This window comes from Mus musculus, chromosome 1, assembly GCF_000001635.26.
Source record: "Mus musculus strain C57BL/6J chromosome 1, GRCm38.p6 C57BL/6J".
Classification (NCBI taxonomy): domain Eukaryota; kingdom Metazoa; phylum Chordata; class Mammalia; order Rodentia; family Muridae; genus Mus; species Mus musculus.
Genome location: NC_000067.6, coordinates 151,882,428 through 152,170,785, shown reverse-complemented (window position 1 = coordinate 152,170,785; position 288,358 = coordinate 151,882,428). Strand labels below are relative to the sequence as shown.

Sequence of the window (288,358 nt, the reverse complement as noted above, 5' to 3'; positions counted from 1 at the left end):
TGTGGTACTGTTGGGCTTCCTGGTCCATTAGCCGAATCATTGAAACCTCAGAACTCAGAAATGGAAGCCAAGAAGATGAAGAGGACAAGGCCTGCTTGTGCTAAATAATACAACTGTTTTTTTTTTTTTTTAAGAAAATAAAAACCCAGTCCCATGGATTAAATGTTGAGGACCAGGTAAGTACTGAATGAAGACAAGACCGATAGTCAGGAATACGGCAAGAAGAGGAAGTGAAGCTGTGGGTGAAAGGTAGCCAAGAGCGAGACTTTAAGAGCAGTGGCTGATGGGCGGTCCTTGGAGGAGAGTGACCCAACATTAAATTTCAGATTCCTGCTGGGAAGGAAGTCCCTCCAAACCTGACCTAAGGCACAGAGTCTTTCTCTAGTCCTGAGTCCTTCAGTGTCTCACAGCATAAGAGATGCTCAAAGATCATTTGGTGAACAGAGCCCTCAGAGGTAATTAAATTCATATGTTTAAGTGAAGCTGAACCTGAACAAATTGGCCACCACAGTCTGCTTCCATGCCGTTCCCACAGGCTCAGGCCACATGGGATCAGAGGACTTTTCTTCTTTCTGATGAGTTCATACTTACCTGGTTTGGGGGAGCATTGTTTGGTCGTTTTGTTATTGCTTGTTTACTGGGTTTTTTCTGTTTCATTTTGCTGATATAATACACATGTATATGAACCTGAAATGATCACAAAGATAAATCAGAAATTGCTTTCTCCAGAACTACGCACATGTTTCTCTATTGATCTGGGAGAGGCCGGGATTTAGCTTGAGAAAATCGGAATGGATCGTCGTCGCCCCTCCCCATACATCACTTTTAGGGAACAAGGGGACATTCTTAAGCTTGGGTAACGATGTGACCAGTCTAGAAAAAGATCCAAGAATAATGAGAATGGCTGAATGAATGTTTTTTTTTTTCCTCAAGCTAACCAGCCCCTGAAAAGGACTCAAGTAGCTCAGGCATGTGCTGAATCCCCATTTCAGAAAGGCGAGCTAATCTCCTCTGTGCCTGAGGGTCTTCATCTGAGGGACAGAGATAAAGAGCATTGTGAGAATGCAATGAGTCATTACATATGGATGCTTCTAGAGGAGGAGTCTGATGTATACAAGACTCTCCCTCCCTCCCTCTGTCTCTCTCTGTGTGTTCACATGTGCGTGCGTGCGTGCGTGCGTGCGTGCGTGCGTGCGTGCGTGCGTGTGTGTGTGTGTGTGCTTGAGTGCCTGCGTGCTGACAGTATGCAAACGCATGCTCATATGTGTGAATGTGCATGCGAGGGCCATAGGTCTAAGTCGGTTGGCCTCCTCAATTACTCTTTACACTGTGCATTTAAGACAATGTCTCTCACTGAATGGAGCGTGTTGGTTTGGCAACACTGACAAGCTGTAGGACAGCGGACAGCCAGCAAGCTGTAAGAATCCTCCTGTGTCTTCCTTCCCAATGTTAGGTGACAGGTGAATGTCCACAAGCTATTTTACTTGGATTCTGAGTATCAAATCACTTTACCAACTGAGGCATCTCTCCGAGCCCCCTAAAACTTTTGGCTAACACTAACTTTCATAATTTTTTTTTGACACGGTTTCCTTTCCAACCTTGTAAAATGAACCTGCAGAGCATGCTCGGAAGCTCCCTCCCCTTGGGGACTTAGAAATAATACTACTTCCTATGCATATATTATGTTCAGGACATCTGACCTATGTCTAATCCGATCTTTCACAATAGTCCTATGAGATAGGCATTATTCAGTCGGGAGTCTGAGGATCAGAGAAAATATATAACAGCCTCACCTAACAAGGAAGGGAGCAGAGATTTTGACTTTAGGGCCAAATGAATCTAAAGCCACTGGGACTTTAGGTCTGCGTAGAAGTTTGCTTCATGTGCTTCCGGTTTACATTATGTCCCCAGCATAAATAAATAAATAAACAAATAAATAGACAAATAAGTAAATGATAAACAATATGTCTCATTTTACTACACTTTCCGGCTATACACTACAGAAACTGCCAAAATGAAATTGAACTTAATTTACATAAGTACATAGGCCAAAGACCATCTTTGATTGACTTATCTCACACGGATTAGATGGCTTGGTGCCTCTCTAGAACTTCTGCCTGAAATCCTGCGATTAATTGGCCTTGTGGCTCTAATCAGAGGAAGTCTGTTTAGTTCAAGTCACATGAGGGCATTTTCACTCCAATTATAACGTCAGCTCTAAATCTGTTGGTCTGTCACAAAGGCACAAGTTTAAACCCAGTGACGAACTTGAGCTGTCACTGTTCCCCAAGTAGAGACATCCTCAAAAGCTTATCTGAGCAGAAGGTCAATCCAAAGGCCTGGAGGTTTGCCCAGCCCCACTTCCCTGCCCAGCTGAAAGCAGAGAAGCTCACAGACACACAGCTGAGAGGACTGTATCTGTGGGGTCAGCAAGCTAAATTTGGAGTAGCCAGGCCAAGTGCAGACTCTGTAGCCAGCCAGAGCCGTACTGGACATATGAACCCAAACAAGTACAGCAGCACAAGGAAAAACTTGAATGAAGAAGTGTTAGAAATGATATAAAAACAGAAAAAATGCAAAACAGCTTCCCAGTTCAGCAGGGATAAGGAAACAGACCCTCGGGGGTTTATTCTTCCAGATTCTTGTGCTATTCAGGGTACCCAGAAGGATTCCCCACTGTCTGCAACAGTACCGCAGTTTCTTGTTTTCTGAGCGCTCAGAGATATTATGGTAAGTGCAGCGTGCCTTTCGCTGGTCTCAGCAGTGGATGAGGACATGGCTTAAGCACATGGCCGTGGTTGGGAAGGCTGGGTGAGGCTCCAGAGCACCCACAGACATGTCACTCCAACCAAGTGTTGTCTGCCAAAGAGCCACCCCCTTCTGAGAGCTGATAGCCTCATCTGCCTATGTGGATGTCTACACCCTAAGCCAAGGGCACCTTGAGTCTGGATGTACCATGGTGCCAATCATGACCACAGGAAAAACTCCCTTCCTTGCTCTAGTGAAGCAGAAGCCCTGAGGAGCCCAAAGCCCTTCAGTGGGTATTTCCTATTTTCCTCTCCTGTGAGCCTTCTGTAATGTAAAGGGCCATATTTGAGAGACTACAGGGGGATCCCGTCTTCATGTGTTGCTGCCATACTGGGAAAGAAACTTCCCTAAATGTTCCACAGTAGGCATCACATATCGATGGCCTCAGTTTGACACATGTAGCTGTGTCTAAATCCAATATTCATAGGCGTGCTGGCTAATTTTATGTCAAGTTGACGTGGGCTAGAATAGTCTGAAAGGAGGGAACCCCAATTGAGAAAACACCTTCATAAGGCTGAGCTGTAGGCAAGCTTGTGGAGTATTTTCTTAATTACTTAATTGGTTGGGGAGAGCCCAGCCTATTTTGGGTAAGGTCGTCCTTAGTCTGATGCTCCTAGGTTCAATAAGAAAGCAGGCTGAGCAAACCATGGGGAGCAAGCCAGTGAGCAGCATCCTTCACGGCTGGCCTCTGATGATCTGCTCCAGTCTCCCAGGTTCCTGCCCTGAGTTCCTTCAGTGATGGACTATGGGTGTGGAAGGATAAGTCAGATAACCCCCTTCCTCCCAACCTGCTTTTGGTCACAGTGTTTCATCATAGCAATAAGAACCCAAACTAAGACAATAGGAATGTAATTGTTATAGTTGTTAACCTTGTCTAATTAGCATCTGTCTTAAGCAGGGGATGGGGCCAATTTCTGCAGGCCCACACTCGACTAGACAAAGGTTAGGAGGAAGGTTCTGAGGGGACTGGCATTGGAGAGCAGTGAATGGTCCCCTGCACCTCCACATTCTACAGATGTCGATGGACCTTATGCCCCAGATAAAGCTTTACTTTCTTGCAAGGAATGCCACTCAAAACCTGGGTCTTGCTATTCCCAAGGAAAGTAAGTTCTTCCTCTTATGTCCCCATCCATTCAATTCCCTATTACATCATCCTTTTCCTCTTCTCCTTCTCCATAGATTCTGTTTTTCATCATCTCTCTTCCCCTAGGCACTAAGGTTTCTGATCATGAAGATAGTGTACCATTCATTTTGGAATTTTCAGTACCTAGGATAATTTCTGTGGTTAATACATATGCTCTAAATTTCCTTCTATGAAGTGAGGTGATAGGGAAGTGGGGGGAGGATACATATACATATACATATATCATATATCACATATCACATATATCATATATGTATACATACATACATATAATTTATATATATATATTATTTATGCCTTGGAAAATTCTCTTGCTAGGTCTGTTTTGGCCTAACCAAGAAAAGGAGAAGACACACATTTTTAAAGTAGAAGAAGAAGCTGGTCTCAGCAGCACACTCCTGTGATCCTATCCCAGGGAGGCAGAAATGGGAGCATCCCCTGGGGCTTGCTGGGCAGCCAGTGGATTTGAGTCTGCAGGCTCCAGGCTCAGTGAGAGACCCTGTCTCAAAACATAAGGGGGGAGAGAGTGATTGAGAAAGACACCCAATGTCAACGTCTGACCTCTACATACATGTGCGCACACACTCAAAACATGTTCACACCTCGTCACATGTATCCATCACTCATCACACACACACACACACACACACACACACATACAAACAAGCAGGAGACAACTCCATCTTTTAGTGAGTTTTTAACATGCCTAATTAACAAAAGAAAGAAAGAAAGTAAAGGACTCCAAGAAGGAATATTGCCTTGTGTAAAGTACTTAACACTGCCTCTCCTGCACTCCCACAGCCCACAGGGCCTGGAGGGAACTGTAGCATCTTGGACCTTAGTTGCCTGTGCTCTATTAATTCAAAGACAAACATATTTCCCAACTTGCCCAAGGCTCTGGCAGGGAAGACTCGGATCCCCGAACACGGGTCATCCTAGTGCGGCAAGAACCAGCTGGGTTTTCAGCTATGTGGATGGAGCCATCTGTTTTGCTTGCCCACATAAAAATATGCACAAGGACTGTGCAAATCAGCAAATCCACAGCTTCCCGAGGACCCAGCTGGGATGCGCCCTCCCTTTGGGGACTCATGAAAGGTAAATCCAGTGTCAAAAGACAGAGGGCCAGCAGTAAGGCTAAGGAGCCAACGAATCAGACTCCATCATCTCTCCCTTGCCTTTGCCTGGACTGCAGCCCATCTGGCTACTTAGCCACATGGCCATTGTGCTTGTGTAAGGGGCACAGTGGTGCATGCTGAGTGCCCGGAAAATTACCAGCAGCCTCCTGCCTCTCCCTCCACAGGCACCAGGAGCAGATCACATAAGAACTCCCTTCTCTGATGTTCTTTGGTCTGCTGACTGCCTAGTCCACCCTTGGTCGTTCATATAATGAGCCTGGTGAGTCCAGGTGGCCAGGAATAGAGAGGCTTTTTGTATGCTGGTCTCCGAGAAGGGAGCCCTTTAGCTTTTCCCACATACTACCCTCCCCCCACTTCCCTATCACCTCGCTTCACAGAAGGAAATTTAGAGCTGTCTTGGCTCCCTGGTTAGCACGGAGGACAGTGGATTCCTCACTTTAAAAAAAAAATGAAGGAAGGGAAAACTGGAATAAAATGAGGATGCTGTTAGCCTACCACCCAGGTGCAGATGGTGTTTGGCAGCCCAAGACCGGGCCATGATTGAGAAGAGCGTCTGTCTCCAAACCATTACAGTTAATTATCTCAGAGTTACAGATTCATCAGCAGGCAGAGAGCCAGCTCGAAATCCCCTGGGAAATTTCAGATGGATTAATAAGCAAAGGGACGTGGCTGTAAGACAGCTGATGTTCTATAAAGAAATGATATCATTATTCCTATCCCTCACTCCTGGACCCAATGCTTGCTTCTACTCTCCTATCGGTGAAGACATCTGTCCAACGGGGGTCTGGGTCAGGAGAAACCGCTTTGTTCTCGGTTGTTATCTAGTAGCACAACTGTGCTCAGAACAAGACTTGTGCTTTGTTATGGCTCCTGCTCATGTAGGAAAACATGACTTGACCTGGTCATCTGCTTGTCTCTGTGGCTTTCCCTGTTAAGATGGTTCTGCACAGAAACCCCACCCCACCCCCAGAATCTTTAACCAAGGCAGAATGAAAGGGCTCCCCCTCTAGCTACATACAGCTATGCTCAACAGGAGCCAAGCAGGAGCATACCTGACTCTGTCCGCAGTCTCGGGACATCTGCTCATTACAGGCAGCCCCTTCCCGGACTCAGAATGCAACCTCCCTTTCTGGGCTCTTTGTCTTTGTGTTTCCCACCTAAGGTCCATATCACTTATTCCTGAGGAGCAGGAAAGGCCCCAGCAACTTTGACACCGTGTGATGGGCTCCAGTCACGTGGAGAAACAGAAGCAAGAAATGACATGCATGCCCCACTGATGTACAGCTCTGCCAGCAAACCTGCTGACATCTCTCTCTCCAACACCTAGGGCCTGGATTTGTCCACGTTTGTTGGGTGTGACATTCCTCTTCCTCTAAGCCTTCTCTCACTGTCCAGGCCCCTGGAAACATAGGTAAATGAAACAGAGGAGCTTGGTTTCAGAAATGAAATGCACTCTGGAAGGGAAGAGAAACGCTAAGATAGCTAAGTCCTGTGCAGGGAAAGAATCCTTGTCCAACAGCCACATTGCTACTTGGAAGTCTGCATTTTATAGCTATCCCTTTCTTCTGTTTCTCCATGTGACTCAACAGAGAGACAAAGTTTCCAGGATCTAGAACTATATGGAAATGATGTGGAAATAATTTGACTTGCTTATAGAAGCTAAATCAACCAGGCAACACCTCTTGGTAACCGGAAGTACCGGTGAGTATTGTCGATTCTGTGGCCACACAGGCGTCATGACAGCTATTCAGCTCCTGCTCAATAGCACAAAGCAACAGTACATAGACCACACATTTAAAAAATGAGTGTCAGTTTAAAAAAATAATAATGTTTCAATAAAACTTCATGTATAAATTAGACAACACTTGAGATTTTATTCATTATGTGTCAACAACTTTTAAATATAAAGTTACAATATATTTTCTCTGTCTGAGTAATGTTTAACACTCATGGATGATGGTAGCTAGGACAGGAAATCTGGGTTTCTTTCCCCTGATTTTTTTAAACAATAATCAAAATGACAATGTAGAGCAATTTCAGGAAGCAAAATATACATTACTACTTGAACGCTCAGCTTGGTGAGACTGTGTGGACATGGTGAAGTTATTTGCTGTCCTAGACGTCCCATTTTAGGGAGTAACACGCAAAGTTATCTAGATTACTTATCTTATTGAAAAGCTGAGTATAATATAAAAGCAGTCACCTAAAAGCATCCAGGGTTAACAACGTAGACCAGAGTTACCAGACTCCATGCAGGTAAAATAGGCAATACACGCAGAAGCAAATACTGTCCTGATGCAAGTTCACTTCAGGAAAGTTGGCTGCATTCTGAGAGCTTCTTGGAGTAATTAGGACAGTCAACAAGGGCTAGATCTTATGTAAGTCACAAAATGCATTAAAAATTCATTCTTACAATAAATTTAAGACTCAAAGTAAATTTCTGGAATAAAAGGGAGCGAGAAGTGATGAATGTCTCCTGTGGACAAGCAGATAGAATTCACATCGCCTTTGGATCAAAGACCCTGAAGCCCGGAACTGGACATTAAAGGAGTCCTCCAGGCGTCTTCAAGCATATAGAGGTCCTCTTTGGAATCATTCATTTCATCCTAGATCTTAAAATTGTTTTCCAAGTACCAAGACCAATCAAAGAGTCAAAGAAAAAAAACACCATGATATTAACAGAAATATTTGTAAATACTGTAGTCTAGTGAAGCCAGATACAAATCATACTGAAAAAAAATGCTTGCTATTCTTAGAGGGGGGAAAAATCAGGCTTCATAGAAGAAAATGGTTTCTGTTGCTCTTTTGGGAGGAAAGGGGATGAGGCAGGGTCTCACCATTCCGCCTTGGCTAGCCTGGAACTAACTCACTTTGTAGAATAGGCTGACCTTGAATACACAGAGAGCCAGTTGCCTCTGCCTCTGGGTCATGGGATTAAAGGCATGAGCCACCAGACTCTGCTAAGAAGGCATTTTTCTAAACCCTGTTTTAGGACAGGAGAGACAGATCAGTCGATAAAGTACTTGTCACAAAAGCATGAATACCTGAGTTTGATCCCAGTATTTACATTAAAAGCTAGGCCTGATGGCACACACTTGCATCCCAGTATGGGGAGAATGAAGAAGGGTGGGTTCCTGGAGTTCACTGGCCAGCCAGTCTAGCTTAATTGGCAAGACTCAAGTCCCAATAAGAGACCCTGTCATAAAACAACAAGGTGGTAGACTCCTAAGGAACAACATCTGAGGTTGACCTCTGGCCTCCAAACTTATAGATGTATATCTGAGCATGCACATACCACACACACACACACAAATGATTTTCTTTTATGAAAAATCAATAGATCTTACATATAGAAAGAAAAAAAGGAAACATCCAAAGTTAAAGATTTTTTTGGTAGCACATTAGACACCGAAAAAGAAAGAAGTAGATACTAAAAGTCTCATCTTTGAAAAAAAGTGTCCAGTAATCTATGATTAGCAAGTACTTAGCAGATAAGCCTTATTTCCTTGGACTCAAATCCCAAAGGTTTTCAAGACCTTGCCAACTTGTAGGCAATACACGTTACTATTGCTAAAGATGATGGGAGGAACGGTGTCAGCTTCTTTCTTCCTCTGCTAAACTGATAACTCTGAATTTCTTTTTGTTCCCTCCCCACAAACTCTCTGTGGACAACCAGGATATGAAACCTTTCCTCTGACCAAGAGTTTGATAAAATTCACTTGGTACCACAGCTGACCTCGAGTGCTTGCCTTAGGTTTTAGGTTGTTCTTGTGTATGTAACTAACTCCCTGTTCCCTGTGGCTACGTGTTATCCAAAGGGATTCCCAAGACTCCGAGGATTGGACCAACCAATTCAAAAGGATGTTTTATTTTATTTTGCTTCTTACAATAGATCTATATAACATTAAAACTGTAGCAATGTTCCCCTCCTGATTTTGCTTTAGAGTTTTCATTAATTGTTACTGCATATATTAAAGCCAACAAGAGAGCAATTCTGTAGCAGACACCTCCTTTATTTCTGTATTACACTCCATTCTTTCTCAGATACAGGGGATAATTTCCCTTCTGTCTGAAGAATTCCTTTTAGCACCTATTTCTGTATGGGTCCCTTGATGGTGAGTCCTGGTTTTGTTTCTTTAGGAAGATCCGTATTTCATTTTCAATTTTAGAGGGTAATTTCATGGGATTAACTATTTCAGGTTTGAATTCGTTCGTGGCTTTTGTGTTTTCTTTGACTCATTGTACTGTACACTCCGGCTTTCTTTTCTCTTTTTAGAAAGTGACAGACATCTTACTGACTAGTGTGTCTTCTCCATCTCACCTTGCCCCCACTCCTCTGGATACTTTAAAGATTTTGATTTACAGATATTTTATAATTGTGGTTTCATGTGTATGAATTTATGTCTGTCTGTCCATCCATCTGTCTGTCTGTCTGCCTCTGTGTTGTGTTTTCTTTTCTTTGGGATAGGTTTCTCTATGTAGCCTTGGTTGTCCTGAAACTCACTCTGTAGACCAGGCTGGCCTCAAACTCAGAGATCCTCCTGCCTCACCTTCCCAGCACAAAGGCATGAGCCACCACCATCCAGCGAGTGGGGTTTCATTTACAGCCCTCTTACTTGGAACTTGGAATACTTCCTTTGTGTTTAATTTATTACTTTAAAAAAAAAAAACTGTTTTAAGAAACAAGAAAAGCTGGTCCTAGGCACTTTCTCAGACTCGTGGGATCTTGTTTGCATGTTGCTTAGATGGTTTCCATGCTTGGGGAGTTGCCCAGGTTGTTCACACCACTGAAGACGCCCAGGCTGCCCAGTGAGGAGGAGCAGACTCATTTCCTGAGTTCTCACCTCTGCTCTACCATCTGCAGAGACGAATTCACGGAGTGTGTCTTCAAGCTTCAGATTGATCTCTGCTATCTTCTAAGTTTTTCTACTTTAGGAAAGGTCTCTCCAGCTCTAAGGTCTCATTTCCTTATTTGTCTTACAAGCAATGGTTTGATTCCAAAGATTATTTTTCTTCTTCTTCTTCTTCTTCTTCTTCTTCTTCTTCTTCTTCTTCTTCTTCTTCTTCTTCTTCTTCTTCTTCTTCTTCTTCTTGTTTTTTTTCCTATACTTTTTCACAAAATGAGAAAAGATATGACATGATTCTATGTCATGCTAGCCATCACCCTTCCCGTGTCTTAGGTCATATTTTATTGATATTTTGAGAATCTCATGCTTGCATGCAATGCATTTTGGTCATTTTCACTCCAACTCCTCCCCAAACATCTCTTAGATCCACTTCCCACCCTCCTCACCCCTCCCCCTCTTCGTGTCCATTATTTTATTATGTACCCTATTGATTTTCATTTGTATTGTACATATACTTGTGGCTGCGAAGTCACTCACTGGAGCATGGTTGGAGTCACATCCTTAAATAAAACTGTCTTTGCCTCTCTCATGAGCCACCATCAACTACTTAGCTAGGGGTGGGGACTCACCAGCCCCTGTCCTCTCTGTGGTGGGTTGTTGGCTGGCTTGATCTTGGGCAGGACTTGTACAGGCAACCCTAGCTGCCATGAATCCGTAAGAGCAGTGGTCCTGCCATGTCCAGAAGACAGTATGTCTGTGGTCCTCCCAGTATGTCTGTGGTCCTCCCTCAATTCTGATCTTACAACCTTCCCACTTCTCTCTTTCACCAAGGTCTCTCAGCCTCGGTGGAAGAAGATGTGATATAGACATCCTGGTAGTGGCTGACCATTCCCCAGACACTTATGACCAGCTGCAAGTTTCTGCACTAAGCATTATCCACAGTACAAAAAAAATTTTTCCTCTGATGAGGTCTAAAAGTTACACTTATCTACGTGTACAGAGACATGAATTTGGAGGGCAGTTTGACACCATGTCCATTTTGCAAAGTAATAGCAGTAGGTTCACCACTGAGGCTATGTTCTGTGGTCAGTGTGTGTGGTATCTTCAACAGTAGAGTCTTACCATGAAGTTCTGGTGGCCAACCAAGAGCTATAAACAACACCCTGTATTGTTTTGAAGTGCTCCAGGACCCCCAACCCTGAGAAACAAGTTGAGGGCAGATATCCCACACCTTACTCTGAGCTTTTTATTTGGCAAACCATGGCTTCTAGGAACCCTTCCAATTCACTAATACCTTTAAAACAGATCTTTTAACAGTCTTTAGATTCATATACCCAGTCCATAGATCACAATCCCATTAGGTATTATTAAATCAATTAAAATGTATCTCTCAGTAAATGCTGCGAGGAGCCTAATTGAAAATACATGCGCATTGGAGCCATCATAGATTGCCACGTTGTCAGATATGGTGGCTCTTCATCTGTTGCTGATAAAGATGAAACTGGTTTGTTGGGGTTTTTTTTGTTTTGTTTTTTTGAGAAGTAAAAGCCATTTGCAGATGATTTGAACACCAACTGACATTTTGTTAATAGCATTTATTTACAGTAGTTGAATAGCAATATCAGACTATAATAAGAAATGAGCAGTTAGCATTTAAAAGAAAGAAGCTGGTGACATTAGGTTTTATCGTGTGGCATCTAGTGGAGAACAAATTCTTTCAGAGCTCTCTGAAGTCGGTGTAAATGTAAAATAAAGCAGGCAAGGAAACGTGGGAGCTAAAGATGAGGCTGATGCTTGGCTCCTGGGTACAGGAATGGAGCAGACGTGCACTTGGGCAGCCAGGGCAGCCGAGGGGAACTGCCTCCTTATTAGTGAATATTTGGAGAAGTTTTACCATGTTCCAAGTCACAACTGGAATGTTAGTGCTAGCAGACTCCAAACGTCTTATTATGTCTCCAAGTGACCAAATTAGTATGTTATGTTCAGCTCAGGCCCTAAGTGGTCCCACCATCACCTCTAAGTCCATAATTGACAGGAGGCAGAAGGAAAGAAAGAAGTCTGATTTTTATCAGAACAATATTTTTACATGTAAAAATTAAATATCTGGGGAAAGTGCCCACCACTTGCTTTTGTCCCTTCCCTGTGACTCTTGGGAAGTGTGAGTGTCAGTAATGAAAATAACAAGATACCTTGACAAAAATAGACAATCATGTGACACCAAGTGTCCAGTTAGCCGTGAGGGCTCTGATCAGTAAATAACCCTACTGTAATTCTGCCATTCCACCATAATCCATTTTTTTAAAGATGTCAGCAAATCTTCATTATCTATGAATTATCTGCACTGTCCTGCACATTGACAATGTATGTTTAAGCATTCATTATTGAAAAAAGGTACAACACAATTCCCCGTCGCTTACACCTGATGCTGGCCGAAACTCCAAGAAGCGATTGCTTCTTCCCGTGGAAAAACAGCATCAGGTTGGCTTCCCAGCACTTCCGGTACTCTGGAACACACCGTTTGTTTTTGACAAAAGCAACAACAAGCCAGTTGCAAATAGACAGTTAACGATTTTCATGGCTGTAAATACACAGTTGGATTTTTGCCACTAAAGATCTATTCTGCCATAGTTCTGAAGTCTTGTTATCATTTTCTTACCCAGCTAACAGTTGGTATTCATGGAATGTCATCAACAATTAGTGGTCTGAAAGCCTGCCTGACAGCACAGGGAAGAATCTTTGAAGCTGCCCCTCTGAAAGGTCATGTGACGATTCGGGGTGCTGACATAGGACATTTACACACAGCGACACCGAAAAGAGACATGACTCCTTCACGCTACAGCTCATCCTCACCAGTGCAACACTGACAGGTTCTGGTCAGAAATTAAAAACGCATCTTCAAACTGACCTTATTTAATAAAAAGAAAACTTGTTGGAATATTGCAAAGGCTGGTTGCTAGGAAGAGGGGCGGGAGATGATGGTTCAGTTGCTAAAGTACAATGTTGCAAACCTGAGTTCTAACGTCAAGTACTCACTTAAAATTCTTCCCTGGAGGTGTGCTGGGGAGACAGAGGCAGGAGAATCTCTGAGGCTTGTGGCCAACCAGTCTAGCTTATTGATTTCTCAGTGCGATGACTGACACCGTGTCTCACACAAAAATAAGGTAGAAAGCAATTGAGGAGAACATTGAATGTCAGAATCTGACCTTCACATACACAAGCACACACGAGCACACACACACACACACACACACACACACACACACAGAAGGTGGTGGCTTTGTATTTTAAGAATTGATCTCACTTTTAGCAGATGTATTTGCAATCTACCCACTTAGTGGCAAAACTCAACTGCATGGTTTCCCTTACTGTGTACATAGAATACTTGTAAATGTTTGTACTATAATGTATTTCTTTTATAAATATGATTAGCCACCACCCATAAGTTATTTTAAAGATTTTAGACAAGGAGATTTCTAAATCAGCCTAAATTGTAAGAAAGTATAGTTTGGGAGCCATCAACGACCAACTTAATTTGATCACTGAATTGCCATCTTATATTAGTCTTCTGTCAGCCATTGCTTCAAAGGCTTAATTGTTTTTGTTTTTGTTTTTGTTTTTTTCTATATTTTTGTTTTGGGGGTTTGGCTTCTGCTTTGTTTGAGACAGGATCTCACTATTTAGCCTTGGTTGTCCTGGAACTTGCTATGTAGACCAGGCTGGCCTCAAACTCACAGAGATCTGCCTGCCTTTGCCCTCCAAATTCTATGATTAAAGGATTGCACCACCACACCCAGACCAAACTTAACTTTTAAACCAGACATTTGCTTTCCTTGTTAACAGTTTTATCTTGGATCTGGTTACACTTGAACTTGCCTAATTTGTTCAGACACTAAGAAAACCAGTTACTTGAAAAATAAGTGATTTTTCTTCCACACCAAATTATCAATCATTCTCTATTAAATCCAAGTATACCAATCACTCTCACATTATCTGTCTCTTTAAGTGTAATTCATGCTTTGACATTCTTGTATAATTGGCACTAGTACTCCTTCTTAGGAAACTGAGGCTTGTAGAAGCTAGCAATGAAGTTTTAAGGAGACATGGTTAGAAGGCAGCTAGTGACAGACCCAACCCAGAGCTGAGGATGGATGCAGTCCTAAGGACTCTATTCCAGAGATATTTACTCATTCACCAGCCACCCAGGATGCAGTGCACACTGCCCATAGGTGAAGACCTCATCCCATGCCTTTTATTCAATTCAACACTGCCCCCCTCCTCACAGAGTCTCCTCTGAGAAGGTGTCCCCCCAGATCCCTGCACTCTGGTGCATTAAGTCTCTGCAGGATTGGGTGCATCTTTTCCCACTGAGGCCAGACAAGGCCGCCCTGTTGGGGAACAGCTATCACAATCAGGGAAGAGCTTTAGGAACAGTGCTCCCAGCTCCAGTTGTTGAGGGGGGGCCACATGGAGACTGAGCTGCCTATGTGCCGTGCTGTCTTCATTCACAGCTAGGGCTGAACTCCCCCTTACAGAACAGGCACACCAGCAAAGCTTCCCCTAGCCTTGCTTCACCCTTGGCCATCTTCAGAAGGACAGGCATAGAGCAGTTTGTTTCGTGCTGTTGTTGCACTTCCAAATTCAGAATGCAGAGCAGATAGCGAACCCAAAACCGTCTCCGCGAGTTAAGGGGAAACTTCTCATTCCCTTAGACTCTCTAACTCTCTTGTTTCTTTAGGAAGATTCTCTCTTGCCTTTCTCCTCCCAAGACTTAACAATGTCTGTGTTTCAAAACTATTCCTATATAAATTGTTTATCTTATTATGATGATTTAGTATAGGTGCCTGTACATACTCACACCCCTCCCCGCCCCCGTGACACCCCACTCGATGCTTGTGAAACCCAAGAGTGACTTTGGCAGTTGTTTCTCTCCTTCCCTTTGTTGGGACAAGGCCTCTTTTGTTTCTGCCATGCTTGGAGCTCCAGGCTGTTCAGCCCCTGAGTTTATGGGTGCCGGGCCTGTCTTCTCTCTGGAGGAGGGCAGAGATTACAGACGTGTGCTACCGCGTTCAGGTTTTCCAGGGATCAAACTCAGGTTGTCAAGCCCGTTTATCTGCTGAGAGGTCTCACGGACTCTACATGTGAGGTTTTCGTGACTATTTCCTCAAAGTCAAAACTAGCCTTTAAACAAGTGCAGCTTGGCACCTTATTTAAAGGCTACCTACCACCTTGGCACCAAAGACTTTATACCACGTGGTAAGAGCAATGACGTTAATAGCCCTCAAGCCTCGGCTTCACGGTAACATTTTTTCCCCACAGAGCTTTTGATAGACAAGGGAACATTAATGTAATAACTGAGAAAACAAGGACCTTGCACCATGGCTGCCATTCTTCCCTGCTTCCTGCATGCCAGCTTGTCTAGAAGCAGGTTCATCTCTGTAAATCAGCTGTCTCCCCTGCATGATGAGGGGGTAATAGATCCCCACCACTGGGTGTTTCTGTTTGCTACTGGTTAAAATGCACATAGAATAAAATGTGTTACCCTAACCCACTTAGTGGCATCAAGGGTGTCATTCTGTAACCATCGCTGCTGCCTATCCACAGAGCTCTGTGGATCTTAGAAACTGGAACTTTGTACCTATTATACACTAAGTCCAGCTGCCGTGGTGTCCCATGCCCTGAACTCAGGAAGCTGAGACACGAAGATCAGCAGTTCAAGGCCAGACAGCCCTACACAATGAATTATAGGCTAGCCTGGGCTAAATGAAACCCATTCTCAAAAAAACACAGTAGTAGGTCCCTTTCTCATCCTATCAACCCAGACATGGACACGTGCCTCTCTGCTTCATGAATTAGATGTCATGAAAGCACAACAAAAAGGTGGCTTTTGTGATTGGCTTATTTGTCTTAAGATCTATCCATGTTGTAGGAGTACATCAGAATTTCCTTTCTTCTTAAGATGAAATAATATTGCATGTCAGTATCTGGATAGGTAATTTTGATTTAATGAATGCTCGGATAAAATGTAACCGAGATCATTTTCCTTCAGAAAGAGACAAGGGGTGGAGTTTGGGGAACCAGGTCTCCTGGGAAAACAGACACAGTGCAACAGGTTATTTAGGCCCCCACTCCCCCACCCCCAGTGACTCCATGCTTTCAGTTACTCCCCTTCCTTCATCTATATTGGGCATATCCTTTAAATAGCAAGGGCTGAACCCCAAGTCTAAGCTGTTGTTCTAACTTTCAGTTATGCAGTCCCTGTAAGGAGAAGGAGAATGGTGTTTACCATGCGTTTGCAAATCTGTGAGTGGGGCTGGCTTGACAATTGGAGATTTGTACACACAGATTAGGCGGCTCTGTTTTCACTCCTGTTTCCCCCTTTTCCCTCTCGAGTTCTTTCTCTTACTGTCTCTCTTGTTCTTCCTCCATCCCCTAGGCTCACCCTGCTTCTTTTGCTTTGTGATTTATTTGAGTCTATGTTCTTTCCTTAAAATGGTTCACTAATGCAGACAAACAAGCCACTACTTTAATAATTTATGAAAGTTTTCAGAGGCATGCTCCTTTTAAACTATCCTTTTTGGTGTGTGTGTGTGTGTGTGTGTGTGTGTGTGTGTGTGTGTGTGTGTGATATCTAAATTATAAGAGAGAAAAACTGAGGTGACACTGAATTGTCATAGTGTGATGTTGACTGGAATCTGACACAATGGGAGCCCAGTGACAAATACCACCGCTTGTAGGAAAGTTCTTGGTATTTCCCAAGCATCTATCTCTTTGAAGAATTGCTTCAGCCCAAAACTTGCTGTAGGTAAAGAGAATACAAAGAGCGTCAATCTTCTCTTTAGAAAATGAAGAACCATAAATCAACCTGAGTTTCTTGCTTATAGAACAGCGTGAAAGAGCACTGGAAATGTGCATTTTTTTTTTTTTTAGTATTTTAGTTCTCTCTTTTTAAAAGGAATTTGTTGTTGATGTTGTTGTTGTTGTTATTATTATTATTATTATTATTTGGGTGTTTGGCCTGCGCCTATGTCTGTTTCCCACATGTATATCTTTTACCCTTGGAGGAAGTCAAATCCCCTAGAACTTTAGTTACAGTTGGTTGTGAGCCACTATGTGGGTGCTGGGAATCAAACCCTGGGTCCTTTGGAAGAGCAGCCAGTACTCCTAACCACTGAGCTACCTCTCTGACCCATTTTAATTCTCTATTAAGAAAAGAGAACAGGGGCTGGAAAGACCGCTCAGCTGTTAAGAACAATGACTGCTCTTCTGAAGGTCCTGAGTTCAAATCCCAGCAACCACATGGTAGCTCACAACCACTTGTAATGAGATCTGGCACCCTCTTCTGGAGTATCTGAAGACAGCTACAGTGTACTTACATATAATAAATAAATAAATCATTTTTTAAAAAAGAAAGAAATAGAATAGGTGGTTTTGATTAGAAATATTTAAAAGTCTAAGTCTCAAAGAAAAAAATCTCCCTAGAAACAACTTTACCATTGCACACTGAATGGTATGGGAGTGAAAAACCAGAACAGTGGGGTTGTCGCTATGGAAGGCTCTCCCTCCAAACTCTGGTCTGGGTGCCTCATTGTCTTACACAGGCAGAAGCACATCTGAGAAGAGCAGGGGCTGTGATCACTGTGGTTTATGTCCCCTATAGGATCCGGATGGGAAGTTTCGCATAGTTTAGAGGTAGGAAGAACCAGACAGGGAAGACGGGGGTGAAGAGGAGGGGAGGGGAGGGGAGGGGAGGGGAGAGGAGAGGAGAAGAGAAGAGAAGAGAAGAGAAGAGAAGAGAAGAGAAGAGAAGAGAAGAGAAGAGAAGAGAAGAGAAGAGAAGAGAAGAGAAGAGAAGAAGAGAAGAGAGAAGAAAACAAGGAGGAATAGAGAAGAATGTTCTATTTTTATACATATATAGTCATTGGCCTCTGCTGCTTAGATTACCTAATTGCATCATCCCAGCAGAGCCTCAGTGTAGACACCAGTACCCCATTTAAGAGGCGAGGGACCTGGAGCTCAGAGAATACAAAGTCATGGACTTTTGAGTGTGTTGGAGGAAAATGGCCTGGGTGGGAAAGACTAATTCCTCTGTAACAGGACATGGAGACAGATGACATGGTGAGGGAAAGGAAGTGAGTACAGACAGCTTACAAATGCTTCCTGCTCTTGACTGTAGGACTGACCTGAAGGGATCAGTTACGTCAACAGGCTAACAGAGCATGGGTTAACACTGGCAAAAGTTCCCTCTTTCCCGCTTGTGGACGTGAGAGAGGAAAGAGGTGGTAGTAAAACTCAGAAGTTTCCCTTCTATATGTCCTGACTGCAGCATTAGCATTTCCTTTAACCTTCTCCCGCACTGGGGGATGTGGCAGACACAGAGTCAGAACAGGAAATGATCTGATGATGTTATGAAATGTTAAAGAGGGAGGAAAACATCACCTTGACCCAGACAATGTTTATACCAGAACATACAAGTTTAGATAAATCTGAGTTCAGCACCTAGAACAATCTGCTGTGACTGGTTGGCCTAATAACTGCTTTCAAGGGAAGGAAAATGTTTGCTGGCATGGCCCATGTGCCCCGTGTCTAGCGACTGTAAGCAGGGGTGTGTTGGCACATTATTGAAATTATTTGGAAAAACAGGAGAGAAAGAACCAATGTCTCTCGCTTTAAAAGGCCTGGTTCTTTCCAAAGTCACCAAGGAAGTGCTCTGAGGCATCCTGCAAACTCTTCTGGAGAGGAGTCCATGAACTCTCCAGCCTCAGTTTCCCATACAATAAAGCAGACAGGAGCTCTCTAAGGCTCGGGCTCCTTTCAGTTTACCACCTCTTGTGGTTCTCTGGACACACCAGCATTTGGAGTACTCTGGATTTTCCTGCACCAGGGCAAAAATTAAAAGACAAATTTTCAACATCAACATCACCTCAGTAATGTAGAGAAATCCCTGTAAGATGCAAGTAGTATACATATAGCATCTTTGAGTCTCACCGTGATCTCTGAAGAAGTATTATCCTCAAATCTACTCACTGAGTTTCTCAATGTTGTGAAGAAATTGTACTTGTTGAATTATTCAGCATTGTGGCTAATTAAAAGTGAACACTACAGAACATTTTCAAAGATGATTCACCAAAAGAGGTTCTACAAAATTATTTATGTTATATGCGAGTACCTGCATCTTTGCTTAATTCTCTTTTGCCCATTAGAGTGGATTTATTTTTGAAAATTTCACATATGAGCCCTATATTTTTTTTTCTTTATTTAGGGTTTCTTCCAAGTTAGAGTCACTAGAGAATCAATGTATTTTTAATGACCTAAAGGAAAACTTCTTCTTATGAAAGCATAATTTTAATACTATGTTTCAGATTGTCTCTGAACTCAGTTTTCCTACAGACCACTTTCCCATGGTGTCCTCCAGGGACATAGCACCTAACATACTTTATGGAGTGTCTTCCCTGTCTATGTTCCTGTGCCAGGTTCCTTATGATTCCCTAATGCAGCTGGTATCTTTACTGGGCAAGAATTGTTATTTATCTTTAAGTTTAACCAATTCACCAGTACCAGATATGTGACAGACACATAAAAACTTCTTAAACGAATGGATGAAACATTAACAAATTGGTTTTCATGGTATTGTATGCACATACCAAGGTGCCTTACCTTTTTGCTGGCAAGGGAAATGCTTCAATTTAGTTCCTGTGCTATATATACACTGTTGGAAAGAGGCTTTGCACATGGATCCTTTAAATTTAGGAGATTCTCTCATTCCTACTAGGCTTCAAATGGTCTAGCCTTGGCATGCATGACTCCCAAGGCTTCTGCTTTCTCTCTCTCTCCCAGCCTCCCTGTCCACTGTTTGTGCCCTTGCTTCTGAGAGTCGGTCCGATGGTTCGGCTGCCATTTAGACCATCAACACTGGTGATGGAAATTACCATCGCTTACCTCCCTTCCTGGCTGATCAACACCAGACCATTGACTACTTATTGGATTGCAGCTGGAACAGAGCCATGATTCAGCTCTTTTCCCTGCTTGACCTGATACACCTATTTATATTTCCTCTGCTGGAAGCACCTAAGCCTATTCTTCCCTCAGTGCTTCTTCTTCATTTATATCCCCAGTCAGCTGAAAATAATGGCCTCAAGAAGCTTCCTAATAAGGAGTCATGGGAGGTCGTTTCTCAATGCACTGGGATAGCTGAGTGGTTTATGACAGAACTGATTGTTTGCCTGATTACTATATTTTAGATGAGACACTTTTCTCTTTGTAATTCAAACATATTGATTTTTTTTCTTAGCATTTATCACTGCTGTTGGAAAATGGGATTCTAGTCTGCTCCTTCCCCATTCTTGTGTGAACTTTCCCAACCCTCTCCCTGTGCTCTCCCTGGGACCTCAGACATCAAGTGTCATAAACAGGTTTCTAGGTGTGCGTAGCAATTCACTAACTTTTCTTGACGTCTAGTGAACTCTTTGTGTAGGAAGTATGTGATTTTTTTTTAGGGTCTTTACACAGATGTTACCATCTAGTAATGCTGTTTCTGGTTAGGCAAACTGCAAACCTGCATTCAGTCTCCCGTCCTTCCTGCCTTAATCTTATCTATGGCATGCATCATTTTTTTTTCATTTTTTATTAGATATTTTCTTTATTTACATTTCAAATGTTATCCCCTTTCCTAGTTTCCCCTCCGAAAATCCCCTATCCCGTCCCCCACTCCTGCTGCCCAAACCACCCACTCCCATTCTCAGTCCTGGCATTCCCCTATCCTGGGGTATAGAGCCTTCACAGGACCAAGGGCCTCTCCTCCCACTGATGACCGACTAGGCCATCCTCTGCTACATATACTGGCATGCATCATTTTAAATCCTAAATAATTCACCTATTTTTTGTTCTCTTGTCATTAGAGTGTAAGCTACAAGTGAGCAAGGACTTTGGTCTGTTTTATTCAGTCACTGTTGTATGCCAAGAAATCTGTCTGGTTTCTAATAGTACTTGATAACTATTTGTTTAAATAGTTTTGTTGTTCTTATTTAAGAAAAAGGCAACAAAAGCTGCATACAGATCATATATTTATTTATTTAGTGTGTGTGCATATGTGTGTATGTGTGAGTATGTGTAATGTATGTATCTGTGTATGTATGTGTGTGAGTGTGTATAATGTATGTATGTGTGTGTAATGTATGTGTGTAAGTATATATGTGTGTGAGTGTGTGTATGTGAGTATATGTAATGTATATGTGAGTGTGTATATGAGTGTGTGTAATGTATGTATATGTGTGGATGAGTGTGTATATGTGAATGTGTATAATATATGTATGTGTGTGAGTGTGTGTATAATATATGTATGTGTGTGAGTGAGTGTGAGTGTGTGTGTGTGTGTGTGTGTGTGTGTGTGTGTGTGTGTGTGTGTGCATGTGTGTAATTGAGCGTGACAGAAACCGGTCCCTGACTAGGGAATTTCTAAATGAGGTAACACAGAAGAATTAGCACTGGGGTATAAGCATCAAAGTTCTTTCAAAACTTTCAAAGTTTATTGTAAGAATCAGCTGATACAAATATTTATCTAAAATTTTAACTTGAACTAGTGGTGCATGCCTGTAATCCCAATAATCAATAGGTAGAGGCAAGAGAATCGTGAGTTCAAAGTCACCCTGGGCTACTTAGAGAAAAGTTCTCTCAAGACAAATAAAGAACACTTATTTAAAGAAAATACTAACATTTATCTATAAGAACGCATTTTTCAAAATTAGCATACTATGCTATAAAGGAAGGAAGAAGAAAGGAAGCAAGGAAAAGTGTGAATGAAATTGGAAGTAATTCAACATAAATAAATGGTATAATTATTTGGGTATAATAGTTTTCATTGTCAACTTGACTGAATTTTGACTCACCCAAGAATTTGGAGCCAGGCCTAGAGAAGTCTAAGAATGCTATAGAGAGATTTGTAAGCCATTCTGGTGAAAGTTCAAAAGTTCAAAATACCAACAGAAATGTGAAGAGTGTGGCTGGCAGCACCCAGCTCAGTGGGTAGCGGTGTTTACTGCCAAGCCTGACGACCTGAATTCAATCCCCACAATCAACATGGTGAAAAAAAAGAATTGACTTCAGCAGGTTGTCCTTTGACCTCTACAGATGCCACAGCACACATGAGAACCCATGTTGTTTGCCGGGGGGAAGTTAAAGACAGCACAGCGTTCAGGAGGTTGCATGGTTACTGCCCACTGCACTCACTGAGGTCCATAATTTTAAAGTGATGTATTTTTGTGCTGAGTTTCCAACAGGTAGACTTGTGATGGTTAACCTTCGTTGTCAACTTGACTGGATTTAGAATAATCTGGGAGTGTCAGTGAGGATATTTCCAGAGAGGTATAACAGGAGTTCAGACTTGAACTTCAGTGGTACCACCCCCATGGGCTTGAAGTCCTAAGACTGAACAAAAAGACGGAAAGAAGCAAGCCGAGCTTCCTCACTCATCTCAGTTTGCTTCCTGACTTGAAGCTGTAGTGTATTCACATGACTCCTGCCCCTGGCGCCATGCTTTCCTGGCCATGGGCGGCTGTATTCCTTCAAACTGTGAGCCCAAATAAGCCAACTTTTCTTAAGTTGCTTTAGTGGACATTTGAATACAGCAAACAACAAATGCGCTAGACAGCAACAAATGCACTAGAGTATTTTTTAAAACATATTTGTATTCCTGGAAAAAAAACATCTGAAATTATAAAAACCAAGGATTAACAGAACACATTTCAGGTGTTGCAGGAAAAGAAGGGAATGCTTTTGTTGTGTAAACTGAACCATGCCTGTGAATATTCCACACTTTCTCATCTCTAGTCATTGCCTGAGACTCCTTTTCACCTTTCTCTACATCCTCTTCTGTCCTTAGTCACTTGGAAATAGCACTTTAATTTAGGAATAGGCTTATTTAGAAATCATCCATTTAATAGAGTTATGAGCATTCCTGCTACCTAGGCAACAAAAAGCTGTTCTGTGCAAACATCATGTCATTTTTAGCAAAGTGAAATCTAAAAATCTTTTCATGAGCTTGTCTAAATAAAAGTCAACCTTAAATATATCCCTTTATCTTTTTTTTTTAATTTGAGACACATTTATTTTATGTGTAGGGGTATTTTTCTTGCATGTATGTCTCTGTATAATGTGACTACAGTGCCTGAGGAGGTCAAATCCCTTGGGACCATAGTTAGTAATGATTGTTATCCTTGTGTGTGTGTGTGTGTGTGTGTGTGTGTGTGTGTGTGTGTGTGTGTTTGTATGTGTGCGTGTAAATCAAACCTAGGTACTCTGGAAGAGCATTCAGTGCTCTTGACTGCTGAGCTGTCTCTCTAGTCCCTCCATTTATCTTTTAAAAATGTGAGTAATATATAAAATGAGTTGTATATGACAATGTTTCTTGAAGAAAAATAGAATGAGTTGGAGACAAGGAAGAGAGAGAGAGACTATATATCTCAGAATAGAAAAGAAGCTTTCTCAAACAACAATAAGATCTTCTGATTTTCAAAGTCCCATTGGTCTCTTGAAGAACACTCTGATGGGCCTCACACAGTGCACACAGAGCACATAGAGATCCACCTATAGTGGTTTTTGTTTTGTTTTGGTTTTTTTTGTTTTTTGTTTTTTAGATTAGAAAAACAATGATTCTTACTTAGAAAACATGAAGATATTGGAAATATATTTAAGAATTCCAGCTAACATGCTTTACTCTGACTACCAAAAATAATTTCTCTAATTTTGAATTCTACACTATTTAAAAATATATTGTGAACATTTATCATGCCACTAAATGTTTTCAGAATTGTAATTCTTCAAACTATCCATGTGTCAGAGTCTAAACTATCTAAGTATAATTTATTAGTTCATTTGTTTCTAGTTTTTTATGTAAAAAAAATGTAAATTGTAAAAAATGTCTTTTTCATTCCTAGGAAAAGGATTCTGGAAGAGGTGATTGGGTACTTAAGCATACTGCTAAATGTTCCCCATCACAGGAAGACAGCATCCTGAGACACTCTTCAAACAGCACACATCAGTGACTACTTGGCACTCTCTAGCCCAGAAGTAACAATCAAATAGGTTCAAGTAATGTTTAGCCTTGTGGAATGTGGTGGTTTCAATGAGAATGTCTCACATAGGTTCACAGATTTAAATGTTTAGTCACCAGAGAGTGGAACTGTTTGAGAAGGATTAGAAGCACTAGGAGGTGTGACCTTATTGGCATAGGTGTGACGTTAATAGAAGTATATAACTGGGGTATGGACTTTGAAATTTCAAAAGCCCACACCAGGCCCAGTCTCTCTGTCTCTGTGTTTCTCTCTCTGTGTTTCTCTCTGTGTATTTCTCTCTGTGTGTCTTTCTCCCTGTGTCTTTCTCCCTGTGTCTTTCTCTCTCTTTCTCTCTCTGTTTCTCTCTGTGTGTTTCTCTCTGTTTCTCTCTGTGTTTTTCTCTGCTTCTCTCTCTCTCTCTCTCTCTCTCTCTCTCTCTCTCTTTCTTCTTCTTCTTCTTCTTCTTCTTCTTCTTCTTCTTCTTCTTCTTCTTCTTCTTCTTCTTCTTCTTCTTCTTCTTCTTCTTCCCTCCCTACCTTCCTGTGGATCAGAATGTAAAGCTTTCAGCTATTGCTCCAACACCTGTTTTCTTCCCAACACAATGACCAGCCCTCTGAAACTTTAAGCATCAGTTAAATGCTTCCTTTTATAAGACTTGCCTTTGTCATAAAGTCTCTTCACAGCAACAGAACAGTAACTAGGACATGGAAGGAAGGTGAACTTTCCTCTACCATCATTAACAATATACATTACCCATATCTGCTTAGCTATCTACTCTGTGAAATTGTTTGTCTTCTTCTTACCAGTTCATAAAAATATCCAAACAAACAAACGAACAAACAATCAAACAAACACACATTACTTTTTCCTGACACCAGGGGGCAAAGTGGATTCTAATTTGCCGTTTAATGTGTTTGGCTTTGTTTTAAGATATGTTCTTCTGAGTATAAGAAATGATAGTTTTGAGAAAGGGATTAAACATTTATGTTGAGACTCTCAGTCTTTTCCTTGCTCAGAGGATCCTATTCCCGTGTTACCCTTTGTTGTGGTTTAAATAAGAATGGCCCACATAGGCTCAGATGTTTGAAGCTTGGTCTCTATTTAGTGGAACTGTTTGGGAAGGAGTAGGAGGTGTGGCCTTGTTAGGATTTGAAGTTTCAATAGCCCAGTCCATGCCTAATCTCACTCTTTTCCTCTCTGTTCGTGCCTGTGAATCAAAATGCCTGCTCTCAACTACAGCTCCAGGACCATGTCTGCTTGCCTGCCACCATACTTCCCACCACGATAAGCATGAACTAACCCTCTGAAACTGTAAGCCATCTTCCAATTAAATACTTTCTCTTATAAGTTGCCTTGGCCATGGTATCTCTTCACAGCAGTAGAACAGTAACTAAGACATCCTCACTTGCTCTCTGTGTGATTGCTGTTTCCTTTGTTTGTGTGTTATGTCCTATAGACACGACTAGAGGCGATTCTTGTGTGGGACATACGGACAAGGGAAACATTGGCCTGGACACTCCTTCATCCTTCTTTTGGTTTGTGATGTCACAGGTGTAGTATCATAGATCACCACACAGTATAGAATGTTTTCACTTGCAGGGTTGCTTTGTTCCCTTCTCCCAATCCTTGCTTGTCCCAGCACCAGTCATGGATTTGCAATGTGGCTTCCCTATGCACAAATTCACCGCTTTGTGTTTGCTTAGCTCTTCGCATTTTTTGTTGCTTGTCTCAGATTCTCATTTGACTCTTTAGCAAAACCACCCAAAGGAAAAGAATTCCACTGGGAGTTTAGGTTGCACCAAACCTAAAAAACTAACGTGAGTGAAGGCAAGGTCTTTACAATCATCCACAGACAGACCATATGTCTGTTTATTTAGGTTGTAGTTTATGTTCCTACATAGCCTTTCATGATGTATTTCCAGAGGACTGACTCCTTTTTTGATTAGGCTTATATTTCTAGGTGTTTTATATTTCTGTTACTATTGTGAAGAAGAATTTTCCACATTATATTTCCTGACTGCTGCTGGTATCTCTGAAACCCATTTGAACTTGTATTCCTTCACCTTGCTGAATTCCTAATTATTTTAAGATAATTCTCTGTGATCTTTGTATATGTATCTTTGATTGTATGATTTGTGAACAATAGTGACTTGATGCTTTTTTCACAGTAACACTTCTATTTCTGTTTTTCTATGAAAAAGTTATAAATCAATATTAACATATAGAGAGGATTATAAAAATCCTTGTTCTGTTTCTGATGCTAATAAAATGTCTTTTTTGGTATTTTTCCCAATAAATAATGACACAGCTATTAGTATAAGAATTCCTCAATGTCTTAAGGAATTACTCTTCCATCCACAGTAAACAAAATGATTCTTTTCTTTTTACAAATTGTGATAATACTTTTATCAATGTCTTCCAAAATTTAATAATTATATGAATTTTTAAAATTTGAACTATAGATATTATATAGCTGATGTGATACTTTCTTGAGTATGGCAGGCTATTCTTTGAAAAAAAATGTTAAATCAGTTGACTGGTAGATTATTTAGAACTTCAGAATATGTGACTTTCTTTTTATTTTGTTTGTTTGTTTGTTTGTTTTTGGAGAAATGGGTTGAATCCAGAGCTTCCCTTGTACTGAGCAAGCACACTGCTACTGAACTACACGATAAATTTTTATTCCATTTTTCTCAGGCTTGACAAAGGCAATAACCATGGCAGTTGGGACATTTTTATAAGCTCAGCCTTTCTTCCACTCAACTCATTGTGTGGGGTTTTCCCATGCAGTTCTCAGACTAGTTTTATGTGCATGATACAGCATTGTCTATATTTTACCAACAAGGAACTGAGGCCAAAGGACTTCATGACTGGGCCAACATCATACAGCTGAAGTGGAGAGCATGTGCCTGGTGGTATGAACCATGTAGAATAGTTCACATAACAGAAAGACAGAAGGGGTGGGGGAATCTGCTTTTAAAATGTGTAAGAAAAGCAAGCCACCATTCACAGGTGGCAAAGGATGCTCTGAGTGCCCTGGGCTTTGGAGATACACAAAGGCTTGAGATTCTGTTTCTCCTGTTACTAGGAAGCAGTGAGCTAACCAAGGCGGTTGCCATGTCAGTAGCAGAGCAGCTCCTCCCAGACCTTCTTTTATGTTTTGCCTGGGTCTTTACCTAATCTGTTTTCCATGTCCTCTTGTCCCAAGGAATTGTGTCCCGAGAAATCACTACCTAAATGGTGAGGTGCATTATTAAATAACCCTATCTTCAATGCTCTCAGAAAGCATCTTTGCTCATTCTCACATCCCCTCCACCATTGGTGCTCTTGTGCTCCCTGTTGTATTTTAGTTGGGTTTTCCAGACCTTTGAACCTGTATGTGTACACTCTCATGCATGGATACAGATGTGCAATTGTGCCCGTGCAAGTGAAGGTCAAATGTCAACACCAGGTATCTTCCTCAGTTCCTCTCCATATTAATCAAGGTCTCTCACAGAACCTTGAGCTTACCGATTTGGACAGCAAGGCTCCGAGGATTCTCTTGCCTCCATCTCTCCAACACTGGGATTACAAATATGCATGCCTGACTTTTCTTTATGTGGGTTCTGAATGGCCAAACTTAGATCTTTGTGCTTACATGACAAGCACTTTGTTTACTTAGTCATCTCCCCAGTTCTACTTTTCTCTTCTTTTCTTTTCTTTTCTTTTTTTTTTTTTTAAAGAAAAAGTATAGCTGGCATCCTAATTAGCTCTGCAGTTAAGAGCAAATGCTATTCTTGTGTAGGACCTAGTCTAGTCCTCCATACCCATGCCAGGTGGCTCACAACACCCTGCAAGGAGATATGACAACTCTGGCTCCTGTGGGCAACTGGATTCACATACATATACCCACACACAGACACAAGTTTTGTGTGTGTGTGTGTGTGTGTGTGTGTGTGTGTGTGTGTGTGTGTTAGAATAGTATAGTAGACCAAATGATAGTTCCCTGAAATGTCTATGTTCGTGTCTCTGGAATGTTACATAGCAATAAGTACTTTGCAGATGTGATTGAATGGAGGATTTTATGGGGCGTTAGTTCTGGATTGTCTGACTTGACATTCGCTCTTAAAGCGAGTCAGAGGAGAAGGCACAATGACAGCAGAAGGTTGACATCAGAGGCAGTTCCCTGAAACAGGAGTGGAAGTTCCCTGATGACCGGCGAATCCTTGACGTTAACCCTTGAAGATCATTTTGAATTTCTGACCCTTCGTACTGTAAGATTGGTGTTGTTTTAAGCCACCGAGTTATGGTAATTTGTTGCAACAGAAGCAGAAAACAGCTTCAGAAAGATAGCAAAATGGCAGAAATGTCTTTATATCTCACAGGGTCATATCTTATATTGGTGTGGCACACTTGACATGGACCATGACGTCATTTGAACTTCTTTAGTTTTTATACAAGTTTCCTCTGTTCCCAACCTCCATCTGGGATGTGTTACTTCCTTTAGTCGCCATGCCTCCTTGGCCATGGTGGTTTTCAGACACTTGGTTAGGATGATTTGACACTTAGACTCAAGCTATATCTTAACTTCCCCCTTTCCCACATGAGACCTGGATCGTGGACACGGGGAATGAAGATCGCTGAGGTGAGATGACCTTGTCATTCCATCCTACCACATGTCCTACCAGCATGGCTCAGCACTGTTGGCACGAATCACTGTCACTTGACTGAAGGTGTGCTTCTCCACGTCTTTACTTCAGTCTTTCTCTTGCTGTGTCTACTGGCTTATAAACTCCGAGCTTTTAAAAATTTTTTTTTAGTTCTCTGCTTTGTCGTTCTTATGGCTCCTCTCCAGTATCTTTCTCACCTCTTGAGTTTAATCCTAAGTCAATTTATTGTTGATATTTTTAAATATATAAAGCACTTAAGAAGATAGGGTCTCCAGTTGGCTGTTATTAGTTTTTTACTTAAACACTTGTTACTAATTTCCATATCTGTAAAACCGTGGTCTAAGAATACACTTTATATAACTTTTGTATGTTGGAACACTGTCAGCTTTTAATTTTGCTTTTTTTTAAATATGACTGCTTTCTGCAAATAGCCCACAAAATGCCTCAAAAGAAGTTGTGTTTTGTTTTGTTTTGTTTTCAGTGTATAAACTGGACTCCTGGTTTTGCAGTACATGGAAATGTGTCTGTTTTAATAGTCACAACCATTCATCTCCTCAGACAGAGCCTAATACACAGGAGGAGTATGGATGACTTCCAGACATGCTCAATCACCCTGGTGCAAGTGACAAACACTCCCACTTGTGACTTACTGCTCCATGATGACATGTCCCAGCAAAGAAAATGCCTCAAGTAGTATAAGCATGACTACATAAATTTATCAAATGACTCAATAGATTAAAAAATTCAGTATACAAAAGGAATTTACAACATCTAATAGAAATAAACACTTGACAAAAATGTTTTTGAAATAAATAGCATTGACATAGAAGTAAAATTGATAAAGATCAATCATAATAAAATACATTCCACACCATCTTGGTGCCTTGTAATGAAATTACAGAAATACAATAAAACATTTAAAACCTGTGAGCAAAGAAGTTTCCTATAAACTATACAAGAAGAGAAATTGTTTCTAAAAATCTTCTTTCTTCTCAAACTCATCTATGTTTATACACAGAGAGCTTTTGTAGGACTTAGAAGGTTGCTTCACAAATTTATATACATATACAATAAAGGTAATTGAACAACTTCAGGGCACAGTGATTTGGAAGGCTTATTTTGCTCTAAAGCTAAAGCAATCAAAAATAAGACAAAAGATGGGTGTGGTAGTCCAGGCCTTCAATTTCAGCTTCTTTTCTTTGAAATTGTATCCTCTCATTTCTACCCTTAATATCAATCAAATTTAAAGACCTCTTATTCAAGTATATTCTCCAATGTACCTGTGTACCAAGAATAGAACAGTCAATCTGACCTAAATTGGTTTTGGACATATGCACAGTAAGGCAAAATTATGTCCTCCAGTTAAATTTTAGGGAGGATCCCCCATTTATTATCTTATCCCTGTGCTTAATTATACATGCATACAATGAAATCCAGATGAATTATGGGAAGGGACATGTGCATTGGGAAAAATGAATATATTATCTGATCTATTAATCAAAATCAAGAGCTACCCTTTTGTGACCAAGACCTCTTTCTCTTGAACACCATAAAAGAAAACCCAAGAAATAATTGGGCCCTTGACCATTCTCAGTCATGTAGGCTGCTGTCAATCATCTTGACACCACACCACTCTGTATTCTGCACTACCACTTTGCTCCGGAGAAAGTTATCACACTTCTCTTGCTAATCTGAGAGGCCTTCTTTCAGTTCTCTGGATTAGAGGCCAAGAGCCTAGAAACACAAGTTCATCCCAGGCCCTGACCCTGGTAACTGTTAAAACATTTGGTTCTCTAAAGTTAGAAACAGCCTAGCGAGAATCCTGCCTTGGCAACAGTCTCCTTGACCTCGGATATAAGACTTCCTGGCTTGCCTTTCCTCACTTACAAGTTGGAGATAATCTTTGCAGGACTGTCGAATGATATGAGATGAAGCAAATGTCGATGCACACTAACTTTGACCTATCTTCCTCTTAATTTTATTATTCTACCTCTGTCTACAGGACTGCACTTTTTGAAAGCAGGATACGTGTTGATCCTCCATAACATGTAGCTGGATACAAAATGCAGAGTGGGAGCCCCAGAAGTACTTTTCATCCTGTATACTATTTTGTTGACATTAAGTGAAGAACATTACTGTCTTAAATGAGCAATGAATTCAAGTCCATTCTCATCTTTTCATTCATGTAAAAGATAAGAGTGTGACAACATATCCTATAAACAAATAAAATGTTAACATGGGATGATATTTCAAGCATGTAATAAGCTAAAGTTCTTGAATACGATTTAGGAATCTACTTAATATTAACCCCTGAAAAATTAAGATCTCCTGAATATTAACTAATATTTTAGCATAAAAATTCCAGTTTGAGAAGCAAAAGAGTTTCTGGACACATCTGAGAATCAGCCCAAGTTTATTCTGGCACCGTGCCACCAGAGGTAAGGAAATGTTCATGTGTCCCCATTGTGCAGTCACGTCTACAAAGTGACTGTTCAAGTGACCCTGTCCTATGACATGGCTAAATGTTTTTTACTTAGCCTTCCAGACACATCCAAAGTCATCCATGTGCCAGAAGCAATTTAACATATGACTCACGGAAGCTTGAGTCAAAACTCAAAGCAGATAGCAATATGTGAGAACTGTTGCTCCTAATGAAGAGACAGCAGTGCTCACAGAGAACACGTATCATACAAGATGAGGAAGAGTCAAATTGAGACACAAGGTCATTTGGGGAATAAGAAGCAAAGAAAAAGTTCAGGTCAAGTTCCTGGAAGACAAAGAGTAGAAGGGTTTGATTTAATTGAGAACTGTTTGTGGCTACACACCTCTAATTTCAGCTTACAGGAAGGATGGCAAGTTAGGAGCCAGTCAGAGCGACAGAGTGAGTTCAAGGCCATGCAACACGTCTTAGCTAGGACCTGTATCAAAATCACAAAACAAAACCATTCAATTCAAAAGGGAATTCACCATAATATTTACCAAAAAGAAACAAAGTAAATGATAATGTACTAGAGAAGAAGGTAACAGCATTTAATTTCCCTATGTGACATGAGAATAAAACTATGTGACCATGTTGGCTGTCACAAAATATAACCAGAGGTACTTGGTGGGGAAGAAAAGTCCACTTTCACCTGCATAATTTTTGCTTCTTAAATTGTCTTGCCTCTCACAGGAGACCTGATGCCCCTGCCCTAAAGCCGTTTGATCACATGAACCCACAAGGCCTCTGTCCACTGCTCTCTACTAAAGACTCTTGGCTAGACTTCATGATGGAGACTTCATCCTCTCCTCCAATAACAAATTTTCATTACACTTCAACCTTTCATCCACTTCCACCCTGAAAACGATATGATTTTGAATATTATCTAGCTTTGACAGAATTAGATGGTATATTCTTCATATGCATGTAATATTCTCTCTCCCTCTCCCTCTCCCTCTCCCTCTCCCTCTCCCTCTCCCTCTCCCTCTCCCTCTCCCTCTCCCTCTCCCTCTCCCTCTCCCTCTCCCTCTCCCTCTCCCTCTCCCTCTCCCTCTCCCTCTCCCTCTCCCTCTCCCTCTCCCTCTCCCTCTCCCTCTCCCTCTCCCTCTCCCCCTCTACTCTGTGTACCCCTGACTGTCCTGGAACTTGCTCTGTATAACAGGTTGGCCTTGAACTCTAACTCTCTCTCTCTCTCTCTCTCTCTCTCTCTCTCTCTCACACACACACACACACACACACACACACACACACACACACACAAAACCCAAAAAACAAAAAGCAAAAAATAACAACCCTTCTGCCTCTGTCTCCCGAGTGCTGGGATTAAAGGTGTAATTCCATTTTATTTGTTTGAGTATTTGTTTAAATTCCAGAGGAAATACTACAGATATATACTGCAGTTGTTGGGAAAAGATGGATTTAAGGTTTCTTTAAAGGGCATCCTGTCCCAATTCTTTCATATTCTTTTCAACAGGAAAAGGAGAGATAAAAAGAACTTGAAAGTAGATGCATCCCTAAACTCCCATCCTGCCACCGCATTATGAATCAGGGACCTTGTATAGAGCTGAGTATAATCTCAGGGACCTTGTATAGAGCTGCTCATTTTCATGCAAATGGAGTATATAGACCCAAGACCACTTTAGGAATCCAGTGAATGAAAAACAACCCAGGTCTTCCAAAACTGCTTAGATTTCCCAACATTCCTTAACCTTCAAGTCCTTTGTGCCATGTAAGAGCTCTCGGAGAGCCCAGACCCTCTGCACAGTGCCTCTGTGACTATGAGCCTTACTGATCTGAAGGTGATGTCAATCTGGGACCTGGCTTAAGGGCTAGAGGGTTTGCCTAGCAAGTATAAAGCCCTGGGTTCAATGCCCAGAGCTAGAAAAATAGACTGAAGGGTAGATAGCACAGGTGCCGTTTCTAATGAGGGTTATGGTCTGGTTGGAGAGAGCAATGCCTTTCGTTTTGAGGGTGCATATTGAGAAAACCTCAAAGAATGATGCTTAAGAAGCTTGTGGGCGTTGTGGGTGGTAGAGACCCGGGTGTTGCCAGTACTTATGTGCAGTGATGTTGACTCTCTTTTATCTATTGCTCTTCCATAATAAGTCTCCCTCCTCCCACCTCTCGTCCAGCTAGTCAGGCAGGAGATGTTGAATTCACTACAGCTTGAAGAACAGGGCAAGCTGTATTCAGAGGTCAGCTGCTGGAATCAGATGTTTGGCCAAGTTTGCCTTCTCCAGATTTTTAAAACTTCCTTTTCTCTCCAAAGTTCAGTTCTCAGAGCTAAAACTGAAGTGAGGCTTTCAGTGTTTCAAAATTGAATCTAAAATATAATGTGAGTCTTCATTATGATTGTAATTTACAATGTGTTTTCTTTTATCCAATAATTTTTATCGGGTAGAGAACCTAAGACTTAATGAGAGGGGTTCATAAAACTACAGAATAAAGAACACCAACTTATTGATCCTTCAGACAAGGCACTTAAAATGCTGTTTATGTGTTAAAATAAATACACATCTATTATTAAATAAAATTCACATGAATTCCTCAGAAAAATTGCAAGACTCTGAAACAAGGCCATGCCTGAAAAACATACTGTAAAGGACTAGGGAGTTGGCTAAGTAGATTAGGATATGGGTTGCTCTCGCAGAAGACCCAGGGTCAGTTCCCAGCACCCATATGGTAGCTCACAGCCATGTGTAACTATGTGAGTAGTTTCGCAGGATTCAATACTTTCCATGGGCACTGGGCACACATATGGTGCACATATGTGCATGCAGAAAAAACACACATATTAAATAAATAAAGTATTTTTCAAAGCATACTATGAGCTTTGCCTACAGTCGCTTAGGGATGAAGGTACTAGAGAAACAGAATAGCCTAGGGAAACATTTTTCTCTCTCTTTGCCCCCCAAGCCCTAAAATAGACAGTAAGCAACATGTGTAGGCTTAGATTTTTCAAAACCTACTTTAAAATAAGGGCTCTCAAATGTTTTGACCCCCTTTCTAGCCTACTATCCAAAGGTAGGGGAGAAAAGATGGTAAATAGGACAAGGGAATGAGGACCTATTTAGAAGTAGTTCTTTGGGGCGATTCCAATCTTGTTTGTCAGAATACCAGCAGTCCAGTTCAAAAGTGTCAAGGTACCAACAGTCCAGTTTAAAAGTGTCACCAAACACAAATCAGCAATGGCCGCATGATCCAGCAGAAACTGCCAGGCTTCCACCAAATTGGCACAAGTCAGTGAGAATGTCCAGGACCAGCCGGAATGCCAGGAGCTCTCTGCTGTGTCTCTCTCAACAAAGCGGAGCTTAGCAAAGACAAGAGACTAATGAAGAGTTGCACAGCCAGCTGTGCAAGTGCCCCATCACTGTCCATTGAGTCCTATTTATGCTCCATTGAGTCCTATTTATGCTCTCTCCAAACATCCTGAGTCCTCTCATGGGTCTTGCCTCAGCCAAACACTACTTGTGAGTCTTCATCTCATGACATAACCAGAAACTTCCACTTCAAGCAACTTTGCCACTGTTACCTAAAAGGGAAAGATCCATTTTTAGTAGGTTCAGCCTTTGGCATTTCCTCATTAACAAGGCCCTTGCTGGTTCTTATGTGGTCAACCCAGTATGGTCATAGGGTCCATGGGAGACTGAAGGCTCAGGAGCAAAGAGTAGGAGAGAAAATAGATCGTAGAAGAGTGAAGATTTCACAGTTTGAGTCTGGAAGACAGGGTCCACAGACTAAGGCATACTGGCAACCTCTAAAAGATGGAGGAGGATATAAATTGATTTCCCTTAGAGCCCCAAAAGGAATGGTCCATGGCAGCATCTTCAGTTTTAGTTATATTTAATTTTTAGTGATTCATTTTGGCCTTGCAACCTATGAAACCATAGGGGACTAAATTTTACTTATGCCTCTGAGCTTCTGACAATTTTTTACTAGAGCAATAAGTAAGAAAGAGGGCATAAGTATGCCTAATAAGACTTTAATAGTCCCAAAGTTCAGGTTTTTCCTCATTCTTGTCACTATTATTAGCAGATGGTTTTAGTTTAATAGTTTTATCATAGTACTATGTATCAAGAGGTCCTCAACCCGTGGGTTGTGACCCCTTTGAGGGTCAAATGAGCTTTAAATAGGGGTTGCTTAAGACCGTCACAGATATTTACATTATGATTCATAACAGTAGCAAAATTACAGTTATGAGGTAGCAATGAAAATAATTTTATGGTTGGGGGGTCACCACAACATGAGTAACTGTATTAAAGGGTCACAGCATTACAATGGTCGAGAACCACATATATATATGTATATATATATATATATATTCCATTAAAGGGGAATGAGTTTTTGCCTAACATGTGCGAGGTCCTTGGTTCCATCCTCAGCACAGAGTCCATAGAGAGTCAGGCAAGCACAAAGTGAATCAGAATCCTTTGCTGGAGGGAGTGGAAAACAGAGCAATGCAAACTATTTCTAGATGATCTCATTTGCACATGTCTACAATCAGCAGATTTATAGAGACAAAAAAGCCCACTGGTTGCCAGTGGCTTGGGAATGGGACAGTTGGGAACCTGAGTGACTATTGTCAATGGGCACAGGATTTTCTTTTGTATTAATAAACATACTCTATTTTTGCACTGGAGATTGAACCACGAGCCATGTGAGTCCTAGTCAATAGGGCTTTACCACTGAGTAGCATACTCCAAGCCAATAAAATATTCTGGAACAAGATATTGGTAATAGTTGTATAACATTGTGAAGTACTAAATATCACCATTAGTACATTTTAAAATCATGTATTTTACAATGACAAAATTTCTTAAAATATAGAGAGAGCTAAAAGTAAGGAAAGAAGGAAGGGGGAGGTACAGAGAGATGGAGGGGAAAGATAAGGATGAGATGAAGCTAAGTTTATAAAAGTCAACATGAAAAACATTTCTGGCACACACAACTCCCTCCACCCGCCTTGAATCCCCAGGTCTGTCTGACTCCCAGGACTGAAATTTACTTAGTGTTGCCTGATTTTCTAACAGCTGATGGTTTGGATGTTTTCTGCATATATCCAAATAATATGTTCATCATGTTCTGTCACCCATTTATAAGCGTTGACATTATCTAGCGACTTCTAATTATAGTCACTAAGTACAGCATTCTGCTTTTATTCACCATATTTTCTGTTTCGCTCTCTGGCTTTCTGTTGGTACCAGTAGGCGGGCCTTCTAGGCTCTCTCTTCTCCCTGGGGATGTACTTACAATGGATTATGCTGTGACCTGGCATCTGTCCTTTCTGCGCTCTGAGTTTCTTCTCTGCCCTTCCCATTGAAACCCTTCCTAACTCTTCATACTTAGGAGCAGAACACAGATCACCCCCTGTTCCCTGTTTCACCACTTCTATCATCTCTAGAGAGAGGATATATCTTCTATCTATAAACAAATACTGGTCAATGTTTACATTTTGATTCCTTTACCTATACCATATTAGAGTCCGAATGAAGCTAACTGTGTGCGTTTATAGCTTAATTGGGAATGAAATAACATTTGGAGCAAGGTATACAACACTCACTCTCACGCCTTCCTCTGTGAAAACTCTCTCTGAGGTATGTGTGCATTTACTATTATACTTTTTTTAAATTAGGAAATATTCAGACATAGAAAACATCCGAATAGACATTTTTCAGGAAGTATAAGTGCTATCTCTTATCTGGGGCATATAACTTAAAATAAAGAAAGGTCTCTTTTGTATGCATTGAATGTCTAAAATTTTGAAAGACAAGACCTGGGGAGAAAGGCTCAGTAAAGTGTTTTCCATACAAGCCCCAAGACCTGAGTTCAATCTCCAGCATTAGGTAAGGTTTGTTTGTTTGTTTGTTTGTTTTTCATCTCAGCACTGGGAAGGCAAAGATAGGTAGACCCCTGGGGCTCATTGACCAGTCAGCCTAGCCTTATTGGAGGAACTAATCACACTAACAAATATACATAAGACAATATTAAGTACTGGCAAACTTGCTGAACAGATAGTGTGCTATGATAAAATGTCTATTTTCATAAATTACCATTCCTAAGTATTTCACAAAGGGAAAGACAAACATGTCCACAAATGGATTTGTGTACATGGTAGCTAATAGCTTTATTCAGAAGAGCCTAGGCTAGAAATGATGCCAAACTCTACCAACATGAACATGTCCGAATAAAGTTAGTTTAGTTTCAACCATGAGATGGCACGTTTCTGACCAATGAAAAAGAATTTGGGTCAGGAAGAAAAGGCGAGTGCATCGCAAGTACGATGAGTGACCTCAGTCAGACATGAGGAGGCATGTGCTTCATGTGACTATTTGTGTAATGTTCTGTAAAGGAGGGTTCTCAACAATGGTGTTAGCAGTTCCCTGTTTGCCTGGGCCCCAGTTTAGGTGCAATTAACTAGAAAAGGTGGTACATGAAAGTAATGCATGCTTCTTTGGTTTAGCTGTATTAGTGTTCATGCAGGTATATGTACTCACAAAAATGAACAGCAGTGAACTCTAACACTAGTACACATGACTTCATTTAAAGCGCTCCTTAATAAAGTTGACTTTAAAAAATGTTTATGGACTCTCATTGCTAAGATCACAGGAGCGTCTATTTAAAACCACACAGAGCAGCCCTAGCACCTATACTGTCACAAGAGGATAATGCCACCTGTTCATGCTATTGAGATACTATAACAACTCACAGAATAGCCCAGTGCTGTGTGGTTAATATTCTTAGACTCTCATCACTTTAGAGCTGGACTCTTGATGTTCATACTGGTGGATACTGGCGGTCTGCAACCTTTGGACCAATGAGACAAAGCAGAAAGAATGCTGCTTGAGAGCCAAGCCTGACTGATCTGAGTCCAGTCTCTAGGAAGCTTTAAAAGTTACTCCTACTGTTGTTCTTCCTATGGGGTTGCCATCCCCTTCAGCTCCTTCAGTCCTTGCCCTAACTGTCCCATAGAGGTCTGTGACCTCAGTCCAATGTTTAGCTGTGAGTATCTGCATCTGACTCAGTCAGCTGCTGGTAGAGCCTCTCAGAGGACAGCCATGCTAGGCTCTTGTCTGTAAATACAACAGGGAGGGTGGCTGGAAGGGGCAACATTCGGAATGTAAATAAATAAAATAATTTAATAAAAAGATAACTCCTATTACTTTAATTAAGAGAATACATTGAAAAAGCTCACAGGCCCCATAAACAAGGAAAGGGGTCACCAAGCCAAACTTTCTGACATCACTCAAAAGACACCAGAAATGTGAGGACCAGAAGAGTAGACCAGGCACTGCATGAGCACTAATCAAGAACCCTGACTACTCAAGAACCGCTACCACCTCGCAAGGCTGTAAGACTCAGCCAGCCAAGCGCCGACCTTCATCTTGACCCACAAAATGTGACTGTAATTAAGAAGTTGTTCTAACACTTAGTATTGTACAGTTCTAGTTAACTCCAGACTCATTAAAGGCTGTTCTCTTTCTCCTGCTTCCCACATTCTTCCTTTTCAATAGTTTCTTTCTCTGATATGTCAATCTATCAATACTTGTCTGTGCATTAATTTTTCTACTCATGGGATTAAGAAAGGATAAATATCTGAAAGACTCGCAAAGGCCCATCCTCACTTGTTACATCAAATCCATGATGGAACAAATGAAGAGAGTTGTCAAGTCAGTGCTACCAGCATCCCTGGTTCCCACCACTGAGCCTGTGTGGTGAATGGATGCTCACCTCATGTAAGCTAAAGTACAGACCATCCGCAGTACAACTGACCCCCAAATAAATGATCTCAAGTTTTCTGTGGATGTTTAGATAACTCCTACTCCGTGAAAGGCAACCTCTCTGAAATGCTGAATTGCTATTTGTAATCACAGGTAAGATGTTGGGTGCATCTGAAGGAAAATATTTGCTGAAATGTTGGATGTCAGCTGACCTCAGCATCTGTGTTGATACATTATGATAAATATAAAATACTGATACTTCACTTTGTGGCTCTGGAACTTTGCTTAGCTACAAAATGCCAGCTGTCCCCGAGGCTCCAATTGCTTACTACTCAAGAACACAGTCTGAGTACAAGAGAGAAAAGAGGACCGTGCGCAAGCTGGTAGCAAATCCCAGGGGAGAGTGCAGATCTGAGAGCTGTTGAGACTAATCCAAATGCCTTTCGGATCACAAGACCTCCATTCGTCATCACTTCTAAGCATATTCTTGCAGAATCACGGTTTTGCTGATTGTTTGGTGTTTATAATAATAACCTATGTGCCTACGGTCCGAATAATCAAGGCCAAAGGCTAATACTTTAACAATCCACCTATGCCATTAGGGTTATCTAATTATGCTACTTCCTGAATAAAAGGCTATCATGGTTACTTAATGTAAGTTATTTACAATGGCCTAAAAACTTGGCCATTACCTTTGTACTATCAACATCTTTTACTTGATGCTGTTGCCGGTCCCAAGTCACGGGGACCTTTACTAAGCATTTGCTATATGGTGTACTATATACCATATTTTTAGATGCACTATTTTACCTGAATTAATATTCATAATAGCCCCAAGAAAGACATAGTGTTGTCATTTTATACATGAAGCCCCAGAAATTGTGTGACTTGGCCAAAGTGACCTGAATACAGAGTATTGGAGTCAAATAGTTAAGTCTCTGTATATCAACTTCAGTCCCGGGATGTGTATCTTCAAACCAGATAACCAATTGCTTGATTGCTACGTTTACGGAATGACTAACAGGCACGTGAAATGTAACGGAATAAATAATCTGAAGCAGAAGTTCTCAGTTTTCCCATTTATCCTCCTTACTCCAACCTCGGCCAATGGCTATATCTAGTTGTTGAGGCAGAAGCGTGTCATCTTTCCTCACCTTTAGTTTCTCAACAGTGGCTACCCAGTTCTGCCGGTTTTCATTGTCAAGGTCTTCATGGTCTTCATCTGAGCCACCTCCATAACCCCACTCACAACAAAAGCATCATCTCTGCACACAGAGGCCACAATGGAGTCTATATAAACTCATCACTCACTTACAACACACCCCACACAGTGATCTCCTCACATTACACACACCATGACAGCCAGATTCCTGGCAGGAACAAGCAAAGAGTGGCAGCCTGCCAGTTTTCAGTCTCCCAGTGCAGGTTTTTTTTTTTCCCCCAGTTTTGCAATTGTTGCTGCTATTGTTTTAGGGAAGGGAGGGAACCCAGGCAGAGTCACGTCAGTCGCCACCTGTGCTCTGCATTAGATCCCTCTCTTGCTTGTCAGTTGGCTTATTTCCTTCTATGCAAATCCTCTCCCTCTGCCCCCCTCCCCCCCCCCCCCCCCGCATGTCTCCTCACCCTAACATAAGCGACAGACTATTCCAGGGTGTTTCGTTTGGATGCGTCTGGAAACTGCGCGTCGATGTCTTCGACACACTTTGTGTTTGTCTCATTGTGTTGTCCAGACTGGTCTCAAGTGTCTGAGCTTCATACGATCCTCCACCTCAGCACTGGGAGTTACGTGCACTGCAGGTCCTGGGGACACATGGTTTTCACTTATGAAAGTGAAGCTGCGCTTAATCACATTCTGCATTCATTGTTTCACGCAGCGTCATGAAGATGAGTCTATGTAATGGTTCCATACACTGTCTATCTGGTAACTGCTCTCCAGGATGCTGGTGCATCCACTATTTGACAGTTTAGCCTTAGAGGGATGGTCAGCCAGGTCAGATTGGTTCCCACTCTCCAACTCACAAATAGTAAATATCTCAACCTTGTGTGGGTGTCACTTAGTCAGTGATATTGATGTGTAATCTTGCATATTTAACTGGAAACTGCACTGCCAAATGGCTCCAATAAAATATTCATAATGAGACAGTGATTGTCACAATGGGATAGCTAAGAGCTGTGGGTGTGTCCCATACAAGATGAGACCATGTCAAGTAAGATACAATGGCACTTCTTTTAGAGTGAGATAATATGATATCCAAGTGAAAATAAAGAGATGCGTGAATAGTATATTAAAACCAAAATAAATAAAATGTCTAGAATAATATTAATGGCTCCTCCTATAAAATATACAGTTTTGCTAGAGCAACAAATGTTGACAAAAATTAGACACACATATATACATATGTCCGTAAAGAAAATGTTACATATTAAAATTATGAATAATCTAAGAAATTAAGAATAAATTATAAAATATTAGCCCCAAAATTTAGGTAATTACTTGGAAATTTAAAAATATGGAACTTTTTAAAATTTTTGTAATTATATTTATGTACAGAAAACTTAGTGTACATTTAACCCAATTTAGTGGCGAGTTCTTTAGCTTTTGTCTTTTCCAACTTAGCAATGCGAGCCACAGACTTAGGACCCAGGACGTTGCCTTCCCAGTGGCGACAGATCTCGTCAAATCTATCATTATAATTGGTCCTAATACCTAACAGCTTCCACCAGCTTGGCCAGAGCACCCTTGTCTTCCAAATTAACCTGTGTGAATTCAACAGTGGTGCGTGTCTTCCTGTGAGCCAGGTGTCCCAGCCTGGCCTTTCCTTTGATGACGCTGTAGGGCACCCCCATCTTTCGACATGGGGCAGGCAGGAAAACCACTAGCTCAATGGGGTCTACATCATGGGCAATCACCACCAGCTGAGCCTTCTTGTTCTCCACCAAGGTGGTGACTGTATTGCCTCCTGCTCAGAGGACAGGTGGTCTCTCAATTGGGATATCCCCTTTGCCAGCAGCTTTCTTCTCAGCACGGGCCAGGAGCCTTTGCTTCTTCTCTTGCTTTGTCTCTGGCCTGTTCTTGTGGGCAAGCTTAAGCAGCTGAGTAGCTGTTTGCATGTCCAGGGCCTGGGTGAACTGGTTAATGACAGGAGGTACTTTGAGCTGCTTATAGAGGATGGCTCTTGGCCGCTGCAGCCTGATGTAGCGGGGCCATTTGACGAAGCGTGTTAGATCTCTTTTGGGCTGGATGTCCTGCCCAATGCCGAAGTTCTCGGGCCTTTTCTCAAACAAAGGGTTGACCACCTTTTTGGCCTCCTATTTACTGATGACAGTGGGGGCCAGGGCCACCTTCTTCCCCTTGGCCTGTTTTCCTTTGGGCATCTTCATCGGCTGGTGAAGAGAGTGGAACATTTCTAAAAAGAAATTTGATCAAGAAGATCTTAAAACTAAAATTTTAACTCCATAATAAGCAGTGAAAAAGGAGAAAGTCTCACCTGTCAATGAGTGAGATGAGTCCTCTGAGCCGGCAATAACAGGTTCATAGTGCCTGCCTTGTTTTTCATGATGGAAATAGACATTTTAGAATGTAGTATCTATCTAGAAATACTTTTACAAGTTAGGAGAAGAAAAAGTATGGAGCTAAAACGTCATTTTAACCAAAAGAGAAAACAAAAAAACAAAAACCCGGTAGAACAAGAAATTAATTCAAAGAGTAGTATTTAAAAAACAACAACATGAAGTACATGATCTATTGCAAACTTGAGTATGTCAATAAGGGAATTTAATTATATAGATGACTGAAGTTGAGAAGGACCAGGGAGGTGGCCCAGGGTAAAGACACTTGCCATGGAAACCTAATGATCTGGGTCTGAACCCTAGAACCTGCCCAAAGGTGAGAGAGAACCAGGTGCACAAATGTGTCCTCTGACTTCCATGTGCACACTGTGGAACAAGTGACCCACACATCTCATGCATGTGCGTGCGTGTGCACACACACACCACAAAAAAAAAATAAATTGAAATAAATTTAAAGAATGAGAGAAGAGTATGAGCTGCAACAAATGGGACAATTTTGAAAATTGCAGACATAATTGCATGTTTCTACATCTAGAAGAAATTGATAATTTGTTAATAAAATATAAACCATGAAAATTAAGCCAAAAAGAAAATATGGGAAACCTTTAATGGATGGATTGTCCTGGAAGATGTTGAAAGGACTGTGGACACCTTCACTAAAAATACCACCTACTGTTTCAAAGCTTTTACCTAACTAGGCTTTAAAGAGTGGTGAGGTTCAATCTCACCTGCTTCCTTTATTCCTACACCTCCTTCTTCTCTTCTCCACTGTTTCTCCAAATTTTCTTAATTGTTGTATCTTCTATAGCTTTAACAGCACAAAAGGCAGACACAATTTTTCTTATTTCACAGTGATTTGCAACTTTCTGGTTTTTTTTTTTCTGACTTTGGAGAAAGACAAGATAACAAAGTCTTCTTTATGATCATTAATTGATAATTTCTACTTTAATTCAGTCTAAGTTAATAGACAGGTATTTGGAGCTAGTGAAGGACAAAGTACTATGTTTGGCCCTGGGAAGAACAAAAAGACCAAAGCAGAAATATTTGAACAAGAATTTGAAGAGCATAGCTATTATGTAACTGTTTTCTCTGAATTGAAATATTCCTTCTTGGAAGGAGGAGGGGGCTCTTAAGACTGGAATAGAGGAAACGTAAAAGGTTCAGGGAGTAAAAGTAAGAGGCCCAGGAAAGCAGTGAAGCTTACACAATTCACATGGCCCCTCCCCTAAGTTATAGGAGCAGTAAGAATTACCTGCTTTTTGCTCTTTGGCAAGCCTAGCTGCCTTCCAGTTATGTGTAAAACTCCAAAGATACAGTTTATGTGAGTTGTCACCCATGTTGGTGTAGGCTTTTTGACAATGTAGCTAATTTTGGTCTTCCATATTTTTGTGAATGACCCCAATAAACTCACTGGCTCACTAAGCTAGACTTGAATATAATCATTCTGCAGTCTGACACAGATACCCTATCTTAGGTGAATAGGTGTTTACTTAAATCTCATTAGAGAAATTAATCAACAAAAGTTAATACCATTCTATTAATACATAAGAATAAGAAAGGAAATATCACTAGTCACCCAAATGGCAATAATTGTTCAGTCTCACAGAAAAGTCTTCTCAACTTTGTCTTATGTGAAATGGTCCTGTCTATGGTCTGGGAACCCTCAGGACTAACATAGCCATAAACATGCTTAGAAACATTAGCAAATGGTACTGAAGAAGCTTAATAATTCTGGTAACGAATAACCAGCATGTTGTGCAGGAGATACGTCTTTCCAGGGCCATCTGGTTCATATATCAACATAGAATTTTGTTTAAAAGGAAAACAACCAACCAACCATAGGTTTAGAGAGATGGCTCTCAGGGGTAAACGCACTTGCCATGCAAGCTGGAGGACCTTCCAATTCCTACAAATCCACATTAAAGCCAAGGGCAGTAGCTCATGTCTGTAACCCTGGTGTTCCAGTGAAGACAGGAGAAGTGGAGACAGGAGAGCTCCTGGAAGCTTGTGGCCCAGCCAATCTGGTATACATATAACTATGAAAACCTGTATCAAACAAGATGATAGGCAAGAACCAGCATCCAATGTTTTCCTCTGACCTCTACTCATATGGTGCCACACGTGTGCTTGCACTCACAAACATGCAAACACACACACACACACACACACACACACACACACGCACGCACGCACGCACGCACATTCTTTCAGGATTAAAAAAAAAATGTGTTAAACCATTGTCCTTTACCTGGCTGAGAGCATAACTAGACCCCCACGGACTTAAAGTAATGGTTCTATGGTAATTAAGGGTGGGAGATGTTTTTTATTTTGTCTCTTCAAAAAGACAGACAACAAAAAAATAAATGAACTCAATGCCATTGAGAACCCCATTGCTGCTGCAGGTAAACATAGTGAATTTAAATATATCTAAGCAGGAGTAGGGACAACGTTTCATTTTCTGTAAGTCTGGAGATATTGTTGTCAAAATTTAAGCTTTAAGAACTTATGGGTTCTCTCCCTACACTATATTAGTTATTTTTATTGCTGTGACCAAATAGCTAGCAAGAAGCAACTTAAGAAAGGAAGGGTTTATATGGTGTTCATTGTTTATGAAGGGATACGTACGGTGTATTGTGCCCAGGAAGGCTTTGCAGGGCTGTGAGGCAGCTGCTCACACTATCTCTGCAGTCAGGAAGCAGAGAACAACAGACAGGAAGTGGATTGGGCTCTAAAGCCTCAAGTTCAACCCCTAGTGATGCACTTCCTCCAATAAGACTCCACCTTCTAAGGGGTTCCTCCGTCCTTCCAAAACAGCGCCACCGGCTGGAGATGAAGTGCTCAAACACAGGAATTCACAGCAGATATTTCACAATTAATGAAACCCAGAATGACCTTTTTGGGGGGGGGGGCGGGTGGTTCGAGACAGTGTTTCTCTGTATAGCCTTAGCTGTCCTGGAACTCACTTTGTAGACTAGGCTGGCCTCGAACTCAGAAATCCGCCTGCCTCTGCCTCCCGAGTGCTGGGATTAAAGGTGTGCGCCACCAAGCCCGGCTCCCAGAGTGACATTATTAAGAATGACTGACTTGAACATTCAAGAAGACACTGTGTAGTGTAGTATGTTATGGAGTTGAATCAATGGTTTCCAAAATTTGGACAAATATGGGCCTCATTTCGAGAATCCAGATTGATAATTGCTATGTGCCTAACCTTATGCAGACTGTGTTCTCCAGAATGGTGGCGACCAGATGGTGAATCTCAAGTCAACAAGAAGAACCTCCATAGCAAAAGAATAGGAACTGTTGACTTTTTCAAGTTTGGACCATTTTCGAACTTTTGGGGGTACGGGGCTAGACAGTGCCTCACTATGTAGTCCTGGCTTGCCTGGAACTCACTATGTAGACCAAGCTGGCTTTACACTCACAGTGATCTCCCTGCCTCTCACTGGGAAAAAGATGTGAGGCTGGCCATTTTAGAAGTTTTAAGAGCCCGTGTTTGGTTTTTAACTGGATGTTTTGGAAATGGGATGCTGAGACATTTGGGTCAGGCGTGGCCTATCATGCAGTCTTCTTTCCAGTTTGACTTGGGTCTGAGGCTCACACCTGACACAGGAAGAGTGGCTTTCTGCAGTCTGCCCTTATATGGGCTTCCTTGTGTCTCAGTTTCCTAACTGCTTGCACTTTGAACTGAACACCCTCGTGCTTGATCTATCCATACTGGTATTATTCACTAGCTGTTTCAAGACTCCAAATTCATCTCTCTGCTCAGATATGACCTCCTCAAAGGTAGGAAGTGTGTCTTCTGTTACTCTGGCATTCTGGATACCTTTGCACCAAGCTAGATCCTGCAAGCATGGGAGAGACATTTGGTTGGTTGGTTGTAAACCATAGGGAATGAATGGTGCCTATTTCTCTTGGCATTTCAATGTAAAGATACCAGTTCCTCCCTCTCAAGGGCATATCTCTTGGATTTGAAAGAAGAGGAATAGTGAATTATGTACAAAGACTTAAGGGTTACCATCTGCTTATCACAGTGTTATATATGTCATTAGTGATTTCCTTACATGGTCCCTTAACTTAGAGAATTGCTGCATGTTTGTTACTCAATGCCCACAGAGATGCTTTTATGAGCTATTCACTGCTCATCTCAAGGGAAGTGTGGGACTGACCCAGACAAGTCTTGAAAGTATAACGTAAAAACAAAATTCTAGGCCTTTAGGCCCAGGCTTGGGAATGTGACCTCTGTGACTCAAAGCTCCAAGGTATGCTAATCATAAAACAGATAGCGACATTCCTCCACCCACCCGCTTCCTGGGTTCAAAGAGTGTTCATTCAAAGAATGTGCTATTGTTAGGGGCTCTTAGAAACTGTCTTGAGAGATAACTGGAACAATTACCAGGTATTCCTTGTGACTCTTGTGACTTTGCACTTCCTTGGGACTCTTAACTGGTATCTTTGGTATTTTCCAACAACGCCCTCCCCACTTCCTTGAGTTGTGGTTTCTTCCTTTAAATACCCCCTTACCGAGCTATTCGGGGCACCACGGTCCTCTACCCCTGCGTGGTGTATGACCGTGGGCCTGAGAACGCTCTTGAATAAAAGTCCTCTTGCAGTTTGCAGCAAGACCGTTTCTTGTGAGTGATTTGGGGTGTCGCCTCTCCTGAGTCAGAACGTGGGGGAGTCCTCACGTTGTGGGTCTTTCAGTATCTGCGAAATAAGCAATTTTATCTCTCCTCCCCATCCTTCCTTCTTAGGATTGTTCACAGCTCATCCTCCTGGCCTCCTTCTCCACCTCCTCTTAACTAATAGCCCATTAATTAGCTGGTAAGAACTATTAGAGATCATGTGTCAGATACCATATATCTTATATAGCTTATCTTACATCTCTTATATCCTATGTCTTATATATTGTCTTATATCTTTTATATTTTACATCTTATATCTTATATATATCTTATATAAAGAGTATTACCTCTTCTTAGGACTGTTTTTTAGTAAAGAATTCATAAAGAATGGGTTTTTAGCATCTAGAGAAATTATAATCATAAATTTTCTATCTTGAAGAGTGGAAAGACACTTAGTGACCAACTTCCTGGAAGACTGCTTTATTCAGTCATGAGCCAGTGCTCACGAGATTTAAGAAAAAGGTCCCATTTATACATGTAATTTTAAATTGTATTTTTTAACTTTGCCTAGGCATATTCATGCTTTAGGGAAATGGGTTTGAACTAATGAAACTCATGAATCACTATAAGTCAAAAGGTAATTAGCATGTATTTGTTTTCCGTATTATAATATTCATAATTCTCTTTAAGAACTAGATGTCAAACATCTGGTAGCAATGCCAGCAATGAGCTTACGTGGCAGGCAGGCAGGCAGGCAGGCAGGCAGGCAGGCAGGCATTCCTGTTGAGCTAGGCTGGCTGCATAATGAGACTGGATGTTGCTGTTCTTCATGATATCCAGGGACCTAGGAATTAATAATTCATTGGACTTCTGTTTGTTGAGGATGAAATCAAAACAATCGATCAGGTATCAAAACATGCAATTAGGAATGAAAGCAGCACACGTGAAAAATAAGTCACATTAAGGAGATTATTAGAGGAAATTGGGGGTTGCAATATGAAAGGGATGGATTTCTGCATAATTAGTGCATAATTTAATGTTTATTTGCTTCAGAATTTTAAAAAAGATTTTAAAAAAAAATGGTGTAAGAAAGAAAGGAAGGGCTCAAAAGGAGGAAAAGTGTATTTTGTGTCTTTGTTTACAGTGAAGGGCCTGGGATCACACTGAGGCCACTTGCACACTTTTCTTCTGCTTTACCGCCAAGCTACACCCCTCGGCCAGAAAAACAGTTTTAATAGCTGGCCACAGGAGAGACAAGGTGCTAAGCAATGTCCTTATTTTGCTGGCTGTGAATGTCATAAAGCTATTGGCTATGCATGTTTATCCCTCAAGCAAGGCCAAAGGCATGGGCCTCAGGCATAATTCCATACAGGAAGCAGCAGAGACAAACAGGATTATGCGTTCTAAGTGGATCCCAGACGAAGAATTTAGGCCACAGAATAAAGTGTGAGAGCGGGAAAGGGATTTGATAGCTTTGCAGAATCTTTTTCAGTCTCTGCCAGCCCACTACCTAGGACAACTTCCGAAGGGCTGCAAAACCACTGTTACCCTGGAGCAAAGTTGGAGAAAATGTTTCTCCACCTTCGTCCCTTTAAGTGGTCCTTTTAGCTGCCAGAGACTTCTGCTGTCATCTCCTCATGAGTTGCTATGCTCCATATAAAGGCATTTCTGGGTTAATAATATGTCTTAGGAAAACTGCTTCTTTCAAATATAGGAAACATATTAAACAGATGCTGTTCCTTGGTTGCACAGTGTAGGGCAACCCAACGTGACATCCTTAAGTATGGCCGTTATAATTCCAGGTATTTACAAAGCTGTGCATAGGTGTTCAATAGCTGTGTGTGAAATCATTGGAGCCAAGGCCACCAACATGTCCTTTTTCCCCTGTGTGTTTCCTGTCCTGAAAGAGCTTGTCTGGGAGACGACAGTGACTGCTTTAATATGTTTGTTGTTTCAGGCCAGTATGCTAAAATGAGTTTTAATTCCTGTAACTTCCTTAATATAGTCTGAGCAAAGGAACAACAGCAGCCTGATCTTACTGCGCTCTAGATACTGAAAGACTTCCCTGGGCTTGCTTTCAGCCCCATTGGTCTGATTTGCATTGCATGCTATTTGATTTGAGCTGCATTTCACTTCAAGGAAATAAAATAAATAAATAAATAAACAAACAAACAAATAACTTCCTTTTATTTTTGAAAATGGTTTGTTTGTTTGTTTGTTTGTTTTCTGTGCATGTGTTTTACCAGCGTGTATGTCTGTGCACTACAGACATTCCTGCTCTCCGTGGAGTCCAGAAGAGGGTGTTGGAGCGCCCTTATATCTGGAGTTACAAATGGTTATGAGCCACCATGTGGGTGCCGGGAATCAAACCTGGGGTCTCTGGAAGTGTAATAAATGTTCTTGACCATCTTGCTAACCCAAAGCCTACTTTCTGCTTGACTAGTTTCTTAGTAGGAGACCTTTTGCTCATTGTTGTTTGTTCGATCCTTACCTCACACTACAAACCCCAAACAAACTCCCCAGCCTAATTTAAGACATAACTGTAGAAAGTGTAACATTAAGTTTAAAAATTAGACAAATTTTTAGATGAATATATTGTACATTCAAGAAAGGATTTAAACATGGAAATTGTTGGAAAATTATAGATTTTTTAAGTTTAGTTCCTCTGCACATAAAGGTAAACGAAACTAATTAAATATCCTTTATTAATATATAAGTATTCATTAGCCTTTATGTATATATAATCACCAACATATCCAGTAAGAAAGCTAATTCCTCAAAAAAAATGTAAAAATCACTGACAATTTTAAAACAAAAAGATAAAAATATCCATGAATATGTTAATGGTTAGCATTTGTAATAGCTCAAAAATAAAAATTAAAATTGGAATCTTGGTTTTCTATCCATCATGTAATACATATTTCGCAAATAACGTTTATTTTTGGCAAAAAGTAGACACTTTCTGGAAAGCATTTTCACAATATGTGCCAAAACAAAACAAAAACGCTTTGATGTTCTCAGGCAAACAAAAGCAATGTTATACTTATGTTTTTTTCATCATATTGCTTATAATAGCTAAAACTAAAAAAAATAGAGATTTAAAGTGAAAAGGAATAAAGTAACACGTAGTGGAAAAAATTCAGAAAAACTACGAAATCATGAGAACCTTCATATAAAGCAATGCTAAACGAAGACAAAACTTCTCCTGTCTATGTGTGCACACAGTCTGGTTACTTAAACCTATGCACTTATGCATGCTTAGGAAAAGCTTCAAAGGACATTTAAAATATTAAAATACCCCGACTCTGCTTTGTGCTAACATATTTGATGTTTTCTTCTGTTTGTCTCTTTCCTCCATATACTTCCTTCAGTGATCATGTATCACTCCCTTGAGTTTTAAAAAGTAGCTTCTAAAAGTTAAAAGAAATGCAATGCCTGGTCTAAACCGCATTCTAGAAGTTTCCACAGAAGCATTCAGCTTTTTTCTGGGGGAGTGATCTCTGCACATCTCCTGGGCTCTGTGGTCGGATGCTATGTTATAATTTTAAAACTGCTCTCAGCTTACTTCTCTGGGGCAGGTATACTTGAGTGACAAATGTTGTCAGTCATTTCAGACCATACCTGAGAACCAGGTCACATCTTATGAGTCAGATGTACAGTTTGTACTAAGAAGAAAAATAGCCCGGGACTAAGGGTCTTGGTTCAGTGACATAGCATATGTTTAATGTGAGAGGCTCTGTGAGAGGCTCTGTGCTCAATCTCTAGCACTATATATATATGGGGAAAAATACAATCTATCACAAAGAAATAGGCAAAGATGTCACCATCAACCTTCAGAAGCAGAGAAACATTCTACCCAGTGCAGTCTCCTTGAGAAACCTTTTTTAAGCCCTTAGTGGGGTCCTTCTGCCTTTTCTCGGATTGTCCTGATAGGAACTCAGTATTTGCAGCACTGCACAAGACTCAGTTCCCAGCCTCAACCACCCAGCTGATCTCTGAATCCCTTAAGCATGAATGTCCGTTTTACTCATTTCTGTCTCATCAATATACACTGCTGAGCAACCAGAGGTATTTCTTGACTGGGGGCCTCAGCTGAACCTTGCCCTTAAAAATGAATTAATGTTGATTATGGTAGTACAGACCTTTAACCCAGCACTGAAGAGACAGAGGCAGGTGGATCTCTGAGTTCAAGGCCAGCCTGGTCTACAGAGTGAGTTCCAGGACAGCCAAGGCTACACAGAGAAATTCTGCCTCAAAAAGAAAAAAAATTCAAATGAGAAGCTCAATATTAATCTTGAAGTAGGATCAGTAAATGATGAAGAGTCCTGATTCCCTCTTCAACGCTGTCTAAAGTCACACACACAATAAGTGATTTTAGATTATTTGCTCCCAAAGTAGCTGCCTGAAGCCCAGCTCTCGTGTCTTTAGCACATGTTCTCTTACAAGACTTCCTGTCCATCAACAGACAGAGCATTAACTCCTATAAGCCTCTCTTTTAATAACTTTGCTTGGAAATGACTACATAAAACCATGAAAGAGAATTGAAAGGTTCTTGTTTCACTGAAACTGGATCAATGTTTACCGGCAAACACTAAGTGCCAGGGTCACTGGCTGGCCAGACTTCTCTGTTAGCTGTCTGGTTGTTTCTTATTTGTATAGTTAGGAAGCCCAGGAAAAGTTGGGTGGTACAATCCACCAGGATCCTGTGAGCCTCTTGAAGCTCAGCAAACTCTTCCAACTGGAGCACACATTATTGGAGTGTTAGTGCTTCCTATGAACTCTGCCTAGATCTGGTGTTCCTCAGGGCCTCTGTGACACCTTGCCTTGACCACTCCCCCCTCTAAGCCTGACCACGCCCCCTGTAAGCTCCTGCTGAGCTTCGAATGGACTTCTTTCCACATCTGCTTATTTTACCAGATGTGAAGTCCTGTGAGGGCAGGAGTGATATTGTATATGTTTTTGTAGCATAGTAGTCAAGCACAGTCCATAAAATATAATCATTCTAACGGAACTAAACCACTGAGATGGAGGTAGGGGGGACTATGCTTTTTAGAGAGATGCTTGCTATATCTTTATAGTCACTCTGGAAATTAATGTCTCCTAAACAGAATGTTAAGGCTTTCCAGGACATAAACTGTATTAGTCTTTTTTTTTTTTTCCCTGTTGCTGTGCTAAAATCACCATGACCATGGCAAAGTGTAAAAGGAGGAGCTTATTTGGGCTCATTGTTTCAGTGAGTAAGAATTGTTCATGGCAGAAATCATGGCTACAGGTATGGTGTCAAGAGCAGGAAGCTGAAAGCTCACATCTTCAAAGCCCAGGGAGCGAACTAGAAGTGGTTTCAGGTTTTAACGCTCAGAGCCCACTCGCAGTGACACACTTTCTTCAGCAAGTCCACACCTCCTGATAACCTTCTCAAACGGTGCCACCAACTGAGCTGGAAGTATTCAATACAGGACCCCATGGAAGACATCCTCATGCAAACCACCGCACTGGGCGATTGTTGGAAGCCTTTGAATTACAGTTCTGCCTTAGCTCTCTATACTGGCATAGTCATTCCTCTTGAACCTCAGTTTCCTAATCCCTTAGCTGTGCTAGTCAAGACTGAATGAAATAAAGTCGCTCTCCTGACACCTTAGAGGGATTAATAATCTCTCATCTATGGTTGGAGTTCACCCTAGGCTTTTAAGAACAAATTTTCCCATCAGTATTTTTTTTCCTCTGTAAACTTCTTGTTTTTTTCCCATTAACCCCTTTGACGCTCTAGAGCAGCAATCAACATATGTCCCCTACAAGGTCAGATGTTAGCTGTCTTGTGTTTTAAAAGCCTTATGTGTCCGTTGTGTGTTGTTGTTTTTCTTTCATTACGATCTTTTTTAAGATACAAAATGATTCTTAGCATAGATGCTGTACAAAAGTAGGTCTCCAGTCAGCTTAGACCTATAACCTCTAGTTGGCTGACCCCACGGTCAAGGTCAAGCAAGGATGGTCCCCTGATCAGCAGCATCAGCAAGTTTAAGGCATTAATAATGCACATCCCTACTGTCCCTTTAGCCTCTCTGCCTACTGAATCAGAAACTCTGACTTTGTGCCTAACAGGATGCACCACCCAGGTGATTTGAAGGCAGGCTGTCAAGCTTGCCTGCATATCAGACTTACTAAAAGAGCTTTAAAACATATCAAAACTTTCTTGGATACCGAGTCAGAAATTCTGGGTGTGGGCTCAAGGCATGATGCTGTTTAAATGCTGCAGGTGATTCTGTTTGCAGCTTCTGTTGATAATGGCTGTATTAACCCAGGAGACAGCCTTCACATTTGGTTGCTGGGATTACGGGTGTGTCTCATCGAACTGCAACTGAGCTCCACTCTCAGCCTTCAATTAATACACCCAGATTGTGAACTGAACTGGCTGGTTTTGTGTGTCAACTTGACACAGCAGGAGTTATCACAGAGAAAGGAGCCTCCCTTGAGGAAATGCCTCTATGAGATCCAGCTGTAAGGCATTTTCTCAATTAGTGATCAAGGGTGGATCCCATTGTGGGTGGTGTCATCCCTGGGCTGGTAGTCCTGGGTTCTACAAGAGAGCAGGCTGAGCAAGCCAGGGGAAGCAAGCCAGTAAATAACATTCCTCCATGCCCTCTGCATCAGCTCCTGCTTTCTGACCTGCTTGAATTCCAGTCCTGACTTCCTTTGGTGATAAACAGCAATGTGGAAGTGTAAGCTGAATAAACCCTTTCCTCCCCAACTTGCTTCTTGCTCATGATTTTTGTGAAGGAATAGAAATCTTGACTAAGACATGAGCCAAGAATGGGTTTATTATCAAAAACACACTGAGTTTCTATTAAATTATAAGCACCATGACAAAAAAAAATCACAATGGTAGAGAGAAACTAGAACAGAATAAGTGGGTATCAAAGCTCATTGGCAGACCTCTGGTATGGTGTGTATGCTTAGCATGCACAAAGCCCTAGGTTCAGTCTCTAGCTGTATATAAACTAGAAGTGGTGAGCATTGAGAAAGTGGGGATGAAAAATCCAAAGTCACCCCCTTATATAGAGTTTAAGGTGAACCAGGGATTCAATTTGAGAGACTCTGCCTCTCCAAGTGTATGGACACCTAGCTACATTTAAATAATTTGCATATGAAAACGAATCCTTTTTCATTTCAAAGTAGCTCATAATTTCAGTTTTACAAAAAGAATCACTGTAGAAGAACCATTCAAGTTCTTTTTTCCCAATTTTCTGAGGTGAAATCTGAAGATTATCTTTCTAGACCCCAGACCTCACCACAGGGGGCTTGGTCCATTTTTCCACTGCTACTCAAAGAGTATACTGTGTGATGTTTCGCTCTTGTCTCAAAACTCCTGTTTTCCTATATGTATTATGAATTATGTGAAGAAAGGTCTGCATGGTTTTATACTGGTAAGATAATTCTAGAGTGTCACATTTGACAAATGACATCCGATAGTCTGCTCTATCTATAAACCAATTTAGAACTCTTATGCATAATTTGGCTTCAGGTCAAGGTAGTGTAATAGGAACCAATGGGATATACAGCAGATTGTCCCTAGCAGCTATCCTAAAGATCAGCAAAACTCATTCCTGTAAGAGAAGCTCATCCTGTAAGGTCAGGCCCCAGGGTCATGGGTGTAGGATTGTTGACGGGAATTGTTCCTTGCCTGGAGGTGCCTCTGTGTTCTGTCTACGCTGAGGCAAGCTGATGGACACTTCCTCCTTTATTTTCATTCCCTCTGGCCACTGACCACTGTTCTGCCTTCTTTGTTATAAGCCTTCCCAGTTGGCTCAGGAACCAGACAGCCATGTCCTCCAGGGAACTCTGGCCTTCTTTCCAGTTGATTCCTGGTGGTGACACCAATTGTGGTAATTCCACTGTTGTGGTTAGTGTTTGGAATAAGAATGGAACCTCAGTTCTGGCCAATGAAACCTCAGAGGAAGTCTGTAAGAAGAACTTCTGGAAAGGTCTCTGTCATTCAGTGGGATGCAAAGAAAAAGCCTGCCTGCTTGCTTGCTTGCTTGCTTTCTTTCTTTCTTTCTTTCTTTCTTTCTTTCTTTCCATTGATGGGAACTGAGTCTAGGGTAGCAAGCACTCTGCCACTGAGATATATCTTAACCCACAACATGGAGTTTTGTAGAAATGTTCTGCTGGAAGCCAATGTAGCCATCTTGCAATGATGTCTGGAACTGAAAGTCAACATGACACGAAGGTGTATAGTTTGTAAATTGGGATTTGCTATGGAAATAAAATCAATTATATATATCATTTGGCTAGCACAATTTATAGAGTTCAGGAAATCCCCCAATCTCCCACCTGTAAGCTACGGTGTTCAGAAAGCTGGGACTGTAACTTTCAGTTCAAGGTCGAAAGTCTGAGAAGCTGCCTGGGTACAAGAGTTAAGTCTTGGACAGACAGACTGGGCACCAGGAACTCTAGCACCCAAGGGACTCTTAGGCAAATAACCAGGAATGAAAGAGTCCTGTTGAAAAGACTGTTCAAGAATATGGCTCTTAGCACTGAGGGGGGAGTTCTGTTGGGAGACTGATCTTTTAAGTGCATTCCTTGTGTCTTTCAATGTAAGTTCTCTCTATCACAAGGCTATATCTCACTGAAGCTCTTAGCTTTGTAGTCCAATCCTATGCCAGACACGGACACAATGCCCTGGCCACACTATGTGGTTTCTGGCATTTAAAAATCTGTTTATGTTTATCACTCTTTACATTGTTGTTACCATGGTCACCATCTAAGCTGCCCGAAGGCTGTTCTATATGCCTGGTGCTTTGCATGTCATAGGAATTCAGTAACCATCAGATGAATGCACAAGAGAACTCTGCTTGCAAATGTAAGGCCAAGGAGGAGCTGGAGCCCTTGGAAATATTTCTGGTTCTATCTTGGAGTCAGAACCCTGAGCACTAACTAGCCTCTTCTTCCCACATCTCGTTAAAAAACCAGAGTGAAGAGTACTGTTGCTCATTTTTAAGAGCACAATGACTCCTTCCTTTTCTCTTGCTTGCTCTCCAGGACTGTTTTTGAACTAAGTGGTTGGACCCTATGGATATGTTTAAGGCAGACATTTTTATGTCTTCAAGAAGATTTTTCTTTGAAGCTCTAAGAATTTCATCATTGTAGCGTGTGTGTGTGTGTATATACATATGCACATATGTGTGCATGCATGAGTATGAACACAAGCATACCTTTTGAGAGGGGTGGCCAATTATACTAGTTCTACAGTTACAAGTTTATAGGGAAACTTCAAAGGGATGAGCTGAATCTAAACATAAAATGGATTTACAAGTGAGTGCCTTAAAGGGAAATATCTCCTCCAGCAGACTGACTCTGGTAGCTGGCAAAAGAAACTGGCTTAGATTACCTCCTAGGTACCCTGCTCTCCATCCCTTAGAAAGATAGATTTGTGAGACTGAGGGTGAGTGTGGGCACAGGAGAGTAAGACCTCTTGCTTTTAGCTGGAAACATCACTATCTACCTCAGAGAAGGGAGGCTGTTTCATGCTAGAACTAGAATGTCACAAGAAACATTGAGAAATAATGAATGATCTCAAGATAGAGAAAGGTGTGTCACTGGAGACCAGGATTCTCTGAAGTAGTCTCTGATTTTTTAAATGAATCCCTTTTTGAACAGAATATCCTCAGGAGTTCAATGAAAGAGGAGAACATGCTATAACCAAGCAATCATGCATATTAAATATGCTTCTTGCAGCTCTTTGCCGTTCATGTAAAGATGTAAAAACTATTGGCTGAATAATTGATACCAAGTTTGGTGTTAATACCACTGCAAAAGCACTGCTGGACTCCTTGTGCAACACTTAATGCTCCTTATGAAACAGTGACTTGCTTGTATGTCTGTCTTCCACATCACATTTTAAGTATCTTAAGACGTGGCCCATGTTTCAAGTCATCTTTGTACCTCAATAGCCTAAAACACTTCCAGTAGCAGACACTAAGTAAATGTTTTGAAATGGAACTAAATCAACATTTATAGTGAAAAGGTCCAGACTCCATTAGTTGACAGATATTTACTAAGCCTAGAAGAAATAAGGCAGATACTGTAAATAAAGGTATTTTTCCTATCACCAGGATCTAGAGTCAGATAGACCCGGTTTTGCATCGAAGTTTTTCCAAGGTGCCACCTAACGGAGCCTTGGTTTCCAACTTGAGAAAATAAGGGTGTCAAATTTCTCAATGGAATATTGGGAATTAAGTAAGGCACTGTTGCAGGTTGAACTGTGGCTCCTTCCAAATACACATGTTGAAATTCAAGACCTCAGGACATCACACTGTGACTTTTGGAAAAGAGGGTATTGCAGATGTCATTACCCATCCTACCAGACTAGACTATGACTGCTGTCTTGGTTGAAATGGAAAATGTAGAAGGCAGACCTGTACACATAGAGAATACAATGGGGGATTAAGGCAAACATCAGAGAGACATTTCCGACCCCTCCCAGATGCTAGGAAAGTGGCATGCATGGAACAGGTCCTTCCTCTCAGAAGGAGACAACCCACCAGCCATTTATCCAGCCTCCAGAATTGTGAGGTAATGGGTTTCTGGTGCTTAAGTAACTCTTTTATGGTGTTTTGTTAAGACAGTCCTAGTAAGCTCGTACATGAGGCATCAATAGCACAGTCAGGACAGTGCCTGGTCTAATGGGTGTCCAGATTTTATACTTATTATTTCACGAATATTATATTTTCCTGGGAGTTTATGCTTAAGAATGACTTTGGCAGAAGGTAAACATTTGATGGTTAGGAGGAGCCCTGGAACCCAACACCAGTGGGGAACATCATGATTTACGTTTATGTTAGAAAGGTCAATGTCGGCTGCTAGGAGTTAGCGTGGAATGGCAGTAGGCAGGGGAATGACATACGCTGTATGTGAAGTATCCCTCTCTGGAGAACCACATTTCCAGGAGCTCCCCCCCCCCCTCTCTCCTATTTTTCTTTTTCATTTTTCTTTCTTTCTTATACAACTAAAACAGTACTTTTTCTCTTGAAAGCTCAAAGCACCCAGAGATGGAGAATGCATTTGTGTTCATCTCCTTTCAAAGCTGGGTGACACGGAGGAGTTTGCTTCGTTCACAGTCCTGCGGTTGAAGAGCAGGCCAGAAGCTTCTGTTGGGACTCAGCTTACCAGCGTAAATGGCATCACAGCGGCAGTGAGTGAGGAAGAGGCCATGCTGTCTTGAGACACAAGACAGCGACCGCGCTGAGAAGGCCCAGGCTCATTCTTACCATCACGACTCACTTGGTGAACACCAGCCAGGCTCCCACAACCTTGAGTTGCCTCATAAGCTCCTCCCTCCGATGACTTAAGCCCCGCCTCCTAAAGGATCTTCTGGTGTCTCACACATCATAACCTGAGGCTCGTGCTTCCAAAGCCTGAAACTGTAGCGGACAAGACTAAACCATACCTGCACTGGAACCATTCGCCATGGTTTATCTTTGAAGCTAAAAGGAACCCGCTAGTCAAAACTGAAATAAAAAACACAGTTGCCTTCAAATACTCTTAACTATTGGGGAAAAAAATCCACTGTGCCTTTAGGAGAAGTGCAGGAAATTCTTCTTTTATTTTTGAATTTTTTTAAATGGTTGCTTCTTCCCATGTCCACATTTAAAACAAACAAACAAACCCAGCGACTATCCATAGACATCCATTCACCTGCTGCAGGCTGAGGTACCATGTGACAGGTTTTCTCTGCTGAGGAAATGAGCCAATTCAGGCTGAATTAAAGTATAAAAGCAGGTTTATTGGGGGAAGCTTTCAAGTTCACCGACCTCACCTCAAGGGAGGGGTCGGGGAAATCATCTACCAGATAAAGGGTGAGGATGGGGGGTCATAGGGGGGTGATGGGGGAAGGGAGGCAAGAGAGAAGGGGAGAGCCACAATGTCTGGATTATATAGTGAAGAGCCCTTAGGTGAGAGGAGGCCCAGCCCCTGGGCTCAGAAATTCAGCTAGAGGGCCAGGTATGCCAACCATGCCTTTTAACAGGTAGGGACTGAGGGATGCTGGGAGAACCCGGAGGCCAGGTCCACTTTGGCATGTTTAAATATGCACCTCATCTGCTGCTTCTGGGTCTGAAACGCAACACCATGGTGTCACTTGAGCATGTCTCAAGCTAGTGACAGATGATCAGACAACCTAGCAGTCGCCATTGGCGGAGGAGAGCACCTCAAGATTCCGGAGCATTGAGGGCTGCTGCTGCGGAGAAACAACCCTGCTAGAAGAGGCCGGGGGGGCTTCATGGGGGGGGGGGGGCTCCTGAAAGGCCCCATTTAAAGAGATGAGCGAGAGCAGCCCTGAGTGAGATTCAGAACACAGGCAAAGGGTTTTGCGTCTAGCATAAGGAAGAGTTCTTCCCCTGAACCGAGTCTAAACTGAGGGTTGAAGGGAGGCGAGGCCTGGAACCCCATGGGGCAAAAACAAGAGCTCAGCGCTTTACAGGACAAGCGGGAAGTGTGTGGAGATGGAGCTTCAGGTACTTACTGGCAGGGAGGGGATGGCATAGACACTGCTTTTCGTGTGTGTGTGTGTGTGTGTGTGTGTGTGTGTGTGTGTGTGTGTGTGTGTGTGTGAGACACTGGTATGTGGCTTTGTGTGGAGGCCCAAGGTTGATGATAGGAATTTTGTTAGATCACTTTCCCACCTTGTCCTTCAAGGCAGCTTGTTGAGGAATCCTGTCTATGCTTCCTGCAGCTGACCTTGCAGGCAGGGTGCCACACCCACCCGACCGTTACGTGAGATCTGGGGATCCTACCCAAACTCTAGTGCCCTGGTTTGTGAGGCCCTAGACCCAAGATGAAGAGAACTTTTCCTGGCCACGCTAAGCAGTCTTTATTGGATCCCTTTGGCAGTGAATGATATGTTTATTGTGGGGAAATCTATACAACAAAACTTATCACCTTAGTAATTTCTTTAGCATGTAATTCGGTGACATTACCAGTATCCATCACATTACACAACCTTCACCACTCGCTACCCATTTCCAGAACTTTGTTACCACTAACTAAATAATCCACCCAGTTACCCCATCCCTCCTCTCGAGGCCTTGGAAACCCCAATCCTCCTTGCCACCGCTACAGCTTTATCTCTTCCAGGTGCCCTGTGAATGGAATCATTCGATGTTTGTTTTCTTATTTTTCTGGCCTGGTTCACCTTGCATGAAGTTTTTGAGCTTCAGCCACTTGTAGCATGCTTAAGAGCGTAGTAGCATTCTTTTTGTGCTGTGGGTGTACCACCCTGTGTTGAAACAGTCATCTGTTGGTGGTTGTTAAGGTTGCTTTTGCCTTTTGGCTCCTGTAAATAATGCGGCCCATGAGCAGTGGTGTGTAGCTACCTGTTTGAGTCTCTGCTTCTAACTTCTCTAGTGGAACTGACAGGCTATACTGTAGTTCTATCTTTAACTTTGTGAAGAGCAAACTAGTTTCCATAGCAACTGCTCTGTTTTGTGTTGCCAGAAGTGATGCACTGGCTTTCCAATTTTCCATGTCCTTGACAAAATTTCTTACTGTCTGTTGTGGGATGCTGGTTATTAGTAGCCATCTCAATAGGGTTAAAGTGGCACCCTACTGTGTGATGGGTTTGTTGTTGTTGTTGTTTTAACATTTCATTGGAGGTGGTATACTCATGCATGTAGGACAGAGGGCAACTTGTCAGTTTGAACTTCTACCATGTGGGAACAAACACTTTACCTATTGAGTCTTTCTGGCTCATCGCTGAGTTCAGATCTGCATTTCTCTAATGGTTAGGTGATGTTGAACATTTTTCTAACAAACACCATTTGTTTGGTGTTGAGTTGTAAGTGCTATTTATATTTCTGGATATTAATTGCTTACCAGATTCATGATTTGAAAATATTTTCTTCCATTTCCTTGGTCATCTTTACATCTTGCTGACAATATCTTTTGATAAACAAAAAAGTCAGTAAATAGTTTTAAGATGATAAGAGATTGTTGTGGGTTGCCCTGCTGTTTGTATTCTGATGTTAATTCTGCTTCCTCAAGAAGGGTTTTCCCAACTCAGGTGATCCCTTGTGAATCTTTTCCCCATTTTAACTGGTCAATAGGGCTGGTGAGATGGCTCAGCAGGTAAAAGCACAGACTGCTCTTCCAAAGGTCCTGAGTTTTGAGAAGATGGACTCCAGAAAATCAAATAACCCTATTAAAAAATGGGGTACAGAACTAAACAAAGAATTCTCAACTGAGGAATACCAAATGGCTGGGAAACACCTGAAAAACTGTTCAACATCCTTAATCATCAGGGAAACGCAAATCAAAACAACCCTGAGATTCTACCTCACACCAGTCAGAATGGCTAAGATCAAAAATTCAGGTGACAGCAGATGCTGGCGAGGATGTGGAGAAAGAGGAACATTCCTCCATTGTTGGTGGGATTGCAGGCTTGTACAACCACTCTAGAGATCAGTCTGGCGGTTCCTCAGAAAATTGGACATAGTACTACCGGAAGACCCAGTAATACCTCTCCTGGGCATATACCCAGAAGATGCCCCAACTGGTAATAAGGACACATGCTCCACTATGTTCATAGCAGCCTTATTTATAATAGCCAGAAGCTGGAAAGAACCCAGATGTCCTTCAACAGAGGAATGGATACAGAAAATGTGGTACATTTACACAATGGAATACTATTCAGCAATTAAAAACAATGAATTTATGAAATTCTTAGGCAAACGGATGTATCTGGAGGATATCATCCTGAGTGAGGTAACCCAATCACAAAAGAACACACATGATATGCACTCACTGATAAGTTGATATTAACCCAGAAACTTAAACTACCCAAGATACAATTTGCAAAACACATGAAACTCAAGAAGGAGAAAGAACCAAAGGGTAGATAATTTGTTCCTTCCTAGAATGGGGAGCAATACCCATGGAAGGAGTTACAAAGATAAAGTTCAGAGCTGAGACTGAAGAAAGGACCATCCAGAGACTTCCCCACCTGGGGATCCATCCCATATACAACCACCAAACCCAGACACTACTGCATAAGCCAGCAAGATTTTGCTGACAGGACCCTGATATAGCTATCTTTTGTGAGGCCATGCCAGTGCCTGGCAAATACAGAAGTGGATGCTCACAGTCATCTATTGGATAGAACACAGGGCCCCAAAAGAAGAGACTAGAGAAAATAACCAAGGAGCTAAAGGAGTCGGCAACCCTATAGGAGGATCAACAATATGAACTAATCAGTAACACCCCCCCTCCCCCAGAACTGTGTCTCTAGTTGCATATGTAGCAGAGGATGGCCTAGGAGGCCATCAATGGGAGGAGAGGCCCTTGGTCTTGTGAAGATCATATGCCCCAGTACAGGGGAATGCTAGAGCTAGGAAGTGGGAATGGGTGGGTTGGGGAGCAGGGTGGGGGGAGGGGGTTATAGGGGACTTTCGGGATAGCATTTGAAATGTAAATGAAGAAAATATCTAATAAAATAAAAAACAAAACAAAACAAACAAACAAACAAAAAAAGGTCCTGAGTTCAAATCTCAGCAACCACATAGTGGCTCACAACCACCCATAATGAGATCTGATACCTTCTTCTGGTGAGTCTGAAGACAGCTACAGTGTAGTTATGTATAATAATAAATAAGTCTTTGAGCCAGAGTGAGCAGGGTTGACTGGAGCGAGCAGAGGTCCTAAAAATTCTATTTTCAACAACCACATGAAGGCTCACAACCATCTGTTCAGCTACAGTGTACCTATACACATAAAATAAATAAATAAATCTTTAAATGGTCAATAAAGGCTAGAGCCTGTGATTGGGCAGTGAAGGAAAAAGTGGGAAAGGAGGTCTTGGAGAGGAAGGCAGGTGGAAAGAGAAGAGAACAAGAAGGGAAGGAGAGAGGACAGAAGAGGAGGAGGAAGCCATGATGGAGCAGAACCACACGGCCAGGAGAAATTGCAAGTAGCAAAGGGTCTTCAAAAAAAAAAAAGTTTTTTTTTTAGATTTATTTTAAATATATATAAAATAAATAGACAACTTGGACAACTTAGCAAAGGATCCCCTTGGTTTACCGTTAACAATCTAAATGAAGTTTTTCTCTTACAGAGGGAGTTTCTGGACCTGCCAGAGGTTAAATAATGACACAGAGACTAATTTTTATTATAGCGTGGGCCTTTAGCTGTTCTGACTTTCAGCTAGCTCTATCTAAATGCTTTATCCTGTCTGTTCTGGCATCACCTATTCTAGCATCACCAGCTCTATGGTGCTGATGTTTATGCCTGCACACCCTCATCTCCTTTCTTCTGACTTTTTTCTCCCAGAAACCTTTTCTGTGCCAGGAAGTTCTGCCATCACTTCCTACCCAGCTATTGGCTGTGAGCTTTTTTTTTTTTTTTTTTTTTTTATAAAAGCCAATCAGCAAGTAAAGAACGTGAATGTTTACAAAACACTAGGCCGGTGATGGACCACCAGGATCCAGTCAGTACTTAGATCTCTGCCTGTACAGCAGTCAACAATTAGCAATATAGGCACATCTTCGCACAATGTACCACAAAAATCTTAACACAGACGGGACTGGGTGTTGGGAAGTGTGCAGGACAATAAATAAGGGTAAAAATGAAACTGGTGTTCAAATCTGCATTACCATTTGCTAGGACTGGTACTTTGAATACACATCCAAAACTCTATTAAGTTCCAGGTCCTTGCCTGTCACATAGAAATAAGAAAGCTTGGGAATGGTTTGAGAGTCAAATGGAAAATGGTTCATGCATAACATTTAGCACTGCACCTAGCACACAGAAAACCTTGATATGTGTAAACCATGTTTACAGCTCTGTCTCCTGAGCTCCAGGAAGGCGCTGGAAGAATCTTAGCTTTACAATCAGAAAACTCGTTTCAGGGGCTGGGGAGATGGTTCCGTGGATAAAGTATTTGCTGTGAAAACATGAGAACTTGGGTTTGGATCCCCTTCCCCCCGGACCCCCACATCTCAATAGCTAATCACGCATCTGTGATACTGACGTTTGGAGGAGACTGGACGGTACCGCTAGTTTAAGCAATCAGTAAACTCCAGGTTCAATGAGAGGTCTATCTCAAAAAATAAGGTGAGGGAAAAGAGGAAAAGGAGAGAGAGAGAGAGAGAGAGAGAGAGAGAGAGAGAGAGAGACTGTTGTTTTAGGCTTTTAAAACATCAAAGCCCACCTCCAATGACATATCTTCTCCAGCAAGCCACATCTAATTCTTCTCAAACAGACTACCAATTAGAAACCAAACATTCAGTTGTATGAGCCTGTAGGGCCATTCTCACTCAAACCACCGTGTCTTACATGAGAGGGTCATAGTAGCCCAGCTGTACATATGCAGACTGGGAGCACTGGCTAGATAGTGGAACTTTGCACAAGACCAGCAGTGTATCAGGGAGATCAGTCACTAGTTCCTGGTCATTGCTTCTCCCTAGTAGAGGTCTGCCTGCATACCACAGAAGGCAGCCGTGATGACACATAGGCTAGTTAGGCAATTTAGAAAAAGCATGGGCAGTATATTACTGGCAAGAGATCAGAGACCTAAAATAACCACCCTTTTCTCTCATATACTTAAAGAAAAAGAACAACCACAGTATGTAATTAACTACAGTGTAAATTGAAGAGCTGGGTTAGCTTCCAGTGAGCCTAATAGGGGTTTGAAATGAAAATCTTAAAGGTCACTTCCACTTCCAGACTTGTTTTACTCCTCTGTTTCCAGGGAAGATTGTTAGGTGGGCTCTTCTCTCAGGAACATGTCCTGTGACCACAGAAGTGAAATATTTGCTTTGTAGAAGAAGCTCTGAAAACCAAAGGAGAAGCAGACACATGGAAAAATGATATTACTATGTAGCTCAGGCTGACCTCAAACTTGGTGTGTAGCACAGGCTAACCTTATAATCTTCCTGCCTCAGCCTCCCAAGAGCTACTATTACAGTCATGTGCCATTACAGTTGGCTCAAGATAATGTATGTTTCAGAGTGTGTGTGTGTGTGTGTGTGTGTGTATGTGTGTGTAAGTCAGTGTCTTAGTTAGGGTTTTACTGCTGTGAGGAGACACGGTGACCAAGGCAACTCTTATAAGGACAACATTTAATTGGGGCTGGCTTACAGGTTCAGAGATTCAGTTCATTATCATCAAGGTGGGAACATGGCAACATTCAGGCAGGCCTGGTGCAGAAGGGGCTGAGAGTTCTACATCTTGTTCTAAAGGCAAACAGGAGAAGACTGGCTTCTAGGGAGCTAGGATAAGAGTCTTAAAACCCACACCCACAATGACACACTTCTTCCAACAAGGCCACACCTACTCCAGCAAGGCCACACCCTCTAATACTGGCACTCCCTGGGCCAAGCATATACAAATCAACACAGTCAGAGAGCAGCTTTATGGAATCAGTTCTTTCCTTCTACCATTACCTGCTTTCCAGGGATTGAAGAAATCATCAGCTTTGCTTCTGTGGCAAACAATGACCCATCGCCCCAGCCCAAGATTTTATATATACATGTATTCTATAATTATATAAACATATTACATGTTTATATATTTATGTATATTATATTTATAAATAAATAGAAATAATATATTTATTTCCATATATTATCTTTATATCTAATTATATAAATATATGTAAATTATATAAGTAATATATAAAATATATAATATTTATATGCATATATTATTATGTAATATATAAACATAGCTTTATACATTATAGTATATAATATATGTAGAAATATGTTATATATTATATAAATTATACATAATATTTAATATATATTTATATATAATATGTAATATCTAACAATATGTTAACATATCAATATAGTAATTATGTTATATGATTAAAATATATTAATACTTATATATAATTTTCCCCTTCTATTGAAAATAGGTTATTTCTCATAAAATATATCCTGATGACAGTTTCCCCTCCCTCTACTCCTCTCAATCCCTCTCCACCTCCCCTCCCATGCAGATCCGCTCCCTTTCTGTCTCTCATTAGAAAGGATTAGGCTTCTAAGGGATAACAGCAAGTACAACAAAATGAAATATAATAAGCTAAAACAAAACCCACCACATCAAAGTGGAACAAGGCAAACCCACAGAAAGAAAAGTACCCAAGAGATGGCACAGAGATGCACTCGCTCACATACTCAGGAGTCCAAACACTAAACTGAGCAGCACAGTGTACACACAGAGGACCTGGTGCAGACCCTGTAGGCCCTGTGTTTGCTGCTGCAGTCTCTGGGAGTTTGTATGAGCTTTACTCCACTGATTTAGAGGGACCTGTTCAGGTCTACAGCCAGGCCACCCTGAACAAGCCCAGTCTTGTCTGGCAATATCCATTTTTAAAAACAATCTCTCACACCCTGCCATATAGAAGTAGCCATTATTTGTATTTTATTGTCTTTTCAAAGCATGTGAATATATAATTTAATTAATTTTATTCGGTTTTTAAAGATTGATTTATTTTTATTTTATGTATGCGAGTGTTTTGCCTGCATGTATATATGTTCCTGGAACCTGCCAAGCCCAGCAGAGGGTTTTGGATCTCCTGAAACTGGAGTTGCAGGTGGTTCTGAGCCACCAGAGGATGCTGGGAGCCAAATCCAGGTTCTCTGTAAGAACAGTGAGAGCTGTTAGCCGCTGAGCCACTGCCCCAACCTGATCTGTTGTACCTGTGATCCTAGGAAATGACATCTCCATACTGCTATAGTATAATCACAAACACAGCTATCATCCTCGAGCCTTAAACTAGTGCTGGAGTGGAGATCTTTGTTGAGTTCCTTCCTTATGGGGAGTTCCTACAAAATGAATAACTGCTTAAGGTAAGGGTACAGCCCTACTAATGCTTCTGGTTATTCATTCTTCAATTTACTTCATCGCCAAGACAAGAGCATCTATTCTAAACTTTTGTCAGCTACACAGATAATATTTTTTTAAAAGTCATTCCTAAGTGAATAAAGAGAAAAATCCCATTTTAATGTATTTCAATTAGTACAATTCAACTTTTTTCATTTATATTCTTAATAACCTATTTTCCTTCATTTTGAGTTATTTCTTCATATCTTTGAGCAATTTCCTGTTGGATAGTATCTTTTTCATTTGTAGGACACTTTATGTATTAAGAAAACTATAATTTGTTTATCAAGTATATTGTGAACATTACCCAGTGTGTCACTTATTGTGATGTTATGTGACATAGAACTGTTTCAAAACTAGCCGTTTTCTTTCGTTCATGCTTCCTGCTTAGTTAATGCTTGCCTGGTTTTTTATTATAAAGATTTCTCCTGTGTTTGCTCTTCTACTAAGATGGCTTTACTGCTCACTTTTAAATATCTCACCATCCAGGTGGATTTCAACTTTCTGTTCTGCTCCCAGTAAGCACCTAACGTTGATATTTTATAGTCGTCGCCAGCTTGTCCAGTAATCAGCACCACAAACACCCTTTCCTCTTCACCTTTCACACAGGGAGCTGCTGGAAACCCCTCTGTTCTACATTCCTAGTCCTGTTGCATCAGATAACCCTGGCTGTCTACGTGAGGAAACGCATCCACATTTCCACTTTACCACGTAAGCCGTGCTCAGTTGTGAGCTACCATGTGCTGTGTTGCAAACAATGAATTTTTATAGCCAATGAGATATTTAAGCTCGTGAATTATGTTTATTTCTTTTTATACATCAGAGTGATTTGGAAATCTCACTTAACAGTAATACTTGGTGTGGCAGTGTGTGACAGTGAGGCAGACTGGTGGTGGCCCTAGGCAGCTACAGCAGTGCTGGACTGGATCTTCCCGACCTCCTTTGCACTGGTGTCTGTGAGGCCTGGCCATTCTGAGAGTTCTGAGCTTGCATTTCCAGAAAGTTTCTGTTTCCCATTATGTAATTATAGTCCATCTTTTTGCTCCCTCTGACTCAAGCCATGATGATTAAGCCTCTATTTCTTACAATTAAAAAATAAATAAACCTACTTGGAACACCACACATATATCCTTCAGGGCTAAAGAAGAGACTGGTTCATCAAATGACGGGGTATTCCTGCCGGGAAATCCAACTGGATGTCTAAGGGAGGCAGGCAGTCCTGGCAGTAGGGACCCCCTCTGCTGAGCGGCTGTTGTATAAAAGCTGCTGACAGTGGCCAGAGTTTAGCTGGGCTAGATGCTCTTTCAACAGTCCACCTTAGTGGTGATCTTAGCAATGTGATGCCCTCTTTCTACACTCTGGCACTCTGGGTTTTGTAGCTGGTGCATTCTCGGGGGATTGGTAAGTGCCTCTTCCCACCTTCCTGGCACCTCTCACTTCTCTAGTCTCTCCACTGCTGTCCAATGCAAGTCCTCTGCACACAACTTTCTCCTGCTTCTTGGGTCTTTCTTTTGCAAGTACTGAATTTAGGGCTCATGTTCTTTTCTTTCAAATGGGTTCTGCTTTGTTGAAAGAGTGTCCAGCAAGTATTTCTTAGGTTTTCTGTGTTGATGTCTGTGTCTTTTGCTATCTATTGTAATGCTAAGTGCAGGCTTCAAGACCTGGTTGTCCCAAGTTATTTTTGAATGGTAAATAAAGATAGCAACAGCCAATAGCTGGGCAGAAGAGGCATAGGTGGGGTTTAGGTTTTGAGGGCTTGTGGGGTTGGAGGGGAAGGAACCATGAGAAGGAAGAAGGTACAGAGAGGAGGGAGAAGTCTCCATGGGTTTGGAGTCAAGAGAACATGCCCCCCTCCCCCAGGGCTGGCCAATTGGAGTTAAGAGCAGCCCAGATGGAACATAGTAATCACTCAGAATTAGCGATAGGAAAGTAGATTCTAACAGCATAGAGGATTGGCAGCTGTCCAGCTGTTGTACTGTTTAAGGCTTATTGTAAATATAAAGGTTGTGTGTAAATCTGGGAACTAAGTTGTCTACGATGGGGCAGAAACCCCAGGTCAGGTTTAAATAATGTCTACAACACGTGTGTACTGTAGCAGCGCTTGCGTTTCTAAGATGCTTGCTGAATTGCCCCTATTGTTTTAATTCCTTTGAAAGGAGATTTTCAAAGGAACATGGGCAAATTAGGCTTTTGTGCTCCAACTACCATCATGAGGTAGAAATTGCTTCTTGGTGTTTAACTTTTTTTCTTATTTAAAAACTGAAAAAGAATTAATTTTAAAATAATACTTCCTTGGTAGGGTACTGTAGCTGCACCTTTTAATCCCAGCACTTTGGGAAGCCAGGGCAGGCAGGCAGGCAGGTTACTGTGAGTCTGGGACTGGGCTGGCCTATCAGGTTAGTTCCAGGCCAGTTGGGGATGCATAGTAAGCCCCTGTCAATAACAATAATAGTAGTAGTGATGATGATGATAATAATAATAATAATAATAATAATAATAAATTATATTTCCTTATTGATTCTGCCAAAATAATCATAGGGAGAAATGCAAAAAAAAAAAAAAAAGGAGATTTCTAGTAAAAATGCCAGGAAATTTCAATAACTGAAAATCTTATTCAACATATAACCTGAATCCTCTTAGAATATAGTCTGTTCTTCCTTCCTTCTTTTCTTCATTCCTTCCTCCCTACCTTTTAAAATTTTTTTATTTTAGACTTTGCTGAACTCTTCCTCCCATACTGTTTTGTTATTTGTTGCTGTTTACTTGTTTGAATCAGGCTCATGCGGTGCAGGCTGGTCTTGAATTCTGTGGAGCCAAGGATGACTTTGCCTTCCTGATAGTCCAAGTGCAGGGATGACACAGTAGTGTGCCAGCTTCATGCTTTCTTTATTCTTTGTCTTCTCCTTTATTGTGTTGAGTTTGCTCAAGGATACCCCCTGGATGATATGAGAAAGGCACTCACTCAGTTACCACATTCGAATCTCTCCACTTAGCTCTGTGCAAAGGCTTGTAAGAAATTTCAAAGGAAGGCTAGTGGTGGCTACCACAATGGCTGCTGCAACGCTATAAGCAGACTCCAAAGTGGGGTCATTGTGACTGACATTCCATAGATGCAAAGTAAAACCAGAATTAAATAGCATTTTACATCCGCCAGGAACGGGAGCTTAAAAATCAAACAATAAAAATGTCTGTGAGGACACACAGACATTGAAAACCTGTCGTCTTGGATGCAGGGAACATGTGGGAATGTCAGTGGTAGGGACTGTGGAATCATGTAAATATGCCAAAAGTTACTGAACTGTATAATTTACAAAATTCACATATGCTTCATAACAGTTTAAGTGGATCAGCTAGTGCAAGAAACATACCAGATTCCAGTCTTTTTTTTATACACCTCAAAACTTTCAGAAGATACGATGGAAGGAGAGCTTCGTTCAGAGGAGGAGATTTTAGAGGCATGCTCTGAAAAACAAACAAAAACAAAACAAAACAAACAAACAAAAAACAAAAAGACAGCACTGAATCTAGACCACAAAGAACAAAAACCTAGCAAACCTAACAAAAACCCAAGTCTTCTCTGTAAACCTTGTCTAGCTCTTTCTGTTGCAGGTGAAGGAGTTGAGGCTAGCGCAAGGGTTCAGTGGGTAAGAGTACTTGATACATAACCAGGAGGACTTGATTTCAAACCCTCAGAACCCATCTTCAAAGTCACAAGTCACGGGTGGTTGCCTGCACCTTAACCTGAGGAAGAGACCGTAGGATCACTAGGGCAAGCCATCTGCCAGTCTAACTCAAGGTTCCGTGAGAATCTTTGTCTAAAGAGAGTAAGGCAGAGAGTGATAGAGAAGGACATCTGGTATCTTCTCTCCTCTTGTCTCTATGTGCACACAGGAGTGCTCACACACAAATACATCCAACACCACACACACACACACACACACACACACACACACACACACACACACACACACACGAGCGCGCGCGCGCTGGTTTCAAGGTTAAGAGAGGTTGAGGTGGATCACCCATGATCACACAGTAAGCAAATGGCAGGGCAGGAGGATTGGTTGAGAGGCAGGCAACTCTGAAGACATACAGGAGTTTGACTTCCCCACAGGAGTAGGACACACAAAATGGCTCAAGGAGAGAAAACTACACAACATGGGTGGGAACCTGTCGGTGCTAGGAATTGAGACCAGTCAGGAAAAGCAGGTAGGGCCCAAACTATGGGAGGGCTGATGTTACTGATTGGCAGTTCAGACCGCCTTCCGTCAGACTCTCCAATAAGCCAGAGCCTCTTAAGGTAGAATGAGAGTTATGCAGTGGATTTCTCTAGGTCAAAAATGAGAGGGGAAAAAGCCCCCCAAAATCTCCAAGACACAGGAACCTCAGAAAACTTACAGGCTCACCCCATTAAGTAGTGAACAATTGTGGGGAAGATGAGACTTTGGTTGCTTGCTGGGTAAGGCACAAGGGACTCTATGGCACAAGGGTTGGGAGTTGTCACCTTGCTTGCGTTATCTTTTCTGATAATGCAGCTGCCTGAGTCAACCTCGTTCCTGTGAAGTAACACAAATTAAACTCATTGTCTCACCAGCTAGACTCGTATAAAATCATTTCTTTGACCTGTGGTTGTCCTCTCTGTCACACAAATAGGTGTTTCTGTGCATCTCTCAGGAGAAGTAGCGTACAATAAAATGCCTATGCTGTAGTGAGAAGACTCCAATAGGAAGGCCTATGTATAACGACTGTGTGAAATCAGATATTGAAAGGGCTGGGGATGGAAGAGATTAAACTTAGATTAAGGTTGTAGAACTAAACAGGGAAGAAAAAATGAAACAAACCACTAGCCTAAACTGCTGTAATTGTATTTATTCGCTTATCTGTCTGTTTGTTTTGCTGTATTGGATTCTGACTGAAGGGTCTTCTGCACCCTAGGCATGAGGCCAACCACAGACTCAGTTATAGCTCCAGACTTGTTGAAAGCATTTAACTGCTTGTGTTTAGACTTAACTTGCCATTGACATTTAGTATTTCAAAAAAGATGAAACTATTTTTCACCAATAGTTATTCAGGACCAAGGAAGACAAGTTTAAGTGTTTGAAGTGTTGAAATGTAGGGGTGATGTCTCGTCCCAAGCCTGTAATCTCCAACCTTGCTTAATGGTCTCCTAGCTAAGGACACAGGACACTCCTGATTATCTAGTGGCTCCATGGTCCTAGAGTACAAAGCCCCTCTTCTTGTCCTGGCTTATACAGAACATGCTGGGAAGTGTACTGAGGATGCCTACCACAGTAGATTCCAGACATGAAAATTGTTCTTTGCTATGTTAAGTCACACTAGCTTGGCAGGCACATCAGTATGGGTAAGTGGCAAAGAACTCTGTGTAGGACGAAGTCTCAGCCCTGTCCTTTCTCCTCTGGAGAGTGTTGTTTCTTAGCTGCCGTGTTCCTTGAATTTCATACCTAGGGAATAGAGTAAACAGTGGTTACTTCTCAGCATTGTCGGAAGCTTGAAAGAGCTGAAACATGAAGAAGAATGTAGAAATTGCCTTATACATTCCAGGACTCAGAACACTTTAAAACCTTGCTTTGAGATGTCCTAATTTCTTTCTTTTTCCTTTCAGAAACAGCCAGAAAATAATTGCTTGCTGGTTTCTCTATGGTAGCAATATTTTCCATTAAATGGTCAAGTTCTCAGAAATTGTGCCTGAACAATTTTTCACGCACTGTTTACAGTATCTGAAATATGCAATCATATCCAGATGCCCTTCCCTTCAGTGGATGAAAGGATGAAGAGAATGTGTGTTTATACAGTGGAATATGGCTCGGCCATGAAACAAATCAAATCTCTGTCATTTTTCAGTACTGTGGGCAGAACTGGAGGTCCCCGTGTTAAGTAAAACAAGCCAGACACAGATAAACAAACACCACATGTTCTTTCTCATTTAAGAAGCAAAAAGGTGGCCCACACCTTCAATCCCACTATTTGGAAGGCAGAGGCAAGAAGATCTCTGTGTTCAAGGCCAGCCTGGTCTACCTAGTAAGTTCCAGGACAGCCAGGGCTATACAGAAAAGCCATGCGCCTACCCACCCACCCACCCACAAAAAGTAACCAGAAAGTGAAGCTTGTAGACGCATGGGGACAAAGGATGGTTATTAGATATGGGGAAGAGCAAGATAATGGAGGACAGAAAAAAATGTAAGAGGGACTTTTAGACACTGGAACTGGAAGTCCTTGAGTGGAAGCTGCTGGGTGCACAGAATGAATGGACAGCATATTCAGTGAGGAACTATCACTGTCGAGAGTTCCTCTAGGTATGCAAATAATATGTATTTAGAGTATACGTTCTAAAAATCATCAAAGACACAGCATAACACAGAACTGTCTTGCAAATCAGTTCACACCATCAGACCCAGTGCAACGGACAAAGCTACCTTGGGGGTTGCTGTTTCATTGCGTGAGTAGGACAGCAGCTATCTCCCCCACCCCCACCCCCGTTTGTTTTAACATTGGTCTGCTTTCTGAAACAGAGTAGAAGAAAAGAGGGGACATTTTCAAAGAGATAAAGTTGATAGATAATACATGTACATATATAATATATATCATTGATATATATATATATGCATGCTTGTTTCTGTTCCAAAATCCCCCCTCCCCCACCTCTCCCTCTCTTTCTCTCAAATTTTCCTCTTTATCTCACTCACCTTCTTTGGGCTGTGTCACAGTTGCTTAGCTTTCCTATTTGCCACTAAGAGAAGGAAAATAGCAACTTCACGGATCAGTCCACTACTGCTTTCTTAAGGGTGCACTGAGGCAGAGTTTTACAGGAATCACACAGTCTGCCTCTGTTTCTCACAGAGTTCAACAGCCTGGAGTGTGAGACCAATGTGTAAAACAGCAATACTATGTGTACAAGTAAAATGGAAGCAAGGAGCTGCAAGAACCAACTGACTTGAACACTCAGAGATTCCTTGTCATGCTCAAGGTAGTAGAGCTGACCTGTGCAACGTGGAAGAAAGGGGCTCCATACTAAAACACTAACCTTGCTAGCCTCAGACACTGGAGCAGAGCGAAGGTCATGAAACAACCAGTGGGAGGAAGCAGCCAGTCCTTCGAGCTCAGGTTAGCCCTTCCGGGAGGAAGCAGCCAGTCCTTCGAGCTCAGGTTAGCCCTTCCGGGAGGAAGCAGCCAGTCCTTCGAGCTCAGGTTAGCCCTTCCGGGAGGAAGCAGCCAGTCCTTCGAGCTCAGGTTAGCCCTTCCGGGAGGAAGCAGCCAGTCCTTCGAGCTCAGGTTAGCCCGCCCTCATGTCACATTCACCTCTGCTTGAGTCAATCACAGTCCTGATTGTAGCTCTTAAACGCCTGGCTTCAAGTATGAATATTTTGGTCTACCTGCCCAACTTGTGAAAACAAGATAAAAGAAAATATATACCCTAAGGAGAAACCCAAGGAAAAAAATAAATATAAGAGCTATAATTTTCAGATCTAGAAAAGCAGGTTTACTCAGAGTAATTCACACATTGTTGAAAGACCAATTAGAGCCATTAACAAGTTGTTGGCACCGACTTTAAACTCTCCACTCTGATTCAGTCTGGAGCTGCCTGTCCTTCACATGATGCATTATAATCAAAACACACAAACAGCTCTCAGGCTACAACTGCAGATAGGGCACTTTACCTGCGTGGATAAGCATTATACCCTGCCTCTCAAGACTCTAGCTGCTGATTTGATGGCGGGACTATTAGAAAAGATGCATGTGAAAGGTTTCCAAGAGTGAAAAGCTATACAGTTTCATCATGCAGAGAGGGGACACTGTTTACTCAAGGGATCACACTCATTCAGATGGAACTTTCAGATGGAGAGTCTGAATTTGACTTTGGAAAATAAACTTTAAAAGTAGACCAGTCCTTCCTTCCTGTGTTTCCTTTTCCTTCCTTCCTTCCTTCCTTCCTTCCTTCCTTCCTTCCTTCCTTCCTCCCTCCCTCCCTCCCTCCCTCCCTTCCTTCCTTGATTTCCCCCTCCCTCCCTTCTTTCCTTTCCTTCTTCCTTCCTTTCTTCTTTCCTCTTAATAAAAAGTAGACCAGAAAGAAAAGATCATTTCTTTCTCTTTCCTTCCTGAGACAGGGTTACTCTGTATAGCTCTGGCTGTCTTGGAACTCTCTTTGTAGACCAGGCTGGCCTCGAACTCACAAAGATCCTTCTGCCTCTGCCTTCAGAGTGCCAGAATTAAAGGTATGCACTGAGCCTGATTGAAAATATATTTAATAAAGTGTGGGCTCAGGTATGGAAGCAGTAAGATTTAGCTGCTCCTGATTTCCTGTCCCTCCACCTCCTGACCTCTGTATCTTTGTGTCTGCTCGGGAAGACTGATAACAGCACCAGACTATGACATCAGAAAGATCCAGTGACTTAGTTGAGAGACATGAGTTACACAATATATGCAGGACACACAGCACGTAGTCGAGGCTTACTGCTACTGCGTGGAGCCAAAATGAATAGAGCAAATTTGAGGTTCACTTGTGTTTGAATTATCCTGTTGAAGCTACCTACCTCTATTTATTTGGAAGACTAAAAAAACCAATTGATACTGAACCACATAAAATTAATTCCTTGTTGTGAGAAGCTCTAGAAGGGCAGGGCATAGCTTTTCTATCTTTTATTCATCTTAGCTACTTCCCTGAGTTTCCTCTTTACATTCAAAGATAAAGGGAGACTGTATGTCAAAGTCAGCTTATAACAAGGCATCATACATAGACCGGGTGACTTAAATGGCAGGAAACAACTTCTCATTGTTTGGGGAATGGTGGTTCTAAGGCCAAGATCATGATGATGGCATGTTTGGGATTTTGGTAGGAATCTCCCCAGGGCTTGAACTCATAGCTTCTTGACGTGTTCCCGTGTGAAGGCTGGGGAGATAGCAGAATGTCTGCTTGTTCCCATCAGGGCACTGATCCCACCATGAGCACTAGGAGCCCACCTAGAAGACCTCATCTATGTCTAGTCACCTCCCAAAGGTCCTACCTTCTATCACATCAGGAGCTAAGTTTTCAATATATAAAATTTGAAGAAAAAAAAACATACCGACCATATGAGTGGTCGTATGAAGCCAAATATTCAAAAGCAATAGCTTTAGGGGCAGGAAAGATTAAAATGATGATAATGATGGTGGTGTCTTTGAAGATATTTTTTAAAAGATTCATTCATTTGTGTGTGTGTGCGCGCGCGCACGTGAGCATGCGTTTGCAGAGATCAGACAGCAACTGCCAGGAGTCAGTTCTCTGTTTATACTACTTATGTGTACGAGCCATTGACACAGCTTGCCCAAGGACAACTTGTGTTAGTCAGTTCTCTCCTTCCACCATGTTAGTTTCTAGGACCCAATGCAAGTTGGTAGGCTTGAAGCCAAGGACTCCTACCTTGTTTTGAGGCAGGGTCTCTCTGTCTTTCTGTCTCTCTGTCTTTTTCTTTGTGTCTCTGTCTCTCTCTATCTCTCTCTGTCTCTGTCTGTCTTTTTTTGTCTCTCTCTCTCTCTCTCTCTCTCTATCTCTCTCTGTCTCTGTCTGCCTTTTTCTTTGTGTCTCTGTCTCTGTCTCTGTCTCTGTCTCTGTCTCTCTCTCATCTGCTGCCCACTGGTGCGGGGAGCTTCCTACTGATTTTCCTGTTGCTGGAGAGCAGGGATCACTGCCTTTTTTTTTTATGTTGGTCCTGGCTGGGATTGAGCTGAGTTTGCCTTGTGCAGCAAGTGCTTTCACTTGCTTCAATCATCTCCTTGGCCCCATCTTTGAGGATTAAAATGTAACTTTTCTGGGCAAAAGGGCCATCGTTCTGGAAGTTATAAAGTGTTGGATGGTATGGGGTTCAGATATTCTGGTGATGTGGAAGAGCAATGTGGTGACGCTTATGTAAGAAGATGCTGTGGTAAGTCTTCACATAATTATAATTATTTATATTTATCATATTTATCTTACTAATCATGTGTCAAGTAGGAAAGTTATTTTACAATGAAGTGTCCAGTACATTGGGCTGACCAAGCAGTTGGTTTTTTGCTCTTTATTTCTTGAGAGGGGGTCTATGCAGTCCTGGCTGGCCATTTTGAGATTGTGAGGACCCCTTCTTCTCAAGTGCTGGGAAGGCTGTGGCCGAGCAGTCTCTCTAGCCCCAGGCCAGGAAGTTTTAGAGTTATTACTTCTGCATGGGTTAGAAATTGTTATGTAGGATGGTCACCACTATGCCTGATACCATGTCTGTTTAAAAACAGACTTTTATTCTTTTATTCATTTATTTGGTGTGTGTGTGTGTGTGTGTGTGTGTGTGGTATGTGCACGTGTGTGTATTTCTCTGGCACATATGTATTTGCACCACCTATGTGTATACCTGTTACCAGAAGAGAGTGATGGATCCCTTGAAAGTGGATATACAGGTGTACAGATGGTTGTGAGCTATCATGTGGGTGTCAGGACAGAACATGGGCCCTGGGCCGTCTGCAAGATCAGCGAGAGCTCTTTATGGTGCTGCCAGGCAGTTTTGCAGTTATCACTACTGTGTGGGTTAGTGGCACATTTGACTCTAGCCCCTGGTGGCAATCCTCCCTGCTTCCTCCACCCACTTGGTGTTCTACCTATACTGCGATGGCTGGGCGTGGCAAGATGGTAGAGCTCTCTCTTCTCATCTTTCCCAAACTTGTGGGTAAAGGCACATGAGGTAGGAGTCTAGAGATCCAAATGTAAATGAGGAATTGAAAATGTAGATGTAAAATGAGGAATTGGTATGTACTATAAAGTAATGTTTATCACGGAGGTTAGTTTCCATAAGAATTCTACTACCAATGGGTAAGCTTACCAACAGTTCCATGAGACTTGAATATGATATATCCTCCCTTCCTAAGAAGTTTCTGACACTTTTTTTTTAAAAAAAAAAGTTAATCTTAAACATGGTTCAAAGTTGTAAATGTCTCATGCCCTGTGAAACTAGACTGATTGACTACGTTCAGTATGGGCATTGCCAATGAGCTCCAAATGAATAGTTTCTCTGAGGAACACTGTAACCTGATAAATTATATGTTCCCCTAATGAGGTGCTTAATACATGTGTGCTGACCGAAGAACAGTAAAATAAATGGAAGAAAATCAGCCATGTGCGAAGCACTTAACAAGTTCTTCTCTCTGGTCGGTGGAATTATGATTTTTATTTTCTTCATATTTAGCTGAGTTTTTCACATTAAAAAAAATTCACAGCCTGGTGTGGTGTGGTGGCGCATCCCAGAAATTCCAGCACTTAGGAAGAAGAGGTTGGGAGATAGAAAGTCAAGGTCAACGGTCAACATACAATACTGTCACTCAAAACAACAAAATCATAAGGAATGTGTAATACCTTGGCTAATTTGCAAACTAGCTTTAAAAGTTCACAGAATGGGTGGGCTTTCTCAGGACATGTATGAAGTGCTTGCTCTGTGGCCTCTGAGGTGAAGAACAGAGTATATGGTCTTCAGTGTTCTTGATGTGAAAATGTTCCTATGACACACACATTCACCTGCACATTGGATATTGTTCATTTTCATTTTATCACCAGTGAAACTTTGGGGACATGCCCTAAACACTCCCAGAGAATGGTTGACTACTTTTCAATAAACTCAACAGCAATTCCCACCCTTCTTCAAGAAAAAAAAATGTTACAAAGGGGAAAACGCATGCTAAATTTGAGGTTAACATATATTGAAAGTGACCACTCTTGTTTATTTACTTATGCTAGCCATGAAGTGCCACCTGTTTGTGTTCTTCTTGCTTTCCTAGCAAGCTTACAAGGAAGAGATTATGAATTCCACTTCATAGAATGAAAAACTGACTAAAACTTCTACAAGCACTTTCCCTTCTTAACCTCTTCCTTTCGAGGGGCTAGGCGACAAATACAGATTACAGAAAGAAAAATAAACTAAAATATAGGTACGTTATAAAAGAAAAAGGCAATCCAGTTGAGTTTCACGAACAATGTAATATTAGCCTTTGATGTTGAAAAAGAGAGGGAAAAGAATTTAAGACCTGGGGTGGTGGTGCACGCCTTTAATCCCAGGACTGGGAGGCAGAGGCAGGGGGATTTCTGAGTTTGAGGCCAACCTGGTCTCCAGAGTGAGTTCCAGGACAGCCAGGGTTATACAGAGAAACCCTGTCTCGAAAACAAACAAAACAAAACAAAAACCAACAACAGCAACAAAAAGAATTGAATTTAAAAATGAAGAGGCCAACTTTCCAGACACTTAATGGGTGGGTTTTTAGCTTATTTCATTAAGCCAACTTATGAATTTGCTTTTCAATTAAGTGTCATATTACTGTCACAGCTGTGTCTTTTTCTGTCTTCCAACTTCATCCTGGCTGAATGTGGGAAGTGATTCTGCTGTGTGTGTGTGTAATCGGTGAGGTCTGGGGAGGATCTTTTACCACCATTGTTTCCATGGGTGTCCTCGCTCTGGGGGCCTGGCATTCCTCAGGAGTCTAAGGCAATGAAGGAGCAGTGAAGCGCGCAGAAGAGGCACAAAAGAGCCGCAAAGGCTATCAGTGTAGAAAGATCAATTCAGTGTGCACACGAAAGGCCCAGTATGCCTGGGATGAGGAAAAAAATATGCCTTCCTAAAGTGAAGGAAACTGGTTGCCCTGTGGGGGTCCACAAAGAACTGGCCCTCTGGCCAGGGACGATCTTTTTAGGTCCTTTATCAATCTCTCAGCTGGCGCGGCCTCGCCCCTTCTGTCCACAGAGGCTTGGGAGGGTGGGGAAAGCAGAGCAGGGCATCCGCATCTTTCCTCGGCAGGTTTCAGCTTTTTCTAAGTCGCAGAAGCGTCTTCCTTCTTTCATCTTGCAGGCGCTGCAGCTGGGAGACAAGGTGGAGACGCTCAGAGGTGGGTCTCCCGGCCTTGGCTGCGGCTGGCTCTTCCCGGCGGCCAGGGAGGGGTAGGGCGAGGCTGTGCAGCCTTCCCGAGTTAGCTCCAAGCAGCCACAACCCCTCTGTGCGTCCCAGAGCTGTCGATCTGCCTGACAGACTTCTCCTCTCCCGGTTCCTGCCTCAATCCTAGTGAAGCCTCTGTCGGCACCCACACCATCAACCAAGTGACAGGTCCCTGGAAGGCCAGGCAGGATACAGCCTTCCTATCTGGGTCTGTCCTCCAGTTTGCACGGGTGCGCGCGAAATCACACACACACACACCACACACACCCGCCACACAGACCCACAGTCCGCCCTTCCTGCAGAGCACACACCACACACACACACACACACACACACACACACGCACACACACAACTCGCCCTCCCTGCAGCACGCGTGTGCATGCACACACTAAGCTCGCTCCTCTTTTCCCTACAGCACACACACGCACGCACGCACGCACACACAGGCCGACAGACAGACACAAGCGAGCCCACCCTTCTCCCTCCCCGCAGCCCTGGCTGCCCAGCCCCTCTTCCCCGAGCGCCGCGCCCGGCGGCCTCCGCAGGCCCCGCCCCGGGGGAGGAGAGCGGGCCGCGCGCGGGAGCCGGGCAGGGGAGGGGACGGGCGGCGGGGGAGTGTCTGGCTGCCCCCGCCCCTCGAGTGAGCGCCTGGGCGCGGAGGTCCCCTCCCTCCTCGCTCCGAGTCTGCCAGCTCCCGCTCGCTCCCTGCCCACTCCCGGGGGGCCGTTCCGTGGCGCGGCCGCCGCGGCCACCGCTTCTTTCACACTTTAGTTGCCGCGAGCCGCGCGCCGCGCTCAGTGACTGGAGAGAGCTGGCCGCGCGCCGCCTTCCCGCACGCACGCACGCGGGCCCGGCTCCGGGGTTTTCGGCTTTTACTCCAGGCGGCGGGGAGGAGGGGGAGCCCCGGCCACACTGTAGGGAGGAGGAAGAGGAGGACGTGGAGGAGGGAGGAAGAGAAGAGGCGAGGAGGCCAGGGGCGGGGGGCGGGGGGCTTGCCACCTTCAGCCCCCCCCCGCGAGCGCCCAAGGTAAGCGGGGGCCACCTCCGGCGCGCTGGGCATCCCGGGTGGGCGAGGAGGGAGGCCTGCGGGGTGTCTGCCGAAGGGATGGGAGCCGCGATCCCGGTGCTGCCGGCGCTCTTCTCTGGCTGGGGCTGCCGCTGCGGGGCTGCTGGGGCTGCTCGCTGCAAGGGACCGGAGCCAGGCTGGGGGAGTTGGAGGGGGGCGTCTGCTTGCAGGGTGGAGGGGTTGGGATGCGGTTAGGGCTGCTGACGACTTTCGTCACATCGAGGCCTGGGTGGCTGGTGTGAGACACCCCTCCCTTCCCACCCGCACCCCGCGCCGCCCTCAGCCTTCCTGCTCTTCTCTAGCTTTGCCTGTAGCCACTGTTACTTTGCAAGCAGGAGCTGGGAAGGAAAAAAAAAGACACCCAAATTTAGAATCTTTGGCTAAGTCTCCAAGTCCCTTCCCTCGTTCCCACTGATGGATGCGTTTGTGTGGGGGATATGATCCCCGAGATTTCTGAAGTTTTGACCTTTTTGGGGTGGCTTGTTTTCTGTACATCTGCTTGTCTTCCTGGGTGTATTTATTATTCGTGCCCTTGCGCGGCAGCCGGAGGGTGCTTGGTTGTATTACATGAGCAGATTCCTTTCCACCTCTGCAGGCAGTTCGAGAAGTGCCGCGGCGGCTGGGCTGCCTTTGCTGCTTAATGTCCTTCCCTATCATCCGCCCTGCCCCCTCCCTCCAGAGAGAGATATTTTTTATACCCCTCTGTCATGTGTGTGTGGGAGAAGTCCTTAGGCCGAAGAGCTTTCATCGCCCATTCATTCCTCTTGCGAAGGCTCTGAATGGCTCAGGCATGTTGATAACATTTGGGGGGTGCCTATCTTTGCCTGTGGAGTTGCTTGGCCCAAGATAAAAATATACACACCCAAACACGCAGTAATCTTGAGGGAGCAAGCACAGTTTGAGAGGGAAGTGATTTGTTTCCAGTCGGAAGCTGACAACCTAGGAGATACCTTCATCGCCTGTGAGTTCGGAAGAGTGTTTTAAAATAGAGCTTATGCTCTGTGTGGCTGGAAGACAGCCATAAGTTCAGTTGCTCTGCAGCTCTGAAAGTGATACACCCTGACCAACCAGAACCTCAGTGAAGCTCCTCTGTGAAGCTCCTCTGACTCAGACATTGGGAGGGGGCCGCTTGGCCACAGATCCCCTGAACTTTTTTTTTTTTTTAATTTCTCTTTTAGACGTGTGAGGAGCTGACAAGCTCATTACACAAACGGTTATAAGAAACACCTTCCAATTCAAGGCGATGCTGTTCACATTCTACCTAATGAGAATAACCTTTGAGTTTGGTGGAACTGGGATGTACCAGGAGGAAGCAAACATGGGTGGGCCTGGACTACTTCAGTTCCGATGGGGGGGGGGGAAGGAAGATTAGGTGATATTTAAGAAGGGTCTGTTAAGTCCAAGATGCAGAGTTTGGGGGTTTCTACACCCCCACCCCCACCTTTGTACTTATGGAGCAGAGTTATATGGTTAACTGAGTATGTGCAGTGTTTTTAGCAATCCAATTGATGGGATTTGGAAATTCATCTGGACTCCATCATCTGTTTTTGTCCCCCTACTTAACAAGTAGGAAGGGTCCCTGGGATGGAACAGCCCGGCACATTTAAAGCCATTAAATGCTGGCACTAGTACTTCCGAGATCAGGCGCTCAGCGTTCTAGTGGGTGGTACTGTGCGAGCTAGGTTTCAAGCACAGAAACACAAGTGCTCTGGACCCCTTAGATGGGAGGATGTCTCAAGAGGGCTGAGGTGCCTCTGGCCTTTAGCTTGCAGCTCACTTGGAATATAAACTCTCTTTACACCCCATCAAATTTGGAACATAGACCCCACTTGCCCTCCCTCCACTGACTGTGTGGTTGGTAGAGAGAATCCACATCCTTCAGCAGGGAGAAGTTCATTCTAGAAGGATCCCAGCTTCTTCTTAGCTTCTTCCTTTTTCAGGGTTAAAAGTTTCCACTCCAAGTTGAAAAAAAAAAAAACTGACAATTTTGTTTTCTTGTTACCTCTTCCCCAGCCTACCTCCCTTAATCATTTTGTATGGATCTCTTGGACAGTGATAGGGCACTGTACAAACTGTTTTAATGAGATCCTATCTTAAAGGAGGTGGACAAAGTTTTTGAGGATAACACCTGAGGCTCTTGTGTTCTCTCTCTCTCAAAAGGAGAGACTTAAATGTCTCAAGGAGTCACAGATGCGATGAAGAGCATCCCCATTCAGGGGTGCTGTGTGACTGATTGACATGTGGTACTGAGGATGAAGATGGTTCACACCTTGTACCATGTCCAGGCTGGAGGCATTTTTTAGTATTGTGTTGGGTTGGCATTGAGCAAGCTCTGCTCAACGTTGTATCTGAAAAATGGCTTGCTCTCGGCTCTTGTGTGGCCACTTCTACTGCATATTCCTTATCAGAGAAGTTGTCAAAAGCTGTGCCCCTGTGCTTCCCTTAAGTCCAAAGAATGCAGGAGACGTTTATACGGAGGAACCTAAGTGTGTCAATAGCCATGTAAACACCTTTAGTGACAGGCATGTTTAAATAAAAAGGTAAGGGGGATTTCCTATCCTTCAAAGTTTTCTTCAGGTACTACTTTGAAGATGGCTCAAAGGGGAGCCTTTGGTAATTCTGGCTGGACACTGACAGAAGACTGTGGGTTAATGCCCAGCTCATGCTATCTTATAATACAATGCCTTGCTTTCTCCTTTGGGTTGTTAGAATTGAGTCTAAAGGGGGCGTGGCATCGCTTTGTGTGTCAGGAATGTAATTTTCCTCCTGCTGTGTGGCTGATGTCTCAGGCTGTGGGTAGTGGTTTAAACTGTTTAATTCCACCTCTCCTCATGGCTAAACTCTTGAAACCTAAACTCAGCAGAGTTTTGGGTTTGAGGCTGTGCATGGGAATGAACGGGGGTCTTTCAGCAAGCCTTCTGAGCAGCACCCTGCCCATTGTCAGCCAGAGGAGAGACTTGGCACATTTGCTCTTACAATGCAATTTAATGTGAAAGTGGTTTTTATGTAAAAGTTGATTTGCCTCTAACTCTTCAGGATCGTATTGACTGTGTAAAGCGACCCCAACATCTCGTAAGTAAGGACTCACTCTGATAATGGAGGGGCTAGACTCGGTTTCATGAAAAAGCACAGCACTTCAAAAATACTATTTTGGAAATGATTATAGGATAGGCTGCACCCCACCGTGCATGGAGGGCTATGAGAGATGATACAGGTATGAAGACCCCACACAGTGTTCATGGTGAGTGTTCAGGGCGTCTCTGATCCTCCTTTGCTTTTAATTTATAGTATATTCGTGTGTACTGGAACACATGTACATATGTATGCAGAGGGCAGAGGGCACCTTGCAGGAGTTTTCTTCCTTCACCTTGTGGGTCCTGGGGGTCAGACTCAGGTTGTCAGTCTTGGTAGCTGGCACCCTTATCTGATGAGCCACGTCACTGACCCAAGTAGAAATAATTTTATGTTACTAATATGTTTTTAGTAAGTACATTTATTTTAAGCTATGTCATGGTGCTTTGAGCTTCACTCCATAGTGTGGGGGGAGTAAATCGTATTTAGATAGGTTCTTGATAAATTCTGAAAAGCAGATTGCAACAGACAGTACGCGCACACACACACACACACACACATATACACACACACACACACACACACGCACACGCCTTTTGTGCAAGAAGAACTGCAATAGTAAAACTGCATTTAAAAAAACAGTGACAGTTTTGACTTTTAGGGCTCATAATTCAAGAGCCTATCTGAAGTGGTGTGTAAATTATACGCATACATATTTTTAATGTATGCAGTCATTTAGCCTGACTGTCTCAGCTCTGAAGTTTAATTTTATAAGTTACAGTTGCAGTAAGAAACAACGTAACATGCTGCGGTTATGCAATTATGATGGGGGTGTTTGGGGGTAAACTGGGATAGGATAAACATGGAGACGCAGCATAGCAGTGTCTGCAGTTGCCAGGTACTAATACAAGCCCTGACTTTCCTACAAATGTGTCACTGGAAGACTGTATTTCCTTGGTCGTAAGTTGTGCTGTGCCTTACACTTGGGAAGGAGTGCAGCTTTCCCAGCCTGAATTCAAGCCACTGACCAAGCTCTGGGAAGGCAGGGCTGTCTTGCTTGTCTCAGAAACCCCTATGGCAGCTGGCACGGCGGACTACTTTGCACTTGGAAGTCACTCAAATAGTGATCAAACTGAAGGAATTAACTTAATTAGTTAAGGTCTGTAATGTGTTTAAGACCTTGGAGAAATACATTAGATGCAGACATAGTTTTTAATAAATCTGTGCGCTAGTTTATTAAGAGCAGTGTCTGATGCCTCAGGGTGGGGTTTTTGAAACATACAGGATGCTCCATTAGGTTATCAGTAATATGGTAGAGACAAGATGCTCCCTTAAATTATCTCAACCCTTGAGTTAGGGCCATCTTGATTTGGAATAGCCATGCTTTCCGTAGCTGATAAACCCTTCTCTCCTGCCACCTCATCATTTGTCTGAGTGGCTCAGCCAATACCAATACCTCTTGCCATCTCTTAGGGTGTTCTTTACATGTTTATAGTCATGGACTTTCGACTGCAGTGGTAGCAGTCCGGGGTTTCCATGCTGGCGTCTCTCTGGTGGCGAGATCCTGGGAGAGAGAGCTCTGGCATTCCCAACTCCCAGTTTATTAGGTTCACAGCTGCTTCCTCCAAAATAACCTGGAAAAAAAGCAACGTGGAGCCCTGCCCAGTTCAGTGAGCTCACTGCTGCTCCCAGCATCCTGTGGCTCTCTCAGAAATCTGTCCTCTTAGGCTGGCCTTACTTACCTCCAGTTTCTCTGCCAAGTATTCCTTTCGTTTCCTATCCTTCCTGGAGCTTTTCCATGCTTTCCTGGCCCCCTTCCCCAGATGTTCACCCACAGCCTCTCTGGCTTCTCTTCCCACTACTGTATTTATACCTGCGAGACACTGGGTTTCTTTGAGAACCGGCTGCCCTATTATCTTAACCACATCTCCCGAGCCACTTTCTCTGTGTTCCTCCCACCTACCTTCCAACGGCGGGACTTCCTGCTTCCAACCAGGCTCCTCCCCTCTGCCCTCGGGCGCCTGAGTCCTGCTCTACCCAACACCTCCTTACTCCTCCCACTCCCCCTACCCCCAATCAAGCCTCAGATCTTCCAGTACATACCTGCCTCTGCCTGTTTCACAGCCTTCTACCATCACAACAGATGTGTTTACAGCACTCGTGAACTGACAGTCAGACGCTCCATACCTCACAGGATAGATGGAATGAGAAGCACTCATTCCATCTCCAAGTTCCAAAAGTTCAGGAACTTTTGGACTTGGTTTTCACTTACCGATTCCACAGGGCGGTTGTTGATTTTGAAAACCTGCTAGGCCGTTTAGAAGTACTTAGAGCATCGCACTTCTTTGCTTCACTCTGAGGTTCCATCCTCTGCTGGATAGTAGCAAACGGAGCTACCCTGATGACGACTGTTGATTTTAAGAAAACTGACCAACAGATCTTGGGAAGCATTCTACAGCTTTCCATAAGCGCCCCAGTCAAAGGGTTTATCACGCAGCAGAATCTCCTTGCTAATCCCAGGTCGAACGGTTTCATTTCATGTTCTTTACCTCGCCTTCTCCTTTAGTTAAATAAATATTGCTATAACCCGAGCCATGTCCCCATCCCCGCTATTTTTTGTTATTTTACAGTTCTCTATGAGAGTGTGATAAGCACCTGAGACACATTTATGCCAAGCGGAGGGATCTGTAGCAAAGAGCTACATTGCTGATGTCACCTCTAAATCTGTAGGCTACTGCGTGGAAACATCTTGTCAGAGGCTTACGGACTAGAACCTGGCAAATGTCATAGAGCTCAATGGTAGGGCGCTTTTCTCGCAGGTCGGAGGTCATAGGTTTGATTCTCAGCTCCAGGAAAAAAAAAAAAAAAAGCCAAACTTGTATAAGCCATTGAACTGTTTGTTCAGGGACCGGCCATTTTAGAAAATTGGACTTGAGAAACAGCTTAGACACTGGTTGTGCATCAGGGGGACTGGGTTTAAGTAAAGTGTTTTCTCTCCGATGGCTCTCTGTTTTATTTGATGGTGGCAGATATAGCGGTGGTTTGAGTTCATCATCAAACGCATACATTCCACTTCCCTTGGTGACTTACGGCCTTTCCTGCCTAAGAAATACATTGTTTCCCCTGCAAAGGAGGGGCAGTTTTTCATACCCGTTCTCAGTAGGTGGTAAGTGAAGTGGGTCTCATAACAGCCCAAGAGGCGCTATGCACATCACAGCCGCTCCTGACAGCTTCTCTCTGAACTCTGGTGCTGTGAAGGAGAAGGACTGCATTCATTGTCTCCAGTGTGGTAAAGGTCTTGGGGTCACATGACTTCTCATAAGAAGATCTGTAGGATCTAGGTAAAGTGAGGCAGACCTGGTTCCTGTGTGCCAAGAGGTGACGTCAGTTCTGCCTGCAAGCTCTGTGGAAAGCAGTGTTCCTAGGATAGTCATGTAGCAACTCCTAGGATTAGAAGGTTGTGAGGGACGAGGCAGCATCTACCTCGTTAGATGCCGTGATGGAGGAATTCACCATCTAGGAATCTCTGGGGGCTGCAGAGCATCTCCTGAAAATCCAGTGTTCAGTTTTCTATGTTAGGGACCTAGGACTCTCTAAGACAGCTTCTCCAGAACATATCTGCTTACCTTTGTGACCTTCTCAGGCTGTCTGTGGGATGGCTTCACTCTTGCTGTTTCTCCTGAGACTAAAGAAACCCTTTCTCAAGTCTGAGTTCAGATCCTTCATGCGCCAAGGAACTGCTTCAGCTGTAAGACTAGTTTGTTCTCTACCTTCCATGTATTCCTCAAGCACATTTGTTATTCTTTCTTTTGGTTTTTAGGTTAGATACTTTTCTTTTCAGTATAGCGAATGGAACCTAAGATGTTACACTGGGCAAGCCCACCTACCACTGAGCTATATCCCCTGTCCATCATTTATGTACTTTCTTAGTCCCAGCTAAATAAATGCTCCTCTGTCCTGCCCACTGAGCCAGAAAAAATTGATTGTGTTGTGTAAGTAGCTGTTGGTTGATTGACAGCTAATAATTGATTTGAGGCTTGGATATTTTTTTTTTTAATGAAAATGGTGCTCCCATTTAAAATTCTCTTTAAATGAGGAAGTCTAGTCTGCACTGTGAAAGATAGTGTTGTTGTTGGCCAAGGTTAAGGTGCTAATCTTTATTATTTGCTCCAATAATTTATTGAGCAAACATTTGCCTTTGTTGGTGGTTCTCTGTGTCATCTCTGTGCCTGGCACTGAGAAGATGCTGGAGATACAGAGAGCAAAAGGCCTGGCCCTGGCTTTGTGTAGGTCCCAGTCGAGCCGGGGGAATTGTTATATGAACACATGGTCTGTGGTGAATACACAAAGGTGCTTTGGAAGCTGAGATAAGAAAGCACTTGAGCTGGGAGACAGGCCTACAGGACACCCATTTTCCTTGGGAACAATCCTGGTTTGCGCTTACTGCCTCACAGGACCCTCAGGAAGTCTCAGGTTGGACACCTAAATGCGGTTTGATAGGTTTTTATTTTTTTCTCATTCTGTGCATTCCTGGACTCTTAGCCTGGCATTTTAGGACAAACAGGTCTGGAAGGAGGGAGATGAAGCAGGCCGCTGCAGGCAGAAGAGTCTCTGGTATTGAGAAGGCACGTGGACACGGCTCTTCTTGGCAGCTCTTGCCTGGGAATGGAGAACTAGATGCTGAGGCTCATGAATTGTGTGGAGTTTGCTGTAGAGTTTGGGCTTTTACTCAGCATCTGAGCAGTGGGAGTCACTGGAAGTGGGAAGATGCTTATTTTCTGCATGGTCTTTTCTGGAGTGTAGAGAGGAGACTAAAGGGGGTCAAAGCAGAGCGAGCAGCCTTTTCTGTTAATGCTAGCCCAGACAGTGATGCCGAGGCAGAGAGGTTAGGGATTTAAAACAAACAAAACAAACAGAATTGTGGGAAAAACGATGAAAGATAACTGCTAATATTTTCTGAATGGATCACATTGAAGAAAAAAGTTACCAAGTCAGTTTAAAATACACGTTTTAGCTTTGTCTGTTCTCTTAAATGGAGAGGTCTAATAGGTAGCTGACCTTCTATCCTGGCTTTCAGAAGAGAGTTCGGGATAGAATAACAGGTTTGCTCTCAGCTCAGTCATCATGTCTTAGGGAATCATTTTGCAATTTCCATGACAAGGTTAAATCCCTCTATTCTACCTCCTTACTGTACCATGAGACTCCTCTTCTCCTTTGTTTATCACCCCAGTGTCACAATTACGTGCTCATTTTTTTGGGTGACTTTTGGATTAACATTAATACTACACCCCAACCCAAGGTTAAAAAGCACATGAGGGCAAGATTGTATCTCTTTGATCCTTCTCTATTAAAAATAATCCTATCAAATCGAGAGGAGAAACAGCACTGTTTGGTGAGTGTGTGTGTGTGTGTGTGTGTGTGTGTGTGTGCGCGCGCGCGTATGTATGAATGAAATGTGGTAGATATTATTGTGATTTGGTATGAGACTGCCCTGGGAAAGTATCCAGGAAAAATGCAGAACATTGAGTTCTGGGAAACTCCAGCCTTTATCTTTACTGTGATAGAAAGGACAGAGGAGAAAGTTGCAAAATAGAGGGTCTCAAAGAGGCAAGCAAAGTAGGCAAGAGAGGTGTCTGTGAGATGGGGGTGGGGGGCGGGGGAAGGGGGAGAGAAAAGATTGAGCAGTGGTGTTGTTCAGAATTCTTGCATGAAGAAGTAAAATAATACTGATCAACTTTACTCAGGATTCGTGATGTCTCTTATTAAAGGAAGCTGGGAATATCTACTTCTTTAAAGAATATCAAGGGCTGGTGAGATGGCTCAGTGGGTAAGAGCACGCGGACTGCTCTTCCGAAGGTCCAGAGTTCAAATCCCCGCAACCACATGGTGGCTCACAACCATCAGTAACAAGATCTGACTCCCTCTTCTGGAGTGTCTGAAGACAGCTACAGTGTACTTACATATAATCAATAAATAAATCTTTAAAAAAAGAATATCAAATATTTCCTTATTCTTAAAAAACAAACAAACAACAACGACAACAACAACAACAAACAACAGCACCCAAGTCATTGGCAGCTTGCATTGCTGTGCTAGGCTCTGCTTCATGCAAAGCCTGAGGTTCCATCACTGTGTTAGCTTGTCTGTTCGGACTCGGAATTTGCTACTTTGTAACTTATATCAGCACCCGAGGAGGTGGTAACAAATTAGGGCTGGATTTTGGAGGGAGATGAAACAGCACAAGGTTTAATTGTTGTGAATTTATGAGTGTGTGTATTGATTTATAAGGGGATAAAAATATGTCCTGCCGATGAATAGCCATTAAGACTAACCACATGGTTGCAACATTATCGCAACCGATGGCTAATTGTCTCCTTCCCTGAAGTGGAGGCTGAGAAGCGGGGTCATTAACCACGGGTAGTATAAATAGGGAAGCCCATCTAGACTCTGATTCTCTTCTGTGCAGAGAAGCTAAATAAAGGTAGAGGTGGGTGTTGCATCCTAATACAGTGGGAAGGATATATTAGCTTTGCATTCAACAGACTCTGTTCAGTTTCCTCCACTCCTAGCTTGTAATCGTGACTTACAGTGGCAGTACTTGGCAATAGTACTAATTGAAGCTGGTGTACTGAGTGCTCTGCTCGCAGGTACTGTGCTGAGAGTGTTATATACATTCTCTTCTTTCGTGCTTGCAATAGCTAGCTGCAGCAGTTACTCTTGCTCTTGCTTTATAGATGGGGACAATTGAGAGGCAGCACGCTTGGGCCCTTGACCAAGGCCTTGTGGGTAACAGGACGTTTTGATGAGACCAGAATCCATTTCTCTGACTCCATCATAAGACTTTTAATGATCAACTCCTTGCCAGCCCTACCCTCTACTCTGCCCATTTTCCTTACCCGTGTTTCTTTTTGAACCATAATTAGAGACATGGTTACCATAATTATCATTAGCATGCCTAAACTTTTCAGCAATAATTCTTTATATATCAAATGTCAAAAGCATCAATGTTAATTCTCTTGATTGGTTGCTTCTCTCCTTTCTTTCTTTCTTCCTCCTTCTCTTCATCTTCCTTGCCCTCCTCTCCCCCTCCCCCTCCTTGTCCTCCTTCCTTCTCTTCTTCAGTGATTCCTTGGTGACACTCAGGATTTAAATGATGTTCACAGCGGAGGGATGCATCTGCTTTTATAGGTTGGCTTCCTTTCTTTTTATCTGCATCTCTTCCTTGTTTTCTTCCCTAGGGTTTATCTGAAGAGAAGACTGTGTCTGGCGAGGCTTTTGCATTCTGTGACTTTTCTGGTTGCATCTCTACATCTTCTTCTTTCCTGTTTTGTTTGTTTGTTTTGTTTTGTTTTTTCCTGCACTCTGTTTGCTTACCATGTGGAATGTGGTACACATTCTGTTACAACACAGGAGTGGTCACAGACACCACGCTTCTTTTGGGGAGAAGTTAAAAGAAGGGGCCTTGGCTCACGTCTCGTAGGTAGTACGTGAGGTGCTGGGACTCTATCCAGGCTCTGATGGATGACTCTGGATTTTGTTGTCAAGCTGCTCCTTCCATAATAGACTTATCCCAGGCCCTTCAAGCCACCGAGAGTCACCACCATTGCAGAACAGGTTATAAAGCTAGGATAGTCTTTTTTTCTGCACTTGCTAGCTGGGATTTTTTTTCTCTCAGTAAATGTATCTACCGTTTGGTAACCTTGAGGTATATGTCTTTCAGTATAATTAATGATTGGTTTCTTTCCTTCTATTTTAATTAATGTTCAAAATAATGAGTTGATTTTCTCCTATCTTCCAAGTGAGACCAGTAAGGTAGCTGTTGTATTGCTTATGTAAATATCATTGTGAACACATGGATTTGAATGCAGTTTCATTCTAAACTCCTCCCCCCTGTGATTATTTACTGATTTTTTTTTTTTTTTTTGGTGTTTTTGAGACAGGGTTTCTCTGTGTAGTCCTGGCTGTCCTAGAACTCATTTTGTAGACCAGGCTGGCCTCGAACTCAGAAATCCACCTGCCTCTGCCTCCCGAGTGCTGGGATTAAAGGCGTGCGCCACCACGCCCGGCTATTTACTGATTCTTGTACTTTTTTTTTTTTTTTTCTAGACAGGGTCTTGCTTGTAGACCAGGCTGGTCTCCAATTGGCAATCCTCCTGCTTCAGCCTCCAGATGGTTATTTGTTTTGAAACTCATTCTGTGTTTTTCCAGTGGGAGAGTCCTTATATTGCTTTCTGAATCTGCTTGACAAGACTAGGAAGTCATTGATAGATTCATTGCTTTGTGGCTTATCAAGGTATTTCAGCTTAATGTTGCTTTTTTTTTTTTTTTGTGCCTCAGAATTTTGTTAGGATATATGGTGTTTAGATACCCGAGCCTAGCTATTAAGTGTTCTTGCTGCCTCCAGGCCTTATTGATTCTTTTTTAAGTGGGAAGAATTAGGAAGGTATATATGTATATACATATCCACTAAGATATGGTTATAAACACATATGCATATATGCAGGTAGAGATAATTTATATGCCCATATTTGCATATGTGGATATTTATACATAAGTTTGCTTGAGGTAATCAAACATTTTTTTTTCCTTTTAGGAAAAGTAGTAGCATCCTGTAGTTCTATGCATTCCTCTTTGCACTTAATAGTCTATTTGAGTTTTCTTATTACATCTTACAACTGTGACTTTGTGGTGTTAAAGTATCCAAACTAATCATTTGGTTATATATGGCTGCTTCTAGTCTTCTGCACTCGCATTGTGGTGGGGAGTGGTTTCTTTTTGTTGATGGGAATTTAGTTGCAACTCAAACAAAAACCTTGTTGTACAAGGCTACAATGGAAACCCTTGTGAATATCTGTTAGTGTTCAATGGCTTATCTTTGTGATAGTTTCTAAGAACTAGAGTCATTGGGTAGAAGGGTAAGTACCACGGGAGCATTGCTCAGCCGTGGTTCCCTGTTGCCCTAAGGATGCTGCAAGATCCTCAGTGGATACCCTGACGTGGCTGACTATGCCAAAGTCTATTGTTTTTCTAGACCTCTGGTAAAACTTTATAAATTAGACAGAGTAAGAAGTTAAAATTAAACAATTGTGATATTATGCTGTAATAAGTTATTAAAAACATGAATTACATACTTCTGGACATTTCTAGTTAGTGTTTTCAGATCCTCACCAGTAGATATCCTGTGAAACCTTAGTGTTTTTGTTAACTGACTAGCGAGAGGTGATGGTATACTTATCTACTTCCCTACCCGACTCCATCTTGAGTCAGGGTCTGTTGTGTCCCTGGGTCTTTGTAGCCAAGAATGACTTTGAACTTTTGCTCTTTGAGCTTTCGGTTCCCAAGTGCTGGGATGACAGCTCTTACACCATCCTGCCCGGTTTTATGTGGCGCTGGCAGTCGAAACCCATGGCTGCATACATTCTAGATGAGCGAGCATCCTTTCCGCTGAGCTTCACCCAGCCCTTTGTATCCCTTCTACAATGAGCTGCCTTGCATTCTTCCCCGATTCTGCCCCTCCCCCACCCCCATGAACCATCTCCTATATTTCCTTTCTCATTATATTGGAGATGTGACTCCTTAATGTTTATGAGCTTTTTTCGGTTTATCGTTTGTCCTTTTCACTGATTGCACTATTCATTATATAAATGATTTGTTTTGTCTTTTTTATTGCTTCCTGGATTTGAGTCATACTTTGGAAACACTGTTCTTATTTTCCAGGCTTTAAAGTAATACTGTATAATATAATATAATTAATATAATATAAACCATGCGTGTAATTTGTGAGTAGCTATGGTAAATATGTAGATGAGATTAATTATAATAATGCATTTCTTTTAACTAAAAAATGCCATTTTAATAAGTAATCTAAGTAATCAGTATTAAAATTATTGATGCTTAAATTTTATTAGTGTTTATTATTCAAGAATAATAAGTTTCATTGTATTCCATACATATGTAGAATGTATTTTGATCATATTTGCCCATACTGAACATTTTAAGACCATGTGTGTATGCTTTAATTAAAAGAGAAAAGATTTAAAAAGAATGTTGTGGATGTGTATGTGTGTGGTTATGTAAACCATGTGTGCAGGAGCCCCTGGAGGCCAGAAGAGAACATCAGACCCCTGGCACTGGAGTTACAGGCAGCTGCGAGCCACCACGGTGGGTTGGTGTTAAGGACTGAGCCTAGGACCTGTGCAGCAGCAGCAGCAGCAGCAAGAGGCCTTGACCTCCGAGCATCTTTTTGTCCTAGCGCTTTAACTTTTGACATAGCTCAACTTTACACTAAGCTTTTATTGTAAATACTTGCTCTGTATTTAGATTTCACAATTTGCAGTTGAAAAAGAGTGATTTCGTTTAACCGTGTCCCAAGTGCACTGGAGAGTTTCCCAGTAACTGAATTCCGTATGAGTGTTTGAACTTCAATTTCATTTAGTTAAGAGTAAATCAAATAATACTCAGTTCCCGAGCACTCTGTAGCCACGCGTGGTTGGTAGCTGCCATGTTGGAGAGCGCAGACATAGAGAGACGCACCAGTGTCGTCTTTTAGGAGTTGTGTGATTTTGTCGATCATTTTTCACTATGAGTTTATCTTAGTGGATGGTGTGGAGACAGGATCCGATTTCTTCTTCTTTCAACCCGGTTATCTGGGTACTGCAAGCCCCTGCTTTAAAAGTCCATCTTTACCCATTGGTTTTAGATAGGCCCCAATTATAGAATTAATTTCCATAAGTAATCAGTGTACTTCTATATTTTCTATTCAGCTCGGTCCCTTCATGCTCCAGCACCCTGCTGTTTAACCATAATGAATGTAGAATATATTTTAATATTAAAACCATTCATGGCACAACGCTGTCTCATGCTTGGCAAATCTGTCACTGTCACGTGTTGGGCAAAGACATGGAACAGAGAGGCCATGCTTATGGTGCTGGTGATATCAGACTGATGCAGTGATTATGGGAAGAGGTTTGGAATACATCATTCCCTTAGCTGTCGGGAAAACAGAATGGGGTCTCCTTACAGTATGTGGCAAGGCTGGCGTGGTAGCAGTGACATCAGTTTACCATACCAGCATTGCCAGTTTTTTATTTGCGTTGGGTTGATTTCCCAATGAGAAACCCGCAAACGTGTACAAGAATGCCTGGAGCAATGCTGTTCATGATAGCAAAACTCTTGAAATGGCCGATGCCTCTGCCAACTGTACACTGAGTAAGGAAGCTCTGTGTTCATACAAACAGTAGCAAGAGTAACCTATACATTGGTAAGTCACCCTGTAGTACCCTGTTGTCTTGTCCTCCCACAAGCCTGCATGCTTTTAAAGTTGCAATGATTGAGGTGGGAGGAAAGCCAAAGGGATGACAGTATGGTAGGGCACCATTTAGGTGAAGTTCAAAAATGCTTAGTCAACTCGGTTTTTTGTTTAATGAGAGAGTTGTGGGCAGGAAGCTGTATCAGAAAAGCAAGGGGATAATGATGGTGGTGGTGGTGGTGGTGATGATGATAGAATGTGGAAGCTGTAGATGCGGCAGGGTGAAGGCAGGATGTGCTTGGCAGGGGGCTTGTGGGAAATTCCCTGGGTCCTTGTATGGTCCAGAGATGGGCATATGGATGCTTGTTTTGCTTTTCATTGAAAATCTACATGGATTATTGATTAGTTCCTTGCAAAAGAGGAGCCAAATAGCAGTGACCTGAATCCAGACACAGAGGCTAAGCCAAGCTCAAAGTAAATTTATGCAGGAGAAAGGCTGCCAGGTTGTTTGTTTTGTTTTTGGTTTTGTTTCTAATGTCATAACAATGACTTCACAATTGTATGAAAGACTGAAGGCAAAATTTACATTTAGTACCTGTGTCAAGCAACAGGAAATGTGTTCTCTTGTAGTATGTATACACAAGGGACTGTGTCATCAATAGGTACAATATATACAGACTTGTTGGTCCTTCCATGCTAAGCAAGAGAAAACTTAAATAAATTATCACGACCATGTAAAACTTTTTTGAGTGAGAGCAGATTCTCCCTCCCTCCATCTCTCCCTCCTCACTTTCTCCCTCTCCGTCTCCCTTCTCCTCTTCTTTTCTTGTCGGGATCTTATGTACAACAGGCTGGTAAAATCCACCATATAACAGAGTCTAGCCTGGAACGATTAATCCTCCTGCCTCCTCCTCCCAGAGACTGGGATTATAGGCATACCAACCATGTCTGACGAGAACGAATTTTCGAAGCAAACTCTTAATAAGCACATGTGATATGCTAGACACGGGAGCTAGTGTACAGGAGCCCACTTAGCTTGAGATGCAGCCCTGTGGAAAAGCAGACATGGGTTTCCTTTTGTAGATTGGTAAACTGAGGCCCAAGAGGATAAACAACTTGTCTGAAGTCACACAGGAAGCACATGGTGGAGTATTAACACAAGTTTATCTGGCCTCCAAGTCCACATTCCTAATTTCTGTTTCAGAACCTTCTAACTTCTGCCCTGTTTCTCTCTGTTGAATGCTTCAGCTTCTCCTCCCTTCTTGCTTGACGGAGATCCATCTCAGAAAGTCTCTGCTTCTACCTCCTAAAATTTTAGACAAGGAAATCCCTCAGTGTCTTGGAAGCAGCTCTTTGTGATATCTAAGTGAGTTTTAAACATCAGTTGTAGGCTTGCTTCACTGTAGAGTTGCTAAGTGGCTGTTTCCTGCCTCTCTGACTTGCATGGATTTGTTGATGTGTGGTAGATTTGATTCTGTGGGAGACCTGTCTCTGTGTCTGCTTCCTTGTTTTTAAACATGAAGCCTTGCTCAGTTTGCATCCCTAAGACTAGCCTGAACTCCCAAACTTTCCTTAGGTATAAACTCCACCAGTATCTCTCTCCAGCTTGTCAGGTTGTGGTTTCTATGATAGTTTCTTGCTCCCTAAATGACCTACACATTCCAACTTACAATGACAAATCAGATGTGTTCCTGATCTTTTATCTTTGGTATTGCAGGTTTTTAAAAGCAGAGCACTGGTAATTCTTACTTTGGCTTGATGGTACAGATGTGTGTCTTCTCAGGTCCCCAGGTATACTCCTCCCTTTTCACTGATATTTCCATCAGCAACTGCTGATGACAAGGGGGACTGGGCGGCTGGATGGGAAAGAAAATTCAAATGAGCATTTGGTTGCTAGGGAACCTGGTTTACTCAGTGATTATGACTTCCAAAAATTATGTAGAAATGACAAGAGAACTACTTGGGACTGCTGTCCCTTCCTTTGATTCATGCCCCTGTGGCTGTTGAGCCTCTTTCCCTGAGAGCTGGTATGCTAGTTGTTTCAAGGAAGTGAAAGTGGAAAAAAATAAATAAAAACTAGGGATGTCCATCAGTGCTACAGTGCCTGCTTAGCACATAGGATGCACAGATCCAAGCCCCAGCACCAGCAGAAGGCAGTAATGTCTTGTAGTCTTGTAATCACAACAAGAAAGTCGAGATGGGGGTGAAAATGGCGGCTGCCTTTCATGCCTTCTCATATCTCTGGAGAACTGCAGGTTCTTGATGACCAAGAGAGGCACTTTTAGAATGCCTGACAACCCATATTTGTATATTTCCTCCATTTTCACTGTTTCAAGTCTCTGCCAAGTCAGCTTTAGGTTCAAGAATAAGGAAACACATTAGTGATAATCTTTGCTCTGTGCAAAGGTGAAATCTTCATTTTTTTTCATTTTAAAAGAATCCTGTTTCTGATGAGCTAAGTTAAAAACTAACCACATTTTCCCCTGAGCAAACTCGTACGTTTGGAGAAGAGGCACAGCGTGGAAAGATGGAAGGAAGAGCCTGGGAGGTCCAGCCTGGCTGTCACCCACGGTCAGACCATGTACTCCCCATTTCTGGGACCCTTTTTGGGCTCTAAGATGTCACAGAGATAGGATTCACGTGAGGGCCAGGGATTAATGCCAGTGACAGAGAAGGAAAAGCAACCCTATATGTATGATCAAGTATTGTTTTGGGGAAGTGATTTCTATTTGAAGGTGTGGCTAGCTTACTTGTCAAATGGCAAGGAATATAGGAATGCGGAGAGGATACACTGGACTAGCAGTGCCTGCCCTCAGAGGGCCTGAAGATATCCTTGCAGTGTAGGAAATACATTCAGGATGCTTTCCCCAGTGATTGCTCCATTAGAGAGCTATTCAGGAAGACTCTAGCCTCATTGTTGTGTGGAGTAAGGGAGCCTTGTGGAGGCTGGTTCAAATGTGGATACATGTAACAGTAAATGAGCCCTTCCCCTCTGTCCTTGTCTCTACACCCTGATTGCTTCGTGGAGTTCAATCTTTGCTGTAGAACTAACTGTGGTTGTCATATTGTATGTGTTCAAAACAAGTGAGGAAAAAAATTAAATATATACATAGATGGTATTTCCTATAATTGAATGGATATACATTTATTTGGTAGCTGTTAATGTGAAAAACTAAGAAAATCTTTCAGATGATGTTTTCCTTCCAAGCTAAATGAATCCATCCCCAGGAGCCCCATGTCAAGCTCCACTCAGTTCACTTGTGCAGCGCATGCATCTGCTAACCCAGCGTCTGCTCATCTAGAAAGAGAAACACACTTTCCTCTCAAGCAAACACAAGACAGCATCTTGGGTTGCTTTGATAGCTTTAATAAAGAGGTTTTTAATACATCCCTGTTCCCTTTAAAGCATCATGGCGTTTGTGGGAATGAGGAAAAGCAGACAAGAATGTTTAAGACAGGATACGATATATATGTATAGTTCTGGCAAACTATACATGGAGGCTGAGATGCCACACGAGTGTTATATTTGACATAGGCACCTTTTTATCAAGTATGTAGAAATTGTGTGTGTGTGTTGTGTGTGTGTGTTATGTGTCTGTTTATGTGTATGTATTTGTGTGTGTTGTGTGTCTGTGTGTGTTTTGTGTCTGTGTGTGTTGTGTGTCTGTGTGTGTTGTGTGTGAGTGTGTGTGTGTTGTATGTCTGTGTTTGTGTGTGTTGTGTGTGTGTGTCTGTGCGTGCATGTGTTGGAAGAGTCATGATGGAAGGAAGAGTTTACAGTTGCAGGGAGGGTCTGGTCCTTGTACTCTTTGGGCAGATGGGATAATGGATACTGGGAGAGAAGGAGCATTTAAAGGCCATCAGGTAGCACTGGGAGTCTGGCTTCTGGTTCTCACATCTTATTAACCTGGCCTCTAACCTTGTTAGCTCAAATGACTGATACTACTCAGAGTAGTTGGAGGATTAACAGACCAATAATACTAAGATTAGGCAGTCAGGGAGGAGAAGACTAAATAGAAACGGCAGCAATTCTCGCATCTCCCTGCTGAGTAGGTAGATGACTCAGTACACTTTGTAAAACATTAAAATTGCTCTATTAAAACCGGGAAGTGTGTGAATGTTAATATTGTTACATCACAGTGGGGAATGGCTTGTTTTTGGTGGTGGTGTTTCTGCAAATTAAACATAAATACTGAGCTGAAACACTACTTTTCAGTGACTAGATGGGCAGCTGAGGGAACCCAAAAATCTCGGTCAATTGATTCCATAGCAGGCACAGAGTTCAGAAGGTTTGTGTGAGCTCCTGCCTATGAAGAAGACTCCAGCATCCCCGTAGCAGTGGGAAAACACTGCAGAATTGCTGTGACTTCTCTCTCTCTCTCTCTCTCTCTCTCTCTCTCTCTCTCTCTCTCTTCTTTCTTTCATTCAAATCTAAACCAACAGTGGATTGTGATGGGGTCATTTGTTAGGGCTTGGAGCTTTGCTAAATTTAACTATAAAGTAAATGATAACTATCACCAGGCATGGTGGTGTACCTCTTTAATTCCAGCTCTTAGGAGGCAGAAGTAGGAGGATCTCTGTAAGTTCAAGGCCAGCGTAGTCTACTTAGAGAGTTCCAGGGCTACATTGAGAGACGCTGTCTCAAAAAAAAAAAAAAAAGTGTTCTATCAAAAAGGGATTTAAAACAACAACAAAAACAAAAACCTGTTGATTTCTTACAGAGAAGGATCCCTGATAAGAGCATGGAAAAGGGCAAAGTCATGGGTAGTGCTAGCTGGACAGAATGCAAAGGCATGCTTTCCAGAGGCTCTGTCTCCCTTAGGGGATTCTCTGACATTTGAAATGGCTGTTGGAAACGATTGGAAACATCAGATTACACCAGCTTTCTCTTACAACCCAAGCTGATGAAGTCTCATGCATAACAAAAACAACACATTAGGGGCCTTTTATCCAACGCTACAATGCTCACTCAGAAAGTCTGTGCCTTTTGCTGTTCTCACTGTGACCCAGTGGGCTTAGATGGCAGTGTCATTCTACAGGAGACTACCTAGAGCCATTTCTGGAGAAAGGTGAGCCGTGGGTAGTTCCCAACGGTCTCCATTTTCTTTTTTTAGACTTACTATTTTAAATTATGTGTGTGCTGGAGGGGGTTCAGGGATGGTTTGTGCACTTGGGGTAGGCGACCACAGAGATTGGAGGTGTTGGATTCCTTTGGAGCTGGTTTTCCGGGCGGTTGTAAACCTGCCTGACTCAGATGCTGGCAGCTAACTAGTCCTCTGTAAGAGCAGTATACTCGGTTAACTGCTGAGCCATCGCTTTAGCACCCAACACTGCCATCTTGTTGGTTGGTTGGTTTGGTTTTGGTTTTTGTCTTTTTGTTTGCTTGCTTTTGTTTTTGTTTATTTTATTTTTATTTTTTGGTGTTTGTTTTGTTTTGTTTTAGTTTCCCTTCACATTTACTCAGTGTACAAAAAACAGATCCTTTGCAATTTGGGGGAACCTCAGCCTGCGGTTGCCTAAGATTGATAGGCTCTTGCTGGGCGTCTCCCCTTGGTCCAGCCGCATCCCCACGCCCACTCCACAGACTATTCTTTGTTCTTTGCTGGTTAGGTTCCTCTCATGCTGGATCTGATTCTGATCTTTCCCTATTGTAGGAAGAAATCTCTTCACACTAAATGAAACAAAGTAAATGAAACAAAGTAAATGAAACAAAGTAAATGAAACAAAAGGAGGTAAATGAAACAAAGTGAACCTCCTAGAGGATGGGAATGTGGACTGTGGACTTAAAGGAAGGGGAGGGGAAATCGGCGGAAAATGAGCTCGGTGGGATTTAAAGGCAACTTCTGTCCCCCGTGTCCCAGATTGAAGGGTTTCTTCACGGGTCCTGGCAAATTCAAACAGAAAGAAAGCGAGCTTTGCCAAAGTATTAGCATTGTCTTGGTCATGAATTACCAACTCCTTCCAGAACAGTAATTAATTTCTTGCGGAATGAGGGCTTTGCCCTGCCTATGTGGGTAGCTCATCTCTCACCTAGCACCATACCAGGCTCACAGTGGGCGTGACAAATATAGACTGAATTGAATTAAATGATGTGTTGACTCCAGGAGCCCCAAGGACTTATTGTTTCATATTCTACCATTCCGAGTTATTGAGTAATATCCTACGGTTTTAGCCATACCCCCAGTTGGCTTTTCTCTTATTTATGCCTTTCCCCTAGCAGTACAGCCGAGAAGCTACTGGCAAAAGAGAATCCAAGCATTTATATAAATTTGTGTGAGGGCAGGGAAAGAGATACAGCAGAATGGGGATAAAGGATGAAATATCGGCAAGCTTATGAGAAACAAAAGTGATCTATTAAACATTCTCTATGGAAAAGAAGTTATAGAGGTGCTAGGAAATTTATTTTTTCAATATCAACTGAAATAAAATTTGTCTAAAAATTTAAAATAACACCTGTAACAGAGTTTCTATGGCAAAGGCCTATCTCTAGACGCCCCAACAGACTGTCCCCTGTATGCAATTAAATAAATGGGCAGTGGAGAACAGAAGGTTTTATTCACTATGATGGCATCTGTAAGAGGGACAAATAAAGGGGTCCACTGACCCCCAAGCCCATTGTCCCACCGTGACCAATGTGTGCTTTAGAGAAGAAACCAAGGGAACAGTACTTACACAGTCCCGGTCAAGGTGGGGTCTGGTCGATCATTTTCTCCGTTCTGGTTCTGAAAGGTAGTTAAAGAAGCCCTTTTGGGTCTGGAGAAGGATTTATAGTGCTCATGTAGAGGATCTGAGTTTGGTTGAAACTCCACCTGATGCCCCCTGGCTTCAGGACACAGGCACTCACGTGCACTGACCACTCTCCACACCCATTATTAAAACTAGTATTAATAAGGAAGTCTTTATTGCTTGTGGGGATAAGCTGGTTTTCAGGAGGCATTCCTGGGTCAGCTTGTCTCCCATGGGTAATTACCTTCATCTGTTGGGTGGTCTGTCCTGGGAGGCTTTGAAGTTCCTGGAATCCAAGGTGATTCTAAGAGGAAGGGTAAAGGACAATGACGGCTCTGTGCCTTCAGCCAAAGTCAAGTCTGTAGACACAAAATGTAGGCAGATGTCCAGCTTCCATCTCTTACTTCCACTGTGGGCCAAGGGAACAGTCAATACTTTTTAGCAGAAGGAGCTAGGGGGAAAAAAGTTTTATATTATCTAGAAAAGTAAGCTGCAAGTTTCTTCTTATTTCAGAGATTTATTGATATGGCTGGGGGAAAAAAGTATGTAAGCTAAAAGACCTGTGAATAATTTGTCTAAGAAACACAGCATCAGGAGCAATGTTTGATAATAGTAGAGATGAGATCCTAGAAAAGATTGGGAATTGTCTTGGGAAGGTTACAGGATGATTTTTTTGAATAGATCTAGGATTTTATGCCTTCACCCTAACTGCTGAAGATGCTGAGCAGGCAAATTTGTAATAGCAGCACAAGGTTTAGTGTAGCCAGAGTCAGTTCATATCCAAGTGTGTGCATTTCTGCAAATTGAAATGGAATATAATTCATTTTATATAACTAAAACTTACTCATGGTTTATGATGGTATTGAACAAGATTTGCAATCAGGTTTTCTATTTCCTTTTGATTTTTTTTTGTTGTTGTTGTTTATTTTATCTGGCACAATGAAAGTTTAATTTACCAAAAAAATATTTCTTTTCTCAAAATCTCTGTCAACTAGTGTTTCTTCTCTTGGGCAATCATAGAACCCTACCTAGGTAATGCAAATGAAATAATTCCAGTTTAGAGAAACACCCTCGAGGATTTTCTGTATTTTACTGATAACGTGTCTGTTTACATTGGAATCTTTTTACTTAAGGGACAGTTTATGGCCTCAAATCCAAGATCTGAGGGTCCGTCTAGTTTCCAGGATTTAGGTGCTAAGTGGACTTGGTTTAAGGACTTTGCTTTGAGGCTTTGGAGGTCTAGTGGGCAGGACCAAAGGGTGCTCCTGGGTCACGACTGACGGGTGTGGATGCTTCTTGTTTGTGACAATAGAGGATGCTACCTTGTTGTTTGGAATAAGTCGCTGAGCAGCAGGTGCTTTCACACCGGTTGTCCCTGGAGAGTGAGTGACATCTTCCCTTAACCCAGCATCCAGCATCCCACGTAGGGGACAGTGCTGACCACGTGATTTCCTCAGAGCCTACTCCTTTCATAAGCCGAAGTTTAGTCCAGGCCCGCCAGGTTTGCTTCCCAGAGTTCCGAGCTCTAAAGTGAGCTACTAAACTTACCTGATACTCTCCTGATGCTAATGCCACGGGTGGGAAATTCACAGGGTGATTGTACATTTATAAATTATCTGCTAGGGCTGTCCATCATCCTGTGGACCCTCCAAGGAGATGGGGCGTTTGTTTGCACTGTACTCCTGTCTGCCTGTAGGTGATGGATTCTGTGAATACTATTTCATCAGGTGGTTCTTGGGTCTCTGTTTATTTTAATTACTTTCTTTCCGTCACCCACATTTAAATATCATTTCGGTGAGATGCAGCAAAGCTTTTCTCTGGAACTAGTGAAGCCAGGTTCAGTTATGATCACTTGAAAAAGACGGTAAGTCATTTCTCTGCGGCGGGACTTCTTGTGTGAGGGCTGCGTACTTGAAGATGTGTCTTACGGAGTCCAGTCTAGAGCATATTGCTGTGCTTGTGATTGTTCTGACGGGAGGAAAGCATCCCTTAGCAGGAGTAAAATAAATTATGCCTAGACACTTTTTAAATATTATTTGTTCTCTGTGTGTATGAGTATGTGTATGTATGAGTATGAGTGGGTATGTGTATGAGTGTGTATGAGTGTGTGTGTGTGTTCAAGCACACGGACTGACCTCAAATGCTGTTCCTTTGTTTTAGAGACAGGGTCTCTCACTGGACTAGGACTCTGTTAGTAGGATAGCTGCTTGGCTGTCCAGCAAGCATTGAGGACCTTCTGTCTCTCCCTCTTCAGCGCTGGGTAACAAGTACATAGCAGCAAGCCAGTCCTTTTTTATTTTTATTTTTTTGTTTTTTCGTTTGTTTGTTTTAAACCAAGGGTTCTAGGGGATTGAACTCAGGTCTTCAAGCTTGTAAGACAAACACTGTATCAACTAAGCGATTGCACTATCCTTATCTATTTGTTTCTTAAAGAGTCATAATAATAATAAAGACAAAAATAAAAAAAATGCCGTAGAGTATCAGCGATGTGAAACACTAGCATATTCATATCTAGAAATTCATAGTGTAAGGCCTGCCTAAGGTCATCAAAGGCAGTCTACAAAGCTGACCCCAAGTTTCCCTGCAGCCACTTGAAGAAACTTGATTGGTTACAGAGCTCAGTTAGTTGTAAGGTAAGATATATCAGTGTTCTGGACAGCTGTGCTATTTCTGCTCCTATACAGGGGGGGTTCTTGAGCACTGGCAGTCTAGCTTTACCTGGGAAACACCCTGGCATCGTTGCCAGGTTGTCTAACAACAATTCTGTTGATGAGGGCAGCCATGAGCCAGTATCTAGGGCTGGGGGTTTAACTCAATAGAAGTGCACCTGCCTAACAGATGGGTCCCGGGACTCAATCCTTAGCACAGCAAATATTCCCCTGTGCCAAAGAATGGAAAAATGTAATATCTACCATCCTAGGAGAAGCTCATCTTCAAATCCTCACAGAGATGACAATGTATTTGTCGTCAATGCTAGCATTCATTTGAGCTAAATCTGATCATTCAGAGTGACTGTAAATTTGGGAGCGAGGAGTTTGCTTCGGCTTAGCGTCGTTGTCCTGTGTGGACATGCGGATGGTGTCAGAGTTGGTTCTGTTAGGTTCATTCATGTGTGTGAAGTCTGGAGAATATTGGTCTGCTCTGCAGCTTGGCAGTGAGGTTCTGCAGTAGCAGTGCCAGACCTCACCATACCAGGTGAGAGTATCTAAAGAGTATGCCCAGGAGGCTGAGGCATTGAATGTCAGGATAAACAGGCCACTGTCATAGGAAATGAAGTCACAGCTCCCCTCATCTTCGCATTTATTCCTAGAGCTATGGAGAAAAGTGTCTCTATCATTGAAACTATGGCTGTGTATGGCTGAGGTGACTCCTCAGGCCTGCTTTTCTTATTTCTATTTTGTAAATAAAAAAGAAGACTGGATAAAGGAAGTCAAAAGGAGAGGAAAGCTGTCCCGGCTTACTTTCTGCTGCTGTGATTAGACCAGGAACAAAAGCAATGTGGGGAAGAAACGTTAATGTTTGCAGTCCATCACTAAGGGAAGTCAGGACAGGAACTTAGAAGCAGGACCTGATGCAGAGGCCATGGAGGAGTGCTTGCTTAGTGGCTTTCTCTCCATAATTTTCTCGGCCTGCTTTCTTATGCCAGCCATGGTCACCTGCCCTTGTAGTGATCATGTACCCCAGTGGGCTGGGGCTTTCCACATCAATCATTAATCAAGATGCCCTACAGACTTGCCTACAGGTCAACCTTACAGAAACATTTCCTTAGTTAAGATCCCCTCTGCCCAGATATGTCTAGGTTTGTGCCAAGTTGACAAAGGCCAACTAGCATAACGGGGACATGTCAGATCCCGAGAGGAGGAACAAGGAGGAAGGAAAGTCCCTCTTCCCTGTGCACCTCTGGGCAAACACCACAGATATTTCTTCATCAGTCTAGGTGAATACCAGGTATTGTCATGCACTTCCCTGTGTGATGTGTAATAGCACAGGTCTGACAGACTTGCAGAGGACTTTTGTAGAACATTTGACTTGTAGAGTGTCTCCTCTTGCCCTATAAAGCCCAACACTGGACCAGAAGTTAATAACTGCTCATTGAGTCAATTTGGTTAGATGCTAGGAAATCGGCTTTGGGTTGTAAATATCACATTGGTCTTCCTATGGGAATTTCACTGTCTGTGGTTCACAGCTGATGGGGTAAACCAAGTGGACAAGGTCTCCTGGTGGTAGGGATATTGTTAGACATGCAAAACCAAAAGCTTAGCCAGGCTATCAATTGGCAGTTCGCTGTTCCAACCTCACGTTTAATCTCACGCTCTCGAATAGCTTTATGTAGCGTCTGCTAAAACCTTGGAGTACCGTGTGTAAGTTTTATGCTCTAGCAACTAAATAGATAGTTCTGGTTACTGGTGTCTTGATCATCCTGCCTTCTGCTGTGTGGCTTTTACTTCCAAATGGAGACTTTCCCTCCCAGAGGGACGAGAGGGACTCAGGAGGCTTTCGAGGCTGGTTATGGTTTACAAGGTTTACAAAGCTGCCTGAGGTAAAGCTGGGGTCTCCCCAGTGTGGGGCATAGCCTTCAGGAGTCCTCATCCATGCTGGACTGGGCCCTTGAGTCACCCGTACATCTCTAAGTAACCCCTTTCTCGTGTTCCTCACAGTAAGCACAATAAATTCATTGGTTCACCAGTGGGGACTTGGGGAGAATCATTTCTTTGGGATAAAGAGACACTTGTGCCTCTCCTTGTCCTTCGGTCACAGGACTAGAACAGCATCTGAGACTCCAGAACAGAAGCAGCTCACTGCGATGCCAGCTCATCGCTTTTACCTGCTGATGACAGTCAGCTGTAGGAGTCCTGGGATGGAGACCAGCAACCTGACCGCTTTCTGTGTTCTTTTCCAATAGAGTTGGCCTGTGGCCCAGATGGTCACAAACATATGGCATAGGTTGGCAGTCTCCTGACTGTGGGAGGTGACCCACCATGGTCTCGAATTTCATTTAGGAGAATTTGGAAAGCCATTTGAAATGTTGGACAACAGAAGAGAAAGTACCAGAAGCATCACGGAGTAAGAAGTAGACAAGTTAGCAACTGGATTCTGTGTTTTTAGGCACTTGTTACACTTACTCTCCCTGGCTTGAAAAGACAACCCTGCCTCTTCAACTGCCAGTCGTCTCGAAGAGTCCAACAAGATGACATGGAAAATTCCATTAATAGAGAAACTGTCATTTTAAAGTACATACCATTCTGATTAGTGTGCTGAAATCCTGTGCCATCTCACTCCATGCCACTGGAATGTGAGTGAACGGTTTGTCCAGTGTTTCCAATCTCTATTCACCTGATGATCATGTAGTAGGAATGCTAGCGGTTGACTCAGCGGTGTGAGTTAGTGATCCTAAGGACATTCTGTTTAAAACATTTTTTTATAAATGTTACTTTTTGAGGGAAAAACCATGGTTCATACAGGGTTTATTAGCTATGATATGGATATAGCTTGTCTCCCAAAAGTTCATGTATTAGAAGTGAGCTCACCTTTGTAGCAGTGTTGATGTGATACAAGTTTTAAAAGGTAGGCCTGGTGAAGTCTAATTAGGTTTTCAGGCCTGTTGTCCTCAGAAGAGATTAATGGTGTGTGTGTGTGTGTGTGTGTGTGTGTGTGTGTGTGTGTGTGCTCTGCAGGAAGGGCGGACTGTGGGTCTGTGTGGCGGTGTGGGTGCAGCCAGTGTGAGTGTGTGTGAGTGTGTGTGTGTGTGTGTGTGTGTGTGTGTGTGTGTTGCTTCTCTTAGAGCATATTGTCTTAGAGTGACATGGTTGGGGCTGGAGTGATGCTTAGGGGTTAAAAGCACTTGCTGCTCTTGCAGGGATCTCAATTCAGTTCTCAGAACCCACATGGTGGCTTACAACCATGTGTAACTCTAGTTCCAGGGGAACGGACACCTTCTGGCCTCCTGAGAGCACAAGACACAAAAGTGGTGCATATCTGTTCACAGAGGCAAAGCCCTCAGACAGAAAAATAAAATAAATAAATAGAAACATCACATGCTTAGATCCTTATCATATTGTAAAGCAGTTCAGCGGGATTGGGGGGTGTGTCAGGATGCTGGCTTACGCTACGAGTTAAATCTTCTTTGTAAAATAGCCAACCTCAAGTATTTTGTTGTAACAACAGAAAGCAGATTAGTTTAAGTAGTTCAGGAATCCACTGGACATCTTAGAATATATCTACTGAAGACAGGGGGTTACTATAATGGGGATCCCAGTTTTTCTTCTACTTAATTGAAATAAGTCCCAGACCAAAAAGACTGCCAGGGAGAAGCTAAATCTTCACAAGAACAAAGTAATTTTTTAAAAAAGAGTTTGTTGAAAGAAGTCTCGATAGTTAAACTCCCACGAACTACTGCTCCTCTCTCTTTGCTGGTATTTGCTCAATAAATATTTTTGGGTCAAGGCTCTCTAATGTTGCTTCAGTGATTTAAGTAGCACTTTTATGTATTCAATCATTGATTCTTTGAAGACTCATATTTTAATGTTTATTTCCATCAAGCAGGTGGTGAAAATAATACAAGAAGAAATCAACCAAATTTCTAGGTTAGAAAAAAAAAGTTGGCATAAGTCATTGATTCAACTCTATTCATTTTCTATCTGCATGTATATCTAAGTGGAAAATATCTTCATAGTGCCTTTGGCCATTTTGTACTAATCCCAAAGAAAAGCCTGGTCGTCATGTAAAAACAAACACAGCCCAGGCACATCCATCACCCTGTAGCCGTGGAACTCTTCTGTAGAATTTCCCCTTCACAGTGAGATTATGATCCTCACAAGAAAACCAGTTTCATGACTTCAGGGTTACACCTCATTTTTATGAAAAGCAGCGTTGCTCAACGGGATTACCGACCCAGTTCAGCAAGCCTGACTCTGCACGCCTGCTGCTTGCTTCCCTGAGCTCAGTCTCTAACAGGATGGCAGTTCATAGCCGATGGGCTGGCGGAGTGGCCTGGGAGCTCAGAAGGCGCTGTTGAAGGGGGATTAGAACGTCACAGTGGCCTTCCTGGGCTTCTGGAAGAAGCGCTAGATGCCAAAAATGACCATGTAGGAAGGCCAGCGCTCTAAAATGGAAACATTTTGAAACACTCAGTGTAAAGCAACAGGTATTCACTCCCGAGATTTGATTAATAGTTGTCAAAGAGATGCCTGAAGGCTGAGGGGTAGAGTTTGACCAAGCAAACTATGACCAGGAGCGGGGTGGACTCCTCTGTGATTCCTTCAGGCAAGTGTGTGTGTGCACACGCGCTTGCACACCCGTGTATGTGTATGTGAGGTGTATGTGTGTACACATATGCATACGTGTGTATGTGGGGGGTGGGGGTGGGTGTGTGCGCGCACGTGCTCGCGCCTGTGCTTGTGTGTAATCTAGTTGATTTATGGCCTGCCCTTAGCGTTTTTTGGCTCAATGGTGCGTCAAGCAAGGCTGACTGCCTAGGCAAGGCAGGGCATGCTACATGTGAGTCGGATTACTGTCATAGCACTTCCAAGTGAAAATACACGCTGCACGTAAAGAATATGGCCTTCATTACCACCACGGGGGAAACAGTCCAAATATAGAGCTGCTTCCATAGTGACAGTGCTGGTTTTTAAGGATAGTTAGATCTTAAGTCTGTCCTCCCCCCACAGACATCCATGTATCAGGACAACCCTGATGGTGGATGCAGTTGGGAAAGCTTTTAATTAATCTTTTTTTTTTTCCATAAGGGCAGCCTGTTTATTTTACGTTAAGATTGTTACAAACTGTAGATCTCAAAAATTAAGACGAAGATTGTTATCGTGATAAAAGCCATTTAATAGGGATTTAAGATTTGGGGTTTTTAACAGTTAGCTGAAAGAGGGTTCTTGTCATTTATGTATAATCTAATTTTAGATCTTGGAGCTCAAAATACAGAATTAACAAGCAAGAGGGAAAGTTTAGTTAGCCATGTATTAGATATTTCATTGAAACCAGGAGATTTCTAATGTTGAAATGTCAGCTTCTCCTTTAACCTTTAGGGGCCAGGGGATTGCAACTAGTCCATGAGAGATAGCCACTATCTATCTGGAAAGAGTATAAACAAGTATTTTCTCACATAGTGTCTGGGAGAGGAACCAGAGGTAAATTTAGGCGAAAAGACAAATCAGCTATCCTGGAAGAAGGCCAGGCCTTGCAGGTGACAAAGCTTGGTCCTTATGTGGGGACTGGCTTTCCCCCCTTGGTTCCCACTATCTTTGATTCAAGACTTGGGTGAGGTGGCACCTCTTGCTGCAGGCAGGGCATTCCCAGCTCTGTCTTCATGTCTCGCCTGTTCTGAGTCAAACAAGTGGGAGACTGATTTGGAAGCTTCCCTGTGTCTCTGAAGACTGGCTGGTCCTTCTGGCAGTTCTTGCCCAGAGACTCCCTCTCCTTTATGTCTAGATGTTGACCAAGTCCTTGGCCTACCACTGTGGTGATTCCCGGGAGTCCACTTCCAGTGGTGTCATAGCTTTCTCTGCTGCTCTGTGGGACCGCTTGGACCCAGCTGTCCTAGCTAAGTTAGGATTTGCTCTGCTAGGCTTGTTAACTGCCTGTCAGTCTTCCTAAAGCCAGACGCAATGGCTAAGAAATAGCTGACTTACAGAGACCTTTTTCTCTCGATGTGTCTATTTTATACATAGGCTTCTTTTATTTAACGAGAAGATCTGCAGGGACTACAGTAGCTGCGGCAGCATGATGCCAGTTTGCAAAGATTGGTAAGGAGGTTAGAGGCTTTCCTTATCACAGTAAGCCTTTAGGGAGACCAGGGCTGAATTTAATAAGCTCGGCCATCTCTTCATGTTCTGTTGTCGATTTGACTGTCAGAGAGGTGTGGATGATTTAACAAGATGACCAGATATTTTATTACAGCATTAGTCAGTCTTGATATGTTCCTATAATTCCAGCAGTGGAGGCTGAAGCAGGGAGGATTGCAAGTTCCAGGCTAGCCTGGGCTATGCAGTGTGAATATATCTCATAAACAAGAAGAGTACATCTCCTTTCATGGTATGCCTCCCATTCACTTCACTGAGTCTTGCTTTTCTGTCTATCACGAACTGCATCCCGGGGCCATAAGACAAACAAACAAACAAGAAACCCATGCTGTAGGTATTTGGCAATGTTGAGCAGTCTTGAAGATAGGAATCAGTTTTATAATGAGAGGCAAAGTGGAACTCAGATGGCCCCAGGTCTGTAGAGAGCTCACCTGGGCATTTTCAGTGGTGTGTTCCTAGATCATTTAGTCTTTCTGAGCCAAGTTTGCTCTTGTGTAAGCTGAGAACAAGCATGTCTTGTTCATTGGCTTTGGTGAAGATGAAACAAAAGACATGTAGCACTCCATGCCTGGTGCATAGTAAACATACATTAAACTGTGACAGTCAAATGCTCCTATACTTTAGTATCTTAGTTCTCTGCCCCCCTTTCTTCCCTCCCCCCAGCCAAGGCAGAGTAATTTAAAAGTTAAAGATTTATTTAGGTCATGATTCTTGTGGCTGGAAAGCCTAATGTATGGCGCGGGAATCATTTGAGGACATCCCGACTGCTTTAATGGGTAGTAGACAACATGGAAGAGCATTGCCAAGTGTGGTGCGTTAGTTATTCAAACTAAAAATGGAAGGGATGCTGATGAGGTGACTAGGCAGGTATGCAAGGGTGCTTGTCACCAACCCTGATGACCTGTGTTCAGAGAGACCATTCTCATAAATTGTCCGCTCACTTCATTACACGAGCTGTGACAGGTACATGTGCATGTGTGTGCATGTATGCTAATGAGACTCACATGCACTTACACATTCAAATAAAAAATGTAGTAACAACAAGCTGAAGGGCCTCTTCCAGGAAATTGTGAAACCATCCTTTATACTCTGAGAGCCAGGGTTTAGGCTGTACAGGAGGGAAATGTGCTGGTCTTGTTTATTTTACTAACAATGTATCTTTGGGGATGAAAACTGAAGCAGTTTCTGTAGTCTGAAATTACTTTTGAGTCGTTTGTCCATATTACCTTGGGGGTGTTTGCCTATGTAGTTTGAGATTATATGTATAAGATAAGAGTTCATTATTTTGGCTGTGAGATGTTATTAGAGTTATACCTCTAGGTCTGGGCACTGTGAAGTTAGCTACTAGGCAGACATAGGACCACAATATTGGTGGTGTTAAAATGAAACCTGTGATCATAGAACATTTTTATCTAAAGAAAAATAAAATGGTAAAACCATTCACTTTAATTGTTAGGAGGAAAAAAAACCTAATCTGTCTTAGGTTTGTTTTCCATTAGGGTCTCTTTGTTTTTAACAATAGTCAGTGCTAGTCTAGCCCTCCTAGACTTTCTTCCTCCCCCTCCTCCAAATATCTTATTCAGCATTAAAATGCATGTGTATTCTTCCCGAGGTTAAGCTGAAGTCATTAAAAATTGATTAGTTTGGGGCTGGAGCGAGGTCTCAGTGATGAGGAGCACTTCTGCTTAGACATACCTGAGTTCCTAGCACCCTCACGGTGGCCACAGCCTTTGTAACTCCAGTTCCAAGGGAGCCAGTGAACTCTTCTGGCCTCTGCTGGGCACAAGACATGCACCCGGCACCAAGCAAACCAGCGGTACACACAAAATAGTTAAAATGTAAAAGTAGGGTTATGAGTTAGCCTTTAACATCTCCGTCAGCAACAATTTTTTAAAAAATATTTTAAGCCCATAATTAAAAAGTGAGATCTGTAGTAAATGGAGACTAGTCTGTATACAGATAACAGTGGGAAGATTATCTAAGGTTTGGATACGTTTGTCATCTTTTCAGTTCTTTTGCTTTTTTGCCTCAACATTGCAAATCTCCCTCCTTCTCTGTGATTGGGTGAGCCATGAACATCACACTTTCTACGATTGGGTCAGCTGTGAGCATCACACTTTCACTGTTGCTAGTTGTTTTCTGTGCCTTTCTTCTCAGCCTGTTAGCACCATTCTCCTTGAATACTTTCATGCACTGTGTCTGATCAAACCAAAACTTAACTGAGAGAAAAATAAAATTCCTTCAGGCTTTAAAACAAAGCAGCAACAATGGTTTTTGTGTGCTGACATTAAGAAACTTTTTATACAATCAATTTATGAAATTCTTGGGCAAATGGATGTATCTGGAGAATATCATCCTTAGTGAGGTAACCCAATCACAAAAGAAGTCACTTGATATGCACTCACTGATAAGTGGATATTAGCCCAGAAACTTAGAATATCCAAGATACAATTTGCAAAAGACAAGAAAATCAAGAAGGAGGAAGACCAACGTGTGGATACTTCATTCTTTCTTAGAATAGGGAACAAAATACCCTTGGAAGGAGTAACAGAGACAAAGTTTGGAGCTAAGTCAAAAAGATGGATCATCCAGAGACTACCCCACCTGGGGATCCATCCCATAACCAGCCACCAAACGCAGACACCATGGCATACACCAGCAAGATTTTGCTGAAAGGACCATGATATAGCTGTCTCTTGTGAGGCTATGCCAGTGCATGGCAAATACAGAAGTGGATGCTCACAGTCATCTATAGGATGGAACACAGGGCCCCCAATGGAGGAGCTAGAGAAAGTACCAACGGAGCTGAAGGGGTCTCTAACAACAACAATATGAACTAATCAGTACCCCCAGAGCTTGTGTCTCTAGCTGCATATGTAGCAGAAGATGGCCTAGTTGGCCATCATTGGGAAGAGAGACCCCTAGGTCTTGCAAACTTTATATGTCCAGTAGAGGGGAACACCTGAAGCAGGAGTGAGTGGGTGGGGGAGCAGGGTGTGGGGGGGAACTTTTGGGATAGCATTTGAAATATAAATAAAGAAAATACCTAATTAAGAAAATGTTTAAAAGCTTAAGAAAAAAAAAGAAACTTTTTATATGTTTCTGACCATTTAAGAAAAACGTAACCTGGACCATCTAGAGATTGCCATACCCGGGGATCCATCCCATAATCAGCCTCCAAACGCAGACACCATTGCATACACCAGCAAGATTTTGCTGAAAGGACTCTGATATAGCTGTCTCTTGTGAGGCTGCCGGGGCCTAGCAAACACAGAAGTGGATGCTCACAGTCAGCTATTGGATGGATCACAGGGCCCCCAATGGAGGAGCTAGAGAAAGCACCCAAGGAGCTAAAGGGGTCTGCAACTTTATAGGTGGAACAACATTATGAACTAACCAGTAACCCCCAGAACTCGTGTCTCTAGCTGCATATGTATCAGAAGATGGCCTAGTCAGCCATCACTGGAAAGAGAGGCCCCTTGGTCTTGCAAACTTTATATTGCCTCAGTACAGGGGAACGCCAGGGCCAAGAAGTGGGAGTAGGTGGGTAGGGGAGTGGGGGGGAGGGTATGGGGGACTTTTGGAATAGCATAGGAAATGTAAATGAAGAAAATACCTAATAAATAAAAAAAAAGAAAAAAGAAAAAGATAACCCTTCCCACTTTCCCCCGTTTATTCGACTTTAAGGAGGGAATCAAAACAGCATGTGATCTGTGGCTAGTAAGTGTGTGCTAGGCAGGGTGGAGTTTCATTGGATCATCAGTTCTTTCTCTAGAGTGGCAGTTCTCAGTAATAAATCACAGCTTCCTTTCCCATTGGTCAGACATTCAACACGTCAAATAGAAAGTATTATTTACAGTGGTCCTGGCTGCAGTTTGGGGATGCTTTCTAACTTCAGCCTCACAGTGGTAATTAGTGTAACAAGTATGTTTGAGCTTCAGCTGGTGAGCATTGTCTGGTGTTTCACATAATAAGCTGCTTCTTGGGGCATATGACAAGCTCCCCAGGGGTCCCATGGAGATCCGCCTGCTCATACGTTGTGTGCTTCAATATGTATGTGCTCAAAAAAGTATGTAAAAATAATAACTACTTTAAATGCTAGCCTCGGCAAGAGATGTGTCAGCCAAGCGTGTGAGACGTCTTTGAAGTCACATGGGTTGGCATTTGATGATGGGTAAGATGTTGGCGTGTCGTGGTTGCTATAACATGCTTGTCAGGCAGAGAAGAGAATGAACTATAGGACAAGGACAAGGCAGTGTGGCTGCTGCTGACTCCTGCTGCCAGACCTTTGCCACTGTCACCAGTACCAGCACCACCAGCACCAGCACCACCAAGGTTCCCTGGTTCCCTGTTGTCTTTTTATTTGCATTTCAAAACTTAGTTCAAACCTCCCCAAGTGTTCCCTGAAGAAGACTTACGGTTTAGACATAAAATCTTCCCAGAAGTCTCATTATGATCCCCAATTGGCATATTCAGTCATTTAAAGGCAATTATGAGGGCTCTGACTTACAATGGTTGAGTCCACTGAGTGAGACATAATTTGATGGATGATATGGAGGAAAGTCTGAGACTTTGAGAGGTGGGGCCTAGCTGTGGGAAGGAGGTCCCTGGGGCCATGTCCTTGGAGGCTCTTCCTTCTAGGCCTCTCAGTCTCTTCACTTAATGGCCACTATGAGGTGAGTGGGTCTTCTCTGCCACACCCGCTGTACCATGGTGATCTGCCTTGCCATAGGCTAAAAGCAGTGAAACCAGCTGGCCGCAGACTGCAGCCTCTGAGACCAAGAACAAAAGTAGGTTGTCCCTCTTCTCCTTTGTCTCTCCTATTCTGCTCCAGTGTTGAGAATCTGGTTACAAAGATGTGTGAGATTCCTAAGGCTGTTGGAATCAGACCCTCACCTGCTGTAACTCTTGGACAAGTTCCTTAGTAATCCGTGAGATGTATATCAACATTATATGGTAGCAGCATGGCTGGTCTTCGTTGTTGGCTTAGTCGTTCATCGCCACACTAATCCTATGAGGCAGGAAACACTGTCTGTCTTCATTTCACAGACTGAGGGAACTGATGTACAGAAAGAAACAAGAAAATTGCTTAAGGGCACACAGCTAGAATGTGGCTGTACCAGGAGTTAACACTGTCACTTTGACTTAAGAAGTGGTTGTCCTTACTGTAGATGGCCTTGCCACACAGCTATGTATTTAGTGGCAAAGCCTCATGGTACGGCTTTCAGCAGTGCTCGGCAGGCAGTAGTTGCTCAGGACTGAAAGGCGTGGTGGTCTTACTTTCCATCCCTTTAATTTGACCAAGATCCCTTTCTTCTCATACATCGCTCTCTGGTAGGATTTGGTGCAGATTACACTCGTTAGGTTGTAAGCATCTTGAAGGCAGAAACCACACGTAGCACGGGTCCCCTAATAGCACAGCTGAGCGATTAAATGCATGAATTGCTTTGATCCTGTTACAGAAAAACAGCTCTGTGGAGTGTCTCATATCTAGGACTTCCAGGCATGCACTGCTAAGTTTGAAGCCTGCCCCTGTCACCCATTGCATACACGTCTTATGCACATTATTTATCTTCCACTTCCTTGTTTATTTAATGGGGATAATATATTTATTATAAAAACCAAGGAGATAATGCCTATCAGCGGCTCAACAGAATGTTTGGTTTGTAATGGGTCAACACTTTCAATTATTTTTAATGAATTATTGCTAAAAGATAGGGACTCTGCCTCATGTCAGAGGTGTAGAGATCAAGATTGCTTTCTCATTGAGGAACTTCACATATCACAAGACAGACTGTCAGCGGATACGCCATAATTACGTACAGTAAGTTACAGTAGACAGAGTTTGGGTAAACTGCAGGAAAAGGAGAGTAGCCGGCTCTTTGGTAGGGCAGATAGGTAAGTTGGGTTTTGACAGATGAATGAGAACCGTAAGACAGAGCAGGAGAGGAGAAGGGTCCGCAAACGCCAGGATGGTGGACTGAATTGAACAGGGAATAGGAAGTCATCGAAAGTTACTGAGTGGGAGGGTGACATCAACAGAGCTGTCCTTTAGGGAGATTAATCTGACAAAAATATGTAGGATGAGTTAGTGGGGAGAGAAGCGAGGAAATAAATATCACATAGACCTTTAGCAGAACCTCCTACACGGGATAGAAATCCACTCCGCAGCAGCCCGTACAGATGGTCATCCAGATGATGCCTGAATCGCCCAGCAATGGGAAGTTCACTACCCCGTTAGGCATCTCTCTCTTCACCATCTCTCTTCTTCCCTCTTAACCATCCATGAATCCACCAGGAAGCCCCTTAGGAGACTAAGTACTGGGAGTGTGGAGCTGGTATCATAGTCTTGCCTTTGCGAATCTCACAATGGTTTTGTCCGTTACCGAGTAGTCCTGACGACAAGGGGCGTTTCTTTCCAGCATGGTCCTGAATCTGCTCATCTTGAACCTCTGCCTCATTTCCCCCTCATCGTGTGCCCTCAACTGCGTGTGCATCTTTCTTTCAAGTTCACAAACGTGTGTCAGGGAACTTTCTCTCTTCTCGGTGGGTAATCAGCTCCTTTATGGGAGACTCATAACTTTACAGATTTGTAAAGTTTAAGAAGTTCTGGAGCTGAGTGAGGCTTTGAAGTCACTGAGAACCTGTATCTCGGCCCTCGTCACTCTAGGGTGAGATTTGAGTCACAGATGAGTTGTGACTTGCCTCAGATCGTATAGCTGCCAAGTGACTAAACTAGGTCAAGAACTCAGGCTTCCCAGTGTCCAGACTTGCAAGGCTCTTAAGTTGTCTGCCTCGTAACCCCCTCCTAGATGTCCCACACATTTTTAATATCTCTCAAAAGTCTGGAAGCAGGAGCTGAGTGTCCTGATGCAGCTGTGTTCTGATCTGGATGGAGGACTGAGTTAGAGTCATAGAGGCCATCAGTGGGATGCTGCAGCATCATGACAACCCCAGGCCTGGCTAGTCTCATCCCGTTTCTCAGTGGACCCTGCGGGTGAGTTTGTTGGGCTAGTCTCAAGAAGGCAAAGCTGAACCTCATAGGAATCAAGTGCTTTCTAACCCTCGGCTGCTGAGCTAGTGTACGTGCTGGGAAGAAAGCGTTGGTTTCGATGTCAGTTCATCCTTCCAGAGTTTCTGAGAGCTCCAAATGGAGATGTACTAAGCGAAGCACAATATTTGTGACCCCGTGTTGAATGGCAAACGACAGATGCTTAGGCCTTTGTTCCTTGAGTGGGGCAGGTGCTTTCCAGGTTGTCCCGGCACTAGCTCTGTGGCCAAGGGTTAGAAAGCACTTCACCCCTATGCTGTTCAGGCTTCTTGAGAGGGGCTGGTTTTCTTGGCTGTGTCTTATGGCTCTGTCCTTTGTGGGTGGATGGTGGAGGGGGCAAGCTATATTCTTAGAAGTCAATCAAGATGTGAACTAGGCCAGTGCGTGTGGAGCCACTTGAAGACCAGCTCGTGGACGCTAATGCTAATCCTTCCTTCTGAAATAAGGATGAGGCCTGTCTTGCCTGTGAGTTCCTGCTGGATGTCTGTCCTGTGTGGTCACTTTCCTTAGGCTTTGTGTCTGTGAGGAGAGCCCTGCTTCCCCCTTTACCCCCCACCACACACCACACACACACACACACACACACACACACACACACACACACACACACACACTTTGTTACTAGCCTTTAAGGGCAAGGCCAAAGGCCACTTTTGAAAAACAACTCCTATTTTCTGGATTAGAATGAACTTTTCTTGCCAGTACTTGTTCTAGCAAGCGTGTTTACATGCTTATGTGGAAACCCTTATCACAGCCCCGTAAATGTTTGCATTACCCAGATATGCCCCCACAGCCCGAGAGTTCCTTGAGAACACAGGCCAAAAGAGGGGTTCAGTCTTACAACCCCCTCCTTTGCCTGATCCTGTAGAGAGGTCAGAGTATGCGTCAGTTGCATCTGGTGTTGAACATCCCTCCCAGATTCACGTCCTGGGCAGCTCTGCTGGTTTCCCTCTGGCGTCTTCCCCATCAAGATAAAGATCTTGGAAAGGACGGGGACCAAGGGCAGAGCCAAGGAAAAATGTGGCCTCGAGGAGTGCTTCCTCCACGTTATTATCAGAGCATGAATGAACTTGGTTGCTGTTATGTAATTGTGAACCCTCAGACCCGGTTGTGATTCTTGTCTTTCCATTCTGACTAAAAGGGCCAGGATTGATTGCTGCAGGGACTCTTCTAACACGGGGGGCCTTCTATCCCCGTATCTCTCAACCCCCCAGTTCTACACACACAGCCAATGTGGCCCCTCTCAGAGCCTGAATGATCTACTGCTCCCCTGCTGCTGTGATCCCTTCAGTTCCAGGCCCCATTGCAAAGGCTTGGACTTCTCCTTAGCCCGCCTTGTTGGTCTGGTATGCTTTGTTCCTGCCTCCTAGCCCTTTTCACCACCGAGCCTGACAAGCTTTCTTCTGGGACTGTCTTCTGCTAGCTTTAATTTTCTAACCCTGTCTTGATTCTTGGCTTTAGTGCTGTTTGGTTCCGGAAGTCTTGCCCGATGGCTTCTCTCACAGCATTCAGCACTATCCTTTCTTAACGCCGATCCATCTGTATGCTTCCTAATTCATTTAAGCCCTGTCTGTCCTCTTCTGTTGTTGTGTTAAATGCAAGGACCGTGGGAAGAAAACAATTTGCTGTGGATTAAGGTTCTAAAGGTCTAGATGTGCAGGTGAACAGGAAACTGATTGGCTATGCTCCAGACAAACCTAGGAAGCCGTGTAAGCTAACTGGAAATGGAGCAAGCTAAGGATTCTCCAAGCCCGTCCTTAGTGATGTCCTGCTTCCTTCTTCTAAAGGTTCCACAACTCCCTTACACATCAGCACCAACTGGGGACCACGTGTTCAAGCACATGAGCTGGATGGGGGACATTTCTCATTCAAAGAACAGCACTATCCCTTAGCTCCAAGTTTTCCCAGGAGAGGCCTTGTCTGTTTCCTAGCAAGACCTACTGTGTGCTCCTCACACAGTGGGCATGTCTCAGTTCCCCCATTCAAGTGGTCCTGAGGTCTGAGTATCTACCTGTTGACTTGGGTTCTTCACACAGATAAACCACTAGGGATATAACCTTTAGCCCAATGAGTGAATGGCCCTCTGGGAGTAGAGATGTTGGCTGAGGTATTCAAAGGGCTGGTACAGGTGTGTCAAGAACATTCTGTTTGAGCTGAGTTCGGCTTGTAACTTGCTATATAATGCTTCAGGTGTCAAGACTCTTGACACCCCAAGTGGACCAAACTCTTGCTGCTCCCTAACAGCTCTGTCAGAAGCAGGGTATATAAGTTAACTTGACATGATATTCTTAGTGAATCCCTGGGATTATAAAAATCTCTGCTAAAGTTCCGTTTTAGCTTTGACAGAAACCTGGCCACTGCCTTAGCTTTCTGAATCTATCCCCACTTGAAGAGAGAGAGAGAGAGAGAGAGAGAGAGAGAGAGAGAGAGAGAGAGAGAGAGAGAGAAGAAAGCTGACCTGTCAACTCGTGTTTGCAGCAGCTTTGTGAACTCTGTGTTTCCCCAAAGATTCCCACAGAGGCTCCGAGGGCGGGATCTCCTCCTCTGTCCTCTACTGCCTCCCACCCCTCTTAGATGTTTCTTGTTGTTTTCCCTTGTTCTTTTCACTGGCAAGCCAGGGAGGGAAGTATTTTAGGGTAGGAACCAGAGTGCCGAACCTGGAGGCCTGGCGGTCTCTTCAGCTGGGTGGCGGTGGGCAAGCCTTCCCTTCCATCTGTTGATAATAGAGTTGATATGAGCGAGCTATCTCTGTGCAGCTTGCTGCCCCAGGCCGCCCCACTTCCTGCTGTCACAACCTTCCAGCTGCAGAATACAGGCCGACAACTCTTCTGCAGCAGTTTAAGGCTTACATAGCGTCCCTTTCCCATCTCACCTGTCACCCTTGATGGCAAAGGTTGCCTTTCTTTTCCTTCAGCCTTCCTGCCTCTTTCTCCTAGCTTTGGCTTATTTTGGGGAGTGGCCACGCTAACTGTGTACAGACTTGGGTCAGACTTGGAAATGGCTTTGTCCCCCTCATTCAAAGCTCACTGACTTAACTAAAACGACATTGGGATGCTCAGATTTAAATTCTGCCCCAGCTAGCTGGCTTTGGGTAGGATCCTTCAGCTTCTTGAGTTCCCCTTCACCTTCCTTATCTATAAAATAGGAATGATAACAGACCCCACTTCTGCGGAGCCTGTGAGGAGTCAGTAGCCCAGAGGTCGGTCATTTAGTGGCGTTGAGTGGCTTTTCAGTGTTAGCCACTTCAAATGCTGGTTTCTTCCGATGTCAACCCCAGCAGGCCTACACTGTGTCCTTTAACTGGCTCAGACAGTATGTCGCCGTGCGTAGGGAACTGTGACTGAGACTTTGCAGGTCAACAGATTTGCTACGTGAAGAACAGGTCTGCAGTGGGCAGCTAAGGAGGAGAGCATGGAAACCCAGGCCCGGAGGAAAGATTCTCTTTCCGAGTAGGTGCAAGAGGTGGTCTGTAGGATCAGGGCCTCTGCAGATGGGGAGGGGAAAGACAGTGCTTGGACAAGGCAGACTGCATCTCATGTGTCAGAGTTAATAAAGTCTACACACCCGTTTAACCACATGCGCCCTTGAGTTGTGTTAGTATTTTCCAGGCATCCATGTAAGGACTTATTTATATTTATTTTTGTTGCTTCAAGACAGTGTCTCCTGGAGCCTACGCTGGTCTTGATTTCCTATGTAGCCCTTAGTTCCTTGTTCTCCTGCTTTCTGGCTGCAGCTTCTTCCAATATGATTGCGTCTGGAGATAATTGTTCCTTCCTAGGGACATAGATGTTTCTGTTGGTTCCTGAAAGACCTATGGTTTACTGGCCTGTGCCCCTGGGGGATAAAATAGGGAGACAGAAAGGAAGTAGCTGGACTGAACAGAATGCAGTGTGAGATCTGTTTTTTGCGGAATTCAGATGCAGGGAGGGGTGAGAGTTCTGTTTGATTATCAGTGTCCCATGCAGAGGACTCAGGGAGAAGCACCGTGCAGGGCTGTGATCACTGTTCCCATGGGTGGACCCTCTTTAGACGTTTTCCTCATCTGGGCCCCTCCATATTCAGTCTCAGTGACTCCAGACAGCATAGTCACTCTCAGGTGCTCACCGTATCCCAAACACCCACTGAGGGCCTGGTACTTGGCTCACACAGACGATTTTGATGCCCATTGAGCCTGGAGGCACTCACAGTCCATTTCTTCCCTACTTACCGCCCACTCATAAAGATGGCCTCTCAGTTGCTAACGGTGGGAGAGTGAAGAGAATCCAGAGCCCCTGAGCCCAGCATCGGGCTCCTGTGAAGTTAAATGCGCCATTCACATCCATGCTGACTGCCATCATAGGAAAGTTCTTTGCATTTGCAAATGACATATTTTCCCCCTTTAAAAAAAAAAGAATCTATGAAGGTTTCCAATTCTAAAATTCCATGATTGTATGGTTCTAAATTAATTTAGGAAAGTAGGCAGACAGTTTTGAATGTGTTTCCATGGACACTGTGGGTGTTGGTTGAGGTGCCTGCTTAGTCACATTTATTGCCATCTGTTGTCAAAGAATTGCTTGAGTTTGGTCTGAGGGCAATTCAAGACACGGACAGGGATCGGCTGTCCTGACGTTCAGCTGAACATCAGAATGTTCTAGCAGCTTAGCATTGCCATCAGACAGAGTTTAGCTAGCCAGGTAACATACAGTATATATGTAGCCTTTACTTATACCCGTTAGAAAAAATTTTTAGTCTAGGTCGATCCAGTGTGATCTGCTTTAAGATAAACCTCTAATAAAAATTATATACTGTTAATGCAGTCATTATGCAAATTAATTGAAGATAATTTGTGTGTGTGTGTGTGTGTGTGTGTGTGTATCTTGGGGAGGGTTGTATGTGCCAAATTTGACAACCCTAGGCAGCATCAATTTATAATCGGTGACCTCGTGAGTGTCCTGGCATGAGTGACAGCAGTGTTTATCATATAATAAACATTTCAGTCAGTTCCAGTGGATCCCTCCACTATAAGCCCTTTCGCAGATAAGAGGAGTTGCTAGCAGGAATTCAAGAATGATAGGTCTTATTATTTGTAGGAATTTGATGTTTATTTTCCTCTCACTGCTAATGAAGTGACAATCCTTTCATTAAAATGACCACACATATAGTATATATCTTAATTATCAATCAGTTACTTATAATTTTGAAAAGCATATCTAAAAAATATATATTATTTGGTGACATTTGAGTTTATGAAGTAATTTATGAATGCTTCTTAGCATTATTTTTCTTATCTGATAAAACAGTTCTGGAATTTATAGGGGTCAGGACCTGTTCACGGAACTACATCCACACCGGCATCGGCCTCCCACACTGTTCTGCAGTTCATCTTTGATGCTTATTAGCTGTGGAATATTTATAGCTATGCCCATTCATCATTTCTTCTGTTAAGATCCGGTGCCTGTGTGAGGAAGAAGGAAAATTACAGCCTCGTGTCTTTGCCCTGTTTATAGGCTTTTGATGTTTTAAGGTATGCACTGAAATCCTACATGGAAAACATGAAAGGTTTGCCAAATCCTTGAGCTAATTAGGAGCTCCCTGCTTTTGCGATGTTTAGCAATAGAAACAAGAGTCTGAGTGCAAATGTCATGCTTTGTAGGGTCTAGGAATTTTTATTTATTTATTTATTTTAAACCTTCATTCAGCCACAGAATTTCTGCAGTGACATTCAGGATCAATGCTCCCAAAGGCAGACCACAAAGTATGTGCTTTTTTTAATCCCACGAGTCTGATGGTTGAAAAATCGCAGACAGCATTGCTTTCCTGTTTCATTAGGGACCTCTCCTGGGGACACCGATCCTGATGGCTCTTCCTCTGGTGGCAGGGGCAGAGTGTAGTCTGTAGGCATGATGGCCACTGCGCCGGCCCCGCCGTGCGAAGTCGAACAGACCCCTGAGGAGGGGGAGTGAGGATGAATACAGGAAAGGAAGAGAAGATTCAGAGATGAAGGTTAGAGATCAGGAGGGCTGTCCAGCTGTGACAGCCTCCAGTTTAATTTTCTTAGGCTTTATATACATTACACCATCGTGAGAGACATCACATTGACGCCTCCTGATGAGGCGGACAAAATGGCTCCCGATAGGCCACTCGTGGCCTTGAGTCATTCACTCTGTAAACATCTGTTGAACACTTCCCAGTGGCAGACATTGACCTCTGGCTTAGGAATACTGTTGAGAATAGCACAGAAGGTCCTTGGTTTCATGGGAGACCAGTCCCAAGAGTGAGTGGCAGCCATAACCAAGAAAAGAGCCATTTGAAACAAACATTTCAGATACTGGGCAGTGTTGTTAAGTCAACAGCTAAGGTGGTAAGATCATCTGGCTCCGTTGCAGTGGAAGGTCCTTTTATGTCAGATGTTCTGTGCTGAGACCTGATGGGTAGCGAAAAGCCAGCTTTGAGACGCTGACTACCCAGAGCCTCTTTAGCCCATTGTGGAAAAGAAGAGACTGGATGGGGGTGTGACAGTGGGATCCACTTGAACGTTTTTTGTTTGTAAGACCAAGATGCTTGAACCTCACCATGGGAGGGATTTCAATAGCCTCCCTCCCCCATTACAGACAACCACATGTGTGCATGTCGCCAGTTGTTGATTTCAGGAAGCAAACATTGTCCTATAAGCATAAAAAGGGACTTGGTATTTAGATCAAGCTTACCTGAAGGGACCACAGGAAACTGACCTGAAGTGTGAAACCGAGGCTCTTGTTCCAGTAACTTACACAAGAGCAGTAACTGAGGAAATCTTTGTCTCACAGGAGGTCTCTCCTACACCTGACCGTGGCCTGCGAGACCTTTTCTCCTGATGCCATACCCTGACTGTAAAGTCAGCGAGCAGCATCGTGTGACGTGGATGGGAGACGCGCATGGGGGCGTATGGTGACCTGCATGTTTGCTTGGTGGGGGCCAGTGTGAAGTTAGATGCAAATCTACAGAGCAAACATCATTTTGTGAACTTTCTCCAGTGATCAAAAAAGGCAGGGTTAGAGAGAAGGTCTAACCAGCCAAGGTACTCGCCACGAAGCTTAAGGACCAGAGGTTTGATCCTGGAACCCACATGGTAGACGGAGAGAACTACCTCCCTCAAATTGACTGTCGATTGAAGGATTATATATGTACCCCTGTACACACACACACACACACACACACACACACACACACACACACCATAGATAAAACAACCATATTTTAAAATTAAACTCAAATAAAAAGAGGAGGTTAGAGTTCACATTCTTAGTAGCTTCTAGGAGCTTCTAGGACTTGTCCCTCCCGGTCGGTGTGACATAGGACTTTGCTCATTTCCACACACTTGGCCTTCAGGGGGCCACACTGAGCAGACAGTTTTCTTTTACGGTTGTGTTAGGAATTAAGGAGCTGGAAGTGGTCTCGGGCCGTCTGTAGTTACCCAGACACACAGCCCTTACCTTTCTCTTTTCAGACGATGTGGTACTAAAAGGGAAGATGGGTCCCTCTGATGTGTGGAATCCAGCTTTCCAGCTTTCTTTTACCTTACAGCACACAGAGAAGGCAGTTCTCACAACAAGGTGTACTAAGTGGACCGTATTGCTCCGGGTCAGGTGTGGATTGGTCTCCAGGACTTAGGTACAAATTTCAGACAGTGACATGACAGCACACCTTTCGGTGACCTTCTCGTTGGAAGCTCTGCTGATGAGACAAACCCCTGTATTAGACTGTGTACCGCTTTAGGATAGGGACTGCATTTTGTCTCTTCTTGAACGCTGTTGTGCTCTTCGCTTATGAAGAGAGTTATTCTGGCTCCGGGTCTGGGAGGTTTCAGTCCGTTGTTGCTGATCGCTGTTGCTTTGAGACGTAAGGTAAGCAGCTGTGAACGGCAAGCACACTGGTAAACAAGGCCCTCACCCCATGACTCATGGGAGAGACAGAAAGAGGAAGGTGCTGTGATCCCACAATCCCTTTAAAGATAGCCCAAATACCTTAAAACCTCCCCATCAGCCCTACCTCCAAAACATCTGTCCCCTCCCTATAGTGCCAGGATTACTCCTTTAATATGTGGGTGTTTGAGAAGGCTTTCCAGACCCAAACGATAGTACCTTAGTCCCTTGCAAAGTTCTGAGAGCCCCAAGAATATGGTCACCTTAAGTGCAGCTAAGATCTCCACAGACAGGAAAGGATAACAAGCTTCGTCATTGGGTTGCAATCGTGACACATCATTAAGAACTTTGTTTTTCTGGCCTTGGCGTGTTTGCTCTCATCTGTCTGGTTTGAATCCTGGCTCTCACACAGGTTGGCTGTTTGATCTGGAGCGGTGCTGTCAGAGATGGCTGTGGAACTGTGGGAGACAGGGCCTAGCTTGTGGATAGAGGTCGTTAGAGGCAGGCCGTAAACCCTGCAGCCAAGCCTTTGTGTTCTGATCCTGTTGCCGTGGGCTGACCTGATCCTAAAGCCTACCTTCCCAATCATGACAAACTCCTTCCCTTCAGGATTGAGTTCCCACCAGATACTGTCACAGCAGTGAGAAAAGAAAAATAGTGCAAGCAGGTTTACCTCATCTGAGGAGGCCCTGGTCTACATATCTGTACAAATGAGGATGATGGAGCCAGACCTGACTCGCTGCCCTGATTCTGAAACATTGTTTTACTTATCATACCCTCCCCCCCAAAAAAAGCTTGCCTGCCTGCCTGCCTCCCTCCCTCCTTCCCTTTCTCCCTCCCTCCCTTCTTTTAAACCTACTCTCTGCTTTATGTATCACACACAAGACTCCAGGATTAAATTCTGTGATCTAGTTAAAATAGTAACTGAATAATCAGATTTGTAAAAACTCGAGACAGCCAACAGTTCATGAGTGACAGGTCATTCAGCATTTGTCAACAGGACATCATCTTATGTGTTAAGAGTTACAGGGGGGGGGGGGGGCTGGCGAGATGGCTCAGTGGTTAAGAGCGCCGACTACTCTTTTGAAGGTCCGGAGTTCAAATCCCAGCAACCACAGGGTGGCTCACAACCATCCGTAACGAAATCTGATGCCCTCTTCTGGAGTGTCTGAAGACAGCTACAGTGTACTTACATATAATAAATAAATAAATCTTAAAAAAAAAAGAGTTACAAGAGTCGTGAAGGTTATGATGCAAAGGAAAGTGGCACAAAAATCAAATCTGATGATTCCCTAAGGGCTTTGCTTTCTTGTGGTTGATTTAGAGGTGGGGGGGGGGGTGTGGAGAAAAAGGAAATTAAGAGTTTGTTTATGTGGTAGGTAGTTGATTTCTTCAGCTACCATGACTTGAGGAATAACAGTAGACAGACTTTCGGATCCTGCTGTTCCTCTTCTGTGGTGCCTCATGGTGTCTCATGAGGGTGCGGGCCACTAGGATGGATTTTAGAATGATTGGGGCATGGGGGAGAGGGATAGGAAGTGATTTCTGGTTCCTCCACAGTAGATACTGATGGCTTTGGGAAGCTTGCTTCAGGAGCAACAGCATCAGGAAACATGTCCATGTACTTTTGTGTGTTTAATTAAAAATTTTGTTATACTTTCTTCACTATAACAAGGCAGTTAGTGGATTTGGAGAAGTATTGTCAATACTTGCAAGGCTACAAAGTGAAAACTATGTAATTGTGTATGTGTTTGTGTCTGTGTGTGTCTGTGTGTATGTGTGTGTGTGTGTCTGTGTGTGTCGTTGGAGTTGTGAAATGAGTGTGCCACTTAAACAAAATCCTAAGTTATGCGTTCAACAATTATAGGAAACTTTATTGAGAAACTGTCTGTCATGTATGTGCTTAGCTTTGATGCACACAATCACTCCAAACTGCTATAACCAGGCAGCATTGCCCCTGCCTTCTCATTTGAAATTGGACTAAAAAATAGTAAGGTCCTTTTAGGTTCAGTATGAATAAAAGAATAAACAGTCCAGGTAATAAATGTGTTATGCTAAATGAAAGTCTAAGCCCGGAAACAAGCACCTACAGTTAGGGCAGGTCTGATACCTGATTTCCAAACAAAACAGATGCCCCCCTCCCATTTCCTAAAAAGAATATATATATATATAAGATTAGAATATATATATATATATATATATATATATATATATATATATATATGTATGTAAGATTAGTGTGTGTGTGTGTGTGTGTGTGTGTGTGTGTGACATTCCATTTTCCAGGGAAGCTCCAAAAGCAGGAAGGTAAACAATGCAAAACAGCTTCAGGAAGTCCCTGAAACTGACCAGATCACCAGATTCACTAGGCCCCTCCCTGCCAGAGTAAGCAATAAAAGCTGCAAAGACACAAGCTAGCAGATGACGCAGAAGGCGGTGGATGTAAACTAGTCACTTGATCGGTTAGCAGGCTGTGCTGTGAGCTTCAAGTTTCCCTGATTTGTGAGCTGTCACCTATGTTGGGGGATGGGGTGGGGGACTTGGTGAGTCATTTCTGTTCCTGTAAGTAACCTCTCACTCACTCATATGCCTGTAGACCCTGGTATATCTGTACTTTGTCTGTTGTAGGATCCTATCTGGGATGAATAAACATGTGTTGTACTTCCCCAGGAACAGTTTTGTCACATAACAGAAACCTCAGGTTTTTTGTTTGTTTGCTTTTTTGTTTACTGAAAGAGGCTAACCAGATTCTAACTTCTCTAAAAAGGTGGACGCCTGGAGCGACTTTGCATTTTTTGTTAAGAGTTCTGATGCCAAATGGGAGAGGTGTCTCTTTATGTTTGAGCATAATGGTCCTGTCTCTTGCCCTCTGTTGAACTCAGCCTCCTCAGTAGCTGAAGTCCCGCGTGCTTCCTTTCGAGTGGCACGGAGGGGAGAGGCACCTTCTGCTGGCAGTCTTCCTCTTTTGATTAGTGGAAACTTCCATCCCGGGTTAGCAGACACTTCACCTCAGTACAGCTTCCCAGGTTAACAGACACTTCACCTCATAGAGCTTCCTCTTCATTTTTGTCATGGCATTATTTTTGGTGAGCTACCATGTTTCTCTCATTCCCTGTTTGACTATGCTCTCTCTATTCCTTCTCTTTCACCATTAATTAATCACCATAGCTCTTTTTTAAACCTTTGCTATATTGAGAAATATGGTACACATACACACATAATATATATATATATATATATTATACATATATATGTATGTATATACATAAATTATATATATTTGTTCTTTGGGGGGAGCATCCGTTTTGTTTGGAAATCAGGTATCAGACCTGCCCTAACTGTAGGTGCTTGTTTCCAGGCTTAGACTTTCATTTAGCATAACACATTTATTCCCTGGGCTGTTTATTCTTTTATTCATACTGAACCTAAAAGGATCTTACTATTTTTAGGTTCAATTTCAAATGAGAAGGCAGGGGCAATGCTGCTTGGTTATAGTAGTTTTGAGTGATCGTGTGCATCAAAGCTAAGCACATACATGATCTTCCTTAAATCCCGTACTGAAGCCATGGGTGGTAGGTTGTGTGTTTCCTGGTTTATGGGTGATTGGGCAGAGCTAGCAGTTTAACCATTATGGAATGAATGTATACTTCTGTGCTTCCTGGAAACTTATTAGCGTATTTAAAGCTGCTGTAAACTGCTTTAAAGATAATCTAATATTCGTCATTATTGTAGAAGCTTGTCAAAGAGTTGGGCCATAATTAAAGTAAAAACCTTAGTTTGTTTTTGTAGTGTTTCATGTCCAGTAGGCACGGATGTTAACAGGGCCTGGTGCTCATTCACTGGGTATATGGATGATAACAATGACTGTCACAGCCAAGCCTTTGGATTCTGTTCAGATATGGGGTGATCAGTCAATAGAAGATGCTGATACTGAAATGTACCTTGGACTCTTGGGTCAAGTCCTAACTTTGCCCTGACTCTTGGATGAACTTGCAAGTTATTCAGCTCTAGGATAGCCATTTGTAAAGTGGACACAGTAGACCCTTGGGTGACAGCGGTCCGGTAGAAAGGGAAAATGTTTGTGAATTGCTTAGAACTGGGCACATAGGAAACAGTCATTAAAAAGACAGCTGTTTCTAACTGCCATTATATGTTATGCAGTAATAGACTGTAAGTTAGGCAAGGCCATATAGTGCAAATTCTGAGTCTGTTAGCAGTCGAACCTCCATTAAATCCCTTTGTGTCTCTGAATGTACTTGTGTCATGAAGATATATAAAAGAGGGTTATAATAAAATTTATGAGCAATGGAACATCTGAAAATGTTGACCAATCTTCACCAGTGCTGCTGACCCAGCCCTGTGGCTGACAGACTTCTAAGACAGGGCTGCTTAGGCACAGAGGATCCCGGGGAACTTTACTTACACTGGCCATTAGTCCCTATGGCACTTAACAGTTTGGCTCCGATTCGAGTTTCCGGTGATTGATGCATACTTTCTGGGTCAAGGCTTGGATTAGATCCTTAAGTACTCTGAGGGTCTGAACTCACTTGATTGTAAAGATTAAAGTCTTTATTCTTCTAGACTTGATATTCTTTGGAACATCTTTTTTTTCTTTTCTGTTTTAAATTAATTTTAAATTAGGATACAAAGTCATCGGTTCCATTGTGGTGTTTAAAATGTACCTGTCATTGTACCTTGTCTGAATCCTCTGTACTGCCCTCTCCCTCTCTCCTTCCTGGTTCCCCACCCCCACTCCCCTCTCCCTCTCTCCTTCCTGGTTCCCCACCCCCACTCCGCTCTCTTGTCACATGTCAGGTGATCCTTATTATCTTATCTTCTTGGATATATTCTGTGATGAAAAAAAAAATGTCTGTGTTTGAAAAAAAGGAAGCTATAAATGAAAAGATTATGATGTTATCAGTTTATATTGTCACCGTGTGAGTCGATAATTCCATGTGTGACTGTTACGAGGAAGTCAGAATTTGGTGTTTGACCGTCAGTATTTTAGATAATTAAAACACCATATGACGTTGTCATTTTAAAAGAATTGGCTCCATTCTCCCCCGGCTTATTTTCACACGAGGCATTGTAATTTGAAGTTGGTAATAGCAGTAGTCTGGGTTTTGAGTGTGAATCAAAGGCGAACCAAGGGAAGTGGAGAAAGCCTCCATGCCTTTCCTGGAGATTTCCCACTCCCAGGCCCTTCCCTAACGCTTAGGTGCAAAGTCGCTGTATCGTTTATTTAACACTTCCATTCTCACTGCCACAGTCTGTTTTATTTCTGTGGGCGGTGCGCCCTGCACACTCAGCTCTGGGTGAGACCAGTATGTGTATGACAGGGCCTTCTTCCCTAGCTGGCTCATGGATTGGGGCCTGGGGCTGACAAGAAGCACTCCAATGTGTTTTACAGCCTGAAGTGTGTTCACCCCTGAGTACTGGATTTTATATTCCACTGGGGGGAAAAAGTCTATAAATACCGTGACAACTTTCCCCCTCTACCAGAAGGCTCCACGCCCTGTGGCAATCTACTTTCATGAGTTTGCGGTTGGTGCCAGAGCCTACAATGTAAAATTCCTTTGTAAATACTGTACCTGAGAAAGCAGCATTGTGTCCACTCCTACTTTTGCTTCTTTTTCTGACCTCATGGTCTCACTCTGTATTCCAGACTGGCCTCAAACTCAGCATCCTTTTGCCTCAGCCTCCCAAGTGTTGAGATACTACATCCCTATATACCCTATCCTGTTTGGGTATACTGGGAGAATTCATTCCACATTCTTTCCCTGTAATTAGACTGTTGATTTATTTCTCTGGGTGTTGCACCCTTTCTCCCGAAGCTGCCCTGGTCCTCTCTAAGGGACGGTAGTGAAGTCTCTAGAATGTTGTCATTCCATCAGTGCCCTTTGTTGTGCTGGCCATTGCAGAATATCTGGAGACAGGGCACTCTGAGATGCTGATGTGGTGACTCTGAAACAGGTCACTGGGCCAAGATAGCTCAGCAGAGTCTGAAAGATGGCCATTCGAGGGGATCTTGAGCCTGATGTGTGCCCTGAGTAGGAAGTGGGATGTCCTGCCCTCGGTGGGGTCTGCACAAGGACAGCGTTTCCCATAGTGACTCGAATCTCAGCTTGGCTTTCTAGAATAAGCAGATATTAAAGTTCTTTCAATGAAAGAATTCTTTTTCCTGGGGAGTGCAGACTGCTAACACGCTTTTCATCTGAAGGTGTTAGCTCTAACTCATAGTTCTTCCTTCTCATGATGCCGCTTTACGTAGAGATCCCAGGCAAAGGAAGATCTCTGACCCTTTCTCTGAGTTCTGTCCCCAGAGTTATGCTCACCATTGCTCCAGTCCGTTATTCTCAACCACAGCAGGCTCCAGGTCACCCGCTTACTAGCTGGGAGACTCTGGAGGGAGTCATATTCAATTCTAATCTAGTTCCTTTTAATCTGAAGATGAACGTGCAATAGCTATGCAGAAAACATGTGCAGGTCACATGATTGTCATGAAGAGAACGAGAGAACTACTTTATGCTGTCACTCAGGGAACACTGAATGCTCACAGGGAGAAGGGTAGCCCAGTGGATGGAGGCAGACAAGGCGTCTAAAAATTAAGAGTTTCCAATCTGAGGCGACCCCGATGGTACCTGCTGAGTTCTCAGTGTGGAAACACCTAGAACGATTCAGCATTGGTTCAAGGGTCACATGAACTGTGATTTGTGCTGAGACAGACAGGATGCAAATGAGAAAACAGCAAGCTGTGTTGGGTTACTACTTCCATGCGGTGTGGGGGGAACGCTTCCAGCAGAGGAAATGTTTGAGCTGGGCCTGTCAGGTGACACAGCTTCCTATAAAAGCTCATCTGTCGCCTTTTCTCTTGTTCTCTGCAGTGGTTGCTTGTCTGCGGTCTCTGCACTGGCATCACTTGCTGGCCTTTGACTTAGCATCCGCCCTAACAAAAGTCACATTATAGGTGTGCATTGAGAACAGACTCGTTCTTAAATGCCAGGATCTGGATGTACACTTTTGTAATGAAAAGTCTGTTTATTTTTCTGGGTCAATTTTACCTTAGACTACTGCTCTATAATTCAAAACTTGCCTTGTTTTAGACATGATATTTATTTCTAATGACAGGGTAATTCTAGTACATGGGGATGTTCAATGCTTTGGAGCATATTGGATATAAATGTTGAAGAGAAATTTATTCTTTAGGGGTATACACAAGAGACAGGTTAAAGGCAACGAGGCAGCTTTCCAGAAGAGAGACAGTCGATGCATTGAGTGTGTTCCTGTAGAGAAGTGTCATGGGGGAGGGTGGTGAGAATCCGGGTCACACACCTTGAGTCCCTGTGTTATCTTGTGTTAATAGTTAACACCAATACTGTGTCATTGGCTAAATATTTTTCTTGCAAGATAAAGGATTGTGGTTGTATGGACTCTGTCTAGAAGCTAAAGATCTCGATCCCTTGAGTTGACATGGTAGAGAATTCTCTTCTATGAGTTTTCTTGGAAGAGAGCACAGAAATTTCTCATTTTGACAGTTTTAATGGCAGACTTTTAAAACTCAGGATTTCCCATCGAAGTAAACACAAAAATAAAAGATTGTAGTATGTTGTTGTTTGTTGCCGTGTGTGTGTGTGTGTGTGTGTGTGGTGTGTGTGTGTGTGGTGTGTGTGTGTGTGTGTGTGTGTGTGTGTGGTGTGGGGGGTTGGCACCAAGCACATTTGGAAGCTGGAGGACAAAGCATCACTTCTTGCTTTTTAACTTGTTAAGACAGGATTTGTTGTGGTTCAGTGCCACCTACCCGAGCGCTTTCAGATTGTCCTTTTGAAATGGCTCTTTTTTCCTATGAGAGATAAATAAAGTATGTCAGTTCTCTCTCTCTCTCTCTCTCTCTCTCTCTCTCTCTCCCTCTCTCTCTCTCCCTCTCTCTCTCTGTGTGTGTGTGTGTGTGTGTGTGTGTAGGTCAGAGGACAGTCTCCTGTGTCATTCCTTAGGAGTCATGTACTTTATTTTTTGAGATGGGATTTGCCATTTTCTTGGGGCTTGCCAGTTCAGCCAGTGAGCTTTTCCTCCCCAGATTAGCTGGGATTCCAAATTTGTGCTGCCACACCCAATCCTTTTCCCTTCCCTCCCCTCCGCTCCCCTTCCCTCCCCTCTCCTCTCCCTCTCCCTTCCTTTTCCCTCCCCTTCTCTCCTCTCCTCATCCTCTCCCCTCCCCCTCCCTTCCTCCTCTCCTCCCCCTGCTGCCCCCCTCCCCTCCTCTTTCCCCTCCCCCTGCTTTTACTGACATCTTGAGATCCTTCTCCTTGTATAGCAGTCACTACTTTACCGTTGACTAAGCTGCCTCTCCCATATACATACCTTCATATATCTTGATAGAACTCAACAGTCTTTAAAATTATGTTTGCCAAAATACTGAACCTGAATCTAACTGATCAGAAGTCTACAGCCAAGTGCCGATGTACACAACATGAAGGGGTCAAGTGGGGGTGGTTGGTAGAGGATACTTTGTAGTTGTAATCAACAAAACATCAAAACTTCCCAGGTCAAATGACCAAGACCAAAACCAGCACACACACAGAGGAAACCTGTGGCTTGAAGGAGACCAAGGAGGTCTGTGATAGAGGAGGGCCTGGATGCTGACTACAAACAAAGGAAATCAGTAAGAGGGAATTGAGGACTGAACACTAGCCTGGCATTTAAAGTTTAAACGGTGTGCAGATCATCGGGGAGTTAGGCTTTTGGTGTTTTTTTTTTTTTTTAAAGCATTCCTTCTAGAGACAGATTCTAATATTTAGGAATGAGATCCCAGAGGCCCCAGCTGATTGATTTAAAGTTAGACATGGGTCCAAGGGGCTGTGTTTTACAGTTTTCTCTTCTCTGGGTATTTATTCAAAGTCTCTAAAAGTGAACATTAAAAACAGCAACAAAGCAAAACCTGACTTTGAAATGCACCCGCTTCCTCTGTTTTTCTCAGGATCCTGTAGTGCGTCTTCTAGAAAGAGTGGTCTGCAGCCACAGTCCAGCTTTCTTTGTTATCCATACAGCATTTTCTCCTGTAGCTTTTTAAAAAAGATGTAGTTTTACTTTGAGTGTGAGTCTTGCCTGCATGCGTATTTTTGCTGTCTGTGGAGACCTGAAGATGCATAGGCCTTTCGGAACTCCAGTTAGAGACAGTTGTGAACAGCCATGAGGATGCTGGGTCCTCTGCAGGGGCAGCAAGTGCTCTCAACCAGTGAGCCATCTCTCCACTCTGCTCCCATTTCTTAACTGCTTTCGCTTAAAGTTTTGCTTTATTCTTGAATTCATATCAGTTCATAGATGAACTCAAAAAAATTAATTCCTCTGTGGTGTACTGCTTTGTATATGCAAATTCGTGTGGTTTGTTGTTGTTGTTGTTGTTGTTGTTTTGGAATTCAGGCTTTTGATTTTCATCTTATCAGTTCAGGGGCACATAATTTAAGCACATCATGGACTACCTCACAGCATCCTCAATTATTATTGCATGTTTGATTCTTCTTCTTCTCTGGTCTCTGCTGCAGACTTTCATCAGGTGTGCAGGGTCTGACCCTCAGGTGCTGCCATTTACAAACACCAACCTTGGGCATATTTTGTCTACTGCTATCTCCTTTGTCTGCATTAACACCTCAGAAACTATGTTTAAGTGATTTTTGCTCAGGCTACACAACTGTCTGAACTAGCTAGCCAGCCATCCTCCCTCCCTCCTTCCCGCCCTCCCTCAATCCCTTCCTCCTTCCATCCTTTCCTTCCTTCCATCTCTAAGTCTGCTGTGCCCTCTTCTTATTTGGTACATTGTCCTAATTCAGACCTCAGTATCCACCCTTGCTGTGCATCTCTACTGATGCCAGTGGCTCCTAGGGTCTCAGTAAAGCTCTTCATTAGCCAGCCCGTCTTTCTAAGCAGCCCCGTTTCTAAGGCTTCCTCCTCAGACTTATTCGGAGCATGACGAGAGCCCCCCCCCCCCCTTTCCTTGCACACTGCCTTGCCAAGCTGTCAATGTGGAAAATGCCTCTCTATCCTTCCTGTTTTACAGGAAGTCTCTGATGGGCCCCTCAGGTGCTACCATTTACAAACATCGCCACCCAGGACCATTGTGGGTTCTAATTGTGTGTTCCCAGGGCTGGGCACTCGTCTGTGAGGACTTCTGTAGCATCTTTGCGGATGCCGAGCTGTTGCTTAAGACTCCAGAGCTGCTGAGTACGGTTGTCCTGAGTCCTTAGGGACTTGCTGTGAACCTCACTTCCTGCTTTGCCCAGAGATGGTGACAGGGATACCACATGGCCTCTTTTCTTTTGACTTTCATTCCCCCAAGAGGGGAGAGATGTGAGGCCTGGGCTGGAGGAGAGGTGAAAAGAGCATTTAATGATATTTTTCTTTAGTGGCCTGAGTGTGTTCTTCCCTTTCTACGTTCCCTGTTTTCTTCCACGTTTTTAGTGGCTCCTATAAAGTATGGGGGTAAAGCAGTTGTAGTAAGTTTATTTTCTTCCTAATCTTTGTTTAAATATATTTTTTGAAATTAATCAGATGATAAATTATTATTTTAATTCCACTATGTAGTACTTTTAACAATACAAAGAGTTTAACTGGGTTTATTTTAGTTAATTAATTATTATTTTGTGTTCCATGCATGTGTAGGACAGAGGACAACTCTGTAAAGTCAGTTTGCTCCTCATACCTTTATCCAGGTTCTGGAGTTCAAACTCAGGTCATCAGACTTGCATAGTGTGTCACCAGCTCTGACTTGACTTCTATACCCATGAACCACCAAGCTCACTATTGATAGTAAACCCATTTTCCCAGAAAATAATAATTAAAAATCTTCTGAGAAACAGTTTACATCAGAGAAGGCTTTCCCAGTTATCTTAGTCTTATGTATATAATACCAGTCATAATTAAGGTCCTCATGTTTTATATGTTTATAAGCTGAGGATTAGCAGCTGTGAGCTTGTATCTAATTGTGTGATCATGTATCTACATAGCTGCCTTTCAGTGCCTAGCAACTTCTTCACACCAAGGGGCAGAGCATGCTAACCCTTCATCGTTTTGAAAAGGGAAACAGAATGCTTATACTAACTTGGTTTTAGAAATCAAAGAGAAGTTCTCCTAACAGGTGTGCAGGGCCTGGGTACAGAGCATGCAATTGAAGGAGGACTTTTATGCTGAAACTGGGTATATGGCGTGTTATATAGCTCAAGGATTGTGAGCCTTGAAGACGGCATGGGAGGGTACTGGGTGGATGCCTGGTACAGCTGCAAGTCATTTCACTGAGGATTCTTTCAAAGGGTTTGTCATCTGAGCTTCAATTCAAGAAGTTCCATTTTACTGAACTTACTGGAGTAGAACATGTTATCTGTCCAATAGACGTGCCTTTAAATGGATGATAGCAATATCTTAATAAAGAGACCAAGAAGTCTGTGAGCTTTATGGTGGTAAGGGTTGGCATCTATGCACACATCTCCCAGCACATACACAGAACAGGAGGGGAGAGAATACATCTAGAATGATAGTTCTTTTGCTGTAACTTTTATATATTTTTCTTTGTCCACAGCAGCATTAAGCTTAATGAAATTCAATGTTCAGGAAAGGTTTTAGAAAGATGGGGATAGATCAAAACCAATTTTTTTTCCAGCTCATGAGTTATTTAATCCTTATAACCAGCGCTCATAGAGTGGCTCACAACTGCCTGTAGCTACAGCCCGTTGCATCCAACACCCGCTTCTGGCTTCTGCAGGCACCTGCACACACACAAGCACACACATAATTGAAAAAAATAAAATAAATCTTAAGAAATTTATGTTGTTATATTCACTTTTTCTTGATGCTGTGCTATATAAGGACATTTTTATACAAGTACATATACATTAAGTATAATTTTAAGTTTTTTTTTAAATCCAGTTTTGAATATTGGTTTTTAATCTCAACCTCTCTATCAACATTTGCTTAATGTTTTGTGACTCTGATGAATGAGAGAGAGAAAAAGAAAGGACATAGCTGGACTTTTGGGTACTTTGTGGGTTCTTTTTTCTTTTACCCTTTTCCACCCCTCTTCTCTTCCACCCTTTTAGCCCCATAAGGTGGGAGAGGAAAAGGGATAGAGGGAAACATTGAGTTCCTTGGTGCAAGTTTGATCTTTGCTGTCAGGATATCTCATTTCTTCCCATCTCTATGCACTACTTGACAAACCACAGCCAACAGTAACCAACAGCATCCAATTACCAGCTGGCCAATCAGCTCCCTTTCTCAGGGCTCTGACATCTCTGAAAAGTCCCCAAAATTCCAAACATCACCACACACAGAAACTATCTGCAGCTGGCAAACCCACACACACCCCTGCTAGAGCATGAGGCAAATCGCAGTCACCTGCTATGAAGCAACGTCATATCCCCACATCTAGGATTAAAACAAAAACATATTCTCATAATACTTATGGTTTTTTTTTTTAAGAGACCAAAATTCTCACTACAGAAGGGACATTTCTCCAGAGATCTAGGAAGCATAACTGCAAAGCATGCTGGCAAACAAAAATGTGTTGGGTCCGGTGGCATGTGCCTGTCATTCCCGGCATCTGGGAGGATCTTGAGTTCAAAGCCAGCTTCAGCTCCTCAGTGAGGCCATGTCTCAAAAAATTATTATTATTATTTTTTTAAAGCTTGTTGTGTAATTTCCTCCCAGTGAGTATTTGGCACATTGAAAGCCTCTTTGGCTGCAAGTTCACAGAGAGGGCAGGAGTTAGCGCTAGGCACTAGAAGACTCCAGCTTCCCATGTTTATAAACTGGACGAGCAATTGCTTCACTGACTGATTACACCCTTTGTAAATTGTTTTGATTTTAGGAATAAATGTTAGTGTTAGTTTGTTGTCGGACACAAATGTGCTCATGAGTCCCTGAATGATCTCTCGCTGCCCCTTCAAGGCAAATGTTTTGTGACATTGGAATCAGAAGTCAAAGCAAAGGCCAGATACCTAAGTGAATTTCTCCCTTGGTGACATATAGTATTCTTCTTGAGTCCCTAGACAGCTGCCTGTGTGGTAGGGCAGCAGTCTTGAGGAATACTCTTCATAGAAAGTTTTGCATCTTATTATTGACCGGGCAGAAGGCAGACAGTAGAACCACGTAAGAAGGAAGGATGGCATGTTACTGCCACGAATCCTAGGAAGGGGTTACTGCTTGTGTTTACTGTTTTGTTTTGAAAGAGTGTCAGGCTGGAGTTCAGGCTGGCATCAAATTCAAGGCAGTCTACCTACCTCAGCCACCTGAGGACTAAGATCACAGACCAGACCTGGAAATGCAGTGATCCCTTCTCTGTCTTAAGTGGGGTCATCATGGGATTGCTCTGACCTTTCCTCTCATTGGTGAGGTTACGGCTAAAGAGGCTCTAGGTCTGTCGTATTTACAACAAACAACAGACTTAGGAATTGCTCTAGAAATGACCTCTGAGTTTTTTGTTTGTGACAAGGTCATGTGACATTTAGCGCATGCAATAGCAGCATGACCCCATTATCACCGAGAGCGGCATCTCAACCACCACATTCGATGGTTTTCACCATGTTCCTTTGTGATTGACATCTCAACGCAAGCTTTGGTTAGTCTTTTTAATCAATAAATACCACGGAACAAGTTCTGTGAATCCCCGTGTTTACAGTGTCACACAGAATTGGTGAAATTGTATTCTCTAGGGCAGGAACAAATTCCATGTGGTGTCTTCCTTGATTATTCCCTGCTGTGGCCCTCTTGGAGCACCATATTTTTGTGACCCAGCATACGTTCCCTGGAAACTGCCTGTTTGGTGGGGGATTTTTTAAGGCCTTTAAGAAACGTAGTAGCTGCCGGCTGGTGGTGGTGCACGCTTTTAATTCCAGCACTCGGGAGGCAGAGGCAGGTGGATTTCTGAGTTCAAGGCCAGCCTGGTCTACAAAGTGAGTTCCAGGACAGCCAGGGCTATTCAGAGAAACCCTGTCTTGAGAAAAAAACAAAACAAAACATAGCAGTGTTGCCCCCCTCTCCATTGTTTGTACCTTAAAAGCTTTCTTTGGCCTCTGGTGAAAATCACTTAGAAGGAAGCATGAAGCCCTGAGCGGACAGCAGTCTCCCAGAAGCTATTGATTACTTTTATTCAGCTGTTTCCCTCTTAAACAGTGAACTAACTCACTGGGAGCAATGGTGTACTTCTCGAAGGAATGTTTGGTTGGGAAGCACACTATGAAATGTTTCTAAGTGATTGGGAGGCCATTGTTTTGGGGAGAGCGAATGGCATTGTGTTCTAGCCACTGTGTCTGTGGACCAGAGCCCCTTTCCGTCTGCAGGTCCCGTGCAGTCTAAGCTTCTGCTTGCATGGGGCACCCCAAGCGTTTGTGGCCTTGGGACGTTGCCTTGGGAACAGAGGTAGCAGAAAGCACTGCTTCTGACAGCCTGCTTTTGTGCTGCAGTTCTTCCTTGGCCATTGATACAATTTCAGTTTGGCATATTGTGTAGTCTACAGTGTAGTAACACATTTAAAAATCTAGAAACATCTTTCTTAGGAAACTGATGCTTCCCTTTCCAGAGGGAAGCAACTCGGGGTTCCAGTGTTCTGTTGCTTCAGCCCAATGAATAGTCTGAGTTTAATTCTCTACTCGAAGACTCCGCTTCCCTAGTTGTTGGTACCTAGTTTTGTTTTTACCTTCTGAAGAAATTGCTACTAGAACTAAGTTTTTTATGACTTATTTATTGTTTATTTATTTAGACTAGGTTATTTTCTTTTATGTTTGGTCTGTTCTTGAAGAAATAGCTGATTTTCTATATGAAACCTCTGAGATGAGGGGGCAGTGAGGGCCATGTATTCCTGCCTTTGTCCACTTGGGGTAGAGTTCATCTGATTGAAGCTTGTACCTTTGTTTGCCTAGGATGAGCTTTTGAATTACAGCTTGAAAGACACAGGCCCACAAAGAAGACCAACGGCAGTGAGTCTTTGGAAAGACTGACTGAACTGTGCTCCGAACTTAAAAACCAAAGACATTTTGTGAGTGGGAATTTAACCTGCTTAGCGTGGGAGCCTACAGATTTTGGGGTGCATTTATATACACACACACATAGACAGACACACACACACAAACACATACAGACAGACAGACACACACACACGCACACAGAATTCCATTTCTTTTGAAAAGACAGTAAGGAGTTTTGTGTGTTTGAAAGTTAGCCCTTCTAGTTACTGAAGGTGAGACTGTCAGTAACCGAAGGATAGGGATGGTTCAAATTCTCCACCTTTTACCTACTTCACTGTGGTATGGTCGGGACAAATAGATATGGTTAACCTGTTGTCAGGATAGGTATAAATAGAATCAGTAATTACAGTCACAGATCCTTAGATGTAAGTTTAATGGTGTGTCCAACGGCAGCCAGGTAACAGCAGCCAGCAACATAACCCACTAGCCACAAGCTTATGGAAGAGGCAGGGTCCGTTAATGGGACCTGGAACTGTGATTTGATTTCCCTAAATTTCTTAGAAGACGTGGATCCCGAGCAGGCGCAATACTGGTCTCAGACACCTGCATTCTTAGGAGGAAATGGGGAACAGTACATATTTTCTCTTACATAAAGAATCTTAAATAAATTATGTCCTTGCTTCAAAACAGTCTAGATTTTGAAAGTGGGAATTAAAGTTTAATGGGGTGTGATGGGTCGTGGGTATCTAATAATAGATCTGTTCTAACATCCACAGTTTGAGTTTCTCCAAGTTCTATTGTTAAAGATGCTGAAGATATCTGTAGGTTTCCCCCCAACTTTATGACCTGGCATGTGTTAAGGGTACCTGGGCCCCCTCCGGACTTTTGGTGTCATTGCCGTGTTGTACTGGGTCAGATGAGATCTCAGGTAATTGTGGTACAGGGTGTCTTTCAAGTTACTTTTCTTTTGTAGAAACTGGCCCTCTGTAGAGACCCCCTAACCCCTTTATTAATAAGGGTCAAATCTGTTCAGAGAGAGTAAATACTGTGAGCCTAACCGGAATTAAGCTGTGTTTATGGACACAGTAGTGTTCCATTGCTGTTTAACCTCACCACAGTCAAGTTCTTAGACCCTGGCTCTACCAGAAGTTTGGAAAGAGCCTAAGATGTCTGGTTTGCCACTTGCTGGGTGAGCTGTCTAGCAACTGAGCTTATAAATAAACCAAGTTCCAGCAGCATTTCTGCACCTTCAGTGTGCACATGAGGTTCTTAGCAGGCAGACTCCGAGTCCTGGGTAAGGCCCTGCATCTGTGTTCCTGAAATAATCCCTCTCGGTCTTGCCGGTCCCCAGATCACACCTTGAAAAACAGATGTAGGAAGTGGATGTGACACAGTGGTGCTCCATGTACCCTGCAACTGGAATCAGTGTATCCTTTGGGGTCAGCAATGAGCATAGAGTCATACGTGAATACCTTTCAGAGTAATTGCTGGTGCTAAGATTTACTAATAGCTGCTGAAATTTCTGGGTTGTTTTTGTTTTTGTTTTTGTTTTTGTTTTTGGCTTCCCTTTCTATTTCCAGCATCTACAATACCTACACATACCAGGCTATGAGTGTGTCTGCTGAGAGAGATTATGAATGACTAACCATGTAGCGCCATGACGAGGGATCTTGGGAGTGCTGTCCACTTTTGGGTTTCTGTTTGTTTTTGGTTTTTGAGATAGGATTTCTCTGTGTAGCCCTGGGTCCTGGAACTCTCCCTGCAGACCAGGCTGACCTTGAACTGAAAGATCCATCTACCTCTGCCTCCCAAGTGCTGGGATTAAAGGTGTGTGCCACCAGCGCCTGGTCACTTTTGGTTTTCGCTGTCACATTTTGAGTAGTAGTCTCTGGGGTCAGACACACCAAGGAACTTTCAGTTTTTCTGAGTAGGGATGAGTAGTACATGTGGTTAGACCCCATTCGTGTCTGTGTAAGAGATTAGTGTTGACTCCCGGTCTCTGTAAGATGTCAGTGTTGACCCCGGTCTCCTTCCAAAGCCTGATGCTTGGGTTTACATTCGGATTAGCTCATCATAGTCAGGAGGTTGAAGATAGCTCATCATAGTCAGGAGGTTGAAGACAGGATGATTTAATTTTGAGGTATAGAAACTTGACCCTCAGGAAGGTTCTTTTTCTCATGTTCTTATATGCCTGGCTCCCATTCCTCTTTAGGAGCAAATGGGGTGGCCCATACTCAAAATTTGAAGTTTTCAGTGCTAAAAATTCTCCATGCTCCTTCTCAAACCTGAGGGTCTCTGCAGAGTTTCCCTGACTCCATCAGACATACCTTGTAGCTTTTTCTTTGATACTTAGTTTTCTAACCATTCAATCAGTTACCCTATTGTATCACAGAGTTTTTATTTTAATTAGGTTTGTTCTTAATCATACCTTTAGAATATATGACATGCTGTTTTGATATATGTATGTCTAATAAAATGACACAACATTCAAACAAGGTAACACCTCTAGGATACCTTCTTACCAAGGTCCCTTCTAGAAGGTGGGTATGTATGTATGTTTTTATATATATGTGCATGATGTGTGTTGTGTGTATGTGTTGTGGTGTGTGTGTGTGTGTGTGTGTGTTTGGCAACAACACCAGAACTCAACTGTCAGCAGCTTTTCAGTGTAAAATACAATGCAATTTACTACGTCCATAGCTGCAGCCCTACGCTCCTTAAGTCACTTCTTCCCCAGACCCACACACCTCTCTTTGGTAATCAGTATTCTGGTCTCTGTCTCTGTGTATTTAACTTTATTTTAAACACACATCCCAATGCCTTTAAAAAGCATACAGTATTTAAGAGGTCATATAGTATTTGTCTTTCTGTGCTTAGCTTATTACTCTTAGCTCAAGACCACCCAGTTTACTCCATATTTTTGTATACGTGAGGTCTTTTATAAGACATAATAACACTCCCTTTAATAGTACTTCTTTATTCTTGCATTCTCATAGAGTTGATTTTTCTTTCTTTTTCTATAATATGGCTCCTGTGAACAATGCTCTTGGAAGCACGAGAGTGCTGCCATCTCTGGGAAGGGCTCATTCCACTGACTTGGAGCACACACTGAGAAAGGATTGCCAGGGCATATGGTAGTTCTAGTGTTAAATTTTTTTTGAGAACCATCCATCTGTTTCTCAGTGTAGCTGTACAGTTACATTCCCCCCAGCAGTGCACAAAGGTTCCAATTTCTCTACCTTCTCATGGACACATGTTGCTTTGTTATCTATTAGAAAAGGCTGTCTTAGCAGATATGGCGTGTATCTCATTGTGGATCACAGTCAGTTCATCAGTGACCGTACCACTGAAGAGAGTGACTCGCCTTCCACCAGCCACCAGCCACATTAACTTTAGTGATGGTGGGTGGCATGGTCCCTTCTCCCAGATGAGATGCTGACTGGCCCAGGCTTGAGCAGGGCTTGTGCAGGTGGCCATAGCTTCATCAGTTCACAGTTGCATCATCCATGTCTTATCCAGAAGACCCCGCTTTCTAGCACCTTCCCCAGCCTCTGCCTCTTGCATTCTCTCGACCTCATTTTCTGCAATGGTCCCCAAGTCTGGGGAAAAGGCTGAGTGTTGTATGCTTGAGGACTTAACAGGTCTTATCCTCAGCCTTTATCAGTTCTAAGTCTCTGTATTAGCCGCTATCCACAGCCAAAGAAGTTTCTCTGATGAAGGTCAAGGGGTTCACTAATATATGGATACGACGATAAGAATTTAGGGCCCAGTTTGCATTGCAGTTTCTCATCGCTCGCACTTTGATCTCTGAAAGTTGCTCCATTGAAATCAGATATCACTATATAAACCTCTGTATATGTCCGGGTATGGCTTATATGATGCTAGTCTAGTAATGAATGTGGACTGAGGAAACTGAAGGACTTAAAGCCTCATCCAGACAGGAGATTGTTTGAAGTAGCCTCCTGGAGAGCTGTCAAAGGATCACTGGGATCAGCCCCCTCCCCCCCCCCCCCCACCACAGGTACGATAACACCACCCTTTATATTTCAGATCTTAGAGTATTCTAGAAATTCTTACTTGAAGGAAGGAAGGAAGGTAGTGAGGACATAGATGACTGGGGTTACATCTTTTATTTGAGAGTTAAGTTAGTGTGCTCGACAAATACTGAACAAAGATAAGTAGACTCTCACCTAGGGGTGATGGAGGCATGGAGCCTACCTGAAGGCTAACAGTTGGATAGAAACAGTCTCCTCTTTTTCCTTTATATTATTCTTTTATTTGTTTGTTTTTGATGGGGTTTCACTATGAAACCTTGGCTGGCCTGAGACTCAGTAGGTAGACCAGAGATGCTCCTGCCTCTGCCCCCTCCTGAGTGCTGAGCTCACAGGGTGTACAACTATGCCTAACTTGAAATACTTCTTTAAAGCATAGATTTGATTTGTCTCCAGTTTGTAAGCAGACTCAAGAGGTTGCAGGCAGCCTGACATCTGTGAATCTGCTCTCATGATATCCTGGTGAGGTGTTTGTCTACTCGACGCAGTTTAGAGTCATTTGGGAAGAGGAACTCTCAGTGGAGAAAATGCCTCCATAGGACTGGCCTGTAGGCATGTCTGTCAAGCATTTTCTTGATTAATGATTGACGTGGGAGGGCTCAGCCCACTGTGGGTGGTACCAACACTGAGCAGGTGATCTTGAGTCTTACATGAGGAACAAACCAGTAAGCAGGGGTATCCTTCCATAGTTTCTACTTCCTGCCTTGGGTTCCTGCCCTCACTTCTCTCAGTGACAGACTGTTACTTGGAAATATACGATGACATAAACCTTTCTGTCCTCAAGTTGCTTTTGCTCATGGTGTTTTATCACAGCAGTGGAAAGTACCTAAGACACGCAGGCTTGGAGCTCTGCCCACGCCCTGCGCCTCTACTACACTGACAGGCCCTTGTGGACTCCTGCATGTGCTTGTGGCTCTTCCGGGCCACTTTCATGGGTGTCATGCCAGCGACTGTGATGCTTGCGCCTGTCTTCTCTTTCCTCCATCTGATTGGCTATGGCTTTAATATGGATAAAGATAAAATGTCCTGAGACACCTTTCTGGGAATCATGCTTAGTGTGAAGTTCACTAAGGCACTAATAGCACTTCTTACCACTGATGGGTGTGGGCACCACTTCCTCATAGAGAGACACTTGGCACTTTTGTTTTCTTAATGATCCTTATCCCCTGTAAAAGACCTACTAAGTTCCTGGGAATGCACTTTCGCTTTGCATATTTTGCCTTAAATCCCCAGAAGGATCCAACAAGGTAAATTCTATTATACCTATTTTATGGGAGATGAAATAGGTTTAAAGAGATTAGCTCTTTTTAGCTTCTGCCCACTGTCCAGTTTGTCTGTCTGTAGGTGAGGAGTGAGTATCCGATGCTAAAAGCAGGGGTGCATGAAGGAGCTCTGGAAACCACAGCCCAGATTTGGAGCACAGGTTGTTGAGCATGGAGGGCAAGTGACTAGTTTCTTGTGCAAAGGTTGTTCCTGAGGTGTGTACTGCTTTGTTTGGCTTGGGGCGGGGACCAGGCGCGGGGGTGGGTGGGGGTGGGGTTATGGAGGCGGGGCCAGGGGCGGGGACGGGGCTACAGGAACATCCATCCCTGGGTCTTCTGGATGCTCCGGAAGTATGGCTCTGCTGAGCAATATTTCAGCCCATCGTCAGCAGCACGTGCTTCTCCTCCGGAGCTCTACTAGGAGCCAGGCGGAGGTTTACCACAATCCCACTGTGGGTTGTTTGACTGTGCTGGATCCCCCTGGAAAAAGCAGATTAGAGGAGTCTACTCTTAAGGAGTTACCGTGTATAATTAAAGATCTAGACAATGAAAACTGAGTGCACTAAAATAAAGGGATACACAGTTGAGTTTGCTATGATCTGAAGCAACTCCCCAACAATTCAATTTAACGTCTGCATTCACTTACACCACGTCTGACTTTTACAACAGTCTGGCTTGCCGCCAGTTATCCCAAAAGATTTGGAAATTTTCTCATAACAAAAGTTAATTTTAATTCATTGCTAAGTATATGCCATAAAAGGAACATAAGAGAGTCAAACTAATTCAGCGTCTGAACGGTAAAATTTGTGTCAGGAAAGAAAACAGTGGTGAGATGGTGTATCGAAACCGGAAGAAATGAACGCTCACATAAAGACTTCCAAGTTGAAATGACTAGAAGTCAGGGTGGTGTTCATGTCGTTATTACATTTCTGTATTGTGGAGGTCATGTTCCTGGAGGAAAGTTTGAGTTCTTAAAAGGCAGCCTGGGAGTGGTTTTCAGGCTGAAGTATTATTTGGCTGCTGTCAGCGTGGCACCCGAGCCTGTTTGTCTGTCTCTGCTTCCGTGTGTCAGTATTTCAGTCCCTGTCTGACAGTAGTGACAGCAGGACTTTACCAGAGTGCTGAGCCCCATGTCTGTCCTTCTTACTGGCTGAATCAATATGGTGTACAGAGCAACCTAGTTACTGAACAGCCAGACTTCCAAGGAGGGAGTTCATAACTCTCACAAAATAACTGCATTTCTCTAATTATGTCTCTCTTTTCCCTTCTGGAGAGGGTAGAAGCTAAGTCAGATTCTTTAAAAAAAAAAAAAAATGGGACTCAGGTCCTTGTCAGTGCAAAGCAGTCACCATACCACTGAGCCATCTTTCCAGCCGCCACACTCTCTCAGGCTGTTTGGGCTTGCTTACGTGCTTCTAGAGCAAATAGTATCAAGTAATACATTTGTCCTCTCGAGGAACGGACACCCGTGGTAAAGGGCCTAATTTGGCCTCACAGAACATTGAAACAGCGTGCGGCTTTCTTCTTTATTTCCCTGTGAATGAACAACTCCCTGAATTTCTCATAAAAGAGACTTTATAGGTGTTCCTTGTGCTGTTCCTTGGCTTAAGATCCCGAAGCTGCCCCAGGATCGTTACAGCCTGCCTCTGTTTATCGACATAGGCTACAGTTTGCTCTGACACCGGCATCTCAGTCACAGCATAAAGAGTCATCTAGCCGGGCGTGGTGGCACACGCCTTCAATCCCAGCACTTGGGAGGCAGAGACAGGCCGATTTCTGAGTTCGAGGCCAGCCTGGTCTGCAGAGTGAGTTCCAGGACAGCCAGGGCTATACAGAGAAACCCTGTCTCAAAAAACCAAAAAAAAAAAAAAAAAAAAAAATAGCCAAAAGTGAGGGAAAGAGTGCTGGCTTCAGTCTGTCCCTCATCCTTGGGTGAATGGACAGACACTTAAGAAAGTAGTGGTTGCAGAAGGGCTGTGAGTACATCCTATGAGGGACTGTGAGTACATCCTATGAGGAACTGTGAGTACATCCTATGAGGAACTGTGAGTACATCCTATGAGGGACTGTGAATACACCCCGTGAGGGGCTGTGACTACACCCTGTGAGGGGCTGTGACTACACCCTGTGAGGATTGTGAGTACACTCTGTGAGGAGCTGTGAGTACACCTTGTGAGGGACTGTGAGTACACCCTGTGGGGGCTGTGAGTATACCCTGTGAGGGACTGTGAGTACACCTTGTGAGGACTGTGAGTATACCCTGTGAGGGACTGTGAGTACACCCTGTGAGGGACTGTGAGTACACCCTGTGAGGACTGTGAGTACACCCTGTGAGGGACTGTGAGTACACCCTGTGAGGGACTGTGAGTACACCCTGTGAGGACTGTGAGTACACCCTGTGAGGAACTGTGAGTACACCCTGTGAGGAACTGTGAGTACACCCTGTGAGGACTGTGAGTACACCCTGTGAGGGACTGTGAGTACACCCTGTGAGGGACTGTGAGTACACCCTGTGAGGGACTGTGAGTACACCCTGTGAGGACTGTGAGTACACCCTGTGAGGGACTGTGAGTACACCCTGTGAGGGACTGTGAGTACACCCCGTGGGGGCTGTGAGTACACCCTGTGAGGAACTGTGAGTACACCCTGTGAGGGACTGTGAGTACACCCTGTGAGGACTGTGAGTACACCCTGTGAGGGACTGTGAGTACACCCTGTGAGGACTGTGAGTACACCCTGTGAGGGACTGTGAGTACACCCTGTGAGGGACTGTGAGTACACCCTGTGAGGACTGTGAGTACACCCTGTGAGGGACTGTGAGTACACCCCGTGGGGGCTGTGAGTACACCCTGTAGGGGTTGTGTCTACTTGGGAAGGGAGGTAACTGAGGCTTCCCATGAGCCAGATGCTTCTTTGAACTGAGAATAAGAAGCTGAAGTGAGAGGCTTTCGCTGTTTCATAATTATAGTCCCACCACATGGCGGGAGGATTGCCATGAGTTTGAGGGAAGCTGGGTGTATAGTGAGTTCTAGGTCAGCTGTGCTACACTGAGACCCCGTATCAAAAAGTACAACCAACAGGAAAAGGCTTGACCCGGCAGGGAAACAGAGCATCCCCAAAGACTGCATCATTCACTTCTGTTTCACTATTTCTCTCAGCTCTTCCCTGGCTGCTCCCAGTTTTCTCTTCCTCCCACAAACCCTTAACACATGGTTAATTTTTCTCCCCTTTACTCTCCAGCTTGTTTGTGTTTCAGACTTTCCCTACTTGAACTCTCTATACAGCCCTATCTAGTCCCAGGGCAGCAAAGCCAGTGAATGCCCTTGGAGAAAACAGCTCCGCTGTGGACAGAAACCACTATGTTTCTCTATAGATACTTAGTCACAGATTCAATTCAAGATCATCTTGGCATGTGGTGATCAGAACAGTTAAGTGGAGATGAGTGAGAGGAAGGAGGTCACTTGGTGAGCCCCAGGTGCCAACATGTGTTCTGCTTGCTTGAGAAACCCCTGCAGTTGCAAGGTGGGTCATGGTCCCTGTGTGGCTAGTGACATCACCAACATTGTGCAGCTTCAGAGGCCACTGAATGGAAGTGGAGTTGGGTTGAGTCTGGGGATGTTGCTCAGTGGTAGAGCGCATGCTTAACTTGTGTAAATCTCTACAGTCCTACCTTAGTTACAGTTTCAACTGCGATGATAAAAACACCATGACCAAGAGCAATTGGGGAGGAAAGGGTTATTTCAATTTAAAAACTCTCAGATCGTGTTCGGCCACTCAGGGAAGTCCGGGCAGAAACTTAGAGCAGGAACCCCAAGGCAGGAACTGAAACCAAAGCCATGGGGCGTTGATTACTGGCCTGTTCCTCATGGTTTGCTCAGGTCGCTTTCTTATAGCACCCAGGGCCACCATCCCAGGGTGGCATAGCCTACAGTGAGCCAGGCCCACCACTACTGATCATTAATTGAGAAAATGCACTACAGATTGTCCTAGAGGTCATCTAGTGGGAGCATTTTCTCAGTTGAGGTTCTGTCTTCCCAGGCACGTCTACGTTTGTCCTAAGTTGACATCAAACTGGCCAGTACACTTCCATTACCAGCATATCTTCCAAAATAAGATAAAAAGAAATAAATTGGCTTAAGTGTGTGCTAATAGGAGAAACTAAGGTCAAAGATGTTGTAAATACCATTGACTATTATCTAATACTCTTTAAAAAAAAAACACTCTCTGCAGCAGAGATCAAATTAGGGCAACTACTCCTTGAAAGCATGCATCTCCCTCATTTAGCCTGGCCACCTAGGTCTGGGTTAACTTTGTTGGCAGAGCTTTCTAAATTTTCTCTACTCCTGAACCCTTTTTACTAAGAAAATCCGACGTGACTTTATAGGTTTATAGAGTAGACATTTATCAGGAATTTACTGATAGCAAATCATCAGAAAATGTTCTTTAAAACAATCCTTTGATATACACAGATTTTTACCATTTTTCGAGGTTGATGGCAGGTTTGTTTACTAATGAGATTGCCGTGATTATTTTCACTCAGAGTTAAATCTTGGCTGAATGTTTGAATGTCTTCGGCATTTTTCATATCTGATAACTGTTTTCATTTTATCATTGTTCAGAATACCATGTTATCACATGATCACGTCGTATAAAAAAGCAGAAGTATGTTTACAAGTACTTACTTTGGAAACTGTTGGAAATTCTGTTCTAATCCTAAACCAAAATTCATTTAATGAATTTTCAAACCTGTTTTGTTTTGTTTTGTTTTTTGTTTTTTGTTTCCAAGACAGGATTTCTCCCTGTAGCTTGGCTGTCCTGAAACTCACTCTGTAAACCAGGCTGGCCTGGAACTCATAGATCCACCTGCCTCTGCCTCCTGAGTGCTGGGGTTAAAGGTTTGTACCACTATCTCCCAGCTTATTTAATGATTTTTAAGTCAGCAACTCAACATCAATGTGTACAATCAAAAGTTTTAACACAGTATAGTTTGAAAAGATGCTGGTTTGATGCCCATGCATTTGAACACACACATAAACATACACACACCTACAGAAAATCTTTGTTTTCCATAAGTAAGCTGTAATGTTTCTGTAAGAGCAGAAGGCTTGATATGAGTGGTTAATAAACAAGTCAAACACTGCAGTTTATGGTCTCAGCCATGCCATTTTAGACAAAGTCCTTCTCATTGCATGGCGTGGACAGCACATATCGTACGAAGTATGTGTGTTATATGTTAAGAACCTCTATCCTTAATTGTCTGGCCCCATGTTGGGCTCTGATCCACAGTTTAAGAAGTTGTGTCTTGGGCACAACTGTCTGTCTCTAGTCATTGCTGCCTCCCAGTGATCCGTCTCATCAGCAGCCCTTCCTGCATTACAGAACAGAGCCACCAGTAGACAGGAGGCAGCTAATGTTTAAGGAGGCTGCAGGTCTGGCTGCAGCATTTCCTGTCTTGCAGATTGATGGTGTCTAGCTCTTCGGCTGATGTCATCGTGCATCTGTGTTTCAGAGTGCGTGTAACAGGGGAGGAGGCTGGTTTTAACGAAGCAAACTCATTACCCCTTGAGGGAGGAAGGGGAAGCTCCTGGCTTCCTCCTGTTTGATTTGTTGGCTTCATGGGGGGGGGGTGGGGGGGACAAATGACTGTGTCATCCTATAGGAGAATGCTACTTTCTCTTTGACATATAAATAAACAGCCTTCCACGTTTGATTTGTTCATTTATTTTACCACTGCTGGAACTGTTAGTTTTTAAAAACCATGTCATGTTACTTTATTGTATTTTGACTTTCATTTTTGGAATGGGAAGAAGAGAACCAATAAATATGTCTCTGAGTTTTATTAGGTAAGAAGTGGAGGACTCTTAACTGCAAATGACCACTAGGAACCAGAGTCCTCTAAAGTCTGATAGATGAGCCAATAAACCAAACAAATCCCAGGGAGGAGGACAGGGGCTAAATTGTTTCTGGAAATATCTTTGTCACAAGGACTCACCTTGTATCCATTCATTAAAAGAAAGCATTAAAATATCCTCTCATCTCCTGTCCCCTTTATCTGTTAGAATGCAGGTAGTAATTAGTACCTCTGCTTATTTTTGTTAAAAGCATATGTCCGGCCTGCAGGTATCCAGAATATAGAAGTGTTAGGTGTTAGCTTTCAAGAGCTTCTAGATTCTTATTAACTTGAGTGGTGCCGAGACAAAAGTGTATTTGGCAACTGGTCCTAAGTCATGTGTATTTTCCCTCTTCATGGTCCTGGTGCTCAGGTTTTTGGAACTGGCATCAAGGCTCTTGTAACCTTCTGTTTTTCCAATCTGTCTGTCATTATCAGTTTGTCATTCCCAAACCTGACCTGAGCAGTGGGTGTCCAAGCCCATGCCAGGTAGCTACTTAGATAAAGGAATGGTTTAGGTAGAAGTCTCTCACCACTCTGTTGCTAGGTTACTGAACCCTGAAGAACTGGGCCCTAAACATATCGTTTATGCTCCAAATTTGTTATTTATGGTTGCAAGCAGATGCCGTTCATAATTGGGGGAAACAATGAGATATAGAATGAATAAAATGAAATAGTTGGACACAGTACCTCAACAGATAACTACAGGTGGGTGTCTAGGACATGTTCAGCGAAGGAGACTGGTTTGAAGTTACTGTTTATGCCCAGGGAGTTGTGGGCCACCTTTGCAGAGCTGTGAAGTTCATTCAGTCATGAACTTGAATCCTGTAACCAGAGCTAGTTGATGAGGCTGCAGTCTGGTGTTCCTGGGCTAGAGTGAGATTAAACGCATCAATTTTGGATATAGGATTTAAATTTTTTTTTCATTCTTTTATTTACATTTTCCACTAAAATGTCTTCCTTATTCATATTTTAATCATATGGGAAGTTTTTAAAAAAGAAATAACCCTTATTCAGAGACAACATTTACCAAACATTTGGCCTCTTTTAAACAGCTATGGATAGTAATTTTCAGTTTTGCCTTTCATAAATGTTTCTCTTAAAGGCAAAATTACTATTGGTGTCTTATCTCTAAACACGTCTGCTTTATAACCAGCATCTAAGCTAACAAATGTTAGATTCCTACTTTTTGCAAAGATTTGCACAGGACCAGGGTCATTGAAAACACAACTGGTCCTCAAAATTTACAAATGACACCAAGAAGAAAGTTCACAGTACAAAACAACAGTATGGACGATCCCCCAAGGCTGTGCATAATTATTTCTGAAATGAGAGTTAAATGCTAACTTTAGAGAGAGAAGACCTCAAGTAGTCTGAGTTAGATGGAGAAGGAAGGATAGGTGCAGACTTGCAGGAACTTGGAGGCTGCTGAGTGGGTCCCGCAGACCCATGCTGGTAACGTTAAGGAAAGGAACGAGCCGTGGCTAAGATGCTTTCTGGCCTTTGAAGAGTGGGTAGATTTTGTCAGCAGGCAGAGGTTTTAGGAGGAGTTCTGTTTTAAGGGGACAACTGAGAACAGGAAATTTCATAGCTAGACACTGTGCTTAATTAATGTATTAAAGTACCTGTAAAAGCTATGGAATGGTGTGTGTGTGTGTGTGTGTGTGTGAGAGAGAGAGAGAGAGAGAGCAAGAGAGAGCAAGAGAGAGCACCTTAAGTCACAAGGCAAGGATTTAAGCCTTCTCTTGGAGCAGTGCATTGATTACAGAGGGATTTGATTATGTATATGTGTGTATTATGTGTGAGATACAGTGTGTGTGTGCAGGTCCTTCCGAGGCGAGGTGTGAGCAACCAAGCTCAGATCCTTGGCAAGAGGCTCTGTGTCACCGAGCCGTCTCTCCAGCTCTTACTTTCTACTTTTACTTATTCTAAGCCAAGTTCTATTAGAAGTTGGAGTTCGTGTGATGTGTGATGGTTTATGACTGTTGGCTGTAACCCCAGCACCCAGGAAGCTGAAGCAGGAGGGTGGCAAGTTTGAGGCTGGCCTGGATGATACAGCAAGAAACAAGAAGTTGATACTATACTTCATATTTCTGGAAATGATAAGACGGGTGATTGGGAATGAAGGCTACTTTGCACTGTGATGGGGGCTCTGAGGTTGGTAACCATCCATGGTTCCATCACTTCTTCTGGTTCACCGGCAGCTTGGCATTTTGAAGATTTGTTGAGTCCCTGTTCTCTCCCAGTCAGAGCCCTCACTGTGTCTGCTCCACTGATGTGCCTAAGGAGCACCACAGAACTAACACTCCAAGAAAGAGTTCAGAAGAGCGAGAGAACTAAGTTACGTACATCATTAGATGCAGTACATACAGGCTTCCCTGGGAATGTGGAGTCTAGAGCAGTGGTGTGTGGAGGGCAGAATTCTGAGGGAGAAGGATATTTGGTGAGACCCCTGTGAGGGAGGCTAGTTTCTGAAGTAGTAGGAAGACACAGTGGTGGTTTAGCAGGTCTGGGTGAAAGTTAGTAATCTAAATTCCCCATTGTTCAGTGTTCTCATTGTAGCTTTAGGAACCTGACCTCAATTAGTCTGAAGATGTGTCTTGTTTCAAAAGTCCACGTATCTCAAAAGCCTTTACCCCGGAAGCCTTAGCGAGTATTGGATTTGAAGCTAGAGGAAGGCTTTAATTTTATCCTTGTCATGGAAAATCGATGAGATACTTAGGAATTTGTGAAACTTCTTAGTAAAAATTTGAATCATTTTCTGGTGCTTTCAAAACTGACATTCATCGGACATGACTCTGCAGTTTTCCCTCTCAGGCAAAGCAAAATGTAAACAAAGGAATACAATGTAGTGGAGACTGAGGTTTAAAGGCCAGATCCGGAGATGATCTACATTTTGTTTTATTTTTCCCAGCCTGCCTCTGGGGTAGCAATAACAGGGATGCAGTAGAACCAGGGGACAATGGAGTGGCATTCCTCATAAGCACAGCAATAATACACAGCCTGCCCTGTGTGTGTCTGACATTTGTAGGCATATGTAGCCATGGCAGGTGGAGCTACCCATTGGTGGTTTTACAGATACATCTAGGACAAGGCATAACTGGACTGGAATGTAGTCAGTTCCCCATTTCAGTGCTTCAAGACCTCTCTGAGGTTAACCGCTGAGCCAAGTGTTTAGTGCTGTTTCAGATAACGCCTCCATGCCTCCAGTGAGAACTGCCTGCCGCCTGTGTGTCCTGATGCTGCACTATGGGCATTCTAGCTCCTGTGGGGCAGTCCCGTCAAGCTTGCCACATGGTCTCTTTCTCTGAGTGCATGCTGTGGACAAGGAGGCGAGAACATCATGTTCACGAACAATATGACTTCTAGTAGGGAACACTGGATGGATTGAGAATAATTGTTTCAGTCAGTAGCAATTTGTAGTAACATTTTCAAGGTCATCATAGCTTGAGACCTTTAACCCTATGTATTCTTCAGCAGAATTTCAATGGCAGACGAGAACATCCAGGCTATGGGGGAGCATCATTTATTTCTGTTTGTTCATTCAGATCCTAGTGACAATCAAAGACTAACTGTAGGTGCAGTGAAGTGACCCTGCTATTCAGAGTTAAGGTTCAATGTGGCAGTGGCTGGGCCGGCTGACCTGCTCTAAGGCATGGCCATCACTATGCTGACGCTGTCTTGTCCTTGGATCTGGTCTCTAAGCTTCTTATAACAGTGATTGCACAGAATGGCTTTTTGGCTGAATGCTGCAAAATCAATGAAGTTTCCCAAAGCCTTATGCTTGTCTTGAGAAAAATATGAGAGAAAGTAGAGCTGCTTAAAGACAAACAGACAGTCCAACTTAGAAGACTGAAGGGTCTGGGTTATGTGACCTGAAATGGTATTTATCATTCCATCTTCTAAAGACATTGTCCTTAAAACGTTCTTTGCTGTGGAAAACCAATTAATTCCAGACTTCAGTTCTAGCTAGAACACTCAATCATCTGATAGATTTGATAGTTGATCTTTCAGATAGATTCTATCAGATGGGTTCTTTGGAAGTGCTGAGGCCCATGTATTGATTCTGATTAAAAATGGGGAAATGCATACAGGCATGTTCAGATGGGGCGGGGATGGGTTGGGCCGGGGACCTATCTTAGTTTAAATCTCCAAACCCCAGTGAAAAGTAGAAAGCTGGTTGTCAAAACAAAAACAAAAACAAAACAAAACAAAAACTGTCAAAATAAGTAAATTGCACATTTCCCCAGAGCAGATTAGGGTCACCATTCAGGTGCCAAAAGCTTTGAAAATTCTGCCATTATTCCTTTCCTTTGTTTTGGCGGGAATATATTGAACATTTTAAGTTCCCTGTGCTGGCCTAGATGAACATTCTGAACTTCAATTCAGCGCTATAGTAATGATGTCACTGTCCATGAAGGTCAATTAAGGCACGAGGCTGAAGGCAGCTCCCATCCTTAAAAGCGTTCTCCCATGTGCCGTATCTCTGTGAAAAGAGATTCCCAAGATATTTCATCCATTGGTCCTTTATCTGTTAACTGTTGGCCTGCTGCTATGGGGGACAGAGTACAGCGGGAACTTATTAGGACAGGTTGTAATCTTGGAAGTCTCCCTGGTGAGGGGGGAAGATACATAAGCTGGTAACATTGAGTTTCCTGTCATTGGAGCTGACACCAAGTGTACCTTCCTGACCTACAGTGTGTTTGCACACAGCCCATGTCTGTAGAGCTACACGAGACTGACTGCCCCATGCCCAGCACAACAGAAACACTGGGGCACTGCTCAAGGCTCTTTATTTGTGCTCCACAAGGACCACGTGCTTCTCCTTTTGCAGAAAGGACTCTCTCCCACCTTAGTGTTCATTTGGATTGGCCTGCTAACCTTATGTTACTAAAATCAGTAACCTTGAACAACTTAACCCCCCTCACCTGTTTCTTCTTTCTTTTGTTTCGCCACTGTTCCAAAGTTTATCAATATGCCATTAATAGTATGGACGGTGACAATAGATACTTAGTGGTCGGTTTCCTCACACCAGGTGCCATCTTCGGTGTTTGCCATAGGCCATCTCTGCCCTTTACAGTCACAAGGCCTGATTCCAGCATACAGATGAGACCTAAGACATGGTGAAGTAAGGTACTTGTCTACACATCCTTTCCCAAGGATATGGGTGTAATTTTCTACCTCACTAGGATGGTGTATCTCTGAGAGGAACATTTCCCCCCACCTCGCTATGAGAATGGTTTACCTGTTTACATTCTCCAAGCCTCCCAGGCCCTTTCAGATCACAAACAACACACTCTAGAGAAAGCGTGTCTATTCCAGAAGACAGAATTTGTGGTAGCCGAGGCTTACCTGTAGAGAGATGTTTCAGTGAGCAGTCTATGAAGCTGTCTGGGGTCAGTGAGCCAGTGGCTCTTACAGACACTGCACAATCCTGGCTCATGGGGCATGAGATCCTAGAATGAGAGCTCTTAGGCCGGAGGGAACAGCAGCCTCTTGCGGGGAATTTCATTTCTTTTGGCTCAGGGACTCGAAGGAAGAAGGAAGTTACTTGGGAGGGAAGAGGGGTGCATGTTTATATTTTTAGGAAAACTGCTCTGAAATTGTAGGACTAAGATATTTTTAGTGTTCCTATTTTATTAAAAGCAATACTAATCTGGCCATGTTAAATATATCTTCTTTCAAATATCAATACCAAATTCTCCAATAAAATCCTGGTAGTCTTTTATATTTCCAAGTTATAAAAGTCATTTGCTTATTATGGCTCATCCTCGTTTGGTTTAATTCTTTTAGAATTTAGCTTATTTTTATTTGTGTATATGTATGGATAAGAAAGAAGGGGGAAGGTGCATAGGGTGGCCTGCAGAGGCCAAATGAGTTGGACCCTCTGGAGCCAGAGTTTAGGCAGTTGTAAGCCACCCACTGTGGGTACTCGGAACTGAACTCAGGTCTACTGCAAGACTGAATAAATTTGAGAGTCCATATTGCTGTGGGTGTGTGGTTTTAAGATCTCGTTGGCTGCCTGCCTTCCCAGAAGCCATGTCTACTACTCCTGAGCTTTGATAGACCAATATTTGGGTATATCAACAATAGAGTTTGAGGCACAGTATAATGGCACAAATATCTTATCCTTAGTTTGAAGGACAGTCATTCCTGGAGTTGTCTTCTAACCAATTCCCCATAAGAAGCACCACAAGAATTAATTTTATTTATGAAAGCCAGGATAGAGAAAGGGAAAATAGAGTTGAGCTTTGGTCTACTGTTCAATTTTTACACATTGAAGCCATCACCCATTGGGCCGCACGTTATCATGAGCAATACTGAGATTTCTCTATAATCTACCCAGTAGTACTTCTGAGAAATGTCCAGGCTGTTTAGACTTATAAGCATCTGCTAATGGAGAAGGTGTTTTAAAACAACAAAACAAACCAACCAAACAAACCAGTGTGTACATGGATTGAATCTAGGTGGGAGGAAGCTTTTAAACAACTGGTCATTTTACCCTTTCCCTCTCACCTTGGATCAGATAGGCCACAGAATCGAGCTTGGCTGTATGAAGCCCAGCCTTGGTCCGACGGCAGGCCTATGATAGCGGAAACTAGAGTTATTGAGCCTCGTGTCTACTTCCCACCTTGTCTCTCCACCTCAGTTGGAAACTCCCACAGAAATGCGCCCTCTTGCATGAGGCCTCTACTACTGTATTTCTCTGAGGTACCCGCTGTCTATTGTCTTCAGAGGTGTGAGTTCTCCCATTAAGAAAACAGAAGCCAAAATCCTTGTGCCTTTGACATTACTCACGTATTGTTGATTGTCAGGATACCAAATGCGTGAGTGGAGGGATGGGGACGGCCTGTGATGCTGACAGGGAGACTTGGCTTCTAGATACCTATGTGTCAAATGTGACATCGCTGTATCTTTTAGCTATCGCACTGAAATATGAAGAGGTGTTAACAGTAGCCCAAGGACACTGGAAGATTAGAAATCACTTTTAAGTTTTCTTTCTTCTCCCCTCCCAGTGGGCTGTGCATCAACACTCATTATTGAGAAACACAGCAGATGGGCCAACAGACCGATTAGTTATTTATATATACATATATATTTTTTCTTTATGGAGCTTAGATGCTGGCTCTTTCTTCATTAAAAGGAAGGCATTTTTACATGATGCCTTGTCTTGGCTTCCCTTTTTAATCAGAAGTACAAGGAGGCCACTTCACTCGGTCTATTAATCATGCAGCTTCGTCTTTGTCTTAACTGCTGTCTTCATAGCTCTCTGTGTGCCCATTGCAGTCAATATTTGATTTCTTTCCAGCCCTGCAACCCTTGTGTGGGCCTTCATGTCCACGTTCTTTCTGGGCTTGGGTTTCTTTATGGGGTTTATCTTTTTTTTTTAATTTGCTTTTTTTTCAGATGTGTTTTTTTTTTCACTAGAAAATTATTTCAAATATTTTGGAATTCCTATTCAAAATGAAAAGGTCTTTGATTAATTGGTAGGAGGTAGAATTACCTATAACATTATGTAATAAAAAATCTTTACTGGTAGCCTTTTTGTTTAAACAAAGGGGTTCATTTAATCTCTTGGATTGTCCTCAAAAAATTGAATTTTTCTTGTTCTGGTTTTAAGTTTTCTGAAAGTGGTTTTTTAAAAGTGAAACCCTGCTTCCCATTTTTCCTTGTGATGGGCATGCATATGAAATTCATGTGTGCATATAGGTGGAATTTTCCATGGTGTGCCATGAGTTAGTATGCAGTAGCAACCCCATGATGCTTGGAGAACTTTGAAACATGCTATAGGGAAAGGGTGCACATGCAGGGTCACACGAGTTTGAAGTTCTTCATTTAAAAAAAATCTGAATTAGATTCATAAATTTGTTGATGGATTTTGTAAAAATTAGGGAAATGGTCTATAAAAATGGCATTGGATTAGTTTAGGTCATGGTTTTGTGGTGCCCACATTTTGAGGACATTAGAGATGATGTGTAGGGCCCCCAATCATTTGAGGAGAGCTATACACAAAACCATAAGCAGTTAATTTGGCTCTGTGTTTTCTGAGATGCATGATGGTCCTGTCTCCTAGATAGCTTGAAGACAGACGAACCTGTGAGTCAGTTTTAGAAGTGTCCATCAAACTTCAAAGAGGTGCTTTGGCTCAGTTCTCACGCTGCGATCTGCAGCTTCAAGCAATAGCTTGCTGTTAATAACTTGGTGTGAAAATGTGGAGTCTGGCGTGCCTGTTTGCCTTGCCTCTGAGTGCGGTGGGGGCTGGAAAAGAACTCAGGCCTAGCTGAAGGAAAGATGGAAGCTGAAAGGAAGCTGATGTGTATGAGAAGGTGAGAACCAAAGGGGAGTTCTCCTGAGCAGGTGATCCCAGCAGTCTTAGGGAGACATTTCTAAAGTCCGCTCAGAAGGACAGCTTACGTTGACTGAGAATGAGTGGAGATGTAACCTTGACATTACACATGCAGTTCAAAGGCGTTTTAATGATGGTTCCTTAGATGTGGTCTGGTCTCAACCCCAACACCTCTCTAGGCTCACTTTCTCAAAGCTGAGTCAGGTGCCTGTGGGGTGAACGCCCTGACGTCGTGGTGTTTTCAATCTGCAGGAGCTTGGACCACATTGCCTCGAAGCTGGTCTAATTACCTCCTTCACTGATCTTTTATATTCTATGGGGGCAGAGAGGAAAATCATATTTCATCTTGCTTACCACCGTGAGCTTGGTACCTACCAATCACTGTCTATTACTAAGGAGTTTCCAATTAACATCTGCTAATTAAATGATTGAATGATTGGACAGGTGCTTGTGACATATTTAAAGCTTTTCCTCAGTGATCTGTGCGTGATTAACTTTACAAATTGGAGGTCTGAGCCTCAAATGACTCCAGTACCACCAGAGGGTAAACTTACTAAAATATAGTTTCAATAAGCTTGTAAAACTTGAACATGCCACTTTTAAAATCAAAATACTGCTATAAGCTATACGCTATAGTGTATTTCAGAAATAAACTGCACATGGAGCAGTGGTTGAGCACCAGTTCTTATTGAGTGACAGAGGTTATTAAAGCGTAATTAGCTGCATGTGGTAACACATGCCCTCAGCCCCAGCTAGTGAGAGTCTGAAACAGGAAGATCACTTGAGCCCAGGAGTTCAAGGTCTCTCTCCCACTCTCCCTCACCTCTTTCCTCTACCTTTTCCCCTCCCTGTGAAATATAAATATATATCTGTCAGCCTGAAGCTGACAAACATTTGTTTTCATGTAACTATAACACTTTACATCCTAGTGCGTTTTTAATGTGAACACAGCTTCGAAGAATGAGAAGCACTGTAATGCTACTCAGGGTCAGAGGTTAACTCCTGTCAGCTTCCCACGTTAGAGGTCTCTCCTCACCTGTGGTCTTGGCGTTCACAGTTTCATGGTCCATGAAGATCCTAAGAGTCCTGACTCGTTCCACAGAGAACAACATGTTCCCATGAGCCTTAGTGCGGTGTAATGATTCTACTTACTAGTAATCACCATCACTCGCTAACAGTGTCTAATGTAAAGTAATTTTTGTTGTAAATACGTGTATAAGGAAAAGCATGGTATATGCCGTGTTGGTACTGCTCCATTTTCATCAGTTGAGGGTCTTGAACATTCACAGCTGGGCAAGAGGAAGGCTTCAGATGTCTTTGTGAGAAACCACACAAGAAGCATGACATTTCAAATGTGAAGTTGGAATTAAAAAACAAAGTCACCTGAGGTGACTGTGGAGGGAGTGGTGAGTTTGCCTCCTATTTCTCAGAACCCCAGTGATTGTGTTAGTTCACCGCTCTTTTTGTTTTCTCTTTGATTCTGGAGAGGTGGCGAGAGGTGTGGAGAGAGGTTCCTGTCTGTGCGGGTTGTCTCCCCCATGCCCGTGTGAGGTGGTTTGCTCATAGACTTCCTACTTGGAAAGAAAGGGGCTTCCATCCACACCTGTGATCTTCCTCTGATGCTGAGCTGGGGACAGAGCTGATGCCGGGCTAAGAAGGTGCTGACAGAATCCAGAAACCTCAGTACCACTGGCAGGTCTAGGGATTGCAAGAACTCTTAGCTGCTACGGGCTGGGGAGGACTTCTCACCTCCTCTCTCTTCTCATCTCTTGTTTCTGTGGTGGGTCTTCTGAGACTAAAGGATGTAAGCAGGGAGATAACCGTGCTACTATCCTATGACGTCTGATACTGACTTTATTAAGTTGGGTGGAAATGGCAAGCCACGCCTTCTCTGGGCTCTTCACAAAGCACTGGCTGTGCTGGTCTCTTCCTGCCCTGACCCTTCTGGAGCAAGTACACAAACATGCTCTGTCTTTCCCTGGCCCGGGCCTTAGTTCATCTGCTCCTCACGTCTGCATGTTGTCTCTGTGTTCTCAGACTGGTCAGTTTCTACCAGATCTTTAATACCCCAAAGCAACACCACTTCCTCTGTCTAGTCTCTGCCGCCATCCTGTCAGAATGTGATCTGCTTTTTTGAATGGTACATTGCTATAGATTCTGTCACAGCTCTGTGTGTGTTTGTGTGTGTGTGTGTGTGTGTGTGTGTGTGTGTTTGTGTGTGTGTGTGTGTGTGAGTGTGTGTGTTTGTGTGTGTGTGTGTTTGTGTGTGTGTGTGTTTGTGTGTGTGTGTGTGTGTGTGTGTGTGTGTGGTGTTTATTGTCAGCAGCTCTCCCCCATCAGGCTCCTGAGAAATAGAGTTGTTTCAAAGACATTACTGCTAAGTCATAGAATAGATTGTATGTGTGTTAGTGTGTACATCCATAAACCCAGATTTCGTATAATCTTAAAAAAATGAAATGTGTTCATCTAAGGTCCCCTGGTGTGTGAAGGAGGTGCTAACATTGACTCTCTAGGAGACAAAGCTTCATGGTCTGTAATATTTCTCCAGGCAGCTTTCTTCTCATCATCAGTGATAAGAGGATACTCTGAGGGATTATATACAGGTTGTTATGTTATAGACAGAGTATTACTGCAGCTATTGTTTGCATGGCTTGGTTTTATATCATTGCCTTTGAATTTAATCTCGTTCATTACATTACTTAGATTGTTGAGAAGATGTTCTTTGCTGAGGTTTTTATGGCTCACATGATCAGATTTCTCTGTCTATAGATAGCCTTTGCGTTCTAGGAAGGGCCTAGGGTCCAGCAGTCCTGTTGATAAATGGAGTTTGCAGTCATGTTTTGGCGGTGCCATCTGTGAGACTCGACAGGCTTGACTTCATAGCGAGAATGGTTGTGGTGCTGGTGGAATGTGGGTGCTGGGGAGGGTAAAGAATGGTGCTTTCTTGGTTTTGCCAGGGCCTTGAGCTAAGGGTTCCATTGGTAAGGGGTGGGTGTGGGCAGAGGGATGGTCAACAGGAATGGCTTCCAGATTATAGTACCTCATTTACAGGGCTGGAATGGCTGGATTAGACAGATGATAAACCCAGCCAAAGCAAGCAGAAGTATCTGAGCACACTGAGTACAGCAAGCCTGGAGAGTCTGGGCAGCTCCCTTCCCTGTGGCAGGGAAGGGAACCTCACTTCAGTCCAAATGCGGGGTAGGTCTGAGTGGTTCATTCATAAGCAGTCCTTACGCCTTCATGAGAGACAAGTTGACATACAAGCCATGGCTGGGAATTCGACAACTGTGCTCTGTTTTTCTCCATTGTCCTACAAGTTTGACTCAATCCTTAAAACAATGAGTGAGCTGATCAGAGAGTGAACACCTGAAGTCTAATTATTGATTCAGGCCAACTTCAGATGCATGACGAGGCCATGGTCCAGCCTGAGAAGAAAGGTGATCTCCTGAAGTAGACAAAGCCTGAGAGTGTTGGCCTGTAAGAGGGCTGGCAGGAAGATACGGTGTGGCTCTCGCCAGTGCACCTTGCTTACAGGTGATGCCAGGACACCAGCCAATCCATAAGCCCCTCGGATGCTGTGTGACAGTCAGTAGCTCTCACTCCTTGAGGACTCTTTACCTGTCTTTGAAAATGGCTTCTTCCCAGAGTGTGGTGTGGGGCATATCTTCCATGGTTGCCTTCTGAGCAGAGATCAAGAGGGACTACCCCCATTGCGCTTCTATTCTTCAGCACTGAGTGTGGAAGCCAGGAACTGCCCTGTGTAATGCCAATGGCCACTCACCCCCAGGGAGCAGTACCAGGTGTGCAGTCTCCCTTTCTGATCCAGCTTTCTCTTCTTGCAGGTGTACACACTGTTACCAGCACAGCCACAAGGCGGATTTCCTGTGTGCTTGAAGAGAGAGAAAGCAATGTCCCCGTGTCTGTAGAGATGATTTGCAGTCCAGCCCTGCTGAAGCTGACCGAATGAGACTATGGGCTGTGCCTCTGCCAAGCATGTCGCTACTGTTCAAAATGAAGAGGAAGCACAGAGAGGGAAAAGCTACCAGAATGGAGATGTGTTTGGCGGTGAGTGCTCACACACTTTCCTTCTGGCCTGGTGGGTGCAGGCCATTCCTGCTGGCGATGGCGGAGAGTGACTACACTGATCTGTGTCCTCTGCTATTGGGTCAGAGGGATGTGAGACTTGAGTGTAGTCAATGCAAACCCTTCCTATTCTCAGTTGCTATCATTTGTACCTAGGGAGGCTCAGAGATGGTCGTAGCGGTTTTATATACAAGTTCACGCGCACATCAACCTAAAGAACTAGAGAGGCTCAAGTCGAGACATCAGGCAGTGACTCGTGTCCTCAGGGGTGACAACTGAAAACACAAGCCAAAAGTGGAGGGAAGGGAGTTTTGTAAATGAGATGGTGCCTGTGTTTTAGGGTTAATAGAGTGAATTCATATTTAAAAATCCAGTGAAGGTTAATTTTAGTGTTCCTAGTGCAGTGATCCCACAAATTGCAAAGGTCATTCACATTGCCTCTTCTCTACGCCCAAATAATTAAAAACCAAAACGGGTAGCTTTTAACAAAATCAAGATGCTTCACAGAAACACTCAGATGTGTTGAGTCGCTCTCACAACTCTGGTCTTCATTTCTGGGCAGTCGGCAGGGTAGCGTGGTGTTTGCCCCTCCGGTCAGCCTGGGGCCTCCCTTGAACCACACACCCTTCCGCATATTTACACACCAAGCCTAGGTCACTCTGTGACATTACCTGCCTGGCCATTTACTGGATTTTGAGCTTCTTGTCCTTGGGTTTGTCCTTGGAAAGATCAGTTTCTCCTCTGATGGAGTGTGTATATTTGAACACAATTCTAGCTAATGTAGGGCACATGGAGCAGGTTTTGTTAAATGACTTTAGTAGAAAAATCCAACGACCTGAAGATATAAATTAAAAAAAAAAGTAGCTGTGTTATTTATAAAATGAATAAATAAATAAATAAATAACATTTCCTTTCTTACTGGATAAGGAATCTCACCAAGAAATACCTCATCCCCCAGTTGCTCTCAAACAGGGTTGTCCCTTGTATGATGACTAGCTGTGTGTGTGTGTGTGTGTGTGTGTGTGTGCGCGCGTGCAAGTACTCACTGTGTATGTGTAAAGCCACATCCTCCAGTCACTCTCAGACAGTGTTATCTGTTGTAAAGTGTCTAGCTGTACGTGTGTGCACATGCCTGAAAGTGTGTGCATGTGTGTAGAGGCCAGATACCTACCCTCAAGCACAGTCCGCCTTGGGTGGTTTTTGCTTGTTTTGTTTTGTTTTGTTTTGACATAGTGTCTCACTAACTGGATAAGTCCCAGGGCCCAGCCTGTCTCCATCTCTCCAATGCTGGGATTATAAGCATGCGCCACCAAGCCTGGCCTTTCTGTATGAGTTCTGGGGAACAAGACTCAGGTCTTTGTCATATAAAGCAAGCTCTAAACTAACTGAGCCATCTTCCCAACCCTGGCCTTTGATTCATGGTAACGATTGTTTTTGAACTGGGATTTCCACTGTTACATTAATGTGCGCTAATGAATGAGAAGTTTTATTCCTGTAACAAATTTGTTGTGGTGATTACCTGGAGGACTTAAAGGATAGAGGAAAATAATGGATATTTGAGCATCTTAATAAAGCCAGACACCAGCTACTGCAACCTCATCTAATGGGAAAACAGCTAATTGGAAATAGAACCATTATTGTGACCCTTTAATGCTTAGCTTCTGAGAGAAAATGATCCACCATCAAAGATGTTTTTAAACTAACCTCTGTGATGGTCTGTCATGATCGCTGTGATGATGGAGCTACTGCGGGTGGAGCTGCCACCATATGTCAATCCCGGGAGGCATTTGCATTCATTTTCATGTTGAATTTTCACAACAATCCTGTGAAATATGTGCTGTCTCAATTTGCATATGGAGAGGCTGAATCACAAAAAGCTGGCTGCTTCAAAGCTGCCCAGCTCTTCAGTGTCAGCATCCACGTATCTCGGGCCCTGGCTCACCACTTCATCCCTTGCTCCCACTGCAGAATAGTGTTTAAGGCCTTTGGCTAAACGTCATGGAAATTACAGAGGCAAATATAGCATAGCTCTTGCTATCCTCGACTTTGTGAGAGGATAAGGAAGTGTTGTGAGACAAAATAAACCAAATACCATACAATACCTATCATAGTAACTTTAAAGGTAGAATCAGAATGAATTCTTTTTACACACACACACTGTGGTTAGGAAGCATATATGTGTGTGTGTGTGTGTGTGTGTGTGTGTGTGTGTGTATGTATATATATATATGTGTGTATGTATATGTATGTATATATGTGTATATATGTATATATATACACACATACATATATTTCCCCATATACACACATACACACACACACATATTCGCCATATATGTGTATACACATATATACATAATATATGTATTATATATATGTATATATTTACTTCCTGACCACAGTTTCCTCTCTCTCTTCTTCTCCCAGTCCCTCCTACCACTCCCTACCACTGCTGCTACTTCCAGTCCTCCTCCATTTCTCTTCAGAAAATGGCAGGCCTGCCATGGATATCAGCCAGCCATGGCATATCCCATTGCAGTAAGACTAAGCACCTGTTAAGGAGAGGTGAGGCAGCCCAGTAGGAAGAAGGGTCCCAAGGGCAGGCATCAGAGTCAGACAAGCCCCTGTGCCCACTGTTAGGAATCCCACAGAAGACCAAGCTATACAACCATGACATATGTGCAAAGGCCTAGGGACTCACAGCGGCTCACAGAGACTGAACCAACAACCAGGGAGCCTGTATGAATGGATTCTTTATAGTGGTGGCATATGAACCTGGCCTGGAAGAATCCAAACTTGTTGGATAAGAGTTTAGGAGAGAGCTAGATAAGAAAAGGCTTGAAATCCTGTGAGACAGATTCAAGAGTTATTTTAAAAAATCTAGTTTGAATGGAACATGCGATATAAGTGAAGAAATCCAAGTCAGGGTTAACTTATAGAAAAAATACATATTAAATTACAATCTTTGGAGAGAAAGTCTTAGGGCAAGATTTGGTGATTTTAGTATACAGTATATTCAGCTCTTCAGAGGTTGCTGGGTAGACTCTTGGTCTCAGTGGTTTGCAACAGCTAGAGCTTGTTTTATTTCTGGGTCATCTGGGTGTCATGTAACTCATCTCTCACCCTCCCGGTCCTATACACCAGAAGCCACTGAGGGCAAAATATCCTTGCTAAGAAGAGCAAGACCGTGAATCGCACATATGGGTGGTTCCTAAGGATAGTTACCTGTGCGCCACAGCTCACTAGCTAAAGCAGGTGTAAAAGGCCCAAACTCAAGAGGGATTAAAGTGCATGCTGACCATATTGTATTCGTAGCAAGGATGTGCGTGCAGGGAGCAGCTAGAATCTGGGGAATTGGACTATTCCAGGTCTACCTAGTCCCTGCTAGCTCTGTGCGTCTGTGTAGTCCAAATCTAGGAAGTACAATTAAAGAATCAGCTGAGGTTTGTTGCTGCTGTTGTTTTTTTAACCTCCCTAGTACTCATTGAAGTTTTATTTACCCCACTATTTATTATCTGGTTAGTTTCATTTACATATTTACAAGTTTGTAGCATAATGTTAAATAAAGCAGGAATATAAGGGTGGGAGAAACTTCACCAGTCATGAGAGATTCTTTTTCTAGCTTTACTAAGGTCTGGCAGTAGAAATCCCAGAACTCAGTATTGAAGAAAATGCTGGACCCACCATGTTACTGAATGCTGCAGTTTAAATATAACAAGCTATGTCCTGCTTATATATCTCTACTTGAACTAGTTTGCAAGGAGAAGATCTCCTATGCCAATATTACCACTGATAGTGCAAGTTAAGTATCTGGCTTGTCATTATCCATTTAATATCTTTTGTCACCCACCGACCAGGTCGGCGCTCTGTTACTGTACAGTAATTACCTCCAACTTAGTGTGGCAACGCAGTGTTAGGGCAATACAGTGATGCAGTATTTCTCTCTTTGGTGGATCTCTTGGGAGCAATTTTCAAAGAGAGGTAGAGAGCTCCAAGGAAATGAGAGCTACTGACTGTCACACAGCATCCGAGTGCTTATGGGTTGGCTGGTGTCCTGGCATCGCCAGCAAGCGAAGCGCACTGGCGAGGACCACACACACAACAGCACTCTACTGTCCGAAACGGGGTTGAGCCTCTGCTGCGGTTCACTCTTCACAGAGTTGCCAGACTTTTCAAACAGCTGCTCTCATCCATGTGAGGAAGGCCAGGCTGCCCTGTGCCGTTTCTACTGCCTTCATCTTTTCAAATACTTTATCCAAGGTAGACTGTTGCATGCACGCACCACGCACACACGCGCGCACACGCATGCACGAGCCATTTCTAAGGTCTCTGAATCTTCTCTTTCTTCTCATCCCAGTTTTAGTTGTTCTGTGGGTTTTTTGTTTGTTTGTTTTTTAAATAAATCATGTATTTGTTGATAGGTGTGATCTCTCTTATAAGCTGGTTAGCCAGCTGTGGGTAGGAAATGCATGGTCTTTAGAGGGACCAGGTTTCCATAGGGCTAAGTGCAGGATGAAGGAGGAATGCCCAGGGATCAAGTTAAACACTGACCGTTCCATCCTCATTTTATAACTAAACCGGCTCTGACTGCTGCTGAGTTTGGTTTCAGGAGCACCCGATGTTTACAGCAGCCCTTTAAACAGAGGTGCATAGATCATTGTAGTAAAAGTCTTTTGGATGGCATTGTAAGATCAAGCAGCCGGCCAGCAACCAGAAACCTAGCTGCTCTCCTTCATGTGGACTTAGTTATATTCTCACCCTTGATGGTTCATAACTTGGAACATGACATACATTGCTGCCTGTTTAAATGTTGTAGGGACCAATTTATCAGGGCCACGTTGAAGATTAAATGATAAAATGTTCCCAATGTACTTAGAATTGCGGAGCAGTGGGAGGCAAAGTAATAATTCACTGTGTATCCCTCATAATTTTGATTGCACAAAGTGAAGATTCATTAAGGACACTTTGCTCATAGGATAATTACAGAGAGGATAATGTGACTCTGTGTGGGACCACAGCCATTAGCCACACGTGACTCTGAAGCATGGATGATGTGGCCCAGTCTGAGATGCTTTTTACATTTTGCACTAAATGAAGAGCTAATATGGAAAATAACCAAAAAAATTAGCTCATTAATCACTATTGATCATATATTCAAGTGATAATTTGGATCTATCAGATTAGGTAAATTGTATTATTAAAATTACATGCACCTGCTGTTTTTTAATGTAGCCACTAGGAATGCTAAGACGCCAGGCCAGGCATGGTGGCACATGCCTTTAATTCCAGCATTCAAAAGGGAGAGTCAGATCTCTGAGTGTAAGACCATGCTATGGAGTCAGCCAGGGCACCCTTAAGAGGGTGACTGAATAAAGTAAAGGTGGTCTGCACAGGCAGTGGGTTTTATTTAGTTAGAAAGAACAAAATGAGGTTGTGTGCAGAAAAATGAATGGAACTTGAGATCTTTGTGTTGATAAAATAAGCCATTTACACACAGACAGGTTTGTCTGTTTTCTCTCATATGCAGAGTTTTGGGGAAAGAGACTTAAAAGTAAAAAAAAGACTAAAGTAGATAAAGAGACTGAAAAAGATAAAGGAAAATGGTATGACTAAATTACTTTTTAGACATATGCATGGAAATGCCTCAGTAAAATCTATTGCCTTGTATAATTTCTGTTTACCAGTAAGAAACTGAAAAACAAAACAAAAAGCCTTAACTCAAGATGGGAAGAGCATATCCTAGTGTAGTCTTGGAAGATATCTTGATGCTTCAAATAAGGGCTCAGTAGGCTTTGCATGGCTAGAAGCCCACACAGACTTCATAAATTACAGAACTCTGACGTGCGGGCCAAGAGTTTTAACTACTGCTTTCGTAATAAAAGTACAGCCTGCTTTGTTACTTAAAGCCTTTGAGAATCAAAACTCTACTGCCTGAGGGAAGTTGCTTCTGGAGACCTTGGAGATCCTGAATTAATTCAGTGTTTTCTAAAAACTGCCTGTTTCATACCAAGTAGCCAATGGCAGTTGTTTCTACAATGTGTTGTACGCCATATTAAGCACGTCACACATCCCTTACTTCATCTTCAAAGCAGCCTGAGAGAGGGACTCTAGTGTACCGGACTCCACTATCAGGTAATAACACACACACATACACACACACACACACACACACACACTGTTTAGCTCAGCGTCCATATGTATATACTCATATATAGTTCATATATAAATATATATACATTTATATATGTGTAAATTTTTGTTTATATGTGTGTATGTATACATATATACACACACGTATGAGCTTGTTTTTATTTATGTTTATATATAAATGTGTGTGTATATATGTAAATTTTGGGATACAAATGTGTATGTGTGTGTATATATATATGTACATACATATGTATGTATACATACACATGCACACATATATTCACTCCCGGGAAATATTCCCAAATGCTAATTTTTCCTCACTGTCAGCGAGCACTGAGAGCCTGTTCCCTTGCTGTTGGATATGGACGTAAGTGAAAGATAGGGTCATATACCATTCAGTGTTACAGGCAGCCTGACTCCAACAGGAAAGAGCCTTTGATCTGGCAGAACCTGTGACAGGGTTACCATTACAGGATTACCTCAGAGCCCTCAGGATTCCCAAGGGGTCCCAGCAGATTCCTTTAGTCACTCAGCTTCCCCTCCAGAAGCCTTGTGTTTCTGTAGCTGGCTAAAGGGAAGTGAGCTCGGCCTGGTGGAAGGCCACAGTGAAGCTGCTGGTGCATCTGGCATCCTCCGGTGAGGCCCAGGGAACCCGAGCTGCAGGCAAGGCTGGCTGGTGCTGGGGGGGAGTTCTCCAGAAGTGACTCATCAACAGGAGTGGGACTGGGAGCGTCTCTTCACCTTAAGCAGTTCTCAGTGTTTCCTTCCAAAATGACATCAGAGAATTTGAAACTGTGACTTCTTCCCGGAATCCTGGCTGTGTAACAACGGATGTTTCATGGGCATCTCCTGGCAGTCTCCATGTTGCTTCACCCACCTGGCAGATTGGCCTCATTTCGTCTCTGATGTTCCTGTGTAGAGATCCACCCTGGGGCTTGAGCATGGCTGCTGCTTTCTCTACTGAATTATTCCATGGCGTTAAAAACATACTACTGGACTCTTGATTACAGTTCCTAAGTCTTTTCCACATGCGGTTGTTAATACTATTACCTCTGTTTGAGAGGAGGAGGCTGAAGCTAAGGCCTATCCTGGTCACATAGCTAAAGAAGTGGGACTGTTTATATAATGAGGAGGGTAGCTTGCCTGAGGGCGCTCCCCTTCAGGAATAAACGTATCTGTTGGGGTTGGGGGACGTTGAATCTAAACTAGCCTGTGCTTAGGAGCTTTGGGGAAGTAATTGCTAACTGCCTGCTTTAACTCAGCCTTGGCTGTTAAGTGAGGATGTCTGGAGATTCTACTGTGGTAATTAGGGTTATTTTTGGTGGAGTTGAAGTACAATCATGTTAACCACACAGCTATGAAATCTGGCAAACTGGCTTCAAAGCCTGGCTGAGCTCCTCACACACAGATACATAGACTTGTCAGACTCGTGAGCTTCTCATTGGCTTAGGTTCTGTCTGTGCAGTATGGGCGATACCAGGACTTTGCACGGAGTTGTTGGGCCTTCGACGCATTCTTGTATGTTAAGCTTTTCTGTACTACTTGGGGACACATGATAAGCAGTGAAAGGGTGCCAACTGTTAATCTCCACCATCCTGTTGGCAGCCTGAAGACATGCGTGCTTATGTATGCAGCTGTGACTTCTCAAAGTTGTTGATCGGTCCTTTGCGATTTAACTTGAGAAAATCATTATCATTTTCTTAGGGTTGTCACATTCAACAGACTTGAACAATTGATTCATGAGCCTGAATTATTTGTGTTACTATGGTCATTCTCTTCTGTCTTGGCCTAATCAGAACTTCTGTCTATGTAAGGTGTGTGTGTGTGTGTGTCTGTTAAACAAGAAAGGTAAAGGTTATGACTTAGAAATAATAAATATGATAAGATGTTGCTGGGGTTTATAATCCTATTAAGCCTGTATAAAAGACACACAATCCAGATATTTTAATTATAAGCCCTACGCCTAGATTGGGCAGGTCTTGGGCTATACTTTCTTATTCCCCTGCCATAAGGCCCCTTATCACTTGCTGTTTCTCCTGATCATGCAATTCTGGTTCATGGCGACTTCCTCTTCCACCAGCCTTCTTCCTCGCTCCCCTTCTCTCTCCCTTCTTGCAACTCCCTCTCAAGCCTCCAGTCCCACCTTTGCCCTCCACTGCCCTAATCACAGGTTTTAGCCTTTATCTGACAGTTAAAATGGGGAGAAGGCTCACATGGCATCAGTTGAACACCTGATGATCTGCTTGTAGGGGGCAACTACCTCTTGAGGAGCCAGGTTTAGCATTAGAATACAAGCAGCCTCAGGCCAACCCACAACAATAGGCATATTTCCATCTAAGTATGCTTTTAAAATTTTCCCACCGTACAGCTTAATGCTGTATTTGTTGTGTGTTTTTTATTGCTGTGACCACATACCCCAGTAAACAACTTCAGGGGGTAGGGCCTTATTTTGGTTCACGGTTTCAGCCTGTGCTGGCTGGCTCCAGTTCGTTGGGCCTGAGGTCAAATAGAAGTCATGGCAGTAGAAGTAAAGTGGCAGAGAAGGCTCATTCATCGGGCAAGGAAGCAAAGAGAAAATGAGGAAGGACCAGCGGACCTCTTCCTCAAACTAGACCTCGTGCTGAAGTTTCCCCACCTCTCAGTAGTTCGATTGAATTATGAATTAAAACAAAACAAAACAAAACATTGTGTCCACTGATGAGGTCAAAGTCATCATGGCCTGCCGCATGTTTCATCTCTGAACCAGGCCTTCAATGTGTAAACCTTTAGAGGACTCCAAATCCAAGCCATATTGCCAGACATAAATTAATGTGTGAGTGTGTGTGTGTGTGTGTGTGTGAGTGTATGTATGTGTGTGTGTGTATGAGTGAGTGTGTGTGTGTGTGTGAGAGAGATTGTGTGTGTGTGAGAGAGTGTGAGTGTGTGTGAGTGTATGTATGTGTGTGAGTGTGTGAGAGTGTGTGTAAGTGTGTATGTGTGAGAGAGAGTGTGTGTGTGAGAGTGTGTGTGTCTGTGTGTAAGTGTGTGTGTGTGTCTGTGTGTATTTTCCCTGTGATTTCCCAGCTCTTCCTATATATGGACTAAGGATGTTTCCAGAAAGATATTTATTTGTGAAGCAGTGCATTGACAATGAGGAAACAAGATGCTGACGGTGCCTGTGGCTGTCATAGAGAACTGCATCTAGAACTAAATGAAAATTTAAAATGACACACAAAATAGGGATCATTTCACCTCACATTGCATCTATGAAGAATATTCATAATATTAAAATTGAATTATTAAGAATTTCCAGATGAAACTAGCGCGTGCGCATGCTTATATACCTTTGTGCATACCTGTTACAGTGTATTTGTGGAGGCCAGAGGACAACTTGCAGGAGTTGGCTCTCTCCTTCCCCGATGTCACCATGTGGGTCCCAGCAGCAGAACTCAGGTCACCAGGCATGACCGCAGGTGACCTGCCATTTCTCTGGGCCTCCACTCTCTGGCCCTCCAAATGAATCTAACGATGTAAATGTAAGATAAGATGTAAATGTAAGATAAGAAGTGTGGTGCTGAGGAGTTAACCTCAGTCCATAAAGCGTTCCCACACAAGCATGAGGGAAGTTCCGTCCCTAGGTAGGGCCCATGTAAAAACCATGCATGTATGACCCGGAGAACATCACGGAAGGATGGAAGAGATGGAGGATGGGAGGCGTGTTCCAAAAGAGCTCTTCTGGGTAAGACATAGCGGGTTGCACTTAAGAACTCACCATAGATGTGGTTATTTACACAAGACATGCCCAAGATTGGCTCAGTCAACATTTCATCATGGAAAGGGGAGGAGCTGATGAGACCCCACTACTCCCCACTACTCCGTGAGAGTTGATTGACAGTCTCTTCAGTGAGGTAGCTACTAATACGTTGCTTATTCTCCAGGAATACCTCCCACTTGTGCTCACACAGGAAACCTAATGAAACACAGTAGCTCACACACACAGAAGACAGGGAAGTATGGGAGGGGCGACATGGGAAGAAGAAATGTTTCAGAGAAAGGAGGGGGTGGGGTTAATGGAATGTGAAAATGGATACAATACATTCTATGCATGCATAAAACTCAGAGTAAAAATACGTTTTACCTAGTAATTTTTTTTTCCAAAGTGCCAGCTGTGATGGCATCACGTGCTTTGTAAACTCAGGGCAGAGAAGGAGAACAGGGGCTCCCCGGCCAGCCAGCCTGGCCAAGTGCCTTTATAATCTTAGGTTGCAAAATGTCTTCCCTATAATGCTATGAAATCTGATCCCATAAAAACAAGCTGACACGTTTGGCTGCATGAAAATCTAAAGCCGCTGTGTGGCATTAACTAAACAAACCACTGTAAGCTAAGTTAAAAGACAACTGTCAAACTGTGAAGACCATTTGCAAAACAAATAAGGTAAATATGGGAAAAATTTTTTAAAAAAAATACTAGCTGAAATCTACAAACAAAGAACATCCTAAGGGAACACTGAACTAAACTTGCGACCAGGCAAGTTATAGAAAAGTTGCCAAGAGTTCAATAAGCAGACAGAAAATATTCAACCGCTCATAGTAAATAACTCCTATCCTCACCCACCCCCATTCCCAACCAACCTCCATTTCCACCCAATCCCCATCCCCACAAAAAGAAAGTAAAACAAAGCGGTTTTTACCACCTCAAACTAGGCAGGAGTAGACATCTGTCTTATGTTCTAATGAGTAATGTCAAACCAGAATTTTGTTTTTTGTTTTTTTTTTCTGGAGCACAGGATAGCAGTGTGCATATGGGATTTAAATAATTATGCCTTTTGCTCCTCCAGTTTTGCTTTTTCTTCTTTAATTAGGAGATAACTAGACAGGCAGATGTTGTCCACACCTGTATGCTCAAAGGTCTCCCTCACTGTCCGGACATGTGCGCCATTGAGCCGTCAAGAGATCAGTGATCCTGCAGTGCTTTAAAGAAAAAGGCACAAGGAGACATCGCACAGCATGCCTTATTTATGATGGCTTCTCAAGAGTTTCATTCTGTTATATTTACTTGTTTGCTCATCTATTTATTGATTTATTTATGTGTGCACCATAGTGCACATGTGGAGGTCAGAGGACATTTTGTGAGAGTCAGTCTTTCCTTCCACTACATAGGCCCTGAGATTGAACTCAGGTCATCAAGCCTGGCAGAAGGCACCTTTACCGGCTGAGCTGTCTTGCTGAACATTTGGGTTTTCTTGTTGTTGTTGTTGTTGTTGTTGTTGTTGTTGTTGAGCCTTACAGGGTAGCTCTGGCTAGCCTACAGCCCATTTATCTACCCAGGCTGGTCTCATGGCAATTGTCTGTCTCTGTCGCAATTGGAGGCATATGGTGCCATACCTGTCTGTACATTTTATTTGTAATATATGTAATATTCTATGTCATATGCATAAAGAAAGAAGGTGTTGAGGAGCCTTCCACCAACATTAGCAATAATAGTCTTCCTTTGATAGTTTCAGGTGATTTTGAATTTTGAATTTAGGTGATTTGAATTATAAATATAAATTCCTTATTTTTATAATTAAAGCCCATTATCCAGTGCAACTATTTATTTTGATAAATATAATTTAAAAGTTTCCAACCTGCAAAGGGCTTCAGTTGTATTTTTGAGCAATGCAGATTTGCTCCCTCAGGAAAGCAGACTATGTCTGGAAATAGCTTTGGGACATAGGGATCTGTGTGGTGGTATGTTTCCTCAGGTAAACAGATGGGTCTGATCTAGTTTCATTCAAGTCTTTGTGTCCCTTGTCAGTCTGCAAAACATTTGCTGACTGTTTTGCGTGCTTTGGACACCACACTAGGCATCACAGCTCATACAGACCAGACGGGCAAAACTAATTTCTGCCTTTAGGGAACTAATAAGTGGTGACAGATGGATATCTTGGCGTACAGTGTCAGTATCCTGTGGTGATACAGCGGAGGGTGCCTCAGCACAGGCTCTGGGTGGACACACACAAAGCATGATTAAAGTCTTTGCATAAAAGATGAACAAACAAAAGAGCCAGTGATTCTGAGACATGGTGCTGGTACAGGCAGAAGACTCAAGACGTGATGCGGTGCATGTGAGGTCTGTCTAGAGGATACTGGGGTCTGAACAAATAAGCAAGAAATCAGATAGAAAACCTCACATCAGGAAAGGAGCCCTAAATATTTAGGAATTTCACACTTATTCCCCCAAAAAAGCTCACACAGACAGTTTAAGAATCATGTTACAGACCTGGAAATTGGCTGAACATCTGGAAAATGCTAGAAAAAAGTCTAGTAGATGGAGAGCTAATTCCTTTGATGGTCGCCCTTACCTCATATTAGATAATATGGGTCCTGAAACAATAGTTCCAGAGCACAGGCTCACATGTATGCTGAGAGGACATTATTACTAAACTGTGACAAAGCCAGCTAAATCACGGTATGACAGCATAGCCTTTGTCTTTTGGGATTGGACATGACCTACTTATTCTTTTGAATTGCTGGGGTCTTCAAAGAAATGATGTTTGCACATCTTAGGTTACATGCAGATACTCTTCATGAAGACCATCAAGGAAGCTGGTAAAATGGCCAAGTGACCTGAGCTCAATGCCAACACACAAATAAAAGCCAGGTGTAGTGCAGGTAAAGACAGGTGGGTATCTGGAGTTCTCTGGCCAGCCAGTCTCATCAAAACCGTGAGCTCCACATTGAGTGACACAATTCTGTCTCAGAATATAGGTGGAGGGTGATTGAGGAAAACACTCAGTATCCACCTTTGGCCTCTAAATGAATATAGACACATGTGAATGCATACCTGTACACATGCTATGTATTCATACACACACACATACAAACACACATGCATGCACTCACACACAGACAACCACTAAGCTTTGGGAGTCATCACCACCTTAAGATTTAAGTTGCTCCCATTGCTTCAGGGAGTTCTGAATCTTTGCCTATTTCCAAAGGGGAAGAATGAGACACATTGGGAGGAGTCTGCACTACTACTTCATTCCTGAGGGACAGCAGGAGAGACATAGTATCCGTGAGATGTGCACCTCCATGAGACAGCAAGAGTATGGTATAGCCCTCCCTTAAGTATTCTTCAGCTCTGAAGTATTTTCAGTTGAGCAGTTTGTGGTCATACATTGTTGTCACAGTTTAATTGCATTTCTGATTACAATGTTCTAAACTGTGAGGAAAATCGCCCCAGCCACTTAAGTGCTCCTAAGCTATTAGTCCTCCGTAAGGAGTGTTGATTGGCTAGTTAGAGAGTTAAGAGTGTTCCATGGGAATGAGTCTATAGGAGAAGACACTGTATGCTTGCTGGGTATGAGTACCAAAGATATAGATTGAGGCATCCTGCTCTCAGACTTTAAACTGTTTTACAAGAAATGTATAGCAAACTATTCAGCGAGAAACTGGGGACAGAAATCAAGCACTAAAGAGCAGTGAGTGTCCTGTGGCCCAAATGTCCACTAGTCCCCTGTCCACCAGTCCCCTGTCCATCAGTGCCCTGTCCACCAGTCCCCTGTCCACCAGTCCCCTGTCCACCAGTGCCCTGATGTTCATGCTCTAAATGTTCATGTCACCTCTCAAGTTAATATAATGAGATTCTAACTCCCCATGTAATGTTGAAGGTTAGGTCTTTGGAGACGTGGTTAGGTCTCGAGACAACATTCATGAGTATTCTGAAGGTCGCACCGGTCACTTCTTATAGCATCTGGTCAGACACTCTCCTCTTTTTGATTCCCAAGCCTCATTTCATCAGTACTATTGAAAGAGGAAGTGAGGAAGCTGGAATGTTAGGCATGGAGAGGGATTTGGAAAAACGTCCAGAGACAGTGTCTTTGTTCTAGAAGCTTCCAATTCAGTGGTAGAACACCTTAGATCACCCGTCTCACTGATTTATTAAGCACTATATAAGTGAGGCTTTCTTGTCTCTGGCCTGCCATATGGTCAGCCATAGATAGTCACTAGGAAGTGGTGACTACTGTGACTCTTCAGGTGGCAGTGACATCAGAACTCAAAAGACATGCCCTCTTATTGTAACTTTCTGAGCCAACTCTGGGTGCTATCCTCTGGGTAGTGTGATTCCAAGGAAAGCAAAGGGTACCAGCGTTTGGATGCAGATTTCTTGAAACTCATCTGATGTTTGGTATTGCTTGGCTCTTGAGCTCCTTGGACCATATAAAAACTGTATGTATCAGATAATTAATGTCACAATAGTAGTGTGTATATAAAAGTTCTGCTAACATATAACTATCCGTTACTGTATAAGCATGCATAGAAATTATCTTTGAAAGTTCTTAAGATTTTTTTCTAATAAAAGCTTAGCTAAAAAGGGCCATAAGTGGGGAGGGATGAAGACTGTGAGAATCAAACATAGTTTCTGTAGTCCACTTCCTTTTACTCATAACCCATATTTGGAGTTATATGAATATTCATATATGAACATGTATGTATACAAATATTCAAAATTTAGTTAAAATGATTTAATGAGCATTTGTGTATGACTATTAAGAAATCACGTGGGGCTGGAGAGACAACTCAGGAGTTAAGAGCACATACTGCCCTTGCATAGGGTCTCCATTCCCAGCACCCATGTTAAGTGGCTTGCAAGTACCTGAGACTCTGGTTGCAGGAGATTCAGCGCCCTCTCTGGCCTCCTGAGGCATTGCACTCAGGTGGTGCACATACACATACAGTACAAAATAGAAGTTAAAACAGAATGGAAGGTAGAAGAATAAAGGCAAACCAGAAATAGCACATCTGCATACTATAAAATAGCGCATCCTCCACACTGCACAAGTCCCTCAAGCTGCAAGCAAAGCAACACGGGCCCCAAATCTCTATCCAGACCATGCTGCATTTCCATTTGAAAACCATACTCAAAACAAACTAAATTACATTTGAATTCTCTTCCAGCCATGGACATTCGCGCTTTACTATGTAAATGTCACTGCTGATCTTGATAAGCATCCACAGAGGAAATTGTCAGATTATATATGAAGATGGCGTTTAGTTTTAATGTACCGAGAGCCTTTGCATCTATTATGTCATCCACGTGGCAGCATTTTTTTTCATTAAATTTCTAGTTCTGATTACCTCCTTTCAATCAAGAAATGTCTTTACCTCACATTGCTCCTGTCTTGAGAGAAAGGCTGTTCTCCTGTACCTTACCAAGTTTTCCTGACGCAGCTATTAGATTAGCAAAGTGTTAGAGAGAAAACGCTGTGGTTTTAGTTCTCAAAATCAGAAGTACCCACTTAAGAAATACTAATTGTGCAAATATTATTAAAAGAAAGCTTGACTCTTGCCAGCAGATGAAAGATGTAATTGGACAGTGCCCGTTTTACTGACTTGATTAGACAACCAAGGATCATAAAACCGGAAATGAGCCTGGCAATAGCTGGAAGGACAGATAAGTACCATCGGATAGGGAAGAGGACACCCAGAGAAAGACATGGGATCAGCAGGTGACAGGGTGACCAGGAAAAGTCAAGGAGTTGTCCTTTGCACACACCCGAAAGCAGGAAGCCAGGAGAGCGCTTGAGACAGCAGAATGTTTACAGAAGAGGAACCCTAGGCCAGCTGTCTGAGAAGGAGCTGTCTGGGGGGCCCAGGAGGGAAGCTTGAGACTCTGGTGCCCAGGTGATACTCAGAGAGGAGCAGCTAGACCCAGGAGCTGAGGCCAAGATGCAGGAGAGGGTTCCCAGTGGATGAAGTCTGACTTTGATTTTAAACTTAAAGAATTACCCAGGCTGAGAAGGATCAATGGATGCACTCTCACGGTCACATAGAAGAAAATCTGATACTCAGATGCACAGTTGGGTGACTGACCATAGTTAATAACAGTGTCGTTTGTGTTTGAGAATAAGCAGAAGCAGGGATATTTGTATGTTTTTGCCACAGATAAATGGTGTTCAAAGTGGGGTCATAACCCTGATTTGGTCATTGCATGTTGCACATGTATAGGAACGGAACAATGTCCTCTAAATGTTTGTATGTGTTGTTTGTTAGTCAAAAAGTTATAAAGAACTTTTATAAAGCACAGTCCTGGCTGTCATGTAGGGAATCAACTGTAGGTGAGAGAGAGGCATAGTATGGTACCCCTTTAATATCTGCTTTTGGGGTGCAGAGGCGGGTGTTTCTCTGTGAGCCTGAAGCTAGCCCAGTCTATATAGTGAGTCCTAGGCCAGCCAGGGCTATGCCATGAGACTCTGTCTCTGTTTGGAGGAGTGTGAGAGTGGAAGAGCAGTTAAGAGCTCTATCCCATTGTTCTGTGGTGATGGGGTCTGAACTAGAGTTGTCAGCTGGGATGGCAAACCCAGTCTGAGTTTGGGGTCCATGTGAAGAATGATTAAGCATGCGCCTGGTTTTCTCCACGGGGCTGGAGTGGTAGAAGTTTGTACCAACAGAAGCTCCCCCCCCCCCCCAAGCAAAGGCATCCCCTGAAGCTTCACGATGTGGCCTGACCACGACACTTGAGCATTTAGAAAGTGTCCCAAGCTGGGCTGAGAGATTAATATGGTCAGAGCCTTCGTAGGTTAATGTCCCTGCTTCGCTTTTGCATTTGGTTCTGGCTGAGAGGTGAAGAGCAGGCATGGAGGTGATGGTGATGTGCTTGCTTGAGAGTCCAGGGCTCAGCTGTGCGCAGGCACATGGGAGAGAGCCACTTCTGCTCTCTAGGAGCCACAGAACCCGGTGACGCTCCAATGCACTCAACCTAAGCACGAGAGGGAAGCTCTAAACATTCGGTGTTTGTTTAGTTGAAATGCTTTATTCCTTGGTTGGGGGGCCAGGACTCCCAAAGAGGCACGGGTATGCCTTCCCCTCCATAAGTCATTTCTGTCCTTCTGCCACAGTCTCCAAGTCGCCCATTCTTGTCACACCTCACGGTCCTCTGAGTGCCTGTTTTTGTATTTCTCGTCTGCTCTGAGCTTTTGGTCCCTGCTCCCAGTCTCTCCATTTCAGAACTCCCCAGGTAGCAACATCTGATGCTACAGGAGAGGAACGGTGTGCACTTAAAACATTGCTGTATGTGGAGTTGAAGCAAGCACTCAGATAATTTCTCACTGGGAACCTGCAGTGCTCTCTCATCTGCCTTCCCTCTGTTCCCACCATCCCTACCCTAAGAGCATCGGGATTCTTTGGAGTGCTTACAGCCGGGGAAACGTGCCCCATAGCATGATACAGAGCATCTGCAAGCCTCCTGTCAGACACATTGATGTTTGTGTGAAGGTGATCAATGCTCATTGGCCTGATCGCTTACGGATTGTGGGGAGCAGTCAACAGACGGTGAATCTTGGAAGACGAGGTGGTAGATGTAGTCAAATGGCCACAAGGAAGGGAACAGTAGACTGAAGTGCTTAAAATGGTGTTTGTGGGTCAAAGCCAGGCCCAGCCATAGAGCCTCCTAAAGGCAGCTCTGTGAGGGCAGCTGGAGGTGATCTTTGGCTTTACGAGGACGCAACAAGAAGTACAGGCTTATCAAAGGAAAGGCGAGCTGAGCCAGCAGACCTTCCATGTGCTCCTGGTATTCCTGTTGTTCATTAACAAAATTTATGGACGAGGGAAGCAGGGAGTATTTTTTAGAAGTAAAGAAATGGCATTATTTTGTCATGAAGTATGGTTCAGGTGTGTTTTTCTATTTTAAAAGTCTGATCACACTGCTTCTCTCAGGGAATGACTTGAGCTGAAAATGACTCCATCCATTTTCTTCTCATTCTTTCCCATAATGACTTCGCTGCTGCCAAAGTCTTTTTAATAGTTCTGTAACCCAGGGAAAGCCAGGCTCCTGGAGGCCAGCATCAGTACTAAAAGGAACACCTTACATCGTTGAAAAGCCATTCAAACTTTTACTGAATGGCCCCTAAAACCTGCAAAGCCCTCTCATTCATGATCAGCACATTGGAACTTACGGATTCCTTCATGAATCTCTGCCGTTGGCGGTTCCTATCTTTCTTCTTTTGAACTACCTCAAAACTCTTTTCTTGAATGCCCTGTAACTGTTCCTCCAGACCAGCCTACCAAGGGCTTCCTGCTTCTCCTGACCTCGCTCCTCTTCAGCCTGCACCTCAGGTGTCACAGCCTGGCCCTGTTCCCTGGCTAACCTCCTTACGCCTCTCAGTCTGTACTGCAGATCTCACTGCCCATCTGCCCTGGGCAAGGCAGCCTTCTTCTCGAGGCCCAGGATGTCAGGTGCTTACCATCCAGAGTTCTGTCATGATTAACTGAGCATTTTTCCTCTACCAGAAAGTCACTCAAATCAGGATCCAGTGAAAGGATGTCGGATGGACATAGTCATTAGATCGTGGTTCTTCATACACACACACACACACACACACACACGCACACACACACACACACACACCCCACACACACACGGACACGGACACGGACACACACACGGACACACACGGACACACGCACGCACGCACACTCACTCACCCACTCACTCTCCTTTGCCTTAAGAAGAGGTTAAAGAGGAGTTTACAGAGTACAGGGCCTACTCTAGAAGGAGTATGAGGTTCTTCTGAAGTAAACATGAGTGACCTTGGCTGAGGCACAAAGATCGGTTCCACTGAGGCAGAGGTTGTTTGAACTCTCACAGACACAAAACAAAACAAAACAAAACAAAGCCGAGAATCAATAGGCGCTGAATTCATTGATGGGCACACCGGGTAGGCTCGGCAGAGCAGAGCAAGGGCCTTCTCAGATGCTGCTCTTAGAAGCAAATGATCTACTATGTCATACATTTCAGATGTTTTACCTCATAGTGACAAAGACGTTCAGTCAGATATAGAGGTTGGTAGTGTTTATTGAGAGGACTAAAGACACTTTTGTAGCGTTCCGCCTCCCTACAATCATGACGTTCTACACAGTCTGTAGGGTCAACTCCAGAGAACTTCAGTTTGCAATGGATGATCATACACTGTCCTAATCAGCCATTGTATAAATCTGTGAGTGTGCTTGCTGGAGGAAGTGACTGCAGATGAAACAGCTGCAGTGTATTAGAAAGACAACCTGTGTTTCTGGCTGTCCAGGGGGTGGTGGGGTTACCGGCCTTATGCAAAAAGGACACATGTGACACCATAGCAGCATCGTTATGCGTTAACTGCCGTTGCCCTATAGCTTGCCTAAAAAAGAACGTCACTGTTTGTATTTTTTAGATTTTAAATAAAACATATAAAAATGTACTGTGTAAATTCTGTTACAGACCCACTTCTGAAACTCTGTCATATAATAACCCAGTCAATGTTCCATGAAATTGAACCATTATTGCCACTAGAAGGAATTTTAACTGATTTTTGCTTACCTTTTGTTTAAATATAAACAAGCATTAGATTTCACTATTGAATAAACACACAGAAAGACACAAGGAATTTTATGAGTGATAGTCACATACTTAGAGTATGCAGTATCTCAGCAGGGCTGTATGTAAGGATGAATAGTAGCTGTACTTTCTCTAGTAGACTTCTAAGGGTTCAGTCCCCACAAGTTTAAGTCCAAAATTCTCCTTGTTCTTTTCAAGCAGTTGGGATCTTTAGGTCATTGACCCTTAAATGTTTTTTATTTATCAGGATTTGATCTAAACCCTGAAAAGAACAGAAATGCCTATGAATGTGCAAAAACCTTATATTAGAGCTCTTTGAAACATTAGGAGCAGGGTGTGTGTAACTATCCTAGAAACTATTCAGCAATGGCTGTCACAGCAGAGCCGATGAGATCACTTTATGCAAGGGCAGTTAGGAAGTTAAGGTTAAGGACTGCCTGGCTCAGGCACTTGACGGCAGTTTGTGTTCTCCAGTGGAGTGTGCTCCATACGTAACGCCGTTCCAAATTTAGAGTCCATCTGGTGAACCTTGGCAGTGAGATGCTCTCAGGCTCTATGTGCTGAGGGATATGCCCAAGCAATTCTCAGAGTAGGGGCTCTCCCCCCCCCCCAGCTATTCTCCCTGGCACCATCTACACCCCTGTCCCCTATTCCCCTACATAGTTTATCACAGAACCCAGCACCTAAAGTATATTTGATAGGAGTTTCCCAAATGAGGAATGATTAAAAGCGAACCTTGATCTGCTGGCACACTGGAGGCCTGCACGCTGGAGGCCTGCAGAGCTCAGGGAGGTGTTTGAAGAGGAGAAGGTTTAGCATCAGACCTCCTTTTGCCTGCTAATACTATTGGCTCAGCTCTAGCCTTCTTCCCGGGATAGGAGGAAATGCCTCATCTCTCCCCCAACATCACAAGACTGTCTCCTCCCAAGACGCACGATGAGAGTTTCTATACTCTTTGGGATCTGGCTCAGCTCTCTTTAAGATAAAGGGACATTTAGGAAGGAAGCCGAAAAGAAAACCATCTCTTCTGTATTTTCTGCAAAAACATAAGCTTTCAAGTGCAAACCATTCAAGTGTGTGTGTGTGTGTGTGTGTGTGTGTGTGTGTGCGTGCGTGTGAGGGTGTATGTGTATCTTTCAGAATGTGTAATTGTGTTTGAGTGTATATTTGAGTGTATATGTGTGAGTGGGAGTATTTGAGTGTGTGTGTAAGATTGTATAGGTGTGTACTCGTGAGTTTGTGTATATTTATATGTGTGTATTTCTGTGTGAGTGTGTGTGTGTCACTGTTGTTTACTTTTAGTTCTTGCTAGAAAGTTTAGTAGTTTGACTCCCGCGCATATCTTTGTGTTTTCAAATTTACACTTTCAAATGGTTGATGGTCATTAATGGAATAAGGGAGCATCAACCCCTCCCCCCCTTTTAAAGATTTTTAAAAAATTTTTATTCTGTTTATATGTGTATATGCATGCCATGTGATGTGTGTGAATGCCTACAGAACCAGAGAAAGTCATCAGGTCCACCGGAAGTACAGTTAAAGGCAGCTGTGAACCCCCTGAGGACCGGGATCTTTAACTAGGGCAGTCCATGCTTGTGGTTCTGCTCCACCTCTTCAGCTCTGGACTGACCCTTCTGAGTGAAAAGCTGAACCAACTCTGTTTTTGAAAAACAAAACAAAACAAAACCCTATTTTGTGGGAGACCAGGGGCTAAACTCCAATCCAAGGAAGAAAATCACAAAGTCCACCTGAGCAAACACCCTATGACAACCCACCTTAGCAACACCCAGGCTACAATAGCAGGATCAAGGTACATGGAGATAACCTGAGACATCCTGCAGAGAACAGATAACCTGATCATCCTGTGCGTCAGGTGGTTCTGCCCTTGTGTTCAGATCCTGCAGTTTACATCAGACATGAGTTTTTGAAATATTAATTGGCTGATCTGTATGGAAATTCCCCAAGTTTGCTGTAACCACAGCAAGCACCCTGCACCCTTAGAGGCTCCCACTCTGACCTGCTGCTCTGGGTCTTGCTTGAGAGCTTATAGTAAAGACCCTTAGATGTTTCCATGGGAACCAGCTCCCTCGGTAATCTGGGAACCTGCAGCTTAGGCATAACACCAAGTGCTATCCTTCAGGTGCTCTCTGCTGTCTCCCAGGTTTACAGATGGGTCTGCAACAGGCTCCTTAATAGTAGTAGTCCCTGTCTTTGGGACTGGAGAGATGGCTCAGCAGTTCAAAGTGATGACTGCTCTTTGAGAAGATCCAAGTACCATTTCTAGCACCATGGTGGCTAACCGCTCTCTGGAACTCCAGTCCCAGGAGATTGGACACTGTCTTCTGCCTCAAAGGTCACTCATTGCATTAGTGTAATGCAGACATGCATGCAGACAAAACACCCATATACACCAAGCAGTAACAAATTAAATGTCTCCAAACAAAGGAAGCGAGCAAACAAACAAACAAACAAAACCTCACCCTGATTTTAATCAATTAGAGGGAGATAAGTGCTGTTCTAATTTCAGGATTATTAGAAGCCAGAATTTTCACAAGCATTGCAGATAGAAGAGGAGGGAATTCGGAAGCTTTCCAGGAAGGCTCCTTCAGCTAAGAAGGGCTCTTACAGTTGTTTTCCACAAGAGTGAAAATCTGAATCAGCTTTGACAGCCTTTTTTTCTTCTCTTTTTCGTCAATGGCTGCGACCAAACAATCCCTAATTCTCTATGCTGTTACCTTGAATAAGATGCTAAAAATCCCACCACAGATCTGTTTTGACTGGAAGCCTGAACATGTTTACAGGGGCTGAACAGCCGGCCTGTGTTCCTGCCTTGCATTTTAATAAGCCACCTGACAAGAAGAAAGGGAACAGATGTGAGGGGGAAAGACAGTCCGGCCTCTGCTCATCAAGGGGCCACACCTTGCTGCTATCAGGACACTGGCTTGGCTTGTAGTGGTGGCTGTCCCCCTCACCACACAATGCAGGCTTTGATAAAAGGGGAGTGAGGTAAAAAAATGAACTCTCCTGGGCCTTTGACAAAAGGAAATCTAGATTTCAATAGTGAGTGTCTTGCCACCATAACCCAAAATGCTGGATCCACCTCACCCTGAGGCCGGAAGAAGAGAGCCTTTCCTGTGGGTCACATCTTCATTGAGGGCTGTCTTCAGATGCACATCTTCATTTCAGGCACCAGCCTTCAGAAATCTGACGGGCCCTTTATTTTAGTTTATTTTATTAAGTATTTGGGTTATTTTTTTTTAATTGTGGCTTTTTGCTGATTTCTTGTGTAACCCCAGGATGGATTTTGCATAGTATGTTTTGTAAGTAGTGACAATAAGCCAAGCTTATAGTCCTAGATGTTTGTTTTCTCCTTAGTTGTTAGGCGCATTGTATTGTCCCAACAGTGCCCTGGACAGCCAGCCAGGCTGCAAAGGAAACCATAAAACCTACCTGCTGTCTACGTTGGTCAGGATTCTGAGTTGATGAAAAGAAAGGAAGAAAGCGCATGTTTGCAGTAATGTTACTGTGGAAGTCATGGCACCGGGGGCTTTTCTATTTCCTTGGAGAAATATATTACTAGCTGGTCTATTCGTTTCCGTTGTGATCCTGCAGGGGTTGAGGAAAGAAAGTGAATGTTTCCTGTGCTGCTCAGCATCTGCTCAGACTGGGCTGTGGTGGGCCAGATGGAAGAGGGCCGTGGGCAAGGGAAGAAGGGTGACCCCTTCTGGGGAACACCTGTGTTGTGTAGTGTGCAGAGAGCTGCCTGGTCTTCCAGAAGTCTCTGCTGGGTTCTCTACTGGTGTGTGATCTTCCCTGCCCTGTTGCATGAGGTTTGGGGCCCTGAGGAGAACAGGGTCTACCAGATTGTGATAGCTGTTATATCTAATAATTGAAGGCTCAACTAAGCATGCATTCGTTCAATTAAACCCTAGCAATTATGTCATTGTGCTGTGACTTATAACCGTTAGTGCCTCAAACCAAAGTTGCGATGCCTTTTTTTTTTTTTAATTTTTATGTTTTTACCTTTATTTTGATCTCTGCATGATTATACTGGGAACATAATTATGTCTGTTCTTTTTTAATTAGCAGTGTTTTGCAATTCATGAGTAAACAATCCTTAATTAAACGTGTTGGTATTACTAACTTCCTTTTTTCATCTGAATAGCAAATCAGAGGATGAGATTCTCTTGTTTGTTCTTAATTTTGAGATAGCATTTGCTGGGTAGCCCAAACTGACTTCAAACTCACCATGTAGCATAAGCTGGCCTCAGCATCAAGATCTCCCCACCTCAGTCTTCCATGTTGGGATAAAACACATGAGCCATCATAACAGGCTGTGAAATACTTTTACTTTGTATTTGTCAATTCAAATCTATCTCTGAACTTGATCATTTTAGACTTAGGATTCCTGAAGGGCTCATTACTGTAATTGTATACAAGTTTCTCAGATTTCTTTAGAAGCAAGTTGAAATGGGTCACGGGAGATGGCTCAGTTGGTAAACTGCTTGTGGCTCAGACATGAGGACCTGAGTTCAAATCCCCAGCACCGATGTAAAAAGCTGGGTGAAAGGGTGCACCCCTGAAATCCCACTACTGGCGAGTCAGAGATGGGGTTATCCCTGGGACTTGCCAGTCAGGCAGGTTAACTGAATCATAAAGTCCAGTTTCTGCAAGAGACCCTGTTTTAAAAAGTGATGCAGGAAGACCCCAGACATTGACCTCTGGCTACCACATGAATCCAGAACACATGTACATACCACACTCATGCACAAACATACAATAGAAATAAAGAAAAAGTTAATAGATTCAATATCTACCTTGATTTACCAAGTGGAAAAAAAAACAATGCAAATGGCTTGGTCACGAACATTGGGTCTTTTCTACACCTACATGCAAATCTCCTTAGCTTCATGAGGCCAAGAGAAACATTTGACAAGCAAAAGGGGATGTAACTATAGCTAGATTTCAGAAATACTGCGTTAAGAGGAAGGGTGGAAGGATGACTAAGAGAGTCAACTAACCTGGGCCCTTGGGGCTCTCAGAGACTGAGCCACCAACCAAAGAGTAAGCAGAGGCTAGACCTAGGCCTTCCCACACATATGTAGCAGATGTGCAGCTTGGCCTTCATGTGGGTCTTGAACAACTGGAATGGCGGTTGTCCCAAAAGCTGTTGCCTGTCCATGGGATATGTTCTTCTAGCTAGGCTGCCTTGTCTGGCCTCATTGGGAGAGGATGCTCCTAGCCTCAGAGAGACTTGAAGTGTCAGAGTGGGGGAATACTCAGGGAGTCCCCACCCACTCAGAGGAGAAGAAGAGGGAGGTATGAGGAGAAGGATTGTGGGAGGGGGTGGCCAGGAGGGATACAGTGAGCAGGATATAACGTGAATAAGTAAAATAATACTAATGATAATAATAATTAATAATAGAAGTAGGGTGGAGAAACTACAACTACATTGGAAAACTGCAAATTATGAATATTAGTATGGGACATTTTTAAGGAATATACTCACTGTACTCATAGGCCTTAAGAAAATATGTTACAGCTTCTTAGCATAAAATCAAACTTAGTGATGAGCAGCTGTCTTTCTTCGAAGTGCTTCCATACCATTTTCGAGGCAATTTGCTGATGAAGTTTTCTAAGTCCATAATTTCTGTGATGTTTCTCCCCCTGCAAGTTGGACCAAAGATGAGTCAAAAATCACACTTGTTTTTAAACTCGATGTACCCAAGTCGTTTCCTGTTGACAGGAACCTGGTGAAAATGTCATCCTTGTCATCGCCAAAGCTCTGTCCTAGAGAAGGACTTTCTTTGGCTGCCAGCTTTCCTGACTTTTGTCCCATGAAGGGTCTGACTGAGATTTGTGTTCTCTTCTCAAGTCTAGGTTCCCTCTACATCCCTCTGAACTATCCACCATGGGACCTTTCCAAACCTGCTTAGAACTAATTGATAGTTTAGCTCTGTGCTTGTAACTTTATAGACACAAAAGTATAGATGTGCAGGTTTAATGAAAAGAGCCCTGAAATGAAAAAGTTCCATTTCCAATTGGTCTTATTTGTTGGTACAACTCTATAGTCATAAACAGTTCTATACTTTTCAAAACGGGGAAAAATGAATGTGTGACCGTCCAGCTGAAGTATGCTGCTGCAGGCACTCTGCACATGTAGTTTCCTAGGGATAAAGGAAGATGTTCTCATCCTCTTAGGCTGGTGTGTAGTGTCTCCCAGTATGCCCGGATTCCAGTGACTTTCAGATGCATGGAAGCGCCTGCATCTTCAGTGTCTGCTGCGTGTATAACGTCAGTGGTCACACAGGGTGTCTCCGAGTTGGACTACTCAGCCAGCCCTCCAACAGGCAAGGCAGAGCACCTACTGCCAGGGACCCAAGCTGTCCATGCTGGCTTCTTCCAGACTGTTCCAGATAAGCCACGTGTAAAAGCTGCATGGGAAAGAGTCTAATGTAGGGCTTGTGCTTTGCTGACACTTCTCTGTCACTGGAGTAAAAATTCCTTCTTTTTGTTTGTCATTCAGATGAGTATAGGATCAAACCCGTGGAAGAGGTCAAATACATGAAAAATGGGGCAGAAGAGGAGCAGAAAATAGCAGCCAGAAACCAAGAAAACCTGGTAAGAGCTGAAGTTCTCCTTTAACAGTGACTTGCGGTGGCTATTGTTAAAAAAAAGAAAAAGAAAAAGAAAGCCTTCATCACACATTGATTTGAGGCTCACACCCTGGCTCAAGATTTCTTGAAAACGCTGTAGCTATTCTTAGCTTGCCTGGAAGCTGCACCGTTACCCTGTATCCTGTTTGTCTCAGAATAGGTCCCCTTTCAATCCTGATAAGAAACGCTCCAGGGAAAACAGCAAAATTGTTAATGTTTCTAGACGTGAAGTTGAAACCCCTGATGTCGGATTGAGATGGGCTGGAGGTAGACCTAACCCCTCGCCTCCTAACACAGATCCACATCAGGATGAATAGTAGAGTTTCTTTATTTGAAACCTGTAATGAGGAAGTTGCCTTTCAAAGGAAAACCACAGAATTCTAGAATAGGTCCGCATCCAAAGAGCCCATTCTTCACGTTCATGGTGTCGAAGGTACCACACATTTGAGTTCATGCGCTAAGTGCGATGATGGAGGCTGGGGAGCTCCTTGCTCTGGCATCATTCACTGTGCACATTCTTCCCAGCAGCCCGCCTCAATCAAATATCTAGGCAGTTATATTAATTGATTTCTCAGAGGTTAAAATAATTAAGAGTGTATATTTATTCGGTTGCCCTGGTGCATGATGGGTTTTGTTCATATTTTGCATATATCTTATGTTTAGATTATTTACTTATGTGATTGAGTGCATGTACTTTTTAGGATTTTTTTTTTTAGGATTCTGTGTATCAATAAGTATTTTTGCTCCACTGACATTTTTTCTAATACATGTTTCATTCCTTAATGACCTCTACTGTAGCACAGGGGTCGACACAGTATTAGCCCCTCCTCATGCCTGCCATTTTCCATCAGGATTCTAGTGGATGTTAGAGGCGATCAGTTTTGCTTCCTTCCTTCTCTTCTAAACATGTGACCAACGGCCCTAAATAGTAAAATGTCAGCAAGGGAATATTTTATATTTTAAGTATTGAAAATAAAGGACTTCTCAGCATTGGGTGGGGAGGGGGGGGGAGTTGCCTGGGACAGACAGGTCCACAGGCTCCATCCCCAGGACACAGACTGGGGGACAAGGGTATTGAGAAGAGTCTAGATAATGACATACTTCATAAATGGCATTTAAATTTCTAACAGCAGTTCTTAAATGCATGGGAAAAGGACGATGACCAAAAAGTAAAAGTTAGTTTTTCCAGGCTTCTCACATGAAGGTTTGTAGTTGCTGTGTTTATCATCAACAGGCAAAGCAAAGATCTGGGTAGGTGAAATACTCGATACTAGAGAGCAGAGTTTTCCTTGCTCGATGCAGTGTGGGTTCAATGACTAGATCTCGGCACTGATGCTGGAAGCTGGCCTGGGACAGCCTGGCCTTGGCTCCCCGCTTTTGTACCTCTGCTCCACGTGCTTGTCCCTTGGAAACCTGAGGAAGCTGGAGACTGAGGTTGTCCTCGCTGCTCATCCTGCTGAGACCAGCACAATCTGCCCCACCCCACCCCCCTTCGCATCCTTGCAAACGCATTCCTGTTCGCTCTATGCTCAGAGTTAACACTAGTATCCTGTGCAAGCCAAACACACTTGAAGAGAGAGGCTTCGGGTCATTCTGGCTGATTCGTGTGACACGTACGGCAACCCCGCGCCTACATTTGGCCAAATGATTGGGATTTGTGCTGCCAATGGCGGTTTTCCAGTGCACAAGCATTCTCGTGGGAACAGGAGTTAGATGTCTTTGATTCTGGAATGAGCAGGATGCTTTCCAAAGTTCGAAGTGATTCTCGGTGATCTGTTAGTATGGTGTGTGTGTTGGTCAGTGTCCAGTCTCGCAGGACACTCTGCCCAGCAGTCACTCCATAAAGCTTGTGATCTCCCGTCACTTAAGCCTTTCCGTCAGTTTCCATGGCTGATGATTCGTCTGTGGCCATCACAGAAGAATCCACAGCAGACATTTATCCTGATTTCTGTCATTGCTTTACATCTGCATATTCTACGTTGGTTCTTACTCTTACCTCCTTAAGCAAGGTGAAGTAGTAGATTGATTTGCTTTTCTTTTTTAACCATCAAAAAGCTATTCAGACACAAGTGGCAACCTGGATTCCAGATTCTCCTTTTCTAGCTTTAAAAGTTGGGCCTTAAGCTTCTGGAGTTCAGAATTAGAGAATTAGAAGAAAATATAGGGAAAGCTATGTCAGGTCTTGGCAAAGGGAGACTTTCTTCATGGCGACTTAGATTAACAAGAACTGTAAAGGGAGAGCTTTCTTTTCAGATATCAGAGTCAAATTCTTTTTGAAAAACTGAATAGCCGCAAGATGGAGGTGGTTAGGAGCTTTGGAGAAAACACTTGTGATCAGAACACAGTGAAAGGACTCATATCTGAGATACATAAAGAGTACCTCTAAATATACAAGGAAAGGGTGATCTCTTTAAAAAAAGAAACGAATAGACCCAGTGGTTCACAGTAGAGCACAGACCCTCACAGGCATACAAAAGGCTGTTCCCCATGCTCTAGACTGTGCATACTTAGAGATGCATTTTCTTTGTGTGCCTGAAGGACACTGCCCCGCAAGGCATGCTTCACTGGGGCTCTGGTGGGCTGCCCCCTAAACACACTTGAGCTTTTGTTCATCTGATTTTTCCCGTTTCCCAGAGCCAGAGGTGTGCTGGTTCTCAAACCGGTTTGTGCTGGTTGAATGTCATTGTAATTATGTAATTTAGTTAAATAATATGCAAGCCAGTGAAACACCAGCATGGAGAGAGCTGTTACAGTGAAATTTAAATGGAATGCTTTGAAAAGTCTTGATGAAGGCGGGTTATTAAAAGCTTGCTGTTTAATTGAATTCTACATTCAGATTCTTTTACGAGGCCATTACTTTCTAACTTCCCTTAAGAAATCAAACAGGAATCTCAGCTGTGCATTGAGGACATGGTCGGTATCCCTCATGAAAAGGAAAAGCCATTTCCTTGTGATAATAGATGAGAAAAGAAATATACATCTTGGTATCTTAAAGTAAAATAATATGTTTAGTGTACATATACATTTTATATGTCCCTACAATCACTCAATGACCTTAATTGCCAGTTTAGGTGGTGTCATCTAATACTACTTATTGAAATTAGGGACATGCAAATTAAAATGTGATCCCATGTTTCATCCATTTGGATTGGCAAAAACTTAAAATTTGATAATATCAGACTTTGACCTGATGGTAGGAAAATATATGTTGATGTACCAGCGGTAAACACCTCTCTCAGAGGGCAGTGTAGTGGTTAATATCTCTGGCAATTTAAACATGCATGGCTATGACCCAGCACTTCTACATCTGTGTACAATGGGCAGCTGCCTGCATGAAGGAGGAAGCTTGCGTGAGACATTCATTAATAGTGCTGTTTATAGAAAGTTGAAGGCAGACCTTTCTTCCTGTCAGCAGGAGAACAGTAGTTACATCATGCTAGGTAGCAATTAAAAAAGGAATTGGAACTGTTTTGGAGAAAACCATGCCAATCTCCGTGTTGATATATGTATTGTGATATATGCATTGTGATGTATTGTGATGCTGTGTAGGATTCTTTAAAATGAACCTGAAACAGCAGTGCTCTGTGTTTTCCCATAAATATCTGTGCATGGGGGAAGATTCATAGATACAGATGTGCTCCAAACTAGTGGCACACCAAGTTCAGCTAACTGATTTGCAAAATGGACATGATCCTGGAACTCACTTTAGGGAGAATTTGTACAAATTACGTAAGATAGTAGCACAGTTCTGGGGAAGACTATGCCATTATTGGCCATTATTATTTTAATTTTGTGAATCCAATTTCATTACTTAGGAACATATGAGAAAGAACTGATAATATGTTCAAGGGAGATTTTTATTATTATTTTTAGCATTTAGAACTTTGGTTGAAAATTCATGTATTCAAAGGAAATGTTATAGCAGTTTTCTGGTTTTGACTACTTCACAGTCATAAGCAAGATGGTGGCGTTTTCTTCTTGTCTTTGGTAGATAGATTCCAGGGGCCGGGGGCGGGGGGGTATATAAATCAGCCAGACGGACCTTGAGAACTGTTCAGTTTCATTCCATGGGAGTTCACAGTTCTCATTGCAAATAATTTAAGCATATATTACTTTAGACTTGGCAGAATGCAACCTTTTGCCTCTGCTAGTGTCGGGAGTCCTCCTCACTGTTTAATAAAACACTGTCTTGTTTTCCTTAATTAACACTCACCATGTAGAGGCCGTCCTCCCGCGAGAGCTGTTCAGTCGCGCCACTCCGGTCTGCTTCTTGTGCTCGGTTGGAGCATGAGCTCCCAAGATTGACAAGTGTTGCACTGATCTTGATTCACCCTTTCAAGATGCCTTTGTATAAATGAGGAGATTTTCTTTTCTCTCAAATGATGCACAGCACTAACTTTTGATTTCTGTCTTGTCCTTAGAGTTGAAGGATGCCTTTGACTTGGGCGAGTCATTGGGAATGGGAGTGTCTGAACTTGGAGGGACTCACTTCCTGGCTTAGGGACCTTTAGACACTGAAAAGTTCCCACAACAAAGCAAAAGAGGACACGCTTGGTCCTTTATTTACACAAGGACAATTAGTGACCTGTCTTGATGTGACCACATACACAAGAAGAAGCAGCTTGAGGGAGAGAGGGGTCATTTTGGTCACCATTCCTGGGGATAATGCCCATTCTGAAGAGGAAGGCCCTGGGCAGTCCCGGGATGACACGTGTATCCCTGATAATTGATGCAGCAGGAAGCAGAGATCAGACAGGAAGTGGAGCAGGCTGTCAAGCCTTAGGGCCTGCCCTCCAGCAACCTACCTCTTTCAATACTACTCCATCTGAGTGTTCCACAGCCTTCCAGAACAATCAAGTGACCAAACACAGGAACCCATGGAGGAGATGCCACATATAAACCAACAGCAGACTAAATACTTCCCTAGCATGTGGTTATCGCTTCAGCGTTAGACTTGGCCCAAATACATACGGCGCTTAAGTTCTACAGAGGGGAGATAACCCGCATAATGTAGTTTGACATCAGCCTGAAGATCTTCTGGATGATCATCAGCTAGAGAAGGGCAGAGTAGGTGAGGGGAGGGCTTTGGTGGCTTCCTTCTCCCCCCACCCCCGTTGGCTGTGCATAAGAGGGATAGCGGGAAAGGTGCTGTGCCTCTTTATCAATCTTGGACGTCTTCCTTTCCCCAGATGCCGGCACTTTTGTGTCACTTGAGCGGGGCACATTCAAGGTCCCACAGACTATTCTGGCACTGTGCTAATTTGTTTTCAAGTAGAACAAAAGTAGCTTAATCTCTGAGGGGGAGGGAGCTGTTGACTCAGCCTTCTGAGTGTCCCTGTGATTAGCAGAAGCCTGGCTCCCGATTTGGGAACAGCATGTTATGGGATGAAAACAGGACTCACAGGTGTTCTGTACCGTACAGTCCAGCACAGAGTTCCAGCCATCCCTGCCACGCCTAATTAAATTAAACAGTCACCTGGATCTGTTGCTGTTACTGTTATTTCGTGGCAGAGGAAAAAGTAGGTGCTAATTAATCACTTTGTCCACGACCCTGGAAGAAAACCCTGTTACCTTGGTGAACATGTAGGAAGCAAAGGGTTAGCTATGCACATCGTTACACAGACTCTACACAGAAACCAACCATTCAAACATGGCTGGGAATATGGTTGCTAGGCATTGGGTCCAGAGCCCCACGAGTGCAAGGCAGGTGCCACACCCCGGACTCCTCAAAAATGGTTTCTGAAACAACTGCAAGGCCATCGTGACAGGAAAGCACAGAAGAAAATGACTGAAGTTGTATTTCAGGTTCCACTTTCTCTTTCCCATACTGAATGCATAGCACTAACAAGGCGAGGGTGAGCCAAGTGTTTACTCCCAGAACTGTCTTCTGTCTCTTGAATAGATCCTTCTCTCAGCGAACTCAGTTCTGATGGTCAGTTGGGCACATTAGGCACACTGAAGGAACGGCAGGAACAACAAGGACAAGTGGTGACTCTCTGGAAACCCAAGGGGACACCGACGTGCACAGTGCAAGTAGAAGTAAGGGGAGTCTCTTAGTAAGGCCTCAGGAAGATGGGGTGGGGGTGGGGTCCTAGCATAGAATGGTGGGCCTTCACTTGGGATCCTAGGAGAGTCATTGTGGGCCAGTGTTGTAGCAGGGCCTTTCACAAGGCCAGCTTGTCATCAGCTGGTGACTGGAAAGATTTTGAGCAGAAGGAAATGTTGAGCCAGTCTTGGAGAAGGGGACAGGGATCATCAGTGACACATTGGGAAGTCTCTGTGACCAGTTGACGTATCATCTGGTTTGACATTTTAGCTTTTATCTTTTTTCCTTGGGTGGCACATTAGTTCCTGGTGTCCTGTAGTAACTTTATGTGCTTTAATACAGCATTTGCATCTATAGACTGAATAGGGCAGACCCTACTGGTCTAAGTTAAAGATGGAGGGTGGGGATGGCTTCTGTTCCCAGCCTTGTGGCTTTTGAAGATGCTTTCCTTGAATGGTCTTAGACGAGTCTGCTCTTGGTCTCCATCTGCCCAGCATGGACAGCCTCTGGAATAGCCCCCGACATGATAGAATAGACACAGCAATGCCTGGTTTTGATTTCTTCTCTCTTTTTCCAACTGTGACCCCGATGTTTAAGTAAAACTAGGCAGAAGCCATCTTGAAGGAGAAATTCTGTTTAGGTCATTTAGGATATTGTTTGATCTCACTCACACATGGACATTTTGTTTGCAAGTGGTTCCGTTACAACAGTGGAGTCAGGGAAATGAGTGACAGCTGAGATGACCAATGTCATCAGAGTGCTTAGAGCCATAGTTTAGTGGTGTGCTGTTTCCACAGGCTGTTCAGATTTCTCTTTTATAACCCATGTCAAGCTAAAAATAAAACCAGAGTGTATAAATTTCACTCCTCTGTTGACAAACTCATGAGGTGGCTTCACCCCAGTTTAATAATTTATGTCATGGAAGTGAGTATCCAAAGAAGCCTCATGTTTCCACAAGCTGGGCTCTAGTCAGCATCTCTCCTTCACTGTGAGAAGATAATATCTAGACTTTGTGGAGATGAAGGACTCACCAGCCTCACGGCTCTTATCTTCAAAGGGTTCTTGGTAATTCTGAAACTGTGAAGAGAACAGAGAGAGAGAGGCGGGGATGGAGGGAGGGGTTGGGAAGAGTAAATGAACAAGGCATAAAATATTCATCCTTCTCCCTCAGAAGCGGGAGGGCGTATTGCTTAGCCTGTCAGTATCATAATAGACATATGAAAATGCTGCTCCAACTGCCTGCTTCCCATGTGTGCTGGGGCTAATTGAATTTATTTACTCAGTGTTCTGTATGATAGTTGATGCCAGATTTCTTCCTTCTTTGTAAAAATACAACAATTGAGAGTGACAACCATCTCTTCCCGAACTCAGTGAGCCATCTTGGTCTTCTGGTTTGCGCCTGAATGGGTGGTTCCTTACACACTTCCCATAGCCTGGCGATTTAGGGGTTTGGTTAAGCCCAGATAAACACTTCCTTGATGGATTTTTATGTTTAAGGGAACTCGGATCAGAAGTGAGATTGGACTCTGGAGAAAGAACGAGTATGTGAAGAGGGGATTGGTCCAGAAACAAAGCAGAAAGCCCACTGTTAGAACAGAGACACTCAAGACTGCCATGACTCTGGGTCTCCATACTCTGAAGTCTTTGGCATGCAAAACATACAAGGGACAACAGGAGACAGCAGCTGTAGTTAGGAAGGGGAAAGTGTGCTCTTGCTAGTATTCCACAGAGGTTTCTTAACCCCCACAACAATCCCTGTTGGCCAGGGAGAGGGTGAGCCAAGATGTAGACAGTGCCACGTGTTCATGTTGTTTAACTGTGCCTCCAAAATTAACTTCTCCTTGTTCATAAATATACTACTTGCTTGAGTTACTTTAAAACACACTTGGCAAAAGATAGAAGTGAATAAAAATAAGAAAAATCACTTACAAGTCCCGTGAGACCCATTGTGTTTTTATACCTCATATGCATAGAAATGTAACATTCCCAAGCAAAAAATAGAACATACAAGGCTAAATATAGTCTCGCCGTATGTTTAGCAATGATGCTTTTAGGCCCTTTCCCGAGTCGATTGAAACCCATACAGAAGCCACGTGATACCTGGTCAGAGTTCTACTCATAATCACCTGAAGCTAGAAGAAACCAAGATGTCTTTGGTGGATGAGGGGACAAAGGATGGCACATCCGTACAATGGAATATTACTCAGTGATGAGAAGGAGTAAGCTACCAAGCAGTGGGAAATTTTAATGACTCTTCAGTGCATATTGCTAACTAGAAGATGATGGGCTTTTACTTGGAATCATTAGTGCTGAATTCCCTCTTGCTATCTTGGATAGAACTTGACATGGAATATAAAAATAAATCCAGCTAATAATATTCTAAATCTTATCATAGGCAAGCTTATATTTCGGCTGTTGCTTTAGAAAATAAAAATTATTTGGCGTTCAGTGGTAAAGTCACTCCCAGTGTATTCAATCATGTTGTAAGCCCTACCCTTGTTTCTGGGCTAAAAATAAAGACAAACATTTTGCAAGACTCTCCTGCCCCTCCCCCCACCTATTGATAAGTACCCAAAAAACAGTAAGTAAAATGTACATTTTTGGAGTCCTTCCAAGCTGTCCAAAGTTAACTTTCAGTAAGCATGTTTGATGGCTACAGCCTAGCCACTACTTAAAGTACATATGGTATTTTATGTGCACAGCCTATTCCCAAGATAAAATTCTAGTTGCTTCAGAGAGGTACAGTTGATTCTTCTAGGCTTTGCCATCAGTGTTGGTCTGATGAGCTGTGATTATGTCCAATGACAGGCCTCTACACTGTGTGGTGCCTTCCTTCTTGGCTGAAGCTTCTGCAGATTGCTTGACCCCAGATCCTGCTGAGATCTCAAGGGTATCTGCTTAGGGCATGGGCTGTGCTAGGCTAGACGATCAAGGTGGTTTGCACACAGGACTGCAGTTCACAGAGGCTGTGACCTCACCAGGAGGACAAGTGACTACATGGGACTTTTCTACATGGTGTGGGTTCTTGTAGTTGGTTACACTGATGCCAGTCATAGATTTTATCAGGTAATTGGCTTTGTACAGGTAGGGGCACTTCCTATAATTGTCACAGAGCCTACCAGGTGTAAAGAAAAGGAAAATAGATCCCACATGTTAATGACAGAGTGACAGGCATGGCAGAGGGACAGAGGGAATGGGAGAGAATGCCCCAGCCACCTTCGGGAGCTATAGTCTGCTATAATCACCAACTTGCTCAAATTTCTGGGGAGGTAAGGAGGGCCCCATGGGAAAAGCACTGTGGGAAAATCCACAAACTTCAGAAATCTGGATCGAGCCCTTCCATCTAATTCTTATTCAAAAAGAAAAGTTGATCAAGGAAAAAAGAACCTCATGCCTCTCTCCTGAAGGAAACACCCTTATAAGCACTTGGTACCCACAGGCACACTCTCTACCACAGGGAACAGAGAGACCTGTTGTCCATCAGGTCTCATACAGAATGAATCTGAGAAAAGCACCAGCCTTGCTCCTAACCCAGCAACACAATAGCAAATTCCACAAACCTTGCCCTTCTTCCTCTCCCAACAGGAATGATGGTCACAGGTCTGCCTCACAGTGTGAGGCATAAGTTACATGTTCTTTGTAAAACCTAGTAGAAAACAGCACATAGTAGGTTCTTAATAAAAGGTTGCTGCTGTTCCTCTCATCTCTGTTTCCTGATTTCCATCTAGAGCAGTGGTTCTCAACCTTCCTAGTGCTACGGCCCTTTAATACAGTTCCTCATGCTGTGGCAACCCTCAACCATAAAATTATTACATTGTTACTTCATAACTGTAATTTTGCTACTGTTATGGATTGTAATGCAATTATCTCTGTTTGTCACTGGTCTCAGGCAACTCCTATGAGGGGGTTGTTCAACCCTTGGAGGGGTTGCGACCCACAGGTTGAGAACTGCTGATTTGTAGCCTGTGCCTTCAGAACTTTCTAGAGGATTTCAGGCACTTCAGTGCTTGGGAATCACAGGTTCATTGTTTTGTGAACCATTCATGGCCCATGGAATCTTTCAAATTACAATTTTAGTCTTTGAACATAAATATAGTATTATAATTTATTAACTGTTTACTCTTCTAAGAGTCCTAATATGGTGGCCAATGTTGAGTCATTGTGTTTAACGTGGAGGATTCTGCATCTTAACTCCCAGTCGTCAAGTTTAGATTAGCCCATATTGCATATGAAATTTGAGAAAGAACAAATTCAGAGTTTATTGTAAATGATATTGCTTATTTTAATAGAGTTTCTCATCACACACTAATGAGGAAAAGCTGTGTCTATCTTTAGGCAGTGGTCTTGTCTCAAGAGCCTGCTAATTAGCTAAACGTTTGGCATGTCTTGGTTACCCCAGTGGCCTTGATAATTAGAGTCAGCTTTGGACTCGACAGTCTTCCGTGTCTGTCTTATTTCCACTTTTGAAGGCATCTTCATCCACAGACCTTTCTGACCCTCGCTCCTGAGCCGAGCAGAGGATGTGGAGAGAACAGGTTAACCAAGTGACTCTTCTCACTTTCTCTGCTTTCAAAGGATGCTTAAGTTAAAAATACCCTTTTACTTTTCCAAAAGTAAAATTGCTATTTTTAAAATGGGAGAAAATCTTTACAGGGCTAAAGCTCTTGGTAACTTCCCAATCCCTGACAAGAAACAGAAAGATTCAAAATTCAGCACAAAGGGACCAATAAATTTGTTGATTTATTTTTACACAGTATTCTAGGAGTGCCATGAAATGGAGAGGTCCCACGGTGTGCTAATGAAGTAATCCGGCATGTTACAGATGGAGATGTCAGAGGCTGGAGAGATGGCTCAGTGCTTAAAGCACTCGTTGCTCTTGCATAGGACCTAGGTTTGGTTTCCAGCACCCACATACTTTATCACAGCCATCCATAACTTCTGTCCCAGAGAATCCAGTGCCCTCTTCTGACCTCTGCAGGCACCAGGTGTGTTCGTGGTGCATAGATATATGCAGGCAAAACACTCATATACACAAAAATAAGATAAGTGAATCTAAAATGCACAGTGAGTGGAACCCAGAACCCAGAAAAAAGAGTCTCAACTCTATCTGTCTATCCATCTACTCACTCACGTAGTAAGCATTCGTTAGTCGCTGACTACATTTCAGTTCCTTGCTTGGTTTTGGATGTGGTCTGGCATACTCAGAGTCCTCGGTCTACTGCTGAGCGACAAACCCACAAGGAGCCTGTTTCCATGGAATGTCCTGATGGGTCTAAAAGGTGGACATGTGACCCTGTGCGCATGACTCTAACAGAACATCAGGGAAGCCTTCATGGGAGAGATTCTCGCCCTGGTTTCAATTTAGCTAGATCCTTAAAGTACTATAGAAACCGCTGTAGAGGGCCACGTGCTCCTTTAACTGTCTGTGTATACGGAACAGTGCTACAATGTTGGCCTCATTGTTGGAAGTAACCTCCATGCTGGGATGCTCTGTCCATTCTACAAGTAATCATGTATGGGAACTGTACCTAGAGGAGAAATAAAGGGAATTACAAAATTGCCAGCAACATGGCCTCTTTGTCCAGAAGGAACAGACTGGTAAACAAGTATAAAAGATGGGACTTACTAATGTTCAAGCTCTAACCACAGAGCAAATGAGCAACAGGTCATGGGGACAGTTAGTCATGGGGACAGCCAGTTAGATACCCATGAGGAGCTTGTAGGAAAGCAGACTCTTGGAGGGCAGTGAGAGAGAGGAGGCTGAGAGAGAGCAGAAAGAGAGGCCAGGGGCTTAGAGAATCACAGTAGCCTAGCAGAACTCTCCCAGGCCTGACAGAGTGTGAGCCTTAAGATCTGAAGGGCTCTGAACACACCCTAACAAAACAGGACACACGGTCACATGATGGTGAGACACCTGGCTGTGAACTCAGATCCCCAGTCGCAGACCTCTGCACTCTTCTTAACTAGAGTACTCTCACGAACCTCTCTGGACCTACGCTTCCTGAGGACATAGTCACAAGGTCTTGCTAACAAGGCTCTTGTAAAGGCTGCATGAGACAGTAAGGGAAGCCTTAGCACAAGGCCTGGTGTAGCAGACAGGAGTGACTGTTAGATTTACTGTGTCCACACTTTGTATCCCATGGCCCTTTGGAAGCCCTTGAAAGTCATTATTTTGCTATACTTAACTCCAGACTACGGAACCACACAATGCATTATCTTACAAGGTTTTTGAAGATTCAACAAAGTAACTGTTGTGAAATGCTACTAACTGCTAGCATAGTTCTCATTGGTAAGACTTAACCTGGCAAAAGCGACTTAAGGAAGGAAGGTTGTATTTGGGTCTGTCCTAACAGGGAAAGTGTGGCAGAAGGCGGGTGGGGGAACATGAGATACTTGCTGGAGAGCTGCTGCTCAGCTCACCTCTCCTCTCTCACACAGGGACCCCAGCCGAGGAGATGGTGCTGCACACATTTGGGGTGGGCCTGCCTTGCTCAGTTAAATCATCCTGGAAGCATCCTGATAGACCCAACCACAAGTGTGTCTCCTTGGTGGTTCTAAATCCAGTCACGTTAATAAGGAACATTAAACATCACAGCCAGGTGTATGTGTTTATAAGACATTAATGGAATATGCAAAGCAACTGAAAGCCTTTCCTATTTGACAGTGAGTCCAGTAACTTGAAAGAAGCTGAGCTCCTTGCCTGAGGTGGTTCATCTACTAAAATGCAAGGCAGTGTTCAGTGTGTGTCCAGATCCATTTTTAGGGCCACTACATCTTAAAGCTTGATTTAAAGGACATATGCAATCCTGTCATCATCATTTTTCGTTGGGGCTGTTGAGGGTAGAAAGCCATCTATCTTTCCTAGATGCATATAATAGCTTTTATAGATGCACAGTCATGGCCGGCATAAATTTTGTGTGTTTTTTTTTAAGTATTATATCATTTTCCATTTTCCTTTATCATCATCATGTTAAATTTTAATGGGTATGTAAAAGTACTTCAGATTGATTTCCTTTGCTTTTATCCTGCAACTGAGTATTCGTCTATTTCCTGACATGCATCATTGCATAGTACACAATGTTTCTGTAAGCATGCGCCCAAATCCAGCAGTCTCTGCTCTTGATTTATTTCCTTAGATAAGTCTTCAGAAGTGGGATCACTGACTCGATGGTCTTGAACAGTTTTATTGTTTCTGACATTCACTGCCTAGAGCCTCCCACTACTGTGGAGACCGCCAGTCTCAACACGGGTCTAAAAATGAGTATTTTAGGTTTTAAAAACTTTCTCAGATTTAATGGTAAATACAGATGATACCTCAAGGCCGTTTTCGCTCTGCATGCTTTGATTGCCAACTCTTTGAAATATGTTTTCACCTAATTTAATAACCCCCTGTCTTTTCTTCCTGATTTCATTTTTCTCATTCAATTAGTAAATGTGTCTTGAGTATCTACTCTTTGCCAGACTTATGCTTTAGAGATAGAAAGGAAATGAAAGACACACGATTTTATAGTTTGCTAGTGAAGGTGTGTGAATGGGTACACAGCTTCCGTCCCTAAGAAGTGCCCACATGTGATCTGCATGAGACACCAGAGGCAGGAGCAACAAGTGCTTGTTAGGAAAAATGACTACAGAGTTAGTTTCAAAAACATTATCGATGCTACACATGAACATACATATGTATGAGTGTTTTTAATAGCTATGTGTTAGAAATATGTAATGATTACTCATTATTGTGGTATGATGGCATGACAAGAGAAATGCTGTCCAAAGATCGGTACACCTGTGAAGGAGGAGATGGAAGGAGGTCACAGCCCTGGAAAGGAGAACGAAAGGTTCAAGTGGGGGAGGGGAGCACTGGAAGATGGTGGCAGGAGGAAGGTCACAGAAAAGAGTTAAGGACCTTGGGGGACATTTGCTAAATTGGGCTTCTCCTGGAAGTCCTCAGTAAACTTGGCAGAAGCAGTCACTGGGCTTTGTCAAAACTAAAGTCAGCCTTATGTCCTTTTATCTCTAATGCCCCTAGAAAGGTAGCATAGCAGAGAATCAGTTCGCATGTCAAGGTCAAAGAGACTCTATTCAAATATGACTTTGCAGCCTACCAGCTAGGTGACCCTGTGCAATGCTAATGACATCATAAGATTTACAGCACCTATACCTTCACCTTCATATCTTACAGAGCTGTTAGTATTGAGTGATCAGATAGAAGATGTTTTAATGCAGTGCCTAGCACATATGGATTCTTTGTCAATAGTAGCTGCAGTAATGGTTATTGTTCCTTTAAATAGAATGTAAAGAGAATATGCATTCGCTGTATATTGCTCAGTAGTAGAGCATTTTTCTAACATGAATGAGACCCAGAGTCCCATCCCTAGCAACCATGTAAGTAAAGGAATGTATACGTACATAGATAGAATAGTGATTTTTTTTTTTAAAGAAATCATACATACCCCATTCTTCTGGTCGCAGCTAGTTATCAAGGCAGGGAGGTAAAGCAATTAAGGACTGGGCTATAATCCCGGGCCATTGGTAAATAGCTTGATTGCTCTGAACCTTAGTTTGCACATATGCAAAAATGAAGACAATAATACCCCTCCCCCCACATCGATTCATTTTGAAGTTTAAAGCAAGATGGTGTCGGCCATATCATAAGTGCTGAGTCATGGGTGACTGCATTTGTGACAGTGTTACAATTTTGACAGGGATGAAGAAGATGATGATGTTTAGAATGGTGGAGCTGGTGATGATAAACACCTCTGGATAAAGTAACTTCAGTCCACTTTCAGCATAAGACTAATTCTACGACTTTGGTCTTTCAAATCCCTCTGTTAGCCGTTAGTAGCATCACAAACTTACACTTGGCGCTGTTAATTTTCTTTTTTTCTTTCTTTCTTTGTGAGTTTCACATCCTCTCCCCCCTCTGCTGTTGCATTTTCCACCCACTAAAATTAAAATAACGCACAGACATAAAAATAAATAAACAAAGCAAAACATAGGAAACATCTCATTGTGGAAGCTGCTGTGTGTCGAAGTGTGTCCCATAGTATGTCTGTCTGTCCACACATCTTCACTGCAAATGTTCATTGCACTGAGTCATTGGTCTGGCTTAAGGTCTCTGGCTTCTGTGATGTCATCAATACTGGATTTTTACTGGAGCTCCTCCTGATCATCCTATTGTTGCCCTATGTCATGGAGATCCTGCAGTTTTAGATCAGTGCCTGCCCCAGAAGTTCACAGATGATGTAGGTTTGGGGGTGGACCAACTCAAAGCCCTGGATCTGGTCCTGGGTGGCAGCTGAGCTGGTCACCCCATCTGTTCTCCCTTATGCACAGCAGTAGGGCGAGCTCTCCAGCCCTGCTCAGGCTAGGTTACCCAATGTGGACACTGGCAAGAGGCAGCTTCAACTCTCTTGGGTGTGCCCTCTCTGTCTCCCCATCCCCCTGCCTCTTCCCCCTCTCCCTCTGCCTCTCTTCCGTCTTCCCCTTCTCCCTCTCCCTCCCCCTCTTGCTCCCCTTCTTCTCCTCTCCCTCTCTCCCTTGCTTCTGCCTCCCCAAGATTACAGTTGAAAGCCACCATACCTGGTCATGTGTCCTTTTAATAGCTACTGCCTTCTCTTTAATCAAAAATTATTATCAATCACTGTCTTAGTTAGGGTTTTACTGCTGTGAACAGACACCATGACCAAGGCAAGTCTTATAAAAAACAACATTTAATTGGGGCTGGCTTACAGGTTCAGAGGTTCAGTCCATTATCATCAAGTTGGGAGCAATGGCAGTATCCAGGCAGGCATGGTGTAGGAGGAGCTGAGAATTCTATGTCTTCATCCAAAGGCTGCTAGTGGAAGACTGATTTCCAGGCAACTAGGGTGAAGATCTTATACCCACGCCCACAGTGACACACCCATTCCAACCAGGTCACACCTATTCCAACAAGGCCCCACCTTCAGATGGTGCCACTCCCTTGTCCAAGGATATACGAACCATCACAATCACCATACTTACCTATTACCCCATGCAGGAGCGACTGGTCACCTAGCCCTGTCACCGTCAGCCTCTCCACACTGAGAAACTCCTCTCTGTTTCTGTCCCTGACATTTGGGGCAGACTGGTTTTTGTAGATATGGTATGGGGGTAATCCTGGGGCACACTAAGGTCTGATGGAACACATCCCCACATGTACCTATTCTGTAGGCTTTATCCCTTCTGCAGACCTAACTCCTCGTTGCTTCTCATTTGTCCTCCACAGCATCTGAAGTGGGCATGACCAAGACTATATAGTTTTCTACCTGTATGTTTTGTTTTTGGAACCACGCGTACCACAGCAGAGGTTCTGGTCAATGGTTTGCTAGTTTTGATTTTTGCCTTTGGTGTTTTATTTAAGAGCTGACTCTCACCTTTGCTCTTCACCCACTTCTCTGGAGACCTCTCAGTGCTGTGTTGGCTGTGTCTGCCATTTTCCCTCCTTTCCCATATCTGCTTACTCTTACTGCTCTGTGTCCGTTTCTAGTGCCTGGGCCCACTCACCTACCGACCTGCAGTGCCAGCTTTACCGATGCCTAGGCCATGGGACGTTAGTTCTGTCACAGAGTAGACGTGTCCCGCTCTACTTCATTTCTTAATGAAAATGCCCTGTGAGATTCCTGAGTATTTTTCACAGGATGCACGAGGTTCATTTCAGGGATTTATAACTGCCTCTGAAGTCTTCTAAGCTTTCCTTCTTATGAGTGCCGTGTAGCCGTGTCATTAGGGCCAGGTTCCCCCTAGTTTCTCACACTTCCTCTCCTAGTATTTGAGAGTGAGTTATAAGAAAATGGAGCTTAAGATCCACTTCCACCAGCATGTTCTGAGAGCAGGCCTACTCCCTGACCCTCAGGAGTTAGCAGGGTACAGCTTAGGTTGTAGCTCGGGCCAGTTCAGGGCCTGTGTTTATCTTTCCCTAGCCACCTGGTCACTGTCAGTGTTTGTCCCCATAACAGACTAGAAGCATGGCTCAAATTTCATGCCATCACTGCGATAGTCTAAAAATAACAGTTTTCTTCTTGTTTTGATTTTTATCCTTCGTGAGCGTGTATGGAGCCGATGGACTTCCTCTCAGATGGTTCCATGCGGGTTCTATTTTTGTTTTGCTTTGATTGTTTAAAGAAAACTCTTTTTTTAGATGTATTTATTTATTTTATGTATATGAGTACACTGTAGCTGTCTTCAGACACACCAGGATAAGACATTGGATCCCATTACAGATGGTTGTGAGCCACCATGGAGTTGCTGGGAATTGAACTCAGGACCTCTAGAAGAGCAGCCAGTGCTCTTAACCACTGAGTGAGCCATCTCTCCAGTCCAAGAAAATTCTTTCTTTTCCTTATTTTTCTCAGCAAGCTGAATTTTGCATCTGACTTTTTTGGTAAAAATCTCAAGTCAGCTCTAGTGTAGTGTAGAAGAGCCCGTGGGCTCTGATCACATGCCATTGCCTGTCTGACCTCGGACAAGTCAGGACATACATTCGAGCCTCAGATTTTCAACAGAAGCAGCCACGCCGATCTTCCAAGAGGGCTGTGAAGGTTTGCTAAAGGAACTATCTCCCACGCTGCCCTTCACAGGATTCTATTAGATGATAGCTGCTCTTCTGAAGGTCCTTAAACCCCAAGTGGTTAGAAAGCAAAGAACTCAAACTGGGAGAGAGCGCCCAGGTACAGTTTATACTATTAAAACAAACAAACAAACAAACAAACAAACCCCACTACCTCAGGACTGTGTGGCTGTTTGTTGTCCCTCTGGGGTGACCATTCCTCCGTCCCACCCTGCTTGCTCCAGTGATTCTTGCCACTCACTCTTCTGGCTATGAAAGCCATGTCTTAATGCAGAGCTGAACAGGCCTTGAGCAAAGTCAATGGCTTCTCATGACTGATGTGTTATCACCTGCATAGGGGAATCCTTTCCACCAAGTCCTTGGGCTTTGGCTCCCCCCTCCCTGAGTCCTGAGGTTTTCAGGTTTCAGATTTCAGCCCCTAACTTGTACCACTTGCCTGGTCCACCGTGACCACTCTGAGGAGACCCCCTTTCCGCCTTCGCTCAGAGCCCAGGCGTTTGTTGCCTGTCACTCTGTTTTATACAGTGCTTCAGTAGCCACCGGCTCTTTGGAGCCTGCTGCACTATGAAGTCTGTGTGATGGGTATTTTCTTTGTGATTTGAATAGCTTTAGGCAAGGAAAACCATAGAGGAGTGTTCCTTGCCAGTTATGGCCTGTGTTTACGTTGGAGTGAGGTGGAATTTCTGTCTTAATTTCCTGAATGTCAGTTGTGCAGCTTTAAGGAGATAGGAGGCGGCACTCGCAGGTCTCCTGAGCCCAGGTGTGGCCTCCCATTCAGCTTCTCTGCATTATTGATGCTTTGTTTCTGTCTCAGCACAAAAGGCGAAGCAAAAGGCGGCATTACCAACCATAACATCTTTCCTCTGTCTTAATTCATTTTTGAATTTACATACTGTATCTTAGGGTTCATTTTTCTCTCACTCTGTCACTCAGGAAGCTTATATTGACCTACAGCTTCCAAAACCCAAGAATTGCCCCATGGGTGAGGAGTGAAGTTAGGGGATAATCCCATTCCCGAGGTACTTACAATTGGTTGGGATGGTTTGGAAAGAAAAACAAAAACAAAAAACAAAAGCAAAAACTAAAATACGGTTAAACAGACAATGCTGTGGAGATCCCAGATTATTTCCCCTCAGAGTCAGGGAGAGAGCAGGCACGGACACTCAGAAAGGAGACACTTGGGAGGTAGTGAGACAGTGTGCACAGAAGGAATTGAGAAAAGATGCCTCTGAAAGTGTAGGTCGTGCTTAGCCAGCAAACTGAGCAGCGGGGGCGAAGAATCTGGAAAGGTCAGCTGGGGGGTCTTCTGAGGTTAGAGCTCAGGCTTTCCCAAGCAACAGAGATCCCTGGGGGATTTTGAAATCCAGTACATGATGTCAGCTTTGAAACAGTAACAGCACTGAGGAGTCTGAGCAGTTCAGGGAGGCGGAATGGCACATTTGTCACTGGAAATGGAGCTCCATCCGGACCGCTGTCATCCCTGCTAACGTGAAAATGGCCCAGGCCAGCCGAACGGGGACCCAGAAAGAGGGGTGCGTAAAATCCAACCTGCAAGTTCAGTTGTCGCATGACGTAAAATCAGCTCTCTCGAGGTTTTCCCAAGAAAAAACTTAACAGAGATGTTCCAGCGGGGATAGAAGAGGCCTGCCTGTCCCTGCTTCCATAGTCTGGATCCTGGAGCGGAAGCAGGTAGACAGGTTGCCTCCTGAAGCACTTCCCAGCCACTTCACGACTTCTCACACACAGCCTCAGGTGCCGGAGGGACAGCAGGCAGCCCCATTTCCTGTTGAATATCATTTCAAAACAAGTAAGCAAACCAAAGAATTGTTGAAACCTCTTCTCCATTCTCCATTAGACCCGCCCCTCAGGCAGACTCTACCTTAAGGGAGGCTGTGTTTTCTCATGTGCTCACCAAAAGCTGCTTGTTTTTACCATCAAAGTAGAACCCCTGTTGTATCTGAGGTCAAGTGCAGACCGAATCACTGCCCACTGCCCAGAGGAAGTGGTTGAGACTTGCCTGTTCCTTGATCAAAACTTCAATTTCCTACTTGCTCTGAAGCCTGAGGTCTACAGCCTGATCCCCTGGGGTCTTCTTTTAACCTCTCTCACAACATGGGAGTGAGCCAGCTCACACAAGTACAGTAGCACCCCATTACAAGCATTTATTTTGTTTACACATAGCACTGGCATACAGACAGTCTGCAGGGTTGTTATGGAAGCTTTGTAGATTCAGAGACCCAGCCTCCTTCTGTATTGTTGCTCTGCCATATCCAACAGACAGCTTTTAAACTGGATTTTAAAATGCTGCTTCCATGCCCATTGGCAGGTCTGCCTACCAACCAGCCAAATAGAAGAGAGAAATGCTGGGGGCAGGGGTGTGTGTGTGAGTGCACTCCTTCAAAGACCTGAGCATTCCCTAGTCACTGTGCATACCTTTGTGATTAGAATGTCACACCTTGCTGGAACAGATGTGGGGAATTGTCGTCATGTCTTGTAATTAAGTATCCTGTGCTACGGAGCATGTGTGAGGCTAGATACTTGACAACTCGAATATTCAATGACTCCAATGTCATCTTAGTGGGGTTTAGAAGCTAGAAGCACTGTGGAAGCACCTCTGGGTGTGTCTATGTGGGCGTTTCCAGAAAGGTGTAAAAGAGCAGAGAAGTCCCACCCTGGATGTAGATGGCACCGTCCTATAAGCTAGGGTCCTGGACTGAATAAAAAGAAAACGGACTGTGGAGGTGTTGGCCATTTCAGGAATTTTCTATGTATTCTGGGCATTCGTTTTATTGCATCTATTTCATATGTGTTCTTCTGTTCTGTAATTTCCCTTTAATATTGTTAGTTTTGTCTCTTGATGACTTTTTAAATTTTTTTAATAATGTTCAGTTCTATTTTAATTTGTTGTGCAAATTTTTAGTGGTCTTTTTTCCGTCAAGTGTAATATTTTAAAATTTTGACTCTGCTGTCTCCCATAGTTTCATGTCTTGCCACAAGAGGCGTTTTGTCAGTTTTTCTTAATAGAATTATTTTATTTATTTTGGGACAATTTCATACATGTACACAATATGTCTTGGTCATATCCATTTCCCAAGTTTCCTCCTAGTCCCCAGTAAGTACTCCTCCCACCTTTATGATCCTGTTTTGTTTCTAATAACTCATTGAGTCCAGTTAGTGCTACCCACATAAACCAGCAGCTAGACATATCCTGGAATAGAAATATCTCCCTCTTCCCCAGCAGTGTTCTCTTACCAGTAGCTCTTGCTGTAAATTCACAAGTACAGAGATCATGTCATGTCCAGAAGACAGCATTCCACAGCGCCCCTCCCCATTCTCCAACTCTTATATTGCCTCTGCTCCCTCTTCTAAGATACTCTCTGAGCCTCATAGGAGTTCATGTAGATGTCTCCTTAAAGCACTGTCAACTCCAGTCACTAAGTCTCAGCACTTGGACCAGTTATGAGGTTTTGGCTTTGATGACTGCCTTCTGCAGAGAGTCTTCCCTGAGCAACATGGCACAGCTGTGCTGAGCTGAAGGCTCTAGCGTGCCTGCCCCGTTTGGTAATGTGGAGAGGAGTGGCAAGTGGGAGCCCTTGCAGCATCTGTGTTGTGTGTGGCTCTGGTATGTGTGCTGCAAATAGGTTTGTCTTCTGCTGTCTCTTGAGAGTTGTGTAGTGCTGGGCCTCATATATCTGATCCGTTTGACTTAGGTCTGTGCATGGGATTAGGGCCCAGTTTTGTTTTGTGCATGCAGATGCCTGTCTTTTCAAACCCAGTTGTTCAAAGAAAGTATGCATCTTTCCTGCTCTGTCTTGACCCCTTTGCCAGAAATCATTCAACCGAATATGTAAGAGCTTATTTTTGAGCCTTCCATTCCATTCCGTTGTTCTCTGTCTTCCTTTATATCGGTACCACATTATGCTGATGATAGTTGGTTCTTTTGAAAATAAATAAATAAATAAATAAATAAATAAATAACGTGTTAGTCTTAACACCTTATTTTGTGAAGTTTTTTTTTTTTTCCCGGATTTTTCTGCAGTACAGATTATGTCATCTGCCAATGTATCCTTTTTTACAACTTTGATACTTTTTCTTCCTCTTTCTTACCCTATTGCTCAAGAACTTCAAGTTATGTGCCAAGCAGAAGTGGTAAAAGCAGACATTTATTTTCTTCTTTTTTCTTTGTCCTGAATATTAAAGAGTTACCAGCTTTTGGCTGTTGAGGCTACTGTTGTTTACTGTGGAGTTTATATATAGCTTTTGTCATGTTTTATCCTCTTTTCCTACGTTGTTGACCTTTAAATCATGAATAAGTGTTGGATTTTGCCAAGTCTTCTTCTTGATCTGTCTGCCTGTTAATAAATGGTGTCATAGCCGACCCTCCTCAGCCATACATGGCTGAGCCATCCTGGATTCCAGGAGCAAAATCAATTTGGTTATGGTTTATAATGCTTTTTATTGTACTCCACAATAGTATATTAAGTATGCTATTATTTTGTTAGTTTCATATCAGTGTCGGTCAAAGATATTGGTCTGTAGTCAACTTTTGTGTAGAATAGTGGCTTTGGCTTTGGCATGAGGATTATTTTAGAATTAGGATTATCTTATCAAATAAGTTAGGAAGTGTTTCTTTTTTAATTGTTGGGTGATAAGTTAGGAATTGTTTCTTTTTTAATTGTTGGGCAAGTTTGATAAAGACCACATTCATTCTTCTTTAAGTGTTTGATTGAATTCACCAGGGAAGCCACCGGCCCATGGCATTTCACAGTCGTGTTTCACCCTTCCTTACAGAGAACCCTGGAAAGCTCCTAGGACAGGGTTGGAGTCACTCTGACTGCTCACTGCCAGCATTCTCAGCCGTCTCCCTCTGTGCGCACGGGCCTGTCATTGTTTTACTTAGAATGGCAGTGGGGGTGATGACACAGATCACATTCAAGGGAATCCCCTGAGCCAGTGCACAGTTCTACAGGTTCCTTTCTGCTCAGTGTCGTGACCAGTAACGGTCTGGATTGTTGGTCTCTTAGTCTGTGTCTCTGAGTGAGGCCATGACTTGCAGCAGTTTCCCAACAAGGATGGACATCATAAAAGCTGAGCTGTCATTTGAAACCAGTGAGTTCAGAAATGAGTTAGCACAACATAAGCCCCCTCTGAGAGAAACGCATACCCCACCCCATGAATGACAAGCAATAGGGGCTGTGGTAGCCACTCTACAATCCTTATAAAGTGAGCTCATCAAGTTATTAAGTGCCAGATGAGTCTAGTCTGCATGTCCCTCTGTTCCTTCTAAATGCTTACATCCAGATGCCACTCGATGGTGTTCTGTTTACTTCTCAGTTTATTTGCTGTCTTTTCCTAGCAGTTACTCAGAAATGCTGTTGCCAGTTTTTAAGTGCGCGTATATCTCTCAGCATCTTATGTTCTGAGTATCTTATAGATGTATCAAGATTCTAAACGGAATCGACAGACACAGTTATATCCTTGAATGTGGCAATTGTTACTATTTGGGGGTCTCGCAGTTTCTAAATTAACTTTGAGAAATTCAGCGTGCTAGAATGTTCCATCTGCGGCCGCACGATGAATGGTTTTCTGTTCTGTAAACTGTAAATGGTCATGTTGGAAATGCCATCATACCAGCTTTCTGCTCCACGTGTCTATCATGTCTGACTGTTTAAAACTATCATTGAAATATATTGTTACATTTTAAAAATAACTTGTTAAGGATAAATCCACTATCTGGAAACTGGTTCTAAGAATAAATAACATTATGTGTGTGCTTTCTATGTGTTACATATTGTAAGTGACACACATAAATTAGCTCATAAAATCTTTGTAGCAATCACCTTAAGCATACGCAAACTGAGGAATAGAAAAATCGATATATTTCTGCTAAGACACGTATAACTGGAGAACAGATATGGGATTCAAAACCATGTTGTCTGGTTCTGAGCCTCTACCTGTACTCAACTCCTACTTGAATGGGAACCCAAAAATACTGTGTCCTCTGATGTTTCTGCCCAAGCAGACACAGCTAGACTATAAACTGTATGCCTTTCCTACCATAGTTAACGTATGGAATTTTTTAAACTCAGGAAACACAAGTGTTTCCCTTTTTGAAGTGAATATCATAAATAGTTTCCACTTCAAGCATCATGCTAACTGGTGCTATAGAAGCTTTCAGAATCACAGTGGACCACTTAGTCCAAGCTTGCCTGGGCAGCCTGCTCATTTTCCTCCTATCACAAAAACATGACCTCCTCTCATCCTTAGGTCCTAGGCTAGGACTGTTGATACGTCCTTGTCTGGATGTTTTGACGTAACAGAAAAGGGTGTGAATCTTAGCTCAGATCCTGCAGGATGCCTGACCATGACGTATTTACCTAGAGAGGTCACTGTGGTCCTCTGACAGTGTCAGGAGCCTGAAGTATTTACAGTAATTCCTCAATGAACACTTTAACAGCAGTACCCTGGCTTTCTTCTTCTGCGTGGTGAGCTCAGGTGGAGGTGCCGAATCACCTGAGCCAGCTATCCCACTTCTCTAAGGACAGACTTCCTGACTTCTCTGAAGTTGAATGTTGTAGGGAAAGATGGATAGGGTGATTAATTGCCCAAACCGTGTTCATGTTTCTGTTCTCAGAGAGACTCCTCCCCTACAGCGTGCAGGCATATCTAGCCTGTCTAAATAGTGTCGCAACTTGTCAGGACGCTCATCACCTATGCCACTTGTAGCTGCCTAATTGAGCAGAAACCCCAGCCATTCTGAATCTTTGGTGGTGTGGAGATTGAGACATGCTGGCTTCCAGTCTCTAATAATAAACCACTTAGCTCCTTAGGAAGAAGCTTTTTTCTGCATCTCTGATAATGTATTGGGTGTGTGCTAAAATCTTTTTTTATGATTTTTTCATTTTTTATTATATATTTTCTTTATTTGCATTTCAAATGTTATCCCCTTTCCTAGTTTCCCGTCCAAAAATCCCCCTATCCCCTTCCACCTCCCCCTGCTGCCCAACCCACCTACTCCCATTCCTGGTCCTGGCATTCCCCTGGCATTCCCCTGGACGCTCATCCCCTATGCCACTTGCAGCTGCCTAATTGAGCAGAAACCCCAGCCATTCTGGATCTTTGGTGGTGTGGAGATTGAGACATGCTGGCTTCCAGTCTCTAATAATAAACCACTTAGCTCCTTAGGAAGAAGTTTTTTTCTGCATCTCTGATAATGTATTGGGGTATAGAGCCTTCACAGGACCAAGGGCCTCTCCCCCCATTGATGACCGACTAGGCCATCCTCTGCTACATATACTACCAATCAAAGAAAACACATGGTGGAACTTGTGGCTCCAGCTAAGATCTTTTAAGATGAAAGGAGCCCGAGTCAGGGCGACTGGACTGGATGGCATTTCCCCCATTGGTTGAACACAATCGTCTAAGGACTTAGGAAAATCAGAGCTTTCCTACTTCATTGCGATCACATTCCTTGATAAAAGTTTTAGCCACTCAACCAAGAAGTACACATGGGCTGGTCCAAGGCCCCTGACACATATGTGGCAGAGAACTACCTTCTTTGGCCTCCATGGAAGAGGATGCACCTACTCCTGTAGAGCTTTGATGCTCCAGGGAAAGGGACTGTAGGGGGGAGGGTGCACCCTCTCAGAAGTGAAGAGGGAGAGGGTACAGAACTCTGGGAGGGGATACCAGGAGGGGGGAAACATTTGGGATGTAAATAAATAAATAAGAAAAACAATGTTAAAAAAAAAGTTTTGGCCAAATCTTTTCAAAATCTACTGCATCAACTTTGGGGATGGGAGGTTGAGAGGAGGTCTGAGCTAGTGCAGGGTAGACTAAAATTTGCTCTGTAGCCAGCATTTGCCTTGAACGCCTGATCTTCTTGCCTCTGCCTCCCAAGTACGGAGTTCATAGGCATGTGCCACTAGGCCTGGCTTATGTGGATTCCTTTGATCTTGGTAATTCACCTGTAGGCCTTATTATGTGTGGTATATTAGTTACTTGTTACTCTGTTAGGAGTTGCCATGGAAATTTAGCATAAAACAAGTACTTATTTCCTGTCATCGTTTCTGAGCTCAGGATCAGGGCAATTAGGTTCAAGTTCATGGTATTTCATGGGATTGCACTCGGCCAAGTGTCTAAGATACAAGTAGGGCTAGAGGATTCTATTCTAAGTTCCCTCATGGCTGTGTGGATGCTGCAACACCAACCTGTATGTGCTCATAGTAAAGCTGCTGGCTTCTGCCAGAGCATAATCCCAGAGGCAGAGCCTGCAAGCAAGAGAGCCCCCTGAGAGGGAAGCCTCCACCTTTCATTATCTCGGAGGTGGCTTGCCCACATTTCTACAACACATCATTGGTGACATAGGCCAGGCGATGAGAAGAGACTGCCCAAAGGTGTGACCTCTGGAGATTGGAATTTCAGGAGGACACTTGGAGATTTCAAGATCTCAACACAAGCCCCAGGGAAGCGCCACCAAGCCACATGGTCACCAGCCCATGAAATGATGGTGAATTATATTGTAGGCTCTGTTGCAACCTGTTAAGATCTGTGTATGCAGATACGAAAATATCTAAATTATACTAGTAAATAAAGAATTATGATAGGAAGTGATATATCACTGCCTGAATTTTACGTAAATTTTAAAATAGGTTCGCATGCAATCTGGTATGCTATTCTTTTAAGAATGGAAAACTGTTACCAGCAACTGGATCTTCCATCTCTTCCTTTCCCTGGTGAGGAGTTTTTAGAGCTTTGAAATTGAGGCAGCTCCCTCTGTAGGGATGGCTTATCCCCCTGTCTACTCTGAGCACTTGGGTCCTTCCCCCCCCCCCCCCCCCCGACACAGTTCTCTCCTGCTCCAGACTGAGGCCTGCAGGCAGATATGCTGAGGCTGTAACCATTCCCCCACCAGCCTCGGCTTCTCCTTGGCAGTGTGCCACTCAGTTTGCAGCCTGCATGACAGAGGAGCTCTGCCTTTATGTCCTCAGATAACTGGGCAGGAACTCTGGTCTCAACTCGTGTCCCCAGATGCCTCATCTATCTAGAGTCTCCTGAGTCACTGGAACTCTGTCTCGTTGGGCTCTGTCTCAGCTTGGGCACGCCGTCTAAAAGCCCCTTCAGCTCCAAGCTGGCGTTGAGGGACAGCCAGCCTGACTCTGCAGTTTTCTAGAAGCAGCATGTTTCCTTCCAGCCCTAGAGGGAAATGTTTGAATGAAAATTCTTCAGATTATGAACGGATAGATGCATCTGTTGGTCTGCCAGGTTCTCCTCACTGTCTGTGGGGTCCTCACTCAGTGGTGCGTATGTAAATCTAGGCATTTCCTTCGTGCTCCTTGTTGAGTATTTCTTTCAATAGAACGTCTCCATGGCCATCCTTTTCAGTAATGCATTCCTTAAATACACTCTTTAGCATTTTCTTTAACAGTGGCAGAGGTAATGACCAAAAAGCCTAGTTCCTGCTGTGGTGGCTCTTGGCTCTCCAGTAGGAAAGCCTGATGCTTTTCAGCTAACTATAAATGACTACCCAGCCCCTTAAGTGCTGGGAATGGAAAGGCTTGTTCTATATGCAAAGCTAGACCTGCAGGATCAATGCAAGATTATGTATTGCCTTTGTACAAATTAGGAAGGAAAATCTCCTCCGTGTGGACAAATTGCAAGGCAGCCTCCAGGTGTGTGCAGACTTGCTGGCAGAGTCTGGCAGGTTGCTGGCCCTTTTTCTAGTTCTCACAAAGACTTTCTTTTCTCCAGTTGGACACAGCCCAGTCCCAGCACTCGTATCTTAGCCTCTGCTTTAATGACAGCTTGTCCAGTTGATGGCCTAGCCCAGGTTCTGGGCACTGGCTGACCTGGAGGATCAGTGTAAGCCTACAAGGATCTCAGGATGAATTGCTAATAACTATAGCCCTTTAGGCAAAGGAAACTATACATCAGGAGTCAACAAAGTTGGGCCAGGGAGAGAGGTCACATTAGAGTGTTGCTGAATAAGCAGAAGGTCCTAAGTTGGGAGCCCCCAGACCGACATGAAAAGCCAAGTGCAGCAGGCAGTGTCTACAGTCCCAGTCCTAGGGAGGTGGGAACAGCAGGTAGCTTGCTCTTTGTTTTCCATCTAGCTCACTTCATGAGCTCCAGTTATAGTAAGAGACCCTGATATCAAAAGATAAGGTGGAGAATGATTGGAGACTCAGTGCATGTTTGTACAAGCATATGCCTAAACACACACATACACACACACACACACACACACACACACACACACACACGCAGGCCACCAAAGTAGGAGAAACCTTGAGCTCTTCCAGGAACTAAGTTTAGAGAAAAGCAAAGGAGGAAAAGATCTGGTTAGGGTCTTCTAGGACAAGGCTCCAGAGTGGCACTGAGCGTGCTCTTCATGGGCAAGCTAAGACATACAAGTAAAATGCTGTCCTTGTCTATAGAAGGGTCTGGCCTATGTAGCTTCCTTTTTGCCTCTAACTGTAATCGTTCTTCATTTATTTGAAGTTACGTCTATGATATTATCTCATTGCTAGTTAAACATTCAGAGTCTCTCTCTTCTCTCTGCACAGTGGGCATGATGTGTTTAAGTTCTTAGAATAGCTGGTGGGAACATGGTTTCTGGAAGCACAAAGAAGAAATCTAGGAAATCCTGAAGAAGCTCTTTCATGCCCTACCCCGGGCCTAGTGCACGAGAGACAGACAGACAGAGAGAAAAGAAAGAAAACAAGCCTGACTGGTGTTACCTCCCACGACAGCTGAGAGAATAAAGCCAAATGTTTTTCTCTAATATTTTTGTCAAGCTTTCAGATATTTAATTTTTTAGCTTGATTTTTTTTTAAAAATTGGATAGATTAAATGAGAACAATCAAAATGACTATACCATCTTCTAGGAAGATAGTATGGAAAACTACCAGACAAGAGTCCAAGTAATGTGTGTCTGACATTCTTAGCAATTTCAAAAGCTGACCCAGGACATCAGCAATGTAACACTCCAAAGTACATAATCCTGTGATTGGAATCAGACACGTTCTGCTGCCACCTCATCAGCAGCCACCCTGATGTCACCTGTTCCTTCTGACCATTGCAAGGCTTGTTATAGCCTAGGGAGAACCTGTCCTCTGCTGTGCCCTGCATCAGGGTCCGTTTCTCAAAGCTTTGCTCATTGTTCCTGGTGGTACTTACTGCTGCATGGTCTGGGGAAAGCAGGCTGGCTGGTACCAGATAAGAATCAGGCCAGTGTGGTAATTCATAGCCAAATCACCTAGTCACATAAGCTCACTTGCGCCTGCCCCCTCCCCTCTCTCTCCCCCACCTCCTTCCTTTCCTCCCTCCCACCCAAACACCCTTCCAACTCTCAAGAGTGGGCTGATTACTTTGGTCTAATAGAGAATGTGAACCAAGCCAGGACTAGCCAGGACTAAGTGGCACACACCTTCAATCCCAGCATTGGGAGACAGAGGCAAGCAGATCTTTATGAGTTCAAAGCCAGCCTTGTCTACAAAATAAAATCCTGTGTCAAAAACAGAGGAAGTAAACAGTTTAACTTCTAAGTGATTCAAATAAATGTTTGGTGGGAACTTTCCTTTAATTATTCAGTGGATCCATACTCCTCACAGACTCACTGGAGAAGACTAAACAGTATATACTGAGTTCTGAGTATTCGTCTGCACTGTAAACCCACAGGGTCCGTAGACAGTGCTCAGGGAGTCTGTGAACTTAAATGCTGAAATGCATTAACCCCACACCTCAGTCCTGTATTTTTAACTATCTCTACCACAATTTAGACTTCAATTTTGACCAGTTTTCAGAACACCTCTCTTTGGAAGAAAGAATACAGTACTCAGCAAAGGACATCCTGGTTGTCAACATGGATATAATGGCAGTAACAGGGCCTGTGCACTTTGAGTGCCGTAAGTCACAAGTATTTCCATATAAGGTTGCAGTTGTTGAAATGTCAGTGGACACTCACAAGGGAGGCACACCTGGTGGGCTGGACAGCCCCCTCACTGTGAACCTTAGAATACTAAGCTGGGACTCAGTTTCCCCATGTGGGAAACAGTTTAATCACACGACTGGAAGTCTCGGTGAGGGAACTTATTCTTCATCCTTTAATTCTATATAAGTCTGAGACCTTGTCTCTCTGCCGTCTGCTTCTCTGTCAGTGGCAATGTATTAAGACATAGGAAGTCTATACTTGAATGTAAAATCTGTCAGACGAGGAAACGTGTTGGGTCCAACAGTTACACTTCTTTTAGTTGTTGGCCTTAAATATTTAACTCTCCAGTTTTCTGTTCATGAAACAGTGCATTCTCCATGCACTTCTTGCCTATGAGGTAACATCTGTGGGTTTTTTCTTTTTTTTTTTTAATTATCTAATGATAAGTCATAGTTGTCATAAGGGTATCACTTATGGGTTACAAAGGGATGTTATGATTTTAATAAAGCATGGAATGATAAAATTAAGCTGGTTAACCAATCCATGGCTTCAAATATTTGGTATTTTTGTGGTGAACATATGATACTGACACGCACAGTACTTAACAGCTAGCTGTGTTCAGCATGATGTGCCGTGCTCACTGCTCACGTCTGGCTGTGGCCAGGTATCCTCGGATTTTCATGTCTGTATCACTCCCTCCTCTCAGGCTCTGGTCATGATTGTTGATGTGAGTTTGATTATTGTATAAGAGTCCACATAAGTTGTTTAATGATATCCAGATCTATCTGCATTATCCCACACATCAGTCTTCTTTGTAAGGGGCTGAGTAATATTCCATGATATTCAGGTGTCACACTGTACGTTGATGGAAACTGTGATGCTATTCATTGTTGCAAATGCAATCAATGAACAAGGCGTGCAGATGTCCCTTTGACAAACTGGTGTCAAATCCTTAGGGAAATGCCCAAAAGAAGGTTCCTGGATTGTACAGTAATTCTATTCTTTCATTCATTTACTGTGAGTTCTTAACGTCAGAGGACAACTTACAGAAGTCCTCCTCTTTCCACCATGGGGGTCTTGGGGTTAGAACTCAGGTCATAAGGCTTATTAACAGCAAGGACCTTCGGCCACTGAGCCCTTTTGCTGACCCACCCAGTAATTCTGGTTTTAGTTTTCTAAGGGAATTCCTGAAGATTTCCTGCAGTAGCTTTGCTGACTCACCGAGGAGATTGTTGTCCTTGTTTGCATGATTGATTGCTTTTGTGGTGTGGGAAAATTTGCAGGCAGGTAAGAAAGGGACTAACAGCCACATAGTTCTAGAATATTCCTGGCTGGTGTTTCAACCCCACCTTGCCGCGCCCCCTCCCCCCAGCGATCGCTTGTCATTTTAGTGGAAAATATCATGTGGTACTAAAATGATTAACTACTGCATTTGTTTTTAAGTCCATAAGTGTCACTAAATTGGATACATGTATACATTGTTTCTATCTAACCACAATACCTAGTTATCTGCAGAAGGTGCCTTCAGAATTATGACTAAAGGTCAGAAAGTAGTGGCTGGCTAAGGGTGTTACAGTGACTTCCCTCGAGGGCCCTAGAAGTACCAAATATTACCTTCTAAAAACAATAGTAAAATGTGGTGCTAGACGGGGTTGCAAGGGTTTGTATTGCTTGCTTTTAAAAATATTCTGAAAGGACAGCAAATGAATTTGCTTTAATTTTGTAACCCGCTCAATTTTTTCCACATTTCTCTTTGCTGCCTTACTTATTTAGCCGGGCAGGGCTGACAGGCAGGAGCCCAGGCTCTCGGGCTGGCCTCCCAGTGAGTGTCGTTTCCTATGGCTGTGGTAGGATGGATTCACTGGTTGGATCTGAAGCATATAGGTAGCGGTTGGTGACGTGGTAGAAGAAAGGTACCATTTGATAACATGTTTTTCGTAAGGGAAAGACGCTATAGAGGACCCTAAAATATACAACCAAGTAACAATGATTAGAACGGGCATGGATTTTAAGTGGAAGTGAGCACAGAAGAGCCCTGAGACGAGCACTCTGATACAGGCTGATACACAAGGGTTTGAGCAACATTGCAAACCAGTGGGGGAAGATTACTGTTTAGTCAGTCACAAACCACCTACCAGTGAATACAAATGAACTGGAAAATTGTCATTTTTTTTTTATCATGTTACTAAAATCTATGTGAAAACAATTGGTAGTTAGCCAATATTGTGATGAGGTAGAAATTTGGATTTAAAAAAACAAAACAAAACAAAACAAACAAAAAAACACAGAACAAACCACAAAGAAATAATCATTGCACTTCACCCTGTCTTAATAAAGATAGTCCTAAGTATGAGAAACAAAATCAACTCGAATTCCCACAAATAAACCAAGATGTCACCTAGCAATGTTTCAGGTTACCCCAAGGGCAGGACCAGGGCTGGAACTGACCTTCCCAGGTTCAAATTCTAGATTCTGGGAGGACTTGAGCCCTGAATCTGCAGCTGCCTCCCTGCCTGGCTTCCTTAATGAAGCTCAGTTGCGTAACTGGGTTCTGCCTCTGGCTAGCTGCTGAAATCTGCTGCTTGGAGGGAGGGTAAGCCCACTGCCTCCTCTGGGCAGGAGTACATTGGCCAGAAAAGGGTTCTGGGCAAATCAGGAGTGGGTGATGGTTATTATGTGTGAATTTCAAATATCATAGGTTGGATAACATACAAACACTTAAAAGGCTGAGAAAAATAACTTGTGACTGACGGTGTGTAGGGGGTTGTTTGTTTCCCCAGGAGCTCAATCAGCCTTCTTCCTGTTTTTGATTCCCAAGTTTACTTTGTATGGGATTTGTGGTGGGTCCTTCTCCTGTTTCCTAAGGATACCTTCTCTAGCTCAGCTCAGCTTCTCCTGGCTCAGCTGTCACCAACTGTCCTCTCAGCTCACTCTGCTAACCAGAGTCACTTTCAACCGCCTGTTTTCACGCTGGTCAGTCTCTCTCTTCTCTGACCCCCCTCAAGCTTCCTTCCTCCTGCACCAACTGTCTTCTCTGACCCAAATGCAGTCCTTCTCCAATCCCATTCCTCTGTCGTCTGGACTCTACTCCAATCCTACTAAATCCCACTCGATCTCTCTCAGCCTCTGCTGGCTTCTTTATATCCTCTTCTGTTCCCAGAATTCCAAGAGGCAACCACCACTGAAAGGCATCTGGTCCTTTAAAGGGCCAGGCACACAAAGTAAACCACACTACACAAGTGTTACACAAAAATGCTACCTCAAAGGAAGAAGAAGGTCTTGACTGTCCTGATATATCTCTCTGAGTGTGGCCTTTAAGTGGGCAGAGGAGATGATGAACAGGTTGCAGGAGAAAATAGGATGTGTGGAAGGAGAGGAGAAAGTCCACCTCAGCAGAGGGATGAGAGACACAGATGAATAAAACAAAGTGATGGTTTTGCTTAGGATGTTGGCAGCACTTTTGTGAGATTGGCTTGTTTGGTTTTTTTTTTTTTTTTTTTTTTTAGTCATACTGTTGATTTTAGCAAAGAGTGAGTCAGATCTTCACATTTATCTGCTTAGAATATGAATAAATACAAGCTTTCTGGATAAAGATATTGCAAGTCAAAGAGGAAACCCTGTTCAGTTGGCCTTCGACCCTTAGATGGCAGTCAAGGAGACCGCCATGGAGATTGAACCATTTGCAGGAGGTTGATAGTGGGGAGACTGGGACTGGCCAGCTTTACCTCAGTGACTAATGAGTAGACTGGAGTAGACTGTCCAGGGATTGAGATGCATCCGCCACTGAACACCATTCGTAGATGTCTAACTTTGGCATGCCTACTTTGCAGAGAGGCAAAACTTGTACAGGTAAATTCTTAATTTTAACAGCATGTAGTGAATGTAATAATAGATTGTTTCTTTACTACAGTGAAAATACTACTTTGGTTGTCAAAAGAGCATCGACCTACCTGGTGTGTGTACCAAAGATAAGTGTCACTCAGATGACCCTCCGTTCCCTTGGCCCCTCCCCAACCCTGCTCTCCCCTTCTGTGGATCTGCGGCTAGGCTTCCTTTACCCAGGTAGCTAGAGGCTGTGCCAGAGGCTGCTCATGTCCACACTAAGGCAGCCAGCCCCTTGGGGTCCATGCCCAGGGAGGTGGGTGTCCGTCTCCACTGCCTGTGCATGGAAGAATGCTCACTAGAGCCTGTGCTTCTGTAGAACGTGGTGTGATGCAGGAATGAGCTCGTGGCCTCATCACAGTTACGGCCTGAAGGAGAATTCCTGAAATAAAAGCTCTGTCTCCAACAGCTGGGTAAAACTTCAGTGTCGGTAGAGATACTGGACCGTTACAATTACGATTACAGTTTACCTTGGACCATCTTTAGCTCTCTCAAGAGCCGTTCCTTGTCGACATCTTGTCAGAGTTAGTGTCCTGGTAAACAGATAAAACCCTTGTAATGTATTAACTTAACAAAACCCCGTTCTCCCACCAGCCACGGGGCTGAGTACTGCTGGATAGCGTCTGAGCTCTATGGCTGAGATTTCTCCTGCTGACAAGCCACCGCTCAATGTTCCTACCAGTGGATTTACTTTTATTTCATTTTATTTCTTAATTATTTTTGAGACAGGGTCTCTCTATGTAGTCCTGGCTGTCCTGGAACTTGCTATGTAGACTTAAGTTGGCCTTGAACTCAGAACTGCTCCTGCCTCTTTCTCCCAAGTACTGGGATGAAAGGTGTGTGTCGGCACCCTCGACAGCTTTTTAGAAATGCCTTGATTCATAGCCTTTGTTGGTACACTTTTTCACCTGCTTTTTTGGGTTCTTCTACCTCTACCTCTGCTTCCAACCTTTATTCCGCCTCACCCCTTCCAACCCCCAACACTAGGTAGGCGAGAAAGGGTTAGAGGTAAAAGGGGTATAGACCTCTTTCAGCAAACAAAATAGGCTACTTCCTGCTGATTAGGGGCATTGGGTTCCTTGGGGCAAGCTCAGTCTTCCTTGTCAGGACCTCTACCACAGCAACAGCAACCAGGAGCAGCCAGGGTGGAGTGAGGGGGTGGGGCTCTGTCATTTTTACACTCTCCAGAGTCCCCAGAATTAAACTACCTGCAGCTGGCAAAGACTATTCCCCTCCTAGAGCACAAGACAACCGTAGTTAGTGGCTGTGGACAAACTGATGAAGCCCCATATCCCACACCTGAGATTAAAACAAAAACATACTCACATAATACAAGTGGGTTTTTAAAGAAACCAAAATTCTCACTGCAAGCTTCCTTTGTTCTGTTACCATAACAACTTCCATGTTGGAGCAGTGGAACCTGGGATAACCTAAGTCCTTGTTCCCAGGCCATGGTCACTCAGATTTGCTTCCAAAATAAACTAGCTCTATTCTTCTTTGGGTTGAGAGCTGGCATTGGCAGGCCAGTGTGCACACGTGTGCGTGCACATAAATAAGCCTGTACACACACAAGCATGTGCAAACGCACCTGCTAGCTTCCTGCTCAGCCCTCCAAGGCTCCTAAATTAGTTCTTTTTTTTTTTTTTTTTTTTTTTTTTTAGTAAAATCTCACTTTCTTGTTTTACCCTCAATTCAGAGGGTAACATTGAGAAAAGTGGGTGCCGTGGGTTGTTGCGGGAGGCTTGACCCAACTCAGAAGTCTGAGTAAGAAAAGCTTCCTTCCAACACGGAGGCATTCTGTGTTAGCTGAACTGCCTCTGGCAGGAAAAATAATTTTCGTCTTGCAGCTGAGCAACTGGAGCCCCATGCAAATCAGCACTGTGTAGAGCAGCGCTCTGGCCTTCCATGCTGGCTGGATACAGCGCACCCCCGGGGTGAACTCTGTAGACCGGGGTGGACTCCTGCTAAGAACAGATAAAGCTTTGCTGTCCCCTTTGGCTTTGTTCCCTTGTGTACTCTTCTAGATCTGTAAGAAGTATTATCCTAATCAGTAATTGCCTCTTCTCTTCCCCAGGGCTCTTGCCCTCCATATCCCAAACACACACACACACACACACACACACACACACACACACACACGCACACGCACACACACACATTTTTATAGTGTTCATGGTATCACCTCTCACTTTGGAGTGTTGGCCAAATACACTGCAGAAGTAAATGCTACCTGAAGTGGGGTGGGGTAGGGGAGTCAGTAGCAGTGATCCAGTGGAGGCTCCCACTTGAGAACAGTGCCCCCCAGGCCTGCTCACAACTGCATGCTCCTGATAGGTTAACACTATATCAAGCAGCTCTCTCCTGCTTCAGCAACCAGGAGAGCCCAGAGTCTCTGTGGCAAAGGAACCTTTGTTCCAGAAGGCTAATTTCTGGGTCTGGGCAGGAGAGATCCCAGGGACAGCCCCTCCTGTTTATAGACACACTCGGGAAGAAGGCTCTGCTTCAGGACAGGGCCCCTGGCATGGTTGGCCATCGTTTTCTCAGGTTTGTATGGCCATGGAATGATTTCAGCCAGAAATCCTTAAAGCTGCGCTACATTTTATTTTGGAATAGTTCAAGGTTTTGGAGGAAAATACACAAAGAAAACCGGGCTTGGGTTTATAGGTAGTGGGAAGGTGATCCCTACAGCATGTGGGCCCTGTGCCATCAGGCTAGGGGAAGAACGTATGCCACACTCGCTTCTTAACTGCCTGAGCCTCATTGTTACAGAAGGTCGTTATAATTTTAGAAAGGAAAAGATGAATGGAAGGCTGTCTTAGCTTGAAGAATCTATTTCTATTTTTTGTCCAACTGAATCACTCTGTGATAAAAGCAGCCCTGGGCATCACAAGACTTACTAACCTTTATGTCATTTCCCCTCCCACTCTATTCCCGAAATGGCTCCCCCCCTCTTTTTTGGGTTTTTATCTCGCTCTAAACAATATGTAGCTTCTCCCCACTGGCTGGGGTTCGCAGACTTGGGAATTATCTCTGATTTGTTTGCCTGTGCATCAGCTGCCCTCTCCTCCTCTGCCCTCACCCTCAGATTGGAAACCACAGTGTACACAGTGAACCCTCCTGACTCATGAATATCAATGAGGGGAGCGTGAATTAATCATTATTGTTCTTAAAGTGTTGGGTTGGTCTGAGAAACCCAGTTCCAACTGTTCCCTTCATGACTTCATTTCGATTTTAAAAGTATTCAGATTATTTTGGTGTTTTTTTGGGTATGTTTTAATTTTTTGCTTTAACTTGAAGTAGCCTGGCCTCACTACCTCAGGCTAGGTAGGACCTTGCTTTCTAGATCAGATGACTGATTGGACACACCTGTTCAGATGTGGGGACCTGAAGGGACCTCACGAGAATGCAGCTGTCCTCAGGCTTCCTTGAGATGAGCCCTTTGTTTAATATTAATGCAGGCAGGCATCTGCTTACAAAGCCTCATGCGCACCCTGCTTTATCTGCTCGGCCTTGCGATGATAAGAGGAAAGGGGGCAGCTGTTCCCGTGTCCACAGCCAGCCTTCCAAGGGCAGGGTTCCTCTGCTCCATTTCCTCTTTTCTCCTTAACTCCTTTCGCATTAATTCATTAGCAGCTGTTAGAGTGGCCGCAGCTATGGCTCCCACCAGCTCCCTCTCAGCTCCTCCATCCTCACACTCACCCATGAGAAGGCTTCACTAAGTCTGCTCCAAGTGTATAAAAGTCACCGGTGTGCATCAGTAAGTAACCCAGCGATTCCTGTGGCCCCTGTCTGTGTGAGTCACAACCATTAATTGTACCCACAAGGCTTTCAGAACTTGGCCTCGGCAAACTGTGCATCTCTTTTGTTTCTTAGAGTAATCATTCCTAGGACTTTGGTTTTTAAATACCCAACTTTTATAACAGGCTCCAGAGTCAAGATATGCATAAACCGTTCAGTTATGAAGAAAAATTATTAAGAAATCTTTAAGAATAAATTAAGATAGTTGAGTACAACTGACTGCCCTTCTCCAGCCTCTCCAATACAGGATCCAGTGACTTGCCAATATTTCTCTCATGAGAAGAGGGATCTCCTGTGTCACCAGACTCTCCATGCAGCTGACTGCACATCTCGAGTCAAATCCTTAGTATGGACTGAGGCTCTATTTCTTCCTCCTAAGTAGGGTTGGCAATAGCTTATCATTACTTACTCAGAGTAGTCGCCAGTGTTAAATCAGCTAATGTGTGATATAGTATACCAAAGCCTTTGGACTATGTATGACAAGAGTGGAGTGCTTGATAGCTGCTAGGAAATTCCTCAGAGCATAAGAGGCTAGGGCTGAGTTGGACCTGTCATACTCTATGATATGACAGTAGCCACACTGCAAACATGAAAATTGAGCAGGTTACTTACCGTTGTCTGAGTTTTGAGTTACCCTTCCCATAAAACATGGGTAAAGATTGTGCCCTCCGTGAGCATTTGGTAGAAAAGGTGGTCAGTAAGATGTCCAGTCATTTGGACTAGCAAGCATTTATGTAAGATGCCTGCTAGGCAGGTAGGCGTGGGGCAGTTGTGATTAGTCACATTTTGCTCTTGATACAGTAGAAAAGACGAAAGCAGAAAGGTCTACTTGCTTTGCTTTGACGTTCATCACAGCTCTGCTCTCCACACACGACATCCTTAGTGTGTTATTTTGGGAGTTATTTCAGATTTGGGATTTCTAGGGCCAACGGAAGGGCACAGTGCACTTTGGGGAAGCCTGGAGAGACGATGTTTCACACTAACCTTGTAGAATAAAGAAGATGGCTTGTATAACTAAAGTGATAGCAAACATTTCTGTGTCAATGACCCAGGAGGAAAAGAAAAAAAAAAAAAAAAGAAGAAGAAGAAGGGAGAAAAGAGATGGGGAGGAGGAGGAAGAGGAGGAGGGAGAGGAGGAATAAGCATATCAGAATTATTTCAAATAAATTCCTGCATTTTTCAGTGTTTCACTTGGATATAACTTCCCTTCCCATTCCTGAGAATCCAATGGACCCAAAGAATCCTAGTCTTTGCTGCAGATGACGAAGGTGGAGGATGGGGGTGAAGGCTCAGGGCAGGGACACTGCATCCTTACAGCCTGTGGCCCCAGACACTCTTAGCAGAAAGTTCCCACTCTCCAGATGCCCCCATGGTACCAGCGCGGTCTCCAGCTCAGCAGCTCCAGAGAACCACCACAGAATGAATCCTTTTCCTCGCCTTGAGGGATCCTTTGATCATGGATAGAGGAGCTGGTGACTAAGGGCAGCTCCGAAGTTGCCTGTTTTAAAGAATAGATGGAAATTATTTTTCATTAGTGCTCTCCGGTAGTCTGTTTGTAAATGTCAACCTCTGACATGCTCACTGGCCTTGTGAGAACACTCTTTTTTTCCCTTACTTCGGCTAAGCAACCATTTTCTAAGCACTCATATTTCCATTGCTCCTTGTGAACACTCTTGCTAAGTAGAGGTCCACTTCCATCCTTTCTAGAAATCTCTGATTTCACTGGAAGTCACTTTGACAGAGACACCTGTCAGGTTTAGACTAAATTGGGAGACTAAGGAGATAACTTGTGGATAAACGCGCTTGCCAGGTAACCACGAGATCCTGAGTTCAAATCTCCAGAACCCACGTAAAAGCTGGACGTGCAAAGAGGAGTCTGTGATCACAACTGTAGGGAGGCAGGAGGTGGACATAGGAGAGTCCCCACAAGTTTACTCTCCAGCTAGCTATGGAAAACAAACAGACCCTGTCTCAGGCAAGGTAGAAAACACAGACACGGACTGACACCCAAAGTTTTCTCATGGCCCACACACATGTGCCTTGGCATGCATGCACTAGCATTTATACATATAAATGTGTACACACACATACACACACACACACAAATAACAACAATTGTTGCTACTTAAAAAACAAAATGAACTGTGGACTACTGGGCTTGCTTAGCCCTATGACTTCTAATAACCATCCCTGTGCCCGACTCAGAGGCAAAGAGGCAAACCCATGAGCAGTGTCCTGCCTCCAATTCCATGGTCTCAGAATGGGGAATGGGAGGACTCCAAATCTCTGGCCAGCTCTAACCTGATGGCAGCATGGAGGCCATACATGGCATTATAGTTTCAATTATTATGATGTGGTCACAGGTATAATCTGATCACATGCCTTCTCCCCAGTCCCCACCCAATTATTTCTCTGCTAAATTTTCTAAGTAGTTCCCTAAAATGTCACTTTAGGTTCTAAAGAGTCTACCTTAGTCTGGCAAATGGCTGTATGTTCCAGAATTTCTTGAATCTACCCTGTGGGGGTAGATCCCCTCTATAGTTTGCCTTTTCTTCCTTTCTTTCTCTCTTTAATCATCTAGGAGTAGCTTTCACCCACCAAAACCCTTTTAAGGTCTCCCTTTTTTTAGTGTATTCATCAAAATAGAAGTTTTATTATTGCCAGCTAAAAAAGAGCTATGTGTTGTATATGCTGGGGAAACTGTTTCCAAGAACAAATTAAAGAGTTCCAGACAAAGCGGTGCAGGAAGAGACTCCCATGGTGTCCTGGAGCGTGGGGAGAAAAGCCACTGTGCCTCCCTCCGAGTTCCGAAAGCTGTCAGATCACAGCAGAAATTATACAAAGTAAAGGGGGCGAAGTTTCGCTGTTCACTCTCACCTCAACCAGAGTGACGCAATGTTATCTCCCCTGCACTACAGAGGTGTGTCTCTGTGAACTTGGACAGATCTGATTCTGTCTGGACAGGGTGTCAGTCAACACACATTCCCTGGGCTCCTTTTACTTAACACTACTTTAGCAGCTGTGTAAATTATCAGTGATAATGGAAAGACATGACTTCCCCTGAGGCATGACACGGCTGCCCCGTGGTATAGTTAAGGAGAAGGTTGTTATTGTTGATCTGAGAGAAAGAACAGCAGGAGTCATCTGGAAGATTCTAGAGCAGAGAGAGAAAGTAGCAGACTGGACCTGATCAGGAAAGAAACAGGAGCGAAGGGGTGTTGGAGTCAGAGAGAGTGGAGCACAGGCGGGTGGGGGGAGGGGAGGAGACGGAAAAAGACAAAGAGAGAAAGCATTAAAATAGAGAAATAGCATGGTTGGAAGGAGAATGAGAGTGAAGCCAGTGAGCTGGAGGAGTTGAAGGCAGGGAGGACGTGAGAAGAGCTAGGATGCTGGCATGGCCTCTGGAATGTGTAACAGGCACTCGTGATACTGAACCTGGAGGCCAGCATGGCCTTTAGTATGTTCATAGGGAGCACAGATGGCCATTTGTCCTTTCTGACTTTCTAAATTTGGGGAAATGGAGTTTCCTTTGATCTGACAGTGCCTTAGTACACTGTCTTTTATCCACCCAGAGCCTTCTGGCACACGCAAATGACCATCCCCCACTTACTTTTGAGGAGGCGCTAAAAACTGATAACTGTGGAATCAGTTATCTTTACTAGTTATGAAAAAAAGCACTGGCCATGTGCTACTAAAATCATTTTATATGGAACTTAGTGATCTACAATAAAGAATGTCTTACGCCACCAATGAAAGTTCAGAGACAGATAGGAATGTAGTGTGCTTAGTTCCTAATTATTTGGTCTTCGAAGTAGTCCAGTTTGTCACTCAGCCTCTGATGTGTGGGGGAGGCTTCCAATTAAGGATGAGCCGGTGTAATTAAATTTTGTGTCTTTTGTAATCAGTTTTAGAGCAAAACCAGCTTTAGGGGTCTTGTAGGACTAGACTTGGTAGCCACTCAGATAATTTGAAACAGAGCAGGGATTTAGTCAGTGTCCCTAGAAAAGAGGAACGGATAGAAGGCATAGATGCATCTAATCACATCATCAGGACGCCAGCATGAGCCTTGGGTTTCTTCCTGAAGAATGCAGACAGAAGAGCCCAAAGCCTCCATCGTGAAGCGTAAGTCTAGATGTGGTCTCGTCGATCATTGGTTCCATTCTAGTCCTGTGCGGTGGTCCAAAGAACTCCCTATTGCTGGAGGGGACAAGATGGTTCTCAGGAGATAACTAGTCACATTCCTTACCAGGGATATCCTCTGGTGGGTAAGTGCCCTCATCTGCAGGAGAGGGCTGGCTCCACGGCTATGTTGGTCCTGGGATCCCGGGCAACTGAAGATTTAGATCAACTCGAAATCGTCAGCATCTTTTGGTAATGAAGATAAAGGACACTGTGGAAGCTGACAGAAGACACCTGGGTTACTCTGATCCTAGGGTCTTCAGCCCTAAAGAGTGATGTGGAAGGTTAGGCTTTACCAGTTCTTAACTAGATATTACTTGAGTGATTATCAATCATACTTCCAGAGGTATGGAGGTGCCCCAAAGCTTGGGAGACATGAATGGCAGTGATGCCAGGTTTTATCCTGCCTTGGTTATCTCCTTGGCAAAAGTGATGTTGAAGCGCTTGCTAGAGGCCCAGCATACACAGCACCCAGCCCACACAGTGCTCCTTTCTCTGTCCCTTGCCCTGTGTTTCCTGCATTGTGACTTAGGAACAAGTGTGCGGGAGGTCTGGACAAGGTTTCCTGACTGCTAATATTTTGGGGCCACATTCGTCTTTTATATCTCACATTCTGTTACCCACTGCACGATGCAAGCCTTCACACCCTAGGTTTACCAACTGCGTGCCATTGTCCTCTTATTAAGTTCTTGGACATGTGAGGAGAAAGACAGAAACCGTGACGAGTGCTTCCACACGAATAAGAAGTCACTCGGGAGGCAGAAGCAGGCAGATTTCTGAGTCCGAAGCCAGCCTGGTCTACAAAGTGAGTTCCAGGACAGCCAGGACTATACAGAAAAACCCTGTCTCAAAACAAACAAACAAACAAAACAAAAACAAAAAAACAAAAAAGAAGTCACTGGAAATAGAATGAATGAGACTGTTTTTAAGTGTCTTCTCTAGCAAAATATCTTGTTAATTAACACTTACCAGACTGGAGCTAGGCAAATTTTAATTAAAAAGAAAAAGCAAAAATAAACTACAAGCGCACCGTATTCTAACACACTGCACAATTCAAAGAAGCCAATGAACGAAACCTCTACATTGTTCAGCAGTACCCCCTAGCACAGCTAACTTTAGACAAGCAAGCCAGGATGCAAATCCTGGTTGTCATTTTTTCTAATTAAATGCCCAATTCTAGACATTATTGCCAATCTGCATGGCAAAGATAGCTAGCTACCAGCCAGAATTGTATAATCTAGCAAAATTCTTCCTGTTAAAATGTTTTCAAAATGATATTTCTGCCATTCTGGGCCTCCTCTGTCCCTTGCTTCTGCTTTGGCCGAATGGCTTAGGGTGACTCCCCCACCACTTGGTCATTCATTTAGGGAAGGGAAGTCACCGAGCTGGGTAAGGTTCCTAACGTGGGCTAGGGAAATCTTCACGCACAGCCTTCTTTGGAGAATGTCCAAGACTCAGTCTCTGAAGCCACCATCTCCGGGTGTTATGATCTTGAGGAAGGTCCTTGCTGCTCGGTGGCAGGCTGTGCTCCCCTGTGAAACGGGTAACAGCACCCGTGCCTGGAGTGGAAATGCTGAGAGTTACTGCGCACAGAGGAACCTGGGTCCATCAATGATCATCATCGTTATTGTCAATCCGTCAGCCACGCTTGGATGTGAACAGCAGAAGCAGTCTTGGTTTTGATTTCCAACCTGTAATTCTTTGGGCAGGTTCCTGGAACTCAGTTTCCCCATCTCTAAGTGGGATAATAACAAGTGCTGGGCTCTGTTGTACAAATAGAAAATTCATGCAAAGGGTCTAGACAACAGTAGGAGGTAGAACACACAGAACACACCGTTGTTAGGCCTCTGAGACCAGAGGCTAGGGGACAGCAATGTCAGCATTCTGTAAACTGGAAGCAGAGAGTAGAAACCAACTCAACAAACCCAGGAAAGCCAGTTGCACAGCACCAATGATGTAAGAAGGCTCAGGAACTGATATGACCAGCTATCTCCAGATACCAAAAAAAAGACGGTTGATTGGGATTCGGCTTTAAAAAGCCATTTGGAGATGGGAAGATGGCTCAGTGAGGAAGGTACTTGCCGTGCAAGCATGAGAATCTGAGTTCAGCCCCCCAGTAGCCATGAAAAGCTGGGCAGGTGTCATGCCCCCCAAAAAATCCCAACTCTGGGTGAGGGATGCGAGGGAAGGTCCTGCCAGTCCCTGTGAGACCCTGTCTCCAAAACTAAGCTTGAGAGCAAATGAGGAATTTGACTTCTGACCTCCATGCTCACCCCGACACACACACACACACACACACACACACACACACACACACACACACACACACTCGCCAACTCCTGTGTCACCATTATCTCTCCCCTCCCCCTCCCCCCTTCCCTCTCCTCTCCTCTCCTCTCCTCTCTCCTCTCTCCTCTCTCCTCCTCTCCTCCTCTCCTCCTCTCTTCTCTCCTTCTCTCCTCTCTCCTCCTCTCCTCCTCTCCTCCTCTCCTCCTCTCCTCCTCTCCTCCTCTCTTCTCTCCTCCTCTCCTCTCTCCTCTCTCCTCTCTCCTCTCTCCTCTCCTCCCCCTCCACCCTTGGCAGGCAGTCTAAGGGAAGCATACTAAATTAAAATCAAAGCTCTTAGGTGGAAGTCTACATTCCTAGTGCCAAGACCCTTGGTTGCCACCACCTATTTGACACCCAGAATGCTGGCAAGAAAGTGTAGAACCTCCCAGTAGATGAGATGAGCCAAGCCTTCTCACGTTCCTCTCCTGCTTACCAGGCAGACACACAGCCAGAATTTATCAAGTCCTTTAGTCTGTCCAGACATCCATTGCCATAGTGTACCCCCAAGGGCTGGGCATTACTGCCAGACAGCAGCTCCATCCCAAAGCTGATCTTCAGAGCCCTGGTTTTCGGGCTCCACTATAGACCTGTGGTTCATCTCCAGGCAGGCTGTGATCTGTGCCCCCTCCTTTAGCTGCTTTCGGCTTGTGACTTGGCTGTACTGCCGTGCTGTAGTCAATTATGTGGAGTTTCCCCCCATAAGGATCTCAGGCATTGATGTTATAAGGACCTCTGATGGTATGTTGCTCTAAGTTGTTAGCTGCTCCGCATTTTCAAAGGCCACAGGAATCTGAAATACTCTGCAGGTGAGTGATTGCACTTTGACAGCATCCTGCCTATCAGTCTTTATGGCACGTGTAGTCTTTTCCAATCCAGCCTAGCGTAGAGATCACTGTTGTTCAGTGGATTACCAGTTATCCTGCAAGATTACACTGTGTAAGCATACAAGTAAATATTTTAACCGATCTATGTATGGGAGTATGTTTTCTGTTTAGTGTTGGTTTTGAAATTAAAATAGCGCACTTAATAAATATGTTCGAGAATTTTAAAATATGTGTTTTTAAAAATTTATACTTTAAAATTGTATGAGATAATATATAACATTAGATTTGACATTTTGATATTTTTAATTCTTTTATTTTATGGACACATATACATATATCATATATATATGTATATGTATACAATATGTATATATATATATAATGAATTTTATATTTTTCACCCCTAAAATCCTCTTTCATGCCCCTCCTACTCTCATGTTATATATGTGCACGTATGTGTATATGCATGTATGTGTGTGTGCATGTGCATTTGTGTCCATCCTGGTGAGTTTAGTTAAGCTGCTAAGAGCATTGCAAAGGGTATAGACTATCTATCGGTGGCTACCCCACTGAGGAGAGTGACACGCCCTCCAGAGCAACCAGTGGTCTCTCAGAAAGGGGTGAGGCCGCATCCTCTGACGAGGGTACTGCATGCCAAACCTGCAGCACTGTCAGTGTAGCGAATTCTCCAGGGCTTTTTTCATCTTGCAGAACTCCAACTCTGTCGCCATTATCCCCTCCCTCCTGTTCGTCCCAGCCCCTGGTCACTGCCATCCTATTTTGTAGCTCTTACACCAATGGTTATTATTATAAATGAATGAATAACCTCTGACATTTGTTAACTTTCTGATCCAGAGATTATGGTGAAAAAAAACTTCACAGACGTTTAGAGTGAAGCTAAGTTCTTTTTCCATTCCTTGAAATAACTTAAAACATGTTTTTGAGGAGAAAAGCCACCACAAACTTCTCATAACCTAGCTTAAAAGTGTTGGTTGCCACGAATTTTGGGAAATGCTATTTCTTGCCCGCTTGTTTTTCTTTTCTCTCCTGCTCTCCTAAACTCACAGCTTTAGTCAAGGGTGCAGTAAAGGCACCAACCCTTGTGTCTGAACTACGGTTCAGCCTCAAGATTTTCCATCCTTTGCTGTGTCCAGCTTATTTCAAATGGAATTATTGTTACTGGACAGTGCAGCAAACAAGAAAAACAAATGTTCATGTATCCATTCAGCAGACACTGGGTGCCTACCACTGTTGTCTGCTGTGGTGACTTGGATATGAACTGTCTCCCAAAAGCTCATGTTTTGAGAGCCTGGCTTCCAGCTGGTGGTCCAGTCATTGAGAGGTGCCTGGGTAGCAGGACCCTACGCTCATCAGTGGATTAGCTCCGGGTGGATTCTAGTTTTACGGTATTAATGGTGGCTGATGGGAACTGATGAGAGGAAGTCGTCACAAGGAGCGTGTCTTTGTCCCTGGTCCCTTCTTGCCTGTCTGCTTTCTGGACACTATGAAATGAGTGGCTTTCTCCATCATAAATTTCAGTTGCCACAGTGCTCTGTCTCACCCCAAGACCAAAGCAATGAATTCAGCTGACCTTGTTCTAAAGGTTCCAGGACTGTGGACCAAAATAAATCTTTTCCCCTTTAAGTTCTTTCTTTCAGATATTTGTCACAGCAGCAAAAGTCTATCACATCTGTGTATAAACAGATAGGGTACTACTGCTACTGGAAAGGACTTGTGTTTTATTAGATGGAAGCATTTAACCCAGGCTGTAAGAAGAGACAGATGTATCAAGAGTGATGGCTGTCTACCAGGACAAAAACGGAGGGAGAGGTTCCACCCAGGAGGGTGACAGTGTCCATCTTGATGTCTTCCTTACCTTTCATCATAGCCTGGGACGTTGGCTGGACTTCTGAGTCCAGCTTCTACAGTAACTTGCTCACAGTCTCGGAAAGTGGTGGCACCGTCTGGTGATTCTGAAGTAGCAGAGTGGGCGGGTCCTTATTTGGATAAGAGCAGGCAGTACCTGTTGGCACTTCTCCCATTGTCTGTTGACCACCTATAAAGGATACTTGAGAGAAATATTGCCACATAATTATTTCAAGTCACTCTAGCCTGGTGACTGTAAATCACCAACCTTGGTGGCTAGAGCAGACAGATCTTATTCATTAAATAATGCATTTCATTAGATAATGCCTCTACATAATGCGAGCTGATCGAACAGCTTAGAGGAAGGAGGCAGGCTTTGATTATATTGTCAATTTCTATTCTGTAATTGGCTCACAAAATCCCTTACTATTTAGGAACTAGTTCTGATGTGCGGCGGGATAGGTGTGCATCTTCTGTTACTGGCTGTCATGGGTTGTACTTTGGAAATGTTTTAATTGATGGCTTTGGAGAGGGTGTGCTCTCAAACTTCTTCCTGGCCTCTCCTTGTTATTCAGAGCTCATTGACCCTTTGTGTTCTGGGCCTTGAATTGTTTGGACCTGGAAGGGCAATTACAGTTTCTAAGCAGTAGCTTAAGGACATCACCAGGGCCCAGGACTCTGTCCTTAAAAATGCACCTTTCATCCAGGCCCTGGTCTCATCTTTGGATATTAGGACATAAAAGGAAGCTTTGAAAACCAGAGGACTCTTCCTTCGCTATCCTCTTTAAGTAGAGTTAGCTTTTTAAGTACTGCAAAGTATGGCTTGAAAGAGATGTGCATCTGGGGACACTCTTTCACTGTGGATGACAGTTCATGTTATCTTAGAATCTCCAGTTCTTTAATGGCCTTAGTCTTATTCCTCACCTTACATAGTTGTTGTCAGATGAACTGATATAAATTAAATAAACAATAATAGTAAGAATAATGGCTGACATTTACTGAGCCCACTGGGCCCTGTGATTGGATTTCATCTGTATCTAAATCAATTAGAGCCTACGGGTTAATGTGATGCCTAACAAGGGAAAAATGCCATCAATACTAGCTATTATTTTTGTTCTTGTTACTGCTTTCCTGGTTTTAAGAAACCTTCAATAAGGCAGAATCAGTGCATAGTTTTCCTCTGTTGAGTTTTTGTGGGAACATGAGTTAAATATGCATGCTCTCCAGTCAGAAGCCAACGAAGAATTGTCTAGGAGTTTATCTTTGTTGCATGAATCGAGAGAGGGAGCAGGGGAGGGGAAGCGAGGCTGTGCATTAGGCACAAAGACCCAACACGCATGTCTTCTGTTGGTGCCCCCGACTGTTGGACAACACACACAGTGCTATGTGTGAGCTTTCATGTCGGTAACATTCCCATGAGATTTTGCAGAGTGGCGTGAGGTCTCCAACATATCAATGACATTATACCATGAAGCTTTGGATTCTACCAAAAGCTGTTCTTTCAGCCGTCACTTACGTGGCGAGTTCCTTTTACGTTATGGTTTGTTTGTGTTTGTTTGGAAAAGCGGATGCCAGACTAGTCTCAAGAGGAACAAGCACTCACTTGTTTTGAACACAGCCTTTGGGGGCGGGGAGTGGGGTGGAGATGCAGTGTAAAACAGTGACGTGGTTTTGTGTGGTTCCTTTGGATGGTTAAATCCTTTCCAGCAGGTCAGAGTTTTTTGTTTGTTGGGGTTTTTTTTTTTTTCCTAAAGGAAAAAGAAAATACCTAATCTAGTCATGACTTTTGGTGGGACCTCATAAATAGCCCCCGCTGGGGAGAGATTGGCACTGTTATAAGGTCTCGTGTAAGGCAGGCTGGCCTTGAAGTTGAGATACAGCTGAGAATGATCTTCAACATCTGATCCTCCTGCCTCCCCAAGTGCTAAGATGCTAGGCATGAGCCAGCACACTGGCTTAAGCAGTGTGGTATCATCGGTTATCTTGAAAGGATAGCACGGTGAGTGGCAAAGTGTACCGTACCAGTGGCTTAGCAGTAAGGTATCAAAGTGCATCTTACTGCTAGTGATCAAGGGCAGAGCACTACACCTGAAAACGTGAGACGCACTGAAAATACCGGTGATACTAAGTGTTTGAAAACATCGATGTCAGAGCAGCAGTGTAAATTATGCCATGAAATTTGAGCATAGAAAATAATATTGCAAATTAAAATTGCTTTTTTTCATGTCATGTCACTGTATATATGTGCAGATACATCTGAATTGATAAACTATATTGAAGTCTAGAGGTTTCAGTCACACCAAGGAATGGCATAGTTAGGCTTGCCAAGACATGCTTTGGAAAAACAAGCAACCTTATCGTCAGGTCCTCATAGTTGATTGATGCTCGTAAGCCTGTGCTTTAATTTTGTTTTATTTTTACTTTTGACTCAAATAGAGAAGATTCTTGCTGAGTTCGAGAGATAAGAAATGAAAGAATCAGCAAAATGACTCTGAAAACTCATTTTTCTCTAGTGTCATGGGCAGTAGGGGGTACAGCCTGAGGAGTCTGTCGCCCAAGGACCCCTCCCGGAAGCAGCTGTAGTCTTGACTTAAGCTGCATGGGAGAATTTTACGACAGGGCAATATGAAGCAGAAGGGATTTATGTGGCTGTTTCTTCTTTAAGAGTGCTGGGGAGATAGTTTAGTAGGTAGCGTGCTTGCCATGGAAGTATGAGAACCAAACTTTGGGGCTCCAGAGCCCGCATATGCATACATGGTGGTCTCCGTATAATTCCAGCACTTGGGAGGCAGAGAGGAGAGCTCCCTGGAGCAAGCTGGGTAGCTGGACTAGCCATATTGGTGAGCTCTGGGCTTAAATGAGAGACTGTGCCTTAATAAAAAATAGTAGAAAAAGAGTAGAGAGCACTCCCAAGTCAACCTTGGGCTTCTAGCACAAATGCACACATGTACCAGTGCATGTGTGTTTGCGCACATGTGTGCACATGCACACAAAAGAAGAAAGGGAAAGGATAATATACACTTAAGCACCAGCACTGAGAGATGTCACCTGAACAAAGGATAGAAGTGGTTTTGCGTAGACAGTGACATCTCTGGAAGCATCGGTGGGATTGTGGATAGCTTACTTGTGGTCACATTCTAATGGAGGAAAACATTCATGGGCTTTAGGGAACAGTCCAGGAATGGGCAGGATTTCCAAGAATAGAGGAATTCTTATCCAAGGTTTCTAAGCATGAGTCAGGTGCATGATGGGAGCAGGCAGCTCAGCGGGGCTAATGATATGAAGATGCCATTATGGTACAGGGCTAGGAAGCCATCATCAGTCCGTCACGTTGGCTGCAGCTGTAACATACTCCTGGCTCTCATTAGCCGTCTCACACTATTCATTTCAGCTGGTCTATTCGTTTTCCCTGCTTATCTGGCCTACCTCAGCTGGACCTCGAGGGCATACGGAAAGAAGAGAACGGTGTGATCAGATGTAGAAGCCTTTGCTCAGGGGTCAGTGTAGTAAGCCTCGGCTCGGTTTTCGTGGATGAAGTCCTAACTGGAAAGTCTCCTAACACTGATCCTCAGTTAGGTGGGACGTAGGAGCACCAGAAGTGCTAGACTCCTCCTCCCCGACGGGCCACCATGCCACACTGCACAGACTCACCACTGTCCATCCACCCTCTGTAAATGCCCCACTCGGGTTTCTTATGGGGACGTGCACCAAATTTGGGGGGAGACAACTGTAGGAGAAGACGATACGGAAGCTGTGCTGGAAAGCTTCTGTAAGACTGAGCAACTAAACTAATGAAGAAACAAGGCCACGCATAGCTTTTAAGCATGATGTCAAGATGAATGCCACTCATTTCTGGCTGTGTGCTTCTCTAAAAGAAGAGCGTAGGGAAGAGGTGTGCTGACTCTGTGTGGCCTAGGCACGGCAAATGGTCAGCATGAAGGGCTTTTTCAGCCTAGTCAGTACCTATGGCCAGTCTTCTCCTAAAGCCTTGGCTATGAGCACTTACGTTACGTAACGGAACACTGCCAGATTTGATTATCGAGCGCAGCACTGTCTGGAATCCAATGACAAACTTTATCCACTCTGTAAGATAATTACGGCACAGCAGATCTGACGTTTAAATGAGCTAGAAAGCCAGAAACGGAGTGCAGGGGGTGCTGTTAAAACAGGGGTTCCTTGTTGGCTCACGATTCCGACAGGGAAAATGTGGGAAAAGGGAACTAAATTGAAAGGAAGCTAAATCTCTAGAAGAACTAGAGAATGGTGCCTCACAAATGTGTGCACTTTTATGTTTATATCTCAAAGTAAATTGAAGAGTTACTGGGAGAAAAGGAAAAGAAAAAGAGAAATCTTTGTTCGCCAGTTCTAAACTCAGTCCTCTCACATGTGGAAGCACACACTCACTGTATGGGCTGCCTTGCATAGATGATCATTTTAATAGTATACTTTACATAAACATACACGTGCATTTTAGTAGAAAAGATTTGTAATACAGAGAGACCCTAGGCCGAATAGCAAATGCAGTGATGGCCATTGCGTTTTCTTTTCCCTACAGAGTCCTCTGTCCTGCTAGGACACCACCACCACAGAAGTGGTCAGCTGGCTCCTTCACTGGCCAATCTCAGTGTTTTCCTACTGTTCTTGTAACTGGGACCACAGGAGAGATTTGCCTTATGGGCCATGGAGTTGGCAGGGTTAAATCTGGAGCTGGCAGGGTCAGGGAATAAATTACATCACAATGATAAGCAAAGTCAGACAGACAGACTTTACTACCTGCATGAAACCAGGTGCGATCAGATGTATTCCCCTTAGGTAATCCAATCCATCCCTTCCGGGCTTGAAGGGAATCAAATGGACCTCCGGGCTCTTGTATCTGAAGGAGTCCTAACCTAACCGGTGTGGAGCATCCTCTAAGCACACTGTCCTCTCAGTGTCTCCTGGCTCCACTCCTTTGCCTCCACTCTGTCTATCCACGCCCACACTACACAGTCTTCTCACTACACCACAATCTAGCATCCTCTCTACGATGACGCTCATCCTGTACAATCCATCAAAAGGCCACACCAGGATTTCTGCCTCTGCTTCTCCTGCTCTGCTGAGATGCTTCTGGGACTCATACCTAGTCATGACTTCCCTGCTTAAAACTCTTCAGAGTCTCCATTATGGTTAATAGAATAAAATCCAGAGTCTTTCATTTCTCCTCCAAGCCTGGAGGACTATGGGAGAATCTCAATTCATATTTCCTTCCACCCCACCCTAAATGCCACACCAGCTGTGAGCCAGGGCCACAGGCAGCGTAAAGAGTGGAATTCCTAAGACCGTTGGTCCTGTTGATGAAGATCACACTGAATGAGATTCTCGCCCCTTTTTATTTTTATTTTTTAAGGAAAAGGAGCAATGGAGAAGCAGTGGTGTGTGACTGTCCATGCATTTCTCTGGGGTGCATGAACGACACATGCATGCCCAGATGGCGTGTGATGTAATTTACCAATGCTAGCCACTATGGTTGCGCGCCCAAGTGCTTTAGTCTGTTCTGAATTCTGAAGGGCATTTTGATCCAGTTTAAATCTGCAGTGACATTTTCCTGTATTTCTATAAAAATTTCACATTTTAATGTAACTAATGGTGTTTGTTATGTACTGCGTCAGGCTGTTCAGAAGGGGAAAATTCTATCATTAATGTCCTATAATAATATGCTGCACGCATTTAGAAAAGCTAGAAATGGGTTAGTTACTAGGGCTGTCTAGAAATAATCGAGTTCTTCCCAAAGCACACTCTCCTTTCAGCATCTCCGGGCTCTACTGTATAGTAGGGTTAAGGTTGCTCGTTCTCTCTCTCTCTTTCTCTCTCTCTCTCCTGCTGAACCTGGCTTGTTTTGTGTGTCACCTTGTGTCTTGTGTCTTAGTCAGGGTTTCTATTCCTGCACAAACATCATGACCAAGAAGCAAGTTGGGGAGGAAAGGGTTTATTCAGCTTACATTTCCACATTGCTGTTCATCACCAAGGAAGTCAGGACTGGAACTCAAGCAGGTCAGAAAGCAGGAGCTGATGCAGAGGCCATGGAGGGATGTTCTTTACTGGCTTGCTTCCCCTGGCTTGCTCAGCCTGCTCTCTTATAGAACCAAGACTACCAGCCCAGAGATGGTCCCACCCACCAGGGGCCTTTCCCCCTTGATCCAAATCTCCTTCATCTTCTCATCTCGCTTTTAATGAACAGCAATGTGGAAGTCTAAGCCAGATAAACCCTGTTCTTCCCAGCTTCCTTTTTGATCATGGTGTTTGGCCGCAGCAATAAAACCCTTACTAAGATACTTTCTCATTGCTTGAGACAAGAACTCGCTCTATAGCCCTGACTGGCCTGGAACTCACGTTGCAGACCTGCCTGGTCTCAGGCATCCTCTCCTTTTGACTGCATGTGTTCTGTAACCTGTTATGGCCAAGTGAAGTGAGGACTTAACATTGATGACCTCCAGCGTGAGGAGTTTGGATGTTAAATGGATGTGGAGCCTCACAGCCTGAGTGCCCTGCACTGGCTAAGAGGCAGGAAGTAAACTTTCTTTCTGTTGATCTCCACGAGCTACCCTCTCCCTAACTGATAAAAACATCATCGGCAGAAACTGAACATAGTCCCCACGTTAGATGGCTCCCTACATGTGTATGCCTTGAAAACCCCGGAGAAGGGTCTTTTAAAATATCCTTAACTTATAATTGTCAGTAGGACTTGCTAACACTGTAGCTTGTTTCTTTTAATTACCAACATAGTGACTTAATGACTTTGTTCTAAATTTGTTGATATACAATTAAATCTGTTCCGAGCTATTTCCTGTGGCTGTTTAACTTACAAGATTGTTTTAAATGTTTCCCGTCTGCCTTTAAAAGCAACTGCATGAGAAGCACTGGAGTGCCTTAAAATCACCCTGCTTCCCCACCCCCGCCGTCACATTTGTTTGCTGCAAGATGAGATTTGTGGCAGGATTTTTCATTTATGGGGAAAGAATTGCAAAGGAGGCTGAGACGTCACATTTTCACTTCATCACCAGTAAATGACTTTAACAAAATACTAGTAAGTCTAGAAAGCTCTGTTCCTCCGTAATGACAATGGGCATTTGGGGCTTCGTGTTCGTGTTCTGATGCTGGTTGGACCACGTTTAATAGCTGCAGCTGACAGAGCGGACATGTCGATATGCCAACACGCAGTAATTCTGGGGAAGTGACTATGGTTCAGCTCATCACAAGCATGCAGAAGACAAGCTATTTAAAAAGAGATCGTGTCCTTTTCCATCTTAATATTATGTGAGAAATCAAATATTTAATGTCAAAGGAGGTGGTTTACAGACTTTGCGTTCTATGAAATACACCCTCCTGAGGGGAAATGATTATTTTGTAACTGAATATATTCCTATTTTTCAAATGTGCTTATGTACCCCAAATTTTCTTGATTATGGGACTTGGCAAAGTATTTTTTTTTTCTCCTAGTTTCCATGGGTTTTCTGAAACGAAGTGATTCAGATATGGAGGTAAACAGACGGACAGACTGACTGACAGAAGTGTGTGAAAGACACCACCTACAGGACAACCCCTTTAAGCTTTCTTGTCCGGTGTCTTGTGTCATTTCTCCCCACAGGAAGCTGTAGTAGTTCCAGGAACTAGGACTTAGCTCCAGACCTCAGTCTGACCATTGTGGTTTCTAAAGAAGGGAGAACCCCTGCGCTGGGCATTGGAAACCATAAGGGTTCCTCTCATTTAAGCCCAACTAGAAAAGAGCCCCTCACTGCTACCACTGACAGCCCAAGCAAGAGACAGGAGACAAGGAAGTGACAGAGAAAAAGAAGTCCCATCCTTCTGCATTAAAGCCCTTAGCAGGTAAATTTCTGCGAGCATCCTGAGGATGCTGCCTCCTTCAGCGTGGCGGAGGAGGGGTAAGAGAACTGTTCGGAAAGTCATTGGCCCTTCTGGGTATTTTCTCCTTCCCTTCACCCCTCTGGGAGTTGCCAGCTGGGTGGGAACGCTCTTGGCAGCTGCCTTAATACAGTTGCCTTGGCTGTCTTCAGCAACTGAGAAAGGAATGATAAGTTTACTCAGACATGACAGCATGCTCTGTTCCTAAAGAAAGAAATTATCCGAGGCAAAGGAAAACTTCGCTATTTAAATAAGCTTGTCACAACCTGACAGTAGTTTGCAAGCATTTTTTTTTTAAATGGATGCTTCTTCCAGCTGATGGAGCCATTGGCCGTGATCAAGGGTGGATGGGTGCCCTTCCGGGTCTCTATGATAATGCTGAGGTATCTGTGCAAAGCTCCAGGTAGTGTGAAGGGCACGTGGGGGAACCCGAAGTGTGAAGGCATCTTCCCTCTGAAATGAAGTGCTCAGATTTGTAAAGAATCGCCAAGGTCCCCTTTTCCAGCTGTATACTCCTAGGCCCGTGGAGCCTCTCTCTATGCAGGGTGTTCTGCGTGGATCTGGAATCTGTGTTCTAGCAAGCAAGCATCCCAGAGGGTAGTGGTGCCTGTGTGGACAGAGGAAGACCCATGGCTTCTGCCCTGTCCCCATGGTCCCCAGCTAAGGTAGGAGGGTACTTAGTTTTTAACACCGGGTTAACATTGAACTCTTTTTTTGTCTCCTAAGGGAAAGAACATCTTGGTTTTCTCTTTCTCTTCCCAATTCCATTCCTGGTACAGGTGTCTCATGGCTCTGGGCACACTGTCGGGTTAACACCTTCAGCTATGAACATGGCTCTCCATCCCTGCCGACAACCTCTTCAGCCACTTTTTGTTTCCTGTCCCATCCCCTCTAAAAATGGCAAAGCACTTTGAATCCCCTGACAGACAAACCCTGACGTACAAGTTAATTAGGTTTCTAAACAAATATAAAACTGGCTTTTCTTTGATAAATGCAGGCAACCAGTGAATATGTCAGTTCTCTGTGTGGCAAGGCACAGAATATCCTGGGGATGCATAGGAAAAAATAAAGAACAAAGTCTTATTAAAAGTCAAAATGTAATAGTAACGTTCCCAGTGAGACATCACTTCACAGCAGCTCCAATGGAAGTAATTGAGAAACTGACAGATGTTGAAGCGGGGATGTGGAGAACCTGGACCCATCATGCATTGCGGGTGGGAATGTAAATCATGCAACTCCTTTATAAAATAATGTGTTGATATGTTCAATACGGAAACAAAGCTTACTGTACAGCCCAACAGTCCCACTTCCAGGAGTCTCCCCAAGAGAAATTAAAACATACTTGTATGTACACAAGAATGCTCATGACGTTGTTCTTTATAAAGCCACAAACTGAAAACAATCTAAATTGTCCATTGAGTGATAGCTAGGTGAGCCAAAGGTGACATATTCACACACTAGGATGTTATTTTTAAATTAGATGAAGTTCTGATATATGCTGCATGTGAGTAAATCTTAAAAATATGCTAAGTGAAAAATGCTGTAGCCAAAGCTACCCATTGTGTGATGTCTTTTACATGAATATAGAAAATGCAGGCTTATAGAGACAGTGATGGTGTTGGGATCTACAGATGAAAATGAGGGTTACTTAAAAATGGCTGTTTGGAGTAACAGAAACATTAAAACTCGACTATGGTAATCTATACACTGAACTTCTATTATACTATAGAAGTTTTATGAAATGGGCGTTTACCCCATGAGGCTGTTTATTTACATAAAATGTGCACCATGATCAATCAGATACTCAGTAAGCTTTTTCTGTGAGAGAAAGGAGCCAAGGCCACGGGTGGTCCGCACAGCCCTTGGGTTCCCCAGCCCACACAGATGAGACTGCCTGACCTTGGATTTTCACCTTCCAAACTGAGCTACTTAAGCCCCTTTTCTTTTTGTAACAAATTAACCGAGCTTCCAGTATTTCATCATAGCAACAGAAAGCAATAACAGCAGTGTGTATTGGCCACCCCATCATGACTCGCAGTAGACAGCTAATTTCCATTTTCACTTAAGAATGCGCTCAATGAAGCAATATAAATTTAATTTTATTAAATCCTGTGCTTGGAGGCATATCTTTTTGACAGCATTGCAGTTAAGTAAGAGATCTGCATAAAGCATTTCCTTTGCCTACTCAAGGACAGTGTTCTCGTGAAGAAGAGCGCTTCCGCAGTTGATGGAGTTGTTAGCTGAGTTAGCACCTCTTTCTTCTAATGGAATGGCATTGCTCCTTTAAAATGGAGATGCCTGGCAGGCAAATTACTGATGCTCAAACCTGGGAATGTGGCATGTCATTTTCTCAAAAATGAATGAAGAGAGATTCCTACATCAAGGAAAATAATTGACAGGAGTTTGTTTTTGGTCTTGCTGGTGATAAGATTCAGACCTTAACCAAAAACTGTACAGTTGAAAAGCTTTGTATCTGCTCAAGATTCTGATGTTATGGGCGGAGGTTTCAGCAAATGCATTTTTCAAAATAATGTGAATGAAGTGTCAAAATTTGAAGACTCTAGATACAAGTGGTGATTCTAAACATTTGAGAACTTGTGGCCTAGTGACCAACAGTGTGAACTCTGGTGTCAGGCTGCCTGTGTTCAAATTCCAGTCTCACCACTCTTTACTTATAAAACTCAGTTAACTTCTTCACCTCTCAATACCTCAGTTTGCTGATCTATAAAATGGGGATGAAGTGACTAGGAATAGTGATGTGCACTGTAATCTCATTATGCTAAAGGTAAGGAAGGAGGCAGCAATGTCTCAAGAATGAAAAAGAGGAAGAGTAATAAAATGGCTTGTAACTAGGAGAGGAGTAGGTATGACAGTGAGCTAATGTATGTAAATACTTATGAACAATAAATAAGGCAATATATGTAGATTCTTAGAATACTGTCTTACTCAAAATAAGTTCTCAATAACTTGTTACTATTGGTTTTGGTAAATTGTAATTTGTCAAATAAAGACATAAATGCATAGTAGAAAGTTTTGCCATTGTGCCTCTGTCATTTGGGAGCTGTTCATAACATAACAATTATATATAATATTTAACACATTATATTTAAGAGATATAAGTATGTATAATAGGTTTTTAAGGGCGAGTTGAAGAGGTACTATAATTATGTCGGGTAGTTTTGTAAGTGTAATATAAATAGGTTACAGTTGTGTGAGTTGCCAGTTCCCTGCCTCTATGATGTGGAAAGTGATGATGGATCATTTGAGCTCTAGGAATTTAGGAGATTGAGTGACAAGAGGGAAGTGGCAGGTCATACCTGCCCACTTATCAGTGTTTAAGAAAGCGTGCAGCTTCAGTGGAGAAAGTATCCACATTGGAAGAACCCTGTGTCTTCCACCCTGCAGGGAGGCTTCCTCTCAGCTCCTCTCTAAGACAGAGAGGCAGGTCTTTTGCTAGGAGAGTTCCTTTACTCTGCTGTCCTGTGCTGAGCACCTTGCGTGATGCTTGAAGCCCTTGTTGGGCAGCACAGCCCCAGTGGTGGCTGTTCACATGGGCCCTGGGCTACTGGAGTTGCTGTGTTAGTTTGCTAATTCTTCTACCTGCCTTGCGCAAGACGCAGTAACTAGGTGTTGTTCCTTGTGTACCCCAGGAGAGGAAACAGTGTGTAGCCCATACTTGGTTTTAAATTTATTCTGTGTATCATTAGGGGGCGTGGCCAACACAGCATGCGCATGGAGGAAGCTTTGGGAGTTGGTTCTCCTCTTGCACGAGGTTTCTGGGGATGGACCACAAGTCATCAGGCTTGTGCAGTGAACACTTTTGCTCAGTGACCCACCGTGCCAGCCTTATTTTATTCTCCTAAATGTTCATAATAACATTAGTTTACTATAAAGAAGGTAAGGTGACCTGTAGGGAAATGGTGATTGTTTTCTTTCCCCAGAACATGAAATTACCATATTTTTCAGAGTGCTCATTTGTGTTTGATGGTAAATAAGAACCTGTATCAAGGTTGCTGGAATGTCACTGAATGAGATGGTGTGTCTCTGCTGAAAGATGGGGACACAGAAGAATCATGGGGTTCGTGGGTGTCATGTCATCCAGGTCACTCCACAGGAAGTGAAGCTGGTGAGCTAGTCCACTGTGGTATCTAGCTCCTAAATTAAATAGTGGTCTCTTCGATTTTGGCCACATTTCAAGTTCTTTAGGGACGGACAGCCTCCTGTTAATGAGGGTTAGAGTGTTCTTTCTACTTTAAGGGTATGTTTTTCAAGCTACGAGTAAAGCACTTCACATACGTATGTCTCTGAAGCACAGAATGGATGTCTTTTTGAGACAGTATACTTATTGAGACACCAGCACTTTAATATTTCTTCCCCGTGGGGCTGCTCTGCTGGACAGACATAATCTTGTCAAGCTAAAAGCCAAAGACTTTTATTGATCCAGGAGAATCTAGTTCTAAAATTTACTGTAAGCAAAGCTATTATTAGTCATTTGTAGTCATGTCCTTGTCCCAGCTAGAGTCTTTCTTACTCACACGCTGTGTCTTAGTGTCTTACACTGCACAGTTTACCTGGACAGGTAGACAATGCCTGTGATTATCCCAGCCCCTTCTTCCTGACACTGAAGCCTTTTGTCCATTCTCTCCCTATTAGAAATCAGTAATTAAATGCTAGCTGCATGCTGTTTTCTAAACAGAGTGGTTGCCTGTTACAAAGACAACTCCTCTTTTCATTACAGTACTTCCTGTTCTGATGTCTGGCGGGTTCCACCTGTATTGTGTAACACCTTTCCAAGGACCTTTGTCTTTGTGAGGTGTACAGCTTCAGTCGAGGGGCTCTAGTAGATCAGAGAGTTAGTGATGAAAGTGCTTGCTGTTGTTAAGACTACAGATTCTCATCTTGTCTCTTACGCTTGTGCTTGCCTTTCAGGAAAAAAGTGCCAGCTCGAACACAAGGCTTAAAACTAATAAAGAAATCCCTGGATTAGTTCATCAACCCAGAGCAAAGTAAGTTCTCCTTTCTGTTTTCCTCCTATTGTCTTTAAAACTCCTTTTTTTTTTTTTTTTTTTTTTTTTTTTTTGCCTCCCAGGTAATCAAGGCTTATTATAACGCTTTAGTAATTGAGACAGTAAAAAGGAAAGTCTCAGAGCATCCTCAGTGCATATCAAAGCTGACAGTTTCAGGCCAGTTAGTGAAATAAATAAAAAAAGAAACATCGCTTTGTGGCTTTCATATTGGTGGGAGGAGGCAGTTATTTAAGATATGACATATACACGATATAAGATAAAACAAATCTTAGGAGATATACTAATTAATAGCTGCATTCAACTTATGAACATATCTTCATCAGAATATGCCTTAGAGGTCACAAAGCAGAGGGTGGCATACAGATGGCAATGTATATTTTCCAGAATATAGAAAATAATTTTTAAAATAAAATTGCAAAACCCAGAGACTGAGCTAACACATGAACAACCACTTGACTGAAGAGGAATCCGAGTGGCTGGTCTGTTTGAAAAGCATGTTATTTCATTCCATTAGATTCTCAAAAAACTTGTAAGTCCGACAACATAAAAGTTAGCCAGAAGACAAATAAATAATGCTCTCAGACCCTGCTGTGGGTTACACAGCAGTGCAAGCTGGAGGAAGCCAGTTTCTTATGTAGTAAAGTTGAAGCCCCCAGCACCGCCAGTGGCAGGTTTATGCCCTTGAGAAATACTTTACATTTGTGTTGGGAGACATTTTAGAATGTCCATAGCAGCAGTTTAGATAAGCTTTTAGAAGAAAAACCAACTGTCCATCAGTAACGCAATGGGTAACAGTGCTGTGGTGTGTTCTTCTGATGGGGATGCTACACGTCTGTGAAAATGAATGAGGTGGGTACATGTTACACACATCAGGGTGGGGCACATGCAGAATGGTAAGTAGCAGGCTGTTCCTTCAAAGTCAAAGACATAAATAAGCAATATTTTGCATATAAGTATAAGGCAAAGTAACAAAAGCAAAACAAAACAAAAAGCCAAGTTAAAAAAAAAAAAAAAAAAACATGAAGTTGAAATGGTGACTCCTGACTGGGAGAGACACAGGCTGTCTTCTAATCTAGGTGCCAATTGCATGACTGTTGCTTTTAATATGTAATTTTAAGAGCTCTTTAACTTGAAAAGTTAAGTTGTACATTTCCTCAATGGCGTGGGTACTTGAAGATATTATGGCTTCCCAACATATGAACACTCTCATTTTACTAAAATCGTTAATGTCCTGGCCATGATCGTATGACTGCAATCCTAGCACTTAGGAACGGAGGCAGGAGGATTGTCACATGTTCCTGGCCAGACTGCTCACTGAGTTTCGGGCAAACCAAACTACAAAGCAAGAAGCTATCTTAAAAGAAGTTAATACAATAGGGTGCTTAAAAATAAATAGATAAATAAATAAATGGATTTTTAATCACTTTCTAGATTGTTCTAGTGCTCAGTCCATGTTGGTGATAAAATCACTTTGTCACATGAGACTATTGTTACATCTCCTGAGAGGCTGTTAATCTTTACAGTATATCTACTTAAGGCCGAGTTAATTCCCAGGAATGCAAGTACATTGAACAGCCACCTCCTGTGATATCAAGGCCGTAGCATGTCATTGCTGGGCCGTCCTTGAAAAACTGAGATTAAAACAACCTGCTTGGTGTGGTGGCTACTGGTTGTCAGCTTCACAGCATCAGGAATTAACTAAAACCTGAAGGGCAGGGCACACCTCTGAGGGAGTGTGAGGATTCACTTCTAATCCAGATCCCTGAGGTGGGAAGATAAACTTTTAATTCAGGGCCTTTGATGTGGCAAGATCCGCCTCTAATCTGGGCATGGCTTCTGCCTGCATAAAGGATGCAGAAGAGGGAAGCATTTGCTCACTGCCTGCTTGCTCTCACACATCTCAGAGACAAAGTGCACCCTTAGGAGCTTCCCCCACTGGCCTCCAGCCAAAGCCCCCGCATGCTGAGGAGTCCACCATCTCTCAGTAATCCTTTAAACTGTAACTCCCTCAGTGATGAGCTTGGTGACCCGGTGCCCCACCCCCAGAGACCCTTTCCTCTGAGCATGGCTGCACTGAATCCTACGCCTTCACGGCGGTTCCCTTTAGGAAGTCATTACCAGATCCAAACCATATTATCGCTTTACACTTTGTGGCTGAAATGAAAGCCGAATACCTTTAGCTCTGGAGCCCATGTCGCCTGTCATGACTTCACTGGATTGCATTGCACTAAGATTCCGTAGTCCCACTTAGCTGGGAAGCAACAGAAGGAAACGCCTCTGAGGGTGCAAGGTGATTTTACAGAGCTTTGCCGGGCCTGCCTGGGATATTCACTGAGCTTCGTTAGTTAATGCTCATACCAGTCTATAGCTTTTCATAAAATTTGGGTCTGGTGAATATTAGTCCCACATATTCAAGCTATATAAACATGTGTACAGGGCAGCAGTCCCTAGTATGTAGAGAGGAAGGATAAGAAAATCAGTGACCTTTGCCTCTCTATCCAACTCACAGTCATCCAGTTGTGCATCAGGAAAAGAAGATGCTTAGAACAGAGTTGGTACCCAGGGACTGGTCCTCACAGGGCAGTTTGTACTCTAACATCAGGGAAGTGCTTGCATTATGATGCTGTGTTGGTAGGATCTCCACGTGGTAAGAGGAGAGTTCGTGTGCATCCAGGAAGCTTGTCTCAACAGAGTAAACATTCTATGAGATTTTATTCTCTAAAGAAATCTCTGCAGAATTTCCTCTGGAATGAGCCCATGGAAAACAGAGTAAGCCTTCCTCTTTCTACCTCACTAAAACTGAGGTGATGGACAGGTAACTAGGACCTTGAAGGGGGCATTTGTTCCTTTGGCGAAGTGTGCCATAGCCTTCTGGCAGAAGCATGTGTCTGAAGGAGCTTGTGTCCTGCATGAGGTTTTGACAATAACAAGTCCCCTTTCTCTGTTCACTCAGTTCCACCAAATGTGGGACGCACACTGTATTTCAAGAGTGAATCTGCCTGGTACATAAAGGCAGGCAGGCAGGCAGGCAGGCAGCACTTCCCTCTCTGTGGGCAGAGCAAACTGAAAGCACTGAGAATTTTGTGCTTTGTCTCCACACGCATCCTTAGGTCAGCAGCCTTCAGCCTCAAGTTCCTGATACAGAACCCATAATAAGTTCCCTGTGACCACAGCAATGGCGGACACACTTGCAGAGTTAAGATATTCCCCCTTCACCCTCTGTGGATAGGAACAACTATTTACCAGGCATTGCTGCTGTTTTCATGTTGTAATCATTAAATAAAGATGTAGATGGAAGTTGGCAACAGCTGTCGATGGTTAGCAGAAAGCCTGCTTATGTATGAAGAGGAGTCTGAGGTCAGGCACCTTACCCGTGTGACCAACCACATTGCCTCTGTGAGGGGTCAGAAGTCACATTAATTTACATAGCACTCCATCAGTCAATTAACAAACATTTATTGCCTTGCTGCTACATGCAGAGTAACACATTGCTAAGAAATACAACCAGGGGGCTGGAGAGATAGCTCAGCGGTTAAGACTACTCTTCCAGAGGTCCTGAGTTCAATTTTCAGCAACCACAAGGTGGCTCAAAATCATCCATAATGAGATATGATGCGCTCTTCTGGTGTCTGAAGACAGCGACAATGTAGTCATATACACATTGAAAAAGAAAAGAAAGAAATACAACCAGAAAGTTTGCACCGTGAACACCAAAACCTATAAGCCATTTTCATGGAATCTCTTGGACATTTGTCCACACAGACATGTGTCTCTTCTGTTATCTATATAAAGATATACACCTGTTTTATTGTCTTTGCTACCTGGGACCTACAACTTCTAAAAGCCTGGCCGTGCAGCAAACATGGATGCCAGACGGTTCATGTTCCGCACCCTCGGGAAGCCTGGGAGTCTTGCCTTCACTGCAGACGCAGCTGAAAAGCTTGGCTGTGCTGTTCCAAAGCCTGACTGTAAAGTAGTGCGGGAAGGAAGCTGACAGAGAACCAGCACTCTCACAGGAGACTGAGAAGAGTCAAGATCTCAGGAAACTAAAGCGCTGGGGCTGCAGGTGATTGGCTGATAGCCAAGGAGCCCGGCCCATGCTGGTGGCCCTGGGGATCATGGTATCACTACCAGCATGGCCACTAATCAGCAAAGAAACATACATATTTGAACCCTTAGAGTGTGCAGTTGGACAGGTTTGCCTCCAGAGTAGCTCAAACAATGTTTTGACGTTTAAGCGGGTTTTGACGTTTAAGCGGGTTTTGAAAGCTGTGAGCAAGCTGGGGAAACTTGCTGTGGTGCGCACACTTCTCTTTATCCCATATTTTTGCCCTGCCTTTTAAAGCTGCGTACGAGAGAAGGCCCAGTTCCCAAATAGAACATTGCCTTTATTTGAGCGATTTCATAAAGGATGGCGAAATGACACACTAGGTGTGAAAGTGCTTTGTAAACTGTGAACTGATTAGCGGTGTCGCCGATTTTTGTTGTTTGCCTGCCATAGCACAGCCGATGTCAGGTGCTCACAGATTTTTCAGTCTCGGCCTTACACCTAGAGGAGAGCTTTTTGTGGGAGTCTTTTTTGTGGAAAGCATCGGGGCTTCAGGACACGTATCCCTTCCTGTGGCTCTATGGTGTGAGGTGTTATTCTAATGGCACATCACGTGGGCTTCTCCGTACACCTAGCTTAAAGAAACCATTCTAGGCCCACCCTCTACCCTCATCCCCAGCCACTGCAACCAATGCAGTGTGTGTCACTCACCCAGTGCCCTTCACCTCCGGGGAGTATCTGTGCATATTGACAGGTTGGAAGGACCTGGTTAGCACTGAGTCCCAATGTGCCACGCCTTTCCCATCCGTGATCCGTGTTCTCTTTATGTGTTATTCCTGCTGACACGCCAGCCATCTAACTAAGCAAGTGGAACAGAGCAAGCCAGCACATGGGCTAAGGGCTACTCAGAGGCTCTGCTCACCTTATCTCGTGTTCCAGTGGGATTTCGGTGAGCTAACGAAACTGGTCATGGGCAGTGTCAGGCTGCCATTCTGTCCTCTGCGCTTAAGTCTCTAGCTTGTACTCATAGCTGGATGTGCCAGTGCTGCAACCTCTGTAAGATCTGTATTTCACACACAGGGCTGAAAATGCCACATGTTGCATGTCCTGACTTTCTTCTTTTAGAATCCCAAGTGTGTTTTTAAAGGGGAAAAAAAATGGCAAGTCCTGCCCAGCAATATCAGTATAAATAGCCGCAGAACGTTGAGTTGAAGTTGTATTCCTTACATCATGAGCACTCCCTAGATTCTGGAAGCATGTTTACGAGATCAGTGCCATGACATCCTATTCTAAAGTAGCTCTGGGGTATTTTAGTGGGAACGTGTGTAGTAAGGAGCTGTGTGCCCCAGAGTTTCAAGGTCCACCATTGTGTACTTCAGAGGGCGTGAGATTAAGGAAGCATTGGAATAAGTGCTTGCTCTTCTTTGCTTTCCAGCATGCACATCTCTGAAAGCCAACAAGAATTCTTCAGAATGCTGGATGAAAAAATCGAAAAGGTAAGCAGGCAAATAAACTACATTACCTCAGGATGAATACACTCACTGTGAGGTAGGATAACGATACTTTTGGCCCTGTGTTCTAAATCTTCTGGCAAAGGATTGGACCAAAACTTAAAACAGAGTATATATGGAAATGATGGGATGGAGCCCCCCCCCCCCCCCCCGGGCTTCTATCCTAGGCTTCTCTAGCTTATTCTAGTAGTTCTGATCAGGTAGAGGCCATTGAAAAGCTCAAACCTCGTACTGCAAGGAGTGCTGCTGCCTGCACGAGTCCACCAAGCACCTCTGTGTGCCTGCCACTTCTCAGAGTTCCTTTCGAATATCTCACACTTGTTTCTATTACTACCCTCTGCTAGACATGACCTTTTTGCCTCTAGGCCACACCAGTGATTACAGGTAACACAGGGAGCTATCATCTGCAGGGTGCTGAACCTCCCAATGTTTTAGTAACTTTCCCACAGTTGCCTATCTAATACAATGCTCCCCTTAAGCTACAGTTTCAATTACTCAAGAGTCAAGTGGGGTCCAGAAACACTAAGTGGAAAAAGTCAAATACTAATTCCTAATTCTTATGTAACTCATAACTATTGTCGTAATTATTATTCATTGTCATTAACTGTGCCAAATCCGTACATTAAACTTTATTGTACATGTGTAAGTACGTGTGTATATTCACACACGGCCCAACCATCGTCCAGTCAGCATGCATACACAAGAGTGGTCACCTAAGGTGACAGAGCTGGAAACTCCTCCCACTCGGTACTGTTGGAGCTCTGCTGTTACACCACAGCATTGCCTGCAAGTTTGTGGTGATGCCACTGTAAAAACCAACCCCCACTACCAACTGCATGGGAGGGCAGCGCGTACACTTACAGCACCTGATGCTTGGTAACAAAGGGCATTACCACTGACGTGGGTACCTGAGCCACTTGTAGCTGTTTTAAATGTGTGCCTTCTACTTATAAGGAAATATAAGGTGTTAAGAAATGGTGGCCTTGCCATAGTGACATCTGTCTCATGCATCTCAGGGACCCTAACAGGCCACATGAGGTGATTGACCCATTCCATCCAGGTCTGTGGGAACTCCCTCAAATTGACAAATTGACAAGTAATGTATGTCTCTAAATGGGTCTTCTTCACGTGGCATGTGACTGTGTATAGGAAAACAGAATATATAAGATTTGCCACTGTCCCCAGCTTGAGGACTCTTTGGGAGTCTTGGAGACCTGTTCCCAACAGATAATAGGGATAGCTGTAATAATCATGGTTGGAATTCCACAGCTTTGTCTCATCAGTCTCCACATTGCTTTTCTGTCTGTGTACAGATTTACATGACAGAAAAGTACAAAGTTGATCTATGTAGGAATTAAGCAATAACTTAACCTCAAATACCAGTGGAACCAGGCAACACTGTCAACTTACAAATCTGACATAACTTATGAACACTATTCTAAAGAGGAATTTAAAACGTATTGTGCTATAATTAAAGTATCACAGGGCAGTCTTTGAGTTTCATTTTTTATTATTTTACCGTGCGTGTGTGTCTGTGTGTATGTGTCTGTGTGTGTCTGTGTGTATGTGTCTCTGTGTGTGTGTCTGTGTGTGTCTGTGTGTGTCTGTGTGTATGTGTCTGTGTCTGTGTGTGTGAGTCTGTGTGTGTGAGTCTGTGTGTGTGTGTGTGTGTGTGTGTGTGTGTGGACAAGTGCATGAGTTTGTTCAGGTGCACATGCATTGTGTCTCCATCTGGATCATTCCTCAGAATCTCTCTGCCTTGTTGTTTGAGACAAAGTCTCTCAGTGGGACCTAGAGCTTGCCAGATAAGCTAGCCTTTCTAGCCAGTGAGCTCCAAGAATCCACTGTTTCCACCTCCCTAGCTCTGGGAATACAATTATGTGCCATCATGCCTGGCTTTTTTATGTGGTTTATGGGGATAGAACTCAGGTCTTTGTGTTTTCGAGTTAAATATTTCATGGCTCGTGTGTACAATGGCCATGTCATGTCTGGGGGGCAACACTTTACAGCTTTCCTCCTATTCCTCTGGCTCCTACAGTCCTCTGCCCCCACTCTGCATGATGGTCCCTGAGTGTTGGACAGAGGCAGGGATGATACGGGTGTCCCATCTATAAGCACTCACAGTCTCTTACTCTCAGCCTCCTATTGAACACTAATGCCTCTGCATTAACCACCGCCCACTGCAGTCAGAGCTTCTCTGAGCACGGTTGGAAACAACACAGTTCTATGGAGATCAACATACATAGGAGGCAGTTTGGCAACATGACCACTTAGAAGAATGTCAATAGATTTTCCTCTATGATTTCCCTGGCTGTGGTTTTTTGGCCATGTTTGCAATATCAGGCATGAATTTCTTCCCGGGGAGCAGACCTCAAATCCAGTCAAAAGAATAGTTGGTTACCCCATTAACTGCCACCATTGCAGCTGTGGATGCATGTTGCCTGGAAGATCAGTATTGTAGCGTGCAGAGTCCAGTGATGGGCAAAACCATCGATATCTTTTTTGCTCCAGCAGCCTGCGTAGCACCTTCCACCTCTATGAAAGCCAGTCAGTGGGGAGTCTTCTGGTCGGCTCAAGAGTGATGTCTCTGTATCCTGCAACCAAAGTGTGGTATCTCTAGTGGTAGGATGTTACCATCTCATTACGGAGGTCTAGCAAGAGCAATAGCTAGAGCCTGTGTTATTTTGGGTGCCTCTCGGTGTTGCCTGGCATTGAAATTTTCACCTAAAAAACTGGTGTCTTTGGAGAGCAACGTTATCTGCTAACATGGGGGACTTCTGTGCAAACTCCTTTTAAAAACATTTTAATTAGGTTACGGACTAGTGGAGTTTCCTAAGACTTCTTCATGACTGTAATGCATATATAGTTAGCCCACCCCACTCAGACCTTTACCCACCCACAGGCCCACGCCCACTCAGACCTTTAGCTTCCAGGGCTCTCCCCTGTTCACTCTGCTCACATATGTCCTACTGTCTCCTCTTAGGTTTTTCACTCACATTACAGGACCATGAGTCCCCAGGCAGGCATCACTCTCCTTTCCCCTCACCTCCACTACCTGCTTGGGCCATTCTTCCTCCAGTATCCCCGTCTCTACCTCATCTCACCTATGTTTGACTATTTCCCCTCCCTATATTTGAAGTAAGGATACTCACTCACATGAGAGAGACTTAGGTGGCTTTTACTTTTTGTGGCCGTTTCATCTGGACATCTCTCCCTGAAAATCCTGCCCCATAGTTACGCTGTTTAATGCAAGATAGAAGATGCTCTTGCATTTGTAACTATTTCAGAGTAGGCACAGTTTCCAAAGCTGACCTGGGAAAGCTTAAGCTCATAGCCTCCTGTCTCGGGAAGAGCAGCAGCTGCCGCCAGTGTGAGCTACGGGTGGAGAAGGAGCTTTGGGTGGAGCTCCCTGCCCGGGCAGAAACACTGTGTGTGTCTTTGTTTTCAGTAAAATATTGGCATATGTCTGACTTGACATTGAAAACTTCATTTCAGATCAATTACCAAACTCCACATATTGGTTCCAAAGATGCCCAGTGTGCTGATATCATTTTGTTTAGTAAAGAGAAGCAAAAAGAGAAATACGTTGTTTCTACTATGATAAAGATCTTTTGTTTTTCTATTTATCTAGCTTTGTCCACTACTAGTTTGGTGGGGGATTTGGTTTGATTTGGTTTGGCTTTTGGTTTTTTTGGTGATTAAAAATTTTGCCTAGCAGTTCAGGGTAGACTGGAAAAACTGAAACCTGGATTTTTAAGTTATGTGTTTTTTTTCAAACATTTATGAGCTCTGGCAAGGCATTAAGATGATCTCGTCCCTTCTCAGCAAATCCCTGTGACTGAAACGCTGTCTCCTTTATGCATTGCTCCTATATGAAAGCGCCTAGGAGAGAACATGACATCTTTGTCACAACAGAAACACCGCTTTTGGTTTTTACCATGTGTGGGGTAGAGCCTTCCCTAGACAAGGAGTATTCAAGTTCCACATGAACAATGTGCCCACTGTTGGGGACCTTTGCCTTTTCTTTCTTTGTCTTCTTTTGGTTTGGTACTGATATCCAAACCCAGAGCCTCATACACAGTGCCTGCTGGGCAAGTGACCTGCTTCTGTGCTGTGCCCCAAGCCCAAGCATACGTAATGTAAAAGAAAGCTGTTACTCCTTCCCGTCCGCTGCGCGCTCCCTTGGTTTCTACAGGTGGTGCCCTGCCCTGTGGACCATGTCTTTCTGGTCCTCCTCTCTTCTCTAAAATTCATCCCTTTTTATCGGCTGTTCTAAGTCCTGTTTGAAGCATTATGCATCCAAAACTCAGTGAACGTGTCCGGCTCAGTGAGGTTCTAGCTATCATTTATATAACCAAAACTTAACTTGAGTTCTTCCGCATAATTTTCCTGAGCTTTGAAAACATTGCTAAGAATTATTTTTGGTCGATACAAGCACGAAGACAACTATAAAACAGCTCACGTCATCTTCGGATGTTTTGGTTTTAGAGTTTATTCAATCATTTTTGCCTGGAGCTTTGCGCTAAGAATCATGCTGAGAAGTTTGGAGCTGATGAAAGTTTGTTTCTTCCAGAAATATTCAAGAACTCCTTTTCTCTCGCTAATTTTACAAAGGAGCCCTGTGGGTAAAGCCTGGCTTCCCTTAACTCATTCGTTGTGTTTCCTAGATTGTGTCAGGCGTGGTTTAAAGTTTACCTCTCCGTCCTCCTCTGGACCAAACAATAACTTGCACCCCTCAAAACAAGTGTAAAGGCACACTAGGGTACCAGCCCGAGACCTGCCAGTTTGTCTGTACAGGAAAACTCAACGTGTGTATCCATCTGCTCTCTCTCATCAGGACTATAGCTGACCATCATAAACAGTTAGGAACATGGTCTTCTAAGAGCTTACTAGTGTTCCCCTCCCTGGTACACGTAACACACTGATTCGGCATCAGCAAGCTTCAGCTTTCAAATCCCTCTCCTCTATTACCTTAACCCTTGACTTCATTTATTTTATATCGCTATATAACATCCCAACTCCCACGCGGTGAGAAGCTGACTTGGAGGGGGCGGGAGTTATCAGTTCTTTTTAAATTATTTTTATAGCTTGTCTTCAGAATAATGGTTTCCTTATGACATTACACACTTACACACAGACATTACTCTCCCTAACCCATCAATTCATTTTAAAGTGAGTTCCTCAGGGTAGGGCAGATGGTCCGGTGGTCAGGTTGTCCCTGCATAAGCCTGAGGGCCTGAGTTCTGAGCCCCAGTCCCCATATAGAAAGCCAAGCATGGCAGTGCACACCTACAACAGCAGCACTAAAAGGAGCAGACTGTGGAGCTCAGTAGTCAGCCAGTCACCGAGGCAGTGAGCTCTGGCTTCAGTGAGACCCGTGTCAGAATGAGACGGTGAGCAGTAATCTCAGGTAAGCCCACTCACACACATTTACACAAACATGCACGGGGGTTGGGGGGACGACACACAGTGTGAATTTAACATGGAACTCTTTTGCTGGTGGCAGAATTCCTCCACTCTGTTAGGCCCCTGTTGTCCCAAGCTACAACTCCCAGTACTGAACACAACCTTTGCTCCATAAGTCAGATACTGAGACCTTAAAATATTCTCCTCGTTTGGGAGAGTTTTGGAGACCCTAGGTACCATTTCCCTAGGCAGCTCTTAGGAGGTTCGGCCCCACCCTATTGTTGGGGCTAAGTGAAGACAGTTGACTTAGAGGAGCTTTACAGGCTGCTCTGCTTCCCTTTGTCCCTAGGGCGGTTAATAAACTGGACTAACGGACACCACAGACTCATGTAGGATTAGCCTTGCTTTGGCTGCTGAGACAGGAATTCATGCTGTAGTCCAGGCTGGTCTAGAACTCACTGTGTGGTCCAGGGTAGCATCAAACTCACAGCAATTCTCCTGCCTCAGCCTCCCAAATGCTGGGGTTACAGGTGCACAGTACTGTGCCCAACTTTGCTTTGGTTTAGGTAATTAAGTTGGGAGGGTGGGGTGGTGAGGAGGACCTGGGAGGAATTCGGGAAGAGGGAAAAGCATCAAAGTATAAAATCTGAAAGCATTAATAAAACAAGCAAAAATCTTTATAAAGACTGTCCCTGTTAAAATATGCATCCTATCAAATACACAGACTCCATGGAGTCTATCCATGGGCCCCAGTTCCTGATGATACAGTTCACTGCTGCGGATCTTACAGAGTACAGTCAGTGCCCCAGAACTGAGCTGGGCCCATGAGCACGTAGGACCCTGGCAGTGGTCTGATGTGTGGGTATCGTTGACTTTCGGATGTAGTGTCCTTTGAGTGAGAAATGTACCCTTTAGGCTCATGTGTTTGAACACTTTGTCTTCAGTGGGTAGATTGTGGAACCTTTACGAGGCGGAGCCTTGCTGGGGAGGTATGTCACTGGGTCAGGCTTGGGGGTCTGTAGCCTCCTTCTGCTCCCTGTTCTGGACTCCGCTTCCTGTGAGTGGATAAAAATGTGATCATCCGGTTTCTTGCACCTGGCTGTTGCCATACTTCCCTGCCGTGATGAATGTTTCCCCTCGAACCATGAGCCAGAATCAACCCTTATTGCCAAAGTTGTTCTTGATCATGGTGTTTTATCACAGCAATAGAAAAGTAGCCAGTGTAGAAGGGTTAGGAAGCAATGGAAAGTCCTCCCGAAGAAAGGTAGAAGAAACCCATTCTTCCTTCCTTCCCCACTTCCCTTCTTTCTTCTACCTAAAAGTCTCCTCCTAAATCCCTCACACTCTTACATGATTTTGAGACTTTGGCTCTCTTTCTTGGAATTACTCAAGGAAATAAATGTCTAAAGAGCAGCATATGAACTTGAAATCAGTTGGTTTTTAAGATGCAAGTTTGTTTATTGTAGGGACCTCTTCCCATGGAATGACCATTTATTTACACTTAGAAAGTATGAAGATTCATGAAGGGCCTGACTTCCATGCACTCAAAACTACACTGATTGGTAAGAAAGAATATGGCAGGCAGAGGCAGGTGGATTTCTGAGTTTGAGGCCAGCCTGGTCTACAAAGTGAGTTCCAGGACAGCCAGGGCTATACAGAGAAACCCTGTCTTGAAAAACCAAAAAAAAAACCAAACAAAAAAAGCAAGTGATGTAATTTTGCTGGGCGGTGGTGGCACATGCCTTTAATCCCAGCACTTGGGAGGCAGAAGCAGGCAGATTTCTGAGTTCGATGCCAGCCTGGTCTACAAAGTGAGTTCCAGGACAGCCAGGACTACACAGAGAAATCCTGTCTCGAAAAAATAAAAAAATAAAAAAATAAAATATATATGGCAAATCCAAGTGTATGAGGTTAATTCAAGGACTTTTGTCTATTATATCAGATCAGGTCAGTATGGCCCATGCCCAGGGGCACTGCATCGGGTATCAGATGAAGCACACTGTTTGCCTGATGCAGTCATGAATATGATGCTGAGCTCTGGGTGAATAACTCTCTTAGGGACAGATAGTCTCTGAGCTGCTGGAGAACCAGATACAATGTTTTACCCATGCAACTTATGAGACCTGCTTTACTTTCAGGCAGTATGTTTAAAGGCTCCTTCCATGCCTGAGACTAATGAGAAAGCATGGGGCTATTGTGTACAAGCCTAAAATATGTCACACGGCCGCAAAAGGCATCATGGCAGATGTCAATTGGAAATGGGCTTGGCTGCCATGATCATTGTATAGAACAATTTCCCACAGGGCTGGAGATATGGCCCAGTTGATGAAGTACTTGCTCAATCATGAAGAACTAAGTTCAGTCCTCAGTTGCTGATAAAAGCTGGCCACAGTGGCTACATCTGTAGCCCGGCACTGAGGGAGGGGACACAGGGGCATCAGCCTCTGGTCTACACATACACACATGCATGTGGGGTATGGACACACACATGCTCACACACATGCATACATGGGGGGTATGGATGGACACACACACACACAATCAGCCTCTGGTCTACACACACACACACATGCATGTGGGGTATGGACACACACATGCTCACACACATGCATACATGGGGGGTATGGATGGACACACACACATGCCCGCATACACACAGCAATTTCTTGTTCCATAGTGAGCATGTCATCAAGACTGCAGCCACATGGCCCCCTTCACTCCCTTACATTATGAGTCCTCTCCTACTTGTATAGCCAAACTAAAGCTGCAGTTACAGAGAGCAAGGATATGACTCACGCCTGGTTTGTTTTCATTCCTTCTTCTAGCTTTGTGCAGATGACTTAATAATCGTGACCCTGCTGTAGTGGTTACTAGTGAAGTGTGAACACAATCTGGCCTTTAAGAATCCCAGCATTTCCCCTCTGGCTCATAGGAATTATTACTGCATTCAAGGGGCACGAATGGGGACTTGAAGGGTTCAGTCAAGGGGAGTGAGTGGGCCTAAAAGCCTTCAAGCATCTGCTCACTTTCCTGTGCGGAGCTTGAGCTTCAGAGAATTCACGAGGTTCTACCAGCCAGGTTCATTAGGGAGCAGCAGGAGAGAGATTCAGGTTCTGAAGCAACAGAGAGACAATGAAGGAGAAGCTGTGCCATTGCTATGAGGAAGACATGACTGACAACCCTGCGGGCTCAGCCCAGTAAAGCCATCAGTGAAAGGCTTCATCTTGCCACTGGACGAGGCAAGAGGCCCAAACTAGCATTCAAAGCAAGAGGACAGCGCTGGAGTTTAGGTCCTGGTCTCTGTACTCCATTATCCTTCCATTCTCTTTCTCTCTCTCTCTCTCTCTCTCTCTCTCTCTCTCTCTCTCTCTCTCTCTCTCTCTCTCTCCCCCCCCCCCCCCGGCAGCCCTTCTGCTATTTGAATTTGGTATCCATGAACATTGTTGTGATGTTACAGCAAGTGCCCTGGGTCAATCTTGGTGACTACTTGGCTCAGTTGTTTAAAAATACCTAGCAAAATGTGGTGTAGCACACACCTAAAATCTCAGCTTTTCAGAAGGCAAACATGATCATAATTTCAAGGCCAACATGGACTACACTATGAGGTGAACACCATCTTGGGCAATTTAGTGAGATCCTGACTCAATATCAAAAGTTAAAACAGGGCTAGAAATGTAGCCCAGTGGTTAGACCACACTTACCTAGGGTTTTCCAGGCCCTAGGGTCAATTCTAGAACTGGAATTTAAAAAGTCAAAAAATATTGGAAGCATAGTGCAAATCTCTAGGCTTCAAAACCGAGTCTCACTTGTGTTTGTTTCCCTAGAACGTAGCTTAAGATATAAGACGCCTGATGGTTATGTGAGCTATACAGATAAGACCACTGGGCTTCAACGGGCAAACATTGTAAAAGAGAGATGTGGTTGGGAAGATGCCCGTGGCTGTCCTGGATAGGAGATGCTTTTAGCAGTTTGGAGCAACATGGGAGCACACGGCCGGTACATTGCCATGGAATTCAATCCACCGGGCCTAGAGGGGGATCACGGTTCAAGAGAAAGCTTCAAACCTGAGCCAGATCCAGGAACTGGCTCCAGCTGTGTGACTCAGGCTAATCACGTAAACTCTCTGATCCTTTCATTCTCACACCAAGGAGATTTGGGTGATGCTGCTAACTTGAGAAATTAAAGAAAAGATATACACAGAGCTCTGGCTGTGGCCTAGATGTCTGTGTTCAGGGGGTTTTCTGTGCATCACCGAGTGTTTGCGAGGTCTGTGAGAGAAAATGGAAATGAAGAATTAACTCAGCTCTTACCTAAGCCATAGATAAGAGATAGAATATTAGAATGGGACATCTCCAGCAGCCTGGCTGTCTTGCTGTTTTGTGGAATAACCTACACATTGAGTCAGTCGGTCGGTAGCAGGGTACGGCTGAAACCTCATCTAGATTTTTTCCTGTTAGAGGCTTCTTTAAACTCCTGTAGGTTTTTATAACCTGCTTTTAAGAGACTTAAAATTGTACATTAATATCAGCCCCAGAATGCTTGTAACAACAATAATAATGACAAAAAAAATTAAGAAGAGAAACACTGTCAGCATCTCAAAGAGAGTCAAGCTGGCTTCTTTGGTTCCTTTAATAAGCTTCAGTTAAGCACAGTTACCCGGCTCTCTGGACCAGATGGGACCAGCAGCAGGAGGGACAAGTATTAGAACAGAGGACTTGCTTTTGGGTGCTTCTAATCCAGAGGCATGATTGTTGAGTTGTAAGGACCTGTGGGAAATGTCCTACCCTGTTCTTCCCACTTCATCTTCCTCTTCAGCAAAGAGTAGAACTGCCCGGTGTCTGTCAGTCATGGAGAGTCAGGAGGCACATTGTGTATTTATTTAATTATTTATTCTGGGACCTCCTGTTATTCCTGGGGAAATCTACATGGAGACATACTCTGCTCATTCCTAGAGGACTCTCCCACTTTTGGACAGCCTTGTCTTAAATTCTCCTCTGTGTAAGAAGTGAACTAAAGTGTTTTACACCCATATTTTCAATCCTGATTTTTGAAAGTTTGGGGCTGGCCAGTCTGCCTCTTCTCTGGGTACCCAGTGATGGCAGCAGAAGGAGCCAGGGGAGGTCCTGACCCAGCACCCGCCTGCTTAACGAGTGGAGTGATTCCCTGCACAGATCCAGAACTAGTTTGGAATATGCTTGTAACTTTAAAACATCAAAAGGTTTGTGGTTAAATTATATAGAATATATATATATAATATGAAGTATATGTAATTCAAATCATTAAAAACTGTCTCTTACATTAGTAGGTATATACCCATTAAATTCACATATATATATATATATATACATACATATATATATATATATATTTCACCACAGCAGTCTGTGTTAATAGCAAAAATGAAAGTTTAAGAATCTGGAAGCCACTGAACACTCAACAGCAGAGGAACAAATGAAAGCTTCTACATCCCAGCATTATGCAGCAGTTAAAAGAACCGAGCCAGACGTACAGGTGGCACAGTTCCATTTTTCAAATAATATTATTAAATGAACAGAATAATTATATAAAAATGTATGTTATTAAAAAAATACTATGATATATTTTTACACTTAACATTCAACAAATAGATACTAGATACCAATCAAATATCAGATATTGATAGGCATATGATAAATGCATGTGCATATATTCACATTAGTATGGTATATTCTATATGAAATATTTATAAGTGGTATATTTTATATGAAATATTTATAAGTTGCAGTTGATTATATGTATTTAAATGTGCAGACACATAAAAGAATAATATATTTGATATAATATATCTAATGTTATCTTAATTATTATGATGTTAATTAATTAATATGACATGTTAATGTCATTAGATATAATATATAAAATGTAATTTGAAAGGAATATTAAAGTCCCTAAAGGCTGGGGTGGGAGTGTGGCTCAGTGATAGGGTACATACCATTGCCTGAGTTCAAACTGCAGCATCAGAACTAGAAAAGAAGCTGAAAGGATGGATACCAAACCTGTAGCCATTGTAATTTCACTTCCTAGTTGGGGGAGTTGATAGACACGTGTTACCAAATGTGAGGTGTTCTCATGTCTGAATGGTAGCTAGGTAGCGTCCACTCCATTCTTTGTACTACTCTGAAACCCAAAGTCAAAAGAAGTCCATGAAAACAGAAATGAATTTATAGCAAAATGTCAAGTGGCAAAAAAGCAGATTACATACCGATCGCTGGCCTTGCTCACATCTTCCACTGCCCACAGATGTGCGGCTGTCCAGAAGGAAATCTCCAGAAAGCATTAACATCCCATCCGTGGACCATGCACTAGGTCACCTGAAACATTCCTAGTTTAGATTTCACTTGAAACTCCTATTCCCAAGGCTCTCACGGTCCTAGCCACAGATAAAACTGAGTTGCATGGCCTGCAGGAAATGCTGTTCTTGTTGGTCAGTTGGTCAGATGTGAGGTGACTCGTGTGTGTGTGTGTGTGTGTGTGTGTTTGTGTGTGTGTGTGTGTGTGTGGCAACTCTTAACTTAAGCATTTTATAATCCATTGAGCCAAACAGTCTCCATGTACAGTTAATGCTGCCCCCTCAGCCTCTTACATTGTCGGAACCCCATGCACGTGGTTGCCATCCTCCGTGCTTTCTTGGGAAATACGCTGATCAGGCTGGCCGGCAGACAACTCCAGGCACACAGTAGAATCCAGTGGACCCCACTCATCTTCCTTTCTGGAATTCGGGCCAGTTTGCCACCCTGGAAAGGCCTTAGCCTTTCCCTGGAAGAAGAGGGAAGCCAAGTGGAAGTGTTCCTCTAACCCAGAGTGCACCTTCAAGAGGCCTTCCTACTTCCTACTTGATTAGCTCCTGTTCTCCCTTAACGGTGCTTACAATAGTTGTCCCTTGTGCTTCCTGTTCTGAAAGCCAAGAAGAAGGAAGGGAAGATGAGCCTCCTAGTCCAGTGAGCAGTGGCACACCCGGCACCCCTGTGGGCAGGAAGAAAAGCAATCATGTTAAAAATTGACCACTCTCTCCATCTTCCGGGGACCTAGTCTGTATGGTAGTTAAGAGTGGTAAGCAATATCCTCCACTTCTCCACTGAGACTAGTCAGACTGGTCACCATCCTTTGGAGGAAGTAGAGAGACATCTGTAATCCAATGAACAAGCTGATGGTCCCAAGACTGCTGCTGTCAATCAAGTCAGAGGGGTGTGACTTGTCTGCCCAAACATCTGCCTCCTCAGGTTGTAAAGGTTTTACAAAATTTGGAAGCACATCTCCCTCATGAGGCAAATGAATTCAAATCTAGTTTTGCCAATTGTATAAAATGAGCCTTGGGGAGACCCATAAAGCCCCCACCCACCAAGCAGGTTGTATTAGAATTCCTGTCTTGGACTGAGAAACTGACAAGACACTAAAATTAAGAATCTCTTAGAATCACGCTCATCCAGGTAACCTGGAAACTGTTCACAAAAATTTATTTTACATCTATTTATCTCCATGAAAAAAAAATCTGAAGAAAGATAATGCCCGGTGGAGAAAGAGTAAAATGAAAACTTATGCCTTTCATAGGATAGAAACCACGGGAGAATGAGGTGTAGATGGCGAAGAAGCAGATGAAACGTGAAAATTCAAACTGAAGACAGATGGATTGTTAAATTTAATTTCTGATTGCTACCATTTTCTTGGTGGTAGATTATAAATGGTGTTTTATAACTCGCCACCGCGCAGGGGTTTTCTGCGTTGGTGTCCTGCGGAATTCGGTTCATCCTGGAAGAAATGGCAAAGCTCTCAGGGTAGAAATCAGCTCTGGTGTCTGATCCTTAAGGCAAAAGCTGCGTTGGCCTCCTGGTGTCGGGACAGATCACTGCTGCGCTTTCTAGGCCTGAAACACTTCCTGCCCACAGGAAGAGAGTGGTCTTTACGTGTTTAAGAGCTGGCCGGCGAAGGGACAAAAAAGATTTTGCACTATTTGACAAGTGATATGAAATCCCATTTTTGGTAGCCACAGAGTATTTTTTGAGGGGTCACGGTTGATGGTGTTTTAAAACAGTGTCATACTGTGGAGCCCAGGCTTGCCTTAAAATCATAATCTTCCTGCCTCTGCCTCCTGAGTGCTGGGATAGTTGGCACCACCATACTCAGCGATATGGATGCTTTATGGCAGTGGTTCTCAACCTTCCTAACACTGTGACCCTTTAATACAGTTCCTCACAGCGTGGTGACCCTAACCGTAAAATTGTTTCCATTGCTACTTCATAACTGTAATTTTGACACTGTTATGAATTATAATATTTTCTAATAGCCTTAGGCAACCCCTATGAAAGGGTCATTTAACCCCCTACCCCACACAAAGGGGTCACGATCCACAGGTTGAAAACTGCTGTTTTGTGGGGACTAAGCTGCACTTGCTATGCTGAAACAGGGGCCAGAAGGAACAGAGCTTCAAGTATCTACTAGCTGGCCCTGCCAGAGGAAGTTTGCCAGTCTTCCCTCTGGGACCTGGGTTTGGTATGGCCTGGCCAGTATAGGCATCCCAAGGTCTTTATCCCGTCTCCTCGTCACTGCCTTGTGGAGAAGAGGATCACTGAAGTGGTCTAAGTACCAAAGACAGACAAAGTTTGGGAAATGGGAGCTTTAAAAGGTTCTGATGTGCCCTTGCTGATGGTGGATGTTGGTGTAGCTACAATGAATCCGGTGCTGGAGTAAAGAGAGGGGGAGGCGGGCAGGGGAGTACACGTTCTGTCTTGAAAATGAAAAGTCCTGTATCCCAGGACTGCTACAGCGGGATCTTCCTGAATGTGGTCTGAGCAGCAGTCAGGGGCGGTCACACTCTGCAGCTCCTCACCCACCAGGCCTCTTTCCCAACTGAAATAATAATGTCTGAGCCTAATTAGAATAAAGCTCATTAGAGACAGAGACAGCCATTAATGCCTCCACTGATTTTTCTAATGAAATGAGCCGGGGGAGGAGACTTTAACGGGGCAACTAATTATTTTTTGTTTTCTTCAGCATTTCTTCCGCATTTAAAACTGTTGCTGTAAGCTGTCACTGGTAAATGAAAGTGGAGCTGAAAGTGACGTGTGATGTTTCTAGCCCTGGGAACATCGTCTGCTTCTATCCTACACCCCCACCCGGAGCTGTAAGATCCTAGTCTCAGAGGCTCTTATTCCCCAGCCTGGTCCCGTTGTGCTTCCTCTGCATTCTGGCTAGTGGCTCCTGGGTACTGAAGTTGTGAATGTGGCTATCCTGCCTCATGCTCCTGGTTCAAGGCTGGATGTCCACATTCCACAGAAACTTGGATATGCCATTGCCTCAGGACTGTGATACCTAGAGGAATAAATTGTGAGCTAGCTGGGCGGAGAAGGGAAATTCCTATTGAATTTATGTACAGGAATTCAGATGGGGCAACCACATTTTATTAATCAAAATGTTCCTGGCTACTCAGAAAGCAGTGACGTCCTGCAGTGCCAGGTAGAGCCTGTTACAGAAGGATAGCAATCATTCAAACCTGAGTATGTGGCAGGGCAGAGCACGTGCCTAGCATGCATTGACACTGTAGGTTCAGTCCCCAGGACTGACAAAGAAATCAAAGTGGAACTGCTCCCACGTATGTATGCTGCACATTAGACTAGTTTAAATACATACAAATGTGGGCTAGGGGACAGTGGGACTCTAGCATCAACTTCTAACCCCTCCTTACATCCGCCCAGCCCTCTCCTCATTCCACACTGTTGGAGCAGCACAAGCCCACAGCCAGCCTGACCTCTGCTCATCCTGTAGCTACAGCTGATCCTGTTGAGTTGTTAAAGAAGGCAGGGCTTCCTCCAGGGGCTCTAAGATACAATGACTGCTTCCTTCTCTAATCAAAAGGGCAGGGTATTTTGATTGCTGACACTCACCAGCCTCCTTTCAAGGTGGAGTGGTCACAAGTCATGTGACGGGACGCTCACAGGATTCTAGTAGACACCAAAGGACAGATGAGCAGCAAGCGTCAAGTAAGGGAGGCCACCTTTTTAGCCAAATCACTCGGCACCCTGTAGGGGTAACGTAGGGCCACCAAGAGGGGAAGGGACAGCGTCTCCTTGGAGCATCTGGAGACAAATCGACAGGAAGATGCCATATCAGACCCAGGTCATACAGACTTAAGTAGCCAGGCAGTGGATGCTGGAGATGTGTAATGACAGAGAGTAGTAAGTGTAAGCCCAGACTGAGGCCCAGAGAATACGCCACCCCCCTGGAGCTGTCTGTCTAGTGGGGGCAGTACATGAGCATAGCTTAGTACCTGTTTTCAGATACTTTTTTCCATGCCTAATAAAAATGTTACAAGATAAATACTTACAATTATAAACTTGACAACTTCATCAAGGTATAATTGATCTTACAAACATATAAAGCTAACTGATTTTACATGCATGGGCCAATGGTTTTTAGTAAGTTTGCCCAACTGCACAGCTATCAGCACACTCTAACTTTGAAACACTTGTATTCCGTTATTAATGGCTTTCCTGCTTGCTTGTGGTCAGTCTCCACTTACCACCTGTGATCGTGTATCTTTGGGTTTTATTTCTTTGATAACTATAAAAAAAAAAGGATACAAATCTTCGCATGGCTTCTTAGGATTGCCAAGCCACCATAGAAGCAGCTATACCTACTATGTGCCTCATCTAGCAGTGAGTGAGGCCTGTACCCACTGTGTGCCCCAGCTCTCGGTGAGTGAGACCTGCACCCACTGTGTGTCCCAACTAGCAGTGAGTGAAGCCTTTACCCATTGCACACCCTCAAACACTGGCTGCTATGAGTATTTAATTTTTCGTTGCTTTTATTAGGCTTTTTTATTACTAGAGCAGAGTGTGTTTCTCCTTGTGTGCTTTGGCTTGTATTTTCTTGTGAATGACTTCCCACCCTCTGTGCTTTACCTCCTTACACATGTCTTCATTTAAAAGAAAAGTATGAATTTGTCTTAGTTTTCATAGATTTCATATTAAATCCTTTGGCTATTTTTGCCAGTATGAAGTTTTCTCTTTTTTAATGTATAAGTATAAATGTGTGCAGATACGAAGGTAGGGGTGTGTCTGTCTGTCTGTCTGTCTGTCTGTCCATGTGTGCACATGCATCTACACACCAAAAGACAGCCCTGGGTGCCATCTTCAGGAGTGCCTCTCTTTTCTTTGAAGCAAAGTCTCTGACTGGCCTGGAGCTCGCTAGTTAGGGCGCACTGACTGGCCAGCGAATCCTCCTGCCTCCACTGTGCCCAGTTGTGTGTGCTTGGGGGCCAGGGTGCACGTGTGTGCATATGCATGTGGAGGCTTGGAGTTGACCTCAATGACTTCTCAGACATGTTCTACTTTATTTATTGAGACAGGCTCTCTCTGAACCTGGAGCTTGCTCAGTTGGCTAATCTGGCTAGCAAGTTTGCTTCAGACACCCAGTACCTGCTCCTGACTGCTGAGATCACAGGTGGCCATTAACCCATCCCAGCTTTTTAAGTGAGTTCCAAACTCTGCTCCTCACACTTAGCCCCAACACCAGCTTTCACGTGGATTCTGGAAACGAAGTTCATTTCCTTCTGGTCGCAAGGCAGAGGCTCTGAAGACTGAGCTCTGCCTCTGTATAGTGTTGACTTTATATTTTTATGTTTTGGGTTTTTTTTTTTACATGCTCAAATACACACACACATACACACACACACAGGTATTCTGTTTCTTTGAGGCTATTTAACTGTTTAGTTGACATCTCCTCAGATAAATGAAAGTTTGGTGTTATGCTCTAGTAAATTTTTAAGATTTAGGACACTGTCAGATACTTAATTTCCATGCAGCTTAATCTGTAGTTCTAGGATATGACATTCAGTATGAGGCATAGGGTTCTGGACATTTGCTTTTTTATTTATTTATTTACTTATTTACTTACTTGTTTATTTTTGGATGTGTCTTTTAAAAGAAGGAGGAGGAAAAGGAAAGATGAAGGGGAGGGGGAGGAGGAGGAGGAGGAGGAGGAGGAGGAGGAGGAAGAAGAAGAAGAAGAAGAAGAAGAAGAAGAAGAAGAAGAAGAAGAAGAAGAAGAAGAAGAAGAGGAGGAGGAGGAAGAGGAGGAGGAGGAGGAGGAGGAGGAGGAGGAGGGGGAGGAGGAGGAGGAGGAGGAAGAAGAAGAAGAAGAAGAAGAAGAGGAGGAGGAGGAGGAGGAGGAGGAGGAGGAGGAGGAGGAGGAGGAGGAGATGATGATGAAGATTGATTCAGAATCAAAGGAGATAGCTAGAAGCAGATTAGTCTCAGGAAATGGAGCCAAGGCTGCCATCAGTCTGCACCCACTAAGTCCAGAGGCCAAGAGCATGTCTTCTCTGGGGGCTACAGGAATGCAGGATTTAACTGCCCTGCTCTAAGAGATTGGCCATTTGGTTTTGGTTGGTTGGTTGTGGTTTTGTTTGGTTGTTTGTTTTTCGGGTGCATAGGGCAGCACATGCTAGATAGACACTTTATCACTAAGCTGTACCCTCCTTTTTGTTGTTGCTTATATGTTTGTTTGGGTACAAGGTTTTGATAAGTTGCCAGAGCTAACCTTCAACTTGGAAATCATCTGCTTCAGCCTCCCAAGTAGCCTAATATTACAGACCTGTGCCACCAGACCCAGATTTCCCTGTAATTTGAATCTATATCAAAGCGGCCCATGGCTCTTTCATGTCCTTTTCCTGGACACCATCAGTCAAAGTTTCCACTCCTGCAGTGTGCTGGGTCTCCAGGGAAACGTCCCACAGGTCCTTCGAACAAGCCTGGAATAGTGACTGACAGTTCCCAGCTCCAGTCTCAGGGTCTTTACAGAGGTTTTTGTTTTGGGTCCCTTTATGGAGGTTGGAGAGACATACTTCAGCAAAGAGACCTACTGTGCATCACTCAGCCTGCTCAATCCTGCTTCCTAACTCCTGACTGATGAACGTTTGTTGATTCTAGTTTTTAGCAATTCTTTAACTATTTAAATGAGACATGAAGTCCTATTAGCAGAAGAAAGTTCTCTGGCCTGCCCAGGAGGACTATATACAAATGGGGGTTCCCGCGGGGTGTGGGGACTGGATTCCCTCAGCAATTCTCTGGGTCTGTACATACTTACAACTGTATGCCGTATGATACCTCCTAGCTGCAATTTGTTCTGATTTCAGAAGTCTTTGCTACCAAAATATTTGATCCTCTGAGCTGTGGCCAGGTACTAAGAAAAATGAAACTGACTGGAATTTGAATTTTCTTAAGTCATGACAGTCTCACAGAAAAGGCAAAGATTCGTGCAGGAATCTTGGGCTTCTCTGAGATTTACTCACAAGCCACAAGGCTCCATTCCTACCCTGCAGGGCTGATATGAATAATAAATGAAGCGATGTCTGCAGAGAAACTCACTGTGGTTTGTTTTCCTCCTTCCTGTAGCAATTACAAAAATTCAGGGGAACAAATTCTCAGGAAATGAAGGTTTCAGGATCTTTCTTTTTTACAGAGGGTTGATTCAGCTTTGTCCCTCAAAGGGTATCGTAGAGGGTCTTCGTGTGTTAGCAGTCAGCTTGGAGGATCTGAAATGGTCCTTTGGGTTATTTGGTTGTTTTGCTTTTTAATGTGTGTTCATTTGTGTGTGTGTGTGTGTGTGTGTGTGTGTGTGTGTGTGTGTGTGTGTGTGTGCGTGCATGTGTTCTAGGAGGACAGAAGGATGTCAGATCTCCTAGATCTGAAGTTACAGACATTTGTGAGCTGTCATGTAGACATTGGGAATTGAACCCAGGTCCTCTGCAAGAGCAGCCAGTGCTCTTAACCACTGACCCATTTCTCTAGCCTTGAGTCCTTTAGTAGTTTTTTAATCTTGTAGCTCTTTTGTATTGTTAAAAACACTGTGTTATTAATAAGTACAAAGGTTTCATATACGTGTGTGTGTGGTGTTTGAGTGTGAGTGTGTGTGTGTGTGTGTGTGTGTGTGTGTGTGTGTGTGTGCATTATGTGCAGGTATGTGTGTGTGCTTGAGTGATCTCACTGCCAAGCTCTTCCTCATGATGGAGGAGGGGCCCTCTCACCCTCACGTGAGCTACCTACACCTTTGCCTAGATTTGAGGCTTTATTTTGACATAAGGTGGAGAGGAACTTTTGTTTCTACCATAGAACTTGTATTCATGTATAAGAATTGGGGTTCGGATCTGCCTGGGACACACTGCTGAGGAGGGAACAGAGTTCTCTGGCCCCTGTCAGATCACACCTTACAACCACAGCCTCAGTCACAAGGGTTCTTTCGCCCTTGCTGGGAGCCTGAACAAACCCAATGTTTATCCTAACGGTGAGAACAGAAGTGGCAAGAGCCAACTGTATTGATTACCTGACAGAATGATGTATTCCCCACACAGAACCCTGATCACAGCCCTATTGGATAGAGATCATGGCTGTGCCCAAGAAACCAAAGCCTATTATTTTGCCCAGCATCCATCAGTGAATCCAGTCTGAGCCTCCTCAGGTCAAGCCTAGATAGATTTGTATGTATCCTGTATCACACGATGGAAAATAAACTCCCAGTGATCAGGAACCTTGAAGGTCTCCTGTATATCTCTGCAACGGTGATTGAGAGAATAGTTCCTGCCTGGTCTGGGCCAAAGTGAGGGACAGTGTCAGCCTGAGCCATGTCACTGGGTAGGCTGTCATGGGGTGACTGCTACCTACATCCTCTTCCTGGGAGCACTGGTTGTCCATTTTCTCCATCCACTAGAGATTTTATGCCGCAAATGAATGAAACCTCAAGTTGGCACTGGACTTAGACACTCTGCAAGGCACTCAGAAAGTCAAGAAGTGGGTTATCAGCCCTGCTTCTGTGGGTCCCAGGGCTTCGTTGTATGGCAGCGTGTGTCTGTTTGTTGTGTTTTCTTCATGCATATGAAATATACTTGTATACATGTGCCCACACACTATGAGCAAATGATAGTCACAATTTAGACTCTATTAATACTTTCAACAGCCATGTTAAATAGCTGTCCTCATTTTTATTTGATCAGTGAGAAAAACTGAGACTAAAAGAGGTAACTTGAACAAGGTACCAAAATCAGCAAGAAACACAGCCAGGATTAGCAGCCAGACATGGGACTAAAAATTCGTTATAGTGGCACTTAGCATTAGGGAATTGTGACATATTCCCAATATATGCAGATGTATAACAAGCATTTAAACATGTTACATGTTAGATGAATAGTTACATTTTAAAATTTTTAAGTATTGGTATTTTTAAGAATGGATTCCAGTTATTTAGAAAATTCTGGGTTTGTTTGAAAAATATTTTTTTTACTGAATATGCTGGAAAGAACCATAGGCTGGGGGGTTAGAAAAGTACATCTAGTAACCAAAAAATCGTAGGTTTTTTTACTGTAATAAAATATGATTTATAATTTTATAAATTCAGCCTGAAATCAAAGGAGTAGATACATGGTAAACAAAGAGTTGTTTGCTACCGATACTTCATGCACATCAACTATAGAAATGAAATAGAACCAAAATAAAAGAACAAAGGATGTCTGGAGGTTGCCTGATATAGGTGTATTATAAAATAGTTAACAAGAAGATAGCTTGGGATGATGCTTGCTTATCTAAGTAAGATAAACTACCAAAGTACTTAGTGCCATGCACTATTTTCAGTTATATTACTTGAGGTTCTTATTTTTATATGTTATTGAGCCAAAAGATCTGTTTTTAAAGGAGCATTTGTGCCCAGGTTTAGAGCATCTAGCTTGCACATGAAGAGAGAAACCAGTGAAGTGATTGGTGCAAACCAAATAATCCAACTTGACCTTTCACAGCAGCCCTTCTGTGACATTGTGGTGACACAGAAATGTGGTTTTGTCTTGTACTGTCTGAGGAAGTTACATACTTTTGATCAGGACAGCCCAGCCAGGTCAGATACAGAACCTCAATCCCGGTCCCAGCTGTGTCTTCACAGTGGCGAGGGAACGGAAGAGCCTCAAAAGCAGCCATTTCCTACTGTCCTCAAACTTGCCAGGAACCTACTCGCTGGCCGGCTCATCAAAGGTCCTGTGGTTGGAGTCATCTGTTAAGACATTCCACAGCCCCAGATCTGTCACGTGTGTTCATAAAACCCTTATTTGCGGTTCATCTAAACCATTTTAGAGTGAATTAAAAACTCAGGCACCCCTGGATTTTACACACCTTTCTCCTGTGACATTTTAAAATCCAATTGTGGGGGTGGGGGAAGCTGTAGAATGTGAGCCGCTGAAAGTGACCCTTGTGTCTTCCTGCTGAGAGAGAGAAACACTTTGACTTTCTTGGTGTAAGCTGTATCTCCTATATGCCTGTAATATAAGTTGAGATAAATTCTGCCCGGTGTTTTTAAAAAGCTTATTATAGGATTGGTCTATCACGCCTTGAATAAATAGAGCTTGAAAATCAGCCTGCATGTGCGCATGTACCGTGCGTGCATGCATGCGTGTGTTCCTGCGTGTGCAGCATCAGTCTAAACCCAGTGGTCACTGATGAAAACTCGAGTCTATTACAGAGCAGACGTAAGTTGGAAGCAAATGGACCAGCCTCGGCTATTCTTGACCCTGGTTTACGTTGTTTACCCATGTGACCTTTGCTTTTGTTTCTTCCCAGGGTCGGGATTACTGTTCTGAAGAAGAGGATATCACATAGCATCGGTTCTCAGTCGGACCAGGAGCTACTACTGTGTAAATAGGTTGCACCCCAGTTGAAACCTTTGCAAAGGTCGGTTCTCTTCACTGAACAGCACTATAGCGAACGAAGACTGTTCCATGTCCTATGCCCCATTAAATTACAGTGTTTCTTAATGAACCTGCAGAGGAATATTGCTAAACACAAACACACACACACAAGAACAAAAACAACAACAACAAAAAAAAAAACTGTTCTGGAACTTTCTTTGTTGCTGCTAGTTAAAACTTGTTGCAACTTTTCACTTCTCTCGTGTCCAAGTATGCAGCAAAATTCTGCAGTTCACTTTAAAGATGTTATTGGTTTCAGGATGCTCTCTAGCCTGTATCCTCGGCGATTGGGTAGAGGTGAACTCTGATACAGATGTCAGTTCTAGCCTGGTTCTGCTTTGATGTCAAGCATCCCCTCCCTTCTATTCTCCTTATCCATCTCTTTCGAGTGGTCCAGAGATGGCCTGAGCCTTGCTTCTCACTGGTAACGTGGGGCTTTGGACATGGGATGGTGGCCACGGTGAGCCTAGTTTCTCTGCTTGAAAGAGCCACAATTGATTGAAAGCCTGTTGTAACCTAACCTGACTCCCGGAAGTGACAAAGGAACAAGTGAGCAGTAGGTTGTTCCGCTTACTAGGACTCTTAGTGCAGGATTAAGCTTGTAGCATTGGCTTTTGCTCAGATGCAAATGGAAGTGTGACCACGTGACCACAATCATTTTCAACCCCTCCCTCCTCACTTTTTTTTCTAAGAAAATAAACATTTTGCTGTTTTTCTGTATCCTTGTCTTCTCCCATTCATCCAGTTCAGTTAAAGATGACCCTAGGTGTGGAAGCTAAGTCCTCCTTCACAGGGACACTGATGATTGGCCTAAATGGCTCCCCACCCTTCTGGAGACATCGAACATGGTTTGGAAGGGCTGTGAGTGGTCAGAGGAGATGAGGCGACAACCCCGTGACTTCTTAGGAGGGCTGGAAACCACTGTCAACCTTTCACTCTGTTAACTTATCAGAACACGCTGTTTTCTGAGTTCCCCCTTCGATGTGTTATGTGAGCCTTGCCCCTTCATTCGTTTCTGTTTCCAGCTCTGGTAGTGTGGGTTAAAAAAAAAAAAAAAAATGTCTGCCTACTAGAAAACATAGGACATCCACGCTGGTGATGTTACTTGGAGAAGTGAAAGCCAAAAGCCCCTGGTGGTGGGGAGTGTTGACTGTGTGTTCAGTAGAGTTTATTTTTCCATACTATATGAAGAGAATGATCTCTTCTCAAAGACAGAAGTAATATTTTTAACAAATATTGTCACAAGTAAATAGCAATCAAAAGGAGAAAAAATAACTTTTGTATTTTTTTAATCGTGTTTGATAGCTTTGATGAGGGTTCTCTTTGTTACTTTCAGGGGAGGGCACCCTATTAAATGCCACGCCAGCAGTCCTGGATTGAGCTTGTCCTACACACACACACACACACACACACACACACACACACACACACACACGAATGCTGTGTTTTTCTCAGAGGGTTGTGAATTTCAAGGGTCTCACGATCAGCCACACTGCCTGCCACCTTGGAAGATGGAATAGTTACAAGAGAGACAGTTAAGATGCTCCCAATTGTCTGGAAATTGTCTGCCACACAGACTAAAACAGGAAGCTAAATTCGTTCTTGCCGAAATGAGCCTTGGCTTTCAAAGCTGTCCGCAGATTCTTCATCTCCTGTCAGACCCAAGGCAGCAAAAGCGAGGGGGAAAATGCAGTGGAGTTCTATAGAAAATGGACTCGGGTGTTTAGCAACAAAATGCCATAATTCTTGCATCCAGCAGCAGCTATTTTGGGGAGCAGCTGTGGTCGTTATATAAACAGAGTTTCAGCCCAAAGCTTAGGCTTTTTATCCAGCTTCAAGCAGAAAATACGGGGAGAGTCGAGCAGTCTGGGGTTTTAAGTTCCCTCCCTTCGTGTGTTTTTTCGGCCAAAGGACAAAAATAGTTTTCCTCAACTGTAAATGAACTGCTAAACCCCACCTCAGCCCTGTTCACTGGAGACTTTGTTCACTGTTCTCTGGATGGCCTATTCCGGAATCTCATGTTCTTATCAAGCAAGAATGAAGTGAATGTTAACGTCTTCCGTTTGACTCCTCTACTTGGTGTCTAAGACAGTGTCTTTCCAGAAGACCAGCTCCCTGTACCCGAAGATGAGACACCCATGTCCTTTCCCTCGGTCACAGGTAGCACCTTGGATGTCACTCATGTCTCTCGGGAACCTCACTTTTGAGTGTTAATGAGCCCCTAAGTGCTGTTTAGGAAACAGCGGTTTTCCACCATTCTCTCGCCCATGTTCCTCTCGGATACTTTGCTGTAAAACGAAGTGATTCTATCTTCAGACGCACGTTTGGTCGCCTCTAGAAATAGGTCCAAGAAATGGGATGGATGACTGGGTTGGCATGAAATGCCTGACTGTGTTAGCAACACTCAAAACTGTCTGTTTTCCATTTGTTGGTTTGAATCATAAAATTGTCAAGTGATTTGTGTTTGTACTTTATTTTTCTATACCTTCTGGAAGGATCTAAATTAAAAATATATGCCCCTCCCCCATGTCAGAACATTAAGCAGACTGTCTCAGGTATAATGAAAAGAATCGTCCAGTAGAGATAGTGGAACATCTTGCTAGTTGTCCTGTCTGTAGGACTCGAGAGTTGGGAGGAGGGAGGAAGGCAGGGAAATGGCCTGGTAAAACCAGGAAACAAATGTTGAAGAATGGACAGAGGTTATTTGGAGAGCTTTTAGTGTGGCTGTGTGCTATGGCAGTTGGTCTAGCGGCCAGTGGGCGGAGTGGGCCTGCTGGAGAGATGTGTAGCTGGGTTACGCACGGCTCGCCTTCCCCACGTTGTAGAGTTGTAAAGGTTCAGCAGTATGTGCGCGGCTTTCTTTTGCTTGGCAGCGATTCAGGACCACAGAGTGCTGCTCTCATAATTGAGTACGTGTTTCTTACTGGCAGACAAGCTCAAAAGAGGCTTTTACCTCGACCAGGCCTCCTAGCCCCAGGCTTAAGCAGAAGCATAGAGTGACATTATGGTCTATTTAGGAACAAAGAAGTTTCAAAGTCCAGTGATGAGAAAACTAGGTCAGCCCCCAGAAACAGCCACACAGTGGCTGGTCTCTCCCTGTCTGCTGTGCCTAGCATCTGAAGCTGGCCTTTGATGACTCAAGTAAGAAATACATGGCCCAGGAATAGCCTTGGTTCTCAGCTCCCAGGCGCCTGCCTGTTCCTCCACTATAGAGCCGCTCTGTGTCCTGGGTGTACCAGAGAGACAACTGCCCAGCCGGGTGTGGTAAGCTTCACACTTGACCCAGTTGATGGCCTCCGACCTTAAGTTATAACTTCGTCCTCCACCCAACCTCACATCCATGTTTCCTCCTCTTCCAGCAGAAGTCCTATAACCCTGCTGAAACAGATTACACCTCCCCTGAGCTGTCCCTCAGTCACCTACAGTGCAGTTTGGCATAGTGAGAAGTCCTGTTTAGATGCTGGGTGAGAATTTAAAAGTTGCCCCATCTCTACTAGTCCTGAGAAAAGAAACTTCATTAAATATGTTTGTTTTATAGTAAGAGAAAAGATCACCTTCTTAATGGAGGAAAAGACAAAAGACATTTGAAAGACAAAGTGATTGGTATCAGAATTCGCTCCCTTAAGCTTCTCTCAAAAACAAGGGATGGGGCAGCATCATGTTGTACTCTAATTTTACATGAACACTGCCTTTCTGGCTCTTTCCACCAGAAAGCTATCTCTGGGCTATATTTCTTTCTACCTTTTTAGAAATCAGTCCTTTTGTTAAGTTGTTTATAACTCCAATAGAAAAATAAGGCATGGTCGGTGGGTAGGGATGATGTATTTAAAAGGCATAATGAAATAGTAGCTGGAAGCAGGGCCTTCAAGACATCATGGGTGGATTGGCAGACCCCAAGGTGCCCCTGCAAAGCTATGTGAGCCCTCTACAGATGCTCTGGGATAAACTGGTGGAATGCCTTGAATGAGGTCCGTGGATCTCCTTTTTGCAGATAAGTGGATGATTCTAATATCTATGGGGAAGGCACCTTGATATCTGTCCACAGTCACCTTTTCTATTATATCTCGGGGGGGGGGGGGATGAAACAACCCTCACAAGTCTGTGGGAGAATACCTGCCCCTATGACAAAGCCTGGGGCCGTTAGTGATGCTGAGGTTTCCATCGTAGCTGAGATCTGAGTTTATCTTGAGTGGGAAGAGGAAAAGCAGCTCTAATCGTTGTTATTTATGTTCAGTCTGTGGCTAGTGTTGCCGATGACATGCTGTCCTTATTCCGTGTGTCCCTCAAAACAGTCCCTTCACCCCCGAGTTCTAAGAAGTGTGTCTTACAGTTGAATCCATCTGTCCAACGAAAACACATGTGTTGAAAGAGGAAACATCATTAGAGTATATTTCTATTAGTATTATTACTACACACCTTGCAACACTGTGAAAAAAAAAAAACAAGCCTTGAAGGGGCATCCACCTTCTACAGTCTCTCTTTGGCTCCGTTACCAGCTTACTATCTTCATGGGGACTCTTAGCTGGCCCTCCCTAATCCTATAAACTGCACAAGAACCTGAAGAAGCCACTGGTGACAGAAGACTTTGGGGCTCAGAGGGAGAAGGCTTGTGGGAGAGGGTTGTCACATCCTTTCAGCTTTTGAGAAAAGAGGCAACTTATTCCACCTTTTGGGTGCTGTGGATCCCCCGGCTCCCCTCAGTCCCCTAAGCTTGTTTCTTCAGAGGCTTTTCTTCGGTAGGCTAAACGCAGAGAGATCTGAAAGGCTGAGGAGATAATGCCTGGACCAGTGACCTGGATGGAGATCCTTTCTGGTAGGCTACAGTTGAGTGTTTCTTTTTGATCGAGAGTCTGAATTTTCCAGGCTAGTTTTAAGTACCAGACCTAGATATGACTCTCAAGATCTTAAACGTTTTCAGAAGTCATGTGGTAACCTAGAGAGGGTCACTGTAGTCCAAGGATGGGCCAGCAGCTCAGGAACTCCACAGAGTTCATCTCCTGGCTTCATAAGACTCCTGGGGCAAGAGATGACTCATCGCTCCAGCAGCTGGTAAAGGTGCTACCTGGAGGGGACCCACAGTCACCCTCATTCAAAAGGATGTCCTTGCCCAGGTTCCTTGTGACTAGGTCTTCGAGATGCTGATTGCTTCTAACCTAGCAACTTGCACGTTCCCTCGGGATGATGTGGGGATGGCTCTTATCTCTTGGAAGCCAGAGGGATTCCTTAAAGTCAGGAAGGTCCCACCATGCCCAAGTCTCCTGTATGGCACTGTCTCTTTGCCTTGGTACATTCTTCTCCCCTTCCCGGGGACTATTTTTAGACCAGGTCTTTGAGTTTGACTGAATACGATTTAAAGTAAAAAGAGCAGCCTAAACTTAGCCAGAACTGCCTTCAGTTCTACAGGGTTGAAAATTAGACCTCAGGGGGCGACTTGGCTCAGCCCCAGGAGTCAAAAATAAAATAAAAGCTTAGCGTTTCAGTCCAGACCTTCAGGGTCTCTTCTCCTTTGACAGACAACTGAGCAGTTTTGCAGGAGATGCCAAGCCAGATTTTTTTTTGCCATCCAAAGAAAGATGTAAATTCATAAAATTACTGTTTTCTTGGATCAGACCCAGACAGTTGCCTTATTAGGACTTTAAATTTGGATCTATTCTTTTAATACATACACAACGATAGATGGATAAACAAAACATAAATACTTAATCATAGACAGGCTGAGGGTAGGGGGAAGCTGGCGCTTACCATTTTGTAATCACTACAATAATGTCTGAGGGAAATATCCACATAACTACAAGGAAGTATATACAGCAAAACCCCGTGGCTGCTTTTACAGCCAATGGGAGCACCGAGGTCTGTGAGTGGGCTCTCACCTTGTGCCCTTCTGTGCCTGTGTCTGCATGTCTGGTTTCTCTGGGCCTCTAGATCCACGTTTTGGCTCATGCTCTTTCCCAGGTCACTGGGATCGACGACACGTGCCAGGGCCAGCCCCAGCATTGCTCATCATTCCCACTCATCAGTGTGGCCTTGACTGTGACATTGCAGCTGCTCCACTGGGACGTGATGTTACCAACCTGGAGAGTTAAAAGTATTTTTCCTCGGGTTGTCTCAGGTGTAGTTACTCCTGGTAGGCTCCCGGCCCTGAGCCGATGAGCAAGCAATATGAAGGTGAACCAGTTTCTCCCCTCCAGAGGCCTATCACGAGGGGGAAACAATCCAGAAGGGCCACCTTAGAGACATCGCAGGACCCTATGGGATCACATCGCAGTGGTAGCCAGCCAGCTCCAGGCATAGAAGCTTCCAGAAAACAATGAGAACAAAATTCATCCTTGTCTGGGCACAGAGAGAAAGCTATCCAAGGAGTCGTCCATGCTGAGAGGACATGTCTTGCATAGGTGGGCCATGGGACCTTCATGCCATTGGACCTTCATGGGAATAGGGGTGGAGCTTAGAGTAGCAGAGAGAAGCGCAAAGGATGAGAACAGGGTAGCAAACCAGGCTCTGCGGCTTCGCTGTGGATTCGTAGACTGTGATGGAGTTGCTGATATGCCTCTGCACACTCCACTCCGCGTTGTCCCTGAGAGCAAGATGTGATCGTTCTCAGGATGGGGATTGCCTTCCTCTGGAAATACACAGCAGCTGGCTGAAAAGATTCATGCCCACCATCCTCTCTCCCCTTCCCAACTTCTCTTCCTGCCTCTAAAAGCTATTGGAGTTCAAGGGCTTTACCTGGGCTCAATCTCCTTTGGAGATTTGTGGGAGAGAGGGCTGGGTCATCCTGACCTGTCTTTAGAGAAATGATGGCTAAAAATACCTCTTGGGACTTAGGTTGGCCTAGACCTGGAGATGAGAGTGTACCCTAAAATAAATATTCAGGGAGTGGTGAAGGCTTCCCTGTTTAGCATGTGGTTCTAGCCAAGTTCGTAACCTTTGCATAGCCTTCCCCTGGGTTAGGTCACTAGCACTGACCAGGGAGGCAGCCAGGCCTCTGCTAGGGCACAAGTGCATACCTGAGTCTCGCCCAGGAAAGAGGAGCTGGGGAGCTTGGGGGTGGGGGCTTTGTTTTGTTTTGTTTTTTATCATAAAGTACAAATAAGTTGTGTGCAAATGCAGACTGTGCACAGTGGCTGAGGACCTTGTGGGGCAAGATGGGGGGGGGGGGGCAGCAGAATCGGGCTGTGAAACCAAGTCACAGTGCCTTTTAGGGTTTCCAAAGAACCTATTCAGTTCACAGCAGTGGGTCTCTCTCTCTCTCTCTCTCTCTCTCTCTCTCTCTCTCTCTCTCTCTCTCTCTCTCTCTCTCCTATAAAAAAGAAGAAGAAAAGTTCTAGGTAGAAGAAGCAGAATTCGATCCATTAGAATACTAGCAATAAGTAATAAGCCAGCTTGACCAGAAAGCTAGGCAGAGATTCACATGGGGTGAGGTCCCCAGAGAGGCTGGAGGCTGAGGGCGGCTTTTCCAGCCACAGGGCTGCGCCTCTCTGCTTGAGAATTCCAGGCAGCCCTTCCTTGTTGCACCTGATGCTTGCAGCTTCAAGCTGCTTGCCCCCCACCCCCTTCCTGGGTACAGCCAGACACACCTAACATCCATTTCCCAGCTAGACCTCTTGCTCCTCACCGAAGGATTTCTTGTTCTGTGTCTTGTGGTTCCCTCTGTCGTAGCCCACCGCCTAACTCTGGTCTGTATGGATGCTGATGCTGTAAGCCAGTGGAACATGTGGCCCCTCCCTAGCCCACTTGAAAATTAGGGTGCCCCCTCATCATCTCCTGCCCCTCCCCCAGCCTGGCTCAGTTCTCACTCATCTCTATCTCGCTGGCAAGACACAGTCAAGCTGCCTCCACGCCAGGTGTCAAAGGCTCCTCCCACAGGTATTGGCGGTTATTTAGGAAGATTGCCTTGGTTCAAGGGAAAGCTACTAGGGAAACAATCAACCTCAACCTAGTTTTGCCTTTCTGAGCACCTAAAAAATCAGCTCGGGTGGACCTGGGAACATGGAGAGAGGTATGCTGCCTGCACATGGACCTGTTTCCATCCCACGTGACTACTACCCCAAAACCTTTGTGAGGCGCAGCCTCCTGTACAATAATCCGTTATAGCATACATCCATTCACTTCTATAGTAATAGACATAGAAGAAAAGGGCACAATTTTAAAACAGCGATACGTAAATCAGTACAAAGGTAATTTCCTCTCTGCACTAAGTGTGGCCATGGGTAACTCTTGGTGTGTTGGATACCCACTTGAACAGCCACTACTCTTGCGCAAATCAGAGTACCGCAATGGCATCCCAAACCACTGTTTGGCCCTCCGCCTGCAGAAGGAAAAAGTCACAGAGCAATCCCCCGAGAGCTTTGAGTCTGAGAAGTCTGAGACAAACTCACACAGCCTAAATTTAAGTAACCGAGAGCCCTGGCAGGGGAGGCGCCCCTAGACAGTAGTGGCTACCGGTGCTAAGAACAAGCACACCGTACAAAGCCAGCCATTGTCCGTCTTCCCTCCCTGGGTCTCCCGAAAAGGACGTTGTCATTATCCCAACGCTCTCCTGAATGGAATTCTTTGAACCCTCAAAGTGATTAGGCCATACCAATCCCATGGCACCAGTGGACTGTGGCTTGAATATTATTTTTGATTTGACTATCAAAATGTTCTGATGATTCTGTTCCATTTTGAAAAGGGTCTGAGAAAGTATACGAGTCTAATTATATATACATATTTATACATGTGTATTTTTGTTTATTGTTACATTTTGACATTGGACTTTCTATTAAATAATTTTTAACAGTTGTCCTGGCTCTGTTCTTTCTTTTACTACTTGGGTCTGGGTTGAAGTGGGTAGAGAGATGTCTGTGTGAGACTTTGTTGATATTCCTTGCCTTCCTTTTCTCTATTATTAACTCCACTTTCGTGAGGTTGTCTTCTTCCCTTTCTGTTTCCACAGGACACATACTCAATCAGATACGCAGTTGGGAGCCCCCAACCTTCTTGCCATCTCTCGACTTGCCCATCTACTTCAGAACATTCACAAATCCAGAGATCTAGTAAAAATGCACACCTGGGAATATACAAAATAATGCCTTGAGCTTTATCTCTTGGGTACTCCCCCAAGAGTACACACTTTCGAGCACACACTACCCGTGAGACCTTGGGAAAATTACTTAACCTTTTTTTTTGCACTTAATAAAAAGCAATAGTCTCCTTGTAAGTTTGCCTGAAGGCAGTCCTTAGAAACAGCCTAACAAAAAGCCATCTGTTTCCCAGACTTATTTATTTGTTCTAGTCATTCCACCAACCTGATATACGTTATATGTTCACTGCATGCTAAGTTCTGGACTCACCCAAGTAAAGAGTCTGGGGCTTGAGGACTTTCAGACTTTGCCACTCTAAAGTCAAGCTTGCCAAAGGGGCAGCATGAATGGTGGGTGAGCCTGTGCGTCACATGCCCAGCTCATCCCTGCAACTGCCTGGCTGGCACTGAAGTCTCCATGGCACGTGTTCTGATCTGGTGGCCCAGCAGCCTTTGCTCATAGAAATTGTATCTTCCCGCTTTCCTGACGGTATGGTGGTAAGAGCTATAGTGGGGAAAAGAGCCTGTAATCACTGCTACCCTCCCCCGCCGTCAGCATTTTCCTCCAAACATCAAGTTGGAAGTTCAAATTCTGCTGAGTTTTATGAGTTGTTGAACAGGACCAAGGCTTGAGCCTAGCATGGTCCTGAGTCCCAGCTGGATCTTACAGAAACAAACCTGTTTCTTCCATTCTTCCAGCACAGACCCACTTAGAATCACAAAGGCTGATTCTTCCCCCCCCCCCCCAAGCAGAAGTCAGTGTAATTCTGGTTCTGCCTGATTTCCCTAAGAGTTATGTGTACAGGATGAACAGTTTCCAGTCATAGACACACACACACACACACACACTCACACACACACACACACACACACACTGCGAAGCAGACAGCACTCAGGTCAGGTAGCTTTCCAAATCTCTCATCATGTTTATAACTTTTCCCTCTAGTTTCTCAATATAGATGACAGACACACAAACACACACACACACATACACGAAATCCCATAACTTAAGTGACCTGGGGAAAGAACTGGACATCGAGCAGTGTTTGAGATCAAATTCTGATCAGGACTTTTGCCTTGGAGGAGACATTGATCCAGTCTTTGGGAGACGGTGGGCAGTTGGGCCTAAAACATCTCATCCACCTACCTCTCCACCACAGCTGAAAGCCACCTGGAACCTCACACCCAGCATCCCCATATTTGCCCATGACTGCTTTCCATAATGGCAGAAGCCCTCAGTGAAGAACAAGCCCTGAACTTTCCAATGCACAGCCAGATAAAATGGACTTTACAATGAGTCCTACCACAAGCTAATGAGAAGAATCACCGGGGGTGCCGGGGGTGGGGGTGGGGGGAGGGGGGTTAAAACATGCACAGGTTGGGCAGAGCCATGGATGTTAGACAGATGGATATGTATATTAGCCATCCCATCTAACTCCTCCAAAAACACCAATCTACAGATTTAGGAATGATGAGTGATGGGCCCAAGTGTGAGAACCAGAGTGTGCAGGTGAGAAGACACTGAGGCTGAGGTTTAGCATCTGGGAAACAGAGAGAACAGTCAGTCTATGGAGGCAGTCTACGGATTCCAAACGACTTAGTGAGTTACTGAGTGCTTCCAAACACCAGAGAAAAAATGCCTGCCAGTAGTAGCTCTCCTTCCAAACATGTGTGACCCCAGGTCTTCATGGTTCAGACAAGTGCTACAAGTAGGTAGGGGATGAGAATCTGTCACCTCAAACACATTAAATAAATTTATTAATTAAGCAAATATGATGTCACTTTGGCAGAGCCATGAACAGATGGGTCTCCACCA

The 288,358-nt window shown here is 43.6% G+C and overlaps 1 protein-coding gene and 1 pseudogene across 3 annotated transcripts; one reads left to right on the top strand and one right to left on the bottom strand.

Moving 5' to 3' along the window:
* On the bottom strand, positions 41,354 to 42,220 carry Gm8964 (predicted gene 8964; annotated as a pseudogene).
* On the top strand, positions 79,665 to 286,262 carry 1700025G04Rik (RIKEN cDNA 1700025G04 gene). Of its 3 annotated transcripts, none has more exons than XM_030242805.1 (6): positions 79,665 to 79,778; positions 164,019 to 164,241; positions 190,266 to 190,360; positions 249,663 to 249,739; positions 255,244 to 255,304; positions 277,354 to 279,938. In XM_030242805.1, exons 2-6 carry the CDS (start codon positions 164,148 to 164,150, stop codon positions 277,390 to 277,392), a joined length of 366 nt encoding a protein of 121 aa, XP_030098665.1. In that variant the 5' UTR covers positions 79,665 to 79,778; positions 164,019 to 164,147; the 3' UTR covers positions 277,393 to 279,938. The 3 variants fall into 3 exon arrangements, with proteins under 3 accessions (XP_030098665.1, NP_932107.1, XP_011246371.1); NM_197990.3 differs by lacking the exon at positions 79,665 to 79,778 and adding an exon at positions 80,466 to 80,854 and having other exon boundaries at positions 277,354 to 286,262; XM_011248069.3 differs by lacking the exon at positions 79,665 to 79,778 and adding an exon at positions 115,301 to 115,539.
* Positions 286,263 to 288,358: the final 2,096 nt, after the last annotated feature.

Excerpts from the sequence above, each read along its gene's own strand:
- 1700025G04Rik (NM_197990.3), top strand. The coding sequence starts at position 164,148 with ATGGGCTGTGCCTCTGCCAAGCATGTCGCTACTGTTCAAAATGAAGAG. Across the intron at positions 190,361-249,662 it reads CCAGAAACCAAGAAAACCTG|GAAAAAAGTGCCAGCTCGAA; the intron begins GTAAGAGCTGAA and ends CTTGCCTTTCAG. Across the intron at positions 255,305-277,353 it reads TGGATGAAAAAATCGAAAAG|GGTCGGGATTACTGTTCTGA; the intron begins GTAAGCAGGCAA and ends GTTTCTTCCCAG.